Below are 285,878 nucleotides of genomic sequence, written 5' to 3' on the forward strand. Positions count from 1 at the left end.
CATTGAGACGAATCAAACAAGACCCTACATGACTATATTTTTTCTTATATATCGAGAAAAATCTAAAAGATTCTTTCTACTTGTGAATAGTGTCAAAATTCTAAGTGAGAAAGATAAAAAAATACAGAGGGAGTATATATTAATTAAAATGTTAAATCCATCTCAATGTATAATTTTAAAATATATACTTTTATTTACTAATAGTTACTTATAATATTAATACTAATAGTCGAAATTATACATTAACAAAACATTAATAAATTACGTTAAATACTTCCCCATTGTTTAGTCCCATACATATTACATAATATTAATAAATATTGACATACTTCCTTCAAAAATATTGACACTCACACTCATTCCTCTCAGTACGTTCGATTTCTTATATTATTTCTTAATAAGGTTGCTTAATCTTTCGTTCTTGTTTGTGCAGCAACTTATTAGGCTTTAATCATATTCTATGTTATGCTGTCTAGACAGTCTACTGAGATTTATAATATCACTCTATGGTATTGGTAGGGTCTCTAATAACGATGTTGGATATCAAACAAAGCACTCATGTGACCAAATATAGATGGGGTATCCATGTAAATTATTATACCTATATATTTTATTCCATGTAACTCCTATAATTTTTTAAAATACATAGTAGTAGCAAACTAGCAATAGCATTAGCTTATAGGTACCGATGCAAATTAGTGAAGTGTAATACCATTATTAACAATTAATTAGTTGCACCAAAGTACAAAAATTGTGCGCCCAATTGATTTTACTCATACAAGAATCGAGTTAGGTTAGTATATTTAGGGTCTGTTCCTTATCTTTTTTTGTTTTTAGTTTTCAATTTTTTTGAAAACTAAAAAACAAGAACAAGAAACCAGAAAAAAGTGGTTTTCATTTTTTAGTTGTCAGTTTTCAAAATCATCATGTTCCCAATAAATTTGACTAATTTTTATTCATTATAAGACACATACCATATGACTTTAGAAATCAAAAAAACAAAAAACAGAAAACCACAATAATATCGAACGGACCCTTAGTTGGAGGTTGTCTTTTCAGTCTTGTGTTAGCGGTGTAATCCTTATGCATTATAAAGTGGAACCTCCAAATCTCTATTTGCCAAGAGTTGATATTATCTGCCTAACAGGAAAGGTTTTGATTTTATTAGCACGTAGATAGAGCTGACAAGTATTTATGCGTGAATGGAGCATCCACCCACCCGCCCCAAATAAATGGATGAAAACCCACAAGGCCACGATAGAGTGAGCGACTTGCGGGTGGCAGATAGAGAGGGTGGTGAGCGGGTCATATATAAATATACTATTAGCATTAATTTTCGACATATATATTATGAATTGTGATATTTAGTCGTTTTATTGTTAATCAATGAATACATTTTTTAAGTATTAGATTTTCAAATAGTTTTTCTCCGGTATCACTCGTCTTCCACCCGCCACACCTACATCACCCGCATAGTTGATAGATGGGGAGATATGAGTGAAATTATTGGCAAGTGATGGATAATGTAGATGGAAATTTGGGTCGAGGGTGTTAGGGTGAGTTGAGGTTCACTTGTCCGATCTCCGATCCATTATCAAGCCTATTCACAAATAAATAAATAGAGGAAGAACAAGACTTGTATGGCACTAGTAGAATGATGGTTAATTGCTGCGGTTTCTAAGTGACCTATTGCTGCGGATTTTGCATCACCGCAAATCAAGGCGCAACAATAGGTGAAAATCTATTCTTGCGGTTCTATAACCGCAACAACATGTTTGACTTATTGTTGCGATTGTTGACCAAAACCGCGGCAAATCAGCAATAGATACTGGTACAAGTGTTTTTTTGGCATTTTATCATCAAATTTGAAAGAAAAAAGATGTAGGAAAAAAAGTAAAACACAACAAATTAGAAGTAATAACTAATAACAAAGAATTCTTATACAAATTTCAGCAGATAAAAAAAATATAATAATAAATGAAAAATAAAAATCAGAAATCCTAACATCTGATTCTAAACAAAATAGAAATGAAAAATATTCCAAAACAAAAATACAACCAACATCAAACTTGTATATTAACAAACAATCACGAAAAAAATCAGACTAGAGAGAGAAATGAGAGCGAGGGAGATCAGAGAGAGGGATGTGCGAGATGTGAGGGGGAGAAATGAGAGTGGGGGAGGAGCCCAACTTATGTTAGATTTAGGGTTTCGCTTTTATTGTTGCGGTTTCTTCCCAGGACTGCATTAGTATGTTGATTTCGATTTTTCCTTTTTTTAACGACGTGCTTTATTGCTGCGTATGGGTAAAGCCTGAATTCAGCCGCAACAATAAACAATTATTCTACTAATGTGGACCTGGTTCACAATAAAGTTATTGTGCACCAAAAGATTACGTATGCCAAAAATTATATGCAGATTACATAGTGACCTTTATTTAGATATAATGACCTTTTTTTTGACATAGCGACTTTTATTATAACATATACTTCTCTAATTCATGATAGACGTATTTGTTTAGACATAATCACCTTGATAGCTTTGTTAACATGTAGTTATGTCTCGTTATAGATACAATTCACAAAATAAAGTTACCTTTATACATTTACTTTTACGTAATTTTTATTATCATTGTATTGATCCTTGTTTAAAACATAATGATCATATTATTAAATTCAGTAAACCAGACACATGCATGAGCCACTTGAATTCATGTTATGAAAAAAAAGTCTCTATGTCAAAATTTGAGTCACTATATCTATTCCATATACGTTTTTGACACGCGTGATCTTTTGATCCATAGTAATTTTAGTGTGAACCAGGTCTACGCCATACCTTAACATGGAGGAAAGGGCAAGGAAGGTAGTATGCACGAGCATAACCCATAAAACTTGCAAAAACGTTGGACTGTGGCTTATGACAGTCAAAGTTTCAGAGTTTCTCTCTCCTACTCTGTAGTCTGTACTCTGTAGTGTGTAGCTAGATACACCGTATTCCTTCACCCGGTCGAATAATATGATGACACGTATAAATGAAGATCTCATCAACATGCAACAGTATTAAATAAATGTGATGACACGCGCTGAGATCTGAGAGAGAGGGGACATGTGGTGGGACCCATGTCTGTGTTAGAAAAGTCAAAAGTATGGATTCGGCGCGTGATATGAGCAACTAACTAAGCTATATTTGCTGTCTATGACTAAGCAATGATACACCATCTACTTTCTTCACACGGCCCCATGTTTTCTTTATCATTTTTATCACTACTATAGTACTATTGGGTCTCTATACCTAATGTATTAGGTATATACTTTAATTCTCATCTTTAATCTCTACATTAAGGTCTTAAGGTAGTGTTTTGGAATAGAAATACATGTAATGAGGGTGCTTGGGGATTTGGCTAATGTATACCACTGTTTTTTGGATTGAACTGGACTGAATTGAACTGAATTTGAACAAATCGTGAGAAGAAACTTCTAAATCGAACCGAATTGCGCTAAACTGAAATGAAAATAAGTCCCACAAAACAGGGCAACTTGTCTTTAGGTCTTTTTTTTTTAAAAAAAAAATAGAATTACTCGCAGGTTAATAGAACTTTTGTTAAGGTAGCTTATAGCTAGTGTTTTGGAACAGAAATACATGTAATGAGGGTGCTGGGGGATTTGTCTAACTTGGGTTCTATTTTTTAGACTGAACTATGCTGAACTGAATTGAATAAAAACTGTGGGAGGAAATTGCTGAACTAAATACGCTGAATTGAAAATAAGTTTAAAAGAATAGGGCCTTAGTTGCCATGTCTTTAGATTTTTTTTTTTAAAATAAATAAATTAAAATTTATCAAAACTTTCCTGATGTATATTAATTTTGAACCCCTATAATATCAATAACATCCTTTTTCATAACAATGATAGCATAATCTATTCACCTTCTTTAATAACTTCAAAGTCTTATAAGTCAGAATAAGTTCCAAGAACTTCTAATACGTTAGTACAAAATAAGACCGAATAAAATTCGATACATTTAGATGAAGTTCAATAAATTTATACAAGTTTAGAGAAAAAAAGGTGTATGCACTCTAAAACAACTTCAAATTAATTTTGTTGAGAACCATCTCATGACCCAAGCATAATCTACTATTGTATACACTGATTAGATCAACAAACTCGTAAGCATTTTTGAGACTTAAATAGGTCATATTCACCTTATTTTTTTTTATCAATTTACCCAAACTAAACTCATATGAACTTATCGAAGTTTATATTATAGAGTATTTGAATTCATTACAACTTACCTAAAAGTTATTGGATGTATTTAGTCTAAACTTATTAAACCTTATATAATCAAAATTAATTAGACTATAAATTTATTTCTTCGATAAGAATGTACCTTTATCACTTAATCCGACTCGGGTTAGTGAATTATACACTTTGGGTGGGAATGAGAAAAAGATAAAAAATTGAACTAACAACCTTTAGAAGGTGTAATTTATCGTTCTCACTACTAGACCAAGAGCAATGATATTCCCATACCCGGTATGTGCCAATACCATGGCATTTATGTAATTTTGATGACAAAAGTAATACTAAAAAATTATATATTTTTTTTCATATATTTTTTGGGAGGGCTTGTTAGTTGAAATCTTAAATCATATATGGGCAACATCAAATCATATCAGTTCGCTATTAAATTATATATGAGTTACATCTAATCATATCAAGTAACTGGTATGGGAAAAGTTGTCCCATACCGAATATGGGACTATACTTTCTCACTAGACCAACCTCAATCAATATGGTCAAAATTAGTTTCTTAGCCATAAAATAGAACTTTAAAGTATACCCTATACAACTTAAAGAAAATTAAAGAGTACACCCACAACCACAAAAGTTCCTTGAAATCTCTTCTTTCCCTATTTTGCTCACATTCCACTCCTTTCCTATCTCTTCTACTACCATTCATTCAAAACCCTTTTCTCAAATTTCCCTCAACTCAATCTTCCTTTTTTTTTCCTTCCAAAATTACATTTTTCTTAGTATAAAAATCACTCCTTCTTCCCACATGGCGTTGAAATATACAAAGTCATACTCCACCAACAACGACGACCACACTACTCTTGATGTAGGTACATATATATCGAATCTTTTGCGCACTTTTTTAAATTTCCCGTAATTTATTCTGCAATTTCAAGCAATAATATAAACTGGGTTTTGATTAATTCAGCGAGAAAACGAAGAACTGGGATTAATTGCTGTAATTTTGTCGTGCGCAAGAACAACACCACGAAGAAAGAGAGCAGAGAAACATCAGTACCCATGTCTTCTTCTTCTCTATCTTCTAAATTTGATGGAATTTCTGACGAACTTAAGAATATTCTCGACGCTAATATGGATGAAGCTCCTGCTCGTCGTCGCGCACGTGAGGCTTTTAAGGACATTCAACTCTCAATTGATCATTGCTTGTTCAAGGTCAATTTTTTTTTTGTTTGATTGTTGTTTTTTTGGATGTGTTGATTGATTTTGGAACAATGTAGTTACAAAAAATGTACAATACTGTAGAAAGATGAGAACTTTAGTAAAGATTGGTTGTTGTTTAATTGTAGTTTGCAATTGAAGTATTACAGTATGAAAAGAGAATAGTTTATGTTGATCTTTGTTAATGTGACATTGGGAAATTAGTGGTATAAGATTAAGAGGGTATTTGGTATTGAAAAAATTGATATAGGAAGCGGATTCAAATAAGCGTTTCCATTTCTAATTGTTTGGTACGAGTGTTAAGTAACAAATAAATACCGTTTTCGGAGGGATTTACAATCCCCATTTGTTACCCTTGTCAAAATAGTGGAAACAAATCACGTTTCCTTCCTCGATCATAAACCTCTCGATTGTTTCCATTCCACTAGGATACCAAACAACTATTAAAGGTAACAATTATTATTTCTATTTCCCCTCCTTATCCAAATCCTTTCCATTCCGTTTCTATTAATCATACAAAATGCTCCCTAAGTATATGAATTAAGGGGATTTGGTATGTTTATGTGGATGAGGGGTTTTCGAGACGGACACTTGGACATGTACCCGTGTTGGAAGAGAGTGCCATGTTAGAGAAGTATGATTGTAGTTGTATGTTACTTAGGTTGTCGTTGTCCAAGGTCTGGCATGATTGAAGTTACATATTTATGTGGAGTACATAAAAAGGTTGGAGTTTGTTGTATTTATATGTGGGGATGATTTCTTAAATGACATTAGATAAGTATGTGCTTGGATGATTGTATATTGGACCTGAGGGAGTTGGTCTTGTGTGGCTCAAGTAAAATACAGTGTCATCTAGTGTGGCATTGCGAAAGTGGCGCGTATTGGTTGGTTGATATCTGCCTAAAACATTGAGTTCAGGAGTGAAACACAAGCATCAAAGGCCAGATTGTTATAGGCTTTTGGATTAGTGTCACGGTTCTCAAGCTGTTTTTTTATTAATTGTGTAGCTTAAGGTCAATACAGTGTCATTTAGTATTTAGATTAATGGAATTGGCACATAATGGTTGGTTGATGTCTACTTGACTTTTTGTTTTGAGGAGTAAAACACAGCATAATTGGCTTAACTGTATTAGACTGAAGCCTACATTTTTGCTTATGGTCTAATTTTCGCTGTATTTGTGTCTGTACTCTAGGAGTCTAGGGTACAAATTGTTGGTTTGATGAAGTGTATACGAATTGATTGGACTGGCTTCGTTAGAACTATTTCGGTTTTGGCATGAAACACGTAAATTAATTCTATTAAAAAATTTTCAATTCCTGGTATTAAGAGGTTCTGCTCATGGATTTCAACAGTGGCTTTTGTTGATATTGTGGCTTCTCAAGTAGATAGTGTCTTTGCAAGGATTTATATGGGCTAATTAGGTTGCCTATCATTTTCCAGAACTTTTTTTTTTCTCCATTTTGGAGCGTATTCTTTTGGATTAACAATTGTTTTTGTTTGTCCCTTTCTGATGTGATACAGATGCCAACTCAAGGTTTAAAGATGGATGAGGTAACGATGCGATACTCTTGAATCTTTCATAGAGTCCTGCGAAATTCAAACCACATGTCTAATGCCCAGCGAAAAAAATAGGCACATTTATGCTAATTGCAAAGCATATCTAATAGATGAAGACTTGCTATTCAGTCTATGTTTAACTATTCAGTACTGCAACTTCTAGTACTTCTACACTATATTCTACTTTACAGTGTGTTTTTTATTGTGGATCTTTGGCAAAGCACTTTTAGCTAGTTTTATTCTGTAAATGGTAAGGCTACATATAACTCACCCTTTTTCATCCAACCAGAGTTTGGATTCACAATCACATGGGTATTGCTGCTGGTGTTGTAATTTAAATGGGTACAAGTACAACCGTACAAGTATGCATTGAAAAACTCTATACGGCTTAATTTCAGTAAGCTGAACAAGAGATAGAAGGATTTTGCGTCTCACTTAGAATTAAGTTGTGAAAAGCCACTATCACACTTATTGGTCAAAACTTTAGCTAACTAACTTTTAGCCAAATAGCCATATTTTAATCACTTTACAAGAGCTGAGCAAAAGGTCATAGAATTTGGCAAGTGACCTCCAAGGGACGGTTATTTAACATGATTCTGGGGTCGGTGAAGCATTGTTCCAGTGAGGGAAGAGGGGCTGACTGTTCACTGTCAATCTGTCATCATGAAAGGTCTTGGATTGCTGTTCATATAAGTTCATACTAGCAGAAAGTTGTCATGAAATTTAATTCTTAAAGTGGCATCCCGTCCACTAGTTGTTATTGACCTTATTGTATATTGTCTATACACTTTGCTATTTTTGTGGAACAGAGTTATGAAAAGAACTCAAAAGGTTTGGAAATTTTCTCCAAAACTTGGCGTCCAGAGTCATCTCCTCCAAAAGCATTAATTTGTTACTGTCATGGCTATGCAGACACATGCACATTTTTCTTTGAAGGCAAGTACCTTGTTTCCTGTGGGTTTGAACTTTGAAGTTGATGTTTTTATTTATGATGATGATTCATATCTTAAAAAGAAAATCATCTCAATTATAAAAGTTCAATCTTTCTATGGTGTTAGTTTGCAGGAATTGCTAGAAAATTAGCTTCAGCTGGATACGGGGTTTGTGCCATGGATTATCCAGGCTTTGGCCTTTCAGAAGGTCTTCATTGCTATATTGAAAGTTTTGATGGGCTCATCGATGATGTTATTGAACACTATTCCAAAGTCAAAGGTAACCATGGACACTTATCTGGCTACTCAAGGACTTCTCTTACCCTCAATATATTCCCAGGAACGTTTGGTTTTAGTGATTCATGTAGATGCTTGGATTTTATGTATTCTTCCCGCTTTTTTTTTTTCGCTATTTTGATTTATATAAAAAAGCTGAAGTTGAACTGGCCAGAAGAGATGCCAACACAAAGTGCTATCAGCAATATATAATGACACTGATGACGGGTTCAATCACAAACGGAGAATAATCTGTCACTCTGCTAACTTTTTGTTGATTCTTTGTTTTTCGGCTCTGTGATATGTCTTTCATTTATTGATTATATATTTGGTGGAAAGAAAAGCGAGAATATTCTCATTTTCATTGTCAATGGTGTTTATTATTTCTTTTTTAATAATTTTATTTCATGATACTATGCTTAAGTTTTTTGTGGATTCTTTTTTTATCCTTGCCAGGTGTGATGGAAAAAAATGATAAGAATCTTGCATACAACTTTTTGATTAAAAGAGTCGATATTCCTACACAATGTAATTGAAATCTTTATGTGATTATTTTTTCCCAGACATGCCACATCAGTTAAATCAGAAGTAATTAATACTGATTTTGAATTGTTTTCAAAAAATTCTTTTTTTTATTGTTGTGTATAGATAGATAGATAATGAAATCCATGCTGTCAAGTTGGGACTTTCTCGTTTTGCTATGATGGTTAATCTTTGGAACCACCGGATTTCTTGTACCATGTACTATATGTATATAAGTTGCTGAGTGCTGATTACAAACTTGTTCTCGCAGAAAAACCAGAGTTCTGTAACCGTCCTTGCTTTTTGTTTGGACAGTCCATGGGTGGTGCTGTGGCTCTTAAGGTGCACCTGAGGCAACCCAATGCGTGGAATGGCGCAGTTCTCTTGGCACCCATGTGCAAAGTACTCACCTTTCATGAAGCTATTATTACAAGCCCTAGCTGTTAATTAGTGTTGCAAGACTCATGCAATTGATGATGCTTGTTCTTTTGTGTAGATTGCAGATGACATGTATCCTCCATTCATATTGACCCAAATTTTAATCGCATTAGCTAAGGTCCTTCCCAAATCAAAATTGGTTCCACAAAAAGATTTAGCCGAGTTGGCTTTCCGTGAGAAGAAAGAGATGGTTAGCCACTTATTCCCCGGCTCCTTCTATATGCTCTTCCTTCCAATATATTCATACTTATGATTGAATGAAAATAAATGCACTAAACTTTGAAGGAAATGTCTGTCCAGAGCTTTTGTATTTTGGAAAATATTTTTGAAATTCAATTTTTTTTAAAGAAAGCATGGCACATAATTTGTCATATTTTCCTTCTTCCTAATTTTTTTGTCATATTGCAATGCTTGGGCTTGTGCAGAAGCCTAACATGTCTTTGCCCTCTTTCTTGAGTATAGGCAGATTATAATGTCATTTCTTACAAAGATAAACCGCGACTGAAGACGGCTGTTGAGATGCTTCAAACAACAGACGAGATAGCTGGCCGACTGGAAGAAGTATGTGTTTCCTGTCATCTTATCTTTCCTAGTTGCTAAACTTAACAAGCAATAAACATTGCCTTAATAATACACTATGTTACTCGGACTCGAATACTTTTGTCAGATACATGTATGTGTCTGATTCAGCTTATCTGTGAATTTTTTTTCCCATGATTTTGGCCCAAAATGAAGTGTCAAAATACCCATAGTCCGTACCCATGACAGACACGGATACTTGAGGTCAATTGAAGAGTTAGAGTAAACATAATAATACAATATGTTTTTGATGATAATTATAACATGGAAAACGTAGTAGTGGATGACCTTTCAGGTTTTCTGCCAACTGTAAGGACAGATGAATAATGCTATCTCTGTTATCTGAAGTCCTTAGCTTGTGCAGATGCGTTTCTTCCCCCCAAAGATTTCTTGATTTTGATAGTTGATCCACAGTTTTGTGGGTGCTTGTGCTCTATATGTTAAGAGAGATGAATTCAGGTAAGGAAGGAGGTTCTCGGTTGCATCCTTTGGTATATAGCTAATCATAGCTAATTGCATACAACATGTCTAGGATCAGAATTCCTGTTCTTGATATGTGCTGCAATCTTCGGTTTTTAATCTCATACAGATAATTATGATATTTAGATACCCTAGAGTACCAAACATTGGCGTCTAATTATTTAGCACAGTTCAGAGCTGATCTTAGGCTGCCAGGCTGGTCGTGACCAAAATCCAGCCGTTTTGACCTTGGCGGAGGGCCTAGCCACATATCTGCCTGAGAATTATGTCCAGCCTTGAAGTAGGGGCCAAGCGGGAAAGACCAATATGGTCTAAAATTGCAGTTGGGGCCACACTATGCTTGTTCAGCTGTAAAACAGCTACTACCACCAAAGGTGATGAAAGGAAAAAGCTACTACTACCAACTATGAACTATTGCAAAGATGGGTGAAATCTTGAACGTCACCCCTGCTATTATTTTTGGCAAAGTATGCACCACAGTCAGATGTTGTATTTTGCAAAGAAAGAAATTAATTTAAGTTGATTGTGCAGAGATCTTGATTTTAGATGGTTACTACCCAGTAGGCTAGTGCAAATGATCATAGAGATCCCCATAGACTTCCTCCATCCCGAAATAGTTGCTACAATTCTTCTTTGGGATGTCCCAGTTCAGTTGCAACAAACTCTTTTTGGTGAACTTACTTCGGCTTCACATTCATGCACCCCTTTTTCTTTCTCTACCTTTTCAATTCCTTTATTAATTGTGCCAAAAGTGATTGTATAAATTTTGGACGGAGGGAATACTTCCCAAGAACTTTTTGTCTTCGTGGGAATTCTGCTATCCACTGTACCCCTTGTGGCCTTGTGCAACTGCCATAACAGTAAAGTTCTTCAGCAACACAGGCTTGTAGTTTCAATTTTCAAGTATCTTTTTATAATCTATACATACATCTGATTTCTCATACAATCTGCTGGTTTTTCTTAATATTTTTTACGGGGGCACATAATTTTACTGCAATCTTGCTCATTCTTAATCATGGTTTTGTCTTAAAAGGTCTCATTGCCGTTGTTGATCCTACACGGAGAAGCTGATGTAGTGACTGATCCATCGATAAGCAAGGCATTATATGAGAAAGCAAGCAGCAAAGACAAAAAACTTAATCTTTACAAAGATTCATTTCATGCACTTCTTGAAGGGGAGCCAGATGATGTTATTTTTCGTGTATTCGACGATATCATCTCTTGGTTAGACGACCATAGCATGATAGATGATGTTACTCCTATTCAGAGTTGATCTCTCACTTGAGAGAGAGGAATTTTTTTTGTTTGTTTCTAATTTTTGATTCAGGTCTATTTGTTTTGTACAGAAGGGTAATAATGGTTTCTGGGAATGTTTATTAGATGGTAGAAGGCTAGAGGCTAGCATTCTTTTTCAGTACTATGTTGTTATTTTCTATATGTGAATATGCAGTTTATTGATGAAGTTGTGAGAAAGATGTATTATTTTAATGGTTTTAGAAGCACAATTTTTTTTAAAGTTGGAAAGATGGACCTACTGAACTGATACCTCGCATAGGTACAACTAGCTAGCTTTGCAGGTCGAATTCCTTGGAGGAAGGGGGGATGGTAAGGGGAACCTCACCCCCAAAGTGTCCCTAGTGCGATTCAATCCCATGACCTCGAAGTCATCATGAGGCCAAATTTTTATTGGTCAAGCTTTTCTCAAATGGCTCATATTTCTCATCATGATATCTATAATAATCAATCGATTTAAAAGCATATATCAAATATTGGCTAGCTTATGAATATATATCTATAATACTTTCTCAGTTTCTTTTTAAGTATAACAATTTGACTTTTGAATTACTCACACACGTCACTTTGATCGTATTTTTTTTTACTAATATATAAAAATAAAAATGATCATATAAGATGATGTTGGATTTGTCTAAATAAATATTTCATAATATCAATTTTTTATAACTTTTACAAATACATAATTCGAGATAATGATGATCAAATTTGTGAGTTGGCAAACGTGAAAGTCAAATACGGAGGTTAGTATCTTACAAGAATATAAAAAGAAGAAAAACCTATTTTCTCTAGTGTAATTATAACTTTACTTTCTCCTTAGAATTGTATTACAATTTTGAAGACACAAATTACAACATTTTTCATAATATTAGAAAGTAACCTATCAAAATGTCGTTATAATACACAACTATTTACATATCACAATTGTAACTTAAGAAAACCAACGTAGATACCATCTAGCTTAGATTGCAAAGTTTCAACATTCATGAGACTCGAGACCGTATTCATTCTCAATCACTTGATTAATTAGCGTATATCAACCCCAGGCAAGTACACAACTATTTGCATATCCCTATTATACTCCCTCCGTTATTTATTAGTTTACCCGTATTTTTTTTTGGGATGTCCCTTATTAGTTTACCTATTTCTTTTTTCTATTTTTGGAATGAGACCATTAACTTTCATCACACATACATTCACCTTTAATATAAACTAATAGTTTCTCTTTCTTTCCATGATCCACAACATCATTTCTCCTCAAACTCTGTGCAAAAAAAAAAAAGTAAACTAATAAAGACCGGAGGGAGTATATGAGAACTCTTGATGAGTTTAATATCCACCTTTTTTGACCACTATATCCCTAACTAGAATAGACAACTAAAATATCTACCACTCTATTAGTTTAAAAAATAAAAATAAAAAGGAAAAAATATCGATCAAATAAACTACTCCCTCCGTTTCATATTAATCTACACACTTTGACATTTTACACTATTCACAAATGTCACTTTGACCATCATTTGTGATTTATACGCGGATGAAAATATAGTCATGTGGGATTCTGTTAGATTCATCATAACATGTATTTTATTAATATGTACTTTTTACAATTTTAACAAATACAAAACTAAAGATATATGTCTTCAAAGTTTTGCATTGTCATGGATAAAAAGTGTAAGTGTGTAGATTAAAATGAAACGGAGGGAGTACAAAACAATTACCAACTCATCTTTCGATTTCGCACGCATAGTGTGTATATAAGTGTAGTCACAATAAAAACGAGCCATTGAGCAAAAAGCCCAAAATTTAGATCCAAACTCCACAATCAGACATCCTTACTTTCACACTCTCTCTCTTCGAAACTCAAACTAAACACAACTCAGAGAACCGAAGGAACAAGAATCGCCGCCGCAATCGACGTCGGAGCACCGCAAATTCGCGTAATCACACTTTCATTCATTATACATTACTTAGGTTTAATATTTAGGGTTTAATTAATTATTTGCAATTGATTCTCATTTTTGGTTTATTGTTACTCATTTTCTGGTTTTGTGTAAATTGACCTCTATGATAGTAACAACAATTGATTGTCTTATCAATTTTATCTAGGGCAAATGTTTTTCGTGAGAATGTGATTGTAATTAGTGAACTGTTATAGCTTAGAATATGAACAACTAATTGGTTTTGGAATATGTTAATTGAACAATTGATTGCATTAATTCTCATATGTTCTTTGTAATATGCCCATTTGCAACTTCAGCTTTAGTTCAAAATTTGAATGAAAAGTTCATTTTTTAATAAAAATCTACAGTAGATACGAAACGATATGTTTTTGTTTTTAAGGGTATTCAAGTGCTTGCAGTTGTAGAGCTGTTTGGATTTGTTGATATTTATGTTCTTATGTGTTGTAGAGGATTTGAGAACTCCATGATTAAGGGGAGCGGTTTTTTCACTTGAATTCTCTTGAACTTATCCGAACTTATTATAACTTCTGGAAGTTCATTTTATAAGGTGATAAAACTTATTCGAACTTATTTGAACGCAATTGAATTTATATGACCTTGGAACTTATGTTTGTAAGGTGAAGAGAATGCACCCTTATTGTTAACTCTGTGATTAAGGGGTGCGGTCTCTTCACTTGAATCCTCATGAACTTATTAGGACTTCTTGAAGTTCATTTTTTAAGGTGATAAAACTTATTTAAACTTATTTGAACTTATCTGAATGTAATTGAATTTATATGACCCTCTAACTTATTTTTGTAAGGTGAATTGAATTCTGTGATTAAGGGGTGCAGTTTCTTCACTTGAATTCTCCTGAAGTTATCGGAACTTATGAACTTATTAGAACTTCTTGAAGTTCATTTTATAAGGGGATTAAATTTATTTAAACTTATTTGAACTTATCTGAACGTAATTGAATTTATATGACCTTGGAACTTTTTTTTTTTAAGGTGAAGAGAGTGCACCCTTACTGTGCTTATATATTTAGACTTTAGAGTGTCTTTCTTGTACAAGTCAGTGAAAGATTATATCTCCAATCGAATGGTTTCCAGAACTTGACTTCTAGTAGGAAGGTCTGTTTGATGATAGACTGATTAGTGAAAAACAGATACCAATATACCATGAATTAAGCGTACCTCCAGGAAGATTTATAATGTTATAGCTTTCACTGCTTTCATTCTCAAGAGTGGACACTTTCTGCTGCATTCAAATATTAATGATTGTATAATGTTCAAGTTATTTGTAGGTTATTTTGTAATACTTAAATATGATAGGCTGTGTTATTGTTGTATGATATGAGTGAGGTGGTTCTGTTATATTTAGGAGCATATTTATCTGTTCAAAGAAGAGGATTTTTAGCTTCATTTGGCATGTTCATGTTATGCAAACCTGTGGACTTTGTTGGAGGTATCATACAGCCTAAAAGAATGGCCCTTGTATTTTGTCTCTTTTACTGATTTGTCTCTTTCATTGTGCCAGGACATTAACGTGCAAATTTGAGTGTACATCCAGATGAAAAGATATTGGCCGCTCTTTTCCAAACTCAGACGGATCCATAATCAATATTCTGGTCGACATATTAGTTGGCGTTATGACATTGCAACTTTTCAAAGAAGAGGCAGAGGAGATGCACCCTATAATTTCTGTGCAGGAAATTCCTTTTGCGTTAGACAGTATTCAAGTCTTGGAGTAAATATGGTTCAAGCAACTACCAATGATAATTATTTAGATGGGTTTAATAAAATTCCTGAAAATCTTAATGACTTTCATAAACCGAGTGACTCCAGTCCCAGGGCAGGAACTGTGGCTTATGGTCAGAATATAGGACACTTTCAGCATCAGTCTAGCCCAACAAGTCATTATACTACAAATGACTGGACGAGTGCAGGAAACCTTGGTCATCATACAATGGAAAAAATTGAAGCAAATGTACAACACACTGGATACTCTAATGAAGGGAAAACTGCAACACTTCAGCCAATTAGTAACCACCAGACTGCGAGTAATATGTATATGGGGAATGCAGTAGCTTACCCTCCTGGTGGTTACCAGCAAGAACATGTGGACAATAGATCGAATTGGAATTCATATCACCAAGCAAATACCTCTTTGGCAAGTTCTAGTGGGTATCGTGATGTTCGTGCGGCCCCACGTCAGCAGAATTTGAATGGAACTTACAATCCTAACATAGTTCCACAGCCACAGGTAAGTAATACCCTTCACGGGCAATCAGCTGGAAATGATGACTTTGATGATGATAATGATGTTGAGGGCACACTTGAAGAGTTAGATGCTTTGTGCAAGGAGTGGGATCTTGCCCATGCTGTGAGATCGATGACAAAAATAAGCAAGAGGGGGCTTTTTGTAGATATGCCTCACTACTTGATTCTAATGGATGCATGTGGGAAGGCCAAAGCTTTAAAAGAAGCAAAAGATGTTCATCAGCATCTTATCAGGTTTAATTCTCCTGTTAAAGTAAGCATTTTTAATAGGATTTTGGAGATGTATGGGAAATGTGGTTCAATGACGGACGCTTATAACACATTCAAAAATATGCATGAGCGTAACTTAACATCATGGGACACCATGATTACTTGGTTTGCCAGAAATGGTCTTGGAGAAGATGCCATTGATATGTTCACCAAGTTCAAGGAAGCAGGATTGAAACCAGATGGTCAGATATTTCTCAGTATATTTGATGCTTGTGGAGTTGTTGGTGATGTAACAGAGGGATTGCTACATTTTGACTCAATGTCCAAGACGTATGGCATCGCTCCAACCATGGCTCACTATGCTAGCATAGTGCACATGTTTGGCAGTGCCGGTAATCTAGATGGAGCATTAGAGTTCATCGAGAACTTACCTGTGGAGCCAAGTGTCGATGTCTGGGAAAGCTTAATGAATATTGCTCGAGTCCAAGGAAATGTAGAAATCGGGGATCGTTGTGCTGAAATTGTGGAGCAGTTGGATCCCACTCGTTTGACTAAAGAGTTGAAAGATGGCCTCGTACCCATTAGGGAAGAAGCCCCAAAGAAGAAGGTGAAAAAGCATAATCCATTGGAACATACAAAGCATGAATACAGAGCCGGTGATAGATCACATCCAGAGAATGACAGGATTTATACAGTATTAAGGGGGTTAAAAGAAACAGTAAAGGAAGCTGGATATATAGCAGAGACCAAATTTGTTCTTCATGACATTGATCAGGAGGGTAAACAGGAAGCTATTATGGCGCATAGTGAGAGACTTGCTTGCACCTATGCACTTCTTACTACTGCACCACGCATGCCACTTCGTATCATCAAGAACCTTCGCGTTTGTGGCGATTGCCACAATTATTTCAAGATCATTTCAGATATTGTAGGTAGGGAAATTGTCATGAGAGATGCTAAGAGATTTCACCATTTCAAAAATGGAAAATGTTCCTGCAATGACTACTGGTGAATGAATATTCTTTGACATCCGAAGGTAATAACCTTTTCATGTTATGTACTCCAATTTTGTATTTGGCAATAGCATTTCCTTTCCAAAAAGCTGGTCATTATGTGCCCAAGTTTTTATTAGTCAATAGCGTATATCACATTTAGTTAGACACCAACGCATTTAGTCGCATGTTTTTACTTAGGGCGAGTTCTCTTCACTGGAACATGTAAACTAACTTCATTCGACCTTGTTGGCCTTGATGTTATCTTAGATAATAGATATACATGAAATACATCTATTGGAACTGATCACCGTTATTTGGCCTAATCCGCTTGGAAACTTATATCTTAAGTACATGATTATCGTTTTTCTGAATTACTTCAAGATTTTTTTTACAGTATTGTCTTTTTACCGCCACCCACGAAACAAGTTGTAAGTGCACAAAGTCTCTGTACACAGTTTCAGTTCAGTTCAGCTCAACTACCTTTCTCTCATAGTTTCACTTCAGTTCAAATCAGTTCGGATTTCATCCCTAAAGAGCAGGATCGAAGTGCAGCGATCAATAGTGTACACATTATACACATCCAAATCAAATGGTACATAGAAGGTCAATATAATTATGTGGTTTAAACTTTTTTTTTTTTGGTCCTTTTATTGGTAGGTAATGTTACTTCAGAAAAAAAAGGAATTTTCAACCGAGTAAACATTGTCCAAATAATATTTTGATATGTCAATGACCAATTCCTTTTAATTGTCATTAAATTAGCCCAACCAAAAATTTGCTGGAAATGTATTAGTTTTCTGTTGAGAAGTATGAACTGGAGTGGTGTACTTTTGCTGAGATATCTCAAACCAAATTAAAATAAAATTAATGGTAGATCAACTACTTTTTATGGTTGGATCGCACGGCTGAATAAATTCTGAAAATTGATGTGCGGCAAAACTGTGAAGGTGGCTCCCAACCAACCTCCACAATTGTATGGTGAGTTTTAATATAAGACAACACGAGTAATAGGAGTATCACATTATTGGTATTAATATTGTTATGATAGTGACATTGTCACATAATTTTTCAACTTAGCTATGTTCGCAACGCATTTCAGTCACCTTAAATGAGTAGGTATTAAGATTTTAAGTCGCCTAAAATAAATAATAATGTTTGAAGTAATAGTGTAAATAAAATCTCAGTCCAAAAAATTCACTGAAATTGAGTTGCTATAAAATATAACTTGTCAAGAATAGGTGTTGAAATTTTCGATTACCTTCATTTTAGTAGTTGCCTAGTGGCTAGTTGGTGTTAGAGACTAGTATCTAAATTTATTGTCGTACATATTGATATTACGGTTAGCCACTTAGGAACTTCTTTGTTGATCCAACTACCCAAAAAAATAGGAATATTTGGATTATCTTTTCCAAATTGGCCACGCATTGTCCTGGTTCCAACATATCAAATTATTTTGGATGGCCCAACATATCAAATAATTTTTATTTATTTATTTTATATATATATTATGTTGTGAACTTCAATGGCTTGTTTGGTATGCGATAATGAATAGTGTCAAGAAATTATGTGCTTATATTCATTGTAACTCTATAATGTGGCAAGAGGATATGATGTTTATTTATGATAAGAAACTCAACATGGTTGATTATCACAAGTTGGAAAATCTAAAAGAGGGCCTAGTGATTGAAGATGTTATGATCTTTAATTTTAATATAAAAGTTAATGGCTCCACAAGTGAGGGAGACTCTTGATAGGGAACACATGAATTTGTCCTTCATTAAAAGAGGAGTGAGGAAGACTAGAATAAGATTTATGTATGTATATTGGTATTTGGTGGGCCAATTTATCTATTCCTAATTAGTTCCAAGAGGAATCTCACCGAGTTTGTATATGATCAGGTTCTCCGTTATAAAAGAGTTAGAACTACATATACACACCCAATAAAGATTTATTATGGAATCAGAGTGAAACATCATAACACATTATCAATCTCTAAAGAAGGTATAAGTTCATTCAGTTACTTATTTATGTTCATCTTATTAGTACTCATTTATAGTTTATCCACATTTAGACATCATTTGTATTTACGATGTTGTGCATAGGTTGGGTTAAGGGCAATGCTATATCTATCAGGTGAGTAGTTAACCCACTAGAAATAGAAATTTAAATTAGTTTTATTTATAGTGGGTTTTTAACCCACTGGGTAGATAAAGTTTTTTCCATTGGGTGGTAAACTGGTAATATGATGCTAAATGTCCAACTCTCATTTCTTATTGGATCATCTACTCAAAAGAGGAAGAGACATAGAAAACCTTCCTCTTGCATTAAATTCCATATACAAAATTGCAAAAATGAGTGGAGTATGCATGTCGGATTAATCTTGGGTATCTTTCACTATTAAAACTTACAACAGGGCTACCAGTTGAAAGTGTAAGTTATGGAGCTTTCTTTTGAAATAGATAGAGAGAGACCTACAAGTTATTCCAGTACTTTGAAGTAATTTTGGGGGGTTGCATGTTGCAGCCTCCACTTAAATTTCCACAAAATTATGTTCGCAGTCTCCCATGAAATGTCCTCTGCAGTTACTCCTTTGTCTAGCTACTTGTCCTATCCAGTCACGAGTAGTATATATATTACTTTTTTTTCCCTTTTGAAAACCCGTGGTAAAATGAATTTCTTCTGGACTGCCCTCGCACAAGACAAGGCCACTCATCCAAAGGCCCAACAATCCCCAAACCCCCCTTCGTCCCAACAATATTGAAATTTTGCTTCCACCAAGGTTTGACCCTTGGTCTCTCATGTCGGAAATAGGAAGTCATATCATTGAACTGATTCTTGATATATACTACTACTATTTTGGGTTGGGTTAGGTCAATAGTATAATCGAATAGTATGATCCCATATCAGATAACATTTTCTATGTGTACTGCCTTTGACTAGCTAGCAATCCATTAACACTCTTACTTTTGACTATGTATCTTAGAACTTTAAGGTTATTGACGAGAAACAATGCTAGTTGACAAGTCATATTGAATTGTATTTTTATTTGGGCCGATGATAAACAAGTTGAAAATTACCCAATTTAAATCTGAACCAATTCAACAAACAAGTTGGAAAGTAAACTCAACAGTAATTGCATTTATTTAAATATACAATTTACTTTTAGTTTAACCCATTTAATAATAATTGTTACTAAAATATAAATCGAAATTAAACTAATTATTTACATTTACCAAGCAATGTTTTGAGATTTTCTAGATAATTGAAATACCATGTTAACTTCGAGTTGGAAATGAAAACCTTAACTTGACCCTTTTAATTAAATAGATCAATGAGGTTAACTAATCAAATATGCTGAAAATCCAAACTCTAAACTTTACTATTGTCGAATTAGGTTTAGATCAGAGTGGTTTATCGGGTAAACTTTCCCACCTTAGCAGGAAGTTTCAATGCCCTTCCCCCTTATTACCTTATAATATTTAAGAGCAATTTATATGATTTCTTCTTACCTTATTTTTTTTAAAAAATACAAAAAACATGTTTGTAATATTTACCTCCTATTGCTATAAACTTTTGCAAAATGAACATGTCAACGCATTCTCATGTTTAGTTATCATAATTTACTTTACTATGACCAATTAAACTACCATGTCAATCATGTCAATAATACACAAAGATCTTGTCAGCAAAAAAAAAAACAAAAAAAAAAAAAAACAGGTCAATGCAATCTCATCTTTAATTTGTAATTTTGCTACTCTGGAAAATCCCATGTCTTTAATTTTTTTTCTGCCTTTTTGCTTTTCATTCTTTATTATTGTGATTTATTATGTTGCAAAAGTTGATTAGATTTGGGACCCAAGATCAGAACTTGATGTATCATTTTTTGTGTATAAAAATAATTCCACCAAGTAATAAATGCATATTCTACTCCCTCCTCCCTCCGTCCTATAATATAGTGCTTATTTCTTTTTTACATGGTCTCCAAGACGTAACTTTGACTTTTAATATTTTCAATTCTGTATTAATAAAAAATATAAATAGTTCATATTATGAAACTACACAGTGAGACGAATCTAACAAGATCCCACATGAATATGTTTTTTTATATGTACAAATGAAAATATTCGGTCAAATATTTTAAAGTTTGACCCATCAAAATGAAGTAGGTACTATATTATGGGAAGGATGGAGTAATAGAAAATAAACATATAATATCAAAAATGAAGTAGGTACTATATTATGGGACGGAGGGAGTAATAGAAAATAAACATATAGTAGTATGAGAACTTTATAAAATTTACTATAGATGAAAGTTGGTTCATACGAAACTTCAATTTCCATATCTAGAAATAAGCCAAACAAATATAAGTTGTAAGTTATTCTACTTTCAAAGAAATTTTAGTGTTAAGTTACAACTAACCAACAATATCATGACAAATGTGAAGATAACGTAAGATTCTATAAATTTTCCTTGTGTGATATACAACATGGTACGTAGTAACTAACAGTAACATGCATAGATACATGATAATCGGTTTCATCAGAAACCTTTAATTATGACAACTAAATTTTAATTAAAATCATCACTAAGGATCTTTTCTCCCCTGATCTTGTAATATAAATAACTAGATATAGTTAATCAACAATTGACAATATATATGAATATAATGACAGAAAAATCAAGATACAACTTTTTTTTGTTTGTGTAAATGTCCTTCTAAAGCTTCACAACGTCGGGTATATAGACTGGGTATCGGTGGATGCAATCATCCCAAGGTCCTTCAGTAGGTGCTTTGATTGTACGGTTACACTTCCAAATTGCACTATTACACTTAAATCCGCTCCCAAAAGCTATTTGCCAAACACGGTCTCCCTTCTTCATCCTTCCTTTGGCCTCGATGTAGCTAAGCTCGTACCAAAGGGAGGATGAAGAAGTGTTCCCGAACCTATGTAAGGTCATCCTAGAAGCCTCAACATGTTCGGCGGAGAGTTGGAGGTTCTTTTGAAGTTCGTCAATTACAGCCCTACCACCAGCATGAATACAAAAATGCTCGAATGCTTGCTTAAAGTCTGGTATATAAGGTTTCCATTTTGGGTTGAATATCTTCCTTCCGATGAGCGAAAAGAGGAAGAGGACTTGCTCGGAGGTTGGAAGGACTAAGGGACCCATCGTAGTGATATTGGATTTTAATGCATCACCGGCTATTGCCATGAGGTCTTTCTGGAGGGAGATCCCAACTTTTCCCTCGGGATCTTCCTCCTGATAGACAACTTTAAAAGCCTTGTCATCCGCACCCTTATGGGTGCGGATGACATGAAGGAGTTGATATTTGGACCTCTTTTTTTCCTTGCGCTTATTTGATAAAAGCATGGCAGCACAGCCCATGCGGAAAAGACAATTAGGTAACAGCATAGCTCGCTCCTTCCCTTGATAGTAGTTTGGGGTTATGATCTCTGTACTTATCACCAAGGCATATGAATTTGGGTGAACCTGCATCCCATTATAAATTATAATAAGTAGAATTATAACTATATAAGCATATGGAACATGATGAAAAGAAAAGTTACTAGAGCTATAAAAGAAATACTTATAAAATTCTCTTTTAAGATGGACTGTACTTGATTCAAACTAAAACAACCTAATGGACCTATTATATCAATTAGACACAATTATCTGTTCCTCATAAAAAAAGAAGTTAATAAAATTTCCACCTTGGAAAATTTGAAGACTTCATTTTGAAATAAGTAAAATAGTTCTGTCAAAAAACTCTCACATACAAGCTAAGAAAGAAGTGTTTCATTTATTTTAGAACGAAGGACATATATTATTGACAAATAATTTAAGCAATTGAAATTGATTTAGAGTCAATTTTTTTATAAGCAACTCAGATAGCCTGTATATCTGATCAGTCCAAGTACTACTACCACATGCCATAAATAAATATAGCTGGAGTATTAATTTATGCTGACTTGTTCCTTTATTTAAAGGGCCTCCAAATTAGTGAACTACCTATAATTCCACACTAAAGGACCAATAATTAGTGAAAATTAAATGCATATTTCAGATTTTTTTTATGTTCCAACAATTACTTGCAAGAAAAATATCTACTACAATTATCAGGTAGTCCATTATTTTAGAAGCCATATAATTTTTGAAATTCTACTTCATGAATCACGTATTTCTTAAAGTATGTTAGTAAATGTTACAAAAAATTATACTATTAGAATTAATTTTAGACAATTCCTTTTTCATTTTATCAACATACAAAGTAACCAACGGTTAAAATTAAACGAAAAATTGGAGTATTATCCTTGACAGATTAGCTCGGTGGTGCCTAAGGGAGAGGAAAAGGTGACAAATTGGGGGAGTCCATTACCACCAAGTAAAGGAAATAGATTGATGAGAGGTTCAACCAAACAAAAAAAAAAGAAAATCGGTAATTAATTTCGTTTTTTAAGACACAAAAATCATGAACTAAACGTGATTTAACCGGTTATTATTTGCTCTCGAGCATTTGCCAAGGTCCCACATATTTCATGAGATAGGTAGGTATTTGAGTTTGCTTCTTACCAGAAATTGGATAGGGAATCACATGACTATGATAAGTTATAATAGTATAAATATTATCTAACCCAAAAAAAAAGTACTCTCTATCTATCGAATAAAAAAAATAAGGAGCTAGCATAAATATCGACTGATAGATAGTTACCTGCAACAGATCCCGTGCCAAGTCCACAGATATAGGACTACAACTGCAACCCATGCCAGACAAGTTAAAGCTCTTAATATTACTCCTAAGCTTGTATTTATTAACAACCATGGCAGATAGTGATGGAGTTGGTGAAAATAAACTGCAATTCACGATCAAAATATCGATATCCTTAGTCTTAACTCCAGTTTTTTTCAATAAATCATCAACAGCAGAAAAAATAACCATCTCCGCCTCATTTCTAGCCGCCTCCATGGTAGGATTAGGGTTAAGATAATGAATAGCCGGTGGTAAACATGTCTCTTCACCTAATCCAGAACGCTCTAAGATCCGCATTTGAAACTCTACTGCTTTTTGGTCACCCTTCAAATTAAGCCTATTATGTTCCATAAAAGTTGCAAATGGAACTCGAAAAATATATGGAGGCTTAAACAACGCGTAATCCACAAGGTAAACAGGTCGCGGTTTAGACATATAATAAACCGTAAGAATGAAAATTATTAGAAAAGTGGAGCATAAGACTTGTATAACATCCAATTTGAGTGAATTAATGAGAGAAATAATCTCTTCGGGTCCGACCCGAAGGATCTCTACAAGTATCCCTGCCATAACGGGTACAAGTAGTAGGCTTAAGAAATGGTTCACTAGGTAAGTGTAACCTAGCTTCACATATTTTAGCCTTACTGAATTTGTTACCATATTTTTTTGTTATTGTTTATATTTCCTACTACACTACTTGTTTTGTTTTATTTTGGGAGGAGAGAGAGTGAGAATTTTTAGAATTTTGTGTGTGAATGAGCTATAGGGCAAATGAAAGAGGGAGAAGAGGGCATATAAAGAGAGAAAAAGAGAGCAATGAATGTGGGCAGATGGGAGGATATTGAATGGAGGTCTCAACATCTTGCAACGCTCTCTTAGCTGGGGGTCTTTATTATATTCATACAACTATTTGTATATTTTGTTGTCTTTTCTCATAAAAAAAAATGTGGTTGTGCAACTGCATGGACTAGTAGGATTTCAGTTGTAGCTAGGGTATCATACATCATAATCATATAATATAGAGGATTTCAGTTGTCATACAAGTATATAGTAAGTTATAACTAGTTATTGGTCCTGTTTGGTGATTAGAGTTTAGAGTTTAGGCAATGCTTCAGTCGGATCATTATTGACGCATAAAAATCTCATTTTACGGCTTAAAGTTTAAAATAATGGAGTAGATTTCGAAGTTATATTGCCTTTAGTTCCATAGTCTCTAATACACTACGGGCCTGTTCTCCCCAGTTTATTTTCAGTTCAGTTCAGTTCAGTTCAATTCAGTTCAGTTTAGTTCAGTTTAGTTCAGTTCAGTTCAGTTCAATTCAGTTCAGTTCAGATCAGTTCAGATCAGTTCAGTTCAGTTCAGACCAGTTCAGTTCAGTTCAGTTTAGCTCTTGACAATACTTTTACTCTCACATATCACTATTCATTTCAGTTCAGTTCAGTTCGGTTCAGATCAGATAAGTTCAGTTCAGATCAGTTCAGTTCAGTTCAATTCAGTTCAGTTCAATTCAGTTCAGTTCAGCTGTTTTATGCCGAAGAGAACAGGCCCTACCTTGACAAATAATATCATTATTTATATATTTTTTCAGTTTTATCAAACTTTAATATATTAGAATTATATATTGAGATGAATCTACAAATAAGGGGTGTTTGGTTGATATATAGAGTTTTGGGGTAAAAAGAGATATTGAGATGAATAGAGAAGTTTGACTAGTTGAAACCTCTAAGAGAGTGTTTGGTTGAGATAGGATTGAAAGAGAGGTTTGAACCCCAGAACTAATTTTGAAAAAGCTACTAGTATGAGCTGTTTGGAAGAGAGGTTTTTGAAAATAGTTGTGCAATGACTAATATATCCTAAAGTTGGTAAATTTTACTTCATTTTACCAAAAAAAAAAAATCCACCAATAAATTAGTCCAATATCCTTATTGGCCATTTCACCTAATAATGTATTAATCAGCTAACAACTATCTACCAAACGATTTCACACAAAACAACTAATACAAACAGTTAGTCAAACTAGCTAATACAATCAGCTAATGCAAATATTTAATCGCTAACATCTAATGCAAACATTTAACTAACGCTAACATCTAATGCTAACCGCTAACCTTTAATTACAAATCAGGTTCTTAGAGTTGAGTCACAAATTCATAATTTTTTATTTACATTGGCGAGAATTTACCATCAAATTTTTATAATGTTTGACTCAAAGTTAAACATGACATTTTATTTGCGAATCGAGATCGGGGGCATTATATTTGGTTTTTAGAGAAAAACGGAAAAAACTTAATTTACCCACTACTAATAAGATTTAATGTATAGCGGAATTTGATTCACCATAAACAATGAATATGTCTTTAATTAATGTTGATTATAGAAATTCCAAGATCAAGACTTGTAATAACCGTTTTTAGACCACAGTAGTAAGGCGCATTGAATCATAAGATTTACGTGTTGATGATAGACTCGTTTGACAACACTTTTGACAAATATGCATAAATGAAAATCAGCTATACGAAATTGGTTAGATGTTTAAACTAGTAGTACTAATTAAGCACGCATGGCAGCAAGGATTTGTAAAGAAAGTAATAAACTTTCTGATCTTGATGAAAAACAAGTTTGTGTTTCTGGGTTGTTTAACTCCCAAGTTTTCTCTCTATCTCTTTCAATAGAAGGCTGCGCCTCTTTTTGTTACACCCTATCTTTACAGCTCTACATTCATATATATATCTCTATACAAAAGACCTAGATAAAAGCAGCTATACACAAAAGTATAAACAGACAAAATATACTACCAGACAAATATCACAGCTGTCTAAAGTTGGTCAGAGTGACCCATGATCCTAGGTAGATTAGTGTGCTCATAATTTGGGTGAGCTGTAATAGGCTGAGGTGTACAGCTCCCATAGGCAGCATAGTTCTTTACCCCCCCTTCAAGTTGGACTTGGTGGGCAGAAACAAGGCCTAACTTGACACAAAGAAGATGATGTTGTTGAGCAGATAAGGATTTTGTCATGATGTCTGCAATTTGAAGAGCAGATCTGATGTAAGCAGTGGAAAGAAATCCTGCATCAAGGTGCTCCCTGACATAATGACAATCAACTTTGAGGTGTTTAGTCCTCTCATGGAACACAGGGTTGTGTGCAAGATAGTGTGCTGAGATGTTATCGCAATATAAATGGATAGGCTTAGGCACATGGCAAAGAAGATCCTCAAGAACACCATCCATCCATACTAATTCAGAGGTAGTTTGAGACATACACCTGTACTCAGACTCTGTAGAAGACTTTGAGACTGTTTTCTGTTTCTTGGTTTTCCAAGAAACTAAAGAATTGGCCAAGAACACACACCATCCTGTGAGTGATCTGGCAGTAAAAGAACATGCTCCCCAGTCTGCATCACAATATGCTGTAAGCTTGCACTCCCCTTTGGAGGGATAGAATAGGCCCCAATCCTTGGTACCTTTAAGATATCTGATGACATGAATGGCTGCATTCCAGTGAGGAACTCTAGGTTGTCCCATGAACTGGCTAAGTTGTTGAACAGAATAGGAGATGTCAGGTCTACTCATGTTGAGATATAAGAGCTTTCCAATGACTCTTCTATAGGTTTCTGGATCTTGCATGAGTTCTCCCTCATCTGTAGACAGTTTCACATGTTGAGGAAAGGGTGATGACCACTCTTTACATGTTTCCATGCCTGTATCTCTTACCAACTCAGTGATGTACTTTCTTTGATTCAACAAGGTTCCTTGATGAGACCTGGATATTTCAAGACCAAGGAAGAATCTCATCTCTCCCAGGTCTTTAGTGGTGAATTCAAGATTCAGAGCTTCCTTCAAGTCATCAATCCCTGCCATATCATCACCTGTGATGAGTAAATCATCCACATATACAAGAATAGCACACATTTTGCCATCTGTAGTTTTGCAGAAAAGAGAGTAATCCTTCATGGATTGAGTAAAACCTTTCCCTTTTAGAAACTTAGTAAGCTCAAGGTTCCATTGCCTTGAAGCTTGCTTAAGTCCATAAAGGCTTTTCTTTAGTTTGCAAACCATCCCATCTGGAACATGCTTGCAACCCTGTGGAGGTTTCATATAAAGATCTTCTTCAATAAAGCCATGCAGAAAAGCATTATTAATGTCCAATTGGTGCAATTTCCAGTCCCTAAGAGTGGCTAAGGCTACTAACATTCTCACAGTGGTGAATTTTGCCACTGGTGAGAAGGTATGCTTATAGTCCTTGCCCTTCTCTTGCTTGTCACCTCTGGCCACCAATCTAGCCTTCAATCTCTCAACTCCACCATCCTTGTTAAGCTTTACTTTATAGACCCATTTGCTATCTATTGCCTTCTTTCCTGGGGGTAATTCTTTCCATTCCCAGGTTTCATTCTTCTCTAAAGCATTCAACTCCTCCTCCATTGCTCTCTTCCACTCTTCATACTGTGAGGCTTGTTTATAGCTACAGGGTTCCCTGACTTGCATTGCAGCATTAAGTGAAGTAACATATTCAGGGGTGTAATATTGCATATCACACAATTTATGTTCACCAAGAGATGAAGTAAGAGCAGTGCTACCTGGAATATGATAGTCAAATTCCTTCAATTTTGAAGGCACATGCTTTTCTCTGGTGGATCTCCTCACATTTTGAGGTTCTCTCAACTCATCTGCTTGAGTTCCTTCCTCATGTTGAGTGACTAGAGGCTCATTGACAGTTTCCTGACTGGATGATAGCTCTTCATAATCATCATCATCATAGTCAGTCATAGGCATACATGTGTTGTCTTGAACCAAAGGAATCTGATTCATTATGAGCTTCAGATTATTCTCTTTTCCTTCTTTCAATAAGAAAGGAAAAACATTTTCCTTAAACACCACATCCCTGCAGGTATAGATTTGTCTCTTTTGCAGATCATATAACTTGTACCCCTTTTGAGCATAAGGGTACCCAACAAGAATACTTCTTATTCCTCTGCCTTCAAATTTATCTCCTGTTTTGCTGTTGTTTCTTCCATAGCAAAGACATCCTATGATTCTCAAGTTGTCATAGTTTGGCTCTTTCTTTAATAGCCTCTCATAAGGGGTCTGCCATCCTATAACACGACTTGGCAACAAGTTTATCAAGTGTGTTGCAGCAAGGATGCACTCTCCCCAAAGAAATTGAGGTAGCCCTGCATGAATCTTGAGAGCTCTTGCTGTCTCCAAGAGAAACCTATGCTTTCTCTCAACCCTTGCATTCTGTTGTGGCACTCCAGGGATACTCTTTTGATGTATAATTCCCAATTTAGCAAAGAGAGTCTCACATTCTTCCTTCACTATTTCAGTGCCATTGTCACTTCTTACAATCTTCACCTTACAGTCAAACTGATTGTGAGAGTAAGCAAGAAATTTAGCTATTATGTCTTTCACTTTATCCTTGCTTTTCAACAAGTGAGTCCAGGTTACTCTACTATAGTCATCCACTATAGTAAGAAAATACCTGTCACCTGAAATATTAGCCACCCTGTATGGCCCCCAAAGGTCTATGTGGATCAACTCAAAAATCTTCCCTGCCATGCTATTACTGATTGGGAAAGGGAGTCTATGATGCTTTGCTACACAACAAGTATCACAATCAAAAACTTTAACATTCTTGCAATTGCAAAATTTCAAGTGTTGTAATTTTGACAAAGATCCATGTCCTAGCCTTGCATGAATAACATTTAAATTAACATTACTACTAGTTGCATTACAGCCAACTTTCTTATCTAAAACAGCACTTCTCTTCTTTTGTTCTTCATTCTCTTGTTCCTCCTTTCTTCCCTTCAGACACAGCTTGTAAAGTCCATTGAGTTTCCTTCCATATGCAACTATCTCCTTACTAGTAGGGTCCTGTAATACACATCCATGCTCATCAAAAATAGTCTTGACCCTACTAAACTCAATTAACTTACTGAGAGATAATAAGTTGTGCTGAAATTCAGGAACATATAAGACATTCATGAGTCTTATTCTAGGTGATATCTGAACAACACCTATCTTCTTCACAATTCTGCTGCTTCCATCTGGAAGTCCCACATTTATGGACTGTTTCAAGTCCCTAATCTCATCAAATAACTTTACATTACCTGCCATGTGGTCGCTTGCACCTGAATCTATGATCCAAGATTCAGAATCAAATATTTCATTGTTAAAAGCAACGTTTGAGGCTGAAATTATACCTGCAAAGTTACTTGACTGACTTGCACAAGTCTCACTCATGGCCTTCATTACCTGCTCAACTATTGCAGAAATGAGGGTGGGATCCTGCTTCCTTGCTTCTTCTTTTCCTTCATCAAAAGGTGTGTCCTGACACATCTTTTCTTCATCATCTTGCTTTCCCACATTTGCAACATATCTCATATTTCCCTTCTCTCTTGGTTTCTTGTTCCAATCAGCTGGATATCCAATCAGCTTGTAGCATTCTTCTTGAAGATGCCCCTTCATTCCACAATATTCACATTTCTTTCCCATCTTATCCATTCTCACCTTCTTGTAATCCTTCTTCTGAAAGTTGATAAGAGGCCCCAGACTCTTACTATGCCTATTCACAGCAAGAGCACTTGTCTCACAGTTGGGTTGAAAACAATCTGTCATCTGTTTTTGCAGTTCAATCTGTTGAACCAGATGATATGCCCTGTTCACACTAGGCAAGGGATCCATCCCTAGAATGTTTCCTCTCATGTTCTCATATTTTGCATTGAGACCCATGAGAAAGTCATTCAGCCTTCCTCTCTCTTGCATCTGTAACATTTTCTTCTCTATGTCACAAGAGCATTTGAGCAAGGCCCCACAACTGCATTCTGGGATTCCTTCCAGATCATCAAGCTGATCCCAGTAGGATTTCAGCTTACAATAGTAATCACACACTGTCATATCATCCTGTTCTAGGTCATTAAGCTCCTTTTTCAGTTGATAAATTTGTGGTGCATTACTTTGAGCATATCTTTCAGCTATTTCATCCCATAAATCCTTAGCTGATTTCATGTTCATTAAACTACCAGCAATATTTTCTTTTAAGGACTTTAGAATCCAACATCTCACCATGTTATCATTCCTGTCCCATTTAAAATATTCTGGTGCATCTGTTTTAGGCTTACTTAGTTTTCCATTAATGTATCCTAGTTTGTTCTTAGAAGCAAGACCCATTTTTGCACTTCTACTCCAGTTAAGATAATTACCTCCATTGAAGATCATTGCTCCAACTTGCATGGTATGATTGTCTGCAGTAGATAGATAGTATGGATCTTGATATCCTACCACCTCTTTCTGTTTCTCTGCTTCTTTTCCTCCTTCTGCCATTCTTCAGAATTCAAGGTAGGAATGAAAGAACAAAACTTTTGAGGATGGAATGAAAAACTTGAGACAAGATTTTCTCAACCTTGCTGCTCTGATACCATAAAGAAAGTAATAAACTTTCTGATCTTGATGAAAAACAAGTTTGTGTTTCTGGGTTGTTTAACTCCCAAGTTTTCTCTCTATCTCTTTCAATAGAAGGCTGCGCCTCTTTTTGTTACACCCTATCTTTACAGCTCTACATTCATATATATATCTCTATACAAAAGACCTAGATAAAAGCAGCTATACACAAAAGTATAAACAGACAAAATATACTACCAGACAAATATCACAGCTGTCTAAAGTTGGTCAGAGTGACCCATGATCCTAGGTAGATTAGTGTGCTCATAATTTGGGTGAGCTGTAATAGGCTGAGGTGTACAGCTCCCATAGGCAGCATAGTTCTTTAATTTGTAACGTTATTACGGAATGTTACCTATGAATTAGTAGACTCAAGCATGATGGGGAAACATTAGTAGTATTTTTGGTTAGTTATCAAGTTTTTAGAAAAATGTCCATGTTTGGAGATACTCCTATTAAAAAAATATAGGTTACTTTTTAATTCTATACATACTATTGTACGATCACAACAATTGTAGACTAAATTTGGAACTTCTATAAGGACATAAAATTAAGAACAGATATGCTTAGCTTTTTAATTTAATTTTATTCAAATACGACGTTGAGATGTGAACATGCATGTAACATGTAAGCAATTAAGCATCCATGGGTTTTAGGCACGATTTTTCGGCTCGCAGTCGGACCGGTCTGATTTTTAGGTAAAAATTTCAGATCACGGACAACCTAGATTTGAAAAAAGGCTAATTTCGACCCGGCCCGAAAAGCCAGCTATTCCCGATCCAAAGTACCAGGTTTTGGCGCGTATTTTTTGGCCCGAACCTTGGTCCGGCTCGCGATTTTGGCCTGAAACAAGCCACTTTATTAGGCCAAAGCTCGGCCCATCCATCCCATGATCACCTCTAGGATTAACTAAAACATATAGTGACAATATTTTGAAATTGTGGGGGAGTGTTAACTGTAAATTTTGGGGGAGTTTTAACTGTAACATGTAACTATACCCGAGCATGCAATGACTAAAGAGGCTAATTAAGTTCCTTGGGTATAATGCTATAGGCTAATTGCAATGCATATCTCCGAGCTGGAGGAGGAGATCTACGGATCTATCATGACGGGATCAACTAGGTTAGCCTTATATCTCAGCTTAAGAGAGAGTAGGCTAATATGTTCCATGTCGTACCTACCAAAAATATACTACGTACACTAGCCATGAGAAAAGGACATAAATTATTATCATGTCTTGATTTATGGGGGAGAACATGTTTTGATTTATTCTATAATAAGTTGGATTCTGTATTTTTTTTCCTACAGCAAGACCGATTGGATTATTGGTTATACACATGTACGGAATATATACATTTACTCGACCAACAAAACATGACATGAAAAATAACAAAATATACTTTGTCTTCATTTAAGTACTATAACTTCTTTTTTTATTATTAATAGTATCACAGATTCATCGTAAAGCAAGTTATAAGCTTACAAAGTACTTCCTAAATCCTACGTTATATATTAGTTGCAACATGAAGGAAAGACGCACATTTTAAGAAGTGGAGAAATAAAATGACGGAGCCATGGTGAGGAGATAAATAAGAGAAGTCATTACTAAATCAAATAGTATTACAACTAATATAAAACGGATAAAGTATATGACTATTGTTCATTCGATAACCTAAGACATCATCCGGAACCAAAGATTACATATTGATATGGACCAATATCATGGTTGTGGGAAGACATTGCTCCACGTAGTCTTATACATAATACCACATTACCACCCATTGAAAATTAGGGTGTGAACTTGCAACTCAATCCAGCTACAGGAAAAACGTCGAGCTTGATTTGGACCCCAATTTTTTTGGAAGGAATATCACGCATTATTCAAGCTGGTGTTTGAACGAGCTAGAGGCACTTTTGTTAGGAAACAATACTTTTTTGAATAGTAAAATTAATTCATTAATAAAAAGTCATACGACATCTACATAAGCAATCGAATCAAACAAATACATAAGTTGAATCAAACAAAAATTTCTTTCATAGAAACAATACTTTGCTTTTTTACAAAACCTCACTCTTCATAATTATAAAGAAAAATTTGTAATAATTATATATTTTTTATTTATATGAGCCACGAAAACAGTATAAAGCACAAAGAAGGATTCATGTGAGCATGTGACATATCGTTCACAGCATCTCAATCTTAAATACTAGACCAAGACATCCTTAATATTATGATTATTATTATTATTATTATTATTAATGTTGCATAACTTGCATTGAACCAACTTTTAAGATCAAATAAAGTTTGTGTAAAGACACCTTGAATCCATTTTTCAGTCAAAAAGTCGACTTTTTAATAATTTAACTTTTCCGGTTATTTTCGTTTCTTTAGAATGCATTACGGAACTCTTATGCATGTCAACCCAATCCAACTATACAAATTAGATCCCTTTGGAGGATGAAGAAGTGTAAGGAGTATTCCATTTCCTTAAAGTGCCTCTAGTAAGTAGTAGGGTACATTTGATACTACTACAATATTGTACCTTATGGAGTGAGATACAAATTTCTTTATATATCAAGTAGGTGTAAATTTCTATTATAAGATTATTTGTTTTATTAAACATACAAGACAATTTTCTCTATATCTGAATTTTCATCTTAAAATTGTAGGATCAATTCTCACTAGGCGACGAGCATTATGGTGATGAGAATTCTTCTAATCTTCTCCATACTCCCTACATGTTAATTTAGGCCGGGGTTGACTAGTGAGAAATTTCAATTTAGCACGTGCTTTTTTTTACTACTCCATCCGTTCCAAAATATAGTTCCCATTTCTTTTTGCACAGTCTCCGAGACGTATCTTGGACTTGTTATATCTTCTATTTCGTATTATTAAAAAATATAAAAAATTGATATTATGAATGTACACGTTGAGACGAATCCAACAAGACCCCACGTGAATATGTTTTCTTGTATACATTAATGAGAATATTTGGTCTCCCCTCAAAAAAAAAAAAAAAAAAAATGAGAATATTTGGTCAAAGATTTTAAATTTTGACTCCCAAAATAGAAATGAAAACTATATTTTGGGATGGAAAGAGTATTTTTTAATTATATCACAGTAAGATTGAAAAAAAAAATCATCTTTGGAATTTGTTTTCTTCAGAGTCGTACGCAAGACTGTTGGTTGATGCTTAGCCTTAATTAAGCAATACGATTACATCGGTATTGCGCCAATAATGATAAACATTGGAGAAAACCATGTCAACAAAAGGGTCCAAGTTTCAAATTGTATATCTTGCCATAACCATGCCAAAAAAAATTATTTCAAGGGTAAAAATATGAAGTAAATTAGAATTCTTAGGAAAATGCATATGTGAACTTCATCAAATATTTATTGCTAATATATCTTAAAATGGAATTTGTTCCACCTTATCTTATTCTCCAAATTTAACAAGGATATTAATATTTTGTGATTGTGTCACTTTGTTTTTCCCACTACTCCTAGTTGCTTTTCTATCTCATTAACCTATAATTAATCCATGTACCTTAGCTTATCTTTCGGTTCATCTAATTGTATTTGTAACAAGTGGGATGGGTTAAGGTACAAGTATAATTTAATCGTCGTATTAATTTTGTAAAGAAGTATAAATGGGAGAAGGATAACCTTGAAATAATATACATTTCTAATAACTTTTGGATTAGTTAGATAGAGAAATAGGATTATTATTCTCTTACTTATTGTAATCAGATTCCGTGGCACAAACATGGTATATAAAAAGTCTGGATTAATGATTTGATCAATTTGTCGTCTCGAACTCATTAAGATTTTTGTAGAGGTGATCAACATGGGCCTGACTCGGCCCGGCCAGAATATGGGAGGATTCTGGGCGCAATTTTTCGGCCCACAGTCAAGCTCGACATGATTTTTTTGAAAAAAAAAAAGAGCACGGAGCAACTTACATAAAAAAAAAAAAATAGGCGGCTATATCATACACGTGTAATTTATTTTTATTCATATAACATATTTTCTTTTCGAAAAAGAGACACTATTTTTTTAAAAAAAAAAATCTTCCTTGTAAAAGACAATTAAATAATTCTTTATCACCTGGTCAATCTTAGGCCTACTTTTAACATAATTATAACTGATTTATTTGACACCAAAATCAATATGCTACTTAATTCAAATTGTCATATAGCTCGAATTGTCTATTAAGTTAAGCTGAAGCTCAAACTCCAAGTTTGGTATTTGAAAGTTTTTGAGTCGAGCTCAATTCATGTTTTTTTTACATCACAAAAGCATGCTCACTTCATGTTTGAATAAGTCGAGCACACTGAAATAAAGTTAAACTCAGTCAAGTGAAGTTGGTGCTCCGAAAGTCCATCCTTAGCTAGCTAAGATGGTACTTCAACACAATCCTTTAATTTTGCTTAAGAACAGCCGCTTGTTTTTTTTTTTTACATCAAGGAATTTGCATTAATTAAAAACTAAATTACAACTACATATAGAATATTCAGACGATAGACTGAAAATAAACGAACATTAAATTGAACTTTAATAGCTCTTATGAACCATAAAAAGTAAAACCGACAAGAAGTTAAAAACCATCTTACTACCTTATTAATATGAAGTTCTATGCAAATTAAAGGATATTATGGAAATAACATAGAGAACTTTTCTTGGGTGATTTTTTGTGGAGTTGACCTTCATGTCTTGCAGAAAAAAGAACTATTGGAGTATGATGAAATTGTTGAGATTTTAAACAAAAACGATCTTCAATGATGGATTGTCAAATCTGTTCTTGTAGAACAATCGCTTTTACGTACTTCATGCGTGCATTGTATATATTATCAACAAGGTACAACTATAAACTATTGTTATTTTCCATCAAAAATTAAAAATAACTTTTGTTTACTAACTATTCCCTTGTCTCTATTTACTTACTATATTTTCATAAATAAATGACTTTTTTACTTGTTATATTTTTTATTTTGTAACTATGACCTACCAAAAAATATCAATGTTCATCTTTATTTTTGTCATCAATTCCTATCCATGACTTTCAAATATTTATCATTTTCGTATAAAGTTATTCAACATATGTCTTTTCCCAAATACTTATACCCACAACAATATCTAACTGTAAAATGTTTTCAAAACTCTAATTGCCAAACATCTTCTAAGTATAGATGGAGGAATGCGAAAAAGACACCACAACAAACTACATAAGTCAAAAACTCAAAAAGTGCACAAAATTAGTAGTGGTACGGTTTACGTTGATTATGTTTGTCACATTCTCAAATACGAAAATTGAGAATGACAACATCAAACTAGTCAGATAGGCAATAAATTTCATGAACTAGGCAATATAGGACCAAACAATCGGATATAAGAGAACTTCCATTCATTAGATAGTCTCCCTTATTGAGGAAAATTGATTTACTTATGTATTGGCTCATAATGAATTTCATTGGACTTTGATGAGTATAATTTGAAGGTTAAATATATATGAATAAAACAAAGAAAGACTTTATAGTCATCTAAAGGTGTTTTTTTCTTTCTTTTTTTTTTTTACAATGGGGGAAGGAAAGCAAATAAATAACAAACTAAATTACAAAGTCGATTGTGAATAAGTCTGAGCTCAAAGTTTAGCCATATCATGTACTTTTTGAACTTGTTGACGACTCACTTTATTTGGGATCAAACACCACGAATGTTGGTTAAAGTTGTTTTTTTCATAGACCATACTGATTTTTTCAAAACTAAACATCTAGCAAACATGTCTAAACAAGTGATAAGTATTCGGATTATCGTTTATCACAATACAAACATGCAATCAAACTTTAACCTAATTGAAAGGTATAGGGAAAAAATTAAAAGCGGTAATTCAGTGGCCAAAGTTTGAGCACAAAGTTTAACCATATCATGTACTTTTTGAACTTGTTGACGACTCATTTTGGGAGCAAACACCACGAATGTTGGTTAAAGTTGTTTTTTTTATAGACCATACTGATTTTTCAAACCTAAACATCTAGCAAACATGTATATATACCGATTATCACAATACAAACATGCAATCAAACTTTGACCTAATTAAAAGGTATAAGGAAAAAAAAATTAAAAGCTGTAATTCAGTGGCCAAGGATACTCATAAATTCTGGAAATAATAACTCTTGCATTTAGCATCTCAGTTATTGGGAAGGCTACCAAAAACGGACTTTAAGTAGCTTTCATCACGATCACATGAATAACTTGCTCATCATTAAAAGTTATCAATGTTTACATAATATAGTTGTATAACGGCAAAGATATAAGCCAACCAATTTTCTGGCGCAATTATTTTAGTGATCTTCATCACTTTATGTTTGATACCAATCATCACAAGAATTAGGTGGATATCAACCTTTAGTCTCGAGGTCAACTAGTGTTGAAGCATGTGCATTTGAAAAAAAATAAAATAGGTAAAATGACATCCCTTGTAAGGACGGGGAGAAATTAGAGTTTCTTTTACGAGGGATAATGAGACTCAAAGGAACACTGGAAAGACTGGCTTAGAATTAAGGTAATGCAAATACCATTAATCTAGTACATGCTTCTCGTTGAAGCATGCATGTGTAAGTATGTTGAGGATATCTGTTGAATTCCATTGATGACATGTGAGTGTCCCACATTAGAGAAAGAGGAGAGACTAAACCACTTTATAAGCCTAGGAGTTACTCCTCCTATCACCAATTGGTTTTAGGATGGAACCTCCTTGGGCTTGTAAGTGGGCTAAACTCTTAGGAGTCTAGTTACCTATATTTTAGGAGTTAGTGTTTCGTGAGATTTTCTAACTTACATGAGTGGACTCCTTGATTAATTAATGAGAAAAGGGGTGACTAATACTTGGTTGTTAGGCATAAATTTAACAAATACTACAACTTTTATCTTTTTTATTGTACATGGATTACATGAACTAAAACTCCCTAGGGAGAGTTTTTACATATAATGTAGTTTCACACTACTAACTACTCCTTATGAATTTTATTAGTTTATTTATTTTTTAAGTACATTTGTCGAGATACTAATTTGAATCTTAATATTTCTGATTTTCAATAAGCAAAAAATTACAAAAAGTTGATATTTGGATAATACACATTAAGATGAATCAACAAGATCTCACCTGACTAATTTACCTTAGATACAAATTACAAGAGATAGTCAAAGTCATGTATGTAAATAGTATCAAAAGTTAAAACGGATAAACTAATAAAAATCAAAAAGAGTACATTAAGGCAGAAACTACATTATATATAAATTATGTACGCATTAGTTAAGGTTCTTGTTTATTTTCAAGATACTAGCACAAATCTATTTTATTTAATCAACTAGTAATGGGTTTATGCATATGATAGCTACATCAGAACTCATCAAGGCATTTTTCCGTGTGGAAGATATAAACTAGAATAGGAAGAAAACATTTTGGTAGGTTTTAAGGAAAATTAACTAACTCTTTTGCCGTGTGATGAATTATTTTGGGCTTAAGAATTTATATCACTGCAAACTATAAAGAAAAAATTTACTAAACCTTGCATGTTTTTATGGTACTTTTCTGATTGTCACTTAAATTTTTGTTACAGCATGTAAGTTATTTGTTGATTCTTGACATAATGACTGTATATTGTTTCAACTACTAGATATTTTAAGGACATACTACTATAAATTAACTAGAAAGTCCCTTTTTTTTCATTGGAGTAAGTCTTACACATAAAATGTCTTACATTAATTTGAGATATTACAAGTTAACTCCATTTGGAAAAAGAAGAAGTAAGAAGTCACTTCTAAAATTAGAAAACCTTGATAAGTTAGCAAAACCATTGCACTAAGTTCTACAATCTAACTTGCGCAGACCCGGTCCACGTAAACATTAGTGTGCACCAGGCCAAAAACATGTATCATTATTGAAGAGTCCACTATGTCATGCAGAAACCCACTAGATTATGCAGTTTCCCACTATATCATTCAAAAATATACTATATCATGCAAAAACTCACTATATTATTCGGATACACATTATATCATGCAGAAACTCGCTATATCATTCAAACACACACTATAAGATGCAGAAACTCACTATATCGTTCACAAACTCACTATATCATGCAAAAACTTACTATATCATTTACAAACTCACTGTATCATGCTTAAACTACATCATTCGATATGTTAGAACACGTGTCAATATATAGTACGCAACCTATATCTTCCTACATGTTAATAAAATTCAATATATTGTATATAAGTTCATTATATCTCTGTAAAACTCACTATTTGAAATTAATATCAATTAACAACTCGGTGAACACTAATAAGTTAGTGTGAACCAAGTCCATTTAAGTTTTTTTTATAAATTTTGTATGGGGGCTGACTAAGTTCCATATCGGTCTACTTAGACCGATAAGCATCGCCATGGTCAACATGCTTACTACATAACTTTTATCTTTTTTATTGTACATGGATTACATGAACTAAAACTCCCTAGGGAGAGTTTTTACATATAATGTAGTTTCACACTACTAACTACTCCTTATGAATTTTATTAGTTTATTTATTTTTTAAGTACATTTGTCGAGATACTAATTTGAATCTTAATATTTCTGATTTTCAATAAGCAAAAAATTACAAAAAGTTGATATTTGGATAATACACATTAAGATGAATCAACAAGATCTCACCTGACTAATTTACCTTAGATACAAATTACAAGAGATAGTCAAAGTCATGTATGTAAATAGTATCAAAAGTTAAAACGGATAAACTAATAAAAATCAAAAAGAGTACATTAAGGCAGAAACTACATTATATATAAATTATGTACGCATTAGTTAAGGTTCTTGTTTATTTTCAAGATACTAGCACAAATCTATTTTATTTAATCAACTAGTAATGGGTTTATGCATATGATAGCTACATCAGAACTCATCAAGGCATTTTTCCGTGTGGAAGATATAAACTAGAATAGGAAGAAAACATTTTGGTAGGTTTTAAGGAAAATTAACTAACTCTTTTGCCGTGTGATGAATTATTTTGGGCTTAAGAATTTATATCACTGCAAACTATAAAGAAAAAATTTACTAAACCTTGCATGTTTTTATGGTACTTTTCTGATTGTCACTTAAATTTTTGTTACAGCATGTAAGTTATTTGTTGATTCTTGACATAATGACTGTATATTGTTTCAACTACTAGATATTTTAAGGACATACTACTATAAATTAACTAGAAAGTCCCTATTTTTTTTCATTGGAGTAAGTCTTACACATAAAATGTCTTACATTAATTTGAGATATTACAAGTTAACTCCATTTGGAAAAAGAAGAAGTAAGAAGTCACTTCTAAAATTAGAAAACCTTGATAAGTTAGCAAAACCATTGCACTAAGTTCTACAATCTAACTTGCGCAGACCCGGTCCACGTAAACATTAGTGTGCACCAGGCCAAAAACATGTATCATTATTGAAGAGTCCACTATGTCATGCAGAAACCCACTAGATTATGCAGTTTCCCACTATATCATTCAAAAATATACTATATCATGCAAAAACTCACTATATTATTCGGATACACATTATATCATGCAGAAACTCGCTATATCATTCAAACACACACTATAAGATGCAGAAACTCACTATATCGTTCACAAACTCACTATATCATGCAAAAACTTACTATATCATTTACAAACTCACTGTATCATGCTTAAACTACATCATTCGATATGTTAGAACACGTGTCAATATATAGTACGCAACCTATATCTTCCTACATGTTAATAAAATTCAATATATTGTATATAAGTTCATTATATCTCTGTAAAACTCACTATTTGAAATTAATATCAATTAACAACTCGGTGAACACTAATAAGTTAGTGTGAACCAAGTCCATTTAAGTTTTTTTTATAAATTTTGTATGGGGGCTGACTAAGTTCCATATCGGTCTACTTAGACCGATAAGCATCGCCATGGTCAACATGCTTACTACATAACCGTTGACTTCGTCATATCAGTTCCATCAAGATACCCAGACGGTATCCCCCACTGGGCCATTACTCTTGGGCCTGGGCTTGATCTACTTTCTATCTACATGCGCCTACGGGCCTAAGAATAAAACTTCAATAGAGGATAAAAGTATATCCTAAAGGAATATTCCAGCGTCCAACCTAGGGGTGATAATGAGCCTGACAAGCTCGCGAGCAGCTCGGGCTCGGCTCGGTCAAAGCTCGGTCAAAGCTCGGCTCGTTGAAGCTCGGCTCGAGCTCGGGCTCGGCTCGAGACTTAAACGAGCCGAGCCGAGCTAGGCAAAGCTCGGCTCGTAAAGCTCGTGAGAGCTCGTTTATTATTTTATATTAAAAAAAATATTCTTATTAAAAAATATTTTATATTAAAAAAATTTAATACTAATTTATATTTTAATTTAGATTACAAATTATATATTTTAATTTGTGATCCAACTTCACCTCTACTCCACTAGGCACTAAAGTCCCACATTGTTTAAGAAAACAAGGATCAACCTTATTTTCTTTATAAATAGCTACTATCTCCTTGGTTGGGAAACAAAAACTATACTTTATTTTCTTCATAGAGGGAATGAAGTATAATTTTAAATAGTTGATTATTTAATCCTTAAAATATTTGATAATTTTTTCTTTAGCAAAACATGGAGTCCCACATTGCTAGGAGGGATTCCAAGTTATAAAAGCATATGTAAACAAAACAAGGGTATAATGAGTTTGTTTTCTTAACAAAACATGGAGTCCCACATTGAAATTTTAGCAATGCTAAGAGGGAATTCCAAGTTATATAAGCATATGTAGAATGAGTTTGTTTATCTTAAACAAAACATAAAGTTCCACATTGAAATGGGGATAGTGAGTTTGTTTTTCTTTAACAAACCATGAAGTCCCACATTGAAATCTTAGCAATGCTAAGAGGGAAATCAAGTTATAAAAGCATATGATGGGTGAGTGAACAAGCTCACCTACTTCGAGCCAAGCTGAGCTCATTAGTCGAGCCTAAACGAGCTCGCGAGGCGAGCCTAAACGAGCTCGCGAGGCGAGCCTAAACGAGCTCGCGAGGCGAGCCAAACGAGCTCGCGAGCGACCTAACGAGTCGCGAGCCGAGCCTAAACGAGCTCGCGAGCCGAGCATAAACGAGCTCGCGAGCCGAGCTCGAGCCCCAAATTTTCATCACGAGCCGAGCTCGAGCTCGGCTCTCCCAAGCTCGGCGAGCTCACGAGCCGAGCCGAGCCTGGGAAATTATAAACGAGCTCGAGCCGAGCCCAGTGCTATTCGGGCTCGGCTCGCTCGATAAGCACCCCTAGTCCAACCAATAGGAGCAGAGTCCTACCTGAACAAGGACTCCTGCCAGCTCCTATAAATACCCCGTTGATCTGAGTCATGAGGTACGTTCACAATCATACTCCACTTGAGAGCTACCGGTTTACCCATTACTGACTTATGCATCGGAGGGGCGTTCCTCGGATCAACCCCCGAGGCTAGTTTACGTGTTCTTTCTTGCAGGAAATCAAACCGGCTTACTTACCAAGGACATACCGGTTCACACCCTCATATTTATTCCATACCTGAACAAGTTCTATACCCAACCTTGTTAGAAAAGAAATTTTTTTAGAACATTCTAGAAAATATCTAGGAATGATAAATTAAATGTCAAGTGTAGTATTAAAGATGTAGAGGAAATAAAATTCAGAAATATTAAACATTGACGATCTTTCTTCATTCTACATTATTTGAACATGTAACTAAGTGTATGTTGCTCCTATATGAAAAAAAGTTAGTGTATGTTATATGTTTAGGAAAATGATCATTTATTAAAATTATACTTGAAGATGAACTAAATATCACTTGGTGTATTATATGAACTTGAAATTGCGAGATCAAATCCTACTATATAATTTCTAATTTTTTTTTATTGTATGTAGATTACATGGAGCAAAACGCCTTTAATAATGAGAGTGTCATCACCTGGCAACGTTTCCTTGTTTAAGAACACATTTTAAATATCTTAACTAGTGTGTTGGCTCGTACGTTGTCCCGGATATTACTTTTTTTCTTCTTCACAATTGATGTGTTTTTTCCTCTCTTGTAAAGATTAATTTTAGATAAATCTAATATTTAATTTACTTTATGTTTGCAATGAATATATAACATTATGTGAATTTATGAATTATTAAAAAAAAGTTGGTTGAAATGGTGAGGACAAACTTCTCTTTGCAAGAGGTCACATGTTCAAATCTAATGGCAAGTAATATTTATTCTGTAAGATGACGTAACAATTTACATGACACATAAGTTGATGTGGCGAAACTACATGACGCTTATATAGTGAATAGTGTCACAAGACAACCGTTTCTTTGATAAGAACACCTTTTAATATATAGTATAGATATAGATGTAATAACCATCAATTTTTATGATATAATTAAGCATATATCATAAAATCACTCTTACATAGAAATAGAGGGAATAATAATATCACATGACATGAAGTTTTAGATGCATACTTACAAGTTACAGTAATTATACCATGCATCAGGGCGGCAGGGCCCAGGCTGTCGCACTCGAACTAGTAGTACTCTCAGTCCTCAGTCCTCACTCCTCAGGACATCAAGCACACATTGCATGCACATAAACTAAAACACAAAGCTTATATAATATATATGGTGATTTACAAAGAAAAATATACAAAGACTCCTACTTCTCCATTGAGTTCCTCCTATTGGAACATTTGTTAATTTTGTAACATCTACGTCCATTTGTCTTTGACTCTTTGTAGGATTTTCCTCTTGGTGCATGAGTTTTTTTTTTTTGTTTAATGCAAGGAGAAGGAGAAGTCGCACGTCTTAACCAAATCGAAATTTCGTATAGGTCAATCCGGCCTAGGTTTGCAGTCAATGTCTCTTGGAAGTAGGGAGAATGGTAAGGGTAAATCCCCACCTTCAAAGTGCCTCTAATGAAGTTTGATCTCACAACCTTGAAATCACTAGACCAAGTACTACTTGATACTATTGTGTAAGAGTAGTTAATACGTAATAGCCACTTGTAATTGTTATACTCAATTCGATTTTTTTATTAAGAGATCGTACTCAATTGGAATACCTCACCATATGTAATTGTCCACGTGTCATTAGGTAGTACGTAGTAGGACTGAAGGAGTATCCATTTTAATCACTCAAAATCAGGTACTTAAAAAATTGACTTCTAATTAAATTCAGTGGTCCATCAAAAGCACTAAACAATAACACGTCAAAACTTATGATTTCATATTTCATTATTATGTGGAATTCTTCATTCATGATCCAACACCCCAACGGTTCATGTTCAAACATCCAGCGACCAAGTGACAGATAGCCTTATTCATTTCTGTTGTAACTAGCAACAAAATCTATACTAATATATTAAAAGGCGTTCCTAAAAACGTATATGTGTCACGTGTCACCATCCCTCATCCAATAACATTCTATCCACGTCTTTCTCATGTAGTAAAAAAGAAGAAGAATTGTTTACGTAAAGATTCAAACCCACAACCTCAAGTATGAAAGTAAGAAATTAAAACCAACCATTACTCCACCATACCATTTTTTATTTTGTAATCAAAATTAATGATGACATACGAATGAAAAACGTTTGAAACAAATATAATGAATAAGATAACTTTTTTAAATGAGTATGAGAATACTTATTTAACTACTAATAAATAGTAGCAAAGAAAAAATCTGGGGCATCGCCCGGGCCTAAACACTAATTTCAATAATAACGCGGGTGCAACGACGGACGGCGGCGGCGGCGCACGCGTGTGCAACGACAGACGGCGACGGCGCACGCATGTGCAACGAAGTACTATATACCCCTTGTTGGTCTCGAGGGACAAAAGAGGTTAGGTTAGTCGAAAGATGATTATTGATTCAAAGACACAAGATGATCCTGTTTTTCAGGATAAGAAGGGGTAGAGAAAATGTCTCGAACAAATGTTCGAGTACCATGTGTTACGGCACCGGAGTAACCCATATCATGTCATACTCCCAAGAAAAGCTCGAACGACCTTCAACAAAATGGTATTTGTACAGCACAGGTAGGTAGGTAGAGAATACCTAGGGGCACGAGACACCTCTGCTCTCTATTCTTATACTACAACATAACATGGAGAACCCCACTGTATAAAGTGGATAAACCATTGTCCACCACCACCAATGCGGGGAAATACAAAAATAAAGGAATATAACTTCTCAGGTTTGGACCAACTATTCCAAACTTCGGGTTATTTCTAGTTTGTTGTGTGTTCTCTTCGCCTAAACTTATTTGAAGTGAATTTACTGAACCTGATTATCCTGATTCTTTATGTTTCCATGTAATTAGACCTCTTTAGACTTAAAACTTATATTTTTTAGGATGAAGATGACAAACCTTTAGTTGAAAATTTTTGGGGTTTCAAAAATTAAATCCTATCTATTGTGTTTGCTGCCATTGGAATCTTGTGGTTCTTAAAATCATTATCAGCCACAAATGTATGTAACAATTTCTAATAGGGAAATTCTCAATGGTAACCTTGTACTTTTGGCAATTCTCAATGGTAGCCAATTTTTTTTTCGATTCTCAATGGTAGCCTTATACTTTTAAAAAGTTGCAAAAGTAACTTTATTTAGAATATTCCGTTATATTTTCGTTAAATCTAACCAATTTGTTAACTGCAGTTAACTTTTAATAAAAAAAAAATAAACCCAAACCCCTCCCCCATCATTGTCATCAGGTACAACCTCATTCCCCACCCACAGCCAACCCCCCTCCCGACTGCAACGGTGGCGACTGCACCGCCGGAAACCACTCCCCCTCCCTCCCTCGGCGAATTTGACCCCCACCCCCGCCTCGACCCACGCCCCCCGCCTCTCTTTCCTCACACCCCGACCCGTTTCCCTCACCCTCAGCCCCGTTTCCCGACCCCAACCCCACTCCAAACCACCCCGATAACCACCGCCGATCCCCGACAATCCCTCTCCCTCGTTCGCCGCCCTTGAAAACCTTAAACCCCACCCATAAACTCTAGAAATATCAAACCCGTTTAGGGTTCTAAACCCAGAAAACGGGTCTGGATTTTTTTATAATTTTTGGGTGGGATTCACGATTTCCGGGGTCAGCGGGTTTCTGGGTTTGGAACCCTAAACGGATTTGAATTTTATGGAATTTTTTGGGTGGGGTTTAGTGTTTTCGAGGCCATCAAACAGGGGAGATGAGTCGTCGGGGAGAGGCGGCAATTTTTGTGGTTGTTTGGAGTGGAGTCGGGGTGACGGTGGGGAAACTGGTCGAGGTGGGGGGGCGTCGGTGAAGGGGCTTTGGTGGGGGTTAGTTTAGCCGGCGCCGGCGGAGGGGGAACGGTTTCCGGCGCCGTTGCAGGGGAGAGGGCTAGTTGTTGGTACGAAGGGGAGGGGGACTGACTGTTATGGAGTAGGGGAGGGGGGCGTTGGTTTTTATTTTATCTTTATTTTTATTATTTTATTTTTAAAAGTTAACTTTAGTTAGTGGCTAGGTTAGATTTAACTGAAATTTAACTAAAAATCATAAATAAGGCTACGGAAGCAACTTAATGTAAACTTGAAGGCTACCATTGAGAAAGAAAAAAAAAATTGGCTACCATTGAGAATTGCCAAAAGTACGGGGCTACCATTGAGAATTTTCCTTTCTAATATATTATTGCCCTTCTACATAAAGACTACGTCAACCAATAACTTATCTAAATCTCATACAACTATTTTTTCTTGTTATAACGAGAAATCTTATTAAACTGATCCTACAAAAAGTATATTGAAATGGAATGTAGATGCTTCGTATGACCCAAATCTACCCCATGCAGCCGTAGGAGGAGTCCTTCGATCAGATACAGGTGCATTCGTGGCTTTATTCTCCAGTCCGATTCCAAAAATGGAAATCAATTCTGCGAAAATCTTTGCAATTGTGCGAGCAATAAAGATCACTATGTCAAGTGTCAAGATCAAGCACCAGCAGATCATCATTGAATCGGATTCACTGAATGCAGTAAGATGGTGTAATGAAGAATGTGGAGGCCCTTGGAATTTAAAATTTCCTCTAAACTTTAGCAGAAACGCTAGAAAATCTGAGCTAAAGATCTCCATTATTCATCAAAAAAGGGATGCAAACATGGTAGCTGATTCGCTGACAAAACAAGGTCTTAGACGAGATGCAGAATTTCTAGCATGGTGTTAATGAATTTACGCTCTTGATGATGCAGGGTGTGTTACCCTTGTTGATTTTATTGAGGTTCTGATAATGTATGGAGATTTTTGTAATGACCCTATTTTATGAAATAAAAGTGGCCTAAACTTATCAACAAAAAAAAACTGATCCTACCATATATAAGGTCATTTTGGGAAAAAATCTACGAAAATATACTCTTTATAGGAGTCATAGATTTGTCGTGTACCATGACTTGATCTTGGTACATCTAGTGGTTCAAAATAGATTTGGAATTATCACACGGGTCCGTAATTATGTAACTCGCTAAAACTTACGATTCCTGAATTAGAGTTCACTCATGGTACACCGGGTGTACCATGAGCATGGTACACCCAGGGGTATTTTTTGTAATAAATTAGAACTTCGGTGCTCATTTGACACCAAATTTGCTCATATGGGCATTTTGCTCATTTACTCATTTGCTCATTTTGCTCATTTTGTAATAAAAGTTTTCGCTCATTTTCTTAAATGAGTAGAAATGTTTGCTCATTTGTTCATTTTGCTCATTTGCTCATTCGCTCATTTTGCTCATTTGGAGAAAATAGTCTTGGGTGTACCATGAGCATGGTACACCCAGGTGTACTATAAATATTCTCCCTGAATTACATCATAAACTCTTTACTTTGGGATAACTAAAAATAATTGTGTGCACATTCATACGCATTCATACTCGTTTGTGCAATTTTTTCTTACTTCTGTAATTCTTTGTCTTAATTCATAGTTGTTAAGTTTAATCTATGTTTGCTAAACGTCCTCCTTTAACACCCAAAAAAATATGTTTAAAGAACATACAAAAAGTATAATATAAGTTGTTTTTACTTTAAAATCTTTAGGCATTGTTTTCACTTGTTTCCAGCTATAACTTCTGTACTGAATTAAATGGATGTTATTTTCATTAAGCAAAAAAAAAGGAATAATTATTATCCATTGTTAAAGAAAATCACTCTAAAAACTGTTTAATCTTTACTGCTTGTTCTCACAATAATTAAATGCCTTTTTTTGGGGGACAACCAAAGTATCCACCACCGCCAATAGTACTGACTAATCACTTCGTCCCGGGTGCTCCACTTCAGAGTAAAAGGCTGGCAAAAAATCTATTTCCATTCTCAAAGGTTGAAGATCAAACCCCCGACTAATTGATTAAGGGACAAAGTGAACAACCAGTCAACCACTATACCAAGATCACTTGGTTAATTCAATGCTACTTGTATACTTTTTAGAAATGAAGGAATGTAATGTGATAAATGAGACGAAATTGCTGTTGGCGAGGACATATGTTTCTGACTTTGTTCCGTCTACGTAACATAACATTAAAATCAACAGGGTACAATTTTCTTGTAAGTGTACAAGCGTGTAGGACGGATTAAGATTTATCACTGCAATTCTGCAAAGTGCAAACATATTTGTTGGTCCACTTCCTCCAATTTTTTTTAAAAGAAAAGGTACCATAAGAAAATATTTGGGTACCTTTTTCTCAAGATAGTAACCTAACGAATCAAGAAGAAAGAAATGATCTATGGTAGAATCGAAAGTCGAAACCACCAACTACGTCGACCTCCACTTTCTTCGTAACGAAAATGAGTAAAGCTATTTACTTAACTGATAACAATTAATTTTTTTTAAAAGAAAAAAAACTACTCACAAGCACACATAAATAAAAAAACATTTTTCTCCTATTCTTTAATTAGAAAAGATAATTGGTTTGAAAAACAACCTCTACTAAGCTATTAACCTATTGTTGGGATGCGGAATTAAATCCTGGACAATACCCTAAAATTCGAGATGGTATTCCGCTAAACTTCCACCTCTCCCTCATATTTATCCCCCCCCCCCACACACACACACACATGTATTATCAATTTCTCATCATCTTTTCTTTTTCCCTTTTCGAGCATAACTTCTCATCATCTCATTATGATAGTAACCTACAAAGTTATGGGTCAAAACTTTTGAAAAACATAATTAGTAAATGGACCATTGGTTTTTTTAAAAGGAATAATTTAACTACCAAAATTTGTCATTTGATAAACAAAATACTTAAATACTCCCTCCGTCCCAAAATATAGTTCTCATTTCCTTTTTTTCACGGTAATTTATGCAAGTAGAATATAAAAGGGATAGTAAAGATTTTTTGTTTATTTAAATAAGTGTAATACTTAAATACTCCCTCCGTCCCAAAATATAGTTCCCATTTCCCTTTTTTCACGGTAATTTATGCAAGTAGAATATAAAAGGGATAGTAAAGATTTTTTGTTTATTTAAATAAGTGTTGTATGGGAATTGGGAAAAGATGATTTTAGGAGAGAGAGTGGAGAATAATTGGTGAAAGAGCATTAATTGTAACATTTTGGTTGAATAAACAAGGGAAAGAACAAAATTCAAGAAGCAAATAAATGATGGGACACGGTTTTTCTAGACAAATTACGAAAAAATGTGGAACTAAATATGGAAATGGGAACTATATTTTGGGACATCCAAAATGGAAATGAGAACTATGGCTATGTTTAGTTCAACTTATTTTTGCTTATTTCAGATCTAATCAGATCAGATCAGATCAGAAAAAATAAGTTTAGATCAGATCAGTTCAGATCATGCTTATATTTAAAAACCATTATATCTTTCATTACATATTAGTAAAAATTATAATAATTGAATATTAATAAAGTACTCATTGAGACGAATCAAACAAGACCCCACATGACTATATCTTTTCTTATATATTGAGAATATCTAAAAGATAAGATCTTGTAATCAGATCAGTTCAGATCAGATCAGAAAAAATAGGTTCAGATCAGATCAGATAAGTTCAGATCAGAAAATTTCAGGTGAACTAAACATAGCCTATATTTTGGGATGGAGGAAGTATAAATTAGATAATTGAAATTATGATAAATGATTACTTAGCGAAATGGTACAAATGAGACATGTTATAAAACTTGTAAGGTCAAAACTCGTAATGCAAGAACTATAAAAGCATAGTAATTCACAAAATAGAAGGTAAAAAAACATTGTTTTTAGTCGTGCATATAAAAGCAAATAAACTGACACTGACTCAAGCGAGTAGTCATATTGCTAGCAATCAAATTTAGAGAAGCAAGCAAGCATAGAATAGTCAATTTTCCTTAATGCTTGTGAGATTATAATCCATGTTCTAGGAATTTTATGGTAAGATGATTAGCCTGATACATTGTCAATACAATGACTGTACAAAGACAACTTGCAAAAAATGAAAAAAGTCCAGTGTACGAAGTTAAGATATCCACTGATGCTTAAATTGAAAATACATTAGCCGCATATAAATCATAAATGCGAACATGTTTACAAGTCGAATAGCAAGAATTAATGAAGATCAAAGACGTTTCTTTTCGTTCTCTAGTGAACTAGATTGTTTATGCAGCATCCATTGTTTTGTATTGGTATAAATAGCGAGCCAAACAAACTGAGAGAAGCAAACAAGCATAATTATAGCTTCGAAAAGAAAAGGATACCTTTGTGGAGGATTCATCGCTATATATATAATATGGAGCACCAAAGAGAGTAGAATGAGAAGGGTCAAGACTAATAATTTCAAAGTTGAAGCTCTGATCTTCCTCGAGTCTTTCTTCCTTGGTGCATAGAAGAGAAGGTAGAAGAGGGAGAAGAGTGCAATGTATGCCAATACAAGTTCGTCACGACATAGAAGCGGGAACATTGAGAATAATCCAAAATGAATTAACCATCTGTAAACCAGAGGTTCTTCAAGAGCCAAGAGACTTGCAGGTAGAAGGGGTAGTAAAATTGACTTCTCATGGACTGCAAAACAAAAGCCAAGTACAGCAAAGACGGGGAACAAATGTTCAACATTTAGGTGGTAAATTCATTAGAATGCAAAACTCACAGTAAATTCATACTCACCTTGAAACGAGAACAGGTAAAATGAGAAAGAACTATTCAGTAAGGCATAGAGGAATCCTTTATTGCTTGGATCCTTTATCTGCTGAACCATTGAAGGGAAACAAGTTGACATGGTGGCTACCAAGCTAAACAGCTTCAAAGACTGAGTGCTAAACAGTTTTTTCCATTTAATAAGAACTGATGTTGTGCACCAAAAATTGGCAACGTAATCCTCATATATTCCCCTGTCAAAGGGAGCAAGACGAGCCAGAACCTGCACATATTATGATTTAAGAAGAAGACAGCAGTTAACTGAGTTAGAACTTAGAAGTAAGGAGACTTTGCTGCTCAATGCTATGAATTTCTCTGTCTTTCTCGAAACCATCATTGTAGAGGTTTCTTCCAAAGTGAAAAGCAATGACAAATTTCTTTCTGGGAATTTTAGGAGATGAATGTAACCAATCAAATGTGAGCCAGAGTCAAAAATACACATCTATGTGCAAGTAGAACTTCCAGCGTAAAATGAAATTTTATTCAATATATGCAGATAGTTCACGAACCTATTTATAAGACGGGAATTAGACACCATGACAGGGTCTCTCAGGAGATTATAAATCATAAAGTGAGAAGACAAGCATGCTGCCTAAAACACAATGATCCCATGAAAATGCTCCAGTTGCAGGTAGCAAACTTTTATATACACAAGAGCTTACAATTGAATTCAAAATATATGCATTCCTAACTGTGACTAATCAAAAAATCTTAACACATCAAAATCACAAGTACTTTATGGAGGTTAGAGAATGTTTACTGTTTCATACCTCTAGAAAAGCTTCTTTTGACTGCAGATATGGCCACCAGACTACAGCAAATGTTCCCATGACAACCATGGCCAATTTTGACACTTCAAGGAATGGATTGCGGCGCTTTAAGCACCTACCAAGGAGATGGCTGAAAAATGCTGGAGCAAAATACGCACTCATCTGTCAGAAAAAAACTAATCAAATCACAACAAAATACAGTTGCAACACAAATCATCATGGCTCTTTTCAGTACACTAGATCTCCTTTAGTACATCGTCTGGCTTCTACATTGTAAAGGATACACTAATTCATTATACAGAATATGGCTGCCTAAATTACCAACCCTCTAGCCAAGACGGGGAGAATAAAAATTTATCTTCTGCATAAAACTATGTAACTTGGATTGTTCATTTTCCTCAAGGACTCCGTAAAATTACACGTCAAGCACCTAAGCTCGACACTGTAACATGGGTATGGACACGTCTACACTTCATTTTGAGCCAAAATCACGGAAATTTTCATAGTTAGCCGAGTCGAACACCTAGGGATGAACCAGTGTCGACATGGGAACCCAAGTTTGAGTAACATAAGTGTAAACGTATCGAAAAACAGGGGAGCAAGGGGGTTGTTGACAACAAAGATGCAAGACAAAAAGGTAATACACATCACTGCTGATTAGATTTTAGTTTTATAAGGAGATCCGAAGACGCATATAGTACTTCAAGAATGCCTTAAGGAGCTTAATTTTTTATTTTTTTTTGGGGGGGGGGGGTTCCTCGCCTGGCCCAACCAAGTTCAGGTCCTGATCACATAAGTTGGCAGTACTAAGGATCAAGGAAGCACCTGCTTATGGCTCAAAGCAAGAGTGAACAATGCACAAGCTACCAGCTCTCTACTGGAGAGAATTGCAGCAACAGCTCCAATAGTGAGACCCAAGCTGATACAGTTGAACTGAAATACAGCATACAAACTGATAAGCCAAAACTAACATACATTCAGCATTTAGAATTTAGCAGGAGGAGCAGAGGTGAACCTGGAAATGGCCATGGTCTATTACAATAAGACATGGATTGAGCAAAATCATTGCCACTAACCAAACTACATCACTCTGATGCTTGCGAGAACGGTTAGCACTATACGATAAAACAAAGTAAAAAACTGCGGGAAGGAACACCAACACATCAGAAGACAAAACTGTCCATCTCATCAGCAGCTTTCTACAAGAGACAGAGAAACAATCAGTTCAAAAGGAAACTTCCAGTCTTCCACCATAGGATCCTCAGAACTAAGTAATTGTAGGAAGGAATCTGCAAATTAAATAACTCACCCAAGATAAGACTCATGACCACGCGAAGTGAACAAGGAAACAGATTCCGGCAGGAACGACTTCAATATAATGCCATGAACATAGCTCTGATACGCTGTCAGTGGAGGGTAGTCAAGACCCCAATAATTCAAGTCATTGGCCGTGCTATTACGATACCACTCCTTAACAGGGAGATTAATAGTGATCTCCATCCAATGCCTCTGAGCTTCGAAATCACCAAATTTCGGGGGATTTCCAGCACCCGAATATGGATGAAGTGAAACAGCCAGCCTAACTAACATTGCAAACAAAGAGATACACAAGAATGAAGCTCCCAAACCCTTGTTAACCACCCACCACCATGGATTATCATTGTTCTTATCTACAATAATCACCTTTTTTTCCTTTTTGTTACCCATCTCCCACTACTTTGCTAAGTGTCTCAATTCCAATCTTATCACACTTCACTTCTCTACATCTTGCTTCACAAATCAATACCCAAAATCAACATTTCAAGTAAAACCTGAAATTTGCATAATTTTTCAATATGCTGAACAATATACCAAACATGAAAATTGAAATTATAACTCAAAATTACTAGAATTATAAACAATTAAGCTCATTCATATCCATAAATTAATGTGAAGAAAATTAGCTCAATTTCCAGCTACATTGCTCCAAAAATTGCAAATGCAATAGTCATGTAAACAAATGCATTATTTTACTCAGAATTATGAATTCTTGCTCATAGGATCCAGGAATTCGAACTAGGGGTAGCATAAATTGGTGATAGTATTGCAATTTTTTTTTTTGAACAAAAAAAAACAAACTACTAAATATATCACAATATCCAAATACAACTTCAAATTACTTGATAAAAGATTTTCACAATTATTCAAGCGATTTCTCAAATTTTGAAACTGATTTACAAATACTAGGTAGGGAAAATTTTTGTTAGCTTGATTGAGTTGGAGGACGATTTGGGTTTCAATCTTCATCTCCTCTTTATCTCTCTCTCCATTTACAAATACAACATCAAAATTTATTGCGGACTCGGATAATCTTGCTTTGCATCAGTCAGTTTATGCTACTGAGAGGTGTCGATCTAAGTTGAAGCCAAAATTGCAGCCAAAAAGCGATAACAGAAACAACCGAAACCCTAATAACAACAAGAAACCTGAATAACAAAAAGGAAATTGAATCGAAACCCTAAATACAAAAACGAAAATTAAAAAACCGTGACTACAAAACGAAATTTATCCAAAATCGAGCTTAAAAGACCTGATGGCGGGCATTTGATTTTCGCCTTCCTTGATAAACGCTTTCCCCAAAATCAAGCGAGGAAGATGGAAGTTCTGACTTCCTTGATGAATGCGAATCTGTGAAGATGAGAAGATGAGATGAACGCGACGACGAACAAAGAGAAGAACAAAGAGTTGTTCAGTGAAGGTGATTCCAGATTTGGCGAGGGAGGAGAAGATGAGAGGGTTAAAGCCTTTGAACGACAATTTTCGGGAGAGAGTAAAACGGAGAGAGAGAAAGGAGGCCATGCTCATATATGTTAAAGATACAAAATTTCAATCTTACAAAATTATATTAAAATCACTCTTAAACAAACCTTTAAATTATTTGAAGATACAAGTTTCCTGTCTAATCGAAAAGAATTTGATTTTCCCGCAATCGTTTTTTCTCAGTTTTCTTTTCTGCTGGAAAATCCAAATGTTGGGTGTGAGAATTCGTCAATTTTTTGAGATGGGAAGCTTGAATGGATGAATCTAGAGAGAGAGTGAGAGATTGTATTCCAGGGTTGCGGTTAAAGACACCATCATTTCTTTGTTGCAATATTTTTCTTCTCTTTTCTTTTACGGGTCTTTTTTTTTCTTGTTATTAAGATCACGGGTTGTCGGGTCGGGTCTATTTCGAACCAAAAAAAACAAATAGTGTGAATTAACCATTTTTTGTAGGTAGATTGATAATTTGGGTTGTGATGGTCTTTAGATTAGCTCAACTTGTCTCGATTTTTTGGATTTTAATTGTATTTTATAAATAACTCTTTATGTGATTTTAAGATATTAAGTCACTTTTGCTCGATATTTAGTGAATTGAGTTCGAAGCGGACAATTTGTTGCAAGGTCTACATGAAAACAAAATGAAATAATGTTTATGTAGTATATTACAATCAAAAATATATAAGTTTATACGATAAATAGGAGGTTGGCGACAACATCAAGATATATAAAATATGCTTATAAACAACGATTCTTTCTCCAAAGCTTGTGTGATCTCATTGAAGACCTAACTTGCATATGTGAGCTTCAATTTCTGGAATGCATGGCATGGCTCCTATAATCATTTAGAACATGTGAAAGAAAAGCAAGCTATAGTTGAGCATGTCATTGTGTTTGGAACTCGAATATCCATTGACTTACATAATATTTGAACATTCTCACACGACACATGCAGCGGCAGATCTAATAATTAATGACTGACTACTGAATTTTGTAACATATTCATGATTTAAAGAAGAATAGTAATTTAAAACGTATCATTTTATGTAGAAGGAGGATTTATAGTGAGTGTTGTACTTTAGTAAAGAAACTTAATATTTTCAATTATTGCACTCTTTCTTTTCATTTTGAAATTTAAGTTTTAGTTTAAATCATCCCATTGATATGCATGGACTATGTTGCAAAAAAATCTCAAATGGTGTTGGTATTAAAGTAAAACTATTAGAAAAAAGATTCTGGTACTAATTGAAGCTTGATTTTTAAAAATGTTTATTTTAATACAAACACGTAAGAGCAAATTGGTGACGGTAAACCTATTTGATTATATAGCCAAACAATATACGCGGATGCTTTCCCTACAATGACTTTGTCCCCCCCTTTTCATTGAGAAATAGAAAGTGTTATGGCTTTTGCCAAAGAGTTAGAGAGTGATAATTTATTCACGTCATTGATGAGTGATGATAGACGCCATTTCAGAATCTTCAATATTACTCTACTGCCCACCTCCCACCTCCATTATTTATCTTTCCTCCTCTATCTCGCTTACATTTCACACTACGCTGTGTACTTTGAGCTACATCAAAATTTGAATTTTACGATATACATCTTTGATAACCATTCACAATTCATAGGTACCTGAAAAACTTTGCGTTTTTCTTAGTTTGAGGTTTTCACGACTCATAGAAAGGTCGACAAGCTAGAATCTTTAAGAGAATTAGCTTGTGTATAAAAATAGGTGAGTTGTTGAGAAATTCAAATGCATATACAAGACAATTTCCCTCTAGGTCACGTGACCCACCATGACTAAAGGTGGTTCTGCCACTGCACACATGGTCGATATCATTCATAAAAAGAGTATCAACATAAACAAATTTTTAAATAAAGTGGTGGAAATTAATGGTTCGTTGAAAGAATTGTGTTTCTATGCATAATTTTAGTATTAAAATGACAACATTTTCAAAAGCATTCTCTTTGAAAATAAGTAGTTTGGATTATTCCAACCATCAAACACACATAGTGTGAAACTAACAAAACTTTTTATGCTAGTGTTTCATGCCTATTTGACCATAAATTATGAAACTTCAATTTCAAACATCATGTTTAGAAAATATTTTGAATAACTTACAAGTTTCAATTCTACACTGCAATGTTTAGAAGTATGAGATTCATAATATTGAATCGAGAAGCTTAAACTATTCATGCTTAGCTTCACCAATAATAAACACAACCACACAATAAATACAAATATAAATATTTCTATGGTCTATCAGACACGAGCTACTAAAATCTAGTTCCTTTGACCTATATGGGGTCTTGAGTTTACGGCGGACATGGAAATGACCAAGGTGATGATAAAAAGTGACTGTTTGTCAGTTATTCAACCTCTTCAAAATGCTTCTAAGAAATCCAATGACTTGCATCTGATCATTAATGATGTTATCGAGTGGTCTTTCTCAAAGGAAACAAAGTTGCTCATTAGTGAGCTCACTTTCACCCTTTGAAATGCGGTGCATGATTCCGTGAGGATGATGCTCCACATTCTGTACTTCAACGACCTCTAAAAATCTATAAATAAAATTTCTTCTGAATTAAATTCAACCAAAAAAACCCTAATTCCCCAATCTTCTAAACGAAACATATAATATTTCTAAAAACCCAAATACAAAATAACAATCACAATCAATTCAATTTTCCCTTGGCTAGAATAAGATAAAATTTTTACCCTAAAAATTAGGGTAAAGTAAATTCACACATACACCTCAAATCCTCAAGAATCCTACTAAGCAAGGCAAGTATCACCTAATCACTATCCATCATCCACTCTCTCTTTTTTCTCTCTCATCAACAGTTCTACAACACCGCCTATATATATACACAAATTAATAAATCAGGAGAGAGAAAACACACTTTTTTTTTCCAAACTTTTTTCCAATCTCTCCTCTCCGGCGAGCGGCGACGACGACGGCGGAAAGGGTTTTCCGAAAATCGCGCGATGAAAATTTTCGTCAAAACTCTTAAGGGCACGAACTTTGAGATCGATGCTAATATCGATGACACTGTAAATTACTAACTTTCGTCTTTCTATTTATGTTAATTTTGTTTTATTTTGTTGTTGGTTAATTTGATTGTTAGTGAATTGAAACCCTAAGTAGTTTTGTTTGATTTGTTTTTTGTGTTAATTGGTTCTTTTTCGATGTAAATTAGGGTTTTGATATATGAATTGAGTGTTTGTGTATGTTAATTAGTGTTTGGATTCGTGAATTGGAGGTTTCGTGATATTGGGGTTTTTGGGATTCTTTTGATTTGTGTGTTTGTATGTGTTTCTGTTTGTTAATTTGTGATTAGTTTGTTCATTGTTAAGGAGTATGGTGTTGGTTATGTTCTAATTTGGTAGTTTGTTGTGCGGTGGATATAATGAGAATTGTGGGTGTATGGAATTCTTGTGATGTTTTTGCGATTGTGAGGTTGTGTGAGAGATTTGGGCTTTTAGAGGTGGAATGCTGGGTGGTCGAAGTGTGGCGGGTTGTGTTTTCTGTTATTTTCTTTTCTTTGGGGGGGGGGATTTAGTTTAAGTGACCTGACGGGCTGACGGGCAAGGATGTTTCACAGTTTGGTGCTTGGCGGCTGTCACAGGCTCACAGCTATAGAATGCTCAATATATACACACAACTCCTAGTTGAGAAAGGATTTATTGTTGGGTTAATAATATGTGGCTAGGTGTAGTGATCTGTATTGGGTCGGAGTGGGGGTATCAATGTACTGATGCAAATTATGAAACACGCAATTAAGCGTGGTTATGGTGGTTAGCTAAGCGAAATGATACAATGTACTAGCAATTGGATAATACAGTAGGCGAAGCACACTCTCAGCTGGAAAATTTTGAGCATCTGTTCCCTGTTGGAACACTTATTTGAGCAGATATTCGGGGTATGTGGTGTTGGTATGTCTGGTGTTCCCAATAGTATTGGTGTACGATAAATGATGATGAATTTTCTGTTTCTAAATTACTAGGTTATGCCTATACCTTCTGTTGTATGTATGGAAAAATCGTGTTGCTTGTTTCACTTCTAAGAATTATTTGGCATTTTTTATGATTTATGTGTAACAGTAAGAAATATGCAGTATGGCATAAAGACTTGATAATAGGATTTTTTCTTCATTAAATGTAAGTTGTAGAATTGGTTCCAACTCGTTTGTACAGTACTTCAATCAGAAACAAACAGAATATTTCAGATTCCAGATTCTTCAAAAACGATAAAATCTTTTAGCGTGTGTTATGCTTGACAATCATCTTTCGTGGAGTTTATTCACATTTTGCATGTAGTGCAGGGCCTTTTTCAGGTTATGTAGTTTTTGTCTGCTTAGTACGGTGAAGTTTTTTTTGCTTACCTCATAGGTTCATTTTGTTATTGGCTAAAATATGCAGTATTTCGAGATGTATTTTTTCAGATCTATGTGGCTTTTTTTTCCTTCTTGTTAATCCTCTAAAGGAGACCTCATTTTTGTTTTTTGTTTTTGTTTTTGTTAATATGAAGTTACTCCTAAGATCTAGAAAATGGATTTCTAGTATTATCTCTGTGTGGATATGGCCATGGATAAAGTTTTCAAGGCCTGTCTTCTTTTGATAAGGCTGGACTGCCATATTGAAATACGCTTGTCCTGTTTATGGGTTTTGACAGATTTTTGTTGTAGCATCCCACATTGCCATATATGTTCTTGATTTTCTTTAGTGCTAAAGTGTGGTGAAGCTATGCTGTCAATCTTGACCTTTGATTTGATGTTTATGCTGGATGTTGATCATCAATTTCATGTTTAGGTTGCAGATGTGAAGAAAAGCATTGAGAAAATACAAGGTGCAGAAACTTATCCTGCTAACCTACAAATGCTCATCCATCAGGGGAAGGTTCTGAAAGATACGACAACATTGGGAGAAAATAATGTTGCTGAGAACAGTTTCTTGGTCATTATGTTAAGTAAGGTAGGTTCCTGGCAGTATTTGGGTGTGTATGCAGGCTCAATTAGACTTGGAACTGGGTAGCTAAATGTTGATTTATAAAGAGCAAACTGTTCTAGGAATATCTTATGAATACTGTTGATTCCAAACTCAATTTGCTCTAGTTACGGGTATAGATGTGTGTACATTTTGAGATATTTGACTTCCCCCAAATGGTAGGGATTTATACTTATTGGCAGTGTTTGCTGTATGAATGTACTATCGCTAATCATTTCACTTTTTATCATGGTTTCTGGAGATATGTGGTCAATTGGTTAGCAGTTATGATTTGATTTTGACTTGTCAAAATGCATTGCTAATTGCTGTACTCCCTCTGTTCTTGAATAATAGTTGGCATTTCTATTTTGAGTGTGCCAAAATTATAGGCCATTTTTATTTTTTGTAAGATTTAAGAATACTACTCTGAGTCAGGACTTGTAAGCATAGACTACCTTGTGTTATGGTGACACATTGAAATTATGATAGTGGAAGATAGTTATGGTTTTTGATGCAACTCATTTTTTAAAGTGACCCTTGTTCTAATCCAACATACTATACTGTAGGGAAGAAAGTAATTCTGTTGTTCACAATTATAAATCAATACAATAATAATGCTACTGTATATGAGTTCTTCAGTACTTCAATTATAGTCATTCAACGCCCTTACTCATTCTCTTTGTAAAAGTAACATTATTCTATTTGTGTTATCTGGGAACTATTGCAGAATAAGCCTGCTGCAGCTGGATCTTCATCTGTGCCTGCAGCACCTTCTAGTCAGGTAAGCATTAATATTTATGTTTATAGCGATGCAGTGACAAAGTTTGTTTGGTGAATGATGATATCTATCTTGCTACTGTAACATGATACTTCCTTTTTTGCGGTTTATCTAAGATGTTGTAACTTCCATGGTGCTTTCCATGAAGCATCGAGTAGAATCTCACCCTCTTGTAGCTGCATGAAAACATTTCAGAAACTAAATTTTGTCAGTGTTTCCTCTGCATTGAGAGGTTATTTTGCTTTAATGTCACTGGTGTGATTTCTATTGTTGTTGTGGCAATTGATGGAACTTTTCATCTGGACTGTTCAAACTGTGTAATTGGGTATTGTATCTGGTTAATCTGTGGCAAAGTCCATAACTTGATATATACAAGGAATAAGTTATGTCACTTGTGTGTGCATTGATGGGCGAAATTGGAAGTTACAATGTTTTGTTATGCTCCCTAACTTTGCTGAGATTGTCGATTAGCAGTAGCAGTTCACTTCAGTTATCCTAGGAGACGCTCTTTATGTTCCTGGAAATTTTATGCACGGACTAAGGCTCCGTTTGGTAGGGTGTAAAACATTTTCAGTGTAAAATGATTTTCATGGAAAATAATTTACAATGGAAAACACAATTCCAAAATTAGTTTTCCATTGTTTGGTTCCATATAAGTAAAATAATTAAACTGCAAGAAATATGAAAGGGAAGATAAGAAGGTAGTGAGAGGAGTGTGTAAGAGAGATAAGGAAAACAGTTTTCCCTTCATTTTGAAGGGAAAATCGTTTTCCATCATTGGGAGTGTAATGTTACTCCAAGGGAAAATGGTTTTACATTCCTTTGTCAACCAGACAATGTAAAACTGAAAATAGAGGAAAACAGTTTTTCAGGAAAACGTTTTACGCCCTACCAAACGGAGCCTAAGTGAATGTCGAAGAATTGGAACATTGATGTGACAATCTCATTCATCTTTAACCTATCCTTGCATATAGGTTATAAGTACATGGCATTTAAATTTGATTTTAAAGCATAATCTAGTTTTCTGTTTTGTAAATTGATTATATGGAATTATGATATAGTCCCTCCGTTACTTAAAGTTCTACTCACTTTCCTTTTCAATCCGTTTTTTTAAAGTATGCTTTATTACTCATTTGGCAAAAGATACACAATAATTTAATCATCCTTGGCCCACATTCTCTCTCTTTCCATGCTCTCTATCTCCCTTAAAATATAATAAACCCACACTCTCTTAAAAGAAAAGTAAAGAAACCAAGTGAACCCACTTTTTACACTCTTTCTCCAATTTGCCTTAAAGTGTGTATCTATAGACTATATTAATCGAGTAATAGTGGGAGTATAATAAGTCTTCTGCATTGTTTCTACTTGATATCTAAATACTATACTTATCTATGAATATTACTATTTCTTTGCCGAAGTATTGTCCTAACAATACTGAAATACTTTCCAAACAATATGCTCCCCTCAAAAGTCTCATATATTAGCTCAGATGGTATTCTGGAGGAGTGAATTAATGAATGGAGTCTCAGGCGTATACATATAGAATTACAGAAACGTCATTGTAAATATACGTATGTGAATCTGCATTTTGTATGTTCAGTCCACCCTCCTGTCTTTTGTGTACGCCTTTTGGTATTGGGGCCTTTTTGTTTTGTGTAGTTGCAGTATTCAAAAGCTTTAACCGAATGCCTTCAATTTGCAGGCTCAGCCTCAGAGTACGACTATTCCTACACCTGCAGCTGCTTTACCAGCATCAGCTGCACCTCAAGCTCAGTAAGTCTTTTAAGTATCTGCCTGTTTATTTTCAGGTTTTGATGTCAATTATTGTTCAATAATGGAGGTTACTAGGATGCTATGATGCATGTTATTTATCAATCTGCTTAAATGTGCCTCTTTTGTCTTCCAAGGATGCAGACTGCTGCAGAACCTACAGCTGCTGCACCAGCTGTACCTGCTGCTCCTGCTGCTTCGTGAGTTTTTTCTATCCTTCTCAAGACATTTTAGCAGTCAATTCTGTTTACCATATATTTCGTGTAACCATGGGATTCATGCATGAATGACTAACTTCTAACCTAAAAACAGTGGGGAAGAAGATGTCTACGGGCTTGCTGCGTCAAATTTAGTTGCAGGAAGCCACTTGGAGACTACCGTTCAGCAGATTCTTGACATGGGTGGAGGAAGTTGGGACAGAGATACAGTTGTTCGCGCTCTACGTGCTGCATATAATAACCCGGAGAGGGCTGTTGAATACTTGTATTCTGTATGTTTATTTCTATTGATTCCCTCCCTCCCAAAATATCCATGTCTATATTGTGCTTAGTATTTGTTCTCTTTCCCGCATAGGTCTTTTCGGCTCATGACCCTCTTAAGTCTTTACAGCCCCTCTTAAAATTCAAGACCATGTCTAAAATGTGCTTGGTTATGTGCTCTTTAGTGTGAAGATCTTTTAGATTTGTGGTCATGTGTTTGGTATCCACCATTTGCTTCATTTGACTGCAGTGGGTTCATGACCCTCTTTAAACACATCGTTTTCCCTAAAATTTAAGACCATGCCTAGCTGTAAACACTTTGTTTTCTCTAAATTTAAGAGCATAATGTAAACAGCTAGGCATAGTCTTTTCACTTTTTCAGTTTTTACATAATTGCATTGTTTTGACTTTCCTGCTGACAACAGATAACTTTTGACAACCAATCAGGTAAAATTTATAAAATATTGATATTTTGAATATATGCATTGACACAATCACCCAAATCCAACCACATATTACATGATATTTAATTTGTAATTTTTATATATTAGGAAAAGACATACTCAAAGTTAGGACATGAATAGTGTATAAGAAAACATCGCAATTATAGAGGAGCACTGGAAGTATTTCTCTTCTGTAAGGCCAATTTTCAGTGAATGCTACTCTTTGATTTTTCTTTAGAAGGAGCCTTCTATTTCGGCATGTCCTATGGCTGTTATTGTTTTAAGATAGTTCTTATTATTCCTGGGCACTTGGTGCTTGCTCAGTACTGTGCATAGCTGCATTGATTTGTCTCCGTGAGTTATATGTTATCGTTGGAAGCTGTTTTCCCAAATGGTATTGTGCAACTTGTTGTCCTTGTTATGGTTGCGTGCTTATTGTTTATGATTGGTTGGCTTTCTGTCCCAATTCTGAATAGCTAATTTGTGAGGATATCTTGATTCATTAGGGAATTCCTGAGCAAGCTGAAGTTCCTCCAGTTGCTCGAACTCCTGCTGCTGCTACTGCCACTGGTGCACAAGCTGGAAACCCTCTAGCTCAGGCTGGGAACCCACTTGCTCCAGCTGGGAATCCACTTGCCCAGGCTCCTCAAGCAACTGTACCAGCAGCTGGTCCTAATGCAAGTCCTTTAGATCTCTTTCCGCAGGTAAGTTAGTTGGTTTTTGCATCTACTTGCTGGATATCACCAGAATTTCTTGTCATTGTTACCTGCTCCTATTATTTGTAATGTATATTCTGTTGGACTCAGGGCCTTCCCAATGTGGGTTCTAATGCTGGCGCAGGCTCGTTAGATTTCCTTCGTAATAGTCAGCAGGTATGCGAATTGAATATATGTGAACACACTTGTTACATTAATCTTTTTTATCCTGATCAATCATTACGGGTTTGCCTTAGTTTCAAGCATTGCGAGCTATGGTGCAAGCCAATCCCCAGATTTTGCAGGTATGCTCTATTATTTTGTTTGTAATGTGTTTTGGCTACATTTTTTTATTAAAGTAATACGTTCGTTGGACCTTGTTCAGCCTATGCTTCAAGAACTTGGGAAACAGAATCCGCAACTAATGCGGCTCATTCAGGACCACCAGGCTGATTTTCTTCGCCTAATCAATGAACCTGTTGAAGGGGAAGGGTATTGAGGCTTCACTTCTATTATTTTATTTATTTTTACTTATTTCCATATCAATATCGGATACATCTGATGTCACTGTATATATATCCTGACTCTTTTTTCTTGTCTGGAGTAGAAATCTACTCTCACAGTTGACTTCTGCAATGCCAGCATCTGTGTCTGTGACACCAGAGGAGCGTGAGGCTATTGAACGTGTATGTACATATACATATATATCTTGTATTTTTCAAAACAATAGTAGTAGTCCCATGCTTGATTAGGTGTCAATGAAAATTGGTGTTAGAAAATGCCAACCTTACAGTTCTTGTCAGCTAGAAGGTGGCTTGAGAATTTGAGGAGAAATTTTAGTAATAGAAAAGTTGATACTTTTGGGAAATAGCTCAAAGTAGAGAGCTCACAGATTCTTGGATGGGTCTTCTTTACAAGAATATTTAAAATAATTATGGTGTTCCTGCTTTCGTTTCTATTTTCATCTTGTTGCTCCCACTCTAATAGTTGATGTTCCTACGAACACATTGAGTTATGATGATGCAAGATGCAGCATGACTTCTCCATGAAATTGAACGGTTTGGACCTTTATATAATGTTTGCATAATTATGATGATTCAATATTCTATGTTACACAAAATCCACCATGACTTTTATGGAAAGAGAGAGGCTATCTACCAAACTGTTCTGCACATAACAAAGTATATTAGCATTCTTAACCTTACTAGTTTTGTCCGTTGTTTTTGTTATCAAGTATGAGATTATAGGAATGTCAGTATTTGCCTATCTGTTCTGTGAGAATGTTTAGGTGAATAGCCTTACAAGGAAGAGTGTGCCCTTTGTGATCTGGAAAGCGAGTATTTTTTTTTTTTAATCTTGAGATATGTGACGCTAAAGTAAACAGTTGTTTTTATGCTACTATTTCATTTGCATGCTAGTGCTTCATTTCTCTTAGTTATGTGAATTTGCATGAAATATAGCATTTTGTTAAATATTTGGATGTGCTGAAGCCTTGCTTATGCATGATATTGTTGTTGTTGGTTGTGGCAGCTTGAGGGTATGGGCTTCAGACGGGCCACAGTATTGCAAGTCTACTTCGCATGCAACAAGAACGAGGAGCTGGCTGCAAACTATCTCTTAGATCATATGGACGAGTTTGAAAATGAGGACGATGAAGGCCTTTCCTGAAATTGAAAATGGATCTTATGTTGTCCCCTCATCGTTCGGCATACTCCGTTTTTTACTGCATGCCCATAGAAGATTTGCCCTTTATAAATTGTGAGGAGCGTGAAGACGGTTGGTTATGTGGATTAGTTGCAAACCTTGGATATATCAAATGGTCTAGATGTTAATTTGTTCAGATTTATTATGTACAACCTTTTCATTTTACTTTTTGATGGCATTTCTCGTAACATATAAGTAGCTTAAATCCTGATCCAAGAGTGTCAGTTGTTGTTTCACAAACATTGCCTCTTCATGTTCTATGTTTTTTCTATGGCAGATGGTAAATCATTCACGAGTACTTCGTTTCGAAGAAACAAAGATTGAATAGTCTGTGGAATAACTTGTGCTTTCCACTGGGAAAAATAGTACAGCTGCCTGCTTGGATAACCACAATTGTGGAGTTTCAGTGGGTTTTCTGGGAGCATATATGCCATGGAATACGATTCTTTTAAGGCCATTATATGAGCTGAATGACTTTCTTGATAAAAGGGAAGCTTTTTGTTACTTTTGTGAAAAGCTAACTGGCTAGGATTGGTTTAAACTCTAAACACCTGACCATTCAGGTTCATAAACAAAATACAAAAACAAAGAACTGTGCATCAGGCATCAACTATTGCTGATTAGCAATTAGTGACAATTTAGACATGTTTCCTGCTTTTATGCACATAATTCTTAGCTGAGACGATGAAAGGGGCTCACTTGGGCAGATAAAGGGAATCTTTCAAATCAGTTTCATGAGATCTGATTCCGAGATCTCAAGGACATGAAATGACAAGCGATATCACTATTTCACCACATTAACCTCAACTAATACGGAGAATATGAATAGTGAGAAATTGTTGTGGGATCCATTCTAACTAAATTTATGATAGTTTTAGAATCTGTCATGAATTTATCTAATTATTTTTTGGGTAATGTTATATGTAGCCCTTAGGGCTACATATAAGCATTAAATAAATATCTTAAAATGGAAACAATTTATGAATTCATGACAAAATTTCACATCATTTGAGATAATAAATGCTTGATTCAAATTTTTATTTCTATTTTAAGCTTCTTATACATAGCCCTAAGGGCTATGTATATCATTTCCCTTATTTTTTTCGCTTTGTCTTTGTGATAAGCTATAAAAATGAGTCTAATCATTTGATTCTTGAACAGAAAAAGCAGAATTCCAAGAACAATGGTCGAGTCTATCAAGTGTTCTTATGGAATAGTACTACAAGTTAAATCTTCATGTTTACGTTTTGCACAATTGCAGTGGAAGTTTACTAGTAGTTTTTCTATGGTGTTCAGAAACCTTTTTTCAAAGGTTACGTGAGAAGTTTCCAGATAGGATTTATTCATTCTACTTTATGGCGTGCTATAATTGTAGTAGAGAATAATCCAATACTCGATTCTTTTGCAATCAATTGATATGTCTCCAGTACTCTATGTTAAGTTATTAACATAAGACCTCTTGTAATATTTGGATTATCCACTCTCTATGTCCTATAGCTAGACTAAAATTCAATTATAAAAGCAACTAGCCTTATATGTACGTTATGACTTATGCATGCGAAGTCGTTTTTGAAGTTAAATTATTATATACTTACATTTAGCTAATAAGAATTCATGAACTACAATTTTTTCTCTTGAGTTGCTTTTGAGTTAATATTTTCTTCATTTTTCAATACTTATAATATTAAACACGCGGCTCAAGAGAAAGATTAGAGATTGTAAACGGACGAATTAGGAGTAATTTTAATCTTGACAACCCACAACTTATCTTCAACTGATATTTCAAGGTTTTTGTCCATTTACAATATCTCAATTAAATTGCGAGCATAACTTTAACGTTGCAAGTATTAAAAAAGGACGATAGTATTAAGTCAGATCAATTTTAGTTAGCAATACTAGTTTCATAGAGTAATATTAATTGTAATCTGAAAACTACATAAGAACGAAACATCAAATAATCCAAAACATATACTTCACATTTTAATCAGCAAAGATTAATTTTAAACAATACAAATAAACTTTCTTATATGAAAATTAGTTTGATTAGGAACAGTTATTACACTTCAACAAATACAACACCCTATATACTTATGGACACTTTATCTCTTGATTAACGCATTTCTGTTTCCCCTCAAAAATAAAAATTACAGTTCAACAGAAATCAGGTTAAGTGAACCAACCTTAATATATGTTACTTTGCTAGAGTATTTGGGAAAGTCAAATTACATATTTATTACTCCCTCCTCCCATAATATAATGCTTGTTTCTTTCTTACACGGTCTCCAAGACACGTGACTTTGACCTTTAATATCTTCAATTTCGTATTAATAAAAAATATAAAAAGTTGATATTATGAAACTACACATTAAGACGAATCTAACAAGATCCACATGAATATGTTTTTTTATATATACAAATGAGAATATTCGTTCAACGATTTTAAAGTTTGACCCACCAATAATAAAGTTGGCGCTATATTATGGGACGGAGGGAGTACGATTCTAAGAAGCGTAACATCTCTTCGACTCTTCCTTAAATTCTCATGTCCTAAAATAGTATGTATGGATCACTTATCTCTGAACTAGGATTGTAACGTTCTACCTGGTAAACATGTGCAAATTACCAAGAAAATGACTTAGCACTTAGTAGTCATCAAATTTGATTATTAATTGTTATGCCATAGTTTTAATGGTTCACAGTCAATGAAAGTGCCAAATTTGGCATCTTTTTTTTATCCAAAAAACAAGTTGAAACCATCCAAGTCCCCCATAAGTTTTTGACTAGGATGTTTTTCCTTGACTCGTTATAACTTATATATATACCCATTATTATAAAACCCAACTTAAGAAAGGCAAACATAACAACATAAGTATGGGGAAAACATTGAATATTTTACTTGGAAGAAAATCATCAAAGTTAAACTCTTTCTTAGAGCATTCTTTTACTAGAAATTCACATCTCAAGAATCGGCAACAAGCTCTTTTCTCCATTTTTCAATCTGATGTTATTGAACTTCTCAACCTTGGTCACCAAGAACAAGCTCTTCTTCGAGTATTATTCTATTCTCGCCGCCTTATTACTTCATCTGTCTGGAATTAATTGTCACGTTGATAGTATAATTTAAACTTGTAACGTGACAGTTAGTTGTACCTAAACAGATGCAATTTTTTTAAAATTAACATGAACTACATGCAAAGAATGTTTAAGTTTTTTTTAAACTAATCTTGGTATATGTGATCAACAGGTTGAGCATGTGATAAAGAGCAAGAACATGTTGGATGCATTTGATTTGATAGACTATTATTGTAACCTTCTTCTGGAAAACGTGTCTTTGATTGAAAAAAGCAAGTTAGTATCTCATCTCATTTTATTTAATACTTAGAAGTGTTTCATTTATTTCAGAGAGTGAGTATTTTTTTTGGCTATAATTTCGTGGGTTCTATCTAATATTTGTTTATTTCAATTTTCAGGGATTGCCCAGATGAATTAAAGGAGGCCATAGGAAGTTTAATATATGCATCTTCAAGGTTTGGAGATTTCCCAGAATTACAACATATTAGAGATTATTACACTTCAAAGTTCGGCCATCAGTTTGTTTCTCAAGCTGTTGAATCTCCTAGAAGTTTTGGTGTCAATGAAAAGGTAAAATTAAGGGATTCTTTAACTCACATACTATAAGTGAAAATTTTCGCCGATTAATAGAAACGTCCTCAAGAGACTTAAACTATATTATTAGTGCACTTAACGTCTTGTACAGGGGAAAAAGAAAAACCACAACAATATTTTAGGGGTGACCAAAATTTTTATTTTCATTTCAGAAAAATCAAACATATTTTTGAAGAATTTTCAACATATTTTACGGTAAAGTCATAATATTATCAAAACTGAGGGTGTCTAGGCTCCCAGCTTCTGTGTGTTATGCACTAGTTTGTTACGTTGGTAAAGTTGGGATGGTATCATATTTAAGATTTGGGATTGAATCTTGTTTACATCATTGCGTTTAGTACGTAAAAAAAAGTAGCTTGGTGCACCATTTTTGGTACTCCTAACCGTTCTAAGTGCATGATATAAGTTTCGACATCACTGCGTTTAGTACATAAAAAACTAGCTTGGTGCACCATTTTTGGTACTCCTAACCGTTCTAAGTGCATGATATAAGTTTTGACATCACTGCGTTTAGTACATAAAAAAACTAGCTTGGTGCACCATTTTTGGTACTCCTAATTAACCGTTCTAAGTGCATGATATAAGTTTTGACTAAAGTATTTTCTTGTTTCCTTTGGTCAGATTATGCAAAAGCTATCAAGAAGCAAACCAAGCATGGAAACTCGAATTAATTTTCTCAGGGAAATTGCATCCAACAATGGCATCACTTTGCATTTACAGGCGAATGCTCAACTACAGTGAATAATCCCATTTATATGATCATATTGTATATACTTTTTTTTATGATTATGTAAGAAAATATAAGTAACGCAAAACTAAACTTAGAAGAGGTGATTAGCTGAAGTAGGTGAAAGATTATCCATAACAGTTAACTAATCCATGAACATATATATGTTACCCATGGACTAAAGGATTGTTTTTGTATATAACATTTTTGTACGATATTTTGTTTATTTGTTTCTTCCTCAATCTTAATTGACTTATTCAATTTGACTTCTCCATGTTACTTTCATTATTTCCACCAAAAAGCCCGTCAATATATCTGCTAAAAAGGTTATGACAATCAACAATTTTCTAAAAGTATATAAAGTCAACAAGAAGTTAAGTAAATTCAAAAGCCAAGCTTTTACAAATTCAGACAAAGAAAATGGAAAGACAAATATAGTACATATTTGAACAAAGCCTTAAGGCTTCTAACCTTAAACTTAGTCCAAAAATTGGCACCTACATACAAATATTCAAGGTCGTCAAACTTGCTCCGTTTACAAGCAATACATTTCAATCATAAGCGCTATATACAGCCAAAAAAACTAGATAGAGCAAATTAACGATTAGTGTTGCACTTGCACCCCTTTACAGGGCGTGGCTACAATAATCAATACCTCCATAATCAAATCATAAGGGCTATATACAGCGAAAAAACTAGATAGAGCAAATTAACGATTAGTGTTGCACCCCTTTACAAGGTGTGGCTACAATTAGGGGTGTAAGTTCGGTTTTTGGTTTGGTTTAAGGTCAAAACCAAACCAAACCAAAATAAATTCGGTTTTGAAATTTCCAAACCAAATCCAAACCGAAATTCGACTCAATCCAAACCAAACCAAACCAAAATATGAAATCAAAAACCAAACCAAACCAAACCAAACCGGATTTTTTTTATCTTTCAAAATCCAAACCAAAACAAACTAATTTTTTTTCATATTCCAAAATCCAAACCAAACCGAAATGAAATTATATCAAACCAAGATAAAAACCAAACCGAATTTAAACCAAATTTTTTGATAATTTGTATTTCAAGTGACAATATTTTTGTATTTTTGTAATTAATATTAAAAAAAAGAAACACAAAAAAATAATAGACAAAATTCGTATGTTAAGTGACAATAATTCGGTTTTTTTTCGGTTTTCCAAAACCAAAACCAATCCAAACCGAAAAACCGAAAAAATAATTTTTTTGAATCCAAACCAAACCGAATTTCAAAAAAAACCAAACCAAATTACTAATTCGGTTTGGTTTGGTTTGGTTTTCGGTTTTTGACCAAATAACTTACACCCCTAGCTACAATAATCAATACCTCCACAATCAAATCATAAGGGCTATAGATAGAGCAAATTAATGATTAGTGTTGCACCCCTTACGGGGCGTGGCTAACGTAACCAATACCTCCATAATCAATTTCACTGCTTGAGTGGTGTCGCACGATTTGCGAGTGAGAGAAGTCTTACTGATGTTAGAGTAGTGAATTGTTGTGTTGCTGTAGATTTCACTTATTTGCTGTATGGAGTAGATTGTGGAAGAAGAAATAGTAACTAAAACTTGGGCTAGGGGTTTGGGGATGATAATTAGAACAAGGGTAATTTCATCCATAAAAATATAACTTTGCAGCATGCCACTGTTTAATTTGCTGTATGTAGCACCACTATGCATGGGTATATAAGAAGTTTGTTTGTAGATTGAGATCGATATTGTATTACTCTAGAATTACCAAATGCTGTGAAGTTTAATCGTACTATATACACAAAACTAGAATTGACAACTTATCCCATAGTAATACATGTGATGGTTTATAAAAAATTGTGAAGATCCTTGATGCTCAAGTAGTCAAGTCTGAGGTTCCAATTTGTGTGAGCCCTAGTTGTGAACAACAGCTGAAGAAGGTGGTCGAAGCGTATCGCATGCTTCATGAGAAGGAATTCTTTATGGTTCTTCTTGATTAGTTTGTTGAGGATGACTACACATATCTGGAAATTCCACCTCTACTATACCTAAGTTCAGACTTCAGAGTATGTACAGTACTACTGTATTAGTACAAGCTGTGAGAACTGAGAAGGTAGTGATTTTAACTATCAATGTTGTTTTTTTGTAGGATGAATGAAATATACGAGACCGATGACAAAAAGTGATAAGATATAGTGTTATGATTGCAGCTTAAATATGTATAAACAAGGAGTTAATCGCGCTTCTGCTTATAAAAATGGCCTGGCACTGGGCCATACCTGTGCCAAAGACTTGACCAGGCAGGACATGTTGGCCTTGTGCTTGTAACTTGTTTATGCGGCATGCCGGATGCTTGGTCAAGCATGACATGCTGGCCTCGTGCCCCAAAAACCATGGCCCGAGCAAGACAAAGGTCCACAACCAAACTTACAGGACCTAAACTTCAAACCTTTTGTTGTTTGGGACCTGGAGTGATATAAGAGTATTTTGCATCAATAAGGACTTCTAGCTTTCCTTCTGTCAACAACCAAAAAACTTCCAGAAGCAGAAGGGAAATTTCAAATTCCAAATGTAAATTGAACCATAGCATATAGATACATGAAACTTAGTGTAATAATATATGAGATATCTCTGTTTGTTCAATCAACTGCATAAAACTCAGAACAGTCGAGCAGTAGCAATGTTTCTGATTGATGAAAACGAGAGAGAACTCCTACAAACACAAAGAGATACAAAATACGCCTAAAGACAAGAAAATTTCACATAGCAAGCACTCTAAGTTGTAAGATTACCACCACTTTGTTGCCACAAGTTGATGATATCAGTGGCTTGATTAAGAAGAATAATCATTTGTTTCTGGGATATCCAGGGCTTACTCTCAAGCAACACCTTGAGCTCTTCCCAAGCATCTTTCCGAGGCCAAAAGTAGTATGGACTCAATGGTATTGTACCATGACCTGGTATCGTTTGATTAAGGGCAAGACCGATGTTTTTCTCCATCCATATGAATTTCAAAACTAGCCTCGGTTTATCCATTGGATTCACTACCACTTGCAGCTTCTACATTCACAATACAATAATCACATCAGTCAGATCCTATAATAAAACAGAACCAACTACTTCATTGTATTTGTACTCGAACCATTTATATTTCTGATTTGCAATACTGAAATAACCAATTTGATGCGTATATATGATCCAGAAACAACGTCAGCTGGTAGTTCAAAAGATTTCTGTTGCTAATTTCTTAGGTATAGTTACATATTATTGCTTTTATGGATGTCAGGACTCAGGAGATAACAATCAGCCTATATAATGCCAACACCAAAGCAAAGATATAAACCTGTGTGGCTATGTTACTCGAACTCGGTTACTCGTGTATATTGAGAAAGTTTTCAATTTGGCCCAAAATCAAGTGTCAAAGTGGCATTACCATGTCAGAGCATCCAGAATTTAACACGGGTACTTAAGGTAAAGTAAAGAGTCCAATAAACATAGACATTACTTTCAACGCCTAGATGGTGCATGCGCTTGTATGTAGAGCATGGTGCGCACATGTACCTGGCTAATATGCCAAATGTATATAAATAACACGTCAAATGAACACATGTACATGGCTAACAAGCCAAATGAACAATATGTACATCTCTTTGGTACATGTTCATTGGTATTGGTCTTTATGTTCATAATATAGTGCTTGATGTTCATCGTACAAATGTTGCTCATCCTACGGACCTGTGTATGTATTAATTTGGGCATAAATTTTAGAAACAACCTAAAACATGAAATGATTTTCTCACAGAATTACAAACGAGAATGAACTATAATTTCTTTAAGAACTACTAGCAATTCAGTCAATGCAATAGGATTCAAAATTCTATCCAAAAAATACAACCAAGCATAAATTTTCTCCAAGAATTTCAATTTTTTCACTACAACAGAATCTACCCAAAACAAAATCACCCAAAAAAGAAAACAGAAAATTTCGATTAACTAATCAATACATTCCTCAAACGAAATTCAAACAAACAACCACACAAAATTTCCAATACATACACTTAAATAACCCAAAAAAATTCAGCAAAAATTAAAAGAAAGAGAAAGAAGATAACCTCTTTAGTGACAACAGGTAAGTCATCATCAACATCTAACTCATTCTCCACAACAGAGATATCAGAAATGGATTCTGGAGCAGCAGAGAGAGAAAAGCTCCAATTTTTCTTCTTCAACTGAGAAAAGGGTTTTGGGTTCACAAAGGTGGGAGCTTTTAAGGGTTTAAGGGATAATTTAGGAGATGGGTATGTTGAAGGTTTAACAATGGCGTTAATGTTAGGTTGAACCGCCATTGAAAACATCTTCTAAGTTAAAAAAAAATTGAGGAGAGAGAAAGAAAGATAGAGATATGGGGAAGGTGTGCTTCACTGTGAATTGTGATGTGATATGGTTAAAGTAGCAGCCTAGCAGGATAAGGAAAATTTCTCCTATGCACTGCTTGGCTTGGTGATGATGAGTTGATTTCTTCGTTTAGTTGGTCACTAGGTTTTAGGCCCGTGCATAATGCACGGGAACTATTTAGTTTTTATATATCAGCTACAATGAAAACGTGTAAACGATTCTTACGTTAACTTGATAAAAAATTATGTTTAAGAGATATACACTTTTATATTAATTATAAAGTTGTTTAACATATACATGATACTCATATGTTTTGGAAGACTTCTTTTTAGTGCAAAACGAAATTTATTAAGAAGTTACTCCCTCCGTTCTATTTCTATAATATTGCAAAATGAGATTTTTACATTATCCATTCACCATCATAACCTTTCACTGTATATTATGATTTTTATGTAAGGAAAAATATTATCATGTGGGGTCTTGTTAGATTATATTCGTCTCGATATATACTTTCAGAATATCATTTTTTATAATTTTACTAAAAAGTAATTAAAAATATTAATAGTTTAAATAGTGCATTGGCAAACGTGAACATACTCAATTGTTGCAGTAGAAAAAGAACGGAGGTTGTATAACATAGTCATAAGCAAAGCCAACAACACCTTAAGAGAAACTTTGGAATTCCATATTTTCTCACACTTTCGATACAATTGAACCGCTAATAACTTATGTATGGGAATTCTTTGAAAAATTAATAAAGTGATGACATGATTTAATATAATATACCAATTTTGGTGTAGCCCCACAAACCATCATCTAAGGGTTGAGATGACAAAGGTAAATTAATGATCTCAACTGCTTCGAAAAAGGGAGAAAAGTTGCACGAACTTGGTCTTATCCCAGTAAGCACTTAGGGGTCAATTGTCTTAGAAACCCTCTCCACATTACAGTCTTCATTTTTTACTCGAAATGGCCTTAAAGTGTTAGACTTCCCATGTTCTTTCTCATAAATTAGTACTATTAGCAATTTTTACTCGTGACTAATAAATGGCTACATAAAATTAGCCATGACTAAGAACTGGTCTCGGGGATACAAACCTACCATGTGATAGGGATTGTCATTGACTTTTAACACATGGCCGAAAAAACTGTTTTTTTTAAACATCATAAGAAATTTTGTTCCAACTGACGGAATAAATACATATCGGGTATAAATACCTTATTGCCCGTTGCTACCTGAAATTACCACAATTTCGATAATATATTGTATCATCCTTATTCCCCGTTCCATCTGACGTAATGAGTATCATACGGGGTTTCCCACTTTACTTTTTTGCCTAAATACCTTATTCCCTGTTGCTACTTGAAATAATCCTTACTCATTAGTTTCTTCCTGAAAACAATTTTAGAATATATTAAGCCACCACAATTTTAATATTAAGAATAGTTTAGAAAATGATAATTTTGTATAGTAAACAAATATAAATACACAGTACTTGTATAATGTATGTGTGTTTTATAAGTTCTCCATATGATTTACATTTCAATATTATCTTTTACATCAAAGAAAAAAGAAGTTGTCAAAACAAAGTGCATAGGCAAATTAACAACTTTTCTAATTCGATAACTTCTGATCTTTCAACAACACTTTTACTCTCTTATAGACCAACTAAAATTGAATACTTATAAATCCCTCTTTTAATATATAATTAACTCATTTTGTTGATTCACCTTCTCAATTAGTGTCTCGAAACTCATTAAAGAAAGCTATATTTTATAATTTGAGCACATGGGCCATGTTTCACTCTCTCTGCTAATCCTTTATTTTAGAAATTTATATAGAATGGGCCGAATTCAAAGTGTGCATTTCTTTAAAAATGAATTAATATCAAGTAAGTTCATAAGTGGATGTATTCATAATTTTTGTTTCATTTGAATGTAAGAGCGTGGGAAAATTTTGAGTGATCCTAAGGTTAAACCCTCTTAGACACAATAAAGTAATAATATTAATATATATACAATAATTTGGAGAGAGAACAATCATAAAATTAATGTCTGAATGTACTATTGGCCGAGGAAATTTCAATAATTAGAGGGTTGGCAACCCGTTGGATCACCTAATCATCTAAATTTTTTCGAACTTATATCGTCATAGTTTTGTCAAAATAAGCTGAAGTGAACCGCCCTTATATGTTGGTTTTCACTTTTTTTTACCTTATTTAATTTCTTGTTTTATATATTGTCTCTTGTCTTACTTCTCTCACTTTAAGGTATTGTTCTCCCCACCTTATTTTCAGTTCAGTTAATTCCTAAATTATTATTAGTTATGATTTAATTCAATTCAGTTCAATTCAGTTCAGTTGTTTTATGCTAAAGAGAACATACCTTAACTCTTTTTTTAAAAAAAAAAAATTAGTATGTATTGGTCGTGGATATGATTTGTTATGATGATTCATATTATCCCACCTAGACCACTTCGGATTAAAGATTAAGTTGTTATTGTTTTTGTTATATGTAACCTCTGATCATAGTCATGGTGTGACATATTTTTTTTTTTGAACAAAAACATGGTTGAATATTAGCTCATGAATTATTATAATAATATCGTGTAATTAAAAATATATTTTAAAATCGACTTATGACCCGTGTGTTCAGTGACTGATGTAACTAATGTCATGATAAAATGCACGGGAAGTTTTTTTTTTATTAGAAAACTAATAATATATCGATTGAATTTTTTATTTATACAAATTCTTTAGTACCACAAATATACAATAAGTTATTATTACATGGAGGTAACTTTTTGTCATAAATACATCAGTTTTCTTAATCCAGAAGTGATCCATTTAAGATTAAAAGTTACCGCTTTTACCAATAAATTTTATTATTCATTAGATATAATAGTTGGAAACCATTATTTTTAACTTGTCGAAAAATTACATTTTGAACATATTGCTTTAGACCCTTGTAGATTATATGCATAATTTTTCATATATTTTTTTCAATATGTTTGAAGTTCAATACTATTTTAGGTATACTTAATTACATCTAATAGTTGTTTTTTTACTTCATGGTATCTTGTGTAAAGTCATATATATTATGTAGATTACGATCTATATTATATTACTAAAAGTTACACAAGAAACACATGTCACTTCGTACTATAAATTTTCCCAACAAAATAAATTTTTAGTATTTTCTATTTTTCCGCCTGTCCATCTACATTATGGCCAGAAGTTATACGTTTAAGATATGATTTGGACTTGTGCATAATGCATGGGAATTGTTTTTTTTTAAGTAGTTTTTTTGTTCCAAATTTATTAAATCCATAATAATCAGATTTCATGCATTTAAGGTTGAAATAATATAAAATATAAAATTATATTTCATGATATATAAAAATCATTTTTTACAACATTTTAAACAATCTTTTTAATCGTGATATATACATCTATAAATAGGTACGTAAATGAAACAAAAAACACATTAAAAGGGGGAATATTTTATAAATTTAAGATTTTAGGATGTTTCTCCTAAAATCATGGTTGAATATTAGCTCATGATTTAATTTTTATAATCATATCGTGTAATTAAAAATATATTTTAAAACTGGCTTATGACCCGTGTGTTTAGTGACTGATGTAACTAATGTCATGATAAAATGCACGAAGAAGTTTTCTTTTGATTAGAAAACTAAAAAACATTTATTGACAATTTCATTTATACAAATTCTTTAGTACCACAAATATACAATAAGTTATTATATAGTAGGGATTTTTTTTTTTATGAAAATAAAGTGAAGAAACAATCTTTGATAGCCGAAAATCAAGGAATATAATACTCCATATGCTGCTTGGTCAAGTTTTCTGCTATCAAACAGGTTTTGTAAATGATTTTTATTTCCTTAAAGGTTACACTTATGTAGCAAATAATTGATTTAATTTTAAAATCCTAACATAACTGGTTCATCTAATTGATTTGTTGCCTAAAATGCTAGAATGCTGAATAAAAGGAATTCAATTACGCCTAAAATTATGAGCTGAAAATAGATCCAAGGCTAATGACACGTGGCAGATTGATGAAAAGCAAAGGAGAAATCGAGGAGCAATGTGAGGCTTTGAATAATGGTGGCTTGACACGTAGGCAGAATTTTTCTTCCTTTAATATTATATATGATACAACAAAATGTATTACCTTTCCCTTGAGTTAAATGGTCAAGTACGTGTTCTTTTGGACTTATTTTCAATTAATTTCGGTTTCAGTTAATTTTAATTTTAGTTTTGTTAATTTTAATTTAGTTAATTTAATTTCTTTCAGTTAATGTAATTTAAGTTTAATTAATTTCAATTTAGTTTACTTAATTTAATTTTGATTCAATTGATTTTAGTTTAGTGTATTTCAATTCAATCTTATCTAATGCTTGATTTTTTTTCAATATTATTATTAATATTGTTATTATTATTAATAGAATAATTATAGTAACAATAATATTTTATTTTTTTTATTTCTATTGTCATTATTTATTGTTATCATTATTATTATTATCATCATCATCATTATTATTATTATTATTATTATTATTATTATTTAAGTATTGATAATATTATGTTAATACTTATTGATTATTATCTTATTAATATTTTAGAAAATGAAATATACAATTCAGTTCAGTTTCTCTCGTTTCAAGTCATTTAATTTCAGCTCAGTTAATTTAATTTAATTTCAGCTCAATTAATTTAATTTAAGTTCAGAAAATGAAATGAGAAGGTGGTGAGAGAAAGACTTAGAGAGTTAAGAGGGACCGAGAGAAGGAGAAGTGAAGCTCAAAATTATATTTCTATTATTTATTCTATAACCTTATAAGCTACTACAGACTCATTCTTCGATTGGTATTGTAAGAGACCATGCGAACTTAAATTTAAAATGAAAGAATAGCGGATCTCAATATTAAGTGGTATTTTTTTCACCTTAGAAAATAAGTTTTAGGTCCAAGAAATCGAGAAAATGTCTGATCAAGTCTAACCTAACGCTAAAAAATAAGTTTCGATAAGGGTTAATCAAGCTCAATCATGTCAAATAATCTCAGTTAGGATAAGTTTACGTTTTTTGCAGGTGAAGAGAACGCACCCTAAGAAGAGGACGAGAGCCACCATTCTGAATATAACTAGTTATTAGGCCCGGGCTATGCCCCGGGTAAGGAAAATTTTCATTTATTAATATTATACTTTAAAATAGTAACACTAAATATCACTTGGTCTAATGGTTAAGACTTTAATATATAAGCTTGAGGTCATGGGATCAAACCTTGTGCTATGCAATTTCTAGTTTTTTTGAAATGGAATGTTTTTGGACTTTAGCGCATATGAGTAAATAATAGTGCTTTTAATATTATTTATTTATGTCAAAAATTCGAATATTGAATATTACCAAAAAAATTTCCAAAAACCCAAACACAGATAAGCAGTAGACGCGTATTATAGCTGTTGCATAATTCAACAGCTAAAATACGCGCGATATTTTTTAGCCGTTAGCCTGTTACATACACCGTAGTACAGCTAACATACGCGTAGTTCTAGGCGTATGTTAGCTGTTATACGGTATTACAGCTAAGATACGCGTTTTCTACGCGCATATTAGTAAATACCTTGTAGTGCAGCTAATATACGCGTAGATCTAGGCGTATTTTAGCTGTTATACGGTATAACAGCTAAGATACGCGTTTTCTACGCGCATATTAGTAAATATATAAATAGTCGCAGTTGTTGCACGCAAATCGCCAAATCCCCACTGTTGATAAAACTAAGCAAAATTCGAAATTCCAATACTATAATTTAACGTTTTGTTGATCTGATTTGTTGTTGAAGATGAATAAAAAAGTGAAAATGAATCCAGATTTTTGTTGATTTGACCTAATCCTAATGGTAATTAGGTTTTTTGGTTGGGTAATTTAGTGGTTTATTGACAGAGCTTGGAGATTTGAGACGGCCCTAGCCCCTAGCCCCTAGCAGAGTTAATTGTAATTTGGTAAGTGTTTGGGTTTCAAACAGATTCAATTATCTAGTTACTGTAGTTCAGTTTGTTGTTTGTTTGTAGTTGCATGAATCTTTTTGTTTTCCCAGGACTATTTGAATATTTGATAGTGATTCTTGCTTTAAGAAGTAAACAATTTTATTTGCACATCATCATCTTAATTCTTAACTATAACTATATCTATATGACTATATCTGTTGTTCTAGTACTTGATATCTATATATATTTGAATATTTGATAGTGATTCTTGCTTTAAGAAGTAAACAATTTTATTTGCACATCATCATCTTAATTCTTAACTATAACTATATCTATATGACTATATCTGTTGTTCTAGTACTTGATATCTATATATATTTGAATATTTGATAGTGATTCTTGCTTTAAGTTGTCTCCATAAAAGACATTTGCAGTTATGTTATGGTCAATGCTTCATTGTAGCTTTTGCTCTTTATTTATTACCTGTAGGCTGTATTATTGGCTTTCGTCTCAGATGCCCTGCTCTTGCAGTTATCGACTGAATTAGGCACTGATTAGATTACTTCATGAATGCCATCTGTTGAAATTTTGAAATACGCAGTAACATAGTCAGTCAGGTATCCTTGTGCTTTCTTGACCTTTGCTTGTAACATTTTCGTTAGCTGAAGGAGCATATAGCAATATAGTCAACAGTGTTTGTAATGAATTTGTTAACCTTCACCATCTTGATATTAGGAATTAGGAGTTTGAGACTTTTCCTTCTTTAAGGAAGGAGGAATGTATACCTTTACATTAATTTATAGGTACATCACTTGTCTTTTTTCAGCCGCCTAGACCTTAGAGAGTGTTGTTCCTTTGTCCTCATCCTCGAGACAGTGGAGTGTGAAGCTATTTCTCAAAAGAAGATACTTAATTTATACCTAATATCAATGGATGATTATAGTTATTCTTTTTCCTTGTGTGTATACATTGAATTTAAATGCGTAGCATTCTAATTTTTCATCATATGCAAGTTCAGGAATCAGTTTGCAGTTTCTATCTTCAAGCTTCCCCGACCAGGTGGTATATGGCTTTATGTTTATCTCTTAATGGTTTTTTATCTTTTTTTTGGAGATATAGTATCGTTTTCAATGTTATTGATGGTTACATAATATATTTTTTATCAGTTATGGTTTCTTATTCAAGTCTCCCTCTGCCGACTCACTTGTTAACCTTTCTGCAATATAGGGTACTGGCTACGTGTTAGAATCAGTAACTGCATGATGGAATTCTCATAGTTAACATATTTGGTTAACCTCGAGAGAATTTGTTTTCCAGTGCTAGGCATGCTATAGTATCTGCAAAGACTGAACCGTCTAAGAAAGTTTTTTGGCTTCCTTTAGAAAGGGATGCGCTATTAAGGCGGTCTGGTTCTCATCCTAACTGTACGGTAATATAGGTTTTTTGTGAGATGTCAACTTTTTGATGTCCATAAATTATGTCTCTCTCTTTAGACGACGCTTTGTTTGCAGGCTCTAGAAGCTATCTTCAGTGCTATTCACAGAAATATTTATTAATTTTCAGGCTGCGGGTGGGCTTCGTGATCCATCAGACAGAGAGATTGAACTGTCCCCTCATGGATGTTTTACGGAGGTGCAGTTTCTGAATGTTTATCACCTTATCTTTTGAATCCTTAGGGTTTTTTTTTGCTTTTTGGTAGGAAATCCCTGAACTTACTATTTTGCTTGCATGTTTTCTTAGCTTATATGTTTAATTCCTTACATGCTTGGACTGGGGGAATATAATTAACTTAAGGGGTAAATAAGAAAATAAACAGAAGCAAGATGGGTAGAGGTGGTGGTTGAGAGAAGAGTAGGCGTGGCCACGTGGAGGAAAGATTTTGCAATAAGCCCAAGGTGCTACGTAATGTATTACCCGAAATGGAAGTAATTATCCGATCCCCCTCTATCAACCACCACTACCTTAACCCATCAACTTCTCTTTATTATATGACCCCCTTAATTTATCTCTATTATATAAGCCAAGGGAGGAGGTGTGGTGTCCTTTTTTGAAGTGACTAAAATACCCTTAATGATCTAATTAATGGAATGAAAAAAAATTACAAAAACAAATCATTTAAAAATTCTCATTCCAACTTGCCATTTAAAACAAGTTTAAAATGGTATATGCATCAAATACTTCAATCAAAAATTAAATGGACAAAATATTTATACCTTATAAAAAAAAATGGCATACATAACGTGCACATGAAAAGTCTGAACATTTACTACCTTTGATACTCTTTAATCCAGTTAAACCAACTCATTATTTTTGTTCTTTCTGTTCAATATTCATTCAAAAAAAATTAATGTTAACAATCACTCACAACCTTTTTATTTTTTTACATAGCGAATTAATATATCTAAATTCATCTAATTGTTGAATTTTTCACATTTAAGTTTAATCATAAATAAAGTACGAATGAAGTATCTAATAGAATAACAAATTTTGAAATTAACGCACGCATCGCGTGCATATGAAGGCTAGTTTCCCCCTAATTCAAGTGTGCTCAATGTGCTATTTTGATATGTTATCGCATAACATCTTCTGGTGTCACCTACGATGGAATACAAATTTGATTAATAAAGCAAATAATACTCTTATCTTGTACTCAAAATATACGTACCTTACATTGTCATGAATCATGGTTCCTCAGCCCTTTTTTAATGTTGCTTCTACAGGTCTAGTGATTCCAAATGATCTTGCTGAATCTAATAATCTTCTGTATTTGACCACTGGGACATAGTGTAGTAGATGTTTGTTGATTTCCAAATGGCACAATGACTCTGACTGCTACGCTCTCTCTGCCTGCTACCTTGTTTGATGACAAATTATATTAGATTCATGGGCAATAGTACATGTACTGAAAGCCCTTTCTGTTTAACCCCTTAAATTCGGTAATCTGGATACAAGAATTTATAGATTTGGTGGTTTGATACTAGTTTGTGCTGTACTACTATTGTGTGTTCTGACCCTTGAATTTTTGTCCAATGCGCTGCAGATTGTTAGGAAGCCCAAGTCAGAACTCCCTGATATATTTCAACTCCAGTGCAAGCTTAAGGTTTTTTATTTCCCTTACATTTAGGTAGCTTTTATATCATATTGTACTATTTTGCTACTTTTTCATTATTTATGGTGCTTAAAGAAATAATGAGCACAAATATCTTCTTTTTTCTTTTATATTTTAAGATGTACGAGCTTTTTATTTTTACGAGAACAATTGAGGTTGTCTCTGCTCATTTTTGAATTTCTAGAAGTTTGATTTGTCTGTGGTTGGTCTCTTGAAAGGGTTTTTATTTTGAATGTGAGGTTGTAGTCTTTGACTGGCTTCACAAGTGCTGTCTTTTAGAAGATTGATTGACAATCGCTTTTCTCCAAGAGTCGAGTTTCTTGTAACATTTCCTCTGTCTCTTTTGACAGAAAACCCAGCTTTATTAAGACTCAGAGGCCTTGTCCAACAAAACAGCACTAGCAACCTCAACAGGTGCTTCATCAATCCACACTCTTAGCTCCATGTCTGATTTGCACAGTTGGGCTAAGAGATGGGCAACTTTGTTCCCTTGTCTCTTCACATGAGAGAAGGATATGCATGAACAATGAGAAGCAAACTCTATAATATCTGATACAATTTTGCCAAAGGGAGATATTTCATGAATTTTTTCACTAAGATATAGGAAGAGCTTCTTGCAGTCCACTTCCAACACCAAGTTCCTCAAGCCTGCTTCGCTCGCAATTTGCAATCCATGCCTCGCACTCAACGCCTCTGCAATATCCACATCTGAAATGCCCCTTAGACCACAGCAGGTAGCTAACATCACGTCACCTTCCTCATCCCGAACTACCCCGCCCATGCCTATCCCTACCTCTTTGATTATGGCCGCATCCGTGTTCAGCTTATAAACACCCTCCCTAGGTGCATTCCATCTCACCTCCATTTCACCCCCTAACACATTCCTTTGGATAGAATCAGGTTCCTTTTGGAACTCCCACACCCCCCTAACAGCTCTCTCCACCACCTCCATGAAAACATATTTTTTTTGTTCAAACACCCATGCATTGCGCCCCTTCCAGATGCCCCAGCAGAGCATCCAGAACAACTCCCACCACACCGCTTCTTGTTTGTGCGCTAGTAAAGCTTCAACCCAATCCCGAACTGAACCCCCCTTCACCTTGTCTGGTTCCAGCCGCAAAGGCGATGCATACCACACCCTTGTACTCTCAACGCACCGCATGAACATATGATCCAACGTTTCATCAGCTTCACCACACCTCTCGCACACTTTATTCACCTTCATACCTCTGCTTGCTAGATTTGCTCGTACAGGTAACGCATTTCGAAGCATCCGCCACCCAAACATTTTCACTTTCTGGGGAACATTTGCACTCCATAAATACTTCCATATTTTCGACCGATGAGGGCTTGACGAAGAAGGCTTAGAGCTTTGGCTACTATGCAGCTCGATAAAATAGGCACTACGGACCGAAAACTTTCCATTCGCATTGTGGTACCACATCCACTCATCCTTGGAATCATGCCTTGGTAATGGAATTCGCTGAATCGCCCTGCTTTCTTCACCATTAAACACCTCATCTAAAAGTTCCACATTCCAATGGCCATCTAACATTAGCTCATGAACCCCTCGGTATTCACTCATCACCCCTTCTCTTACTCCTCGTTGCACCCTACATTCGGGCAGCCCAGGCACCCACGGATCGTGCCACATGTTTGTTGTCCTCCCATCTCCTATCACACGACACAGCCCTTTTGAAATAAGATTTTTCACCGACAATATCGATCTCCAGGTGAAGCTGATGTTCGAGTGTTCGTTTGCTTCCATAAAAGAAGTCGTTGGGAAATACTTAGCTTTTAGGACGCGGGTCATGAATGAGTTTGGCATGGTAATAAGCCTCCATGCTTGTTTAGCCAACAATGCTCTATTAAAGATTTCAAAATTTCGAATCCCCATACCACCATCTTGCTTTGGAAGGAACATCTTCTCCCATGCTATCCACGTTAGTTTTCGCTCTTCTTTTTTTTTGACCCCAAAAGAAATTTCGGCACATTTGAGCAATACCATCCGTTATGCTTTTCGGAATCTTAAAACACTGCATTGCGTAAGAGGGTATGGCTTGAGCTACCGCTTTAATTAACACCTCCCTACCCGCTTGTGAAAGACATTGTCCTTTCCACCCTTTTAACTTCTTCCAGACTCGATCCTGAATTGTTTGAAAAATTCTTTTTTTTGAGCTACCTATGAAAGTAGGCAGGCCCAAATATTTTTCGTGTCCCTCAACAGCCTTAAAATCCAACTTCATCTGAAGAGTATTAATCTTCTCTGGCTCCAAATTTCGGCTATAAGACATCTCGGATTTTTCCATATTCAGTTTCTGCCCCGAAGCAGCTTCATAAGTAGAAAGAACATCTAATACATGTTCCACTTCTTCTTCAGTAGCTCTCACAAATAATAAACTGTCATCTGCAAAGAATAAGTGAGAAATAGGTTGGACTCGTCTTCCAATTTTAACACCATGAATGAGCTTTTTCGATTCCGCATCTCGCAATAATGTGGACAATCCTTCAGCACATAACACAAACAGAAAGGGCGATATCGGGTCACCTTGCCGCAGCCCCCGTGATGGACGGAATTTCCTAGAGGGTTGTCCATTAACAAGCACTGAAAATTCAGCAGTTTCAACACACTTCATCACCATCTTTGTGTAACTCTCAGGGAACCCTATCTTTAACATCATTTTTTCAAGAAAACACCACTCTACACGATCGTAGGCCTTGCTCATATCAAGCTTGAGTCCCAAGTATCCCTTTTTCCCCTTTTTTTTCTTTCGCAGGAAGTGAAAGCATTCATAGGCTACTAAGACATTGTCCGTAATTAGCCTCCCCGGAACGAAACCACTCTGGCTCTCATGAATGACCATCGGAAGCACTTGTTTCATTCTGTTTGCCAACACCTTAGACGCCAGTTTATAAATAACATTGCATAAACTAATCGGACGGTAATCAACAGGAGACTCACCATGCTTCTTCTTGGGAATTAACACAATATGAGTCTGATTTACCGCACCAATATCATCCACACCATTCAGAAAGTTTAAGATTTTATCAGTGACATCCTCCCCTATGGTCTCCCAGAAAGTTTGATAAAACAATGCATTCATTCCATCCGGCCCGGGAGCTTTGTTTGGGTGCATTTGGGATAATGCTAAAGACACCTCCTCCCTCCTATACGGTGCTGCCAGCATCTCTTTCATTCGATCATCAACTAGTGGATCAACTAAATCAAGCACAGGATCCATGTCACAATTGTTAGTTGATGTAAACAAATGGTTAAAGTAATCGACAAAGCATTCCATAATATCTTCTTCCTCCTCAAATACATCACCAGCTGCATTTTTGATACATCGAACATTGTTGCGCATTTCACGTTGGTTGGCTTTGTGATGAAAAAACTTTGTATTTTTATCACCACTTTCAATCCAACTTTGACGACTACGTTGGTGCCAATAAATTTCTTCCCGCTTTTCCAATTCATCCATTCGTGCATCAACATTCCGCATCGCATTCATATTATCCTCTGAAGGCTCACGTTCCATCAATTCTTTCATTTGGTGTTGGCAAGCTCGTAATTCTTTGGCCACATTTCCGAACTTTTTCCTACTCCAAGTGGTGAGGTTATGAGCTGTTCTCCTTAAATTCACTCCCACATCCATCCCCCGCTGCCACGCACTCGTGACTACCTCCGTACTCTCCTCCTCCCTCAACCACATGGCTTCGAACCTAAATCTTTTGGTTTTATTTCGCATAGCTACCGCAACCTGACCTCCACAAACACTAGCAAGAAGAGGTAAGTGATCAGATTTTCTCTTTGTTAAATGTGATACAAACGAGCCAGCAAACCTCGTCTTCCATAAGTCATTCGCGAAAAACCTATCAATACGTTCTTGTATATTTGCCTCTCCACCCCTATTGTTAGACCAAGTAAACTCATAACCAACAAAACCAAGATCCATGAACTGGCAGACCTCCATTGCTTCTCGAAGTATAGTAGCCTCATGAACTTTGAAATCCGCCCCACCCTTCTTCTCCGACTCCATTAACATGATATTGAAATCACCCCCACAAAGCCACGGCATAACCGGAGCTTGCGCAAGTGCTTGTAGTAAGGCACCTGTGTTTACTTTATTTTCCTCCTCTGGATGTCCATAAACACCCGTAAATCTCCAATCACCATTTATGCTATCTTCCACAAGGACATCAATATGATTCGCAGACATAGTTGTAATCTGAATATTTAACTCATTTTGCCATAATAAAACTAACCCTCCACGTCTTTTTCTTCCCACCCCCTCACAATCAACTGCAATCATCTTATCAAATTTTAATTTCTTCCTCACAATCTCCATCTCATGATTTTTTTGTTTCGTCTCACAAAGGAACACTAATTTGGGGTTTTCTGAGGAGATGACTCTCCTTACAGCGCTAATTGCAGCGGGACTCCCCAACCCTCTACAATTCCAGCTAAGAATGTGTATCATTGGTCACCAAGGGTCCATTCTGTGGGACCCGCCACCTTTTCATCAGCTGCACCCTTGTCCATCTCCAGCGCAAGGTTATCTATAATACTCACCCTCTTCAAATATCTTCTCTCCTCGATTTCCATAGCATCCAGACCATTCACCATTCCCTCTCTTTCATCACGTTTACACCCGGAAGCTTGAGCACTTTCGGGCTTACTACGGCTGTCCGTCCTCTCAATTTGCCTCCATATTTTAACCTTCCTACCATACACCTCCGCCTTCTGAGGAAGCTTGTCTGTTTGGCCTCTTAGCGATATGGGATCATTAACCCCAGCACTCTCTGCCTCCGTTATAGAAGCCTTCTTCAAAACATCCTTCCCTTCGCCCCTTGCGTCAGTAGTATCCCTATCACTCTTCTCCTCCTCCCTTCCTTCATTGGTCACTTTACTCGACTCTTTTAGTGCCCAGTTATCTATTCTATTCACCATCTCCCTAACATCTGCCTTTATATCCCTCTTCGGCTGAGCTTTCGGCTTTGTAACAAAAAGAGCGCGAGCACAGGAGTTTTCACCAGCTCTCCCATGATCTTTATCCCCCAAGTTCCCCACTTTCCATGGAGATGCTCTGAGCCATCCTCCAAACTTCACTTCCCCCTCATCTACATCATCATCCATGTCACAATCTTTTGTTCCATGGCCAACTCGTCCACAGAAGAAGCAAAACAGCGGCGGTCTCTCATATTTCACAACAAAAGCCTCCTCCTTTCCATTTTTCATCTTTACATTGACACAGGTGACCAATGGGTTACGTACATCATGCAAAACACGGATTCTAACAGACTTATCTATCCCCACTGCACCCGAATTATCCATTTTAATAAACCTACCAATCTTATTACCAATGGCCATTACGTTATCAACATTTAATCTACCCTTAAAAGGTAAATCATAAACCCTAGTCCATATGGGGAACTCCCATAATTTAATGTCAGAAGGTTTACAGTTACCTTTTATGTCCGCCATCAGGATGACATGCTTGTCAAAATGCCACGGTTGCCCTTCCATGACACGTTGCTTGTCCTTCCAATGGTGGAATTGAACCACATACAAATTCTTGCCAATATTTTTTATTTCTAGGTCAGCCTTCGTCTGCCAGATATTGGTCATAGTCGCCACAAACGCTGCTTGATTAATGTTTCTCCTCGTCCATATACGAATAACTATACCCAATTCCGTCCTGGCATCATCCTCGTCTGAGTCCTCCTCTATCCATTCTATGGGTTCATTTGTATTCACCCCTATTTCTTCGAAACCTCCCTCGTCTCGCTTTTCGTTCTCCCTCTCTTTATCTTGTTCCAGGCTGATATGCGCAGAAACAAGTTCACGAATGGAATCAGTGTCCATGGTTTCAACGTCGATCAGTAGATCAACTTCGATCTCCGCGCACGGAGAAAACCCTAGTATCGAGACTAGCAAAACCCTCCCAAGGATAACCTAGAGGGAACTCTTTCTTATTTGGAATTTTATTTCCTCTGTCTCTTGACTCTTGACTCTTGATGCTCTTTTTAATTCAATTATTAAGTATGAATAACTACAGGAACTTCGATCATTTCATGTTGGTTTTTAGCATAGTGTTGTTAGATTATAAGCTGCTCTTTCTCTAGAATTATAGTGTTAATCGAAATAGCAACTTGACTACTCTCGAAATAATGATAATAAAGCATAACTTTCTGTTCATAAAAGACATTCCGGTGTTTAAACATGTACAGAGTTTAACTTGCTCTTCATGGGTAGAGGCTGCAGTTATGGTCAATGCTTTATTGTAGCTTTTGCTCTTTATTTATTACCTGTATTGGCTTTCGTCTCATGGGCAGTGGGCAGATTTCAATCATGACCTCCTCTTCTCCACTGAATGAGGCACTGATTACTTCATGAACCTCCTGTCGAAATTTTGAAATATCAAGTATCATAGTCAGGTATCCTTGTGCTTTCTTGACTTTTGCTTGTAATATTAGGACTTTGACTTTTCTTTCTACAAGGAAAGAAATTTGTATGGCATATTGGCATATCCTTTACATAGAAACGGTCGCCGTTAATTTATGCGTACATCACTAGTCTTTTTTCAGCCTAGACCTTGAGAGTGTTGTTCCTTTACCTAATGTCAATTGGTGATTGTAGTTATTCTTTTCTCTTCTGTGTATGCATTGAATTTAAATGTGTGCTACTTGTTCATCATATGCAAGTTCATCAATGAGTTTGCATTTTCTATCTTCAAGCCTCCCTGACCACGTGGTACACGGCTTTCTGTCTAACTCTTAAAGGTTTATTGGGGATTGGGATTATCTTTTCTTTGGATATATAGTATCATTTTCGATGTTATTGATGGTTACATAATATATTTATTAGCAGTTATGGTCTCTCATTCAAGTCTCCCTCTGCTGCTGCAAGCTCACTTGTTAACCTTTCTGCAATATAGGGTACTGGGCCTACTGGCTATGTGTTAGAATCAGTAACTGCTTGATGGAATTCACATAGTTAGCTTATTTGGTTAATCGGGAGAGAATTTGTTTTGCAGTGTTGAGGTTCACGAGGATAAAGTTTCTGTCTTTGATACTGGCTCTAGGATGGATGAAAGTGACGAGAATTCGATAGTGAAGTGGTACTTTCAGTTTCTCCTTTTGAAAAGCGTGGTCTTTAATGGCTTTAGTTTGTGGATGTAGTTACTAAATTTCCACTCTTTTTGCTCTATGTTCTCCTACATCTTTCATATCTCTTATACTAGTTTCTTGGTTTTGTTAATTTATCAGGGGGGAAATGGGTGCTTCAGCTCACAGAACTTCCAAAAGACTTGCAATTGGAGGAAAACCTCCATATCTCACGGTAATGACAAAGGTATTATCCAACCTAGTAGCAATCATATGTAGAGACTCACATATTCAGTAGACAAAGCTAAGCTATCTTTGGAAATATAGATGAGTGTCTTCACTTAGTTGAGAGACTGCTCTTAGAAAGAGAATCTATTTGCGTTTAATTCCAAGGAGCTTTATTTTTGAAGCAAACAAAACTACTCTTGGAAATAGTTTCATAAAACCAATACTTTTCATGAATTATGTACATGGATTTTTTTGAGGAAGGTGGATCTTTTGAATATTAAAGTTGAGCATTTATTCGTTAGTCTATGTCGTAACCTTACTCTAACTTTCAGGTTTAGCTGGGCCATTGTTTAGCTGTGACTTCTTTTTGATACATGCTTTCCTTTTTCTTTTTTTGCAGCCTTTTTTTTGGGATATATGGCTATGGTGGAACTATTAGGGATGTATGATAATTACGTCTCCTGCTCTCCTTATTGTTGAGCATGGAATCTCATTTTTGGCAATTTTTCTGAATTCTGTGTCCTATTCTAGGCATGCTATAGTATCTGCAAAGACTAAACAGTCTAAGAAAGTTTACTGGCTTCCTTTAAGGAAGGGATGCGCTATTAAGGCGGTCTGGGACTGATCTTAACTAGAAGGTAATATAGCTTTTCCGTGAGATGTGAACTTTTTGAATTCCCCTGACAAGTGCTGGGACCAAAGCAATGCAATGCATTAGAACTTGATGGGGTCAGTATATTGGCATCTAAATGTTTTAGATTGTAGGGAAAGATATTATTGAAAACAATAATCATATTAGTTAATTGAGAAGATCTCCAAGATACATTAATTAATGTGATATCAAGGAGACCACGTGGATATTATCTAGAAATTGGACCTTGCTAACCAAACATGAACTGAAAAATGTTTGCTGTTTTCTTTGTGGTATCAAGTGAAACCTATACTTGGTATTTTTCTACTTAAGCCAGTGAAGTTTTTCATTGTTACCCATATTGCAAGTTGCAACACCATTCTCTACAATTTTTTGTGTTCTGTTTGATTCTCCTGAATGTTTCAACTCTGCATTACTTTTAAATCACTTCTTGTGTTTGTTGATGTTGTATCACATTGCAGGAATTACTTAGAGATGCTTATGTTTCTGCTGGAACATTACCTCCTATAGAAGTTGTTGCCTTACTGCGGCCTTCCAATTTCACTCGAAGTAGTGCCTCTAATGATTTAGACCAAAAAACCATTCTAAGGGACAATTACGACATGCCTGGATATTAATTCAAGACTGAAGCTGCAAAATACCCTGAGGGTGACCATATTTTTTCAGCAACTGTTACAAATACATCACCTTATGGATGTCAGGGTTTGTATAGATTTTTGGTGGGTTCAATGTCATGTTTATTTCAAAAAGCTGTAGTTGTTCATTTTCCTTCTCTCTGGTAAGTATTAAATCCCTTGTCTTGTTTCCTGCATTCTGGATTTTGAAAGAATACAATTAGGATTTGCCTCTGTAAAGAAAAAATCAGCAACTGCAAGTTCTGAATTGATTGTGAGGGTCAAAGCATCATCTAATATCAAACGCTGGGAACTTTCAAAAGATGATATAGAACTGCCTTTGAGTGTGAGGTATGCTACTACTCGTGGATATTTTCTCTGTATTTCCAGCTCTTTTCACCTTGAATAATGAACTGTTATGTCACCTATGTTGCATGTGCAGCTAATGTGGGTCTTGCTTACCTGACTAAAGGAAGAAATTTAGTTACTGAGCTGCTTTTAGTCTTTCAAGTTGTATTAAATTACAGTATGTAGAATTAATTTTTTTGACATGTTGAAATGCTTACATAAATCACACGAAACATGCTATTTGAAGATCTTCAGGTCGACTTCTAGGTCAAATATTCACTAGCCTATCTTGGATACACATGACTGCACAAGATATGAATGTTAATCCTTTTCTCTCTTTTTGAGGGTGGGTTAGGAGAAGTGAGGAAGGTTTTATGCATTGGACTTTGTATTATCCACGCCCTTGCTCCCATTCTTTCAGCAATGTCAACATCATGATACATCTTTTTCATGATTCTTACATCTCCAGTCGATATGAGCTCTCTTGAGGAAGATTTGATATGCTTCATCGAGATTACCTGCGGCTTTGAATTTTTATCTTTGATAGATAATAGTCATACTCATAATACTCCTATCGTTGTTAGTTGTGACCTCCCTGCAGACAATCTCTCAATAGATTTTCGGCTTCTAGCATGTCCTTTAAATTTTAGCAAGATTCTGAATTGGGCCACGTTTGTGTCAGCTTGCTCTTGAGGTGGGTTAGATGTACCTGGAAATCTATTTTGTTACTCGACATAATCTTATAGTTAAGATTTTTGACTTTTACGAAATGTTAGTTCCCTAGGTTAGCTATGCAGCTACTTGCAGATAAAGTCATGGAGTAGGTTAGTAAGATCTGAAGTTGCATAAGGTCATGCGTTTTTGGTGCATTTAGATTGCCTGGATATGGAAGGACGAGTATGTTCTTTTCATATATCTCTGAGTAAGATAGTAAGTTGCTTTTGCTGCTGCGTTTTTTATGGAATTAGATTGGTGGGATCTGGAAGGATGAGTATTATCTATACATTAACTTAAGAGCAATATATGTTCTTCTCAGTTTGTCATTGTTTGCGTGCTATACAATACATGTTTTTTATTTTCTGAAATGGGAGAAAGTGATGAGTTTGCAAGATCTGGAGTCTGAGGAAATAAGGCTTTTATTCTCGTCCTATTCGAATGCATATATTATGCTAAGCCTTTAATACCCTAAGCCATACCAATTTGTAATTTGTTATCTGTGAGTGATGTATCATTCTTGATGTTTTTACTTTCGTTGCCAAATCTGCTTATTCCTCTAGGCTTTCTGAATCAAGCACTGCAAACACTTTTTTCCTTTTCAGAATAGAGTGAATTTTTGGATATATCTACAACCACAATAGCAGCAGCTAATGCAGCCATATCTTCCCTACAGTTCAGGTTCTTGTCACCATTGACAGTTGCCTGTTAGATGAATATCACAACATAAATTTTTTCAAGATAATGCCAGATATAGAAATCCAGTTAACGTCTAATGGTGTTGTGCTTTCTCATCTAAAGAACGTGAAGGTGGATTTGTCATCAGATATGTATCATTTGATTGTTTCGGTATGAACTGTATGGCCTTCTGTATATTGTAAAATTGAGTTGCGCTGCAGCCTGTGGTTAGTTTTAAGATATATATATTTATAAAATGCAGAATGTGCGGATTACAACTGATAAGTTAGACATTATTATCCCAATTTATGAAGCCGTGTTGGTTTTATCTCGGCCTGATAAGCGACCCTCAGCATACTTTGTCAAGGTATCCTAGCATATTACTAACGGTCTTAATCCTATTCGCCTAAAAAGAGTTAGCATGTTGACCATATTTGGGCTTGATAGTACTTGTCTGCTTTCTTTTGTCCAGTGTTTTCTGGACCTCTACGACTTGTCAACATTAGTTCGTCAGAATCAGGCGAAACGTTGCTTCACAAGCAGGTCATTGAGGACTTCAAACTGGAGGTATTTACGTTTTCAGGAAGTAATTCTTTCTGATACTATGTTGCGTGCAATTCTACCTATAATTACATCGCCAAGTATTCTACATTCATAATTTAAAATGTAGAGAGATGGAATGACTCGGATGTGACATTGTAACTGAAACTTTTTCTAGTGTTGTACCATGTGGCGAAATTGCTGTCAACTCATGTCCATGGTGGAACCAGAGTTTTTATCAAGTCGATATCTTACGTTAACAATGGGAGTATGTTTACAAAATTGGGCTATTTGAATGAGGGCTAATTTTCTATTTGCTGTCAAACATACAACATGTACTTAAACAAAAATTAGAATGCTGTGTATTTTGCTCGATAATCAATTTTTTTTTGACATATACAGTCTAAGTGAGTTCATTGGGACCCTTCTTTTCTAATGTGGCTGTCACAGTCCAGTAGAAATCAATTTATGTGGCTCTTTCAGATCTTGAATCAACATTAAACATGAAGTTCAATTCATATACCTCCTTTATTGACTATAAACATTTATCCGAATGAAATATTGTGGAGTTGATAAAAACGACTGAAAAAATATTTATTGATTCTTTGTGATTCAGGATCTTGCTGGAACCTGCCATGTTACTGACCTGCAGGCATTTAGTTGTTAGGATTTATGACGAGTCTGTTATACAAATAACGTTTTTTAACTCCTTTTGCAACTTTTGGTTATCATTACTTAAGTCAATTTTGCATGACCATATTGGATAATATATCTGGGTTGGTGATTTTATTGAAATCGTTGCTTTCAGGTGTTAGATAGACATCGTAATCATGTCCAACAAGGCATAGAAGCAGAGCTGCATGTTCATGGTTTCTCTTCTGTTGATCAAATTGGTCTAAAGCGCGGGGTAGTGTAGCTTTCTTACAACATAAAGCAAATATACAATAACGGTGATTTCACGAGCTTTGCTGTACCACAACTTTATTTGCGTAGTTTCATTTGACTATAATAATTTCAGATACATTGCGAGAGAGAAAGTATTTGCGCATACCCGGTATGGGCCAACAGTGTCTATACCGGGGTATGTTAGTAATTTTGCCAGAAAAAGACAAAAAGATTTGACTCTGATCATGTAGGAGAGAAATCAGATCAACTAGCATATGAATCAGATCAACTACAATGTGAATCAGATTAACTATAATGTGAATCAGATCATGGATATATGTAAGTAAAAACCAAAAAAAAAAAAAAAAAAAAAAACCAAAGAAAAAAGGAAAAGTTGTATTTATTTACAACTTTGCCCCGGTATTTACAAATACCGGGTATGCTCTTATCAGCGCTCCATTGCGAGATGAGTGTATTCTTTGCCTTTGCTATTCTTGTACAAATAAATGTTCTTTAATTGTACAACTGTATGAAGTCGTATTTGACGAGTATACTGCAGACTATTTCATGGCAAGTATTATATTGGGTTTATATATGGTGGTTGCACGATCTTGTGACATAGTATTATTTTAGCTAGGAGAAATACAATGGACAGAGTAGACACTTTGCATTGATAGATGAATGGAATATGGAACTTTGAACACAAACTCATAGTGTGCCTTTTTTGAAAAACAATACCTCTACTAATTCTCTCTAATATATGTTAATTTTGGCACTATTAAATTTGTAACTGGCTCACTATCTTATGAAAACGAGTGGTGTGTTGAGTTTATTTAACTCAATTTTCTTCCAATAAAAAACTGAAAATAAATTCAGATTTATAACACATCGAATAAATATTTGGACTTTGGCGAAAACAAAAAAAAATATTTTTCTCGCCTGCTGTCATACGCGAACGGTATCCATTGTTTATGTAAAATATTCCAATATTGAATATATCATAACCCATATCACAAGTCATGCATGCTATTGTTACTATTCTACAACATTAGGCGTGAAACATACTATTGGTTTTGTATATATTGACTTACGAATAACAATCTTGGAGAAAAATATTATATTAATAATATTATTATTTCATATCATCATTATTCTACTTGTTATTATTAATATTACTCAATTCATAAGAATATTATTGTTATGCGTATTATTAGTATTAATATTATTATTATTATTATTATTATTATTATTATTATTATTATTATTATCATTATCAATGATGATAAAAATATTACTCTACTTGTAATTATTAATAATACTCCATTCAGACCAGTTCAGTTCAAACTTATTCAGTTTAGATTTAGGGTATGTTCTCCCCAGCGTATTTTCAGTTCAGTTCAATTCAGTTAAGACCAATTCAGTTCAGTTCAGCGCTGTTTTATGCCGAAGAGAACATGCCCTTATTCAGTTCAAAAGAACAGAGCCATAGTAGGTTTTTAGCTTCGCAACTTTCTAAATTTTAAACTTTAAATTTTTAGCCTTCAAGAGCATCTAATGATTATTATGTAAGTGCTCATTTGGTCGAATGTAGGGAGTTCAAGTTTATTGGAGGTTTTATTTTTTTTATTTTTACATGTAATAATATTTTCTAGGAATTACTAAATGTTGTTTGGTGATTCACGGAACATATTTTTACATATAATTATATTTTTTAGGTCCCATTAGGTAAGTCATTTCCTTCAATTGTAGGAAACGAAACTTGCTAGGAAATTCTACTTTCCATAAATTTGTCAATCAAACAACACCAAAAAAATTCAATTTCTAAGAATTTTAGCTTCATATGATAAATAATGCCAACCAAACAACACCAAAATTTTAAGAATATTTGGTGCATTTCTAAAACAAATAGGGGTATATAATGCATTTTGTGAAACCTTAAAAGCTACCTTGTAAAAAAAAAAACAGTTAAAAATGTGAAATTTATCCGTATCTATGAATCTAAAGCAAATAAACTACCTCCTCCGTTTTATAATACTCGCTACACTTTCCATTGTGGGAAGTTTCACATTACTTGCTAGACTTCCTTTTTGGACAATAAACTCTCTCTATCTCTCTGCTCTCACTGTCTCACATGGATCCCTTTTTTTTTTACTCTCTACATCTCTCTTCTCCAAAAATTAGGAGTCCGTAAATTGAGAAGTGTAGCGAGTAAAATAAAACCGAGGAAGTATTTGAAGTCAAATATCATGACACATAAAAAGCTGACATCACATGAAGACATAATCATTTGACATCAGCAACAAATGAGGTAAGCAACATTATCATCATCACATCATGTATTCATGTCAATCGTTTTGAAGCAAATGAAAATGCCGCAGACGCAAACTGCTTCGTATATTGATGTGGACAGTTGAACGACACGTGAGCAGTTGGGCGACACGTTGGAAGTTGGATGACACATGCAGTGATCATGCATGCACTAATTACTTCTTCCGATCCAAATTAGTTGCTACATTTTGACCGTGGCACTGTTCACATCATAACTTTGACTATTTTTTGCTCCATATGTATATTACAAAAAGTGAAAGTATTGTGTCAGACCGTCTGACACAATACATTTGGTCGGACGACCACTCCCGTTCGTAACCTGTATTATGCAACCATACCTATATTCAAGAAAGTTGTGAGAGATGAAGGTGCGAAATAGAAAAATGCAGAAAACTCAAATTATATTGAATTCAAGCTTATGAAGCACAGCAGCAGCACTTTAAGAGAGAGAAGGGATACCGTATTGAGGATAGAAGTTAAAAGATAGAAATACAAAAGATACAGGAGAGAAGAGAATATGATATATTAGATGAGAATAATATAAACAGAAGGAAACTCAACAAGAAGAAAACGTACAATCCTCAATATACCGCACAAGCGAGGAAACTCAACACGAAGAAAACCTACAATATCAATCCAAGATACTTTGAAGGTGCTAGGAAGTGAACACTAACCACATTTTTTGTCTGAACTTGAGTATGGAGTATCAGCTAAGAGGAATGAAGAAGAAGGAAAAAGTGAGAGAAAGTAGAGGTTAGTGTTTTGTTTTCTTTTCAGTTGGACTTTGTTTACTTTCAGTTGGACTTTCTTTTCTTTCAGTTAGACTTTCTTTTCTTTCAGTTAGACTTTGTTTTCTTTCAGGTGGACTTTCTTTTCTTTCAGTTAGACTTTCTTTTCTTTCAGTTGGACTTTCGTTTCTTTTCAGTTGGACCAACTGAAAGAAATAATGGGCCAACTGAAAGAAATAATGGGCCAACTGAAAGAAATAATGGACTAACTGAAACAAAATGAAGACTACCTGAAGAAAAATGTAGACTACCTGAAAAAGAATAAAGACCAACTGAAACCCAAGTAAGTCTGACTGAAGCACAAAAACCCACTGAAAAACAAAGAAGACTAATTGAAAACAAAATGAAGACTACCTGAAAAAAAATTGGAACCACCTGAAAAAAAATGAAGACTACCTGAAAAAAAAAATGGAACCACCTGAAAGTCGTCCGACCAAGATTATGGTCGGACGAGTCCGACACAATACGTTCTCTTACAAAAAACATAGTCTTGTTGGATCTTGTTTGATTCGTCCCAATTTGTATTTTTCAAATATATAATTTTTATATTTTTTCATATATGTTAACTCAAGATATTGGTGTTTGAAGTTCATCTCGTAAACTGTGAAAAAGCAAATGTAGCAACTAATTTGGGACAGAGAAAGTACCAAATTGGGCTTCAGAAGTAGACTATAAAAATACAAACCTTTAAAGGTAATAAAATACAAACCTAAATTTTGTACTCCCTTCGTCCCATAATATAGTGTCTACTTCATTTTTGGTGGGTCAAACTTTAAAATCTTTGACCGAATATTCTCATTTGTATATATAAAAAAACATATTCATGTGGGATTTTATTAGATTCGTAATATCAACTTTTTATATTTTTTATTAATACGGAATTGAAGATAATAAAGGTCAAAATTACGTCTTAGAGACCGTGTAAAAAAGAAACAAGCACTATATTATGGGATGGAGGGAGTATAATACTATAGTCACTATTTATTTATTCAAAAATTATTTAAAAAATCGGTCTAATTTTAATATAAAAGTAGACCGAGTAACTAAGGGTCTTTTCTCCCTAGCTTATTTTCAGTTCAATTCAGTTCAGTTCAGTTCAACTCTGGACAATACGTTTACTCTCACATATCACTATTTATTTCAGTTCAGTTCAATTCAGTTCAATTCAACTATTTTATGCCGAAGAGACATACTCTAAATGAATTAAACTAGTTATGGAAAGAAATTAACCTAGTCATTATTGGATAATTCTCTTTTTAATATTAAGTTTACCATTATTTAATTTTAATTTAAAAATAGACGATATCTTACAAGACAAACTCAAAAAAAAAAGTCAACTATCAATACAAAAATACTTCCTCTATTTAGAAATAGTTGCACCATTTATACTTTTCACGCATGCCGATGTATGATTTCAACTATTAATATCTTTAATTATCAATAAGTAAAAATTATAAAAAGTTTATATTAAAAAAATTTACATCGAGACGAATCTAACAAGATCCCACATGACTATGTTTTTCCTAAAATATAAATCACTAAAGACAATCTAAGTATAAGATGTGAATAGTGCACAAAATAGAAATGGTGCAACTATTTCTTAACGGATGAAGTATCTCCTAAAGTATCAATCAATTACGGAAACAAAGAAATGCAATATTCTAATTATAGAATGCACATCAGTATCCAGTAATATAAATATATAATTGATTTGGTACGATTTGGACAAAGTGGTACACACGATATATCAAATCAAACTTGAATAATTGCCTTTAATGGCACAAGTCCAGTTTACTAGGAGTCTTAAGAGAGAGCCAACAAACATGTCAAAATTAACAAAAAGATGTAAAATTTATGAACTGTCTTCGTTGAGCAACTCGGTGAATCAATCAGGTGAGCAATGTAACCCCTAAAAGAAACAAAAAAACAAAACAAAAGGTGAGCAATTTGATTTTCTTCTTCAATCCCCCCTATAAATAGAAAGAGTTTTTCACAATGAAGACATCATAATTCATATCCAACAAATTAAAGAGTTCATAATTCATATCCAACAAATTAAAGAGTTAATAATTCATATCCAACAAATTAAAGAGATCAAAGCAAAAAAAAAATGATAGAGAAAAGAGATGAAAATAATGCTGCAAAATCACATGGAAATGGTGATGATGATGGTTATGGTTATGGTCATGTTGTGGTGGTACCATACCCAAGTCAAGGCCACATCAACCCATTACTACAATTTGCAAAACGTTTAGCTTCAAAAGGAATAAAAGCCACTTTAGCTACTACCAAAAACACTATTTCTTCTATCTCTTCCATCTCTTTTCTCCCAAATGTAGCCGTCGAGCCAATCTCAGACGGCTACGATGATGGTGCTTATCCTCAAGCTGGCTCCGAGGATGTTTTTCTCAACTCTTTTAAGTCAAATGGCTCAAAAACTCTTGCTCGTCTTATCGAGACCCATCAAAACTCATCGTCTCCTGTGACTTGTGTTGTGTATGATGCATTTTTGCCATGGGCTTTAGATGTTGCTAAAGAATATGGCTTACTTGGTGCTGCTTTTTTTACTAACTCTGCTTCAGTTTGCGCTATTTTTTCTTGTGTAAGCCGTGGTTTAATCAATTTACCTCTTAAGCCAGACCAAGTTAGGTGTGCTTTGCCTAAAATGCCTTTGTTTAAGGGTAATGATTTGCCTAGTTTTCTCAGGAAACCTGAAAGTTACCCTGCTTATTTGGCTATGAAGTTGAGTCAATTCACTAATCTTCACTTGGCTGATTACGTCTTTTGCAATTCTTTTCAAGATTTGGAGTCAGAGGTGAACTTTCGTTTTTCTCCCATTCATCTCTAATTATTCATTACTGTTTTTAATATACTACCTCCGTTTCCTAAAGATCTTCCTTGTTACTATTCCTACAGATACTAAGGAGGAGACCTTTGTGTGGGGTGTGGAGTGGGTAAAGTAGGAAAGAGAAAGTGGTTAAGATAAATAAACAAATAAAAAAAGGTTAAAGTAGGGGAAAGAAAGGGCTTAAAATTGAATTAATAATGTAATGGTGGACCATATGATAGGGACATGAGAGCGTAAAAAGGAGAAGAAAAAATTTCAAATAAGGAATAAAGTAAAATAGGGAAGATTTTTTGAAAATACACTTAAACGGAAAGAGGGAAGATCTTTAAGAAACGGAGGGAGTAATACTTTACACATATTTAAGCGTACATATATACAGCAAAGTTGCAAACAAAATGACACTTTTCACTATTAATTTTACTAATTATATTGATGTTTATGTCATGTAGGTTATAGAAGGCGTAATAGATAAATGGCCTGCAAAACTAATTGGACCAATGGTTCCATCATCCTACTTAGATGGAAGAATAGAAGGAGATATAAGTTACGGATCAAGTCTATGGAAACCCTTAAGCGAGAAGTGCAAAGAGTGGCTACAAAGTAAGCCAACAAAATCAGTCATTTACATCTCATTTGGTAGCATGGTTTCACTAACACAAGAACAAATGGAGGAAATTGCATTGGCATTAAAAGAAAGTAACTATTACTTTCTTTGGGTGGTTAGGGAGTCCCAGATTAGCAAACTCCCTAAAGAGTTTCAAGCGGAGGTTTCGATGACTAATAAGGGGATGATTGTTACATGGTGCAATCAACTCGAGATATTGGCCCACGAAGCAACTGCATGCTTCGTGACTCATTGTGGTTGGAACTCGACACTGGAAGGGCTTAGCCTCGGGATCCCAATGATAGGGGTCCCACAATGGAGTGACCAATTACCAGATGCCAAGTTCATTGAGGAGGTTTGGGGGGTGGGAATTTGGCCAAAGGAAGATGAGAAAGGAGTGATAAGGAAGGAAAATCTTAGAGATTGCTTCAAGGAAATAATGGAAGGCAAAAAGAGTAGAGAGATAAGAGAAAATGCTTTGAAGTGGAGGGAGTTGTCAAAGAAAGCAGTTAACTATGGTGGAAGTTCAGACAATCACATTGAAGACTTTGTTCAACATTTGAGATGTACTAGTTGTGCTAGCAAAAACAAATTTTAGCTTTATGTTAAAATAAGTATTTTCACTGGAATTTAGTAAAGGAGTGTCTATTCATCTATTGGCACCTCAAATAAACAAAATGAATTGTTGGTCCTATGATGATGCATCATGCATATATATCCTGACTGAGTTAGTGCATGTAATTTGATATTACAAGGATGCTTGTAGTTTGAAATTATATATTTGCTTAAAGTATTATTAACATAATTTGGATATTTTTCAATCACAATTTACCTCAAAAGTAGGTCAATCAACAATACATATAAAATCCAAATGTACAATATATCTCATCTTGACCAAAAAATAAACAGTTGTTTGGTCCAAATTTTTTAAAGTTTTGATTTTCAGCTGGACCGCGAATAATTTTATTTTTTGGCGTTTACTTAACTTTTATAAAAATTTAATTTTACAATATTTTTATGTACTTTTATGGATATTATATCAAAAAATTATTATTATACAATTAAGGGCATGTTCTCTTCGGCATAAAACAATTTAACTGAATTGAACTGAAATGAATAGTGATATGTGAGAGTAAAAGTATTGTCCAGAGTTGAACTGAACTGAAAATAAGATGGGGAGAACAATAGCTAGTAACTTTCAATTAGTATTGAGTACCAGGTTTAATTTATTTTGATATCATTCACTTTTCGCAAAATGGATCACTCTTTTAAGTCAAAATGAGTCATTTTTAAACAAAGAACAGTCGTTTACCTTAATAAAATAACTTGTATATAAGTAAAAGTGATCCATTTAGAACAAAAAATTACTCGGGTCTAAAGGGTAACTTTTTGTATTAAATAGATTAGTTCTATATAAGTTTATAAGTGTCTATTTATTGAGGATCAATAGTTACCGGCGCATGAACTCGTATCAATAATGGATCAGTCCTTCAAATTAGTTGATTCAACACGACAGAGTTTGTAATATCATTTTTCAAGTCATAAAGACCAACTGCTCATTCTTAACCATATTGACATTTTTTATTGACCTTTCATGAACATAAACCTCATAGACAAATAATTACAAGAGGCAAATTTATATGAATTTCCAATAGCCTTGTATCAGGATGGGATATATATTCAGTCAGTTCACATCCAGATGTTCCAATAAATTACAGGACATGATTATCGAAAAAAACTTATGTACATTTCACAATATAACAGTTACATTGATCTATTGACATCTTTAGAGAGCCATTTTCATTCCTTAATACCAACTACTTCCTCCGTTTCATAATATGATAAAAAACCAACTTTAGCGAGTTACTTCTCCATTTCATGATTTCAGTACCATTTTGAAAATAGCATCTAAATTCATGGTTGTGAATTAGTTCAAATTTGGGATTAGCATTGCCTGTATATGTGGGGCAATAATGAAGTGGAAGGGGCTTAACACATGTTTTTGCTTTACATAATAAAACTCAACTAGTCTTGCACTGTTACACAGTATGTTCAACAAACATGCATTGTCTACACACCATCCAAAACAAAAATTATGGGAGTTTATCTAAAAATTTCAACAAATATACTTCATATTTCATAAAAATTGGGAAACTATCCATTATCTATGGCTAATGCTAAAACACAAAATTTAGCAGTATTGAGATTTTCGTAATTTTCAGTGTTGTTCGAATTTTTAGGGAAATTAACATCTCCTAGACTAAAAGAAGGGGTATGTATATATAAAATTACCAAAAAAAAAGCCATTGCAATATGCACAATTGCCAAATCAGGGATATAAATTAAGAGTTTCTCGTATCTAACATGTCTCAGGAGTCAGGACCATGCTTCGACATGGTACCTACCAGCCTTCTCCAACGCCTTGAGCCATCTCACAGCAGCTTCCTTGGTAACTCCACTTTCCTTGCTGATGATTTCTTCAAATTTTGACATAACATCAGAAGGCATTTTGGTTGAGGAACCAGCAACATATACAGAAGCTCCTTTACTGAGCAACTCCCAGATTTTCTGCCTCTGCTCCTGCATCTTATGTTGTACATAAACTTTCTGCGGCTGGTCTCTTGAGAATGCAACGTAAAATCCCCCGCCTTTTTCTTCTGAAAGAACGCCACCATCCCGGGAATGGAACAGCCAAAAATCACTATATAGGAAGTCATCTTCTTTATTCCGGCAACCGAAAAAGAGAAGAGCTGGAGCAGTTGGACCATATTGACTCTGGATAGCTCTCTCTGCCACAAACCCTCTGAAAGGAGCACACCCTGTTCCTGGTCCTATGAGAATAAGCGCAAGTGACGGCGATGGGGCAGGAAGTAGGCCTTTTTGAAACCACACTGGAACAAAAACTCCTGTTCACATAAATTTTAGAAATATTTAGCATTTCAATACATCTTGAAGAATAAGTCAAGCAATTAAGAAATTATCAGAGTAAGGTGGCAAATACCTTGTTGAGGATCAAGTCCAGCAAGCCACTTCGAGCAAAGACCAGACCGCTTCCTCTTATAAGGTGTCATCCATGACACCACACTCATAGTCAAGTGCACTTCATTAGGATGGGCAACAGGAGAGGAAGAGATGGAAAAGGCTCTAGTTTTCAAAGGGGGAACCAGCTGGACCAACCATTCAAATGGCATTTGGACAGACGGGAAATCCTCTAGAATCTAAGATCCAGTGATAGAGTTAATAAAATAGAAGGAATTTTGGAAACGACACAAATGGTAGAGATATGCCAAGAATACTTACTGAGCTAAAGAACAAAGGAAACACTCACCTCAAGGACAGTTCTTCTTTCCTTCTGGTTATATTGGTATAAATCATCTCGGCCCTCGGGTGAAGCAAAATATTCTAGTCTTTCCTTTTCATGCTCAGCAGTGGCAAAGTAACTCATAACCTGCAGTATAAAACATTTAGAACCTAGTAATCGAGATGATATCAAGATCAACTTTTACCACTAGTTTTACCGATGGCTCTTAAATGGCTCTCACAATATACAGCTTTTTTTACTTGCGAAAATAGGGAAGACGTTTCATTTACAAATTTTCAAATTAATCAGGGGACAGTGACAGTTACAATTTAATCCACACGTCCACACCCTAGGATTCTCCAAGTTGTGAAAACAAGAAACGATTCCTTGAAAATGTGGTATGGTCTGTGATGATGGAAACTGTGCTAGAGCAATAGAGCACGGCTTGATTGTTTCACTAACAACCTAGCTGAAAAGAACAAGAGATCCAAGAACATATTGAGAACTGAACAACATAATATTGAATTAAAGAAAAAGACTGTGGAAATTGGAGGAGGCCAATTTTATCAGTGCAAGCTAGACCCCTCTCCTTTCTGCTTTTCTTAGTTGTTCTGTAGTGGCTCTGCTCAACTCTCGAGTATGACTGCTGTAAGTTTAAGTCCATCTCTATTTCAAAGTTCGCTCCTTTTTCTGTTGGATCCAGTTCCTTTCTCACCAGTCTCATTGATTAGCGACAAACATGTTTCAGTAGACAATACTCTCTGAAAGCATGCGTTTCAGTGTACTAGAAATAAGGTATGGAGACAGGAGATACAAGCTGCACATAGAAAGGATGAATGGCTTTGGACAAACATCTTACAGCCAGATGTTCAGAATTAGTGGTACCTCAAAGAAATAACGTCTAGGGGAAGCTGAGGCAATATCCATGGTCAACTCCACAAATGTTCTTAGTTTGATGGCCAAGCTAGATGCATCAGCAGCAACATCATTGCTAAAATCTCTCGATTGAACCTGCAGTAATGAGAATGCTTCCATTACATAACTCCAGAGTTGAGAAGGGCAGGAAACATCAGTAAAATTACATACCATCTACGTATTACAGAAACAGAATCCTGCATAAGTCATAAACTCGTGATGTTATGCATATAACAAATAATTACATACTATTATGTTGATCTGATTCCTTTGATCTTTAGGTAAAATATTCTACTTGATATCTGATATATCTTAAAGTTCTGCTGACATTATAAAGAAAATAAAAAGGCCATATGATTTCTGTTCTTCTTTCTCTAAGGCAAGCAATATTTTCACACTAGTAAGCAATTTACGACAGCCACAACCTAATTTAGTGTGTTTTTCTATTCTTTAATATAAACTCCATAATGTCAATGCTAAGTTTCTTGATGTATAGAACACTTTGAGGTGCAATATCATTATTAAGTTTAGAAAGTAATTTTCTTTACAAAAAGATGGAAACATCAATGCATAGGTTAATTTACATACTTTGATGAATGCTTCAGGTTCCAAGTTACAGCGACTTAGGAATGCATCTACAGCATCAGGATTTTGAGATGGAAGTATCTCAACAACATCACCAACTTCATATTCAATTGCCTGAAACATGACAGAAGTGCTTCAACTAAAAGGAAACCCTATAATTAAATAATTATTAGCCAAAGGTACTTTTCTAATCAAAGTTTAACCTTCTTACAACTTACAAGTGAATGAAACTCAAATTCAAGATGGCGAACATCTCTCCCACTGCCTGCTTGTGTTAATGAACAATTTCTTGTCTGAAAGAATAATTTACAACCAATCAAGTAAATTAGACAAATGAAAAAATCACAGCAATATACGAATTCTAGCTAGTGCATGTAGTATCATATTTCTTGCACAAGGAAGTAAGCTGTGAGGCACAGTTTACATGTAAGTTTTTGTTACTAGCATAGGTCATCTTAAAAATATGCAACTGCAACTGCACTTGGATGTCCCACAGAGCTCACATATCTGAAATATTAAATCATCTAAATGTACGAATCTTCAAAAATATTCAGCACGTCAAAGTCAAGTTAAACAAGAGTCATACATATACAAAATTACTTATGTAGTAAGATCATGCGTTTTTTACTTTCTAGGTTATGTTTAACCTGCTCCAATCATCCAATCCAACCACATGACAGTGACAAGTTTAACACAAATTCTTACTCATAGATGTTTTCAAGGCCTCTTTAACTGGAAGCAGGCAACCAGGAACAACAGATTAAGATGGGCAGACAAAAACTTAAACCAAAACCAAAACAAGAACCAAGGGCGAAATTAAAGCTCCCAAGTCTAACTACAAGAGATCCCGAACATATATGAGTAGCCTACAGCATACAACCTACATCATAGGAAATCTACATAGAAACCAAAATTAGCAGAAATTTAGGGTGATCCACTAGGCAGGGTCGCAGGAGAGTTCCATGCAGATTATCCCATCATCATAATAATGCAAAAGATTTGAGGATTACCATTTTTAACCAGCAGTGAGGCCTACTCTTATCCACAGGAAATTTCGCAGGAGACATCAAGCGAGCACTCTCAATTTGCAGTTTCCTGGACTCCAAATCTGCATTAAGAACAAACAATGGCCTTCAGCGATAGTTTAGGACTATATCATAAAGGTACAATACTTTATAGGTCCGGAGTTGATGACTAGCAATAAGGAGCGCAACTCGCTTGGTGAAAGTCCATAGAACAGTCAGAATTTGAACAATGATTTAGGAGTCCAATACGTGTTGCCAATGTTGGAGTGTATTTGGTTTCAGCTTTCTCGAGTTCAAAGTCCAAACTGAAGTCCACATATTATAAAGTACATACATAACTATAAAATGTGTTCCATAATTTTTATTATTACAAAATGTTCTATTCAAGCATAAAGGATGTCATTAGCATTTATAAATGATACTAATATAATGATGTTTAATTAATGTAAAATGTCTTTTTAGACATATGTTTAACCATAAGATATAAGTTAGACTAAAACAAGTCTACTTACAAGATACCGCTAAAGGGAACCTTTTTCAAAAGAAAAAATTTGCTTGGGCTGGAGTCTGGATAGGAGTTGGACTCAAGGTTAGTTATTTGCATTGGACTGGAAAGTCTTTAGAAAAGTCCGTACTAGATTTGGATAGATTTTTTACTCCAATATATAATCCACTGAAAGGACTTGGCAGTTGGCAAAGTACAATCTAATTAATCAAATTTACACCACTACTAGTAAGTATTCATCAGGGACATGATGAGCAAGGGAATTTGCCGAAAAACACAGCACATAACTGATTAATTTACTAACTCTCCAATTCAGTACTTGTGAAGTATCAGAAAAATATAATTTGGAGACCAAGGAAATACACAAGAAGATAGACACATTTCCAATATGCAGAAACAGGTTACCTGAAGTAGTTGAGACTAGTGAACTTGCTTCATTATTGACATGATACGTTACAACAACTTTAGATTGATTCATCAGTTTTACATCTTGAACAAAATCTACTCCATTTGGAAAGAGGTTTGAGTTGATTTGATTCAATGAACTCCATAATGCGGACATCCAAGGATCTAGAGATCCCTCATACCTATGAAGTAACAAAGAGGACAAAAACTCAGTCAATTATTGGGATATTATATCCTTGCCCAACCCCAGAAAGCAATAATTGAACAAGATTCAATAAAATGATCAAAATATGTTGATCTGTTAGGTTATAAGATTGTGAATAATGCAAAAGAAGATGAGCATAGCATATATCTAATTTTCTGATAGGTAAGAAAGTTTAACTTCAGGGTGGGGAAGATGTATAGTTTAATCAATGAATGCTGTCAATCCAAGCCATACCCTGAAGGATGCTGATCATCTCCAAGTCCTCTTTCAATAATAGGTGTTCCGCCAAGATCTGAAAGCCTTTTGTCCAACTTCTTTGCAACAAACTACAGCAGCAGAAAAAGACAATAGGTTCTAATCAGTGCCTCAAGATGAAATAGCTCTCATATTACTAATAAAAGTGAGACTGGTTGCGTTAAAAGGGTGCATATAATGGCAATATTAATCATGTAAAAACTAATTGCTAATATATATCTTTGAATCTTAATATACGTAAGAATCAATAAGCATAAATTGTAAAAAGCTGATATCGTGAACATAATTGAGACAAATCTAACAAGATCCCATATGGCCATGATGTTTCTGAAGTACAAATCACAAAAGGTAATCAAAGTAATGCATGTGAATTTTGAATAGTGCTAAAGTCAAAGTGTGACAACTAAAAAAACGGAGGAAGTATATTTTTCTCAATTTTAACATATGAGCATAAGTGTTTCTTAGGGACATTGCAACAAACAAATGTTAGGTCATCAGAATTCTTCATGTACCACTCATGTGGTAGACCTTATTTAAGCATTATGCACTCTAAATTACATGCTAGAGTTAACAACCGAGCATACAATAAGCAGATTCAAAAAACCCTACCAAGAGAGAAAGAGGTACCGTAGTTTTCCAACGATAAAGAGAGCCCTAGAGGTATTACATTGTATTTCTGGTATCCCGAGTCTCCCAATCCAAAAACTGCGTAGTGGACCCCTTCCAACCAGCCTCGAATAAGGTGCCTTTGCAACAGATACCTCCAAAACACCTACACATTTTTTATTGAATAGAATTACTAATCAACTAGATAAGAAAGATTACAAATTCTCACCTCAAAATGGGATTCTTCATGAATCATGTATACTAACCTTCATCTGATCAGGTGTGTCACCCTGGCCCGTGGTGGAGACAACAAAGATTACAGTTCCTTGATTGGGTAAGAAACTCTAGAAAAACAATAAAAGATGTAATCAGATAGTAGTAGAGGGATGTAGTACCATCAGATTAACAAAAAACAAATGGCGCTTTGGATCTTAGGCTATGTTCAGTTCACCTTATTTTTGCTTATTTCAGATCTAATCAGATCAGATCAGATCAGATCAGATCAGATCAGAAAAAATAAGTTCAGATCAGATCAGATCAGAAAAAATAAGTTCAAATCAGATCAGATCAGATCAGATCAGATCAGATCAGATCAGACCAGATCAGATCAGATCAGATCAGATCAGATCAGATCAGTTCAGATCATATCATGCTTATATTTAAAAACTTATTATTATTAAATATCTTTCACTACATATTAATAAAAATTATAATAATTGAATATTAATAAAGTACTCATTGAGACGAATCAAACAAGACCCCACATGACTATATTTTTTCTTATATATTGAGAAAAATCTAAAAGATTATCTCTTATTGTGAATAGTGTCAAGATTCTAAGTGACAAAGATAAAAAAATACAAAGGGGGTATTATTATTTACTAGTACATTTGTTCAAAAGAATTATTATTATTGTTGTTGTTGTACTTATTAATTATTAATATTGGTAATTATTATTAATCTTATTGTTACCATTATAAATGTCATTGTTATTATTATATTAAGTTATTTTGTTGTTATTAAATAATAGAAAATTAAAAGCCACGTGTTAAGAACATAAGATTGACGCAAAAATAAGAAATATATAAAATATGATATCTCAAATTCATGATAACGAAACTACTATGTTCGGATTACATTTCAAAATAAGCTAAGTGTGAGATACAAATTATAAATTTAGATTCGGTATACCTCTTCCTACCGAATTTCAAATCTCTCTAGCTATTTGAAGTTGCACGATATTTATTTATTTTTTGCTCAAGTCATAGTTGTTTGTATATCTTGTTCTATTTTATATGGAAAAAAAAGAGTTCAGTTTGCCGACTTCTCAAGTGTGAAAGTTTTTTTTAAGGAAAAGTGTGAAACATTGTATAACTGCTCTTATAAAATAATGACTTGAGTTATATAATTATTTTTAGTAATAATAATAATTATGATTATAATTATTATTGTTGTTCTTATAATAATGATAATAATAATAATTATTATTAATAATAAAAGTTGTATAAAAGTTGTAATAGAAATAAAATGATAATAATAGTAACACTATAAAGAATATCTTATAATGTATTGCATAATAATGATTTACAAAGTAATAATATAATAGTAATAATATATACTTATAAAAGATAAGATCTTGTTGAAAAAATAAGTTCAGATCAGATCAGATCAGATCAGATCAGATCAGATCAGATCAGAAAAAATAAGTTCAGATCAGATCAGATCAGAAAAAATAAGTTCAGATCAGATCAGATCAGAAAAAATAAGTTCAGATCAGATCAGATCAGATCAGATAAGTTCAGATCAGAAAATTTCAGGTGAACTAAACATAGCCTTAGTCTAAGAATTATACAGACACAAAAGCAATAATATACCAAAGTTCATTGAGTTTAAGCATCAGCAACAATAACAAAGTCTATTTTTTTTATCAAAAAAAAAAAAATCCACAATAGTATTGTTCACGCAATCTCGTATTCTAACAGTTCAGCAATCGAAAAAGTCCACAGAAGCATAATTCTAATCATTTAAACACATACTACCATAATTAAAGAGTTCTGCATGTGGCTAATGCTTGCTTTGCCACTAAAATCCCAAGTTAGTACATGCACACGTCAGCAGGAAGAGCGTCATACTCATGATGAACATGTTGGACTAGATTATGTACACACAGAGACCAATCCCAATAAACATGTACCAATTAAAGATGTACATATGTTCATTTAGCTCGTTATCCATGTATATATATTCATTTGTCTTGTTATCCATGAACATTTGGGTTGTTATCCATGAACATTGGCTTGTTATCCATGTACATGTATGTACCATGCTCTATGTACTAGCGTGTGAACCATCTAAGCTTTACACTAAAATCATTAGTAAAGATGAAACTTTAATTTCAATATCAAACCAAAATTTCAACTTTCAACACAAATTACAAAAAGCTAGGGTTATGATTAATCAAACTATCAATCAGTTTTGTCATCTCAAACACAACCTAATCAATCATCATCTTCCTACTTCCAATTCACCAATCAAGTAAACAAAAGATTCACAGCAGAATTGAAAAGAGAGAAAGAATGAAATTAAAGAGGTGAAATTACGGGATCAAATTGATCGATTGAGAGGAGAGAGACAGGACAACATCTGCGCTCAGCTTCACGGCTGATGCGCTCAGCAGCGTCCATAGCATTTCCAGTTTGAGTAGCGTAGAGGATAAGTAGTTTGGGCTTCTCCATTGAAATAGCTTCGTCTCCTTCAATGGCTGCCTTCAACTACTCGCAAAGTTGCAGAAATTTCAGCTTCTTTCTATTTCTTCAATTGGTGGGGGCTCCAATTCAATGGTGCAATTTACTGTGGTGGTGAAAGAAGAAGGGGAAGGAGAGGTGAGGGAAAAGGAAGGAAGAAGGAGAAGAAATAGAAAGTATAAAATACAGTATAAAAATATGTATTTAGGGGGTTACTATGAAATTTTAGGGCGTTATTTAGTGATTTAGTTAGTATTTCCAAAAATTATACTTCTCTTTCAATAAATTCAGTTCAGTTCCATTCTTTTATAACCAATTTGTTAAATATTATTATTATTATGTTGGTATAATTTATTTTACTAATTACTCCTATTATTATTATTATTATTATTATTTTATTTAAATATATATCATTACTATTAAGTATTATTATTATTGTTTCTATATATTATTTTGTTTATTATAGCTTTACTCATTATTATTACTATTATTATTAGGAGGAATATGATTTAGGTCAAAACACAAATAAACCCACTTTTTTAGCCCATAAACCAATCAAATCGTGTCAAGACGGTTTATGATGTAATTTTCGCGATCCAACCCAATCATTATTTTAATTACGAAATATTTTTATATTATTAAATCTAATCATTAAAATAGTGAGTATTACGAGTAATTTACTTAGATATTATTGTTATTATATATCATCATCAAGTATTAATATATTAATACAAATAATATAAAATAATTATTATTAATTATCATTATTATTATTAATAATTTATGATTATTAATATTATTTATTTATAACTATAATTTAAAAATATCCAAAATACTATTATTATCATTATTCATTATTATTACTTATCATTATAATTATTATTTAATATTCATATTATTATTGTTTAAAATATTATTTATATATTTATTACATTTAATTTAATTCAATCAGTTCAGTTCAGTTCAGCTGTTCTATGCCGAAGAGAACATGCCCTTAGTTGAGCCAAATAGTTGTTTACGCCAAGTCGTAATTGTGTCATACACCGCCATGTCATGTACCAAGCCGTTTTTTGTTGGATGTCATATAATTTAGTTGGTTAAAGTATTGAGAAGTGGTACCAAAGATCCGGGATTAAATCTCATCTACATCAATTGCCCTTATTGCTATCTCTACACCAAAAAAAAAATACCAATCCGTTTTTAACTCATTTGCTAAACACCGCCCTAATTTTTCATATTTACGCCCTGTATAAAAAAAAAATGTATGTATTTGAGTATTTTTATACTCCCACTCTCCCACTCTCCCACTCTCCCACTCTCATCACCTTCTCACTCTCTTGACCCTCCCTCACTTCTCACTCTCTCTCCACTCTCTTACTCCATCTCTCTCATCAACACCAAGAAGAAAACATCCGGCGAGTTTTTCCGGCGAGAAGAGAAATTTCCGGCGAGGACTATTGCAGGGCGGCGAGCAGATTTCCGGCTAGGCGAGCAGACTTCCGGCGAGGTTGCGGCGGCGACAAGATCCTCCGGCAACAAAACTTCGAATTTCCGGCGACATAAAGGTTAGTTAATTTGAAATTTTAATTTTTTTAAAAAAATCGTATTTGTAGAATTTGATATATCGCATGTGTTTGAAACCCTTTAAAATTGAAAGTATGGTAGTTTAGAGGATTAAAATTTCTTGGTGTTTGATTAAAATCTTCCAGTATTTGATAATTTCTTGGTAGTTTAGAGTATTTAGAGGCTTGAAATCATCGAAAATGTATGAAATCTGGTAAAATTGAGGCTGGCGCCTTGAATAGGCGCCTGAACCACTGGAAAGGCGCCTAATTAAGGCGGTGCACCATTGGTGGGGCGCCTAATTTAGGCGTCTAACCAATGGAGGAAGCGCCTTTGTTGGGCGCCTGATCAGTGGTACAGGCGCCTTATTTAGGCGCCCCACCATTGGTGCAGGCGCCTAATTAGGCGCCCCACCATGGTACAGGCGCCTAATTTAGGCGCCCCACCAATGGCGCAGGCGCCTAATTTAGGCGCCTGTACCACTGGTTGGGAGTTTAATTTAGGGGCCGAATTGCTTTAATTTTAATTTTTTTTAAGAAAATAATTACAAAATTATATTAATTATGGTGTATTAAAATTGGAAAATGTATTATTGCGAAAAATGAATTAAATAATAGAAAATATAGTTAATGAAGCGTAGAAATATATTTATATGAGAACAATTTTAATTATTGAATGTAATTGATTATTCATATTTTAATTAAATTTATACGTTTAATCAAAGATGAGTGGGCGAGACAAAGGCAAAGCAAAGTGTTTGCCTACAGATTCGGGTCATCGTCATCCTCATGATAGAGGGGTGACAATCTCATCGAGGAAGGCTAGAGAGTTGCTTTTCAGGAGCACTCAGTCTTCATCAGGTGCAGAAACGGAGGAAGTACCAGAGATTCTTCCTTTGTCTGTTGCATTGCCTACTATATTATGGACATTGAGCCGTGGAGACCTCACTCACCATGGAGAGGCAACCCGATGGCGGGGACGATCAGGAGGCGGGTGCTTATTACGATAGTCAGCCGGAGCATCCATCAACGGACGCAGAGGAAGGTCGTCCGTCTCGGGGATGCAAACCACGTACCTCTCGTGGTCGTTTTGCACGTTCTTCAGATGGAGCATCGTGCAATGCTCCGGGATCCGGGAGTAGTAGGCCGGGCAAGAGGAAGGGGCGGAGGAGGACACTTCATGGCTAGTACGTGACGCTAGGCCAGGTGGGCCGTTGGACGGTAGTGTCATACCTAGTTTTGGAGGCCACATAGCGGCACGCGTTTGGGCTGGGGAGGATGAGAGGACTATGTTGAAGTGTCATAACCGGGAGAGGACGTGCAGTAAGCTTCAGGCGTGGTACGCTAGCATGACACCCGAGGTTCAGGGGATGGTAGATGCTACTGGATTGAGGCACTTGCCTGAGATCATGTTTGAGCATTTGGATCAGCCGTTGATCTGTGCGTTTGTCGAGAGGTGGCAGCCCGATACGAACTCTTTCCACCTCCCTTTTGGAGAGATTAGTATCTTGCTACACGATGTCAGTTCTATCCTCCATATCCCATCAGATGGATGGATTACAGGTGACTTTGGTTCATGGGATGACGTGAAGAGTTCATGTGCAGAGCTATTTGGGATGGAGAGAAGCGCCTTTTTGAAGGCGCATTGGTCCGGTGGTGGTGTATTCATTGATTCTTTGATAGAGAGATGTTCTGCTCCGGATCGGAGTCCGACCCACCAGTTTCGAGGATATATGCTGACCCTCCTTGGTGCCACTCTATTCGTTGATAAGAGTGGTAACCGAGTCCGTCCTTGGCCACTGTCTTTTTGTCTTGTAGCCCACAGGATGTGAACCGGTATTCTTGGGGTGCGGCTACACTAGCCTATTTATACAGGCAGCTTGGCATAGCTAGTCGTGCTGATTCAGCCCAGATTTGTGGTTGCCTCACGCTATTGCAGGCATGGATTTACGAGTATTTTTCCATGTTTCGGCCTAACCGCACTAGGAGGATGATACCTATAGGATCTGCTTCGGCACTGAGTTGGGAGGTTCGGCATGAGAACAGGGGGATTGACCGACTACTGAGTATTCGACAGGCATTGGATCAGACGAACGACATGCAGCCTGATTGGTTACCTTATGGTATATGTCCGGTATCTGCTTATCCTCGTAGCACGTACTACGGGTGGCTGCGATACTTGGATATCGTTGAGCCGTATATGCCAGATCGTACTTTACGCCAGCTTGGATTCATTCAGGAGGTTCCCCATCATATTTTGGAGCCGGAGTCTTGCTATAGGCCTTCTGCTGGGGATAGGTACAGGGTAGACTTCTCATTTATCGCACAGCGACAGACATGGGATTTATTTCCACGTGCTTCACAGCTTATGTTGGGTGGTCTGCAAAAGGCCCCACTTCCTTCGATGGCGACAGATGCTTACATGCAGTGGTATGATGCGTACTCCCATCGTTTCATCATTAACCCGACTGAGTTGCCAGATGGTGGAGCCGGATCAAATTATGTTGAGGGTTTGGTTCCAGATCAGGTATCTTTTAATGTATTACTTATTAAAATTAAGTGTTAATAAAATTATATTTTGAATACTAACTTTGTTATATACTACTATATGCAGGTATTAGCTTCGATGTTCGGTATGATGGACCCGTTTATTGAACGGGACACCAGTGATTTGCCCGATGATTTTCGAGCATTATTTGATGGACTGTTTGGATGGTATGAGGCATGGAACCGTACCCGTGGTGTGGATCGACGTCGGAGAACGTAGTCATATTTTGTATTTTTATTTGAACTAATTATCGATTTAATGAGATTTGTATTTTTATTTGAACTTATTGTTTTTCGGCTATAGTGTAACTTTATTCTAATCAATTGAACTATTAACAATCATTAGTAACCTTATTGGATTTTATATCAATATGATTACCATGTATGAATATTTATTTATATTTCTATCTAATACTAACTATAAATTTTAAGTGATTATTTTTTTATATGTATTTTAACAATGATTAGTAATCTTATTGTATGAGGTTGACGTCTTTTATTCTAAATCTATTTTGACCTCTAGTGTATATTTTTTTTATATATATTGTTTCTATCCATTTGAATGTAATTTCATGACTTTATGATATTTCATGTAACTACTTAGTGCTTCATTTGCATCTTATATCAATATAATTATCTATTATTTGTACAATTTTTTATACTAACATGACTTTTAAAATAATATTGTTTAATTATAACTGTGTATAATTTGTTTATGATTAAAATCTATTTACTTCTACGCAAAATAATCTCAAACATGATTTTTTAAAATTAAAGGTCATGAATAATGAAGAATAATGCAGCTAATGATAAACATGTTATACCAAAAAAGCATGTATATCATGATATATCAAAGAAATTCAAAGTGTAAATGACAAAATGCTAGCTATATCAACAGATAACTTTAATTAATTAAAAATGCAATCCTTTTCATTTAGAATGTGTATAATATATCAATGTCAATTTAAATCGCTTGCACCACTAGAGGAGCGCCTAATTAAGGCGCTTGCACCATAGGTCAGGCGCCTAATTTAGGCGCCTAACCAATGGAGCAAGCGCCTTATTTGGGCGCCTGGTCTTAGGTAGAGGCGCCTAATTTAGGCGCCTAACCAGTGGAGCAAGCGCCTGATTTGGGCGCCTGGTAAATGGTGGAGGCGCCTAATTTAGGCGCCCCCTATAATGGTGCAGGCGCCTTGATTAGTCGATCCACCAGTGGAACAGGCGCTTAAATTAGGTATGTACAATGTTAATTTTAATGAACTGTCCTTTCATTTAATAGTAGGTATGTACAATGTTAATTACAATAATATGAACTTACAACTAACTCTAATATATATTACAATAACAATTACATTAGAACTAACTCTAATATTCAATTACAATAATAATATCGACTTTAATTGCTATGATGAACATTCCATAAATTAATCCGGCTAGCATAATAAGTCTCCCATCCAACTACAGTTTCATCTCTCAAATCAAACCATTGTACTGCAATTGGAGGCATCGGGAAATTAGGAGCCATGAATAAGCGGATGTAGTGTTGATTACGTGCTCCAAGGTGTACCATAACAAACTCATAACATGGTCGTGTGACCTCGACTGGTGCAGTCAATGGTAGAATAGTGCAGCAACCCCACAAAGTACCTGATTCCCCCACTGTAAAGTACATCACAAGCAATTGTACAAGGTAGCAACAGCATACAAATCAGCAATAGACTCCATCCAATGTGCCCGACGAGCAGGACCTCTGGTGTGCATGATACGAATTCTCGCTCTATCGACGTACTCTCGTCCTCCATAAACATCCTCGTAAATTTTTTTCATTGAAATTTCGTTGTAAAGGTGTTGACGAGCGTGTGGCCAACGATCTTCTCCACCATTGAAAGCATCAGCAACACACCTGAATCCGCAGTTCCCATCACCTAAGACGTCATTCCACCCAACTATAAAAGGGATGATGATATCGGGTACGTTATCTGCGTAAGGAAATGGATCTGCTCTTCTTTCAAATCTCTCCGGTTCAAATGTTCTTGTCGCATTTGAATCTGTTACATAAATAAGAGTTACGAGTATTTTTGTATATCAAATTGATAAATAACATAACAAATCAGTTCATATATGTGTACCTCTATCTCCACTAGTACGAGTCGATGGATTTGCTGCACTTGAATCTGTTATATAAATACGAGTTAGACAATTAACACAGTAAATATGATTGATTAAAAACGTATTAAATAAGTCATCAAAGAAGTTAATTGCAGTAAATATGTGTACCTCCATCTCTAGTAGATCGGGTCGTCGTAGTTGTACGAGTACGACTACGAGACCTTGATCTATCCCGGAATTCGTGCTGGGCATGTTCGAAACCACTCGGGTCACGTCTAGTAGATGTTGAACCAGGAGGCCTACCTCTCGTAGAAGTAACTACATGAGGCTCTTGAACTCCCTCGTCCTCTGGGTGTAACTGCCGACGAATAAGGGCTGCTATACCCCTCCTAATCGCAGGATCAACCTCAGAAAGTTCATCAAGTAATCCCTGAAGATATTCAACATCCTGATCACATTGACTAGCGTAATCCGATGCATTTACACCATCTCCGATCACCAAACTCTTGAAGAAAAGATGAATATCATCAAGATACAATCCCCCGTTTTCGTTAATAGCAAGTTGTATGGCACATGCACATGGGATACCAAAAGAAGACACAAGCACACAACCACAATAATCAAACACTTCCCTACCCATGGTTAGGCGTTTAGTGTTTTCCATTTTCAGCATATTGAGACAGTAATGGGAGACATGACCAACCAAATGACGAAAAGGATCTATCATATGTTGTCTTCCAATTCTGCCCTAGATTTCTCTAAGCTATCCCTGATCTTGATCATCTGGCTATCTATGAACAAATTAACACGTGCGAAGAGCGTATCCAAGGCACAAGTGGAAGTTTGTAGCCACGCTTTCAGAGCTGCATGTGCACTCTCCACCCTACATGTGGTTGTGTTCCCAAAATGAAGCACGTTGTTGGTCCATGCTTTAGCAAACTTGGTCTTATGTGGATTCAACCACGTTGTCTCAACATAATTAATAACGGAGGGCTTCCATGCCCAAGCAGACTTCAAATTTCCCAATGCAACCTCATAATTATGTTCTGTGTTTGCATTTACTACACTCCACCAATGACCAACACGAAATCGCTCTCCAAATTCCGCCCCCCCACATAATCTACTAACTCGTGCCTCCACATCTTTGTTAATATGCCATGTACAAAGAAGATGAGTAGCAGCTGGAAAAACTTCCCTAATAGGTCTAATCAAAACCCAATTCTCGATCTGTAAATATGACACTCGGGCTCACATCATCGCCAATTAGAATACGCAGACACTGCAACACCCACTGGTAACTGTATGCACTCTCATCCCTCACTATGGCATAGGCGATAAGGAAGTTCATATTTGTCGGTGCCACCCCTATCATCTCAATGCAAGGCATACCATAGCGATTCGTTTTATATGTTGAATCGATGCCAACTACCCATGGATAGGTACGAAATGCGTTCGTACCACCAGGATGAGACATGAATGCATGAGTGATCACTCCATCATCATCCCGTAATGACCAATACACATAGTTTTTCGAACGAGCAAGGTACAGAAAATTTTCAGCTGAAGTCCGTTCTTCACGCCCTTCCATCTTGTAAAAATACCTCTCGTTGTATATATGCTTTATCGTTTGGTGAAGATGGGGGAATGCCTCATTTACAGCAGCTTGAATGTTTCTGGGTGCGGTCTCGGCATCAGTCATCTGTCTAACCATCCGCCTAGCATCATCATTGAGCCCACTAGTCCGTCTGTGACCCTCCGCATATACTATGAATGCGTGGTTGTGGAAAGCATAATCACTATTCGGAATAGACACATGCCATTTGTCCCCCAAAACCAACCTAATCATAAAATTACATCCACAAAACTTTGTCGATGTATTAGGTCGCACCATAATATTCGGATCTACCTTATTTCCCGAGTATCTCGACCCCCTAAAACATTTCAAATAGCAACGCAGTGGACCAGTCGGATTCTGCTTATACGAATCAATAACCAATTCGAACCCTATGGAAATTGCAATTTCATTAAGATGGTTAACCGCATCATTAACCGTTGAGAATGCATCAGTTATCTGAAATCTACCGTGATAATTAACCCCGTCCCCATCATTGCTCGAATATGGAACCTAGTAAATACCATAGAAGTAATAGAAACTATTTAATAAATTATATATCTAAATCACATAGTTAAATTACATATCTAAATACAAGTCAGCAGTGGTGATTAGGCGCCTGAACCAGATGAGAGGCGTCCAATAAAGGCGTCTGCACCAAAGGTGAGGCGTCTCATCAAGGCGCCTGTACCAAAGGTGAGTCGTCTAATCAAGGCGCCTGCACCATACGTCAGGCGTCTAAACTAGGCGTCTGACCAATGGTGCAGGCGCCTCGATTAGACGTCTCACCATTGGTGCAGGCGCCTAGAGCAGACGCTTGACCTATGGTGCAGGCGCCTTGCTTTGACGCCTCGCCATCGGTACAGGCGCCTAATTAGGACGCCTGTAAGCAATTCATAGCCAAAAAAAATACTGCTTCATATTTCATGTTTTTTATAATTTAGGATGAACTTATAACCTAGTATAATATGCAAAATATTATAATTTAAATAATTTATGTCTACTATATTATAACTACTCTAACATGTTAAAAATAAAAATATAACTATTATAATATTATTTAATTCTACATATATCACTTTATGTAAATTCTACATCTAATATGTTAAAAATTATATATAACTCTTATTATAGGTATAAATCTAAATGTAATTGAACATTTATTATGTTAAATCCAAATGAGAAATTTAAATATAACTAGTCTAATATATGCTAAAAATCTACATATAAGACATCTACATGTGATACATGTGAAAATATAAGTATAAGTATTATAATATGCTAAAAATCTACATATATTCATGTAAATTCTACATTTAAGCTCAAAAACATAGTAAATTTTTACAAATATTCTACCATGTAAAGATATTATTGTTTTACATATTCTAAACGGATATTTTAAGCATATGTAAATTCTACATCATGCTTTGACTTAACTCTAAAACAAGTTAGGCGCCTAAAATTGTCAACCCATATGGACTGGTGAAGCGCCTAATTTAGGCGTCTAACCATATGGTCAGGCGTCTAAATTTGGCGCCTCACCATATGGTTGGGCGTCTAAATTAGGCGCCTCACCATACCGTTGGACGCCTAACTTAGGCGCCTTGCCACATGGTTGGACGCCTAAGTTTGACGCCTGACCATATGGTGAGACGCTTAAATTAGGCGCCTGACCGTATGGTAAGACGCCTAAATTAGGCGCCTGACCATATGGTCAGACGCCTAAATTAGGCGCCTGACCAGTTTCGTGGTCTAAAAAATCACATTGTTTGCCATTACGCCGGAGGAAATTCTTCTTGATTGGTCAACGCTGCTCAATGTTGGTCAACGCCGGTCAATGTTGGTCAACGCCGCCAAATACCTTGGTCAATGCCGGAAATTTCTTGAAAAAGAAACCCAATAAACAAAGTTTGGAAAGTGAAAGTGAAATGTGTGGAAAACATGGGAAATGTGGGGTTTAAATAAAGAAAGGGAAAGAGGAAAGGAGAAAGGGAAAGAGGAAAGGATGTCATGTATTAAAAAAAAATACCATGTATTTTTGTACTAAAATACAGGGCGTAAATAGGAAAAATCAGGGCGGTGCTTAGCAAAGCCCGTTTTTAATTGGTGTGTGTACCATTCGCCTAATTGACATGCAATATAAATTTATCGACCCTTATTGAAATTTATTATAAGATAATCAAAATCATACACAGAATATTTATATTTGCATATTGATTATTCAATAATAATTTTTTGACAGATTACTTAATAATAATAAAAAGGAAGAATAGATTAAAATAATTCCAACTATTGGTTGCAAATGCACTGCAACATGAGTGCAAGACAGAAGTCGTGTTAAAGAAAAAAGTGGAGAGAAATATAAAGGACACCATGAGATGAAGAGATTAAAAAAATTAATTCTGCATCTAATTCGAAACTTGAAGAAAAAGGAAGGGTTGCAAATTTTCAACTAACGTGAAGAGGAAGTATTAAAATTAGGAAAGCTTTTGAACGTTTGTAAAAAGAGAAGTCTACTCTCTATGTACCAAATTTGTTTGATCATATTCATGCAGGTTAGTAACCTTAAATCCTGTATATATATCTTTTTCCAAAGAAAAATTTACATAGAAGCTTTCCTCAAAAGAAAAAAAATTTACACAAAAGTTCGTACAAGTGTGAAAGTTGGCAAAGCTCTGTCTTGCTACAATTATCATGGGTGTTTACTGTTTAGGTTCTGATTCACTAGCCTTTGTACAATCTTGGTTTCCAGATTTGTCTGAGCTGTTGACATATTCAGGAGCCACAATACTCTCGCTGTGGGCCGAGGCCAGGATTACAGAATCACCTGCAGATTCTTGCTGTTGATCATGCAATTTGTCTACATCTAAACACGAAGCCTCAAGATACACATCTGGCGTCAGGGGAGCTGAATTGGGGGAGTCGTCAACTGGTAATGAAACACTGGGGCTTTCCTTGTTCATCAAACTTCCCATCACAACATCAACTTCTTCACCTGCTTCGTGTGCACTGTTGTCAGATTGCTGAGAATTAAATGAAGTAAGATCAGTATTTCCAATGGGTGGTACTCCTGAAACATTACTGAAGTCCCGGGATTCACAACTTTCAGGTTCATGTACAGCAATTTTCTGCGGTGATCCCATCAAAACTTCAATTTCACCTGCTTCTTCTGCGCTGTCGTTAGGCTGTTGATTATTCGATGAGGTCAAATCTTCATTTCCGATGGGTGCATCTCCCGGAATTTTACTGATATCCTTGGACTCAGAACTTTTAGATTCTTGAGGAACTTCCTCTTCTCCATTTTGGTGATGTTCAGAATGTGTCTCCTTTAAAACATCACAAGGTATGGAGGCCGGAAACTCATGTAAAGCATCATCTTCTTGTGTGCTGTTGCTAGGTCGCTGAGAATTAGATGAGACAAGATCGTCCTCCTGGACGGATTCAACTACGATGATATTACTGAAGTCATGGGATTCAGAACTATCAGTTGCCTCCGAAGCCAGGTACCTACTTTCAGACCCATGTACATCCTTCTTTTGAGGCGATTCTTTTTCTTCATCATTTTGGTGATGTTCAGAAACAGTCTCAGCTACATTGTTAGATGGTGTCGAGCCTGTAAACTCCTGAAAAGCATCATCTTCAAGCATGGATGAACTCTCATCATATGGTATAGGATCCACACTGGTTGCATTTGTAGCTGCAGGAAATGACTGGAAAGTATCCCAATCATCTTCATCTTCATCTTCATCTACAGACTGATGTGGGGACCTTGTTTCAGAATTTTCCTCTTTGCTTTCATATGATTGATTTGGCAATTTAATTTCTAACGTTCCTGCACTAGGTTTGACCTGTGATGTCTGGTGTTCTTGTGTAACTGATGCACGGATAACATTCTGTGAAAGAACAGGGGCGTATACATAAGATAAAAGGCTGAGAGCCAATTGAACAGTATAATAGAGACAAGCCTCAGATAATAACACGAAGGAGATCACATTGCCCCCACACAACATACATTACAAGAAACTCATAGAAGGGCATGATTAAGAATATATACTACACTGAGGCAAAAAGCTTCCTGCAGTTTGGAACACCCATCACAGTAGAACGTACGGAAGCCACATATTCATGCAACAATCTTATGGTTTGTCTTTTCCTGGAACATCTATTAAGGTCTTATAACAGAAAGACATGCAGCTTCTGGACTGGTTAACTTGCAAGTCTTCTTGCCTGAGAAGAGGACCCAACAATGATACTGGGAATTGGGTAGCTAGCTTCAGAAGAAAATAAACTACCTGTATCTGTTGCCTAAGTGTTGCAGGCATTCTAAGCAAAGCCTCCTTCAGGTGTTCTGCAGCAGAGGGAATCTGAGCAACATGAGAAACAAGTCTGATGGCAGTGCTTCTTAAGTCACTTGTTTCCTACATAAATAGTAATCACAGATTAAAACTGATTCTAGAGATGAATTTTAGCAGTAAGCCTGTAATTCTACACCAAATCAATGGGAATACCTCAGCAAGGCTGTTTTCTGTGCCAGACAATATCATGACAACTGCTTCAAGAAGTAAATTCATAAGCCCCTGTTGAATCTCAACATCCTTTGGAAGTGTTTGCATAAGCACCAAGGTTCTCAGACACTCTCCAGCAAGAGCAGCTGACTCCCTCGTTACAGGTTTCTGACCACAACACCGACCCATCAGACTGATAGAAAGCCAAGTTTCAAATAAGAAGTTTATCAGGTTAATCACAAATTACCATCATAATTTTCTGAATGACAATTAAAATATCTCTGAACAGCTCCCCAATCAAAAGCAACGGAAAGGAGATGGTTTTGGAATTAATGCTCTTCTGAATCATGTTCTTGAGAACTTGCAACCCAATCGCTTGAACCTGTGAGACAAGAATTTCCAGAAGGATCATTATTATGTAGCCAATGCTTGTTGCAATTTATAGAGACAATAGATTCTCATACCTGTACATTAGAATCCATAATGACAAGTTGAATAGACCTAGTGCAACCAATGAAAATAGCCACATTCTTGGAGCTCTTTTTCTCCGGACTAAGTTCCATCTTATACACCAGGTCAGCAAAGGATAGCATTTGCTCCAGGCAAAAAGCAAGCTTTGCATACAGAAGCCTGCGCAAACTGAACTTTCTATTTTCCAGAAGATGTATTGCCTCTATGCAGTCTTTAGCAAAATCGCTAGCAAAGTTTTGACAAGCTCCAATAATATTTTGTAGATGATGGACAATATCAACCTCAAGAATAGATTTCTCTGCACAAAGAACATATCTTCTTCACTGACAAGCAAATATATAATAACGGAAACACCAACAGAAGCCATGTACAACCAGGAGACTTTTAGATGAAACTCAAGTGAATTGATGCTTCTATACAAGAGCGAGAGGAAGACGGCATAAAAGAGAATGAGATGTAAAGATAAAGAGACCGAAAGACTTGGACAGGAAAAGGTCAAAAAAGTGACGAGTAAAGATGATGGAACGGAGGCGGGTGAGAAGTGAATGAGGGAAGTTGGAGAGTTGAAAGGGATAAAGGAGATGAACAGAAAATCTGGAAGAAAGAAAAGTAAGTGGGTAACTGGGCCCCACCACACGGAAGTCTTGACGGAATCTGTCATGTTAGCAAAGTGTAATTTTTGGGACATTAAAGGTAGTGATTTAAACCTTTTTTTCAAGTAAAGGTAGTTATTTGAAAAACTTGACATGTAAAAGCTAGTAAGAGTAGTGATAAGGCTCTGACATTGTTGCTGTATTTCAAGTCGAATTTTATTGTTCTGGATCAGATGAAAAACTTTAAAAACTTTTGGAACTGAGTTTCCTTTTTTTGGAAGAGCCACGTCTTTTTTGTCTTTCCTTAGCCAAAACCATCCATTCCTGCTAAAGTGGTATCGACACAGGTACAGGTAAAGGTACAGCAGAGGTGACAGGAGAGTCCAAGGATCATAGGGTAGCATAGATTTTATTATGGGTAAAAGTATCTAGGACACATAAACTAAATAAGAACATAGAGCGGAAGCATATATCATCCTTACCTTCCACAAAGTTGTTCAATAAAGCACACATCTGAACAATAAACTCGACCATCTTTGAGAAGCTTGCTTCTGTTGCAGCCCCTCGAGCACACTTGTAACCAGCTAACATAAATGGCAGGATCAATTTCAATTGGTTCTGTGCAAAATGAAAAGAGTTTGTAATAATAATAAAAAGATAGCAAAGGAGGGTTTTAGTCCAAGAAGACAGAAAAAAACATACTTCATTTTTAAAACGATTCAACAAAGTCTTTGCAATGGTGAACAACTCCGATATCAGACCTTCCCTGCTGGACTCATCACACAGGATGGCGTCGTTACTGAAAAACAAGTATGAAGAAGTTAGTTTAGCAGTTTGATTCCATTCTTCAAAATTTTGAAGATAATAACATACAGGGTTGGGTTCCCATGGGAACTATCCTTATACGGGAACATGAGAACACTATGTTGTAATCCTTTTTAACCAACATGTAATCCATTTTGGCTAAGGGGTCGTTTGGTTCAAGATATGGAATGGAAAGGGAATGGAAACAAATAAAAGAGGGAAATGGTGATAAAAAATGGTTATATTTATTGAGTGTTTGGTTCAAGCCATGGAATGAAATTGGAACGGTAACCATTACCACCAAATAATGGATTTTGTTACTTGATGGGGAGGGGAGGTAAACAAATTGGGGGAGTCCATTACCACCAAGTAATGGTAATGGATTGACGAGGGGTTAAACCAAACATTTAGAAAGGGAACCGGCAATTGATTCCGTTTCTTAGACCCTAAAAATAGTGAACCAAATGGGCTCTAAATTGTAACCTTTTGTCCTTGTGGGGCCAATCTTTTAAAAGGATTACCATATAATATCTTCAAAAAGGATTAAATTTTCACTGGAATGGATTATAATTTCACTATTCTCATATAAGAAGTGTTCTCATGTCAACTTTATTCTTAACATAAATAAGTACCTTGCAACGATTTTGTAAAGGTAGGCCAAGCACAACTCCATTGCTAGACTGACAAAACTATCAACCTTGAGAAAAGCATCTGGACAATTGTGGACAACCTGCTCAAACATGAAGGTTTTTAACTGCTATTAGAGTTGATTGTACATACCATACACGTAATGAGGCTCCTGACTAAGGCAGAACAAGCAAGCATTTGAAACTGCAATAGGATATATCCTCGTAAATAATTGATGGGAAGTTTAATAAATAGGCTGTCCAAAGATGCCATCGCTTAACATATTTTAAAACATTTTGACTTCAGTGTGACGACAGATGAAGAGGCTACACATATTTTTGTCGCTCCACTCTGTTCAAAAAATCTATCACAAAAATAGAGGCCACTTAGGTACTTGCAAGTTGCAACACTAATCAAAATCTATATGAGTATCCTCCCATCAGGACCAATGTAGGGAACATGATATAACTACTGATCATTATACCATAAGTGTTATTGCATAGTGTCTTTGTCAATTTAGAATATCTGAAGCAATTTCAGGTGTCTTGCTTGTTTCTAAGGTACTCAGGTGCTTCACTTTGAGTCTGGTATTAGTAACTACTCAGATCTTATGCTTGAAAATTAATCCAACATCCTTTTCAATGTACACAAACATGTCTTAAAATCAGCGAAATCTGGTTCAGCAAATATTTGAGTCCCTTCCAAGATGTTATGCATAACTCCACAAATCCAAAATGTGCAGCATACTTTACATATCAACTTTACAGTTCGGCTATGTTCAAGGTCTGATTAAGAATCTGGGAAAGTTTATAACATCTCGAACAATTTTCTATAATTGAAAGCACAAATATATGCTTAAACTCAACTAGATCATTAGCTTCAATAGGGAAATCTAGACACATCATCATATGCTGTAAGTGCCCTTTATTACAAGCTGTCTTTCTTTCTAACTGGCATACTTGGACTTTACCTCTACAAAGCTGCTCCATTCTAGAACATTACAACATTTTGTGAGTGCATTCCAGAATTTAACTCAATGCCAGCTATCTTCACTTTTACATCTTTCTTTCTGTTCTCTAACACTCTTTTTCCAAGTCATTCAGTTAACATATAGAATAATGTTTGAATTTTCAAGTCTGACTTGCATTTCTATCCAAATCCAATATAATCCACATCACTGCTATTCATGACACCTTGTGCACCTGTTTACCCATCTTATCCACAACAAACCAAAGCCCACCTAGGAAAAGGAAAAACGGTACACTTTAATGGTGATATCAATTCAGAATAATTTCCAAGAACAAGTTTCAACTGAAGACAGGTACTCTCAGATGTTTCAGCTAGATATATATTGGCCGGATAGCTTCCAAAACCTTCCATTATCCTCCCAATTTTGCCGATTTGATCCCTAAACACAAATTGGTTTCTAAAACAACCAATCTTGTTAGTCGGCAGTGTACTTTTTGAAAAAGAAATTATACAGGACCTTCAGTGTTTTTCATCTCATACAAAGATAAATAAAGTAATCCCCATTCTCCATTCCTTGGGTGCTTATTATATAAAGAATTTAAGATCATACACATAAATTTCTTGGTTATTATTGTCATTGAAAGCTTAAGAGCAATACCACATCGGTGCCTCGAGATAGTGCATCAGTAAGTGCGACTAGGCAAATAACTTCCACCATTTGTGGAAAATATAACTTCACAGGAAGGTGCACTTGCAGTAATCTTGTCAACAAAACAACTAAACAACTCTCTATTTCTTAGCAAGCTACAGTTGTGCATTTCGTAAAGTCAGCTAAACAACCACCAATTTGCTGATAATACGAAAAGATATAAGTTGACAAAACAGACAAAAAGGAATATTGGGAGTAATACAACTAATCTTTATAAAAAAAATATTACCTTAGATAAAGCGGTGACAGCAAGGACATTCCAAGAATCTCCCCCAACACCAACATAAGTGAGGGCCTGAATCGAGCAAAATTTTACTTTTTAGACTAGGAAGAACTTCTTGATACAGCTTCAACTATCATGTTTACTTATCTTTTACAAAGAAGAAATAGGATAAGTGGAAGTAATATGCCCCTCGAAAGGACTTGGATGTCGAATAACTTTATAAACAAAGACGTCATATATCACATTTTCTCAACATTGTTTCCTAGAACTGCAAGAGATATGTCGGAGGAATCTTTTCTAATTTCGAGATCTCCTATGTGGTACCTTTTTTATATGTATACACACAAACACACACATACATATAATGTTTGTGCATACAACGTGCCCTTGCCATTAGTTTCGGGATGCAAATTGATTACGTGGACACCATCTGTCAAAAATGTGTGCACTAGCATGAGAAGGCCCTTCCCATTTCAATTTCTTCTCTAATGGGTGAAAAAATAGAAACCAACCAGTGTTTAGAAATTCATTCATTGTATAGGTAATTGAATTAAGGGTATATTATTATGAGGTATGTATGTCCTTTGTTAACTAAAATATTCAGACTTTGCACATCCAGATTTAATAGCCCAAACGGTACTCCAAACTCTGATTGTAAAATAAATAAACCAAGGGTATCCCATTCATATGTCAAAAATATTATGCACAAAAGAGAGTTTTAAGGAGCACAAGGACATTAAATCAAGATAAAAAAAACACATCAGAATTCTGGTAAAAGATAGATGAAAAGCTTAAATTTCCAACCTGCAGCAGTTCTTTACAGATTTCTGTTGTAAGGAACCCCATGCTAAAGAACTTTTCGGCACACAAGGAACGAAAGACTGGAAGCAAAATCTCACATAACTTCAGAGTTAGGGGTTGCGTTTCTTCAAATTGTGACTCAGCATATTTAGATTTAGCGGAGGCTAACGGAAATATCTGCTGGTCAACAGTAGCAATTTTTCCTTGAAAAAGAAGAAGCAAAGCAAAGGCCCACAAGAACTGAAATTCTTCAAACCCCAGTTGAACCATGCTGTACCCAGACATGAAGTTCTTCAACATTTTATCCTCAATTTGGTCCAACGATTTGTTCACATTGACATCGACAGGAACAGCATCCAAAGCAAGTGCTTGCAAAATGACTGGCCAAGTTTCATCCATACATGACTTTAATTTTGAAGCAACCGTAGGTGATTTGATTCCCTCAAGAAAGGGCTTCCACTGCAACATTAAATCACGTCAGAAAGATACTGCAATTTTAGGAAAGCAATATACTCTTATATGAACTGTAGAACTTGAAGGATACAGTACTAAAGCTAAGAACACAGAGATTCAAAGCTTACATTTTTCTTTAAGTGAAGATTAAAGCAAAGATTACAGTAGTCCTTCAGAAGTCCAATCCAGCGCTTTCCTAATATTTGGGAGCTTTTGGAAAATAGAGGGAGCAGTGCCATATACTCATCTGGAACCTCAGCATGGTGTCCCCTCAATAAAGTGTATGTATAACATTTTAGCGAAGCATGTGCAGCAAGCAATCTTATCTTGATCTACAACCACAGATTTGATAAGCGTCAAACCACAGCAACTAGATGAAGCCAGAAAACTTAGTCCAGACTTAAGAAGATAACATATCATGTTAAATACTGCACAACTGTCAGTGTTAAGTACATTATACCTTGCAGGACACCCATTCTGCAAAAGAGGGATAATAAAGATCCTCAAAGTCATTCAGTGGTCTGGAGATCAACGAAAATATTCTCTTAACGGCAGCTTGATCCCCGCGAATTATACCACTAATCAATATCTGGAAATAAAATATTAAGAATCTCATTAAAATAAAGCAAAGAATAGACGTCAAGGCATTGCAAGTCATATTTACAGTCTGACCTTAGTTGCCAAGTGTAAGCCTGCCTCTAGGAGAATAGGGTTTGAAGACATGTTCAAAGAAGAGCGAAGGGCAGATACTAGCTGTGCCTGACATAATTCAAAATCACAGAGTTAGTTTATCAAGTCGGATAAGATTATCGTCCAAAAACCAACTTGTAATAGACTAATACAAGGAGGAGGGACATTTTTAGGTATGTTAATTAAGGGTAGCTTGAGGTATAAGCTAGAAGGTTAGTGGGAAAGAACCTCTATAAATAGAATAGTTTGGAGAGAGAGAGATTATGGAAAAATATTGTTAAGAGTTTTACTTTGTTCTTGGAAGAGATTCAAGCCTCTCGAATGCTTGAAGTTATCTTTTATTTTACTGCCCATTTTCATATTATCAATACAAACTCTTTTTTATTTTCTAATCATCTCTCTTAATCGGCCATAGCTATGCCAGTTCATCACACAACTTTTAGATCTGCAAATATTTGCATAAGTTGGTAAACTGGAAGAGATGAAGTGAACAGTTTTTAAAAGGTGGCCTGCTAAAAAGAAAAATGAAATTAAAAAAGGTGGTGGTTTCTTAAACTGCCTACTTAAAAAGTACCCAATTCCTCTCAAATAGGAGGAACCTGGTACTAATGAAAGGGAGGAGCGAATAGTACGAGGTAATTTCAAAGTTTGTCCCTGCATACCTGGTATTGTTCTAATAGAAGTCCTCCTGGAAGTTCTGGATCAGGTGCTTCTCCAAACTGACATTAATGAAGAAAAGGTAAAACTAAGTAAGCATGTGATTGTAAGCTTCAATATGTTGTCCCTTATTTCTCGCCATCTTGTCATGAAGAGGACAAAACGATGGTGTTTTCTAGACTTTTTGGCAGCTGTTTTCTTGCTGGAGCCTGGTGCTTCAATATGAGCACACCTCCATTTCTTGATCTTGAAAATAAAATAATACTCCGTTCTGCTGTGTTAATCATATTTTCATATTTTATGTCCTTAAACAACTATACACTAATATCTTATATAGAAACTTCTCAGACCCTTGTCACAGATGAATGTTCACTCACGGCTCTGATGAAATCCTATTGATCATTTTTCCCTTTCAACCCAGACAATCCATTACAACATCAACAACAATAACAACAACAACTATCCCAAGACGACTTGGGATCGTCTAACATGAACTGTCATAAGAAATAGTCTCCATGACAAATGAAACAATAAAAATAAAACAATAAGTTAAAGAGTAAATAAAGAAAAATGAGAAAGTGAAAGTGAGGAGAAAAAACAAATAGGAAGAAGAAACCCAATGATGTTTAAACCCGGATAATTCATTGCTTAAAAAATATTATCATTTTGTGCAAGTCCTACCTTATCCATGATAGTAGATAGAAGTCCTACACCAATTGGCTGCATGTTCTCAAACTTGATGGTACTGATCTGAACAATTGACAAAAATAAACTTCCTATCCTTCAGTAACAACTAATAGATATGGAACTAGCTAAAATGAAAAAGTCCAATGACCAAAAATTTGACACCAGCACCTGATAAGCTAGTGAAACTAGCTCCTGTAGTTGAAGAACAAGCCAATCACCACAGGATGGTCCCCTTTTCTGTTTCCTTGCCAATGATAGATCAAAATGTGCAGGATCCTTTCCAACAGCTGTTGGCAAATGATTTAGACACCTGAAATTTAACTAAATCATATAAGAGACATGGAAAAATGCATGAATATTGCACGTATGTAGCATGGATACATGGTCCCATATGAGACCTGCTAAGCAGCAATTAGTTCCTTGTGACACGGCTTCTTAGTCTCTCTGGCAACTACACCATGAAAGGTAAGACCTTGTATCAAGAGACGACCTAAAGACTTTCCATTAATGTTTCTAACTAACCACCCAAATCTTGTCTCTTCATGTAAATCTCTTTATTATTGAAGAGGTTATATGCACCCTTCACATATTAGCTCTTTGAAGTGAAACCTACTCTAAGAACAGAAGGAAATAAAAGCACAAGATACAAGAATGTCAGCAGAAGAGGTTGATGCCAAAAGCAAGGAAACATACTCAGCAGCAAAGACTCTCGTCCTGTATCTGAGGTGCTTTTCCCTTTTAGTAATCACACTGAAAGCATCCAATGAATGATCATTGTTTGGCATAGATTTACTACTGGAGACCATGTTTTCATCATCTTCTCCAGCGCCCGACCCTGAGTCACCTTCTGAAGTGTGTATTGGATCTTGTTCAGTGCTGCTATTGACTAGAGAATCTCTAGATGATGTTGCGAGCACCTAGATGCAACGAACTGAGTTAGTGAAAAGGACAATGTAAAGAATCACAGCATGATTGATAAAGACAACAAAGAATGCAGCATCAGATAAAAGAATCAGATGCCAATTTGGATGTTCAGTTCTTTGTGTAGATACTATAATTTGTATATTGTAATGAGCAAATAAAAATTACATTTCTTGGAAAAGAAAAGTAGTTTTAGCTTGGTCATGGAAAAAATGGTGTTAGCATTTTCAGACTTTTAATCTTTAAGAAGAACTGAGATTGGCAAGCTCTTTCTTATTGACGTTTTTCTTATTGTTATGGAGAAGGCTTGTCCTCCATTTAAGCTTCTACAGAGCTCAATCCCATGAGTTAAAGCTAAACCGTCTAAATATGTTGGTTTCTTTCTTTCGAAGTGCAAAACAAATTGCCAGGAATCATATATAAGACCTTGGCAAACAACCTTTTTTCGTCCTTCTTTTCCAGGCAAGAAGAACATCTTTCACTGAAGAAGGTTGGACCGAGCTCAACCAAAACAAAGATGAAGATAAGTGCCAAAGAAAAAGAACCCAAGGGCAATAGAGGAGGAGATGATTAACAGATTCCTCCTCCTCAAGGCACAAAAATGCCAGTCTTCCCCCTAATGTTTGCACAAAAATGCCAGTCTCGGGTCCTTATCACTTCTTTCGTGTGGGGTGGTTTTGGGTTAAAAGGGAAGCTCAAAATATGTCCTACTTCTTTGACAAGTCTTACATATGCCTGATATGGATTGGTGTTAGAAGAGCCAAACAATAGCAGGTGCTTTTGAGGTGTGCATTCATGATGATGATTAAGGTGCTGTGGCAGCCACACAGAAAGTCCCTTAATTATCTACCCAAGATCTAGTGTTAATCGTGTTAATCCAACACATATCGCTGCCTTGATGCATGCAAACACGACACTGTCACGAAAGTCCCATCTGATACCCCACTCAATTTTGACACTCTTGTGCCCACTCGGCAGTAGGCACCATCTACGTCACAAATCTTGTACGTTGGTTGCGGTCCTGCTCAAAGAGACAAGGATGCACTACAAATTGCAATATGAAATCATTTAAAAGGTGAACCATGAGTCCATGACACTAAGGTTAGTGCAGTAGAAGCCCTCTGGGATCATGTCCTTTTTTAAAACTTCTTTGTGGTATATGGCATCTAGAGTTTTCCTACGTATGTGCTTTCGGATATTTTTCACATGATTGTCATGCTTTTAGTAATATTTCTTTTATTATGGGTAGGTTTTTCCTCTTATAGTATCCAATTGTGGTCTGTATTTAAGAAAAATAAAAAATTAACCACAGGCAGAAAACATGTATTTGACAAAAACTCACATATTTCACTTTCTGCCTAACAAGTAAACAACCACTGATTATAATGATATTCTATTAAGAAAATGCCCACTTTGATGTTTATGTAAAATATTTAATTGTATTTGAAGATACTCACTCTGTTTTTTTTATCTTTCTCACTTGGAATCTTGACACTATTCGCACCTAGAGAGAATTTAATAAGAAAAAATATACTCATGTGGGCTCTTGTTTGATTCGTCTCGATTAGTACTTTATTAATATTCAATCGTTATCATTTTACTAATATATAATGAAAGATATTTAAGTTCAAAGTGTTGCACTGGGAGATGTGCACAAAAAAGTGAGAATGATAAAAGAAAACAGAGGGAGTACTCATTCGTTATCATTACTCCCTCCATTCTGGAATATGGGACCTGATGTGACTTCTTGGACCTGACTTTGCGACTTTGACCAATAATTTGATAGGTTATGCATCATGCTATTTATGTCTTGAAAAGAATACTTCAATTAGACTAGAATTTTTTGTTTTTACTCATGTGCAGAGACAAAAAGAATAGCTACATCCTAGAGTTTGGCATATGCTTTGATCATGAATTTCGACCCCATTTTCTTATGGATGGAGTTCAATCTACAAAGTACACATGCAGGGGTTTTCACAACTTCACTGAGTAGACATCCTTACCAGTTTCCGGCATATTGATATCCAATGAGAAGGGCAGGTCGGACAGGAGGCATATAGCAACCGCATAATTGTGGATCGAATCAAGTTCCCAATCCTGTGACAAATAAATGTAACACATATTAAGGCTGAAATTGCACCAGACATGTATCTCCAAAACATTCTTGCCTTCCCCCACAATGCCACCTACTCGCCAAACGACCTCTTGTATAAAACTATAAATCCCACCAGGCATATAACTCTTGTATAACCGCATAAAAAGTCGTCATGCTTTAGCCTATGGTTTAAGTCTTCAATTCATGTAGTAATAGCTGCCATTTATTCACCAAGACTTATATTAATCTGTATTTATTAGTATAAAATGAAGTTAATGTTGGTATAAATGCCCAGCTGAAACTTGACACCTAGTACTACAAGCACAGAATTTGTCATATTTGTGGAGCAAATGACACCAAGAACACGTAAACATATCCTAATTCCCAAACCATCACTGATGTCAAGAACTAACACTTGGAGTATACTAGGAGCATGATGTGTAATATGCTCCTGCCTCCCGGTTGATGTATTTTTCGTTATACTTGTACATTTTTTATCATACGACTATGTTCTTTTACTTCATGTACCTTTATAATGAATTGTATGTTCTTTTAGGTATGAAAGTAAGATATAGCCTTTTATTCAGAACTGTATATTCTTCTACTTTGAACTACATGTGCTAGGAAGCATGATACAAACCATATTCCCTTGTGTAGGATCTAATATGCCATCAGCAATGGGAGCAAAAAATTTAGTCTAACCCCCCCCCCCTCTACCCCCTTTCTTCTTTCTCTTTGCCTGATCAAATTCACAATTTGATTCTATAAAATACCACCCAAGCCGCACAAATCTCCCCCCCCCCCTATTTTTTTTTTCCTGATCAAATGCATGACTAATTTCTGTATTATATAAGCGAGCTGCACAATCGGTATGTTGGTAACCAACTTTGCCAACATTGATGAGTGAGCCTATATTTTGATAGTTTTTGCATGATATTTTTGCATTTAAGTGCACTTTCTCCCTCCAATTTCCTCATTTTCATCCTCTAGCAGTGCATGTTAAGTATGTAGGATTCATTGGCTTTTCCCCATCCCCTTTGATCATTAACATTTTGTGTTTAGTGTGGATTTCTGAGAAGAAAAGAGCAAAATAGGGGAGGAGTGGGCGCTCCTACAAGTTCTAAAACGTAGCAGAATGAGGCAGGAAGTTTGGAGCGAGGAGCTACCAAGGAGCTGGGGCTCCTAGCAAGGAGAAGAAAGGAGCGGGTGCTCCGTAGGAAACATGAGCAGTGCTCAAGGACACCAAGAGACCAGTAGCTTGGAGTTGGAGCTACCAAGGAGCTCCCATTGAGTAAGCGCTCCGGGCGCACCTTTACTAGGAGTGGGCGCTCCGTTATACAGAGGAGCGCACGCTCCTCATGAGCTGAGCAGCCAACCTGTTGGCAGTAATGATGGAGCGACCAGAGCTCTCCATAAGCACTCGCTCCATTGCCTACTTTTGTCAAGAACGGGCGCTCCTAATTACTAACAAAGAGCGGCAGCTCCTTGTTATTTTCTCGACTTTTTCTTGTTTAAATTCTATTTTTAGCACGTTTTTGTAGTAATATAAATACTCTGTCCACTTAATGACAGATTAACTTTTATTCCAAAAAATCATTTTTATAGAGTTTTTAGTTTAATCTAGTGACAGAAAGTGAAACCCTAGAGAGAGAAAGTAGATGTTCAAGGTTTTGTAGCTTGATTATGGGAAAAAGTGTGGTCTTTATGTAAGATCTTCATTTCTTCTTTATGGTTTTAGTAATATCTCTTCTTCTCTCTACCTTTTATACTTTTATCTTTTTGTTTAGTTAATTTTTGTTTACTTAGTTTAATCCATGTTTAGATTTTAGTTTCTTAGTTTAATCTTGTCTTAAATCTTGTGTTGATTGCTTTAGTTGTTCATTGGTTAATTTTTCCTTTTATTAATATTACTATGATGATTAGTGAGTAGTTAATTAGTTGGGGTTAGGGTAAAAACCGAACCATGACTGATTTGGGTGTTTGAATAAGTTAGGGGTTTGATTGGGCTTATTAATTGATTAATAGCGAGGTTATTATCTACTTGTATTCTAGTTGATTACTTGGATGTTTGTTTTATTGATGCCTTAGTCAAATTGAGAAAGAAGACTAAGGTTGACACTTATGCTATTATCTTGCTTAATTGCTCATGAGAATGAGATTTGAGTAAGGATTTTGTGAATTGACATTGTGCTAATCCATTGGATGTATGTTTAAGACCATGAGAGTGGCTTAAAAGTGTGACCTAGGTAGTTTTATGCACCCTTGAGAGGGCTTAGAACTAGTTAAGAGTCAATAATCTCGATTAGTTGCTCAGTTTCTTTCCCCTATACTTCGCCCTTCTAATTGCCTAAATGATTGGATGGTGTTTATCCCCTTCTCTCAATGTTTTTCTCATTTGATTTCTTGTCTAATCATATAGCGTCTTACTAAAGTCCTATTTATTTAGTTATTTTAGTTCTTAATCTAGTAAACCAATCATCTTGCCAAATCTTCGACTTAGCTTGCGACAATTAGCAATCTTACTGTCCTCCTTGCTATTGCCAGCAAATTTTGACCCTTGCTTACCACTTTACTTAGTTTAGTGGTTTGCTTAGGTTTTGTTTGACTATTAGGAGATTTACAACGACCAAATTTCCCTTTGTCAAACATCAACAAGACTTACAAAGCTAAAAAGTTAGGACTCATATTAGACTACTATATAGAACTTGCAACACAAAAACAGGACCTCAAATTAACAACTCTAACATGAGAGACAGAACGCAGTTAGGTAAAACCTATAAAAAAAAACAGTTTATAGTTGACGTTCTCTTACTCTGCATCTGTTTCTTCATCCAGCATGTGAAATAAGTTCTCCTCGATTTGCTCATGAATTACAGAAACCTGTAGAATATCAGAGTTAAAGATACAGTAGTCATCAGATTTAGCAGGGGTAAAAGAAAACAAAAAAATATGCTGAGTGCAGAAAATTAGCACTACATATATAAGCCACAAGGGATCTCAAAGATGGAAGAAAAGGTCTGTAAGCAAGAGTTAGAGACAATAGGCTGCAGCTATCAAGGGTAATGATAGTAGAGTGATATCAGTCTCACATGTCGCAGGACTTGGCAAACAATAAAGCTTTTTGTCGTAAATGTTATAACGACGAACAGAATCTCAGGTATATTTCCATAAATGATCATATATATGCCAAACAGCTTTATCGATATAGGGATTAAAGGTAGGAGAAGAGAAAGATGACACTCAAAGTCAGTTGTTGATGCAATGCTTATTCCTTATTAAAAATGCCAAACAAAGTGCTGCCACCATTTTTTCAGAGCATCCAGGGGCTTTAAATAAAACACAAGGACCAGCATCCTCAACCAAATTTTTATTATTTGAATGGAATCAACTTTTTAAATTTGACTTACAGACTTAGCCTCGAGCAGAGAGAAAGAAAAAAGAGAAGTATTTGGCAAAGAAATCGTTTTAGCTTACCGAATCCTTTTCTATGAGATGACGCAGGGTTGATATAGACAGATGTCTTAGTGCTGGCTGACACAAAGAGCAATTACAAATTCAGAAGGAGAGCACAATTACTTAGAAGAAGAAAAAAAAGGTTCAGTAAGACCTAAAGTTGAGGAGGGGAAGAGAACATCTGAAACACCAAAGAAGAGCACCTGTCTTGAGGATAGAGTTGGGAGAAGCGTTTGCACATGAGAGTGCACAGAAAGAGCTTGAGGTGCAAAAAGAACAAGCTGTTGGGTAAATCGTACATTCCTGCCAAATAAGTGGCATATAATACATGCATCAGAGATTCTTAAATGTTATCCAGTCTCAGCAGTCGGCACATAATAATAAGGATCATGAACAATAGGAGCACAGCATATCATAAACCATGGCAAGTTGTAAATGAGATGACGTACTCAAGGAGTGTTGCAGTTTCCTCGCAGGAGCTAATCTCTGCAATCACAGACTGAATAAAAATAAATTACTAAACGTGAATCCAAATAAGAAAAAATCCAACGAAACAATTTATTCATTGCAAAGAGAAAGTAAAAGAAAGTAATTTGGATCGAAGGTCCTTATATAATACTTCTAATAGTAAGATGATTCGGTCACAATTTGTCACAATGTTTGCAATAAAAATATGCTTTCAGCACCAAATCAGACCAGTACATCAGCAGATAACTCACTCAAGGGGCTCCAGCTAATTTCCTTGTAAAGCGAGATTCTAATTAACAGCCCAAAAGGGTAATATTGCAGGATGAGACTTTTCAATCATAAAAAAAAAAAAAAAAGACATGAACTGGTAACACAATCAGCACACACTTCCCCACATAGGGTGACAGATATATCAAGTGCAACAGCAAATCAATGAAATGCAACTCCCTACACCCTAAGATTAATGTCACTCGTTAACATTTTCAGCCATCAAAGATAATTTTCCTTGAAAGAGAGATACAGAGAAAAAGTATAAATAGTTATTGAGAGGCATAGTCGATAGATTGACAGGCCAATAACAGAAAATCAGAACAAGTATACTTCATCTTAGGCTACTGAAGAGACAACTTCTAATTCATATAGAGAAAAATAGTCCAAAGATATCAAAAACTTCACATTATAACCATTTTGGTACCTTGCAGTGTGAGAAAAAAATGCTGCCTGGAGCAAGCTCAGGACCAAGTACAGCGACAATGGCATTAATAAGACGACCAACTCCTTGCTGAAGATCCACCCATCCGCTTTCCTCAGACAATAAAATCTCCAGGCCAAGGTTAAGGGTTGCCTAGAATTTGTGAAACTATTATCATTGCCATATTTATCAGACAGAGAGCCAAGGAGTACACACTATGCATGCTGAGAATACCGCCAGAAATGTCAAAAATATTTTTGTTGTAGACATGTTCACATGCCACTCTATAAGAAAATGATACAAGTTTACTTCAGAAGAATAATAAAAAATTATACTATATGACACCAAAAGGGTGTCTCCCATGGGGTCATGGACTAGAGTAAGGCGCCATGAACAACTATCATTATGCCTGCATGCTGTATAATTTTATTCAAATGCTAAAAAATGGACAAATGCAACAGTGCTGCTTGCAGTAGAGCTAGTTTCCAATTAAAGTATCCTCCTTCCACATAGAATTTGCTGCCTTCCTTCCACGTTGACCAATAGATTGCCAACAGAACCAGCTTTCATATTAAAGGGTTCAATCCCTTCCTCGTCCTCCTTTCCCAAGCCTGAAGCCCATCTTTGGCTTCCACAGGTTACAACTGAAGCATCTAAATCAAGGCTAAAAACAGGCGCTAAAGAGAAAAGAGGTGCAGATGATTCTTCCTTACTACCACACAAGCTACACTGCGTTGCAGACCAAACTTTCTTCATTCACATCGTTTACGGAACTTTACCTTTCGCTACTTCTCATTTCTCAAGCCAGAAAAGAGAGAGAGAGAGAGAGAGAGAGAGAAGAAAAAGAATAAGCAAGAGCCTAGCTAATAGAAGGGAAATAGTCACCCTACCCATATCCTAGGACAGCTCATATCATTTACCTAGATATTCTTGTAATATTTACACACATTCTAATACATCTAAGCACCAGCAAGGCAGCAATTAATTGATAGAGAATTGAAGTACAATTAGATCTTAAGACTATCAGCTACTTCATTAAGCTTAATTTCATAGCATCTTGTTACAGGACAATAAACTGAAAAGTTATGTATACTAGCTTTTGAAAGGTATGGCAACAGCAAAGTAGTTTTACTCGCAATTAGTTGATTATATAAGTGTGAATATGCGACACAAAGACCAAAATGCTGTTACACCCGAAAGGAGTAAAGTGAAAAGGATGAAGACCTTATAGGAACACCACATGAGAAAGATGCTCAGAGAACACATAATCTTATTGCATCTCTTGATTTAACAATGCTTGGTTCCAACACCAGTTCAAATGTAATCTCTCATAACTATAGTAATATGAACAGGATATGCAAACAGATATAGTCATCCTACACCGTGCACGCTTACAGGAAGGTAGATTACCTGAACATGCGATATGTAGGACAAACCAGCAGCTTCAATTGTCAAAAGTAATCCATGTAAGGACCAGATCTGTAGTCCAGCTACTGAACTCTTTGCTAGAGCAGAAATAGAACTAACAGTTGCAGGAACCAGACTTGACAATGCCATACCACCAGCACTGTGCACAAAAAAGAGAAATTTAAATTTCATGTGATAGATGCATAAGAAACAGAAATTTATGAAATTGACTTCATCCACAATGCTTAAGCAGTGTCTTAAGACTTAAAAGTATACATATATAGCTTGATTCAACAAGTTTTAATAATGTTTTACACCAAATCATGAATTTAATCGAAAGCGACCATTAGAAAACCAACTACTCCCTCCTCTCGTCCTTCCAAAGATATTGTCCATGTCAAACTTTCACATATTCAAGGAGCATAATCAATGAGTTGAATTATCCTATAGTATGTCTGGAATAGTATGATTGGGTAAACCAAAAAGACAAGAAAATGTGGCCATGAACTTTGTCATAGAGGGTGTGAGAATCTTTAAGAAGAATATGCACAAAGCTCAGGATATGAAGAAGGATTTGAGAAGTACTTTCACCAAAATCCATTGTGTTTTCTTAGTCAACTACTTTCCAAAGTGTAAACATGTAAAAAGAAGTAGAAGAAGAACTAAATGGAGAGAACAAATAGATGCTTTGCCAAAGATAGTTGAGCACACATGCATTCAAGTCCAAAATTACATAGAATTTATGCATGCTGGTACCCAAAGAACCCATGTAAACCGCATCTAGTGGGCCAATGCTTGGGCAGTTTGACTTGATTCGGTTTAAGTAGGATTTGATGGAGAACCGACAGCTATTGACAATTAGGTGATGACAATAAAATACCCATTAGCCTAGATACCGAATGTTAAAACTCGCATCAAATGTTTCTAGATAACCTAAAAGCTCATGTCATAAAGTAGATGAATCTCATTTACAAATCTCTAAGGAGCCTTCATGATCTGAAAAGTTCATAGTAGTAAGATATCAAGAAGCTTAGTTCTTTCAAAAAAATGCTAGCATGACTTCAAGTACTCCCCAGCAGAGTTAAAAGCCTTGGAGCAAATTCGTAATTATCACAAACAAACTGTAAAAGTAAGTTTAATCTGTCTTTGGGGGCAGAAATAAAGAAATTGCTGATGAAATTCTGTTTCACCTGTGATGTATGCAACCAAGTGCCACAGCAAGGGAGCCAGCATAGCTTGCATCTGCTGCACCAGCCAGATCACCAAGGAGTGTTTTTGTCTGGTTGTAATACCGACCCCCATCGAGAAACAAAAGTCAAAAGGAAAAAAGAGGAGAAGCGGCAGAAATGTCAGCAAAGAGAGGGGAAGAAAAGCAGAACGAATATAAAAAGAAGAGCGTAATAATGTGCACAAATGTCAGACTAACCATCCTTGCTGTAAAAGTATCACTTCCAAGGCGACTTAATAATCCAAGGCCTTCTGATGATGCTCTACGCACAGATGCAGATATATCACCCTCTGCCAGAATACTCTGCAAAACCAGAGAGTCTATAATAACTTTTTTAACTAGAGAATCATTATAACCTTTTAATCCTGATCCTTAGATCAGCTGTTTATGTCTGAAATATATGTATTTCGACAATGATGCATAGTACTTCCTCTGTACTAAAATAAATGAAACACTTATCATTTTAGGCCATTCCAAAATAAATCAAACATTACTTTATTTGGTATTTACTTATCTCTATCTCTCTCCTCATCACATGGGCCCTCTTTTTCTTTCTCTCTATCTCTCTCCTCTCCTAAATCCCCGTGCCAATCCCCCTGCGTTTCATTTAAAAGTTAAAACATGATGGAGGAAGTATATAATTGCTGCAAGAGTAGATACTTTTTTCTCTCTCAATTCTGGTATAATTACCACCTTATCCGCTCCGGAGCCTCACCAGCCGTATGTCGTGGGTCATCGTCGTGCTAAAATGTTCCAACCTCCTCACTTTTCCACTCATTTCTCTTTGGCTCGAGTCAATCACACAAAGAGGGGGCTGAAGCACCACCGCTATGAGCCTATGACCACATCTAGTGAACTATCCCAACCATCATGGCACCATCAATATGAGCCTAATTCCCACGATTGCTTAACAGGATTTCATGGCACTACCTATATTGCTATACCAACAAGGAGCACCTTCCTTTTAGGGAGCTTATATACTAAGTTACTCCACACTTTAGCATGTTCTGCTGGGAATAATCTTAAGATGTGTGACCAACTAGAAAGTTTTAAAGGATGACAAATCGGATTAGGACGGTGAGGCCAGTTTTTGGTCCTAAATGTAACATTTGATAACAACTCGCAACCATGAGAGGTCGGGGTGTTATAGTAGATACTTCACAGTGTCAAGCGATTAGAAAATAATTACCTGAAAGATATTCTGCAGAAGACTTAATATCTCAGACTTCAATGGTTGAGGACGAAATGAAAGCAGAGCCTGCAAACATTGTCCACAACAAGGGTTGAATTGAGACCACAGCAACAGGTTAGATATAACAGATGCTAGATTTACACAAGCAAAAATGGAAACCTTCAAGCCAGCAAGCAACCCAACGCATATATTGTTGACAAGGGTTGCATGCCATGGTTGTTTCTTCCCAGCTTTGAGAGATTGCTCGATGGCACCAAGTAGTGACTGCATTCCCCCACTATCCTGAGAAAATGAATGAGGAAGAAGAAAAAAAAGAGAAAAGGGTGCACGACCAATGAGCATAGAGAAGCAAAATCCAGTTATGGTTTGCCTTCAGAAAGAGCAGCAAAGTTTAGAGTAAGCATTGTACCTGAACTGCAAACATTGTCCCGAAACACAGTAGCTTCTGGTTGACCATCAACTTACTCACACTCTCTGGCTTCAAGTTAGAAACAAAAAGACAACATTAACAAACAATAAAAAAAAGTAAAACACGAAGTTAAAGGGTTGGAGGAAAAGGAAATAAAAAACATAACTGTTGGGGATAAAAGGGGAAAGGAATCACAGAGGAAGTAGTTATCAAGAATAAAGAAAACTATGTGAGGCTGTGAACACAATATGCACGAAATGAGAAAACTCAATCCAGGCAATTTTAGATGAAAAAAACAGGAGATCAGCAACTGCTATTAGAAATATCTAAGTTGTCTTTTCCACTCTAGCAGACAATCACATCCTCTCCTTGCCGTCTTCCCAAGCCCTAAAGTCATCCTTTTCTCTAGGGGGGCTACCGCTACCCAGCCAGGTACAAAGACGTCGAAATACCCCCCCCCCTTTTTGTTGCAAGAAGAGATCAGCAACCCCACCTTATTCAATCCACTTCCCTCCCCTGCCTAGCCCAATCCCTTGAAACCCAAAGGCCAAACCTTGTCTCTGCCATATCTCCAGTAGGAATAAGCAAAATAGCCGGGTACCCGGTTCAGGATCCTGAACCAGTTGTCTGGTGCCGAGTACAGAAAATGGGAACTGGTTACACAGGTACAATAATGGGAATTACTTAAAACCGGTTCCATTTCTAGTCCCCAACCATATGGAAGGGGAACCGGTTGGGTTTTTGGTTAAGCGAGTCCAACCTTGAAAGTTGAAATTATCATGATTGTTCTTCTTTTCAAACTTCTAGGCATGATTTTATGCACTCTCACAAGATGCTCTCGCTGTAATTTCTCTCCGACTTAAGTGACTGTAATTAGATTTTGTTTTTAGCTTAAATACTAGAATAGTCGCTAATGTTAGTATTAATTACGAATTATCAAAACGACCAGGTACCCACAACCGATACCAAGCGGTCCCAATTCTGGTCACAAGGACGACCAAATTGTTGCAAATATGGAACCAATAATTCAATTTGCCAATTGATCATACATATATACATATAGAATTGGCTCTCTAGTGATCGATTGATCTAACCTCAAAATTCTCGTGCAAAAGAACTATAGTTGCCAACTTTATATCTTCAAAAGAAATAATTTCAGATATTTTAACCTTACTAGAGTTAAATAGAGTATATATGAGTAGACAAAATTGATTAAGAAGGGCCAAATTGCCCAAACGTTACTAAACTGAGTCCTAATGCTCACAATTCACAGATAAGAGGATTACCTCAGGAAAACTAGAAAGTTCAGGATCCCAGATGCAGGGCATCAGACCATTTTTCCCACCCTGAAAAGCACGAAGCTCATCCTCAAACCAGTCCCTGCATGATTACAATCAATAACTATCAGAGAGCTATATTACATTTGAATATGACATTCTTCTATTGGACTTAAGGCCTTGGCATTGTTGTTGTTGTAATTTATATTCTATGTTCCCTTCTTTTCTTTTTGAGAGCTTTTTTTTTTTTTTTTTTTTGGGGGGGGGGGGTGTTGGGGGGGGGGGTATTGGACCCTGTAGCACGATTTTAGATTCAAATAGACAGGTCCCTTGTCTTAGCAGCAAAATAAATGCAATGAGAAATTCTTTGAAGCCCCATATGCACTAGTTAATTTGACAGATTTCTCTTGGATATAGCTAATTGAAAGATAATAATAAAAAACATAAAATAAATATCAGGAACAAAAGAAGAGACATAATAGTTAAATTGAAATGTGAAGTATGAAAACCTTCCAGGAATCCATGGCCCCAACCAAGCATCTCTTTTGTCTAACAGCAGTCTCAAGCATGAGCTCTCTTCGTAAGCAGAAGGATTCCTGTAATCAGGTATACAAGGACACAAACCTTCAGCAGTTTGACAAAGACAAAATAACTTTACAGCACCATAAAAGCAAAACAAATAAAAAGGATAATACATCCACGAACACAGATGGCAATATCCAAAAAACCATCTTGCTCAATATTACCTAAATGGACCTGTACATAGTTGGAGAAGCTTATGGTGATCACTTTCATATGCCATTGGATCAGAGAGTGACTGAAATGCTATTAACGTCCTTATAAGAACACGTCCAGGGCAGCTTTTGTCCCAGGAAGATCTTTAGCGGCTATAAAAGAAATGTAGGATAATGCACTGCTCAGTACATGAAATTCATAAAATGTCAGCACGTTAAACAAACAGAGCCCAGAAGAAGTCTTGCAGATTAACCAAAAATATAATAAGATACTGTATACCTGCTAAGATAGACTAGCACTGGCTGGAGTAGAATCTTATAATTCAGAGCTTTAGGAGAAAGAAAACATCTAACAAACGCTGTAAGTGCTTCAATTGCCGCTGCCCAAACACTACAAACACATATTTCACAGAAACTTCAGCAACAATTTCCCAACATCTTAATTATAAAAGAAACAAGTATAGGACAAACCCATGAATCCTTTTTACAGTTATTGGCAATTATGGAATGGACTTATGCAAGAGCCCACAATGACAAATAGACATATGGAAAGAGCTTTGATCAGGTTATATGCAGCTGTGCTGCCTACTACCCCCCTGTTCCCCCCTCCCCACGCTACAACCCCATAAAACTGATGGACAACAAACTATTCTTTCAGAACAACATGAAAATTTCATGTACTAAATTTTCCTTCCCTGAAATAAACTGTATATATTAATGTTGACAATTTGCATAATATGCAGCGTAATCCAACTAATGACCAGAGCTACACCAAACTTCTGTCTTCACTAATTTAAGCTGACAGCTTCTCTGTTTTTTATTTAATAGGCGGAAAGTCCCAACAAAACGTTCCTTTACTGTGCTTTACAATCTCTACTGATAAATAGCTGACCAAACACTCAAATGCAGACTTAGGATAAACTACAAGTCCAGCCAATATAGATAAAATCTACAAGTCCATGTCCGCCCTTTTCTAGGCCAGACAGGCCAAAGCTTTTGGCTCACCCTCCCGAGATTTTAGGCTAACCCTTGCCAGCTTCACCAGTCAGAACCAATCTAGCATACCAAATTTATGAGTTTCTAAGAGCAGCGCCAAAATTCCATGAAAGTTTCACTTTTCAATAAGAGCAACATTCAATATAATTCCTATTGATAGCTACTAAGCCAAAGTTCCATAGAAGTTCTATTTCTCATTAAAAGCAAACATCCAGTTCTGAATTTTTCATTAAGTTTCATCTGTTGACAGATCTGCTGCATTGTTCCCAACTTTTCATGCAGCTACAAAAATCAAGAGTACCTGTCTTGATCATCATTTTAGCTAGATGACACATGTTTCTCATTTCTAAATTTAGTAGGATGCTATAAACAGCACACAACAGTAGTGGCAAAAGGTCCCTAGTTCGCTTACCATATTTTAGATGCCAAATCGCCACTTTGTCGATTTTCAAGTTCTGGATTTCCACTAAATAAGGGAGCCCATAAGGCAAGAATATCAAAAGTGTGGTCTTCAAGCTCCTGCAGGCACAAAGAAGTTAAACATATAGCTAAAATGTCAGAATCAGATTACAGAAGATGAGAATGTTGCTTTACCTCTTTCGGAATAGATGCCAAAACTGAAGCTAGAAGTAACCACCCAGCTTCTTTTTCAACAGTTGCAGCCCCAGGGTTCCTATTGGAAACCGTCAACATTTTCTGGGATACTTCAAGGACCGAGTGTGGAAGTCTGAAAATTACATATGCATGTTGCTTTCTCAACCCGATAAAAAAGCTAGAAACAAAAGAAAAGTTCATGCATATCTAGCAAAATAAAGGTTACGGTGGAAGCAAGTCAGATTACACCAATGTTAGAAACAACCCGTATTATAAATTGGTTAGTGATGAAAAAGAACTAGGTGGTCACCCACTCCAGGAAAAGTCGAATAATAAGAGAAAAGGAGATGTGATAGACAGAATCTTGTATCTTTATCTTGTCTGACTTACCTTTAAGAAAGCATGGCATGGCATGGCATAAGAGATTAAGATCTTTTCAGAGAGATATAAGGGCACTTGCTAAGCCTTTGTAATAGGATTTTTTTGGTAATAAGTCCTTTCCAAAAAAAAATTAACTACCTTCCATGTTCCACAAGTTAGACAATTTTTACCCCTTCACGTCTTCTGTCGATTTCTCCATCCAATTAAAAACCATTTCTTCGTGCTTTTGTTCCCCCCCCCCCCCAACCTCACTTGTTTCCCTCTTGGTTTCTTGCATACATAAACTAGCTATATTGCAACAATTAATTCGAGAATAATTGTTTTATCAATCACTTAGACAATTGCAATTGCGGATTAGGGTTTATCAAATATTTACAATCAATTGGCGTTGTTGCAATCAATTGCTTAAACGAACTATACCTCAAATCAGGGATGCTTCTATTACATCAAGCGGATTTCCACAACTTCGAAGACAAATTTTCAAATTGTAAGTTAGTTAGGGGTGAATACATTTACTTTACTTTTCAAAAAATCTGACTTTTCCTTTCCACTGTTAACTCGTATTTTTGCGTAGAAAAGATGTAAAGATTAGCAACTGACATGGTGCAAACTTAATATTAATAGAAAGAAATTCAAACATGTTCAGCTTGGAAGAGGGTTGTTACATTTTGTTAAAGACAAACAGCCAATCAACCAACAAGACCGAGTGGTGACTCTTCTAATGAATGAAGAAATTCATGATTGAAGTAGAATAAAAACTATACAGCTAAAAAGCATAAGAGGCCCCAGTGCAATATTCTCCCAAAATTAGGACTAAGTCTACCACGACTACCAATTTTTACCAAAATACCAGAAATTGATCTTCCATCATTGCTAAACGCCTATATGGTAATCACCAGCACCAGAATGAGTTATAAAATAACATAATCATCATTGTTTCAAATCCAACGGGAAGATATATAAATAATGTAGCATGGAATCGGCTAAAGTTTCGGAAATGAAAACGTTCCTGAAACAGGGGAAACATCAAGTCCCCACCATTTCCTGAAACACGCATAATCTGAGTTTCCGAAATGGGGATACCTCAGGTCCCAAAGGTTTATGTTTTTCATCAATATAGGTGCACCGCTTCATAGACCAAGAAAATAGATCATAACCCAAGAAGCAATAGTAATAACAGCAACATGAACAATGATAATTAGTTATAAGGACCTTAGCCATTAAAAACTAAAGATTCCTAGCATAATGTAAATATGTTAAGACTTCGTTATTATGGACACAGGAATTTATCCGAGATTCCAAGTGCCCGACTCAACTATTTTATCAAACTTATCCATGACTTTGGCCTAAATTGGAGTGTTGTCATACCCAAGTCAAAGTACCGAGGATTTGGCACAGGTTTTTAGGTAAAATGAAGGTCCAAGTAATATACTTCCTCCGTTCTATAATTATTGCAACATATTCCATTGACACATTTTTTAAGAAACCCATGTTAAGAGGAGAGAAATAGAGATAGATCTGAAGTGGGGGCCATGTGATAGGAGAGAGGTAGAGAGAAGATATTATCAAAGAAGGAAAAGTTGCAATTAGTATGAAACTTCCAAATAAGGAAAACGTTGCAATTAAAATATAACAGAGAGAAGTAGAATGTGATACAAGATTGAGCATTACCTGGCTGGATAACCAAGAGGTAGCTTTGGCGAAATAGAAACTAGAGCGGCAAGTAACGTGGCTTGCCCGTGCAAAGAATCAAGGTCCAGTTTAAAGGTGTTTCCCTACATGGAAGATATGTCAAATTTTAGATTGCTCTGGCATAAGTGTGCTCTGCAATTAGAATTGCTAAAAGATAATGAACTTTTGAACATAGTGCAGTAGAGAAGACACATATCAAAATGGTATATTCTGACAGTAAGAAAGTTAATTTACAACTAAAATAGCTATAAGTAGAAAAACAAGGGTAATTTGATCTTCAAGCAGAATCATTCAGCAAATTTACCACAAGAACAGAGGAATTGCTGCTACATTAGTAGCTTATTTTTACCAAGTATACATCTAAAAAAGGAAGGTATTCAAAAATCACGTGCCAATCATGCTTTACACCATTTAAGCATGACCTAGAAAACATACCAAAGGAGTAGCTATGTAGATCTAACCTTGTCAAATGAAACACTTTCTCTTAAGGCAGATAGCATTGTCACACCATAAGAGACCAAACCACTGACACAGGTAGGATCAACTTCAGCCAATGCCCGCAGAGTCAAAGCAGTTTCAACACGGACCTAAGATTAATGTAAAGCATGAGTTACAGAAACATATATAAACCAGACCAAACACAAGTTAAACATAAAGATAAATATGCAAAACGACATAAATCACATTGCCAAAAGCAAAAATCAAACTAAAGAAGCAGAGACAAGGTGACAGTGATTAAGTATGTAGACAATGGAAAATCATAATCCTTTTCCAATAGGTTCTATTAGGTAGTTCACATTCTTCACAAATCTCCAGAAGATATGATATTTCAAAAACATCCAAGCTGTGACTTACAGCTTAAAGTTACCCGTGGACATTGTCATAAAAGACTTACTTGAGTAAACAAATGTACAGGAAGGCTCGTTGTCTACCCAATATGCAGATTGGACAACGCCGCCTTGTTGTCTACCCCATATTTTTTGTTCTTTTACTTTATTCACAAATAAGAAGCATGGTTCTTATTCCCTTTTACTTGTGTCCATAATTTTTTCTGTGTTGCACTACTCTATCCAAAATCTTTTCATAAAAGAATGTCCAACATGATATTTTGAAGATGTTCTTCATAATTCAGAGCACACTCGCCAACACTAACTCGAGAAAACTGAAAAGTAATTATTTTCACACCTCGAAATCCCTACAGAATTACACTTGTGTAGTTGTGTACAAACAACTAGATATGCAGACTCAGAAGCCCGTGGCTTTAAATCTCGGACAATACACAACATATTAACTGATATGCATTGGTTTTACATCTTGCCGAACAGATAATTTTCAGAATTGTAAAAGATTGTTACATACTTGTGTACAGTCCAATAACATCTATATATACCAATATTAGGCCAATACCACCAAAGTGACCGATGTAAAATCCAAGTCGCATCAATAATGACTCTTTATGCGACATTGCAATAAACCAAGCTTCTGCACTGTGCGACTCTTGCTCCGATTGTGGCTATAGCAATGATCTAACAATCTCATAAAGTAGCAAAAGAAGATATTAGAAGGACGAGTTTAGTACTTACCATCTGTGAAGGATGTGATTGCGCAGCAACAACGGTATCATCTAGAACTTCCCTAAACTCCATTGGAACCTACACCATGGATGAACTCAGGCACCAGTCTATTGTAATATTACCATACAAAGAAAAGGACATTGATACCCAAACCTAAAAAAAAAAAAGATGGGAGGGACACACAAAACTTGAGCAGCTCTCCACAGTCCACACCCTATGCACTCCTTTTCGATTCAATTTCATTTTATTACAATATATGAGGATTTGACAGGCTCAATCCACCTCCCTCGAGAAGGGATAGAATTATTAGAACTTTATTCAGTTGTCATTTCCTGATTGTCGGAGATATATTTAAACAAGAATGTTCATATTCTGCCATTAATCATTATCTCTCTGCTCTATCATCTCAACTGTGACTTTTCCTAAATCCTCAGATCAAGAGATCTTTCTTCTCTCCTTCTCTATTCGCCAATGTCAATCTAAACCAAACAAAACGTGCTCCTGCTTATATTATGCGAGTTGCAACCTTAGTCAAGCTTCAGAGACTCTTTTTATTTCCTTCAAATATTGTTCACAAATACACCCACAAATATGTGTGTCAAAAGAACCATTTAATCATCAATCAGATTACCAACAAAAAGATTAAAGTAGATGTAACAGCTAAGTTTACCTCTTCTAGTGTTTTTAATGTATATGACAATGTACGCAGTGCAGCAACTTTCATTGGCGCGCTACTATCAGGAGATTGAAGCTGCAAAATGCCAGAGATAACAGAGGCATAAATTGAAAAAGACACCGATATACATCATTGACATTCATCAATAGCTCTAACTTTAATCCAGCAAACCTGCTTTCCCAGGATAACTAAGAAGCTCCTTTGAGTAGGTTCTGTCATCTGATCGACCATACCAACCCTAAGAATATATAGCACACATGCCTTGAAAAACCATTGATACATCAGTGGGCAGCATATAATAACAAAAAAAGCAGAAAAGTAGGCCTCTCCACCATGGTCAACTATATTAGGTATATCGTATATATCAGTGAGTCGCTTACAGTAACCCAAAAAAAAGGAACAAAAAAGGGAGCCAGCATGTTAAAATTGACTATAATTCTCATTTCTAATCATGAAGGTAAAACGGCTGTAACAGATTTTGGATTACTGTAGTTCTCATTTCTAATCATGAAGGTAAAACAGCTGTAACGGATTTTGGATTTGCCGTTCCGCAAAATCCGGTTACGGAACGCCATAATAAAAATCACATACTTCTAGCTGCATTGTCCGTTCTGTAACTCGAACTCCACAAGTCACAGCGTTTAAACCCCGTTACATCCGTTCTTTTGAAAAATTGGCCAAAAATATTTTATGAATCAATAATATAGCTAATGAAACATGATATTCTGATAGATTTTGATTATATTATGTTGTAATAGTGCTTCATAAACTAAAACATCGCAAATAAGGTTAGAACATATTAATGTGAATTTCTCTAGAAAATTCACACCGCGTCGGCCGCGATCCATTCCATTCATCCGTTACAAGCCACTTCCGCGACAACGCAAATGTAACGGCGATCGCGACTGCATCCGCAATTTTTTCCTTATGTCCAAAAGCAAATGTATTTCATTGTATCCATCATAATCAAAAGTTAGTAACCAAGAAAGAAATGTGTTTGCCATCTCTTTCTTAAAGCTTATCAGATTTAGTTTTCCTGGAATTGTACATATTCAGCCCAGAGAGATAATATTAATTTGACAACTAAAACTAACAACAAAAGAGCCATATCCAATAGGTTGGGACGGCACAATGATTATTTGCCACAGCTCACCATGAACCGCAGAGAACAGATTCTTCCATGGAGTTCCAACGAAATTTCAAACTTAAAAATCACAAGCAAACGCAGAAAATTTAGCAATTATATACCCCCTGTCCCAATTTTCACAAAAAGAAGGAAAAAGAGTGAATATCTAGTGAATAGGAAGTGTACTAAGATCCACTTATAGTCTTTCAGCAGAAACTCTTCTAAAATCAACTTCATAGTCTTGCAGCTTTTCGTTCAATTTACAGTAAAAGAGATCGAGCTTTTTTCGGCTAAGATAAACTTCTATTAGAATCAGTGAGAAAGAAGATAACGACACTATAATTATTGTCACATGTTGAATTTTGTGACTCCCTGTTCCAAATTGTATTCTTAGCATAAATCTGGGAAATAGAGCTTATTACAACCAAAAAAACCTATGAACTCTCTCGGTTATCCTATTAATTTACACTCATGTCTCTTTCAGTTCTGGAGTCCGTGTTGCTCTGGCTTATGACAAAGCGATGAAGACATCATGTACAGTTTGAAAGTTACTCTAGCTGGCAACATGGACTTGAACTTCAACCTTCTGTTGTCAAGTTACTTTCAGAACCACCAAAAGTCATTCCAACTTCCATATCACTCTTATCCCAATGGGCGTATTCCAGCCCAAAACCGAAATATTACCTAGCCTCCTTACTTCAAATTCTTCAATAAACAACTTGTCAAATTAAGAAATGTGAAACCGAGAAACCAATGAGAATTTTTGAATATGCTTGTACAACATTACCCTATCATATATTTGGTTCATGTAGATGGCTACTAGTCCTCTATGTTCTATTGTCTTTACAATTTTATTAAATTTTCAAAACTTAAGGAAACTGTTCAGCACGATTTTAAAGGAAGATCATAAGCCAACGCACTAAAATAATAGGTTTAGCAAGTTTGAAAAAGACTACCAGAGCTTGTGCATCAACGGATGTATCCACTCGAAGCATGTCCATCACTTGCGAAGTGAAGTCTTGAAGTTCACTGTCCGGATGAAGATACTTGAGGAGAATGGCCTGAAATTTGCAGTTCAAGAAGCCAACTGAGCACAAATGCAACATAATAAAGTAAATATAACAGATTACCAGAACCTCCGAAACACAGATTATGGCCACACTCTGCACAGAAGACATATCAAGCAATTAAGCACTAACAGCAGCTTGCACAGCCAACCAATTTGTCCTATGAGCTAATAAACTGACCATCTCTTACTCTCTCATAAAGAGAAAAAGGGATACAAGAATGTTGGGCTTGCCAAATATCCAAACTAAAAGTGAGAATGAGCTATTCTTATTTGTAAAAGCCAAACTCCTATAGATTATTAGCTCTGAGATAAAGCATGACAATATCACAGGATAGGACAAGCCAATAGCCACTTCTAATTCACATACACAGCTCTTCAGCTGCCTAGCCACTAAAAGAATGAATTCGCTAGATAAACATTAGTAGAGACTAGAGACATCAAAAAGCAAACATACATGTCCCAAGTGCAAGTCAAAATTTGTACATATCTATCATGGAAAGCTAAGTGCAATGATGCATCAGCTGCAAAAAAATTTAAGAGCTTCACCTCAAAAGATGCAGCAACTAGCTCAGAAATTTTATTTTAATTATCCATACATATGAAAGAAAGCTAATAAAAACTTAGTGAAGCTTCATTCAGCAAAATGAAATATTATTACCAACCTGCAGAAAGGAGACCCATGCTAAAGTTAAACTGATTCGCACATCCCTTGACCGAATACCACTTGCTGCACTTTAAAAAAGATATGTTAGTCATTATCAAAAGGTCTTGAAAAGAAACATAACTAATTTATCAAAAGGTCTTGAAAAGAAACATAACTAATTTATCAAAAGGTCCTGAAAAGAATCTTAAACTAAATTGAGTTATATTCCTATCAGGGTAGTATAACTGAATTCGAAATGAATTCATTGATCCAAATCGGGGATAACATCCATCCCAAATAGGACAAAGAGCATATTTAGGAATTTGATAGTGAACCATTCCAATAGTAAAGAGAATATTTAGTCATAATTATTTATCATTAATCTAATTCATAATTTACTCATTTAAACAAAGAAATCATGGTATTTCTAAACAATTCAACAGTAATTAGTAACAAATTATTCGGTCTTGCATTCTACATTTCATGAGAATAAGCAATCTCTATTCCCATAGTCATTCCACATAATTAAATCATGAGATGTATTGCGTTCAAAGCAAAATTAAGGAAGATACACATCATCTTTGAAATAGTCGAAGATAAGTTATGCTTTTACCATATATTCTTCAATATATATTACTTCCTCTGTTTCTTCATAAATTGCAAGACTTTCACTTTCACACTTGCCGATGCATAACTTTGAATAATAATATTTTTGATTGTTCACTAGTAAAAATTATGGGAAGTTCATATTTTGAAAACATACCATCCAATAACATGTTAAATAATAACATTTGCATCTATATATATTGGTTTAAATTGGGCAATAGAAATACGTGGTCAAAATCAAAATGTTGCAATTTTTAAAGAACTGTATTCAATATGAAAAGGATGACGCATATAGTATGGTGATCTAAAACTGACATGAGCATTTGCAGTTAAAAGTACTTCACTGTTCATTCAATCCTCGTCAAGCTAGTTCATTTGGCATGCAATTTATATCAACATATGTGGTTTCCACTTTTTACAGAGTCAGAACTGAAAGTTGCTGGCATCAGCCCGCTAGCAATGCTGCAGATTATTAATGTGCCAATGCCTGGCAACAGGTAGAAAGTGCAAGGATGTCACACCAGAGTCCCGACATAACAGCACACTCAAAATAAAAACATTATGTCTCGCTCTCTTGATTCAACATTCATTTAACTCATGGCAACAGAGAGAATGACAATCAGTTTAGCAATCCAAGACAAGGCCAGTCACCAGCAGCAATTGACCAGAGAGCAAAGTGGAACACTCTGAGTAATTCAGAATCCATTGTTGATTCTTGATTGATATAGCATCGTAGTTCATTTATTTTTAAATAAATGAATTGATCTTGCTGTGTCTGCTCATTTTTAATTTGTTATCAAATTAGTTGTTACCTTATTCAGCCATCTTGCACACATCAACTAGTTAGCTAGACAACAGTTATATAGGGTGGCAGGTAGTCGGAAGCTAGATGAGTTCCTCTCAAGTGTATAAACGATGCTCTTACTACATTCTGTTACTTTAGTTGAAAATAAAGTAGCACAATTTAAAAGCTTATGCACTCACAATCACACTTGTTCATCCCTCCCCCTTCTCTTCTCTCTCTCTCTCTCTCTCTCTCTCTCTCTCTACTCCTCCCACCCCCCCCACCCCCAAACCTCGAACTCTTTCTTTGCTCCAGATTTCTCAACTACATAACATTGACAGATACACTTAGATACCCAAGGTGGCAGATCGTAGAATGTTGGAGGCAAGATAATTCTCTCAAGTATCAAGTGTATAACAATGCTCCTGCTACATTCCTTTACTTCAGTTGAACATAAAAGTAACTCAATTTGAGAGCTTATGTTCACACAATTCAATTTCTTCTCCCCTTCTCCTGCTCTCTCTCTATAGTCTCTCCTCCTCCTCGTCCCCCTCTCCCCCAACATCTCAAACTCTTTCCTCCACTCCAAATGTCTCAACTACTTAAGTATTTGACAGATATGGCTTAGACAGTAGACACCCAAAGAAAGACATACCTTTCACAAATGGAGACACCAGGTGCCTCTGCAAACCATCTTCTAGTTTCTTTGCTGACGCAAGCTGTCCTTTTCCTCTTAATTGGACCTGTGACAATATAAGAAAGCCTGAATATTTTTATCAAAATTGAGTCTCATTTCCCTAAAAAGACGTGAAATTGTAGAAACCTGAGCCTCGGGATTCATTCCAAGAGCAAGAACTGCACCCAACGCTTCAGCAAAGGCATCACGGACTGCTGAAGTTGGATCATTGAAGGCCTGGTATAGTTAGCATCAATTAATATAAATTATCACTACAGCAAATAAAGAAGCAACAATATACAGCAAGGGAGGAAGATCTACCTTGACACAAGTAGAGGCTGAACTGTCAAGGTCTGCACCCCCTAAACCAGGTCCCCCAACATTAGCAAATGTCTTTAAACATCTAGCAGCAGCAATTCTGACGATAGATGACTTATCAACAACACCAAACCGCATGATGAGTCGAAATGCCTCTGTACATGCTGTAGCAGCAGCAACACCACCACAACCCTCCATAGCATTCTGAAGCATGTGAAGAGCCTCTTTTCTCACATACTCCTGTAAGTTTTTTGCATTAAATATGGAATAGGATCATTTTTATTTAAAATAAAAAGGTTCTAAAAAATAAAAATAAATAAAGCAATAAGCATAAACCCTTCTAAACACCACCCAGACTCATTGCCAACACACATGATATGTGCATTGTGCTCAGATCAACTTCTTAACAAAATAAATGCTGCTTCTAAAGTCAAACCTAAGCATATGCAGTTGTTAGAAAACAATCAACATCTTGTTGTAACAGCAACCTCATGGATCATTGTCTCAGATGTATGATTATTTATGTATTGTGCTATGGTGATGTCAATACAAGCTAGCATCTACCTGGTGCAGTCTGATTCTCAACCATATCTGGTCAAGATGATGTATTCAGGTACATAAATCACGTCTGTATTTGGTTTTTCCTTAGGACTTGGGGGCACTCTCCACCATTCAGAGTGAACACATGAAGAGTTGCAAGATTTATTATTGAGGAATGCATGGCACAATAAAGTAATCACTTTGGAGCATAATGCAAGCAAATTTTTCAGGAAAGCACTTCCAATGGTTCTTTCATGATAAGAAAGGGTAGTCTTGACTTCACAATGTGTCTTCCTAGTTAAGTTTTCTGGGAGCAACACCCCTTAGACATTTAAATGTACATCTATTAATTTTATTAACAAAAAAGAAAAGATAAAAGTACCCCCAAAGAGATTTTCCCTGAGAAACCTTTCAGCCAAACAGCATGAGTGCATATCAAATTTCAACTAATTTGACAGTATCCCTCTAAAGACTTACGCCTCTAATAGCTACGTTTCCCTCATCAATAATACAAAGCTTCAAGGCTCAAGGACATATATGAATCTTGTACATTTCAATATAGCATTCAACTCCATCTGCAAACACTTCCGACATGCAAATTTCAAATGCATCAAAGGAGGAGATTAGTATACCTAAGACAAAGCTAAGAAAGAAATGAACAATCTCAGTCTCTCAGACGTGAGCATCACAATACACAGCAAGGAAAAAAAAGTGAGACGCATGATGGTAATAGAACTGTAAAATAATGAACGATACCAGACTCTTACTTATGTGCATCACGATACACACTAAGGGAAAAGGGTAAGATGCATACGACAAATACAACTGCATACTGTGTCGGTAATGGACAAGTAAAATATCATTAGATATCAGCAAAATTAGATACCTCGTGAGACTTCATAAGTTTTGAGGCAATACTTGTGGTTTCGGAGAACCCAGATGTGATCTTCTTGCCAAAAAGACGATACAATTCTCCCAAACACTGGGCAACACCTTTATATAGCAGTAAATGAGAAATAGGTCATGACTAAGTAATAATGTAATATTTTTCTAAAAGAAAGGAAAAGAGAAAGAGACAGAAAACTATTTAACAAGTGCATGAGAGTCTAGAACAGATGCATACATTTTATTAAAATGAATCGCATATCCTCTCCTTCTCAACAACAAAGGTAACAATATTACCTGGCCCTTCATCTAAGTTTTCGATTCTTAGTTGTTCTACTATCGCTGTGGCAGAGTACTCCATCTGTACCACTCCAATTTATGAATGCATCATTTCCGACAATCAACAAAATCATTCATAAATCTCTTTCATTGAATCCTCTAGTATTCTTATCCTCATAGATTTTAGGAAAAGAAGTTACTTTGATGCTTTCTTTCAAGGTGATTGCCATATTGTCGTACTTTTGATTGATCGCACTATCACATAAGTCATATACGGCCACAACAACGTTTACTCATTGAGGCTGGTGGCATCTTGAAGGTCAAGGGATATATAGTCTTATCACCAAAGTAGTAAAACCTATCATGAAGGATGTTTTCGCGATTTAATCACTCTGATTTCACCATATCACACTGCTTCCTCTAAGGTTAATAGAGTTCGACTACTAATACTAATTTATCCCCCCACATCACCACCCAAAAAAAGGAGACTAAATGTTGAGTTGCACAAGATCACTTCTTCTTGACTTGTTAGAGCCCAAGGAGATTATACTTAGAGAGCAAAGAGATCAGGAAATTGCCAAAGAACCTCCTCCAAGTTCACTACATTGTTTGTTCCTTCCCCGATGGAAAATATGCGTGAGCAACCACATTACCTTTCAAACATAGCACATGCAACAATTTGGAGAGATAGCATCAGGATGCTTTCTTTCGCTACATTGGTTACTAGGGTTGAATCTTCAATAACAGAAGAAAGAGTAAGAGAAGGAAAAAAGGTTCACCAAGATAAGCAAGCAACTTCAAATCCTATGGTATGGAGGGCCTCTATTACTATCTCATAGATGTTAACACTGGTAACCAACCGAAACTGTAATTAAGATCTTATCCTTCCAGTCTTTGTTCTATTGGCATCATATATCAGATCTTTTAGTAACAATCTCCTATCAATTAGCTTCCACCTCAGTCTAGTGACTAGTCAGATCTTAAATTTCTATCAACCTTGAAAGAAGGGCAAAGAACCCATACCGTAAATCTTCCCTTCCCTGCTCTGGTTAAATTATTGAGAAAAAGTATCTAAGGTCTCGAACCACTACTAGTAGAAGCCCTAAATCTCTCCATAGTAAGATGTTGAGATCAAAATCATTTATACTCTTCATATTTTTTAATCTATATACTTTATACCTTTGCAGTATTCATCCACTCTACTTTGACCATCACTTGTGATTTATATGTAAAAACATAATCGTTTATAATCTTGTTAGATGATGTCCAATACATATTTTCAAAACATCACCTTCTTATAATTTTTACTTATTGACACAAAAAAATATTAATGGTCATCGTCAGAATAGTGTATTGGCTAGCATGGAAGTCAAACATTGTAAAATTTATAAATAAATGATTTTTAAAAAAAAACATTGATCATAACGTCCTAACACCACATAAGTAGCTCACTGTTTCTTACATACTGCTATCTTGAAGTATATGCATAGCCATCATTGATCATCAATCCTTCCTCGGAATAGTTTTTCAAGCCCTAGCCTCCTTTCTATTAAACTATTAAAAAAATTGATTCAGGGCATAGAGCCTTAAATCTCCAATACTCTGACACTCCTATTATAATATCTTGTCATACTAGAGTCTGACATGCATCTGACACCTCAAATAAGCATACTTGGGTGTAATTCTTGGAATATAATAAGGAAGATATACAAAAGCTATCTATATCTGACTTATTTGTTTTCCATACTTCTTAAGAGTTCATCACTTTTGAAGAGTCCAAGTAATATAGCCTCGAATTTGATCTTACTAGCTTAAGAGGTCCAATCTATAAAAAGCTTTTGCGGAATTTGATAGAATAAGTGACATTGGTAGTTCCAATGTTCACATTTGTGATCTTCAACACAAAATGCAAGTTTAGAGCAAAATCGCATACAATGTGATAGGATCATAGGACTTAGGAGCATTTATACATCTATGAATTAAGAAGGAACACTAAGACCACTCAAACATATGCAAATGATCAACACAAAAGATTCGTAATTCGTTGACAAACCAGCTACACATTGAGGTTCACTTCTCTTCGAATCAGAAAGAAACCCTTGAAGAGTGCTAGCCCTTGAGTAAATTGAAATAGGATCTCCTTTCAAGATAATCTTAGCCATCGCTACCGACGCCAAGTGCCGCACAGGTCTCCGCGCGCCCAAAACCAGCAGTGAATACAATGCGTCTTCACATTTTCTTTGCCATAACATAATAGATTCCTGAGACAATAACAAAACTCACTCACAACTTTACCACAAATTCCTCAAGTACATCACAAATATCTCCAAGTAAATCTATCCAAATTCTAACATGATTTGCAACAAATAAATGACAATTCTCAAGGAAAGTTAACTTCAAATTAAACGAAAATAGAGGCTTTTATCAGAAATGACAACTAGAAACATTGCGAATCAAATATTATTAAAAAAAAAAAAAAAAGTGAAATTCGAACATAGTGAAATTTCGACATAAATGCAGCAGCATAGCATTGATCTAATAAAGCATGTAAAAAATATAGAGGAGAGAGAAAGAATACCTTAGGTTCGTCATTAATGGCGGAAATGAGATCAGAAAGGAGATCAAAACAAAGAAGAGGATCAGGAGATTTGTGAGCTGCGGAAGCAACAATGGATTCTAATTGCGCAACGAGAACGCCGAATTGTGAGAGCGGTATATAGTTCTGACTCATCGAAACCTTCTTCGCCATTGTTGAAGGTCAAGCTATTTGATTAAGATTGTGAATGAAGACGAAGAATTCGATAGTTTGTGTTGTAAATTGCTAAGTACTATTTTGGTTCTTCACCATCTTCTTGCGAATTTCAATGCTTCAATATGGAAGAGTTCCCGTGGGAGAAGAATGAGCTTGAGCTAGTGTAGATGAAGTGGTGGTTTTGAGAGTTTGAATTGTTTAATTGTTACAAATATTTGCTCCTTTTGCAATTTTTTCCCCAAATAATGCTAAATTAAGAAAATATTCTCACTTCACATTGAACTTGAAAATATATCTTTGGCTAGGATGCACAGCTTGTTATAGCCTTATAGGCTATAGGCCTTTGTTCCTAAACGACTTTTATATATGAACAAAACGCACCAAAAGTAATTAAAAGTCGGTAAAAAGAACATAATTTAAACAAATAAAGTGTGTTTAAGAATGATTGAAACTAAGGAGGATAAAATGGTAATAAGTATGAATCACAAAGTAAGAAGTCATGTATAGGGATGGCAATTGGGCGGGGCGGGTGCGGAGGATGGTACCTCCACACCCGCACCCGCATAAATTTTCAATCCCCATCCCCGCCCCACCACCCATTGCGGGGGAAAATTCCAGACCCATCCCCGCCCCACCAAGTATTTATTTATACCCATCCCCACCCCACCACCGCATGGGTACCCACACCCTCTTCATACCCGCATCGTACCCACTTCATCCCACCCCACCACCCTCATGGGTATCCGCACCCACTTCGTACCTGCGTTATATCCACATATTTATTTTTTCCAAGATAAAATTAATAATAATATAAGTATATAAGTAGAATTTTAATCATATATATGTGAGGCGGGCGGTGGTGGAGCGGGGCGGGCGGGATGGGGCGGGGCGGGCGGGGATGGGGGGGATAGCATAAAATCCACACCCGCTCCACCACCCATTGCGGGTAGGATTTTAATCCCCATCCCCGCCCCATCCCCACCAAACCTAGACCCATCCCCGCCCCACTTGGGCGGGGATGGGGCGGGTCTCTTACTTGACCCGCCCCACTGCCATCCCTAGTCATGTGTTCGAGACCTCTTATGCATATATTAGCAATTTTTATTACAAAAAGTTTTAGAATTCCAGCCCATCCTATGTGGACGATTGATAAAGGGAACGTGATAATTCTGATAATTAATTTTTCCTCCTTGCATTTTGGTAGAGACTAACCGAACTTCTCCAGATTATTTTATGACTACAAATTGAATGAATTTACGGGGAAAATAAAGAAAATGATTGAAGAAGAAAATCATTCTTTATCGGTTTGTCTGGCATGTACTTTATCCCATGAAAGCATAATGAAGATACTGTGAATCCATCAAATATACACTGAAGTTATGGTTTTTGAAAAGCAAAATTTCAGATAACACAATACTCTATGAAACCCACGTCTTACAAATTTCCTTCAGTTTGTGCAAGGTGCACGAAACGAATTCAATTGTTTCGTGCAGGTTGCACGAAACGGAATCATCTGTTTCGTGCAATTTGCACGAAACGGAGTCATCTGTTTCGTGCAGATTGCACGAAACGGAAGCATCTGTTTCGTGTAGTCTAAATGAAACAGACTAATCATGCATTACGAATTTGCGAAAAAAAAATCACAACTTGAATCATAATTGCGAAAAAATTTCACAACTTGAATCATAATTACGAAAAAAATTTCACAACTTACATTAGATTGAAACTCGATTGGGTCAAAATTATGGTCCATTGAGTATCAAATTAAAATTTTTAGATATTCAATGAAGTTTTTTATATCTAACAGTTAGAGAGGAGAGAATATTTTTTAGAGAGAAAAAGGATTTTTTAGAAAGAATATGATAATAAGGGTTTTTTGGGGTTTTTTTAAGGCTGCGTTAGTAAAGTGAGGCTGCGTTTAGCAACCCCCGTTTTTTGCACCAGCAAGAAGAACACTGAAATAGTAGAGAAGTCGCTACTACGGAGTCCCAATAGCGGTTAACATTAATAAACCATCATTTTAGTTTTAGCGGTTTAGTTATTGAACAATCTTGTATAATGGGTTATCTACATAATTGCTAATTCAAGTAGCACTTTTGCATGAACCAAATTTTTATTTTTTCTTAAAAAATCTGCGTTCCACTATATTGCATGATCTTCCCACTAAACTATGACTTGTGCGTATGTCATAATGTAACTAAAACTATACCTTCTTTGTATTTTATTTATCACCCAGAGATCGTCCGTGCGTACCACCTTGTGCAGTAGATCTTCTAATAGGCTTCTTTATTCAAATTAGTCAACTGCTCAAATCTAATATTAAGAAGTGAATGTAACGACCACTTTTGTTTTTAATATAATAACTAATTTAATCTATTAAGTGACCAGATTAATCCGATATATATGGACCCGTTCATTATCGTTTTTTGTTTTCAGTATTCAGTATTTTTGAAAACTAAAAACCAAAAACAGGAAATCATAAAAAGTAGTTTTCACTTTTTAGTTGTTAGTTTTCAAAATATCTTAATAATTTTGATTATTTTTTTATTTATTATATGAAGAATATCCTATGACTTTGAAAATAAAACAACCGAAAAACCAAAAACCACGTTAGTACAAAACGGGCCCTAATATTATTATAAAATCTTGTATGGGTAGGATTTTTACCTGAACATAGGGATTGAAGGATTTTCCCGGGCTAAATTACCCCCCCTGAATCCTGATGTAAAGTAGCGACGTCTAAAGAAAACGAATTCACCGGTATGCTGCCGTTCCACTTTAGTACAATGCTGTCCTCTCAATATTTATGGATTCGTGAGGAAAATTTCGTTTCGTTGATTGCATAACTTTCATGCGTTAATGTCTTCATGTTATAGAATTTATATAATACGTTATTGTTGTTCTAGCTTGCACACTTACAGTGGGTGATTCATCATCAAATTTTACTGAATTGTTTGATCTGTTTACTGATTTCTTATTTAACAACAAAACAAAAGGTGGGTATTTTGGAAATTTAGCTATACCCTTTGCTAGTTTGAATTTGTTTGAGGTTTGTTAGTTTGCATTTGTGATATACTTCTCGTCTGGATTTTTTAAACTGGCTGAATTTTCGATTTTTTCGAGTTTATTTACACTCTATTCATCCACCTATCTGTATTTATGTTCACTCACAAATCTGTAGGAAAAAATATAGTTTAAGTGCAATCTTATTTGATTAGTCCTAATGCCTACTTTCATATTATCAACTTTTTAATTAATTATATCGAGGAACACAGTAGGGTATTGGATAATACGTAGGCAGGATATGTTGCATGTATTTAGAAACGGAAGAAGTATATTATATTATGATGACATAAGGTCGTCTTAAAAAAATGGACTGGATGGTCATGGTCGTATGCTAATGTTGATAATCGAGGTCATAACATTAATAAAAAGACCTAATTTCATTTCAACTGTGTATAACAGCTTAATGAACATTGAGTATAACTTGTGATAATAGAGAAAAATAACAGCTTTTGCTTTTCTGAGAAATGTACATTTTGGAAAATTAGGAGCCTTTAACTTTTGGTTGTTAAAAGGCTTGCTGAACATTGAGTAAACCTCGTGAGAAAAGTGAGAAAAACAATGGGTGTTGCATCTATTCCTTTTGTTAACTTTTTGGAAATTCTGGAGCCTTCAACTTTTGAAGGCTCTATGCTAAAGGTCACTTTAAACTGGCTGCTAGACAGACTGACTCTAACCAAAGAACGCCGACCATGAATCAACCAAAAGGAGGGAAATAAAGGCAAGGGTGAAGGGAATCATTTGATTAGTCAAGACAATACAAACAAGACACTAAAGTAACAGTGTTGAGGCAAATATTCTAGGATGGTGCTGTAGGTTAAAGAAAGGAGATTTGGGTAATATGATGACTGTAGTTTATTGGTTCGCTGGACATTTGAACATATCACGTATCTAATCGTCGGTATTGGGAATTTAGCATGACATATTGGCCTATTGGGAGAATATTCTTACATTTGGTTTAGTGTGTTGGGAACTTGGATTTTCAGTGGTTAAAAATTAATCAAATAGATATTAAATAGCTATGACTTTCTAAATTTACTATATTTTCATTTGTTTAATGGGAAATTTATGGAAAGTATAGAACTTTGTAGTTATATTTTGGTCTGTCTAGTCTTTGAAAGTTCTACATTCAATGCAAAAAAAATAATTGATGGAAAGCTTAACTTTTAGTTAGTAACTATCTTTATATTTCTTTAATTAATTAAATAGTAGTTAGCTTTTTTTCACTTTGAACACCCAAAATTGTGCTGTAGTCTTTTCATTCTGCAGATTTGATTAGTTTTGCTTTCCCCTATAAATTCTCATTAATAAGGTTTAAAATCATAGGTTTATCTGTTGTGGAGACCAGGACCCATTTATGAAGATTAATATCAATCTGTAGCTAGAAATCTTTAAAAACTCTGGAAGCCTGGTATAACTAAATTCTCGTGTCGCTAGAAAGATTGATTGCCAATGCATTGGTGCTCTTCCTATCAATCATAGAAAGAATCAATGCTTAATTTCCCCTTCTGGCTTCCTTTGTTAGTTGCTTTGACATGCAACTGATAGTAGTTGTAGGAGTTTCTGGGCCTCTGGAGCCTAATGCTTTACTATCTCCCACCTGTAAATGTTTCCTCCTCTCTCGAAAAGACCCGAGAACATGGCCATAGCCCGTAGGTAAAGTGGTGAAGAAGTGATCTGAGATGATACATGTTCCGATATGAGAATGATGGTGTGTTTGCTTTAATCGGTATGTAATCTTGTCAGTAGGCAGGTAAGGCTGCAAAGACCTGTTAGCTACCCTTGGGGAGTTGGGGGTGTTAGTCAAGAAAAAAACCCTTCCTCTATGAACCGGTGTGCTTTTTTGTAGTGTGGACTTGTGGTAAACATGAAGTAGACAGTGAAGGGGCACTTATATTGGCTCCTCGTAGAATATAACACTAGGAATATTTCCATTGGATGGCTCGGGCTGCCTTTCCTGCCAGCTTGCTATAATGGATAGGCAGTATGGTGGTTCAGCTTTATAACCTTTTGAGCAAAGAGGTGGTGGTTCAAGTCACTTCAGCTTACTCGTTGACTCTGCTTTGGTTGTGTAGATACCACTACACACTTGACCAGCACCCATATAATCCTCTAGAGGAGAAGCAGGATTTTGAGTTTCTTAAAGCGTTTATAGGCTGTTGTCATCAAGATTCAAAGCTGGATAATTTAAGTAAATAATGGGAATGTCCAGCAATTTGTGCAAGAATAACAAATGTACTTAGATATAGTACTTTAATACTTATTGGGAAATCCATTACTTCACAATCCATATTATGTACAATAGTAGCTTTCAGAACTAGGTATCCATCAAACATTACTCTAAGATCTAAATTATAGCTGGATCTTTAAAAAAAAAGTATGATCACAATAATCCTTCTGTTCAGTTGTTGATGAAAGCTTTTACTTGAGGCATCATTTCTTGTGTGCGAGTTCTGGAGAGTGGAGAGTTATGCAAGATCTGAAAAGCATGGCCCACACCCTTGTAGACCACCATTTTCACTGTTTTACCTGCATTAACCATGGCAGAGCAGAACTCTTTGTTCCTATCCATCAAGATATCCATGTCTGACACACACACCATTGTAGCTGGAAGTTCAATACTCTTCAACTTAGCTGCACCATCTGCTAGAGGGTTGCACCACGGATGCTCCCGGTTAGAGCCCACTGGGAGGGATAACCGCCAATAGGTATCAGCTGCTGATAAGGTAAGCGCTGAGCCCTGTGGCTGTGGGGCCTTTTCAGATGCTGTTCTTGCCTCTCCTCCGAAGAAAGGCTGGATAAGGATAGTTCCTCGGTGACAGAGTGGCCTTGTAATGTTTGATCTTTCTGCTTTGCTGGCTCCAAATCGTAGAGCGACATTATGAGCTATGTTAGCTCCTGCGCTGTCACCTGCCAAGAAGAAACCTGAGAGATTGCAGCGGCTTAACCACCAAGAATGCTCACCAGAGCTGTTGGCAGCTTGTTTTTTCACCCACATGATGGTGTTGTAACCATCCTCGTAGGCAGCAGGTAGACGGTTTTCAGGGGCTAGACGATAATTCACTGACAAGACTACACAACCTGCTTTAGATGCTAGGTTGGATATGAAGTCATGGTAACAGCTCCATTCTGCTGAGCCTACACAGAAACCACCTCCGTGGAAATAGACAAGTAGAGGCAGCTTCATTTGCGCATGCGGGACATAAAGACGTGCCCACAGATTAGTGAATCTGTCAATCACAATGTCGCTTGATGTCACCCTGAGCTCAGATGGAATGCTGCAAGGGACATTTTTGATGATAGGAAACCTTTCAACATTCCCATCTTTATATACCTTGATGAGCCCTTGTATCTCTTCTACCAAAGCTCTGTGATGGTGGTGATCTCTGCCTGTATTGGGACCGAGTCTTGGATTTAGAGATAGGGAAGCCATCCTCGTGTGACCGTACAATTATGAGAGAGTTTTTTGTTTTGTGGTTATGTTGTATGTATGTCAGTACCTCATTAGGTCCTTATATAGGGGAAGCGGTCAAAAATGATCTGATCGATGTGAACACTTCTAGCTCAAAAGAAGCTTTATGCTCTTTATCTAACAAGTGGGAAGTTGGGAGCTCACCAGTATTTTCATGTTTATATGAAATCTAGGCTAGGGTATCCAGCATCAAGCTTTAGAATGATACTGTATTATTAAGCTAAAGCTTTGTTTGGAATTTTCTTTAGTATCTAATCAACCTAGGCAACACGGCGGAATAATGATAATCTTATCTGATTATACAAGCAGGCGCTGACACCAACCAATATTTTCAAAAGTTAGCTGCTGATAAGCTTGAAATTCACTGAACTAGCTGGTTGAATGGCTATAAAGGAATCACCGTCATGCTTGTAAACCGATCTGAGATTTGCCTGTGATTTTCCATTTGATTTAACAGGTGCAATGACACTGTGAGTGATGATAAATAATGCATATAGTGGGGCCAAACAAGACTGGCTCGACCACCTTTAGGTAGCTAGTCCAGTTTATCTTTGGAAGAGACTGACAAGAGACAAATTGACAAATAGAGAATGTTATTCCAGCTCTAGCATGACTTGTTAGGATGTGTCTATTAAAGGCACTAACGGTCAGATTGGAGACCGTATTTTAGGATGGTAGTGATAAATGAATGTCTTTGTGTTTTTGTGATAGAAGTCCGTATCAACGCCAATGCTGATGATTATCCATCCCTAAGTATCTCTTGCTCTTCAAAGTTCATACTATTCATTTTCACTCAGTAGAGCATCAGAGTTGTAATGGATTGTAATAGAAAATTATGAAGAAAGACTCGTGTTCGGGGATGGAGTCGCATTATTGTGGACACTAGCGCAAGACTTTCTTTACGACATTACATAAAATTTTATTACTATTACCATTATTTATTACCGCCTACAAAACGGGTTGTAACGTGTAAGTAGAAAATGCTGATCTTCCTCTAGGTTTCTGCGACAATCTAGAACAGAGAAACTGGTTGCCGAACATTTTTCTGTTGGAACCATATAAAATTTGGAAACTTTACACATATGTAGTCAGTGGCTATGACACCTTGTACAGTAAACTTCCGAGGACTATGCAAACCTCCTCCTTAATTCCATAGCTTTGTTTGATTATTCTAGTCTACTGTAATGTAGAATTTACCCCATCGTTCTGGTATAGGAATAGAGGAAGAGATAAAACCAAAGATTTTGCATTGTACTATTGATTGAAAAATCGAACTAGTTGGATCTATTTCGTACTCTTTGCTGAATGAGAGTCACCTAGTGCGAGGATTTTGCATCAGATGTTTTCAAACTTATCTGTTAAGAGGAACATGCTCTTTTTGCTGATGTCCTAATTTTGCAAAGAGGTTATAGATCCTTGATTATGTAGAAAACTAACTTACCTGCTACTATGTCCTAAGTTTGCAAAGAGGTTATATATATAGATCCTTGATTATGTAGAAAACTAACTTACCTGCTACTACTTCACAGCTTATAAGCAAGGCAGTGTTGTGTACATGTTTGATTTAGTTCATTGTTATAAACTTATACTGTATAGTTTTTACACCAAGATTATTATGACCACCATGAATCTTACATTCTTACTTTTATAGATAAACTAGAGCTATTTTTCCTCCTTCCTTTTCAGAACTGAAATCGCGGAGAGCTAATTTTGCCTGAGACACAAAATACCTTACCTTTGTCTAGGATACTATTTGATGATCTTTTTGTCAATAAATGGAATACTTCAGCACATCCTCAAAATTTTCCAGAAGTGGGTAAATGCAAAAGCATTACAACTATATGGAACTCAGAGCAAGTTGATGCATCAATTTGTCACTGGATTCTTTTTAAATACCGGTATGTTTTAGGAAAGTATTATGTTATATAATTGCCGACTTGATAGTGCATGCATAGAAACATGCAAACTTTAAATTCTTATTCTTTAGATGCTCTGGGTAAATTCTTGAGATATGCTAAATTGAATTCAAGGGTTTCATCTTTATCCTTCATTATGGACATGAGGTGTTTCCTAGCATCTTTCTGAATTTCTTCCTAGCCATTACTTTGCAACATCACTGCCATTCTTGACTTTTGACTTGAGGCATACAACACTCTTAGGACCATCTTTTTGCATCAGATATAAATAATACTATACTACTTACTTTTTCTATTTGTAGTTTTAGGCTGCTTGGTTAAATTTGAGATCAAGGATGTAAGGCTGTTATCAGATTTTTGTTGTGTAGCACTTACATAATTTGATTTAACCTTATTTGGTTGTATCTCGTTTTTCTTTAATGCTGGTTGTAGATACCGTTTGACCTTCAGTTAATGAATTTTTCTCTTTCAAAAAAAAAATAAAATTGAAATAGTACAATCTAATTTGACTTTGCCTAAGCACATTATTGTTGGTTATTGGTCCAAGAATGATACTCCATACCTACTTTTTTTAATGTTTTAGTCACTTTCATTTTACTTCCATGTTCTAAATTCTACCCACTTTTGCTTTATTCCTATTTAGACAAATTTTATTCCCTCTTACCCCCACGGCCCCACCAAGTTACCACGTAACTCACTAATCCTCTTTGACCTTCATTTACCCCCCCACCAAAAGGGTCGCGGTGTTTGGTTTTCTTTTTTATTGCATGTATCTACGTATCCACAGTAATTGAGCTGAACATTAGAAAACGGAAAGAGTACTTTGCATAAGGACATAGAGGTTTTAATGCATGCCGAGCATTTCTAGGGCTCTGTTGTGTTATAACTTGTAAATGATCAAAGTTGTAGTTCATCTGCTATTAATTTAGCCAAAACAAATTGTATTTATGTCCAAGTTAAGAACATATAGTAAGGGAAAAGCCTGCTCAATAGAGATTATTATCTAACATCAGCCACTTTTTTTTCTGCTAATAATATTCTCCTTTTAAGTTTAAGCAAAGTCAGTCTGAATGCTGTTAGAAATGTTCTCTTATTCAAAATTCTCTGACCAAACTTTTTCTCCCTTCCTCCTGAATCCTGATGCAGGTACGAAGTACTTAGAAGATGACATAAATAAAAAAATTCAAATCAAGATCTTCCCAGGATCAATATGCATGCTTGAAAAGGTTTTCAAATAAAAGTTGGATTGTATCCTGATCTCAAGAACTGGCTTAGCTAACTGGAAGTTTGCACGTTGTATCGTGATCGAAATCGAATGCGTGGATTCTGAATGGAGTTTTTCAAGTCAACATGAAGATCCCCTTTCACTAGTGACATTCATGGAATGTAACAAGGCAAGTCCAGCCTTACTTCTTTAAGCATGTATATTGTATAGTATAACATATATTCAGGGGTCCCAGATAGATTTTATTCCTGAATGGATGAATATTTTTGCACTTGCAGAACTAACTCTTACTTGTTTGTGTTCTCCCTTATACAGAAAAGGGAGATCCTCTCAACAACACGATGAGATTGCGACAATCGCCTGTAACCCAAGTCTGATCCATTGAACATTGACCCCCAGCACGACATGAACCCGACCCATTGAACAGGTCTAGCGACTAGCATTCTCATGTCTGTTGACTGTTATAGATAGATTGGATTCTTTACATCCTTTTCATCCTTACCAAAAAAAACAAATCTTCTGTAGCTTTATGCTTCAACATATTGTTCTCCTTTCTCAACCCACCTTTTGACTTTACAGAAGAGATCAGGAAGACAGACGTATTATCTCTTGTAGATTTTACTTTACCCATATCTTGATTGTTGACCTTGTATGCGTACTTGTTAAAGAAGTTTCTGGGCGGAGTATATTTGATGTATAACATATGCTAGTCTGTAAGCATTTCAACTCTTTAGTTATCCATTTCCTAGCAGATTGCATTTCAACTTCACTCTAACATGAGTCTTTTCAGTTAGTTGTCTCTTCTCCTTCCTTTGTTTCCCCTTTCTCTTTCAGCTTTTCGGAACGATAAGTGGTCCCCAACCATAGCCAAGGTCAACCTCTTTTTGTTGGACACCCTTAAATGAGGAAGTCCAATATGCAGATAATACCTATCACAATGATAAATTTGGAGCTTCTTGTATAGGTTTATCTTGTGAGGTCAAACTAGGGCATGGAACAAATATGTAACCACTACAATCCAAATTAGGCTAAGCCAAGATATAGGGATATCTTTCAATCCAATTGTGTCTTCTTTTTCATGGTATCAGAATATAGGAAGCTAAGTGCATAAAAAAAGAGATATTAGATCTCGATAGGAAAGGGCGTCCTTTATGTTAAATGGTACGTATAAAGCAAATATTATGTAGATTCCTAGACAACTCGACGGATAAATATAAAGCAAATATTATGTAGATTTATCTAGTTTAGTTGATGAAATCTTGTAGTTGTGATATCTAATTCCTGAGAATAAATCGTGATTATATTACTGCTTTATGTGACTCCTTAAACAGAAAACAAAAAAAAAAAAGTAAAATTTCTAATTTGCATTTCAACCATCTACCAAGATGCCCTTGGATGTGGTGGAATCATCAGCAACAGGATGGCATTTTAAGGTCCGCGTGCACAAGTGTCAGAGAAAACTTATTTGTTACCAATAACAGCAATGAGAGAAAAACATAGGTTAGATGACCATTTGGTTAGGATGCAGTATCTTCACTTGTTTTCACTTATCTAAACTAATTTCTAAACGTATTTGAAGTTATTTAAACCCATTTTCTATTAACTAATTTGAATTTCTTGGCCATGAAACTTAATTTACCTGAACTTGCTTACTTCCTCATGCTGCATGCATAAGTGCAGTAGACTGTAACTAATACAAACTCCGATTATATGCATCAGTGTAGGATGCACAAAAGAATCTAGATTGAATTAATTTTGGGCCAATTATTTATCTATTCCCAAGTTCAACCTGGGTTTTATGCCGGTGCATTTAGACTACAATGCATAATTGTCAAAATTCCTACAAGTCAAGAGTGCATAGTTACAGCAGAAATTAAATAGCAGAGCATGCAGTTATCACAATTTCACTCTGTTTTGGCGTATAACAGTGGAAGAAGCTGTGAAAAAAGATGCATGTAGCTGTGCAGTCAGTGAAATTCCAACAAAGGTTACACAACGTCCAACCACTGCACTTTTGCTCAGTGGCTCCTTGGTTTAATTTGAATAATCTCACACCACAAACTCAAACGCGGGCAGAGCTCTCGGCCTCCTGCTGGTGCATGTACTCTTTCTTCAATCCTTCTAGAATACTGTCGTTGGTACTGCAAATACAGTAATAGTATGTTATATGTATACAAATCATTAGATAACAGTTAACGCATCAAAAAGACATTTTGGAGTTCTAATCTCCTTTACCCAATGGACTCCGCAAACTCCGATTCACAAAGCAGAACAGAGCAAAATTGCATACAAGAGTTTCAGCAAAAGGGCCTTCCGACAACACACAACACCACTAGAACTGTATTTTACTCATTCCAGCACCAAACAAATTACATGAAGAAAGCTCCAAGGAATCTTCCTCTATGAAAGGAGGAAGTATCCTACCAAACAAATTACAACTAACATCCACAAAAACATTTTGAGCTAAAAACGATTTCTAAGTCATGAGTTCTTAGTCAGTTCATAAATTCCTAATATTGTACTTAGCGAGTTAAACACTAGAGTTTTCATTTCATTCAAAGAGTTATGTGTGGGAAAAAGAGTTGTGGGGTAGTCTTGAATGACTTAGAGTTAAGTCGTGAGTATTGAGAGAGAAAGCGTAGCACTCTGATGGAGGAATCATAAAGGGGAGAGTGGAGTTCCCAATTGAACTTGCGAGAGTGTACTAAGGTGTTCCCCGATTATAGTGAAAAGTGAATACGGAGGAGGTCAAGGTTTTCTTATTATATTGAGATAAGAAGTTTCCTTGTAAAAATTATCTCCTACATTCAAGTTCCTAATATTTCTAGCTTAAATCCACAAAAGTAGTCAACTATTTTCTAACTAAGCTTGAACTACAATTCAACCCCCTTCCTCTCTTGTAGTGTTCCATAAGTCTAACAATTAGTATGGTAGAGACTAGAGAATAGAGATGTAGAAAATTAAGTCACATTCAGAACGACTCTCAAGTCTCAACCTAATGGGACCTGTCTTTTAGGGACAGCAGGAGTATATGAGAGAATCTAGATTAACAACAATGACAAACAGATGAGTGATTTTAGGGGGCGTTTGGTTAGAAGAGGGAAAAGGAAAATGAATCAAGTATGGGTTAGGAGGGAAAAGGAATCCAAAACCCCTGAATTAAAACACATGTTTGGTAGTAAAAAGTAAAAACAAGGGAAAGGGTTTTAAAAAAAACCCCTCCCCTCTCTTCTTCTTTTGGCAGCCAACTCTCGTCTCCGGTGACTTCTTCTTCTTCGGCACTTATTCCTTTACGCCGGCTACTCTCTGCGTCACCTCCCCCTCTCTCTCTCCGGCAACAAAACAGATCTATGGTGCGGTCGGGGGTTATTTTCCATGGGTCTGGTGTGGGTCGTCGATGGGCTGGGGTGGGACATTGGCGGTCTGCGATGCGTTTTCTGGTGGGAAGGGGTTGGTTTCGGGAGGTTTTGGGTGATTTTCTATGGGTTGCGGGTGGTTTTTGGGGAGGGGCTAGGTGGTTTTCGAGCACTGGGGTGGCCTCTGGGTGGTCTGGTTTAGGGGGTAGGTGGGCTCTGGGCGAGTTTGGGCAAACTCTAATGGTGGTGGTTTTATGGGTGTTTGAGGTGGTTTGGTGATTGTTGTGGCAGTGGTTGTGGTGGGTGCGGTGGGGAAGGTGGGGGTAAGGTTGGGTTGACAGAGGTGGGGTGGCGTGATAGAAGTGGGGTGGTGGAGGTGGTTGTTGAAAGGGTTGGGTGGTCAAAGGTGATGGTAAGGGTTTTTCATTCCCCCATTTCTAAGTGGAGGGTGTAGGTGGGAATCAAAATAGAGGGATTTGGGGTAATGGAGGGGAAAAGAGGGGAAACAAACCCCCAATCCAAACAAGATTTAAGGGAATGGAATCAACTAATTCCCTTTCCTGCAACCCCCTAACCAAGCCCCCCTTAATTCTTTCAATCTGCATACAACCTGTTATTTTCCATGAAAATCTACTGCAAGAAACTTATCTAGACCACATGCTCATGATAGTCTTCAGCTTCGCCTACATTATTATACTTTTAGAGAGTATATAGCATTCCGGTGAGGGAATAAAAACTAAAAAGAGTACAAAGTAGACCTTATATACACCCCCAGCAACAGGCACCTACTACAAACAAATTGCTTTACAGTATTTGTACACACTGGCTCTAGGATTAGTAATTCTAATTAGCCAGCTGGGGCCGAAAGGGTAAACAAACTTTAACTCAATCAGTTACATACAAAATAAATACAATTATTTGGATTTCCTACCCTTCTAATAGTAGCCATTGTTAATGGATTTACGGGAAAAAAATCTCATTCAAATGTCTGCGGCAATGCTCATACATCCCCTAATACCTCTTTTCCTTCATGAATTATCACTACCATATCCATTACCACTTAAGATGTAATATAGAGTGAAAATTAAAATTCATGAAGAAACACACATCCCAGAATAAATTTCCGTGACCACATCCACTAACACAGGATTTTTGTACAAAATGATATATAAAATCATCACCGTTATTCCATTACCATTAACGCCTTTATTACCGGCTACCAGATGGACCATGAAGACTACTGACTTCAACTTAAAATTATATAAGACTTCAAACAAATTGCTAGTAGTTAACAAGAACTAGAAATTAGGGTTCACTAATAACAAGTTGGGTTTCGGGAGTTCGCTTACTATTGATGAAGGCAACTATTCAACTCCTTAGCTTGTTGCCTACACTTCCAAACAACAGATAGAGTCCTTCCATAAGCACATTCAGCATACTTTGCAGCATAATCATCACATTCTTTTAATGCCTTCTGCTTCATTTTGCTGCGTAAAGCTGGAAGTTAGGTTAACATACAAATTAGTGAATTCATACAACATAATAAACATTTATCTAAAATCATAAACTACAAATTGCATATTTCATTATACTAATCTATAAACTCCTTTATAAACTCAAAATCATTATCTTAACACATCCTCGTATACCCATCTTATTAAAACTACAATTTCTTTTCCCCCAAATCAATCTACCAGCTACTTCAAACTTTGCAATTCACATCAATTAATTCGATTTACATATATATATGACCATATAAATTCCCAATGATGAATCATCGAATCACCATTGATAAATTACAGTAAACAATAATAGTAATAGGAAATCCTTGATTACCCAAATTACTGTAATTTCCGGTCAGAACAATGCTCAATGTAACTAAATAATTGGGGGGAAAAAGAATAAGGGTGTAAATTAGGGTTTAAGAAAATGCAGTAAAAAAAGGGGTTTAAACTTTAAAGATTTCTCTTACCTTCTTCAACCTTCTTCTTAACATGATTTTCTCTAGCTTCTTGTATATAACCCATTTAATTCACCAACAAACCCAGAAAAATGTACGAAGCTTTTGCGAAAAATGGATGATTTTAACTCAGTTTTTGCGGATTGTTAGCGAGTGTGAATCTTGAAGCTCAAATCGTCGCAATTGTGAAAGTGTTGACGGTCAGAAAAATGTAACCCAAATGACCAGAAAAGGAAGAAAAAAAGTTGGGCCGTATCGTTTTGCTTGCACTCTAATTTTTAAGTTGATCTTAATAATGGAAATGAAATTAGGTTAGCTCGTAAATTAGATCTCACACTGTCACACACGCTTGTACAGAGGTGGCCATGGGCCGGGCTGGCCCGCGGGCTGCCCGAGCCCGGCCCATTTTCGGCCCGGCCCGGCCCGAGCCCGCTATGGGCCCGGCCCGGCCCGCTGGCCATAACATGGGCCGTGGGCCTTGCACGTTTGGAGATTTTAAATTTCGGCCCGGGCCCGGCACGAGCCCGTGGGCCTTGTAATTTTTTTTTTTTCCAAAAACTGTGATTTTTGGACCAAGCCCGCGGTGAGCACGAGCCCGGCCCGCCAGGCCCGTGGGCCGGGCCGGGCCATGGACAAGTTTCCCACAATTTCAGCCCGGCCTGGCACGACACGGCACGAGTTTGATGGGCCACGGGCCTGGCCCGGCCCGTATTCCACTTCAGCCCGCGGGCCTGGCCCGTGGTCAAGCCCAGCACGGCCCGTGGCCAGCTCTACTTGTACTAAAAGGATCCTGTGCACGGATGAGAACGCGATAAAATGTAAAAGGAAAATGTGGGCATTAGTAAAGTGAGGTAAAAGTGTAAAACAAAAAAAAACATGGAGTTTATTGAAATGCACATTTGCTCTTCATTTTTTGAACATTGTGACAAAAAATATATATCTGAGTGCTGATTAATAATCCCTCCGTCTCAATTTAGTTGCTACATTTTGATCGTATACACTATACATTATTCACGTTGTAACTTTGACTATCTTTTACTCCATATACATAAGATGTTGGATCTTGTTTGATTCGTCCCAATTTGTATTTTACAAATATACAATTTTTATAATTTTTTCATATATGTAACTCAAGATATTGGTGTTTAAAGTTGCATCTCGTGAACTGTGATAAAGCAAATGTAGCAACTAAATTGGAACAAAGAGAGTATAGTGTTAGATTATAAATGCATATTTTATTTTATTTTTTTCTTTTGAGGGGAAATGCATATTTGAACTTAGTATCTTAGTAAAGGAACATTTAGAGTTGGGTTTTATTAACATTTAAAGAGAATTTTTTTTATTTTTTTTTGCTTATTGTTCATTTTATTGAGCTTAATGTATTTGTGTATCGATATTAAATTTGAGCACACACGATTTATTATTATTTTCCTGCATTTTGATTCGTACGACAGATCATTTTAGTGTAAGCTTGTGCACCATCTACGCGCTGAGGCTAGCCCGTAGTACAACATGATCAACTCCACTCATATCTCTTGCAAATGATAAGACAAAAATGTTGTTGTAAGAGTTAAACCAATATAAGATGATGGGGTTTTGTTATACCCTAAATTAGCAATGAAATTCTTCACTTCATTAGATTTCCAAATTCGTTATAATAGAGTGGAAATGATCTACATTTGTGTCTACATAGTGAGTAGTATTGTGTATAGACATAATAGTTAAAAGATAATTCAGAAATATTTTTGTTCTTTTCTAATAGGTAAGAAGAATTTCATTATAAAATTTATAACATATGACTTTTAAGATTATAAAGCCCAAAACACATGTCGAACATACCACGCACATTGTTATTTTGTGAACATGATAATATAAATTTTGAGACTCTATTCATTATAGATACAACTTATACGGATGAGGTCACCCAGTGATTGGATCACCCTTAATACGAATGTTGCGGCCAAGGGCAACCTAGGCATGGCTGGTGGAGGTGGAGTAATAAGGGATAGTAGAGGTGGTTTTATCAAGGCGATTGCGGCAAATTTTGGTGTTTGTAATGCATACAAAGCTAAAATATTAGCTACGGAGATGGAATTGGCGATGGCAGTGTCACTAGGGATCCAAAAGTTAGTCTTGCAAATGGACAATCAGGCTTGCCTTGCGAGTATGAGAAGCGTGGAATATCATGGAGGTGAATGTGTTCACATTTTAAACAACTGTCGTTGATTAATTCGTTCATTTGGTTGTAATTTTTCTTTTTTACATTGTTATCACGAATGTGATAAGGTTGCAGATTGGTTAGCTAACATTGGGGTGGCTTTGGAGGAAAGGTAGATTTTTTTATGATTCACCTCCAACTTCGTTAGCCCCCTCCCTCATAAGAACATTGTTGGCGTAGCCACCTCTCGCTTTTATTAACTTTTTCTTAAGTTGTACTCGTGGTCTTCCACTCTTTTGCATCAAATAAAATTATGGATACGATTTATTAATAAGTTCTGAAATTTCTATACTCTCTCATTCCAAAATAATTCCCGTTTCTTTTTGCACGGTCTTCTTCAACACGTATTTTTAACAATCAATATCTTTAGTTACGTTTTAATAAATATTGGGCATGTTTGGCAAAACTAGCGGTTCTAGTAGCTGTTAGCAGTTGCAGTAGCTGTAGCTGTTGGGGGCAGCTGCTAGCTGTCTACTAGCGATCAGCGATTAAAGTAGTTGTTTAATTAGAAGTGTTTGGCAAAAGTAGCTGTTGAAATTGTAAAATACAATAAATGACATTTATTCTAATATGAAATGAACTACAACAATTTGATATGTTCGTTCAATAGTTAAATTCAATATTTATTTTTACAAAGAAGTGACACAAAGAGGAGTATACGACTTTTTAGCTGCTCAAAGAAATGTATAAATCTAATAAAATATTCAACCTTCGAAAAATTTATATTACCAAATTTACTAAAATGCTTGTAAAATATCTTATCTTTAAAATAAATATTTAAATTACATCTCTGCTATTGTAAAATAAAAAACATTGGTTAATAATTCTACCTTATACTATTATATAGTGTTCATTTGCTAGACCGTTACTGCTAAATCTGAAACGTTGCTTGTAGTAACGTTCCACAACCGCTACTCATAATCTACTCCAACTGCTACCCGTTACTACAACCACTACCTTACCAAACACTCATAATTTTCTTAAATAGCGTTTTAATCTTGTCAAACCGTTAACCGCTACCTTAAACGCTAGTGCCAAACATGGCCATTATAAAATTATAAATCGAAATAAATCTAAAAAAATTTCCACATAAGTATATTTTTTTTAATTTATCAATGAGAACATTTAGTAAAAAAATTTAAATTTTAACTATAATAAAAATAAAAATGGAAATTTAAATTTCAAACGGATATCAGGACATTCTTGAATATCTCAATTCTCATCTATCACCAATAGTTTTTTAAACAGAAAATCTCCCAAACCATAACAAAATCAGCAATAATATAAAGTTCACCTAATTAGGCAAGTTAATTATTCCCATTAATCATTTCAAATTATACATATCTCCTCATATAGAATTTTTTTAACAATATCATTATCATGACTCACTAATTTCACAAACTTAGGAAAGTTCATAACCTAAATTTCCAATAACACCTTAGCATTAATCATCAAATCATAAATTTCCACTCACTAAAAATAATTGGGTGTTATAAAAACCCTAATCAAACAATTAGTAGTAGCAAAGTAGCAAGTAGTAATAAATAAATTGAATAGGATTCCCCCGCTTCCCAACCACCTGTCCACTTTCAGTTGGACCTCTCTATCATTTTCTCTCTCCTCTCAAATCTCAATAATAAATTCTCCACCATTTTTAACCTCTTTTTTCTTCCTCCATTTTCGCACCTTCAATCTATCTCTTTCTCTCTCTTCTGTCTTTCCGTAACACTCGGTATGTGTTTTTTTCATTAGATCTCAACTCTTTTTCTTTTTTTTTTCTAATTCGTTTTTTTTTTCAATGTAAGAATTAGGGTTTCCGATTTTCCATTTGATTTTATTGAATCGATTGATGATGTTTTTCTTAGATCGATTGTGTACTTTGGAAGATTTCTCATTTGTTGATTTGCGTGAATTTTTTTGCGTGGTCTAACTTTTTGGTGTATTATTTACGTTATGGAGTTGTTTGTTTTATCGCCGCCTTAATAAAATTTGTGTTTTTATGTTCATTGAAAACCTAATCATTGATTGATTACTATGTTAGTTTAATAGTCTTGATTTATGGCGGAAAAGTCTGGTAACTGATTATAATATGACATTTTGGGATTTTTGCTTGCTCAGTACATGTTATGATAATTGACTAATTGTTGAATAAGCATGATACTGGGTAGTATATGATTAATTTGGTCAGAAGTTTGCATTTTTTGACATGGAAATTTATATTATTGTTGTGTGTCATATTCATTTAGTTGGCTAATTTTTAGTTCCTCTGATCCAAATCATTAGTGGCTTAACACATTAAGAATACAATGTTAAGGTGAAAAGGTTGTAATGTTTAATACACCTGTAATGATAAATTGACAATGTTGCATTCATATTTGGAACCACTAATATTTTGGAGTAGAATGATTGGCTGTAATGGCATGTATATTGCAATGGAGGGTGGTAGTTTATTTTAAGTGTACTTTAGATTTTGTGTGTGTGTGTGTGTGTGTGTTTATTGCTTTGATTACGACAAGATCCTGTCTTATATGTTGTGCTTTTTTGTTGCCAGTTTTGATATCTGTTCTGTTTAGTGAAAATGTCGGCTGAAGCTTCAAGGGAAGAAAATGTTTACATGGCCAAGTTAGCCGAGCAGGCTGAGCGGTATGAGGAAATGGTGGAATTCATGGAAAAAGTTGCAAAGATGACAGACGCTGAGGAGCTCACTGTGGAGGAGAGGAACCTCTTGTCTGTGGCTTACAAGAATGTGATTGGAGCAAGGAGAGCTTCGTGGAGGATCATCTCCTCTATTGAGCAGAAGGAGGAAAGCAGGGGGAATGAGGATCATGTTGCGACCATCAAGGAGTACAGAAGTAAGATTGAGACTGAGCTAAGCAAGATTTGTGATGGGATTTTGAACCTCCTTGAGTCACACCTCATCCCTTCAGCTTCCGCTGCCGAGTCTAAGGTCTTTTACCTCAAGATGAAGGGTGACTATTACAGGTACCTTGCTGAGTTCAAGACGGGACCTGAGCGCAAAGAGGCTGCTGAGAACACCCTGCTGGCTTACAAGTCTGCTCAGGTGGGTTTTGTATCTCATGGAATTGCTATATCCTAATCTCCGTATCTAAATTAGTGACACACTCCTCCCTTTTATATGAGAACTTTTTGGGAGAAGTGTGTCACTTATTCAGATACGGAGGAAGTATCACTTTTGCTTATCATAGTTGCTCTTTGTAGCTGAGATTTGCTGACTTTGGTTTTTTGTTTTCATCAAGGACATTGCTCTAGCTGAATTGGCCCCCACTCATCCGATTAGGCTTGGTCTTGCTCTTAACTTCTCCGTCTTCTATTACGAAATTTTGAATTCACCTGACCGTGCCTGCAATCTTGCAAAACAGGTATCATATTATATCTAAGTGTGTGGTATAGTGCAATTTTGTTGCTATAAATGTGTGCAGTATCTGCTTGTTTTGCTTTAAACTACTTTTTTTTGAAGGTTAACCTATTTTATAACTTCTGATATATCAAATTCTTCCTACTTGCTTATAAATTTAAGAATATTTGTTGTTGGAGTGCTTTTTTTTGCCAATTAGAAGCATTTATTGTCAAACATGCAGAGCCTTTTAGCTTACTGAGTACATGGCACCTATACTTGCTGGCCTGCTGGGTAATGAGTTATGGCTTATTGAGCTCAAACATAGTGGTCTACGTTCAAAACATTGCTAAAATGAAGAATAATTGAACTGCTGCATTGTAATTTGTAAAGCTGGTATATATGGGGATTATTGACCATCTAATTCTAGATCTACTGGACTGCTGCATATTATTAACCCCTTTTCAATATGTTGTCTTCTATCTTTAAAAGTGCAATTAATATGTCTACTTATAGGCTTTTGACGAGGCTATCTCTGAGCTGGACACTTTGGGTGAGGAGTCATACAAGGACAGTACTTTGATCATGCAGCTTCTGCGAGACAATCTGACCCTCTGGACCTCAGACAATGCGGTATTTTTCCATTCTAATTTCTAAGGACTTTTTAGTTGATTTTTAGTTGATTTTTAGTCTACTTGAGCCTGATTTATAGATTCTTGATAAGGTTATGTATTCTGGATTCTCTATGTGAGGTCTCTTTTTGAGTTTGAGTTTGAGTTGAAATTGATGTGGTGAATATTATTCAATTCAGTTTTTTTGAGATAAATTAACATGCAATCAAAATTGGATGGTGATACCTGGTTGCAAAGGATGAGGTTAAATAAATACCCTGCTCACTATATCGATTGAGAGTATTCATTATAGGCGTTGAACTTCTTGTCTGAACTTATTGGGGATCATGAAAATGCTCCAAGTAGCCAAATGGTTTACGACATGGAGGATGTCCTGAGTCGTTGTCTGGGTCGTTGAGTATCTTAAAAACCCTTATCTTGAGTGTTTCGATCATCTGTAGGCATTTTAAAATCTAGTCAGCTATTGATAACTGTGTAGATTTGGCATGTAAAGTATCACTTCTCTTTAGAGAAAGGGTTCCTGCCAACTATTTGCCAGGCCACCTTACCAACACTCTATTCTGACAAAAGCTTGCAGCATTATGTGACAGCAGCATTTATTGTTTAAGAAACTAGATCTAGTTGATCCTAATCTGTCAGTAAATGCACCCTATTAAATTCCCCCAATCCAGTAACTTGTTCTGGAAACAGGGTGATATCCCCCTGACTTTTTGTTCCTCTTCATGCTGGTCCCTGATTCATTGTAGCCAAAGAAAAAAAAATTATGAAATGGCCGGCAATATCTTCAAACCACAAGCTGCAATTTTGGTCTTTAAAGTTCCTCTGATAAGCCTATGTAATCATGTTCTTCCAAGACTTGACATTCAAAAATCTGAATCTGTTTAGACTGTCATAAAAGTTAAGAGGGAGGGATGTACTGGCAGTACTGCTATTAATATCATTTAGTGCGAGTTGTAAGGTTTACCATTTAGTGTGACTAGCAGGGGGGTTTGTTGTGTGGTTGTAGGCTGCTGTCTTCTTCTGCTAATGGTCTTTTGCTCCGTGAGTGTCATAAAAGCAAATCAAGTATGTATGAGAAGCCACTGAAAATTTGCCACATAAGTAGAATATAGGATGGCAGAATGACTGGCAAATCAGTTGGCTGGCATTGTCTCTCATTTAAGTCATTTGGTACTGTCAGATAACGCTTGCCTTGAGTTATTGTCTAAACTCTTACACCTCTTCTATCTGACCATGTACTAATCTTCTATCTCATATTCAGGAGGAAGGCGGTGATGAGATTAAGGAAGCTCCTGGAGGAAAACGTGAATCAAGCGAAGGTCAGCCGCAGCAGTGATAAGTTGAAGAATGGTGCTCTGTATTCGTAGCATGAAATATCAGTATAGTTGTCATTTTGGTTCGCAGTAGTTAGGATTTATTAGAATTATTTGGTCTTGTTAGTGTCCTGGGTGCTGGCAGTACTCAGATTTAGTATTTATCATCTTTTCGTCTTAGACTATCTGTAAACGGGGCGCTGTGGCCGAGTTTATTATATGTTCCAATGGTGTGAAATGCAGTTTGCATATTTAACCTTGCATGGTTAGAGGGAGTATTTGATTTTTGTGATCCTTAAGGGTTTGTGTACTCTCTGATTGTTTGTCAATGTTAAAAGTTTTATATGCTTTCTATTAACGTTTGTCTTGTTTACAAGCTAAAGTGGAGAAGAAAGTCCTCTTTTTATGGATAAGTACTTTTTTTTGATTAGCTTTATGTTCTCGTGACAACTTTTTAGTAGGTGGTTGATGACTTTTTGTCCACTTGCAACTCTTTTGAAGTATAAATGGAGTATGGCATCTGGCGTTTCCCATATTAAAAATATAGATTTTTTTTCCACTCTAATATAAATGAAACATTTATTATTTAGATTGTTTCAAAATAAATGAAATATTATTTTATTTGGTATTTATTTTTCTTTATCTTTCTATTTCGAGGTTTTTTTTTTATTTCTTTTTATCTCTCTACTTTTAAATATGTGTTTAACGAGAAAGCCTTGGTAACCAACTGTTTGAGTCCAAAAAAGACTCAAACACTCACATTGGTACCATTATAACCTGGTATTGGTATCACATTGTTATCAGGATTGGTACCAAGCAACCTTACTTTGGTATCAAAATTTTCGGACAATGTACCAATCTAACCTAGCATTGGTACCAAACAACACGCGAGTGAAATTTCCAAAGCTTAAAATGACCAAATTGCCCCTGTTTGAGTCTCCTAAAAGACTTAAACGGTTGGTTGCCTAGACAAACTCGTGTTTAACACCTTATATTTTATTTAAACATAACTATGGAAGTATTCCTTCTGTATTTTTTTATCTTTCCTATTTTGACTTTGCATATCTGTCAATACACTTATTTTACATTAAATATCTTCCAGAATCAATTATGATTATATTTTTTCTTATATATTGAGAAAAATTTAAAAGATTTTCTTTAATTGTGAATAGTGTTTAGATTTTAAGTGAGAAAGATAAAAAAATACAGAGGGAGTATTTTTTAAGTTAAATTTGAATATTCTTTGGAACATTGTGGTCTTTGTGGACTACCTACATGTGTAGAGTCTAGAGACATACCACCTGGAATGCTAAGTAACTAATATTCTTTGGTTAGATTATGTGCATGTTTGGTAAAACTAGCGGTTCTAGTAGCTGTTAGCGGTTGTAGTAGCGGTAGCTGTTGGGGGTAGCTGCTAACTGTCTACTAGTAGCTGTCAGCGGTCAGCGATAATTATTGTCTATATTAGAAGTGTTTGGCAAAAGTAGCTGTTGGAATTGTAAAAGATAAAAAAAATTAGTTAATAATTCTAACTTATGCTAATATATAGGGTTTATTTGCTAGAACGCTACCTCTAAGTCTCAAACGTTACTTGTAGTAACGTTCCACAACCGCTACTCATAATCTACTCCAACTGTTACCCGCTATTACAACCACTACCTTACCAAACACTCATAATTTTCTTAAGTAGCGTTTCAAACTTGTCCAACCGCTAACCGCTACCTCAAACGCTAGTGCCAAACAGGGCCTATCTCACACTTTATCAAGTTACCAAGTACAATAAAATTTTTGCTTAATTTAACGCGGTCATACTTTTAGATAATGAGTCACAACATGAGATTAGATTAGGCAAGTTTTTAATAAATTTGAATATGATTTTAATAAATTCTGATTATATCACGTTATAATCAATGAGAGGAATTCACTTCTACAATGGTGGATGCCATACTCCATTTATACTTCAAAGAAATTGCAAGAGAATATAGTCTTGATCTGAAGGGATAATTTGTGAAAAATGAAAACAATGTAATTTATACAAGGAGATGAATACAAGGAGTCACATGTAACTCTCATTCATGACCTTGATGATTTTTCGATATGATATTTACCCATACTATGGTCATGGTCATCAAAGAGCATGAAACATGAGTTTAGTACTTATATATCATTGTTTTAAGGAATGCATCATATAAATAAATTTCCTAAAATGGCATTAATTTAGAATTAATTTAGAAATTATGCGTCAATTAGTGTATTAATTACATTGTTATTGCTTATTACTTTTCAAGAAAATTTGGCATATGCAACAATAGCTTAGTTGTAGGAAGGAGCACGAACTATAACATACCACATCACGACCTATGATAATAGATGCAAGCACTGCCATAAAACTCATCAAAAGTCGAAAATTTTACCGCAATCTTATATTATATTATGATTATCTTTATTTTATTCTTTTTTACTTTTAGCCTATCTTTCAATTTCCTCAAATGATGCAATTAGGAATGACATGATGTGAGAATTACTAGAATGAGGGAACCAAAACAGTTTAAATTCAAAACAATAATGAATTAAAGAAGATTCTAAGCATATGATATAATCATAGATATAATCATTGTCTTCCAACGAGCCTCATGTTAGTGTGTGAACTTTTACCATATTTGATGCTCTGAATAATATGGCATTTAGTTTGTGCCTCTATGCACCTAAGTTATAATTGGTACTAGTTTTTATATGCACGCGATGCGTGCGAAAATACGATGTAGAAAATTAAATTAATTGTTAATTATATCGAATAAATTAGGAATACTTTAATTGTTGATAGTTTTCTTTTGGTAATATCTTTTTTTATTTTTAAAATTAATTAGGTAGTTTCTTTTTTTTATTTTTAAATTTTTTATTTTTTAATTAAAGTAAGTAGTTATTAGAATAGAGGTGTAATGAGGGTAAAATAGGATTTCTAATATTTTGGTGTCCTACCCCTCTTCCCATATAGAATAGAGATAATAGGTCAATTTTTTCTCTTTTCATATTTAACTCCATGTATGCGACCGTTAAACTTGCACATTTTTTTTTTTAAATATACCTACATGTTCTTTTATCATATTAATGTTATAATCTTCTATATTATGTTCTTTCATAATGAATTGTATGTTTATTAAAATAAAAATGAATAGATAACATCTAATCTTATATTCTAAATTTTACACTTTTACTTTCAAGTTTCAAATATGTGCGCTCATAAAATTACGATTTTCATTCCAAAAGCCTGCATTCTATCATTTTACTTTAGGCAAAAATCTTTTTCTCTAAGGCTCTAACACTCATGTCACATCATTATCGAAAAATTTACCCTAATATTTTAAATTTGAGCTAATCTAATTGTATGTTTCTTAAAATAAAAATGAATAGATAACATCTGATCTTTTATTCTAATTATACATTCTTTTACTCTACGCGCTCATAAATTTACGATTTTCATTCCAAAAGCCTGCATTCTATCATTCTATATTAGGCAGAAATCTTTTCCTCTAAGACTCTAGCGCTCATGTCACATCATTATCGAAAGATTTACCCTAATATTTTAAATTTGAGCTAATCTAATTGTATGTTTATTAAAATGAAAAGAATAGATAACATCTGATCTTTTATTCTAAATTGTACATTTTTTACTTTCAAGTTTCAAATATGCGCGCTCATAAAATTACGATATTCATTCCAAAAACCTATTTTCAATCATTCTATATTCGGCAAAAACCTTTTCCTCTAAGGCTCTAACACTCATGTCACATCATTATCGAAAGATTACCCTAATATTTTAAATTTGAGCTATTCTTATCATTTAGCCTCACTAATTATTGTATAAAGAGTATAGACAACACCATAATACAAGTACAAAAATCATATAAACACCCTAAACAAAGTTAAAGTTAAAGTTAAACCAAAACCAACACGTTAAACTCATCTCATTTTTTCCACTTCACAAGTCACAACCCACAACTCACACATAACTCCGTCACTCTAGCCGTCTTCTCCTCCTGTTTTTCTCACCTGAACTTTATGTCTTCAGACACCGCCGTCATAGCTTGGTCTCTTTTTCAACTGTTTTTTTCTTCATTATTTTTTCTGGGTTATTTTCTCATGCTTAATCTTATGTTAATGGGTTTTTTTGATGGTTCTTTAATGGTGGCAGGGGTTCAGGGGAAGATGGTCAATTAGGAATAGGCAACAATGAGGAGAGAGAAAGGGTTTGCCAAATTAAAGCTCTTGAAAACTACACTGTTTCCTCTGTTGTTGGTGGTAGTCGTTACTCTCTTGCTCTTTGTGAAGATGGCAAGGTCTTTTTTTTCCCTCTCTCTCCTAAAATATGATCTTTTGTTTTTTCATTGTTTTTGATTTCTTTTGCTCTTTTTTTGGGGTTTGATTGAAAGTTTCAATCTTTTGTTTTTCTGGGTTGTGCTGGAATCTTAGCTTGAATCTTTTGTTTTTCTGGGTTGTGCTGGAAGCTTTAGTTTGTGTTTGAATTAAGCTTAATTTTTACTGGGTGTTGCTTGATTATTTATTTTATGGTAAAAGTTTGTAGTTTTGGAGTGATTTTGATTAGCTGAATTTTGTTTGATTTGTGTATGTGTATGTGTGTGTTTGTTGTGTTGTTGTTATAGTTGTTTACATGGGGATGGAACCAAAGAGGTACTTTGGGGAAACCACCTGAGACCAAGAGTGAGAATGTTCCTAGTCAGGTTAAAGCTCTTGCCAAGGTGAAAATTGCACAGGTAAATCAACAGCTAGAACAGAAATATATTGTGTACTACATTTGGCTAGTTCACTTTGTTTTTGGTGGAAGTAATGTGGGTTGTGTTTGATTCAGGCCGCGATTGGTGGGTGGCATTGCTTAGCTGTTGATGATCAAGGCCGCGCTTATGCTTGGGGTATAGATATATCTATCTTTTGTTCGTGTTTCTCAGTTTGCTTTCCTGCAAAACGTTTTTTTGTTAATGTGTTCTATACAATGTTACTCGCATGGTTCATTTTATGATCCTTGATGCTCTGAGATGGGTGTCGACACTTTGACACTTCATTTTGGGCCAAAATCATGGACTTCTTTTAATGTAAAATAACCCAGTTACCAGAATACTTGATTACAAGTAACATTGGTGCTATAACTAGAGGATTGAGCTAAGTTATCCTATTTTACTAGATGATATGAAATTTGTGTCTGTTATGTCTCTAATCTTGAATTTTGAATTTGTAATTCTTGTTGAGTGAACAGTTAGTTTGGCGCATTTATTTGTTCCTTAAATTTATCATTTCAAAGTTCATGTTGTATTGGGAAGAAGTAAGGTAAATTGAGAGGTTTGGATGTAAAATTTGATTTTACTAGAACAAACAGTCTTTGCTGTCTCAAAGCTCAATACTCAACCTCTAAGTACTTGAGCTTGATTGTATCTTCGTGTATATGTTGTAGGTGGTAATGAGTATGGGCAGTGTGGTGAAGATCCTGAGAAGGATGAAACTGGTAGACTTTTGAGAAGGGACATTGTAATACCACAACGTTGTGCACCCAAGCTGAAAGTTCGCCAGGTTCCGTATTCAAAATTTGCCTAGACTCTTTAGTTCTGTTACTTTTGGTTGTGATGAGTGAGACCTCCAGGATCATGCATTCATGCTCCTATTGTTGCTTTTGACTAGAATAATTCTTTCCCTTCTGTGTCTTTTATGTATATATCTCGTGCAGTAAAAATGCAACATGTGAATCCTACTTTGAGAGGGTAATGGGGAATGGTAGAAATGGCTAGTTTTTTAACTCCAAGTTTGAGAGGGAGATAGGTGGAAGCTGCTTGGATCCCCATTAAACTTGTAAAACAAAAATTGCTTATTAACTTGTGTCTCGAATATTATATATAGAGGTTCTTGCAATTCTAGACCTGGTTGTTGAAGTAACTGTTCAATCTTCTAGGTGGCTGCTGGGGGTACACATTCAGTGGTCCTTACACGTGAAGGACACGTATGGACGTGGGGTCAGCCATGGCCACCTGGAGATATGTAAGATCCTCTCACTTGCACCTTCTGCTCATATGAAGTGTTTTGTTGTATTGTAGGATAAAAGATTGATACTTTCCTTCATTATGCAAGAAAACTTCTTCATGGGTGAGTCATGTGTATCATCTTTTCTTTCAAATTCTCATCCTAGCATCCTTTGTCTTTGATTTTCACCAGTAAGCAAATAAATGTCCCTGTTCGAGTACAAGGACCCGAAAAGGTGCAATTGATTGCAGCAGGAGCATTTCATAATTTGGCTCTTGAAGAAGATGGAACCTTATGGGCATGGGGAAATAATGAATATGGACAGCTTGGAACTGGAGATACTCAACCAAGATCACAGCCTATTCGTGTACAAGGGCTTTCTGGTCTTAAACTGGTATGTGTCATGGTTTCTTATACCATCCTGCTTTATCATATAATTGTTGTGTTTTCATCTTATACTGCTGCGATTCTCTCTCTGGCACTTGGTATTCGCACTGTTACTGTCACTTCTGTAAGTTGGAGATGTATAATATTGCCTGATCTGTATCTTACCATCTATCTTCTCAATGGTTATTCCTTTATTATGACATTTTTATCTTAACATTTATCTCAGACTATCTGAACATTCATCTATCTTCTCAATGCTATGATAATGAAAGTAATCCACGTGCCATAAAATATGCTTAGTGTTATAGGGAGGGAGTACTTTGGAGGTTGAGCCAGACAAACAATTGTAAAAGAAAAAGTTCATCTGTTTGTCAACTTAGGATTACCATTTGGTCATGCATGAAGCTTCAATATTTTGCTGCTTTGTTTAAGAAAAAAACTTAAAACATTGATTCTTAATGTTGTTGCCTTTGTGATGAACTAGGTCGACATTGCTGCTGGTGGGTGGCATTCGACTGCGTTGACGAATGAAGGAGAGGTATGCTCATTTGTTCAAGAAGCAGCTAATTGCCTAATTCATCTTTACAAATTAGAAGTCAATACTTAATGATGCATATTTTCATTTTATTGTTCACACCTTTTTTTTGTATTTTTACCGCTACAAAATTTTATAGCTCTTTGACTACCATGCTCCTTGCAATTCTGATTTAGTAACTCCTCCCACATTAAGGATCATTTAGCTCCAATATGTTGCTAATTTTGAGTAACTGTCAAGGATAAAAATTGTTCTACCTACAAGTAACAATGGGTAATTCTTCCAGTGCATGACACGTACAAGTTATCAGCTAATTTTCATAAGTATACCTTATCTATTTTATGGATGATTGCTCAGAAAGCTTTTCTAAAAAGAATCTGAAATATTTTCACCATTCTTTTATCTGTTCATATCGTGCTCTACTATCATGCAATTAATTAGTTGAAAGTTGAAACTTGAAATACAAATCATAGATATAAAAGATGAACAGGAAGACGTTATGCTTCTCGCTTACAGTATGATCTTTTTCCTTTATTCTTTTTGGTTGCTGAGCACATTCCTCCCTGAATGTTCCTTTAGGTGTATGGTTGGGGTAGAGGAGAACATGGGCGGCTTGGATTTGGAGATGACAAGAGCAGTAAAATGTTGCCACAAAAGGTTCAACTTCTGGCCGGAGAAGATATAATTCAGGTATGATCCTTCACATATCCCCAGATCCCAAGACCACCCAATACCATCTCTGAAGTGATAATGAAAATATATGCAGAAGAAGAGGTATTCGTGGATGGACAAGTATTACCATGGACATTAGGATAAACTTCCTCAGAAATTTGGCTACAAAGACATTACTGAAACCACCGATATTATGAGCATGATTTGTGAGCTGTTACCCATGTGAGCTTGCAAATAGCGAAATGGTTGTATATTTTGATGATGTCTTGCCATCTTGGTCCTTGTACGTCATCTACAAAAGAAGTTTTACGGTAGGATAGCATTGCATAAAGAAAATGCTAGTAGCTTCGTAATATCTTTCTTAAGAAGTTAGGAGGCTTATCAAGGGAATGCTAATGCTGCATTAAAATGAATGACTCGATAATTTTGGTCATGATCTCTTTCAGTTGTTCTATTATTATTTTTGGCTCAATTCAGACTTTGAGAGTGGCATTGACTTATCAGGTGTCTTGCGGAGGAACGCATTCAGTTGCACTGACACGAGATGGACGAATATATTCTGTAAGCACCTTCTGCACCTCTTTTTACCATGCGTTCTGGTCATTTTGATCGATTATAAGCTTAGTCCGTCTGACAACATGATTGAATTTACGTTCAATTATCACTACTCTTTATGTAGATCTCAGTGTTCAATTTGCATGTCCATCCAGTTTATGTACATTGCATAAAACTGGTTAGTGGCGATATGCACAGATGAGTTGGTTCCGAGTCATCTTTTGGTTTATTAGAAAATATACTAGAAGTTCTATATACTGGGAGACCTTTGCATGAGAAACAATTGGTTAGAGCGGGTAACTCCGTGTAACTTTGGTATGAAACTTTCTTCACAACTTTACTTATAAGTTCCTTACAGTTACCATTATTTATTACCAAAGCCTGCGAAACTGGCTATAAGATATCGAGTTCTCCTAAGCTACAAGGGAGGAGGCTAATAGCATGGCTGACATTATGCAAGATTAGCTTATGAACTCGAAGATGATACTTATACTTAAATCCATCTGGTTATCCCGAAAAACAATCAAATTGGCTTATAACATTTATAAAATGATGACAACATTCACACGCTCAATCGATTCTTTTGTTTTCCTCAAGTCAAATTTGTTTCTTCTTTTACTTGTTTGCAGTTTGGACGAGGCGATCATGGCCGTTTAGGATATGGGAGAAAGGTCACTACTGGTCATCCGATGGAGGTCCCCATTAATCTCCCATCTCCGAAAAGCGTTAGTGAGGAGGATAGACCCGAAGGGCGCTGGCGAGCTAACCTCATAGCTTGCGGTGGTCGACATACTTTGGCTATAGTTAAATGGCAACCTAATGATAATGAATAATAATAAGCTGTTTATATGTGAAACTACTCAATGTTTAAGCATGGACCTTGTATTGCCACTTTGTAACAGAAAAAGTTACATAAATACACTTGCAACATATTTCTGTATTGGAAACGATAGTCTTTCGCTCTTCTGAATAAGCACAAAGCACCATCATATTGGCCAACTTGTGATATCAATTGAATCAATCTAGTCCATGGTTGTTCTATAACATTTAGCTTCATAATCAATATCTATATGTGAATCCATCTTACATGTTGATGTTGAGGAAGAACATATAGAACAGTTTATGAAATGCAAAAAATACCTTCTATTTTGCTTGTGTCCAAGGAGATGATAAATGTACTAATGTTCTCCCCAGCTTATTTTCAGTTCAATTCAGTTCGGTTCAGCTCTGGACAATACTTTTACTCTCACATATCACTATTCATTTCAGTTCAGTCCAGTTCAACTGTTTTATGATGAGGAGAACAAGTTCTAACATTATAATATCTCTATTATAGATAATGAAACACATTATTTTATTTATGTATACCAAATCTTAGCTCTGAATTTACATAAAATTTGCTCATCAGGTAATTTTTATTAATAAGACTTGAGGAACATATATAAACACTTGAATTCTCCAGAAACAAGAAAATCATAATTTCAATATGCAAAAGAAAGCAAAAGACATACACAACAATTTAGTACAATACTCAAACAGAGGTTTTTCATACATGAACTAGTTTAAAGTTCTTCATTCTTTCATGTAACCTATCTGGTCATGCCACCTGGCATCGGCGGAGCCACTAGTCCTTGGTTTTGCTTCTGACCTTGCCATCCTATAAACACAAAAGAAGCAACATTAACCCTAAGTTCAGTATATAAATACTTTAATTACTCTTTATCAATAAAAATTATCAAGTCAAGATAAATTAGGCCTCTCCCCAACTTATTTTCATTTCAGTCCAGTTACAATCAATTCAATTCACTTTAGCTCAAATTATCATTTCTATTAGTTATAATTCAATTTATTTCGGTTCGATTCAGTTCGGTTACAATCAGTTCAATTCAGTTGTTTTATGTCGAATAGAACAAACACTTCAAGTAACAAAAGTAGACTTATTTTAAAGAATAATCAAAGAGGTACAGATTATTACCAAGGGCAGGATCATAACCATGATATTGTAGTTCACGGTACTCTTGGCATAATGCACGTCTTTCGCAACAAAAATGGGCAACAAAATCTCTACAATTATCTTCTGGCATTCCAAATTGAGCCCTCATCTTAGAACGATACATGCATGAATACATAAAATGACAGCCACTTAAAAACATGAGTAGTGAATATATTGCCCCGTTTGTTCCAGAAGCTGCAATTCCCACAATATAAACAAAATTTAATTATTTCTCCATAATGATTGATATATTTCCCACAAAAATATAGTATTTCCTCCATCTCATAATATAATGCTTGTTTCTTTCTTACACGGTCTCCAAGACACGTGACTTTGACCTTTAATATCTTCAATTCCGTATCAATAAAAAATATAAAAAGTTAATATTATGAAACTACACATTGACACGAATCTAACAAGATCTCACATGAATATATTTTGATATATATACAAATGAGAATATTCGTTCAAAGATTTTAAAATTTGACCCACCAAAAATGAAGTAGGCACTATATTATGGAACGGAGGGAGTAGAATTTAGTAATCAATACACCCAAAATTTAAGTAGCTATCAAGGAATATTATATGACAAGTCCCAAAAGTGGTGGTACAAATAGACTGGACCAATATCATAAGTTTAGTTCTCTAAAATTCTTTTTTTTTTTTGCTGAATTATATTCAGTATTTATGATTATAATTCGTTAGACTGATTGAAGCTGATTTTATTAAGATAATGATAGTTGGGAAAAAAAATGTTTCAGTATTCACTGATATATCAATGCATTATTTCAAATATTAATATCTCTAATTATTAATAAATAAAAAATATGAAAAGTAGATATTAAAATAATATACAGTGAGACGAATCTAACAGGATCTCATATGATTATGTTTTTCCTATAATATATATCACCAAAGACAATCAAAGTATAACATGTGAATAGTAAACATTATACAAATGGTGCAACTACTTCTAAACGGAGGAACTATATTTTTTATCACAATTGATTTTTCTTAATCGAAACTAACAAAGTCTATAACAAGACTGTCTTGAAGATTTTGGGGCCTTTGTTATAACATGAAAATTAGATCCCAAATTTAAAAAAAATTAAAGATGGAAGGTTGAGATATTAGAGAGGGAGGTTGAAAATTTAAAGATTGATCATTGAAAAATTTATTAAGAGTGGAAAACAAGGGTCATCTCCTCAAATATGAAGTAATTTTTTTAAAAAATAATATGTATATTTTAGGACCTTCATAATTTTGGGGACCTATACTATTGCACTCCTTACACACCCTCATCTACCCTGTCTATAAGTTAGATAAAACATGGTGTAAATGCGTAATAAGACAACATCCATAAATCATAACTAACAGAATATCAAAGCAGACTTTTATGCAATAACATCAATACATCATTAGGCATAGCTAACTACTTAGCTAGTGTTACTTAAAAAAAAGTTGCTTATTAGTAGTACTTCCTCCGTCCCAAAATATAATTCCCATTTCTATTATTTTGGGAGTCAAATTTTAAAAACTTTGACTAAATATTCTTACTAATGTATATAAAAAAACATATTCATTATGGGTCTTGTTAGATTCATCTCAATGTATAAATTCGTAATATCCCTGTCAAAAAAAATTTGTAATATCAGCTTTTGTTGGAAAAGGAACTTTAGGCCGCAGGACTTATGTGAAAAAAAGGAATTGGATGCAGTCCTTAATCAAGTCTTCCTTGATCAAGGTGCAAATGGCAAGCTGATATGGTCTTATTCAAAGTCAGGAAGGTTCAGCACAAAGTCTTTTTCATATGAACTTGAAAAACTCAAGCATCCAATGCAAACTGACGCATTCAAAGGTGTATGGAGGGGTCTAGTACCGCATCGTATTGAGGTTTTTGTGTGGATATCTCTACTTGGCAAAATCAACACAAGAGACAAGCTTGCATCTATTGGTATCATCCCTATGGATGAAAACATGTGTCCGTTATGCAGAGTAAATCCAGAAACTTGTGGGCACCTTCTACTTCATTGTGATAAATCTAGAATGATATGGAATTGGTGGTTGAACTTATGGGATTGCAAATGGGTATTCCCAGAAAACCTGATGGATGCTTTCACCCAGTGGAAGTGGATGAAGAAAAAAAATCCTTTCTTTCAAAAAGTATGGGCTGCTGCTTTTTTCATCATTGTGTGGACAATATGGAAGGAAAGAAATCTCAGAATATTTGGTGAATCGTCTTCGTCGTTAAAAAATCTACAAGAGTTGATCTTATTAAGGATGGGATGGTGGATAAGCGGGTGGGGTGAAAAATTTCCTTATACCCCTACGGATATTCAAAGAAATCCGAAATGCTTGGATTGGATTAGCTGCAGCAACAGTGACAAAGTTCTCACTATCAAGCCTTCATACATGCCATGGTCCCCCCCAATTACAAATGTTCTTAAGTGGAATGTAGACGCTTCGGTTTGTAACTCCAGTTCAAGATCGGCAATTGGAGGAATTCTTCGAAATCATCTTGGAGAATTTATGTGCATCTTCTCTTCCCCAAGTCCATTTATTGAGATCAACTGTGCAGAGATTCTTGCCATTCATAGGGCTATATCAATTACTCTTAAGTCCGAAATCGCAAAAAACTCGACCCTGCTCCTTGAATCAGATTCGGCAAATGCCGTCATGTGGTGTAACAATGAGAAAGGAGGCCCATGGAATATGAATTTCCACCTTAACTTCATCAGGAATGCCTGTAAGAAAGTCCTAAACATCTCAATCACTCACAAAGGGAGAAGCTCGAACTTTGTTGCCGACTCGATGGCAAAGCAAGGCATTCACAGAAAATCGGACTTCATAGCATGGTTGTAGGCGGAATGGATCGTGCGCGTGGGCTGTGAGAAGCAACTTGGTAGAGTTTGTGGGTAGGCAGAATAGCCAGTGAGTTTGGAGATGATCATGTTCATGTTGTTTTTGGTGTTGTTTGTTGCTAGGTTTTGTTTCATTGTTTGTCATAAGCATTTTGTAATCCAAAATCAAATGTAACTATCAATGGAGGTGGACTCCTCTCTATAGGGTGTGCTTAAGCACTATGAAAACGTCGCCCACCTAGTGGGGGAATACCCTATTTTGAGTAGAGGCTATATCCATTTTGACTTGCTTAATGAAATGAAACTGACAAATTATCAAAAAAAAAAGAAATAAAAAATATCGTAAATCAAAAGTACATCTTGAAAACTGTGCAAAATGAAATGGGAACTACATTTTGGGACAGAGGAAGTAGTACTTACATGACGAGCCTTTGTCAACAATCTCTGCGATACGTCCAAAGGTAATGCATGGACACCAACATGTCAAACAACCTGCATAATTTTTAATTTAACCAAATATTATTAGAATTATGAATTTAGAATTACTAGTGCTTCTAATATTGAAGATAAAATGGCAAAATACCCAAAAAAAAAAATCAAAAAGAGAAATGGACTTACATAGAGAAACATCAGAGAAACAACCATTAATACCAGTAGAAAACTCTTTAGCACCAACAATAGTTGGTGCATGTACTGGAATTTCCATTGCATATTGTTGCTTCATCTTTTAATTCAATCACAAAAAAGAATTAGTGTCTATATATATATCTCATGCAAAAAACAAAATTGAAACAATATTTTTTTAGATGACAAAATGAAATAAGTTGTAATATGTATAGCTTAATGAACAAAAAGATTGGGATTCGAGTATTATATAGACACTGAGTAGGGTTGCTTTAAGATGACTGATCCTTAATAACATCAAAGTGAGAGGTGGCTACTTAGCATAGAAAATTCAAGCTAGGATATTGTCAGGGTCTGGCAAGTGTATAAAGGTCAGTCAACTGTTAGAAGATAGAAATAGGTTTATTTTCTTCTAGGTCATATTTAATTTGTCAAAATTAATTGGAGAATTATCCATTTGTTCCATTGATGCATTTTACTCGGTGGAGAGTTTTAGGAGATTTATATGAATTTTTATTTATTGGTGGAACATATGAATATTTTTTAATTGTTGTTATATTACTAGAATATATATGGGGTCTAATTAAACTTACAAGTTACAACCGACTTGTATGGACTTGGTTCATAATAAAATTAGTGTGCACCAGGCTCACATACGTGAATCGAGACAGATTATTATAATACACAAAAACCCACTAATACAAACATATATGCTATATAAGAGAGAAATACACTATATCAGTAAAATACAATATAACACAAAAAAACACTATTACAAAAAAACACTATAGCTCTTGCAAAAAAAACAAAAAAACACTGTAGCATAGAGAAATGCACTTAACCACATACAAACATACTATATCGAAACTGACAATATTATCCTAATTTTCTATAACAGGTTCAATTGTATAATCAACTATATATTACACAGAAACACACAATATCACAAACAAATACACTATATCAGAAAGAAATACACTGTATATATCACAAACACACTATAGCACAAAAAAGCGTTTATCACAAATAAACATACTATAGCATAGAGAAGCACACTATACCACACACAAAAACACTATATCGAATCTTACAATATAATTCTAATCTTCTATAACATGTTCAATTGTATAATCAACTATATTACAAAAACTGAAAAACAGAGTAAAAACTTGAAGAGAGAGAATGAAGCAGGTATGATAGAGAAACTGAAAAGGCAAGGAAATCTGAAGAGTGAGAAAGATAAAATAGTAGAAGTTGTAATCATTAGAACCTACATAACATGTATGGATGCACACTAATCAGTATGCACCAAATTTATACGAGTTTTTTCAATTAATCGATTTATTAAATTAAGGACGAGTGTAGAATCTTGCCATTTTAGAATGTGTATTGAAAAATGTATTAATTAGTGAGAATGGTATTAATTATTATGGGACAAATATAATATTAAACAAATTTCAATCCCATTCGTCTTATATTAGTTGTCATATATATTTAGGGTATAAATCTTTTTAATAATGAGCATTACTTCCACTTTATATTTGGCACGAATGGGATTGAAATATGTATAGCATGTTAAGGAAATACCCTAACATAATGTTGGGAATAAGGATCGAACTCCTGACCTCGGGGGCCAAGGGGGAGCACTCTATCCACTTGAGTTAACTCCTATCCTTGGTTAGACGTGCCAAATGATGTGCGAAAAACACATAATGACCTTTATTTTGACATAGTGACCTTATTTATAGCATATATTCTAGTGGTTAATTCAAACATGTGTTTGGTTCACTGTCTATAAGATAATGGTCACTATGCTTTAAGTAAGGATAAAATGATAAAATTAAAGATTTTTTAAGGGTAAATGTACAAAGTTGACTTTAATTTGTAAAAAAAATTTGTAACAAGGAATAACTATATGTTAACAAAGTCACAAAGGTGACTCATATAAATTGATACTTTTGATTATGAATTAGCGTATCTCTATTATATGAGTGAAGGGGAGAGGAAGATGGTGTCTCCCTTACAAAAAATCCGATATACCTTTAATGAATTTAAATTGCTATATATAGTAAATAATCTTTTTTTCTTCCTACTTGCCATGCATATTGTAAAAGTTAACAATAATGAAATTAAATTTAAAATTTCAATTAAATATTAAATTAAGGAGAATAATTTTCTCTTCTTAAATATGTCTGAAAAACTTTGATAAAAAATTAAATTGACAATATAATTTGATTCACACAATCAGAAGGAAAAATAAAAACTTGAATTTCATATTAATAATTGTATTGATATATTTTGAAACTTAAATGTTGATTAGTATTCAATAATCTCTATTACACAAATCAAACTCTTCCACTTTATTAATATTCAATGATTGAACCTGATACACAAACTCTTCCACTTTATATGAGCACAAGCTTTCTCATGCTTTGCATTTCCATCTCTCAATATTATATTTGGATAATAATGAACAAATAACTATTAAAACCAACGAAACATTGATTTAAGAAAAACACATAAAAAAAATAAAAAAAATTATAAATGTCTGTTTGAATCAAATATTTTGTAACATTGATGAATAACTATTTAAGAAAAAAAAAAGTTAATATGACACGCACGCATAGCTGCAAAAAATGCTATTATGTAATAAATAAGGTCTTCATGTAAAAAAAAAAAGAATGGCTATATTTAAATAGGAGTCACTATACGTTCCATGTACTATTTTTGAGTTTTAACACATAACATTTTGGTCCACGCACGTCTTACTCTTGTCTAGGGGCGTTCATTTTGCATGTCAGATCCGAAATTTTGAATAAGGAAAAATGTGATCCGAATTTGATCTGTAAAATTCGAATATTCGAAATCTTGAATCGGGTCGGATCCAGTATCTGAAAACTAAAAAAAATTGACTTTTCAAAGAGAAAGTTTATAAAATAAGTTTCGGATCAGATCATTCGATATTCGGTCTTGAAAACGTATGTCTGTTCCAGTATCCGAAAATTTTGAAAAAAAATCATGTATTTGGATATTTACTGAAATCGAAATTGAATATTGACAATCCATATCCAATTTGAAATATCCGAAAACAAAAAATCGAATTTGATCGCCCGAATCAATCAAATAGATATTTATGAACACATCTACTCTTCGCGTAGACCTAAAGTTGACTCGGCCAATTAGGTTGCTAAAACTAGCCGTAGACTCTTAGTCAACACGAAAGAACTTTAGGTCTTGAATTGATGAAGCCGCCAAAGCTATTAATGGGGGTGGGCCTATCCAACTCGTTGTACTAGGACCACACACCAGAGCATGTATAGTACGTAGACGTAGTATACTTCTTTTTTCTTTTTGGCAATGTGTAGTATACTTCTAGTTCTATGTCTTACCTTTTTTTCTAAGAGTATATCCACTCAGGGGCGGTTCTAGGCATGTGCGGGGTGGGCGACCGCATCGGGCTTCCAAATAAAAAGGCCTCAAATAGTATTTTTTATTATATTGTTAATTTATTATACAAAGTAAATTAAAATGGACTAGTGGTAATAAAAGGGCCTCATATGCATCAAGTCACAAGTTCTAATCTCATTAACCTATTTTTTAAGAGCCCAATTTATTATTTTCATTCTTTTAATTCACACGACAACCGAGGCATATTTTCTCCTTACTTCGATATGTACGAAACTTCTTCCACATTCAGTCATTCACGATGTTCATCCAGTTCCCAAAATTTTTGTGTTTGACATTTCAAACAAGCTATAGGTTACTTAATACTTTTTTTAGAAGGAGAAATTTCATTAATTGAAGGCCAAACGGAATTACAATAGATATTAAAGAAAAACAAGATACAACCAAACAAGGTTAAATCAAATTTGTCTTCGAAAAAACTACAATGAACCAGATCGAACAGCGCAATCCCCTTGTATTTGCTGAATCAAGCAACTATTGATGAGGAAGTATATCATTCTGACAAATTTTGGAAAAAACATTCTTGATCGAGCCATGTTTACCGCATCCAAAGTCCAATAATTTATGTTGAGCCTCGAATTTCAACTAATGAGAATAATTTCTCATACCTAAAAACAAAAAAAAAAACCATACTCACAACTCTCGTAGGAGAGAAGGAGAACTAAAAACTGAAAATAAAAAGAGAAAATAGAGCTTTAACGGGTGAAAAAGGAGTAGGAGAGACTAGGAGTAGGAGAGACTAGGATTTTAGTGAGAAACAGAGTAGCGGCCTAGGTATAATTCTCAGGTGAATTAATACTTAACCTCTACATTGAAAGAACTAATTGAAAAAAAAAACATGCAAGTTTTAATGGAGGTTTTTTTAGGGGTTCAAATACATGAACTACTTATAATTTAAAGTTCTTCATTCTTTCATGCAGCCTATCTGGTCATGCCACCTGGCATCGACGGAGCCACTAGTCCTTGGTTTTGCTTCTGACCGTGCCATCCTATAAACACAAAAGAAGCAACATTAATTAACCCAAAGTTCAGTTATAAATATTTCCTCCGTCTTATAATAATACTGGTTTCTCTCTTTTGAAGTAAAACTTTAAAAATTTCGACCAAATATTCTCATTTGTATATATATAAAAACATATTTATGTGGGATCTTGTTAGATTCGTCTCAATATACAATTTTATAATATCAACTTTTTCTATTTTTTATTAATAAAAGTCAAATATTTATCTTAGAGACCGTATAAAAAAGAAACAAGCACTATATTATGCGACGAAAAATATCAAGTTACGATAAATCAGAGTAACAAGTAATTTTGAAAGATTATTACCAAGGGCAGGATCATAACCACGATGTTGTAGTTCACGGTACTCTTGGCATAATGCACAAGTTCCGCAACAACAATGGATAAAACAATCTCCACAACTGTTCTCTGGCATTCCATATTGTGCCCTTATCTTAGAACGATATACGCATGAATATATAAACTGAAACCCGAAGGATGAGGAGCTAGCTCATGTGGTAGAGCACTCCCCTCTGATCCTTGAGGTCAGGGGTTCGATCCTTACCCCCAACATTATGTTGGGGTATTTCCTTAGCATGCTTTGCATGCTTTACCAGCCAATGTGCTGGTAGTTCCTACAAAGCTAGTAGCCTTGGTAGGGGTTAGCCCTTGAGCTGACTTAATTTCCCAATCAAAAAAAAAAAAAAAAATATAAACTGAAACCCAGTTAACAACATCAGTAGTGTACTGTGTATATAGTCCCCCGCTTGCTACACAAGCTGCAATTTCCGCAATATAAACAAATTCAATTAGTTCTTCATAATCATTTATATATTCCATCCCCACAAAAAAATATACTAGATTCAGTAATCAACTAGGCGTCCCCAGGCTATGTCCCGGGTAAGAAAAAAATTCATTTATTAATATAATAATTTATAATAATAACACTAAATACAACTTAGTCGAGTGGTTATTAAGACATTAGTATATGTACTTGAGGTCTTGGGATCAAACCCTATACTATGCAATTTCTAAAAAAATTATTATACATGGATTATTACATGAACTAAAACTCTCTAGGGAGAGCGCCACGTGACACAATTTCTTATTTATGCACGCCTTTTAATATATTTGTATAGGTGATACAACCAAAATTTAAGTAACTATCAATGATTTTGTTAATTAATACTCATTGTATGTTTTGTGGGTTTATATAACAAGTCACAACAGTGGTGATACAAAAAGACTGGACCAATATCATAAATTTAATTAATTTTCTATAATTTTTTTTGTTGAACTAAATTCACTATTCATGATTATATATAATTCGTTAGACGAATTGAACCTGATTTTATTAGGATAATGATTATTGATAAAAAAAATGTTTCAATATTCAATGGTATATCACGAAGAGTTTGTCTTGTAAAAGACCGCCTACTTTTAAATTAAAACTAGTTATTAGGCCCGGGATATCCCAGGGTAAGAAAAAATTTTATTTATTAATATAATAATTTATTATAATAACACTAAAAAGAACTTAATCTTGTGGTTAAGACTTTAGTATATGTACTTGAGGTCTCGAGATCAAATCCAATATTGTATAGATTAGGCAATGGTAAGCTCAATATTAAAAAGAAAATTAGTCCAATAGTGACTAGGTTAATTTCTTTCGGTTAGTTTAATCTATTTATTACTAGGTTTACTTTTATATTAAAATTAGACCGTCTCTTTTAATAATTTTTGTATCACGAATTCGTGATATTTGTTATGTGGAGTTATTGATATATATTTTTATCACAACTGATTTTCATTAATCAAAACTAACAAAGTCTATAAGTTAAATAGAGCATGGCGTAAATGCAAAATAAGACAACGTCCATAAATCATAACTAACAAAAATATCAAAGCAAACTTATATGCAATAACATCAATATATACATCATTAGGCATAGTTAGCTACTTAATTAGTGTCACTTTAAAAAAACTTAATTAGTAATAGTACTTACATGGCGAGCCTTTGTCAACAATCTCTGCGATACGTCCAAAGGTAATGCATGGACACAAACATGTCAAACCACCTGCATAATTTTGAATTTAACTAAATAATATTAGGATTATGCATTATATGTACAAATGTGTTGAGATTCTCTAGAGTTCCAAAATAACTCTACACGGTAGAGTTCGTTAAATATCAGTCATTGATTAAGAAATCAAAGGCTTGTATTTTCTTTCCCAAAAATCCCCCCTATTTTCCCCCCGAATATATATCCTGCCTATATCTTTTCCTTTCCCGCTAATCATGAGCCCTTGATTTTATAATATATGGTCAGGATTCAACTCTACTTTGTAGAGTTTTCATAAAACTCTAGAGGATCTGGACCCATTACCATCTCAACCAACTTTTATCCATACTTTAAGTATCCACGTTATTATATTTGTACTTTTTAAATGTTGAGTTTTCAGTAATATATTTGTTGAACCCCATGTATGTTGTGGACATGTGAGTTGTCTCACATTGGAGAAAGAGGAGAGAAAGTCCCACAATATAAGCTAGAGGAGTTGCTCCTATTATAGCCAATTGGTTTTAGTATGGAACCTCCTTTGAGCTTGTATGTGGACCGAACTCTCCTCCTCCATATTGGGTTGTCCAGGCCCATTTTCATATAATTTGAAATTTATCATGGTATCAGAGCTAACTGGAAAGGTCAGAGAAATAATCCTCTTAGGGGCTGGACATCCTATCGAGGTATATCCTTATCCAGTAGCGATCAAATACCCAGTTTAGACGAGACCCGCAACCCGAGCTCTGATACAATATTTAATGGGAATGGAAAAAAAATGCATATCAAGTTTGAAAAACAATACCAACCCGAGGCAATATTCGAGCCCAAATGCTAGTTATTTAAAATTACTAGTGCTTCTAATTATTGAAGATAAAACACCAAAATACCCAAACAAATTAGAGAAAGGAACTTACATAGAGGAATATCAGAAAAACAATCACAAAGACCAGTAGAGAACTCTCCAGCACCAACAGTAGTTGGTGCAGATTGTTGCTTCATGTTTTAATTTAATTAGAAAAAAATTAAATTTTTTTTTTTTTTTATGTATGGAACTTTAAGATGACAAAATGAAATAAGTTGCTATATGTATAGCTTAATGAACAAAAAGATTGGGACTAATTCGAGTATTATATAGACACTGTGTAGGGTTGCTTTGAGATGACTGATCCTTAATAAAATCAAAGTGAGTGGTGGCTGCTTAGCATAGAAAATTCAAAGGTTTTGCAAGTGTAATAGGGTCCCCCAACTTCCCTTTGGATTCATTTGTTATCAACTTCAACGACACGTTAGAAAAATTTCACCAAAAATAAGATAACGCTTTTCGTTTTTTCGTCGAGATTGGGTGGGTATTCACACTGTATTTTGAGAATATTTATGGTACACCTGGATGTACCATGCTCATGGTGAGCAAAATGAGTAAATGAACAAATGAGCAAAATGAGCGAATGAGCGAATGAGCAAATGAACAAAATGAGTGAATGAGCAAATGAGCAAAATGAGCGAATGAGCAAAATGAGCGAATGAGCAAATGAACAAAATGAACAAATAAATAAATGAGCAAGCATTTCTACTCATTTAAGAAAATGAGCAAACACTTTTATTACAAAATGAGCAAATGAGTAAACGAGCAAAATGCCCATATGAGCAAATTTGGTGTCAAATGAGCACTTGGAGTTTTAATTTATTACAAAAATACCCCTGGGTGTACCATGAGTGAACTCCTGTATTTTCCTACAAAATAAATAAGTTTCGTTTTTAGCTTTCAGGTATTTATATGTATGTTCATCCTTTAATAAGTTTAGACCACACAATCCGCTAAATATAATTACATATACATCTGTATAATTGACCTAAATTCTAAGAAACGAAACTTATTTATTTTGTTAAATTAGAAATTGGGCGGGTATATATTCACTTTGTATTCATACTGTATAGTTCACACATGTGTATTCAATTGTATTTAGCAGATTGTGGTGCCTAAACTTATTAATGGATGGGTGTGAGACCTTGTCATATTAAAATGTATTTGCAATTAGTAAGACCTTACTATCCTTTTAAAAAGCATATCAGTTAGTAAGAAGTGTATCGATTAATATGGGACAAATGTAATACGAAACAAATTAAATTTCTATCTCATCATCTTATATTAGGGCATACAAAAGATTTAAAAACCTCATTACTCATAGACTTTGCCCAAATAAATTAAAGTGTTGTGATCCTTGATGTGTTCAATCATCACAAGTTGGGTAGGGTTATTGTAAAGCAAATTGGTTATAGTGTCATTATTATAATGAAAATATTTAGCCAAGAATTACCCAAAAAAAAAAATCAAATGAATTAGGATATGGGTCCGATCAATGCAAGTTGGTGTTGAGCCTAGAGTTAACTAGGCCTACTAAACCGCTAAAACTAGTTGTAGTTTTTTTTTTAAGGAGAAATTTCATTAATTGAAGGTCAAACAACATCTACAATAGATAAGAAAGAAAAATAAGATATAATCAAACAAGGTTAAATCAAATTCGTCTTCGAAAAAACTACAATGAACCAGATCGAGTAGCAATACAACAGCGCATGCAGCCCCCTTGTATTTGCTAAATCAAACAGCTATCAATGAGGAAGTCTATCATTCTAACATAGTTTGGGAAGAACATTCTTGATCAAGCCATGTTTACCGCATCCGATATTTCAATACTTCCATGTTGAGTCTCGAACTTCAACCAATGAGAATAATTTCTCATACCTAAAAAAAAAAAAAAACCCTACTCACAAATAGGGAAGAAGGAGATCTCCAAAATAATGACTAAAAAAATCCCACAAAGAGATACTAATTTATACAACCAAAACTAAAAACTGGAAATGAAAGGGAAGAGGGGATTACCATGGATGAAAACATCTATGGCAGCCCCTAACTGATGAAAAAGGGGTCGAGGATGCTAAGGTTTAGAGAGAGAAAAAAGAGAGAGGGGAGAGGGTGGCGGCTAATACTAAACTAGTCGTAGTTAACACGAAGTATTAGGAACATTAGTCTTGCTGAAGCCGCCAAAGCCATTAATGGGGGTTGCACCGATCTAGTATATTCAACTCGTTCTAGTATACAAGAAGTCAAGAAGGACCTCAAGTAGTAGTATTTGCTCAAAAGTCAAAACTCTCATGTTATACTACAAAAATAAATCAATTTAGCAACAGTAAAAAATTGTTGGTATTCATGAGAAATTTGTTGCTAACTCGCGTTAGCAACAAATTGGAAACGAAAAATAGTTGTTGCTAAAAGGCTTGTTTCCATATGATTTTAGCTACAAAATCTGAAACATCTTCGTTGCCACATAACATCCATTGAAATATTGTTGCCATATTGGTCTCTATATTTGGCGAATTTGTTGCCAACTCTAGTAACGAGTTATAAATGATTGTTGCGACTTATCACAACAAATTATTAATGTTTTGTTGCTAGACATTAGTAACAAATTATTGATATTGGTTGCTAAAAATAGAAACAAACTTTTGATTGTTATAGAGTTACTCTTTGACTAATGCACTCTTCAAACAACATGGGTTAACCTTATATTTTTTGTTAATTGTTTGATAATTTGATAAATACATTTATGCAAATCAATAAAGAGAAGGAGAGTCAGTCCACTTACAATTCTGAATGATATTTGCATATTGATACTAATAGAAATTAATAATAGTGTATGAAATTTCTTGATATATAAAGTGGTAGTTTGGCTAATCTTTCTTCGGTGTGGGATACATTTTTAGGAAAAACTGATGTTATTTCAGCAACAAATAATAAAACATATTGTTTCCAACGATAACAAATCAAATATCTATTTCCATATTTGTTTCTAAATAGCAACATAATGAAAATATGATGACATCTATCAACAAATCATAAAATTAATTGTTTCTAATGTGATCAAAGAATGAAATATTGGTTTTGCTAATTTGTTGCTAAATGGCAACAAATTGGGAATATGATGCCATCTAGTAACAGTTAGAAAAATTAATTGTTAGTAATGTCAATAGAGCCACAATTGGTTGTCGTAGTTTGTTGCTAAATGACAACAAATCGCAAATATGAAGCCATCTAACAACAAATAGTAAAATTAATTGTTTCTACTAACAACAAACCAAATATTTGTTTTCGTAGTTTGTTGTTATATGACAACAAATTGAAAATACGATGCTATCTAGCAACAAATGGTAAAACAACTAGTTTTCAATAGCAACAAGTCAAAAATATGTTGCTTTTATTTGTTGAAAAATTAGAGTAAAAAACGTCACTTTATAATAGGTAACAAAAAATAATATATGTTGCTATCTATCAACAATTCAAATTTTTGTTGCCATAATTTGTTTCTATAATGCTCTAATTTTTGTAGTATATATATAATTATTACAATTTATATTAGTTAGAAAAAGGAAAGAGTTCTTAACCCCTTTTATGTAGTAGTAGGGTCGAAAATTAGTTAGTTTGATTAATGCATATATTTAAAATCGAATGGAGAAATTATATAATTTATATATGCGAAAATCTTAAGAGAGAACAGGGGTAATTTAAACAAAGTATGAAAAATGTCAAGTGCTTAGTGTGATATAAGTTAAACTATGAAATTTTGAGTTTCACGTCTTGTCAAAATGTTCTCCTCCGATCCTCTTTAATATTAACATTTTTCGTCTCTATGCTTTTTCATGAAGATGATTGGATGAGCTGATCCTTAATTCGTCATTTTGTTGACTGACTACTTTGTGCTCTTGCTGTTATCTCATCTCTAGTCTCTTGAAAGACTAATAATAAATAACCTATAGTATATCGTCGGTTAATCAAGCTAAATATTGATCTATGACTGTAAACTACATGCGACTATGCGAGCGAGCTTAAGTTGTTGAAATCATTGTTGTATTATGATTGATTGTAGACTTGTATTATGAGAATGATAGAAAGAAGTTTAATTTATTTATCAACGTTTTTCTCTAAATTTTATTTTACAATACATATTATTAGTACTAAATAATTCATACTACAATTAATTCAATGATGTAAAAAAACTGTGTGCATAAGTTAAGAATTATGCAAATATAAAATAAAACTTACATGTTATAATTTATTTTTTGTTTTTGACCTTCCAAACAAGATTAACACACTTAATCTCTACATTGAAAGAATTAACAAGAAAAAGAAAACAATTACAACATTACATGAGATGGCTTATAAAAGCTCGATGACGACCTCAAACTCTTGCCACTTATACATCACTCGTGACATAAGCAAAACTTAACTAAATAAATAAATAAACAAATGAACAAGAATAACATAACACAAGAATCAATCCATATCTTACAACAACTTATTTATTATTGAGTCTCTCATCTACAACAATTTTTTTTTCTATGGAGTTTCGCGTCCCATGCATGATCAACTAGCTTATCGGGTCATTCCACTTGGCATTGATGGTGGCACTGCCATTCCTTGGTTTTGCCTCTCCATGTTACCATGCCAACCTATATAACATAGTAAGCAAGCAAACAAATTAAGCAAACAAATTATGTAATCTAATTAATGATTAACAATGTTATTTCTAGCGTCTTGAGGCGTTCGTTAACGGGATTCTTTATTAAATTTTGAATCAGATGATTTTGACATGATTTATCATTATTTGTGGAATAAAAAAACAAAGTGAAAAACAAAATGACTAAAAAAGTTAATATATGAAAGGATCGATAATAAAAATAAACCTTTTAAATTTGAAAATTAAGACATAATCACTTAATATGTACGAAAAAAATATGCAAATTATAGTATTTAAATCAAGTTTGATAGTTTAATTATTGTCTAAATACTCAAAAGAATTGTTGTAATCATAACATAATAGGAACCAAATCACCATAATTGAAATATACATTTTACATAGCAATGTAAATATATAAATATATAAAGACATAGGTTAACATTATATACAAGTATATTAATGCATGATGGCCGGATAAGTTTAAAAACCTTTTATTTTCTATAATCTAAACCTTCAAAACTTAATTAGAGTAACAATTTGCGATTATTATTATTCTATACATTTCTATTTCATACACTTGAATTTCACCATATCTTTAAGCGTAGATTAAGTTAACTAATACTCCATATGTATTTTTTTATCTTTATTACTTTGACTTTGCATGTTTGTCAATAATGCACTTATTCTACATTAAATATCTTTTATTACATATTAGTAAAGATTATAATAATTGAATATTAATAAAGTACTCATTGATGAGACGAATCAAACAAGACTCCACATAACTATATTTTTTCTTATATATTGAGAAAAATCTAAAAGATTCTCTTTAATTGTGAATAGCTAGTGTCAAGATTCTAAGTAAGAAAAAAAAAAATACAGAGGGAGTACAAGATAAAAATTGGAGAAATAATCGAAGAGAGTATATTAGAAGAATAATTACCAAGTGCAAGATCATAACCACGATGTTGAAGCTCACGGTACTCTTGGCATAAGGAACAAGCCTCACACCAAAAATGGGTACAACAATCTCCACAACTATTTTCTGGCATTCCATATTGAGCTTTCATCTTTGAACGATATGTGCATGAATATATCCATTGACATCCAGTGAAGGCCATAATAAGTGAATATATCGCCCCGCTAGTTCCACATGCTACATATTAATTCCAAAATTAAATTACAACTTCATGGTCATAAATTACCACAAAAAGATAATTATACGTACGATATTGTTTTAATAAAGTCTATTATTTTGATTGATAAAAGATTTATAATATTTGATAATAACTAACGTACAAAATTACTTACATGATGATCCTTTGTCAACAATCTCTGCTATACGTCCAAAGGTGATGCATGGGCACCAGCATGTCAAACAACCTATTTAAATTCCAAACAAAAAATCTCAAATTAATTAATTATGATGGTGTATGTAGCTTATTTTAACTAAGTATTAACATTGTTTTTCTTTTGAAAATAATTAACAACTCATTTTGAATAATTAAAATTTACTAAATCGTCGAAGTTTTTTAAAAAATAAAAGGACTTACAAAGGGAAACATCAGAGAAACAATCACAAAGACCAGTAGAAAATTCTCCAACAACAGCTGATTGATTTAGGGGTGCAAATTGAGGAGCATGTACTGGCTCTCCTACCGGGATTCCCATAGTTGGATGTTGCTTCATGATCTAAATTGAAATTTAACCAACTAAAAAAGAATAAGTATGTGTTTTAATTAATGCAAATTTTCTCGATGTCAAAATAATGTATGTGTTTTTGGTTTTGTTGCAACAAAAATGGAGTTCTAATTAAATCGGGTGATTGTAGTAATAGAACCCAACTAACAAATACTAGAAAAGATGATGTGCTGAATGATGAACAAGAGAATTTGGGTTAGGCCATATATATAGTACTAGTAATTATAACTGAAAGCTTAGGGTAGAAATTTCAAGGAAGAGATGAATAATGCTATGTGTTACATGTATAATGTATTAGTAGTACTATTATTACTTGGTCAATTCAACGTTATCAACCTGATCAACGCGCTGGAAATGAGAAATAATAAATAGCGACGTATTTTTTTAAAATTTCATTGGTCAACAATTTAGTTAAAAAATAAACTACGCAGTGCGCATATTACGCCTCATTCGTTCTTCTTATTTTTTTTTGCCTTTGTGGAGAGTTGGAGACTGGAGAGAGAGAACTCCCACAACCCATTTATGACTAGGTTGGTCAGAGAGAAAGTGAAGTATTATTAAAAAAGAGTTTGTCGAGACTGCCTATTTTTTAATTAAAATTAGGTAATGGAAGTCCAATATTAAAAAGAGAATTAGTCTAATAATAATTAGGTGAATTTTTTCTGGTGACTAGTTTAATCCATTTAGTGACTATTTAATATTTTTTGTTAAAAAAAGTAGTCTAATAAAAAAGGAATACAAAGGAAATCAAGGAAAGTTTGCAGGAATTTAGACACTTTTTACCTTTGCAATTTACTTCCTCTTTTCCTCAATATACTTCCCGTCTTTAATTTTGATACTTTTTATAAGTAAATATATTTCAAAGAAGAAAAAAAAAGGTTCCTAGAATTGAAAAAAAAGTTATTATATGCATAATGGATGAATTTTCATACACTAATCAATAAGTTGTATACTTTGTAAGCCTATTAAAAAGGATATACCTTTCAATCTTAATCCAAGAGTTACATTTCCACTAGCATAACTTTGAGAGTGGGAATCTCATCTAGGCCCTAGGAAGGCTGATGGAGCGGGGTGGGGCGGTTGTTTCCCTATCCACACCAACCTAGGTTTGGTTTGGCAATTAGCGAATAGTTGTTAGTTGATTGTATTAGCTGATAGCTAATAGTTGTTTGTGTTAGCTGATTGTATTGTCTTATTGTATAAGGTGTTTGTTAGATAGCTGATTGTGTAAAATGATCAGTCTAGACATTGGCTTAATAGGTTAGGTTTAGATAAACCTAGCAAGGGTAGTAATTTTAGAGAACTTTATGACATACATGTAGTTTTTCTTTCATTCTCAAACATCTTATATCAAAAAGTTCTTCTTCCCAACTTTTTCAAAAAGAGCTTTTTGATCCCAAAAAGTCATTTCAAACCTCTCTTTACCAAACACTTAAATTAGATAATTGACAAGTTAAATTCTCTAATATGATCTCAAACCTCTAATTTTACTCCAAACCTCTCTTTAGCAAACATAACCCTAATATTATCATCACATCTCCATCCCCACCGTTGGTCTGAAATCTATCTCCATCCTCGCCTCTGCGGGGATTAATGTAAACCAACTATGACCCACCATCCACATGGACAACCATACCCGACCCACCTAATCTCCACCCCACCACGCACCTAAAACACGCATTAAACCCTGTCAAAAGACCAACTCAACCAAAAGCTTAAGCTTATGGTAGTGAGGCCCCAGGAATAGATTTATACTCTATCACGCCCCCTCACGCAAGAGCCCTTTGGGCTTGAAGTGTGGATGCAGCACATGTCTCCCATACCTGGCGCTAAATATTCCACTGAAAAAGGAGGGGTGGATGAGATTCGAACCCGTGACCTTTTTGTCACGTTGGCTCTGATACCATGTCAAAAGACCAACTCAACCAAAAGCTTAAGCTTATGGTGAGGCCCCAGAATAAATAGATTTATACTCTATCAAACCCTTTCAAAAGAATATAAAAAATAAAAATAAAATGGTACAAAAGTAGTATATTACATAATTTAGAGTTTAGACAAAAGCTTAAGGCAAACTTGTTATAGGATTTACATTATACAACACCCAACAGGTAATTATAAAGTCAAAATAACTCAAAAATAAAAGAATAATTATTTTCCTTCAAAAAGACTACTTTTTCAACGTGGGTATGGGATGGGACAAGGAGGGGATGGGGCGAGTTTCCTATTTGATCCGACCTACTAATATCTTGAGACCACACTTTCAAAATGTCTAAACCACTAACACACTTTCAAAATGTCTAATCCACTAATCTAAATGGTTTGCTTTGTGAGATAGTTCAGTTTAGTTAGACCTTTCAATTCAAACCTAAAAAAGAAATAAAAAATTGATATACAAGATAGATAGATCATCACTATTGATCCAAAAATTCAGGAAAGACACCAAATCCTGATAGAAACTTGTAACGAAGTTGTTGAGGTCAACTTTAATGATCCTGCTATTTTTTATAAAAAAAGATAATGATCCTGATTAATGCTCATTTCGTAATTGTTTAGTTGTCCACTGATATAAATCTATATGTATATATAATTATATATGCACCCAGGATAACAAATCAAACAGCATAATATAATTATAATTACTTGCACAACATAATTCCAGCAAGGAGAATAATCATGGCAGGATGTTCTCCGCCGCTGAGAGCGGACTGCGGAGTAGTAATTAAATCCTATTTAGGGTTTGAACAAGTAATGATTTTTACTAGTATTATATTCTCGAATTGAACAAATCATTTTAAGTCAGCAGAAATGATTGGACTTTAAATTGTTTGTCCAAAGATCGATCATGTAGTGAGGTGGTGTGCAAATTTATTTAACTAATATTTCTTAGGTTTAATTAAAGTTGATTAATTAGGCTGTATTAGAAATAATTAGGATTTTTAAGTTAATTAGGCTTTGAATCAATGAATTAATGTTACTTCCAAAAAAAAAAGTTGACGATTGTTAGTGATCAAGGGTATTTTTGATGAGGGACACATGGTACATTTTTGAAACAGCGAGAGCACGCGGTGCATTTTCGTAAAATTGAGGGGTACTTAGTGGAAATTTTTGTTTTGTTAATTCTGGTGTAATTTTCTTTCTTTCACTGCCTAGACCTAATTTGATTTTTATTGTTGAGCCAGATAAGTTAGATCAAACCCTGTTAAAAAGGGTCAGTTTTCAACATCAATTTAAAAATACTTAGAAAAATAATTTCTTTAATTTATATCAAGTAATATACTTCATCCGTTTCTAAATGAATGATAGTACATTCATTTTTTTAACGTAACTCAAAGTGTCTTTTGTATCATTAATGTCTGTAATTGTGCACAAATAAGAAATATTAAGAGTTGATGTTTTGAAAGAATAAATTAAAATGAATCTATGTTTGACTATGTTTTACTTTATATAATATCGATAAAATAGAGTCATAATTAATGAATAGTAGTATTAATTTACTCAACGTAACACTTATTTAGAAATATTTTTTTTTGAAAGGACTTATTTGGGAACATAGGAAGTACTAATTATTGTCAATTGATACTAACAAACAAAAATGCAAATCAAAGCATCAATTCTCAATTGCAAATGATTTTAATTGAAAACCATTATTATGTACAACTAACTACCAATTCTCGTTTGAATTAAGAACCTTAATTATGTACAATTAAGTATTGATTCTTAAAGTTTAGAATTTGATAATTGAAGGAAGATAAATAAACAATCAATTAACACAAACAACTTCTACACAATAAACCGCTGACACTTAGGCATTAAAAAGTTATATATGTTATGAAATATAATATGGATGCCCATTATACCCCCGTTAATATATCCGGGATATTCTAGGGTTTTGTTCTCCAAGCAAACCCTAACTATTGTATTGTATATATATATACCGGACTACATGGAATAAGATATACAAGACGATTCTCTCTTCTATATTCTCTCTTCAATTTATTTACAACACGTTATCAGCACCAAACCCTAGCCGACTGAGCAAACAAGAAACCAAGAAAATCATCTTGTCATTGAGGTAAAGTATTATCACTTTTGTTATTAGTGACTACCGTTATTTGTTGGATAATTTTTTTTTGACTAATTATTATAAACAAACGAATGGTATAAAATTTTGATTATGGTTTTGTATTGCCGCATGTTTTGTTCGGTGGATTAGTTTGTATTAATGTATTGCCGCATGTTTTTTTTGATCTATTTCTACTTCTAAATTAGATTTTGGATCTACATTATATACTATATTTCTATGGTCTACGACAATTTTTCTCATAGAACTTGATTCACTTTAGCGTTTAATCACGTTAACCTATGTGGCATAATTAATTTTCCACTTTGTTCAGATTCTTGTATTGTTGTTATTTCTAAATCATATTTGTGCGCTCTCATGTACACTACATCCAACTTCTTATTAAAGCTGTTTATTTATTTGATAATTTGGTAGTTAATTTTCTGAATTGAAAACTGGTTCAATAAATTATAATAGCGACCATTATTTTCGTTACACTGATTCATCATTGTTAAGGTATGTGGATCTGATATTCATTGATCTATATCATACTGATATATTTGTTCTATTTTAAACGATTATTATATGTTAGTCTCTGCTCTTAATTTTTATGATAAAGTTGTGATTTTTGATTGCTACCTATTTTCGATCTATTTAGCCTTATGCGATTTACTTAATTCACTGTTAAGTGGGCATTACATGTTTTTTTATGGAAAATGTACCATTCAACTTATTTTGTAGAAATTACTTTCTTTTTGAGATCCTTTATTGCTTTCTCTTTGAGATCATTCGTTTATTGACTTGAGTAGTCTACTTGAATTACAATTTGATATGAAGTCCTAATTTGCAATATTCACTTGTATATAGTATACTATGTCGAACCTTACAAAGCTTGAATTTGCGGCCCTTGATATTACTGGAAAGAACTATTTGTCTTGGGTGTTAGACGCTGAAATTCACCTAGATGCAAAAGACCTTGGTGATACAATCAAAACAGGCAATAAAGCAACAATTCAAAACAAAGCTAAGGCTATGATATTTCTTCGCCACCACCTCCATGAAGGTCTTAAGATTGAGTACTTGACTGTGAAAGATCCACAAGTCCTTTGGAGTAATCTAAAGGAAAGGTATGACCACCAGAAAACTGTAATACTACCCAAAGCTCGTTATGACTGGTTACATTTAAGACTACAAGACTTTAAGTCTGTAAGTGAATATAACTCAGCTATGTTCAGAATTACTTCACAGTTGAAATTATGTGGAGAGAAAATCACTGATGCAGAAATGCTAGAGAAAACATACACTACCTTTCATGCGAATAATGTTGTCCTGCAGACACAATACCGTGAAAAGGAATTTAAGAAATATTCTGAACTTATATCTTGTCTCCTTGTGGCTGAGCAAAATAATGAGCTACTGATGAAAAATCATGAATCACGTCCAACTGGTTCTGCTCCATTCCCTGAAGCGAATGCGACATCCCATAATGGGAAAGAAAAATATCATGCCAACAATAGTGGACGTGGACGTGGACGTGGACGTGGACGTGGACGTGGACGTGGACGTGGACATGGATATGGACATGGTCGTGGACGTGGACGTGGACGTGGATAGGATATGGTCGAGGTCGAGGCCGAGGTGGTTATTTCCAGAATTCATATTCCCACCAGAAGGGGGACAATAAAGATGATAACAAACAAGAGAAAGATAAAAATGAGAACGTGACCAATGTATGTTACAGATGTGGAGGAAAAGGTCATTGGTCTCGTACGTGTCGTACACCAAAACACTTGGTTGACCTTATCAACAATCATTAAGCAAAAGGGAAAGAAATAGAAACAAATCTTGTGTACGAAGATGGCGAAGGTGACTTTGATTGTGGAATACAACTCACCTGGAAGTTGCTGATTTCTTCACCACCCCTGAAGGGAATAATTAATCCTTAGATTAGATTATGGTCATTTAAAGAATAAAACTTTATTTTTGTTTATTAAGTTATTACTATGGAATTTTGTTTGGATTATGTTATTTTATTTTAGCTTTTATTTGTTAGTACCATGATTTTATATGACATTGTTAAATTTTGATTATTTAGTCTTATATTTATATTGTTATTTATTTATTTGAAGAATATGAATGCCCTCAAGTTCAGTTAGCAATGAATGGTGAAGATTTATGCCTAGCAGACAGTGCAACTACTCATACCATACTAAAAAGCAAGAGATATTCTCTTATTGACAATGAAAGAAACTAGTGTGAGTACTATATCAGTAGTCAAAATAATTGAAGGCTCCGGAAGAGCAAATAATTATTGCCTATGGAACGAAATTTGAAATCATTGATGCATATATTCTCCCAATCTCAAAGAAATTTATTGAGCTTTAAAGATATTCGCCATAATGGATATCATATTGAGACAATAAGTGAAGGAAATGTTGAATACCTTCATATCACGAGTATTACCCAAGGCACTAAGAATATTTTGGAGAAATTACCTGCATTTTCCACTGGTCTGTACTATACTAAAATCAATACAATTGAAACATATGCCATAGTAAACAGGAAGTTTGCAGATAATTTCACTATTTGGCATGACCGGTTGGGCCACCCTGGTTCAATAATGATGCGAAAAATAATTGAAAATTCATGTGGACATTCATTGAAGAACCAGAAGATTCTTCCTAATGATTTCTCATGTGCTGCTTGCTCACAAGGCAAGTTGATAATACGACCTTCACCAACCAAAATAGATTTTGAATCTATCAATTTTTTGGAACGTATACAGGGAGATATTTGTGGGCCAATTCACCCACCATGTGGAACATTTAGATATTTTATGGTTTTAATTGACGCATCGAGTAGATGGTCACATGTATCCTTGTTATCAACTCGCAACCTGGCGTTTGCGAGACTACTTGCTCAATTGATTAGATTACGAGCACATTTTCCAGATTTCCCTATGAAGGCAATCCGCCTTGATAATGCTGGTGAATTCACTTCTCAAGCCTTTGATGATTATTGCATGTCTATTGGGATAAGTGTTGAACATCCTGTAGCACATGTTCACACACAAAATGGTCTAGCTGAATCATTAATAAAGCGTCTCCAGTTATTGCTAGACCACTACTTATGAAGTCCAAACTCCCAATCTCTGCTTGGGGACATGCTATATTACATGCAGCAGCATTAATTCGCATAGGCCAACGAGTAATCAAAAGTTCTCCCCATCACAATTGGTTTTTGGTCAGGAACCAAATATTTCCCATCTAAAAGTTTTTGGATGTGCTGTATATGTTCCAATTGCTCCACCACATCGTTCTAAGATGGGTCCTCAAAGGAGGTTAGGAATATATGTTGGATATGAATCTCCATCAATAATTAAATATCTAGAGCCATCCACAGGGAATCTATTTAAGGCTCGATTTGCAGACTGTCATTTAATGAGTCAGTTTTTCCAACATTAAGGGGAGAGAATAAACAGCTGGAGAAGGAAATCAGTTGGAATGAATTATCATTATCTCATCTTGATCCTCGTAATAAACAATGTGAATTAGAAGTCCAAAAGATAATTCATTTACAAAGCTTAGCAAATCGATTGCCAGACGCATTTACTGACCCAAATAGAGTAACTAAGTCGCATATACCAGCTGTGAATGCTCCAATTAAAATTGATGTCCCCGAAGGAAAACATCAAACTGCTAGTGAGTCTACAGCACGCCTGAAGCGTGGTAGACCTATTGGTTCCAAAGATAAGAATCCTCGGAAAAGAAAAGGAGCAGGAATTGATAATGGCCAGACCGAGGAAACAAAGAATTTTAAGGATCTCCAGGAGAGACTTTAGACATGGCAAAGGAAGAAATTCAGGTACCTGACAATGAAGAGATCTCAACTGATTATGTCATGTCTGGAATAAAATGGAACCGAAATCAAATCGACGTCGATGAAATTTTTGCATGCAATGTAGCAGTTGATGTTATGGAAGAAAATGAGGATCATGAACCAAAGTCTATTGAAGAGTGTGCACAAAGAGATATTGGCCAAAATGGAAGGAAGCAATTGAGGCAGAATTAAAATCTCTTGCAAAGAGAGAAGTATTTGGACCAGTAGTCCGTACACCTAAAGGTGTAAAACCAGTGGGACATAAATGGGTTTTGTGCGAAAGAAGAATGAAGATGGTGAAATTGTGAGATACAAAGCACGTTTAGTTGCACAAGGATTCTCACAAAGACCTGGGATTGATTATGAAGAAACATACTCCCCTGTGGTGGATGCAACTACTTTCAGATTTCTTATCAGTCTGCAATAAGAGAAGGACTTGATTTACGTTTAATGGATGTAGTCACAGCCTACTTATATGGGCCACTGGACAATGACATTTATATGAAAGTCCCAGAAGGATTTAAACTGCCAGAAGCAGCAAATTCTAATTCTCGAGAACATTACTGCATAAAATTAAACAGATCTCTTTATGGATTGAAGCAATCAGGGCGTATGTGGTATAATCGCCTCAGTGAGTACTTTTAAGTGAAGGCTATAAGAATGACCCTATCAGTCCATGCATTTTTATAAAGAATTTGGGGCAGGATTTGTAATAATTGCAGTGTATGTTGATGATTTAAATATTATTGGGACCCCTGAAGAGATTTCACACACAGTGGAATATTTGAAGAAAGAATTTGAGATGAAAGATCTTGGAAAGACAAAATTTTGCTTGGGGCTACAATTGAGCATCTAAAGAATGGAATCCTTGTGCATCAAACAACATATACGGAAAAGGTGTTAAAAAGGTTTTATTTGGATCAAGCAACTCCGTTGAGTAGCCCAATGGTTGTAAGATCACTGATGTTGATAAAGACCATTCCGTCCTCGAGAAATCAATGAAGAAATCCTTGGTCCTGAAGTACCATACTTAAGTGCAATAGGGGCATTGATGTATCTTGCTAGCCATACGAGACCTGACATATCATTTCCGTGAACTTGCTAGCAAGGTTTAGCTCATGTCCAACTCGAAGGCATTGGAATGGAATAAAACATGTACTTCGTTACCTCCAAGGAACAAAAGATATGGGTTTATTCTTTTCAACCAACCCAAAGGAGACTTAATTGGTTTTGCAGATGCAGGGTATTTGTCTGATCCCCATAATGCTCGATCACAAACAGGATATGTGTTCACAAGTGGTGGTACTGCCATTTCTTGGCGTTCCATGAAGCAAACCATTGCAGCCACTTCTTCCAACCATGCAGAGATTTTAGCTATCCACGAAGCTAGTCGTGAATGTGTATGGTTAAGGTCCGTAATTCAACATATACGAGAAGATTGTGGCATATCTATAGGGAAAGAAGCTCCAACAGTTATGTATGAGGATAATGCAGCATGCATTGCACAGCTCAAGGAAGGATACATCAAGGGTGATAGAACAAAACACATTTTACCAAAATTTTTCTTCACCCATGAACTGTAGAAGAATGGTGATGTACAAGTTCTACAGATTCGTTCAAGTGAAAATTTGGCAGACCTATTCACCAAGGCACTTCCCACCGCTACTTTCAAGAAATTAGTTTACCGTATTGGATTACGTCGTCTCAAAGATCTCAAGTTATGTAATCATGAGGGGGAGTAGATGCGCGCTGCACTCTTTTTCCCTTAACCATGGTTTTTCCCACTGGGTTTTCCTGGTAAGGTTTTTAATGAGGCAGCATCTTACGCGCATTAGAAAATTTTTATTTTAAGAGAGAAATTTTTTTTTGTATAATGGACATCCAAGGGGGAGTGTTATGAAATATAATATGGATGCCCATTATACCCCGTTAATATATCCGGGATATTCTAGGGTTTTGTTCTCCAAGCAAACCCTAACTATTGTATTGTATATATATATACCGGACTACATGGAATAAGATATACAAGACGATTCTCTCTTCTATATTCTCTGTTCAATTTATTTACAACAATATAACCTAAATTTGAATTTTTGGAGTTGGCTATGTCTGAACACTAATAATACACTTGCATACATGTACCCGGCAAAATAGACTCAGAGCGGTTGACCGACCCGAAACCCGTTTTTCATCTGAAAATAACGTCCTGAAATAGAACTGAAATCCAATATAACCCGATCTGAAATTGGAATGGACCCGAATATGGCGTGAACACGAATCCACCCCGAACTCGAAGTGACCCGACCTAAATTTGACCCGATAATGATGACCACAACCTGAATCCGACCCGAAAAGTTGTCATATTAGTTGCTTTTTAAACAAATGTAAGAAAACATTATCATGAAATACTATATATGATTTAGCCATTGTCCATTAATTATTTAATTTACTCTCATTAATGTTATATGTGTTTTATTTATTTGCGAGATCGAAAACCCGATCTAACCTGAAGCACCCAATGAACCCGACCTCACCCGATCACAACGTTGACCCGATTATGACCCGACCAATATCCAACCCGTATGACCCGTTATGCAGCATACCAACAAGGATGTCTTAGCCTAGTGGTCAATATTGAGGTGATGTGAACGATAGGGGTGTAAGTTCGGTTTTTGGTTTGGTTTTAGGTCAAAACCAAACCAAACCGAAATAAATTCGGTTTTGAAATTTCCAAACCAAATCCAAACCGAAATTCGACTCAATCCAAACCAAACCAAAATATGAAACCAAAAACCAAACCAAACCGGATTTTTTTATCTTTCAAAATCCAAACCAAAACAAACCAATTTTTTTCATATTCCAAAATCCAAACCAAACCGAAATTAAATTAAATCAAACTAAGATAAAAACCAAACCGAATTTAAACCAAACTTTCTAATAATTTGTAATTTAAGTGACAATATTTTTGTATTTTCGTAATTAATATTAAAAAAAAGAAACACAAAAAAAATAATAGACAATAATTCGGTTTTTTCGGTTTTCCAAAACCAAAACCAATCCAAACCGAAAAACCGAAAAAATATTTTTTTTGAATCCAAACCAAACCGAATTTCAAAAAAAACCAAACCAAATTACTAATTCGGTTTGGTTTGGTTTGGTTTTCGGTTTTTAACCAAATAACTTACACCCCTAGTGAACGATAGGTCAGATGTTCGAATCCTCCTCTCATTTCTGTACTTTGTACTGCCTTCGTGGCTTATAAAATGCATCAAAAAATAATAATAATACACTTGCATGCATGGGAGACATATATAAATAATTTTATTAATGTTTAAGATAAATGAAACCTATTAAACAAAGGCAGCTTTGCACATGAATACAATAGCACTTTTTGCACGTGTTTATTTTAAGGTTTTTTTTTCTCAATCATTTATTTATTAGTGTTATACAAAATTTAATTCGAACAGATATTTATAATTATTTTTAAATATTTTCTTAAATTAATACTTCGTTGATTTTTTTAGTTAATTGTTCATCATTATTCGGATATAATATATATTGAGGAGAAAGAAATATAAAGCAGAAGAAAACATGTGCTGAAATAAAATGGAAGAATTTGTGTATTAGGCTCAATCGTTAAATATTAATAAAGTGGACGAATTTGGTTTATATAATAGAGATCAGGGACTAATAATCAATATTTAAGTTTTGAAATATTATTATTATAATTATTATTATGCAATTCAAGTTTTTATTTTTCTTCTGACTGCATCAATCAAGTTATATCATCAATTTAAATTTTTATGAGAGTTTTTCACACATATGTAAGGAGAGGAAATTGTTCTCCTTAATTTAATATTTAATTAAAATTTCAAATTCAATTTCATTGTTAACTTGTTCAATACATATAGCAAGTAGGAAGAAGAAAAATTATTTAATATATATGACAATTTAAATTCATTAAGGATATATCATACTTTTTTTAAGGGGGGCATCATTTTTCTCCCTCCTTCACTTATATAAGAATTTCTATAATTTTTCATCTCTCTGGTTAAGTTATCTCTCGTGCTAAGTAAATAATTAGTTAAGATGCATGTTAATATTTGGCTATTATTTGCAAAAAAAGTAAACCAAACAAACAATTAATTACCTTCAAATATTGTACATGTAATGATCAAAAAAATTATATAAATTTGTAATGTAATGATAATAGTAATGACATCAATAACCAATATATTTTAGGGGCCTGTTCTCCCCAGCTTAAGTTCAGTTCAGTTCAGTTCAGTTCAATTCAGTTCAGATCAGTTCAGTTCAGACCAGTTCAGTTCAGATCAGTTCAGTTCAGACCAGTTCAGACCAGTTCAGTTCAGTTCAGCTCTTGATAATACTTTTACTCTCACATATCACTTCATTTCAGTTCAGTTCAGTTCAGTTCAATTCAGTTCAGTTCAGTTCAGTTCAATTCAGTTCAGATCAGTTCAGTTCAGATCAGTTCAGTTCAGTTCAGCTGTTTTATGCCGAAGAGAACAGGCCCTAAAATTATTTTATGGTGTAGAAATCACTAACGTGTTATATTGTTGTGTACTTCAGTACTTGTGTTATTGATCACCAAATTAAAGTAAGTGAAATCTAATTATATGTATGTCGATTAGCAAAAATAAACATTAATCAATCTTAATCAATAAATACTAATTTTAATTTGACATGCGACATCATTAGATTTTGAAAAAAAAAAAACTAATTTTTTTTAAATCTACACATTGAGACAAATCTAACAAGACCAGTACGCATAACTATATTTTTACATATAAATTAATCAAAATAACCGGTCAAAAGTGCGTGATAGTCAAATTTCTCAAAATAGAAATGTATCAATTAAAAAGAAACGAATGGACTGCAATAACATGCAACTTTTCTACAAAAAATGTGAAGCAATTTTAGATTTCATATCCACATATAAATGACAATACAAATATACAACATCATAACAGATAGCTTACACAAGCTCATATCTTCAGTTCTTCACAAACAAGACCTCATATATACAACAAGCAAGCAAGTGCATAAACATGTAAAATAGATAATGCTTTCATAGTATATTGAAAATTTTCATCTCCATGATGCATCATGCGTTCTCAAATTTCCACCAGCTTATCGCGTCATGCCACTTGGCATCGGTGGATGCATCATCGTACCTTGATTTTGCTTTTCCAAATTACCATGCCATCCTATAAACATATAAAATATAAGTCAAAACTTAAAAATTACATACGCCCTCCGTTTTCTAAAAATTTTCACTTTTTTCGTTTAAATGCGTTTCCAAAAGATCTTCCCTCTTTTACTTTATTCTTTATTTGGAATTTTTTTCCCCTTTTTACCCTATCATGTCCCTATCATATTGTCCACATTACATTATTAATTTAATTTTACTCCCTTTATCTCTCCTACTTTAACCCCTTTTTATTTGTTTATTTATTTTAACCCCTTTCTCTCTCATACTTTACTCACCCCACACCCCAGACAAATAGATCCTCCTTGGTATCTGTAGGAACGGTAACAAGGAAGATCTTTAGGAAACGGAGGGAGTATTTATCAAATAAATAAATAAATACCAATTAATGAAATGAAATGTAATGTAAAAAAATAAAGTAAAGATAATTGATTACCTAGGGCAAGATCATAACCACGGTGTTGAAGTTCACGATACTCTTGGCATAATGCACAGAACTCACACCAAAAATGAATACAACAATCTTCACAATTGTTTTCTGGCATGTTAAATTGGGCCTTCATCTTTGATCGATATGCACATGAATATACACATTGACACCCAGTCAAGCCAAAGATCAGTGCATATAACGCCCCACTTACTCCACATGCTGCATCCCACAAGATTTAGTTAAGGGTCCGTTCGATATTACTGTGATTTTCTATTTTTTGGTTTTTTGATTTTCAAAGTCATATAATATATGTTCCATAATGAATAAAAAAAAAGTAGTCAAATTTATTGGAAACATGATGATTTTGAAAACTGACAACTGAAAAGTGAGAATCACTTTTTCTGGTTTCCAGTTTTGGTTTTTAGTTTTCAAAAAAAAAAATGAAAATAAAAAAGGATAACGAACGGGTCCTAAGTTAGTTAGTTAACTACTCCATAATGCTCTCCTACAAAGGTTTGTGCAGTAATTTTTGGCCCAATTTTTTTTTTACTTTGGGACGGGTTCGAGTTTGGACCGAAAGACCGCTATTTTTTACCCGAATCTCAAAGCCCAATCCAGGTGGCGCGCATGTGCTAACCATCCATCACCAGAAACCCACTAAAAGCTTCCTTGCTATTCAACTCAAAGAATAGAGTTGAACCTTACTTTTCCCTTATATTCTTTTAATGTAATATAAAAGACAAAAACTTTTCATATTCTTTTAAATCAAAATTTAAGAGTTTCTACTATAAACGCCAATCGCTAATACTTACATGATGAGCCTCTGTCAACTATCTCTGCTATCCGTCCAAAAGTGATGCACGGACACCAACAAGTCATGCAACCTGCACAAGTTCAAAATTTTGCACAAATTATTACCAAGGGATATTCAAAATTTTGGATGATATTATATCCTCTACGATGGTTGTAAATCTAATAACGTGCATGCAGTACAACCTAATTTTACCAACCAATTAACATATATCCAATTTAGATGTATTTTCGTTTTTCTTGAATATCCAAAGATCGACTTATTATTACAGGGTCGTGAGAAAGTTGTACCCAATCGATGATTTTTTTCTTCTCTAGAAAAATTAATACTTACAAAGAGAAGCATCAGAGAAACAATCACAAAGACCAGTGGAGAAACTTCCAACATGTGCATTAGATTGGTTATGAGGCGCATATGAAGGAGCGCTTGGCTCGACTACTGGAATTCCCATTGCAGGCTCATGATTAGGCTGTTGCTTATTCATGATATTCAGATTGTATATATATAGCTTATAAGATGGGAAAATGAAGAATAAAACCCAATAAAAGACTAAAAATGAGTTCCTAAGACCTAAGATTGTTGGATGAACAAAAGTGTTAGAATTAGTACAATATATATATAGTGATTAGTGGCTGTTTAATTAGCTAGGCTTAAGGATTATGTCAAATCCAAGTGGGTAACTTAGTCAGTCACTGAATTTAATACTATCAATTACTTGATCAACAACTTAGAAATTAGATCACATAAAAATATGGTGAGTTTGGTCAGCATCACCTATTCAATGTAATGGCAAAAAAAATAAAAAATACTCAAGTTATGTGTATGGAAGATTGGAAGTATTGTCAAAAATGATTCACGAGGAATATTTCTCTTAGATGGTGGCCCATTTTGGATTTTTTCAAGGGTAAATGGAGATATTCACCTCTTCTTTACAGTTGAGACGCTGACCTAATATTAAAACGGCAGTGAACCAACAATTTAGGAGTTCAAATCTTCTATCTCATATTTTGGGCTTGTTAATAGGCACAAATTTTTCGAGATAGTTTTACTGTTGTTTGGTTGTTGGTTATAAATGGCGGTAATGGTAATTATTTGTATGTAATTTGTGTTGAAAATCATTATTCATTCACATGGACATGGTAATGCTAATTTATCATAAAGTGTCTATTTTTCTTCTTAAATTTTCATTTCCATCTAATACTACCTTATAAAGGTATGTTCTCTTCGCCATAAAACAACTGACCTGAACTGAACTGAACTGATTGCAACTATATTGAATTGAATTGAACTAAATTAAATTATAAATAATAGTAATGTTAATAGTATGAGCTAAATTGAACTGAACTTATTGTAACTGGGCATGTTCTCTTCGACATAAAACAGCTGAACTGAATTGAACTGAACTGAACTGATCTGATCTGAACTGATCTGAATTGAACTGAACTGATCTGAACTGAACTGAATTGAATTGAACTGAACTGAAATGAAATGAATAGTGATATGTGAGAGTAAAAGTATTGTCAAGAGCTGAACTGAACTGAACTGAACTGGTCTGAACTGGTCTGAACTGAACTGAACTGATCTGAACTGAACTGAATTGAACTGAACTGAACTGAAAATAAGCTCGGGAGAACAGGCCAAACTGAAAATAAGTTGGGGAGAATAGGCCCTAAGTAATAATGAATGGTAATGAAAATTGAAGCCCCTTATAGAAAAAAAAAAACATAATCTTTGGAGTAAGATCGATTGGCATATATAGTGATTAATGGCTGTTTGATTAGGCTTGAAATATTAAGGATGATGTTAATATCTTCTAAGGAATCAATGCCTAAATTATCTCAACAGTAACCTAGTCACTGAATTTAATACTATCAGCTTGATCAAATGATCAACGTCTTAGAAATTAGATCACATAAAGTACGGTGAGTTTGGTCGTCAGCACCTATGGCATGTTCTATTTGACATAAAACAAATGAATTATATTGAACTGAACTGATTGCAACTAAATTGAACTTAATTAAATTAAACGACTAATAGTAATGATAATAAATAAATTATGAACTGATTGAAACTGAATTGAACTGAACTTATCAAACTGAACTAATTGCAACTAAACTGAATTGAAATGAATTGAACTGAACTAAAAATAAGCTGGGGAAAATAGACCCCTATTAGATGAAATGGACTAGCAAATTAAAAAGAATAAATTATTGAAATCGTGTGTCTGGAAGTATTTTCAAGAATGATCCATGAGATATATTTCTTTAGATGGCGGTAGGGGTGTGCACCGGTCCAAGTTTGGACCGAATCGGATTGGAACCGGCGGATCGAAAACATTTCGAACCGATCCAATTTTGAACTTGTTGGACCGCAATCTGCATTTTTTATAAAAAAAAATCATATTTTATTTAGATTTATACATATTTATAAATTAGATAATATTAAAATTTAATATTTATAACAATAATAATCTTAAAGTTAATAAATAGTAGGTTTTTACTTTTTAGCTTTCTAACTTCATAACTTTGAAATTACTTTTAACCTTTAAACTATTTTTTTTATTAAAAATACAGAAATTTCGATCCATCGGTCCGGACTGTAATTTTTCGACTTTGGACCGGACCGGAAATCACGAATCCTGATTTTTGGTGGACCGGGGACCGGACGGAAGTCTTCAGTCCAGTCGGGTCCAAATTCTAATTCGATTCTACCCTTTACACACCCCTAAATGGCGACCCATTTTAGGATTAGAGGAAGTAAACTGAGAGGAACGATAAACATCTAACACTTACATCTAATAAAGTTAGTGTATATTGTTCGCAATCAAACATTGCTGTGTAAACTGTAAACTTATAGTCTTTGTGTTTGTAAGGTGGCAAAATAAGGGGAAAACAACATAAATACTAGTTTAATTATTTGCATACAAATACTATTTGTTATGTATAATTCTACAATACACTAACTTTGTTAGATGCATCTAAGTGATCTAACTGTTATCTCATTTCTTGTAAAGTGGAGAAATTCACCTTCTCTCTACCGATGACCTAATTTTAATTAGAAGGGAAGCAAATCAACAACTTCATTCATTATATATAACTTTTTATAGCAGAAAATTTGCATGGAAGCAAACTAACCATTCACCAAATACATATGGACAGTCCACAATAGATGGTGGAAATAAACGTAAAACACAAATGTGGAATAAGAGAGTACAGGAATATATATAGTAATACAGTATATATATGCTTCCTATATAAAACTTATATATGCACATAATGTAGACGGTAGAGAAATTATTAAAATCTTCTGTTCCTGCTCCTTTATACTCCAGCACTTGGGATTTATCGAATCATGCGACCAAGTATTTGAGGAGGCAAAGTTGAAGATTTTTGTTTCTCCATGTTACCTTCCCATCCTAGACACATTCAAGATAAAAAAAAAGAATTAGGACGTACAAAAAAAAAATCTTTCATTATGTTTAAATTTTCATCTTAGATCGCAGTTATATCACATAATGTAACATAAAATCACAATTTGAAAACTAAGATTGTATGTACGTATAGAAAGCAATTTGTGATATGCTAGCTAGGGATTTTTTTGGTTACCTATTCATATGACATGAATAGATAAGATATTTTAAATTCAGGAGAAATTCACAAGAGTCGGCCCAACTATTACCCAGATTCTTTTATAAGTTTCAACTATGGATTATTCCCTACAGGCCAGGTCTCAAGTTTACCATCTTGTGATTTTTGTAATAAGTCCTGAATTACTTATAAATGGTTTAAAAGGTAAGATTTTTAAATGTTGGCCCCCATTTTATAGGTCTTGTCACTTGCTGAAAGTGTTCGAAGATGGTAAATATTTAAAAATCTTACATTCTAAACCGGTTAAGTTATAAGTAACCTAGGAGTCAGGACCTATGAAAATCACAAGATACTAAACTTGAGACCTGTATAGAATAATTCATAGTTGGGACTTACAAAAGGAAATGAGTAATAGTTGGACTCTCTTTTGTGAATTTTTCCTTAAATTTATAGTATAGTAGAAAATTTGCTCTAAAAGGAGCTTTTGGCTATTAGAAAACCACTTCTAATAAAGTCACCTTTGATGGTAACTATAAATGGTAATTGGATGAAAATCGAGCTCCATGAGTGGTAATGTGTAATAATTCACTTATTAGTATTGTACGTTTATCATACACCTGGATGTACCTAAATATAGATACACGTCATGCTAAACACTCTAGATGGCAAAGTTTCACATGCATACTTGAACTAGAAGGGAGATGTTTAATTGTTACCAAGAGAAGGGTCGTAGCCACGATGTTTAAGCTCACGGTACTCTTGAGCCAAGGCACAACATTGACACCAGAAATGGGAGCAACAATCGTCACAAGTGCTTTTCGGAATTCCTAATTGTGCCTTCAACTTTGCACGGTATGTGCACGAGTATATCCATTGAAACCCAACAAAAGGTGCAAGCAGCAAGTAGAAGGTTCCAGCTGCACAGCATGCTGCACCAACCAACATCATTTTTAGCAAAATGTTAATGCGTCTATTTTGACTTTTGACACTTATTCACACATATTACTTTGGTTATCTTTTGTGATTTGCTCTTAAGAAAAAATATAAACATGTGTTAGATTCGTCTTAATGTGTATTTGTTAGAGGATATTGGACCGTAGGTCTATATCTACGGGAAAAAAAATGTATTCAAAGGCTAAAGAAAATATATATCCAGCCGGTGGGGGTTTTACATCAACACCCACCGGCCGTGGAGTTTGTGGAAGTGTAGGATTTTTCAATCCAATATTTTGGCTGGCTCTGATACCATGTTAAATATAGAGAGAAGAGATGTTGTATTATTGTGTCTCCATTAACTACAATTACATTACTTATATATAGAACATAACATAAACTTAACCTAATAAATTTAATCTAATAGGCCTTGCCCGTAGATATAGACCTAGGATCCAATATCCTCTAACAGTATTATCCAAATATTAACATTTTGTAAAATTTGCTTATTCATAATTAGAGATAATAAGGTTTAAATTAATGTGTCATAAATTAATAAAAACCGGAGGCCAGGAAATACTATATGATTTTTTGGTTTGTAGAAAGTCGTGGAGGGAAATAGTGTAGATTGTAGATGGTTTTCACATACACTATTTATTTCATCCTAGGTAAACTCTTCTCTAAAAATAAAGGGAACTATCATTTTGTGGTTGTTGTGAACTTACATATCGAACCTTGGTCGACAATCTCCGCAATCTGGCCAAAGGAAAAGCAGGGGCAACAAATTGTGAGGCAACCTGCAAGAATTGTGCAACACCAAATTCATTATTAGTTATATGATCAGCAAAGCAAAAATAATGATAAGCCTGCTAGATGAAGATCTAATTATTAATTATTACTTCCTATCGATTCTTGAATAATACACATCACTTATGTTATAACAAAAGATTCCTTTTTATATAAAAAATGCCGTATCAATAATTATGATTTTATGTACAAAGAATTCTTTAATATTTTGTTCATCACAACAAAATATTTTCTTTGTGTATTCTTAGGCGGCCATGTTTGGTAAGTGCTTTTTTCATTGACTTTTGGCTTTTCAATTTGGTCAAACAGTCAAAACTGTTTGGTTATTAGCTTTTTACTTTTTAGGGCCTGTTCTCCCCAGCTTATTTTCAGTTCAATTCAGTTCAGTTCAGATGAGTTCAATTCAGCTCAGTTCAGTTCAGATGAGTTCAATTCAGTTCAGTTCAGTTTAGCTCTAGACAATACTTTTAGGGCTTGTTCACTTCGGCATAAAACAGTTGAACTGAACTGAATTGAATTGAACTGAACTGAATTGAACTGAACTCGACTGAAATGAATAGTGATATGTGAGAGTAAAAGTATTTTCAAGAGCTGAACTGAACTGAACTGAAAATAAGTTGGGGAGAACAGACCCGAACACATAGCACTATTCATTTCAGTTCAGTTCAATTCAATTCAGTTGTTTTATACCGAAGAGAACAGGCCCTTAGTTGGGTGAAATGCTGGCTTTTAAGCCGAACTGAAAAGTGGAGATTGGCTTGTTGGCCCACAACTCTCTAATAATTAAACAACTAATCGCCAATTTTACCAAATACTTTTTGCAAACAATGGGCTTAAACAACCAACTTAAAAAGTCAATACATACAACCAATGCTTTCAGTCAATCAAACAAGTCAACTAAATCAGATAAAAGCCAACAATTAATTATCAAACAACTTTTTAGTAAGAGGGAAAGAGTCAAGGGTTTTTCCAATATGAGATATCACGTTGTTCAAGGAACCATACCAAGGGCCAAGATCGTGTGTTCTATATTACGACCCATATCGCACATATCACTCATATCATTTTACTATCTGAGGTCATCAAATCAAAGTTTATCAGTTTTGGTTATTAATTTGCTCCAGTTCGTTTTAATACTTATAGTTAATTGAAAAACATTTCTTCATGAGTTCTTTTGTCAAAAAGTCAACCCAACTATTGATCAATATTAACCCACTTGTACGTCTAATTAAGATGCTCCATGTATTTTTTTTCTCTTCATCTGATCTCATTTAGGCTCCATTTGTTTCAGTGTAAAATATTTTCAGTGTAAAAAGATTTTCATAGAAAACAATTTACAATAGAAATCACAATTTCAAAATTCGTTTTCCGTTATTTAGTTCCATGTAAGAAAAATGATGAAAAAAAGAAAAGTAAGGAAGGAATGAGAGTAGTGTACAAGATAGATAAGAAAAAAAAAAAGGATGGAAAACAATTTTTTCTTTATTTTAAAAGAAAATGATTTCCATAATTAAGAGAGTAATTTCACTCATAGGAAAAATGATTTTACACTCTTTTGCAAAACAAACAATGTAAAATTAAAAATAGAGGAAAACGATTTTCAAGAAAAATATTTTTACGCCCTACCAAACGGAGCCTTAGTATTACTCATAACAGGCTAGGAGCATTATTACGGTATGTTCATGGTAAACTTTGGAGCCTATAATATTAGAATTTTCAAGCAATAATAAAACTATATATTTACCCAAGTTTCAAAAAAATTCAGGCAATTATTCATTATTGAACTAGCATGAATACAAAATAACTTACAGCTTGATCTATCAGAGAAACAATCACAAAGACCAGTAGTAAAATCATTGGTAGCTTGTTGATACTCTCCCAACTTCATGGTGAAAAGTTTAACCAAGAAAATAACTTAATAAACTGATGAATGATATTCCACTGCCAAGTTTGCCATCAACAAATATATAGTGCTGATGAAAACACTTCAAAAGCGCAAGTAGTTGTCCATCAAATCACATTACAAGAGCCAATCAGAAATCCATATCTCGATCGATATACATGAAAAAAAATCTCTCATGCGATCTCATTTACTTGCAACACTTATTACTAGTTGCATATGCACGCGATGCGTGCGTCGACAATTGTATGTAGTTATATATAAATGGACGTGTTTTTTATCTAAAATTATTTTGATAGTGATGTAAATTATTGAGGTTCTTTGGTAGATGTTATTATCTTTTTAAATTAAAGGTGAATAATTTTTAACTGTTCAATACCGTCACTGTAAAATTTGGTAAATGATTTAATAATTTTCTTTTCAGCAACTTTAGTATAGTTCTTTAACAATTATAGATGTTAATAAACCATATTGTTTGAACTTTGTAAATATGAAATATTATGTTATCACGATATGTTGCTAACTTTTTTTGGTTGAAGATTCTAATTGATTTCGTGAATTGATTGTATCAATCTAGTTTGTTATTAATGGTATTGCATGTTCCATTTTTAACTTACTCATATGGCAAGTTTGATTGATTCTCATTTTTCAATTTTTTTATTAGAGGGTATTTTAGTCACTTCAAAAGAGGACACCACACCTCCTCCCTTGGCTTATATAATAGAGATTTTGGATTGTCTCAATTTAATTGCAATTTTGCTTTGGATATTCTTTCTCTATATCTCTTCATATCATATGGCTCACCTTCTAGGCTTCCACTCTGTTTTCACCTAAACAAAGAATAAGTAAGAGACTAAGGAATGTTATCATGACATTTTTTCTCTTGTTAATTGTTTTGATAGTGTTTTACAGTCTTGTGTTAAGCGTAGGAGTTTGTCTTGTAAGAAATCGTCTACTTTTAAATTAAAATTAGGCAATGGTAAGACCAATAGTAAAAAGAAAATTAGCCCAATAGTGACTAAGTTAATTTCTTTCGATGACTAGTTTAATCCATTTAGTGACTAAGTCTATTTTTATATTAAAATTAGGCCGTCTCTTTTAATAATTTTTGTAAGCGTAGTTGTAATAATGTTGTCCATGCTTTATCAGTTTATCTCATCCCGCCCTTATGGAGGAGGGTGAAAGCATGTGGGATAGTGATTTTCCTAGTTTTATTATTGTTGGTGCTCGTTTGGATTTATTTAAGTAAGCTCCTCTTTGATAGTTCCAATCCGTTAAAAAAAATGTTGTGATGAGAGTAAATTTACAAAGTAAATAGTAAATAATATAAAAAGACCTTAGACTACTAACATAAGTTTTCTAAATTTATGTCGTAAAATACTACACAAAATACTCACAAATGTACTTGTAGCTAATATATATTTTTTTATAAAATTTATTTTGGTGTACATCCGTAGTAAGTACTCATTAGCTATATGGTAAATTATGGGATAGAAAAACATATAGTGGAAAGATACAAAATACTCCTCTGTTTTCTAATAAATATTAGTCAATACATGTTTTGTATCGTTAATATCTTTAATTATAATATTAGTAAATGGACTTTGCTAACCTATGGTTAAGAATTTTAAGATTTTATTAAAATAAAATATAATCTAACAAGATTCTATTTGTGGATAAAATAAATAAATATTAAAGATAGAGAGAATCGTGTAAGATTTTTAGTATGATTGGATTTCGAATGGGAACTTTTAGTATAACGATATTTTATATAGATATTTTGATATTTTTAATCTATAATTTATAATATAAGTTAGAAAAACCCTAATAAAATTTATAAAAGTTTGATTTTACTAATGTAGAATCATTTTCTGTTTTTGACGAAGTGTGTAACTCTTTTCGTTTGCTTGTTTGTTGGGCTTCTTTTGTAGTAGATGTGTGACAATTGACAAGTGACAAGAACCTTATCTGAGTAATATTACTGTACAATTACAAACGTGAAGCCAAAATACTTTAAAATTATTAGTAGGTGGTATTATAATTTATAATTATAAAGACCTAGCGATCACTCCATAAAGGAAAGCCAAAGAGTTGTCCTAGTTGTCTGCCACATGCATGGTACGACGACTCGTCAAGCCTACATGCATGGTAGTTGCCTAGTTGGACTAATTAGAAACACTCGATGTGTCTCATGTCTATTAGTGTAATACCACAATTTGTTTAAGAGAATTTGGTATCTACTATTTATATTAAGGCCTCTTCTCCCCAGCTTATTTTCAATTCAGTTCAGTTCAATTCAGTTTAGTTCAGTTCAGATTAGTTCAAATCAGTTCAGCTCTTGACAATACTTTTACTCTCACATATCACTATTCATTTCAGTTCAATTCAGTTCAGCTGTTTTATGCCGAAGAGAACAGACCCTAAGGTTTGTTCTCCACAATTTATTTTCAGTTCAGTTCAATTCAGTTGTAATCAATTCAGTTCAATTTAGTTCAGTTCAGCTCCAACTATCATTTCTATTGATTATAATTTAATTCAGTTGCAATAAGCTCAGTTTAATTCAATTGTTTTATGTCGAAAAAAACAAGTCCTAATATAATGCACTTCTGTTTTAAGGAGTCTATGCAATGAAACACGTCTACTAATGTGGTTGAGAGTAGTTTTAGAATGTGCGACCTCTTGTAAAAATTCTAAAAATGATTATGAGTCGGTTTAATTTAAAATGCATTGAAAAGGCATATTGTTTCATGAGGCAAGGAGTCGATTTTAAATGTGTATTTACGCGCTATAACTTTACTGAGCAAGTGATGTAACTCTAATGAAAAGGTGGTATAATTCCAAAAAAAATATTAAAAATAATAAAAATAAAATAAATTTGGGCTCAAAGTTTTTTCGGAGGTATAAAACTAAATAAACAAGTGTTGTAACTCTAATCCAATTGTGTGGCTGAGATTCATTCTCATTTCTAATAGAATTATTCTCATGTGCTCTTGCCCCTATATAAGTTAGTTAAAACTAATAGGTAGTAGCTGAAAAGGAGTTTCAACTAATAAGTTAGCTAAAACTGATAAGGTAGTAGCTCAAACATACAAGGTAATTGATTAGCTTAAATGTTTTGCAAAATTAGTTGCTTAAGTTGTTTGGTGAGCACTCGTAATTCGTAAATGTATAATCTCTTCAAAAACAAAATTCTTGCAACGTCTATCTTGGGCACGCGATCTAAGCAATAATAAACTAGTGAGTGTCGGGGGGCGATGCCTTAGATTTGCTACTTTTCGTAATTATTTTTCTGGTGAAGAAAATTTGACACCATGATGGTATAAGTGATTGCATAATATTTGAAAAATGAAACCCTTAATATTTTGATGAAAGCAATAGCTTAAATTTCTGCAAGAAATTTGAGAATTTGTCTTTCATACTCTTGTTATTAGCATAAAAGTATTAGAGATCTAAGTACTTAGCTTGTGTTAGTCTTTTTAATGAGATATATATAAAATATAAGACCTTATTATGCTATATTTTGACATACTAGACAATGATGTTGTATTAGATTTTTGGTTAATTAAGTTCTTACTTTTTCATTTCAAAGGGAATATGCTCAATATCTTATAACTATATATATATAGCTTTAAAGAGCATTTGCATTAGAGCATTGTAAGATTACATTATGTGGCACATAGACTATTTTTTTTGAAAAGTTTTTTGGTATATTAGTTAGATTAGAAAAAGTAATTAAATGGAGGGTGATTGAATGATTCTAAGAGTTGTCAACCTTCTTATTATTGAATTTTCATTGGTTAAGATTACATTAAAACATTATTATTATGTTACTTCTCTCCTCAATTTATTGAATTCATATTAATATTTTATTCTAATGTGTCTAAAAAGATTAGCAACCCTAAAAATTACGTAAATATTTTCCAAGCGAAGACATGATAAAGGGACAACCTATTAGTGGTGTCATATCAACTAAATGTTGGTAGCTTGATTTTCTATCGGGTGGGGCTATTATATTCAATTCCTTCTTTCTAAACTCGACTTGTTGGAATTATGAGCAATAATGTAAAACTAATTGTTAAATCTTCTCCACCTGAAAAGTAGTGATCATCTTATCCATTATTTCAATGTATACTCCTTGGTCTAATATGAAATTCTCAAAGCTAATCTGATTTAGTCTCATCTCCTATTGTAACTAAACTTTTACCACATACTAAAATCATTTCACACTACCTTCTCAAAAACATGTAAAGTATCACTATATCAACATCAAAATGTGGTTAAAGTTTGGTTAAAATATGAAAGTAGAATTTAGAAGTAACTTTATTTGTATCCTTTACCTTATTCTCAAGCTCCATAAATCTGTATGGTAGGGATGATAAGGTCTTTCATATCCGCGAGACTTCAATATATATTTCACTTGACACAAAAATAAAAGGTGAATTGTTTTTTTCTACACAAACACATATTTTGGCTTATTGTTATATTCATTTTCATTTTTCATCTGGGCTGCCCTCGCACATGGCCTGATGGCCACTCATCCAGAAGAAATTCACTAGTTATCTTCTCTTAAATTTAGGATCATATATTTAACATATATAGACAAAGAGTAATTCACAAATAACAATTCATACAATAAAATTTATTCAAGTATGGTTCACTACACAACTATTTAATGCACATTGAAAGTATAATTTGGTAAATATAACAACAAGCACAAACTAAAGCAAAGGATAGATCACAAAAGCGTAGGCTGATATGCGTCTTTGATCTTAACGGCTCATACCGCCTGGCACCATAGGGGGATTAGCCATCCCCATTCCCCCGTTCTGCTTCTCCAAGTTACCATACCACCCTGAAATAATCATAATATATAATATTGATTTTGAAAATAACATACTTCATCCGTTTCAAAATAGATGCTACATTGTTGACTTTTTCACTATTCATAAATGAGGTCTGACCATGCATTATTTACTATTAGGTAAAATCAAATGTTATAATGTAATATGTTGTTGGATTTGTCTTAATGTATATTTTCAGAAAATCAAAATTTTATACTTTACTCTAATACATAATTAAAGATATTAATAGTCAAAGTAGTGCCTCGACAAGCGTTTTAGTCAACAATGTACCATCTATTTTGAAACGGAGGAAGTATAATAATTTGATTTATAGAATGCTAAAAAAAATTATAGGTTTCCACAGTAAATTTCAAAAATTAGGTCTGGAAAGGCAGTGGTTTAAAATTTTCTTTATCTACAATACATGAACTTTTAATTATTATGTATATAACACGTAATGAGAACTTTCTAACAAAAAATATGTTCGATCTCTTTCACAAATGTAATCCATACAAAAGAAATATTAAAACAAATTATATTTCGATTTGCATTTGTATTAACATGGCATGTTAGGTGGTACACTCTATACTCTCAAAATAAACCCTCGTATATAAGAACTTGATTACTTCATTCGTCTGTAAATAGTTGTTCTACTTTGACTTTCAAATTTTACAAGACACATATTTGACTATTGAAATTTCTATTATCTATTAATAAGAGTGGTAAAAAAGGATATATTGAACATATACATTGAGACAAAATCAATAATATTTTACACGATTAGATCTCTTTCTGTATAACTCACACATATGGCTAAATAAGGTGTAAAAAAACATAAAACTAGAATGCGTACCAAGGGGAACATCATAACCACGGTGTTCAAGCTCACGATGCTCTTGACATAAGGCACAAGGGTGGCACCAAATATGGGTACAAAGATCTTCAAGAGGACTCCCTAATATCCCATATTGTCGTTTTAACTTGGATCTATAGGCGCATGCGTAAAGGAAATGGAAGCCTGATAACATTCCGATTAGACTATACAGAGCTCCGCTCACCCCACATGCTGTGATGAATAGATAAATAAGTTGGATATGAAACAATTTATTTGTGAGACATAAAAAATTCCTTTGTTGCAACTAAAAGAAAACGGAGGAAGAGTACAATAACTTACATGATGCTCCTCTATCAATTATCTCAGCATTTTGCCCAAAGGTAAAACATGGACACCAAGCTGTTAAACAGCCTGTACAATAACAACGTTTAATTAGTAAAGTGGGTGTATATGATTAACCAACTTCTCGCTTGTATCTTATGAGAAGTAGGGTTCTATTAATAAACTTAGAGATAAAAACAGTTAATTTCGAACTTTGAGGTTATGGAATCAAGCACCACTAAGAGTTATATTCTTCACGCTTCCTCCCAACTCCTAAGATATGATCAATTTGACTCATGTAGACTCGAACTAATAAGGATTAAGGAATTTGCCCCAGTATACCCAAAGAATAAATAAAACATAGCTACTTTACCCTTAGCCCATAAAAGTTCTAAAACAACTACTTTCTCCGTTTCAAAATAGATGATACATTTTGACTTTTCCACTATTCATGAATGAGGTTTGACCATGCATTATTTACTATTAGGTAAAATTAAATGTTATAATGTAATATGTCGTTGGATTTGTCTTAATGTATATTTTCAGAAAATCAAAATTTTAACTTTACTCTAATACATAATTAAATATATTAGTAGTCAAAGTAGTGCATCGAAAAGCGTTTTAGTCAAAATGTATCATCTATTTTGAAACGGAGGAAGTATTACATATTTTCATGTAGTATAATTACTCAGGATTGTCTCGTACAATTAAGGATCATGTGCTAAATTATCTTATAAGTATTGAAATTTTTTGGTCATGTTGACTTTTTTTTGGAGAAAAGGAAGAGATGAAGCAGAACAACAAATAGAATTAACCTCTTGAATCTACATCCAACATTACCCTCGATAAATTGGAAAAAAAATCTTTAATTAGATTTACCTATTTTTTATTTTTTCACTTTAGGCCGACAACTAATAAAATTATTGGACCCTTATGTATATAGGGCCCATGCAGTTGTTCACCCTTCACATGGCCTTAACCGCCCCTGTAATTACTTTTTTTATATCTAGAAGATTAACCGATAATCAAGAGCTTACCAAACTCCGATTAATCTAAATTCGATAAGAGGTCTAATGGATCAGGGAGAAATTCCCCTAACAATTATTGTTGTATCCCCTTGATGCAAACTCAAAAACTCTAGTTTAGCCGAAACCACCACTTTAGCTAATCAACACTTATTAGTCAAAAGAACATTTGTCAACCAATCAATAAAACTTGTGCACATAGAAGTATGGAAGTTAACTTACATTGAGAGACATCTGAGGTACAATCAAAAAGACCAGTAGACCATTGGCCTACTTGAGATGGAGCACCCATCAACGGAGCGTGTTCCGGTAGCGGAACGTATGCCGGCGTGCCTACCGGAACCGCGATTGAAGGCTTATCCATGTTAGTTCTCAGATAAGCAAGGAATAAGGATAGGGGTACGGTGGTGATCAAGATTATATGATAGATGAGTGTTAATGTATTTATTATATATATTGAATCAATTGAAGTTTTCTAGAGATTTTATACACAAATACTAGTATATTGAATCCGGTTGATAAAGTCGTACTTAGTAGAAACCAACTAAGTTTGCTTGATTTAGTCGTGAGAGGTAAGTTCATGTGCATTCCTTGATCAACTTGTTATACTATATTGCTTCTTAAGCTAGTTTAATTATTTAAACCTATCCAACTTGCTCGAAGTCTCATATTCTTAGATATGCGGCTCAATTCCTGGATCTGCCGCTGTTTCTTAAGCTAGTTTAATTGTTTAAAACTTTCCAATTTGCCCGTTATAAAAAATTGAAAGGAAAAGAGAAAGAAATTTACATAAGTTATCAAAAGAAAAGTCTACCTTTGACGTTGGAATAAACTACTATGATGATAATGGAGTACTCTAATATAATAAAGAGATCAATCATCAATGTACATTAGTACATATCATGACACAGCAGAGTAAGCATCGGCATCAATCATCATATATATAATGTTCCATGTGATTATGGTATCCAAATTGATGTAATTCTATTTTGTTTGTAACTTCTTAAGAAAGAATACAATCAAAGGAATCAGTCAAATGAAGAAAATATTCGTTCTGTTTGACAATACCATGTTCCATATCATAAGAAGTTATTTTCCTTATGTATTTTCTAAAAAATGACCTAAATATATTATGTTGATATTAAAAAATTTGCATTTCACAGCATGAATTGATATGAGAATTCAAAATGAGCAAGGAAGGAGTGGATTGAATCAATTTTCACGTTTTGTAGAAATTTCAATTTCGGAAGAACTACATGCCTTCATTTTCATCATTTTTCCGTCAACCAAACAACTAAGGGCCCGTTCAGTATTACTGTCAGTTCTCGATTTTTTATTTTTATGATTTTAGAATCATATGATATAAGTAATACTATAAAGTTAAACTTGATCATAATGATAGTAATCATGTTAACTAAAAACTAGAAACTACTTTTTTTTTTTCATATTATGGTGGTTGGTTTTAAAAAAACAGAAAACACAGAAAACAATAACACAAGATCTACAAATTATAGCACTATGATATTTATTTATTCATCTACAAATTATAGCACTATAATATTTATTTACATTTCCATCAGATTTGCACCGTTAAAAAAATATTACCTACTTTAAAGATCATACAAATAAGGATACAAGTCAACCCTAAAAAAGAGTAGCAAGAATATTTTAGTTTTGAAAATCAAGCAGCAACATGAGGCTCACTGCCTGTAGTCTTTTGGGCTTCAGAAGTTGGGCCTTCAGAAGTAGGCCCACCGTAAGACAACCCATATTTCTGGTTAAATGATCCAGCATGAAGCAGCATTATGTACAACAAGTGGATCAACGTAGAAATTATAAGGAAAATTTCAAGTGTTTGCAAGCGTTTCCCTCTACGACCACCTAACTTGACCTCCTTCCAAGCCAGCCCAAATGCAAGGCCACTAATAGCCCAAGAAATGGCTGCTGACGAGGCGGCTGCCGCCATGCTCGCTACCGACCATGCTCGGAAGTGTGTAAACCCGGCCACCACAGACGCGACCCCGGTGGTGCTTGCTAAAAGGGCAAATATTAGCATGTAATTTGTAGCCGCATTTCCTCCTAAATCTGTGATCAAGTAGCAATTTCTTCATAAGCTTATCATTGGTTTTATGATCGAAGTGTACTTAGGGCCCGTTCTCTTCGGCATAAAACAGTAGTAAACTGAACTAAATTGAACTAAATTAATATAGATAGTGATATGTGAGAGTAAAACTATTGTTCAGAGTCGAAATGAACTGAAAATAAATTGAAAAGAACATTCCCTTATTACTACAATAATGTACGTAAAAGTTCTTGGATTAGAGAATTTAAAGTGGAGCATGTTCTTTTTTAAGAGTTTAAAAAGTTTTATCTCATTTATAAGAATTGTAATGGATTATGATTGTAATATTCTAAAAAAATTGCAACTATGAAGTAGTAAAATCAACAACTAAACATCATGGAATTAATATCTTTAATAATAGAAACTGAGACCACTGTAGATAATATACTTCCATATTTTTGAAACAATAAACAACTTTTTTGTTTTTGAGAGGCACCTATGTAACAAAATTTAGACCACCTTACTCTCAATTATAAAGTAATCTAAAATATACTAATTTTCGTTTTTAAATAAGTACAGCAATTTGACTTTTAAGTTCGTCAACACACAACTTTGATCATAATTAATATTTCTAATGATGTATTTGTAAAAGTTATTGATATTATGAAAATATTTATTGAAATGAATTTCCAACAACATTTTATATGATTTTTTTTATTTTTATATGTTAGTAAAAAATACAGATTGAGCCTTGAGCTATGTGATAATGTGAATAGTGCAAAAGTCAAAAGTTGCACTTAAAAAAGAAATACAGGAAGTATTAGATATTAAGAAAATGTCAATTCTGAATCATACTGAACATCAACCATAAGCATTATTTTATATAACCATCTACATCGAGAGATGATACACACATACACTGGATTACGTGACGTGTTAATTTATTTTGTCAAGTTATTAATGACAGTTAGTCTTGTAAGAGGTCGCCTAATTTTAACTTAAAATTAGGCATATTCTAAACCCAACATTAAAAGGAGAACATGCCATCTTTTTTTAATATAATGACTAGCTTAATCTATTTAAGAACCAGGTTAATCTATTTCGTGACCAGTTTAATCTATTCAATAATAATAATCTTTAATCTATTTAGTGACTAGTTTAATACATTTATTTTATTACGAGGAAGTACCAGAGCGTAGACAGCGTAGCAGTTAAATTATAAGATCATGACAAGGCAATGAAATAAATAAAGAGAGGTAAAACTTACGAGGGTGATTTTGCTGGCCGTCGATGTACTTATTAAGAGACCAAGAAGAGAGGCCTAGAATTATAAGGTAAACTACCAAATCTACCACTAATATGGGCCACATGAACCCTCTTCCTAACCTTCCTTGCGCCATTTTTTTAGCTTCTTCAAGCTTACTACTACTATACACAAGCTAATGTAGACTATTGTAGAGAGGAGAGAGAAACAAAGAAAAGAAACGGTGGATTTTGTCCTGATTATTGTTAGTTGTTATTTCTATTGAAATTTTATGGAACGATTGTATTTATGTTTTCCAAAATGTAGCCGTATTTTTAGGTCCTTTTTTCATGTGGATTGTGGAAGGTTCTTGAGTCATCTTTGTTTGCTTTACATAAAGAAAGAGAAAAGAATAAAAAGGAGTTTTCAGTGTTTGAGATAGGACTTTCTTTTATCATACTATTAACTTTTTTTTGGTGAACCCATCCGGTTTCCGAAATCCATTTTTGGATCCGACTAATCCGGATTCGAGCCGGGTCAGGCCCCAATTGGGGGGAAAGCTCTCCCAACACACACTGCTGCGTTCCCAGGACTCGAACCCGAGATCTCTGGTTAACCTAGAACAACTCCCTTACCAGTTGATCTAAGCGTGTGTTGGTATCATATTATTAACTTGATGGGGATATTATTCGCATATGTATATACTTTCTCCGTTTTATTTTCAATGCAACAAAAGATATGAGATATAAGATATTCTTGTGTTGTATTTAGAACGAAATGGAGTAAGTAGTTAAAGTTGCAATTTTTATTATACACTTATTTATATTATGAGTATGAGATATTTAAAACCACTTTTTTTTACATATTGCTTATTTAAATTCCTATAAATGAACAAAATTCATATAATAATTAGAGTTTCGAATAAGCACAATTTGCACGAATAGCAAAAAGCTCCAAATGAGCAAATGAGGAAGAATGACTTTGTACATGGTAAATCCAGATAAACCATGAAGATACTTCACGTGAAATAATCCTCGCGAAATTGGCCTTAGCCCTTAACATACACTACAAACTATGGCGCGGATCCATCCAACGCTACCAACTTTGACTAGTAGCAAAATACCACAAATAATTGACTGGCTTGAATGCAGCGGATATCATAAATGACACTGAAGCTAAACATACAAAGTAACACACCTAAACATTGTATATATATGTTACAAGGCTATACAGATATGGTTTATTACTTCAAGGAAAAGATTCTCTATAGAAACAACACACTAATTAATGTGTTTTATAGTATATGTTACATGATCGTATATAGCTAACAGATACTGGTGATATTTAATATCAAAAGGAAGCAAACTATTATTCAATACTCTGGAGAAGCTCTTCAATTTCGAGGTTATCTAGTGGAGATTCAGCAAAGAAAAGCAATGAGCTTAAAACAGACACAAATAAGGTGAAAATGATGAGTGATTTACAAGGATTAGCAGCTTGTGTGTTGTTAATTGTGATTTCTTCTTTAATCCCACTATTTCTTTCTTGCAAGGCAGATGTAGATGCATCATCTAGTTGCACCACAGGACATGTAAAAAACCCATATATGATCCCTGATATTGCTGCACCAAGATTTGTCCTGGTAATTATATCAGTAAAGTTTAACATCAGTTCAGTAAAATTCAGGCGAAGAGCGAGGACAAGGACTTAGGCCCTGTTCTTTTGGACTGAGAGAAACTGAACTGAACTGAGAGAAACTGAATTGCACCCCAAAGGAACAGGGCCTTAGTAAAACTCGCTTCCTTAACCGTTTTTTGTGCTTGTTAATGTGATAGCATAAGTGAAAAACTAAGCAACTTACCAGTTATCCATAGGCCCAAAGTTCCCAAGCAAAAAACTCAGAGCTGTAGCGATGATTGCCTTATAAAACATGCTATCAGAAAGTTCTTTTGGAGTTACATCTTTGTTTCGAAGTTGATAAATGAGCCAAGCTCCGATAACAGCAAAGATCGGTCCCTGAAAATGGCTTAAAAACTTGGTTAATTGACTACCATAGTAATGTTCAATTGGTTTACCAAAAATGAATCAAAGAAGAAGGATATGCTTACTGATCCGCCAACAGTAGGTTCCGATGTATGAAGGAAGCTTGAGAAGTTTCCAGAAATGCCTCCAAGTAAGAATATCAAGAAGAATGTGAAAGAACCATATCTTTTGCAAACTTGAGGACCGAAAGATAAAAGCACCCATGAGCCAAGTGCAATGTGCATAAGTCCTGTATGCTGCATTAATCAATTGACTTAGTTGAAACTCAAATAATCATATCATGTGAATAACATTGTTTCTTATATCAGACAGTTGAACTAGTTAAACAAAAAATACAGTAAAAATTACAAAATATCAATAGCACAATGAGCATATGAAGAGATTATAGAGCGAAAGTTGAAGTTAATAGTCACACAAATATAGTTAACACTTAACAGTTACTAGAAGAGCGTATCAAGTTGATCTGTTTGAGCAAAAACATTTGAGACTAATAATATTATCAAAATCATGCTCAATTTTTGGTTATACATGAGGCTTATACTTCATCTGAATAATCCCTATTAAGGCTATTACATTAAACTTTTAAGTAACGAAGGTCAGCTGGTATAAACACACCCTAAAACTCCTAGTATTGACATACTGTAATCAAACAGAAACAGAAATTAAGGAACCACGAACCAAATCATGAATCTTGTACCAGAAACATTGGGGTCACAAGCCTCCACCATTGTCCGACCATAATCAAATCATTAACCTTAGCACCATACATCAATGGCAGCGAGTAGAGATCATAATCGGAACTCTTAACTGGACTTGCAATCTCGAACAGAAACACAGCTATGTTTATGCATAGCAATGTACTTCTGCAGGAAAAAGAAAATTAATTGTTAGCAAGAACAACTCAAGTTTCCATTAACAGAGATTTCTTGAAGAATTTTAAGGAATGAGTGCAGATAGTTTACATGAGGTAAAAATTGCCACTCTCTTTTTCATCATACATAAGAGATGATGTAGCCTTGCTAGCATAAATATTGCTTTTCATGTATCTTTGTTTTGCTATGCCTCTCTGCTGATTAAAGACAGGGTTCTCAGACTTGACAGATTCATTTCTATCAGAAAAAGAAGGTGAACATCCTTCAGACTTCGAATCTGCAAGGCGGAGAAATTTAATCATGATTGATAAAGAACAGGATGCTAAGAACATAAGATCATGAACAGGATACTAAGAATATAAGATCATGTATAGTATGAATGTATGATAAAAGATAAAAAGAATGTTGTAGTCAACACTCTATTATCTAGTTCTTGAATTTATGTCTTTGTATTCAGATAGGCTTGTCCAATTCTTATTACGTTTGTTACTTTAATCCAGTAACGCAACAATCATGTTTGTAAGTTGTAACATCCTATATTCTAGATGGTGAATGTGATCAAAGTACATAAGCCTGCTGGTGGCTCTACAAAGACCGAGTTCAAGAACTTTTCATAGGTCAGGTTTAAACTAAAGCTTGAACTAGCAAACCTTATATTTATGGGTTGGTGCCAAAAATTATATCCCAAAATTTAACCCCGACACCCTTGGTCTACGACATGTTACTCTTTAAGACAAAGTCCAGTCCGTCCCCACCCATGATCACCTCTAGTCCTCTACTAAATGGTATCAGAACAAGCTATCTAATAAGTAGTCCTTCATTTCCTAGAGTCACTATCAATAATCTATCACATACTACATGTTTCGTAGTCAAATGTGCATTCGATACTGTGAAAGAATACATAAATTTGTTACCTTGTTGAAGTTTGTTGAGATATTCTTCTAGTAGTCCCAATTCCTTGCTTGCTAAAAGTTGAGTGCTTTGATCATCCATCTCAGATAAATCACTCACAATTTCTGGTGAAACTTGTTTGTATTGAGTACTCTTAAGTTTCTCCAAATATATTTCTAATGAACTCTTATGCTTTTCTGTGAAATCAGATTCTGAGGCGTAAAAAACAGGATTTATAACTTTCTTGCATGATAATCCTTCATTTCCTTTTGAATGAAAACACTGATAAAATCTCTTTCCATGATCTTCTTCTCTTGAAAAACTAGTTCTTCTGTTCATCTTTTTCCTCAAGATAACATCATCACATGAAAACAAGTTTATGTTCTTCCTGCTAAAACTGTTGTTGGTTCTATATATGGGTACGACCTCTGCCATCTTCGTTGCCATCAATGGTTACCTATGTATCAAAACATCCATGTCGTTCAAAGCAAACATATATAGAGTTTATAACAGTAAGTTTATATTCTTTCATATGAATTGACAAAAAATGTTGTGAGAATAAGAATGTGAAATCAACACCTGGCATGAAAAAAAAACTGGTAACTCCATATCCATTACTAGTTGGTAAATGACCAACTCAACCAAAAGCTTAAGCTGATGGTTAGAATTCCAGGAGTATTGAAATATGAATGAGATTTGAACCCGTAACATTTATGATTTATGTCACGTTGGCTCTGATAACATGTCAAAAGACCAACTCAACACTAGTAACCTCATTTGTATATCTATATGCATTAACAATAACCATTTTACAGGTTACAACCTTAAAGAGTACTCCTAATTGTTATCAATAACTCAGTGTACATATTATCAGTAACTATGTTTATGCTAATAAGTAACCCATGTCGCACCATCAACTACAACTATGGTGTGTCGTGTAATCGTGTCGTACATAAGTATTAAGTGATAAACAAATGTTTTTCTCTAGCAAATAATTTGATTCATAAAACACTATAAACTAGGATACAAAAGAAATATAAAGTATTTCCAAAGAAGATTATATACCTTAAAAACATAGTACATTCAGATGCAGGTGTGGGACTGATATTCCGATGTTCTGCAAGTTTGGTGATGGACACTATGCAGAGGAAGGAAGTACATTATATGAGCTTTCATGTTGTTTGGATTGTCGTAATCAAGTTTATTGACTATGCTGAAACAGCTAAGGGATAATTCCAATAAATTTATCTACTCTTATCCATGTTGGCCTCTTGTTTACTGCCACGTGTACTGAAAATCAAATAAAGCTCGACTGTTGAGTGACCAGTCCTTTTAATTACTACATTATCAAATTGTTGTATCCATATGTTTGGACTTTGGAGGTTGTCAAGACGACAGAAGGGCAAAATAGTAAAATCACATTGGGGGAAGTAGAAAAGTTGTGGTTGTGTACCAACTTACACATACTACCAAGTAATGCACACTTGACAGTTGATACTTGATACCATCACCAACGCAAATTTGATACCAACTTACACATACTTAATACTTCTATCAACTAAAACCTTAGTTACATGAACTATTTAATTAATTTTAAGTACTCGTGTCGGATTCTCGACACTCGGATAGCATGGACGCAAACACTTGTACACTTTATTTTGGCCCATTTGGGTCATTGATGTTTCCATAAAATTGCGGAGTCTACAACTTTGACACGTACTTGTGTCAAACATGGGCGTATGAGTCCTGGTAACATAGACAAAAACAAATTTGATACCGGCCAATAACTTACACATACGTGATACCAACTAGCACGTATATAATACCTATGTTTCTTTTAGACGCAACATTGTAAATTTTGTAATTAAAGAAACAGAGGAAGTATTTTATACCAACTTATTATTATTATATATATATATATATATATATATATATATATATATATATATATATATATATATATATATATATATATATATATGTATCGTTCTTTACACTTCTTCTTAGTTGCTTGCCCTGTAGTCGGTATTTGGTTTACTACTTTAGGTATTAGTATTATGGCTTTCAACCTAAATGGTTTCAATTTTAACCAATTTGTAGTTGGTAGTCAAGGTCGTGTCATTAATGCCTGGGCTGATATCATTATCCGGGATAACATTGGTATGGAAGTTATGCATGAACGTAATGCTCATATGATCATATTCCAGGCTGAGCACAACATCCTTATGCACCCGTTTCACATGTTAGGTGTAGTTGGTGTATTCGGCGACTCCCTGTTTGGTGCTATACATAGTTCCTTGGTAACTTCTAGTTTGATCAGGAAAACCACATAAAATGAATCTGCTAATGAAGGTTACATATTCGGTCAAGAGGAAGAAACTTATAATATCGTAGCCGCTCATGGTTATTTTGGTCGATTGATCTTCCAATATGCTAGTTTCAACAATTCTCGTTCTTTACACTTATTCTTCTTAGTTGCTTGGCTTGTAGTATGTATTTGGTTTACTGCTTTAGGTATTAATACTATGGCTTTCAACCTAAATGGTTTCAATTTCAACCAATTTGCAGTTGATAGTCAATGTCGTGTCATCAATAAACAGAGGAAGTATTTGATACCAACTTATATATATATATATATATATATACACCAAATATCTTTTTGCATCATCCTTGGTACACAATCCTTATCTTTCATGCACTCTATTTCCCTTGAGATATAATAAACACGCATTGCTCTATTCATTATAAAAGGTGAAGAAACCAAGTGGACCTACCTTCTTAAATATATATCTGTTTGGCTCAAAATTGTATATCGCGGTAAACAAGTAGATCTTTAAATAATGGAGGTAGTAGAAATTGTAGTATATAATACCATAAAATTAGGGGTGTTTATAAATATTCGATCCTCTTGTTCCAATTCGTGATCTAGTTGATTCGATCTGGTGGGCCGAATATCCGATTGAACATATGTTAAATTTTTGATCAAATGCGGGTCGAAAATTGCACATTAACATCAAATTTTAGAATATTTTTAAAAAAATAAAGGACATTAAGGTATTTGAAATGGACAACAAACTTATCAATAGTTGCCTTATATAATAGAGATTTATGTTTTACAATTTAGCACCTCAAGACAATAATGTCATTTGGTCTTGAAAGATGCCAATAAAAAAGAATAAGCCATTTCATTCATACTATGCATTTTAAATATTGTAGGCATCTTAATCCTTGGGTTTCAAGTTTCAATTTAAAATATATAAAACCGTACTCCCTCTGTTTCAAAACATAGTTTCCGTTTCTATTTTGGGAGTAAAATTTTACAAACATTGACCAAATATTATCATTAATGTACAGACATTGACCAAATATTATCGTTAAAATTTTACAAACATTGACCAGATATCGTAAGTCAAAGGTATGTCTTGGAGACCGTGTAAAAAGAACCATAAACTATATTTTAGGGTGGATGGAGTAATTAGTATTGAGGAAAAACGAAAAAAATAAAAGTGCAGTGAAATGGTTGATAGGTAATTTGTTTTCCATAATTGAAACTATGGGTTCAAAGATTTATTGGAAGTTGTTTATTGAAAAAAAATGAAATGAAAATTAGAATTCATATGGTCAAATATCAGTTTATGGTAAACTATAGGTCGTTTGGTTCACTTTAAATTTCACTGGAATTTGGATTTCTTATGAAGTACTATTAGATAGGATAGTTGTTTGGTATGCAGGAAATAGAGAATTCATGGGAAATAGAATTTTCAAGGAAATGAAAATAATTCGGGCATGTTCTCCCCAACTTATTTTCAGTTAATTCAGTTCAGTTCAGCTCCGATCAGTTCAGTTCAATTCAGTTCAGTTCCATTAGTTTATAACCATTTTGTTAAATATTATTATTATGTTGGTATAATTTATTTTACTTATTATTATTATTATTATTATTATTATTATTATTATTATTATTGTTGTTGTTGTTATTATTTTGTTTATTATAGCTTTACTCGTTATTATTACTATTATTATTAGGAGGAACATGGTTTAGGTCAAAGCACAAATAAACCCATGTTTTTTTGCCCATAAACCAATCAAATCGCGTCAAAACGGTTTATGATGTAATTTTCGCGGTCCAACCCAATCATTATTTTTATTACTAGATATTATTATATTATTAAATCTAATTATTAAAATAGTAATACTAGTTTACTTCTTAGATATTATTATTATTATTATTATCATTATTATATATCATCATCAAGTATTAATATATTAATACAAATAATATAAAATAATAATTATTAATCATCATTAATTATTATTATTAATATTATTTGTTTATAACTATCGTTTAAAAATATCAAAAATACTATTATTATTATTTATTATTATTACTTATAATTATAATTATTATTTAATATTCATATTATTATTGTTTAAATATTATTTATATATTTATTATATTCAATTTAATTCAATTTAATTCAATTCAATTCAGTTCAGTTCAATTCAGTTAAGTTCAGATAAGTCCTATTTAGTTCAGTTCAGTTCAGCTGTTTTATGCCGAAGAGAACAGACCCTTCTTACGAAGTGTAGGAAATTAATCACCAACTCCGCCTTGGTGATTAAAAATTCAATACAAATTCTTATGCTCAACCAAACACCAAAAGCAACTTCATAGAAAATAAACAAAGGAATTTACTTCCCATGAAATAAGACTTCCTATGAAAATTAAGTTCCAACGGTATCCAAACGAGCTCTAGAACTAAACATGTGCACAAAACTTTAAATATGTAAAAATAAAAATATTATAAATAAGCACACATTTTTAGGACACGTAAAAAGAAAATGAGAATATTTCTTTGAAACGAATAATAATGTACATTGACTTATTGCCTTATTGGTAGAGCATACAAACAACGATGCAAGAAAGATTCAATCTCAAAACCAAACCAATAATTAGCTAGTTATCCCTCCGTTTCCTAAAGATCTTCCCTCTTTCCGTTTAAGGGTGTTTCCAAAAGATCTTCCCTCTTTTGCTTTATTCCTTATTTGGCAAAACAAATTTCCCTATTTACCCTCTCATGTCACTATCATATGGTTCACCATTACATTATTAATTCAATTTTACTTCCTTTCTCTCTCCTACTTTAACCCCTTTTTATTTGTTTATTTATCTTAACCCCTTTCTCTCTCCCACTTTACTCACACCATGCCCCACACAACTTGATTTTCCTTGGTATCTGTAGGAACAGTAAGTGGGAAGATTTTTAGGAAACGGAGAGAGTACTTCCTATGTTTTAAAATAAGTGAAACATTTATTTTTTATTTTTTTTATTGTAAGAGCATTTTGATCAAGATAAGTGTTTCACTTATCTCATAATGGAGGAAGTATCAACTTATAAATTTATTTGACCACAAAACCAATTAAAAACATATATTCACTTAAAATATTAATTCATGACCCATAATAATACACCTTTTCATAAGCCAAAAAACTAACCCTAGACACAAGAAAGTGGGAAAAAAATTGTGGTGAAAAAAGGTTACATTATTTCCTACCACATCCACAATTTAATATTGCAAAAAGACATGAGAAAATGCACATAAAAATATAATAGTACTCCTAACAAATTGGTACCATTTCCCAAAATGAAAAATTGCCAATTTTTTTTTACTTTGGCGCCCATATTCCCCTCCAAATCTCCCAAAAACATCTCGAAAACTTCGAAAATTGTCCCGCCTTTAATCAATCAAATCAATTTGTCAGTAAATATTTAATTCAACTCTCCTTTTTCTCATAAATCCCACTTCAATTATCTCTCTCTCTTACTCTTTAATTCTCTTTCTTTCACCAAGCTTTTTTTGCAGACAACAATGGCAGTTCCTTCAAGTCCTGTACCTGCTGCTGCTGCTTCACAGAAGAAGAAGAAGACGACTAATAATGAAGATGTTGAGCAAAAAATGGAGACACAAATTGATGAAAATCAGAAGCAAAGAAAGCGTAGTAAAGCTCCTGGAATTCGTGTTGTTGGTGGAAGAATTTATGATCCTCAAAATGGCAAAACTTGTCATCAGGTAAAAAACTAAAAACCCTTTTTTGTGTTGATGATTTTTGAGTTTTTTGATTATGGGTTGTTGAGAAACATGAAAGAAATCTCATTTTTTTGGTGGGTTGTTTGTTTTTGTTTATGTTTTAAACTTTTGATGATTTAGGGTTTGGAGGAGTTGAAGTTTTATGGGTTGGAAAATTTGAAGTTATATCTTGGGTTGAGATTACTAAAATGTCTGCATTTTATATGATTTATTGAGCTGAAAATGATAACAGAATAAACCCTAGATTTGTCATTGTAGCGTAGATTTTAGGGCTATGCATGTTGATTTTTGTGGTTAGGTGAAAATTGTTTTATTGTGTTGAAAATGTTTATAATTGCAATTTGACCTAAGTGAAACAACCACATTACATGATTTGGTGATTATAATTTATAAAGCAGCAAAATTGGGCTAGGTGCTAAGATGTGGCAGAAAGAGTATCAATCTATTTGTAAAACTATAGTTTATGTTCTTATGTTTTATATTTGGTATGATATTAGATTTTATGTTTAGGGCTTTCATGTTGCTGGGTTGTCTTTATCTTAGCTTGATTGATTATTCGCGGCTGATTAAGGATGTAGTTAAGGACTAGGGTTTGTATTGAGGAAAATTGAATGTAGGTTTATGAGACAATTAGAGGGAAGTTATGGTGGTTTGTAATGGGAGGTCATGATTAGATTTTGTAAGAGAAGTTTCTGTTATAGCTTTTGAAGTGGTATTTTGGTTTCGGTTGATGTGTTTGAATAGTTGATAATGCTGTATAAGGAGATATTTAGGTTGGTTTAATGGATTTTCGGATGATAATCTAATACCGCAGTTCAGTGAATAAATGGAGTATAGATTGAACAATTGACTTTCTTCTTGTTGTGATGAGTGACATTTGTTTTTTGAAGTGTCGCCAAAAAACCATGGACTTCACTGCTGGCTGCAAGAAGATGATTGGGAATAAGCAGTGTACAATAAAGTTCTGCCATAAGTGCCTCCTAAACAGGTATTTATGGATATCCAGAGCATTTAGCATAGTTACACGAGGTTTTAGTGTAGCCATCATGGTTAGCTCATGTTAATCTTTTGTGATGTCTTTTCAGATATGGAGAGAAAGCCGAAGACATGGCAGTTCTTGATAATTGGAATTGTCCCAAGTGCAGAGACATATGTAACTGCAGTTTTTGCAGGTAAATTTATCACCAATCTTCTGAGAGAACTCCTGCCCAAGTTGGCGTGACCGCGTGAGGCATTCAGTTTTGCATGTGAAGTTCTAATGTTGCAATTTCAATGACAGGAAGAAAAAGGGTCATAAGCCCACTGGAATTCTTGTCCATACTGCAAAAGCAACTGGGTTTTCTTCAGTTTCAGAGTTGTTGCATATGAACGGTCTTGATGTATGTCAGGAGTTGAATGTCAAAAGCAAGCCGGCTTCCCCTAAGAACTCAGAAGCTTCGACTGAGGTGGATGTTATGGAATATGGCATTCTATAGTTTCTTACTGAAATTGGACTAATTGTAGAGATTAACTTGTCACATTGTCTGTTGGCAGGGGTCTACAGTGGTTTCTCCGAAGAAACAAGGGAAGGAGAACTCTTTTGAAGGAGCTAATGATACAAATGTTAATTCCCAATCTCCAACCTCAAGTCCCAAACACAAGAAGGCAAAGAAAGCTAAGCGAGAGGGGGTGGCAGGGGTCAAGCAGGTGGTTGAAGCTGCTAATGATAATGGTGTTGTGTGTAACCCCCAAAAAATTAAAGAGGATGTTTCCCTCAGAAGAAGTCCGAGAAAATTTAACATCTCCCAGGAAGTCACCAAAAAGGAAGAGGTAGATGATGACAAGAATAATGTGAGAAGAAGTCCTAAGAAAAACAATTCCCCTCAGAAAGTTACCAAAACAGATGACAACGTAAGTGATAACAATAATGGGAAAGAGACTAAGAAAGAGAAGAAGACCAAAATTGCAAAAGTGAAGCCTTGCAAATTTCAGAAGGATACAAAAATCGATCATAGTGTTGTAGATGTCATCTTGCCCCCTGGAAGTATGCTGACTAATGTGGCTGGAATTGACTTGCTTCCTGATGAGGCTGGATATGCGTTGCAATTTCTGGAATTCTGCTCTGCTTTTGGAGAGGTATATCATGAAATAGTCTTTTGTATTCTTGACATAACCATTTTTCTGGGTGCATACTACTAGTATGTATCATTTTACAGAGTTGCTGACATTTTGTGGACACACATGACATGGCTGCTGTGTTGAAAATTTCTCTAGATCAGTTTTACTAAGGTTTTGGACTTAGTCTGTGAGGTTTTACCAGCACTATAGCTGCATTTTTTACTTTGTGTTTCTGTTAAGCCAGAAAGCCTATGTATACTGTTTAGTTTGCATGCACCAAGATTGCCTTTGCCTTGTGCCTATTTTGGTAACTTATCTCTGTTTCTCCTCGTGCTTTTTTTTGCTTTTTCTGTTGTGTCGGGGTCTATGTGAGTGCTTGGAGACGAAGAGTGATAATTATGGGAATTCTTGAGTTTTACAAGCATCATGATGAGTTCTGATAGGCAAAATTTAGTGCCTTCAGTTTTTAACTTATTCATCTTATTGTTTAGGTTCTGGAGGTCAGGAAAGGACAGCCTGAATCTGTACTGCGAGATATGGTGTGTGGACGGAGTAGACGAAAAGGAAAATGTTCTTCTGGTATTCAGTTTCTTATCCAGTTAATATCTTTTATCCTGAAGGATATAGACGAAGAGGAAGAGGAAGAGGAAGAGTAAGAAATTTTCCTCTTATTACTAGTGCTTGTAATATTAAGTCTTACCATTTCTATAACATATTTCCCTCATTTTCTTTTCAGAACCCTTAGCTTAAGCCCATCTAATGGAAAAGATTCTTGGATAAATTCCCTAAAAAGATGCCTCGCTGAATCTGAGCTTGAATTGGAGGATGTTCCAGAGAAATGCTTTGACAAAGGATTGGATGGCTATGAGATGTTGGAATCCTCACAAAAACTCAAACTTCTGACTTTTCTGTGTGATGAATCGCTTTCTACCAAGTAAGTGAAGTATTTGATCTCTCCTTTTGGATCTTCAAAGAGAAGAATGCTAAGTATTGTGTCTCTACCTTTTTAGAGAAATGAGGACGTGGATTGATGAGCAAAATTTGAAGTCTATTGAGAAAGAAAAGGAAGCAAAGGAAAGTCTAAACGTGGCCAAGGAGAAGGTATTATCTTAAGTAAGTTTGTGGTAATAGCTGCTGAGCTAGGTCAAGGTGTTGTACTAAATCTTGTAACTCATGCAGGAAAAGCAGACAAAGCGCAAGCTGCAAGAGGAAGTTGCAAAAGCAGTTCTTGCAAAAAATGGTGTACCTCTTTCTATCTCTGAACATGATTCAATTATTGCAAAAATAAAAGTGGAAACAGAACTTGCCCGTGCAGAGTTGTTGGAGGCTATGAATGTGAATCCTACAAGTACGTCTTTGGTTTTTGGTTCTTTCCTGCATTTAAATTTTGTATCTAACCAAAGTTTTGCCCCAGGGTTATCTATGGTTTTACTAGACTTTCTTCAATATTTAAGATGTCTTTTCATTGGCTATGTATAGAAGTAAATCCTTCCATGATGGACTTATATTTGCGAGCTTAATTAATGCATTGTTCACTGAACAATTGTGGTTACTTGGACTGAAACTTTTTGGTGCCTGAGCTATTTGCCACTTAAATTTCTGTGTTACTCTGCTTTCATCTCTTACTAAGGGTCTAACGTAGAAGTTATTTGTGTTCAGAAGATTTTTGATGAAGTATTCTTATGGAATGTAAAACATACTAAGACTTCACAGTACAGAGAAGGTTGTTTCAGTTCTAATTCTTCTCCGCACATGAAAAAGATCTTCGAACACCAAATTTAGTTGCACATTACTATTAGTATAATGTATGTATGATGACTTTGTTTTGCCAAAATATTGGATTTGTGTTAACTGTTGGATATCTCTGACTCTGTGTTCTCTCTTGACGATATTCTGCGTAGAAAGACGAAGATCAGATGCTGTAAGAACTGAATCGGTCTTCTTGGATGACAATGGCCGTGCTTATTGGAGACTAACATGTTACAGTGATTCAGACATGCTACTTCAAGGTCAGTTGCTTGTACAACTAATTTGAGTTTTTATAGTCGTTTTGTTAATCTGTTTCCTTTTATGTATGTTAAATGTATAGCTTTTATCATGAATTTGGGATCCACCACTAACTGCTTAACTCTTCATGCTTCACAGAAGTGGGATGTCCTGAACAAATTGACTACAAGGATACATGGTCTAGTTTTAATGTTGAAGATATACAAGTGGTTGAAAAATACATTGCTGCCGTAAGGTAAAAGAACATGCTTTCTTAGTTTCTTGCCTAATAAACATATTCAAAGATCACATTGTCTATTTCTGACCATTGAGGTTTAACTTGTCAGTTGAGAACGGTTTATCATATTATACTCTTATAGGGCGTGTTCGGCAACAATAGCTGTGGTGGTAGCTTTTAGCTGTGAGAGTAGCTGTTAGCTGTGCTGGTAGCTGTTAGTGGTTGGTGTGTAGCTGTTAGCTGTTAGCTGTCCAAGTAGCGGTGTAAAATATTGATGTTCGGTAAAAGAAGCTGTCAAAGTAGCTGTTTAAGAATAACTAGTTAAAAACTCAAATAAAACTTTAACATATAATTTATACACCACTAAAAGCTACCCAAAAGCTACAAACTGTAGCTTTTGACAAACACTACTAAAACACTACTTGTACCACCAAAAGCTACTTACACCACTACCTTGCCAAACACTCTTATTTTTTCTAATTAGTGTTTTGACCAAGTCAAGACACTAAAAGCTACTTGAAAAGCTTGTGCCGAACACGCCCATAGAGTTCTGTTGGATTCTCCTTTAAAGCTGTAGAATAAATTTTCAATGCATTTTCCACTTTTGGTTATGATGTTTACTACTATACCCTATGCAACTGCAGGCTTAATAGATACAAGCGTCGTAAGCTAGCTGAACAAACAAAGATGAAGAGCGATTCAGATTTTGAAGTGGACTCAAGCTCTAACGATGATTTGCCTATTACAATTTAGGATTAAGATGCATTCTTTAGCGCATTAAGTGTATTAATCTGCTGTTTCTCTGTAAGTAACTAAGTACCTCTAATTTCTCTGCTTTATCTTTCTTCTAATAACCTTGGCTTTTAGATCACAAAACTGTTTCAAAACAAACTGTCAACCTGTTTGTTATTGTCTTTTGTTCAAGTTTTTAGTAAGCTAAAAACAGAATATAGAGCTTAGAAAATATAGCTTCCGAATTTCCAAATAAATATGATACATACAAGTAAGACTAATTTTAAGTTTATTATACAACATATATCACACGACATTTAAACCCTTAAAACCATGAACTGGAAAATGACAGTGATGCAGATTGGTACCTACTATACTGCCCTTAACAGTTTTGTTTTGGATGGCTATCTATTCTGTCATGTTTGCAAACTTCAAACAATTTTAACCTAATGGATGTCTTACATGATGCTTGAGGATTTTATTCAGCTAACCAGACCTTCCAATTATATTCTCAAACTTTCTCTCCGGCCTCGAGTTCCTTAGTAATCTGAACGTCCTGTGCAGTACATTATCATATAGATTATCGACATTCGAATCCATTTGTTATTTTGTGGTGACTAGAAGATCATTTTCTTGGATATGAAAGTTAATATCTTGATCTGTTTGCTTTTCAGCAGGTAGCTGATCAAGATAATTTCTCAGATAAACCTAGAAAACCACATTTATTTTGCTGCTTAGTCTCAATGCTACAGTTTGAGAATTCTATTGAAACTTCTATTATACATGGAATTTGTAGCACAGCCATTTTTTGTGCAGGCTTTTGTGAGGCTAAGAACTCGAGTTGGACGTAACATTCTCCAACTAATGTCTGTATATGCATCTGAAAGTTATAATATGATCAGCTTGGTTTACCATAATACTTTCTACTTGTTATCTATCTATTTCCTTTTCTTTCTACCAAATATTATACATTTATTATAGGCACATTTCTATGTCTCATTCTTCCTCCTAATGTTTTGAACAACTGATCTTTAGCTTTTTTTGACTCTCTTATCTCGTAAGATTTCATGTTGTATTTCAATGGTATTGCCCGAGGCTTGTTTATATTGCTTTGCTTAGCCGTAGGCAGTGGATGTGGCGGTCTCAGGGCGCTTCTGGGAGGTGGTATTGCTGGGGATGGTAGAGTATCATTGGGTTTGCATTACCCTCAGAAACATATCTGAAATTTGTATAGAGTTGAGTGATAACAAAGCGGGGATTGAAATTAGGTGTAGAAATGGAATCGAATTAATAGAGTGAACCAAATAATTGATAGGAAAAATTGACAGAAATAATCCCAACTATGATCGTTCCGCTCAAAATATTCCCAACTTTGGGTTATTCTGGAATAATCCAAACTATTTGGGGTACCTTCCCAAAATAATCCAAACTTTTATTTTTCTTCCCTTTAATGATCCCTTTTGGGTCTATTATATATATGATAATTAAAAGTTTGGATTATTTTGAGAAAGTACATTCAATAGTTTGGATTATTCTAGAATAACTCATAGTTGGGATTATTTTGAGCGGAACAGTGATAGTTTGGATTATTCTTGTCAATTTTTCCTAATTGATAAAGGAATTAGGCTATTTTTCAGTTCACCTTATTTTTGCTTATTTTAGATCTAATCAGATCAGATTAGATCAGAAAAAATAAGTTCAGATCAGTTTAGATTTTGCTTATATTTAAAAATCATTATATTTTTCATAACATATTAGTAAAAATTATAATAATTGAATATTAATAAAGTACTCATTGAGATGAATCAAACAAGACCCCACATGATTATATTTTTTCTTATATATTGAGAAAAATCTAAAAGATAAGACCTTGTAATCAGATCAGTTCAGATCAGATCAGCTCAGAAAAAATAAGATCAAATCAGATAAGTTTAGATCAGAAAATTTCAGGTGAACTAAACATAGCCTTAGTTACTCCATTTTGTTTTTGGATATCAAAAGAAAACACGATCCTAATTATGGAAGTGTTTCAATTAAGCAAATTCTTGTATTAGACGATATGACATTTTTTATGAGGGAATTTAAATGGCATGATATAGTCGAATTGTATATTAGTTATGTAATGAACATCAAAAGCTTGTCAAAGTAGGTAAAAAAATCACTAAATATCTATTCATGTTTGATTTGACCTAGAGATTGTTATAATTATTCTTATGTTTTAGAGTGAAATTAGTAGTCCTCATTCTATTAGAAAAGCTAATACAAAATATAGGAAAGAAGAGCAGATTTTTTTAAAAGCCCTAAACAAATCAAATCAAGAAAAGAACACTTGTAATCTTATTAAAACAAATCAATAGTTCTAGCAACATTAAACAGATTGCATCCTGTGACATTAATTAAACTCTCACTAAAAGAATGTGACTAATAACCTTAAAGTATAAAACTCAAACAAGATATACTGTCTACATAAAACAAACATCAATTTTCCAACTTCCAATACTAGGGTGGAAGTTGAGATAAACACTCTTGTAAATTCATTTCAAACTCTAAATCTATATCAAAATCATGTTCAACAAGGCAACTCTCAGGAGGTGACATATATTCCAAAGAGTTAATCACTGGATTTAGATGTTGCACCTCAACAACCTTCTGATTCTTTGTATCATTGGTGGCGTATTTTGTTTCCATTTCCTTTCGAGTATATTCATTAATACTACTACTACTACTGCTACCACTGCTTTTCCCGTCTCCTTGACTACAAGGAGCTGGCATATCGAAGATACTCCATCTTTTAGTGTCTTTCTTTTCCTTCATTTGCCTCTTAAAATACTTTTGTGCATGACTAGCAACTTGAGTTGCTGATCTTGTTTTGACAAACTCCTTGGCAATGCTTTTCCAATCCCCTTTCCCATACTTTTCCATTCCCAATAGGAATTGCTTGTGCTCTTCTTCTGTCCACGGCTGCCCTTTACGCGCTTCCCATTCCGATTCCTTGTTTCTCTTCTTTGGGGAGGTGGAATGATTTGCATTACAAGGGGTGGTGGTATGGGTATAAGATGGTAAGGCCACATTTCCTGATTCAATTGCCTCAATATCATCTAGCAAGATTTGATAGTGATGCTTGATCTCTAATATGGTTTTGTTTCCTGGGACTAAAGATGCTAATTTCACCCACTTTTCCTCAGAATTATCATGTGAGTAAAGTGCTAAAGCTATCTCAAATGCTTTATCTTGTTCCCATGTCCATGTAGAGCTTGAGTTTGCCATCTGAAGATCAATGTATCGAAAGGTAAAAACTAAACAAAGTCTAAACAATTATGAATGTGAATGATTTTTGAACTATCTAAGAGTACAAAATAAGGGGGGTTATTTTGTTGCAAACAAGGAGATAAAACCTGTATAAAATGATAGCAATCTAACAATATGTGACCATGCCACACTTATTATTTTTGTTGATGAATTTACCTTGTTTAAGAGGAACTTTGGAGATCAAGTGCAATTGTGCATTTTAGAGTATATTGATAAATGTAGAAACATGATATAAACATAAATTGATCATAAAAGTTTCAAAGCATAAATAGAGGATTCTATAGTTTAAATCAATGGAAAAACCGTATCTGTTTCAGAGCGCACATGTCAGTTATCGCAGATACTGCAAAACGGCGTTACTTATTATGTTGTCGAACTAAAATCTTGTAGGATTTGCGATGGCGTTAATGGTTAAATGTCATGTTGTCATTTTGTATATCCACGCTCGGATGCACTTGGAGATAATCTCTAGAACATAACGTCACTAAAACGTCATTTTTGGTGCTACTAAAAACACCAAACAACAAACATATCTTCTTATTAAAATAAGAAACATATCATTTACAGTTCTGACCTAAAATATAATTTTTTAATAGGTACATGGGGTGTATATGAGATACTATACTTTATTGAGCTTTTATTAAGTTTTAAGTACAAAATTAGAGGACTTCCCAAAAAAAATTATTTTAGAAGAGCGACTCTAAATTTCAACGACAATTAAGAAGATTCTCTAGAAAGCCATTGCATGAGCTGATGACCCACGGCCCCCTCTTCTCCAAGTGGAAATGTTACACTTAAACTACCAAACGTCTCGGATAGGTGGACTGGATTTTACAATAATTTATTGTGTATTAAAATTGATTGTATTAGGAAAAAAACAACTATATCATAATGTTGATAAGATTCTTTAGAAAGTCATTGCATGACCTGATGACGCACGACCCCCTCTTCTCCAGGTGGAAATGTTACACTTAAACTACCAAACGTCTCTAACAGGTAGACTGGATTTTACAATAATTTATTGTGTATTAAAATTGACTGTATTAAGAAAAAAACAACTATATCATAATGTTGATTATATAGTGCAAAAGCTAACTATATAAAAGGTGATTATATCATACAAAAATTGATTATATCAAACGAAACTGACGTTTTTGATGCACAGTAAGTTAGTGTGAACTCTTCAAATAAATCTAGAGGTGATCATGGGTCAGGCCGGGCCAGGGCGCGCCTGAAAAAATTGCCCATTGATCAGGCCAGGCCGAGCCAAAAAATTATGCCCAAAGCCATCTATTTCAGGCCAAAAATGAGCGGGCTTTTCTGGCCAAAATCGGGCCGCCTAAAAAATCATTTTTGACTTGCCCAAAGCAAAAAAAATGGGCCGGACCGGGTTGAACCCGACCACAGCCCAAAAATTCTGCCCAAACCCGCCCAAAAATCGGACCGGGATCGCGGACTAGACTAAAGTTATCAACTCGAAATGAATATAGTAGTTATCCATAATATCAAAAGTCAATTTTCTAAATATATAAAGATAATTATGAAATAACTTTAATGGAGGAAAAACTTTTGGATTAATATTACTAAAACCATGAGTTCATAAAATATACTATATAATATAAGATAAGATTGTAACACATGGCTATTCATTAAGCTAACTGAGATGCAAATAAATCAACACCAAGGCAGACCAATGATATTAATCTGTGAATATTTTATAATTTTATAATTCAAAATTTAAAATTTGAAATATAGTTGTACTTTTTAGGGTATCAAGAAAAGGATTAATATTATCTTTATTATACATGGCTTGCTTGGTAACTAAACCAAGCCTAAAAATATGAATATTTTTATATTTTTTACTATTAAATCAAAATTAAAAACATGTTTTTACTTTTAATATATGAAATAAAGAGGGCCCAATATACTCTTCATTGCACGGAGCCTACTTGACAATTGAATCGCCCCAATAACAATCCACGTTATTCGGACTCGAATATTTGTATCGAACACGACTACACGAACATATAGATAGGTGTTAAATCCGACAATTTTATAACCCTTCATGATTTAGGCCAAATTTAAAAGGTTGACAACATGTTTAAGTAAAATAAAGAATGCAAGTAGCATAGATTCCAAGTGCCACAATAATGAAAGAATATGAATACATTTTACTTGTTAGGGTTTAGATAATTTGAGTAAAGATAGAGAAACAGAAAGGAGAGTATTACTAACCTCGCTGAAATTTCTTCCTAGGGAACAATTTGTGAACAAAATAAGGTGGCTTTGATAAGATTTGTTGGTGACGAGAGAAGAAATTAATGTTTAGTTTATATAGTGAACATAGGTGATGAACAATCATTCAGTAAGGTATGAAATCATGAAACCAAGGTAATTTAGAAGGAAAGTGTGAACATTTTAGAAATGAATAGAATTCTTATATAGCATCCAATATATGAACGTGATTTTGTACGAAATCATGTTGAAAATTAAATTAATTGCTAACTATCCTGATAAATTAGTGATTTTAATTTTTAATCACTTATCCCACGGATTGTTGAGATGGAAATAACTGACTGTATCTAAAAATTTTAATTGTTTTCTTGTCGTGTTTTTTTTTATCTCCTTACGTATTGTTGAGAAGGAAATAACTGACTCTATCGTAAATTTTTAATTGTTTTCTTGTCGTTGTGCTTTTTATCTCCTTATTTTTTAGAAAAATCTTTTATGTTTTTAATTAATTAGATAATTACATTTTTTTTTTACGTTTCCCATATACTCCCTCCGTTTCCTAAAGATCTTCCCTCTTTCCATTTAAGGGTGTTTCCAAAAGATCTTCCCTCTTTTGATTTATTCCTTATTTGGTAAAACAAATTTCCCTATTTACCCTCTCATGTCACTATCATATGGTTCACCATTACATTATTAATCCAATTTTACTCCCTTTCTCTATCCTACTTTTAACCCCTTTTTTTTTTGTTTATTTATCTTAACCCCTTTCTCTCTCCTACTTTACTCACACCATGCCCCACACAACTTGATTTTCCTTGGTATCTGTAGGAACAGTAAGTGGGAAGATCTTTAGGAAACGAAGGGAGTATTTCCATAATAGAGATACCAAATTATTTATAAATTAACGAAGTTCACCTCAGATATCCCAGAATCTTCTTTGATAATGTTTCATTCTTATCATAATATGAAATAGAAGTAGACACAAAGATTCTCTTTTTTAATATAGTAGGAAATCTCAACAAATGAAAAATCCAGTAATTTTGATTTGAAGTTATTGTTTACATTCAATATCTAAAAATTTGTCTAGGTTCTGACTCGTCATTAGTCGTCACTAAGTCAACGCGAGAATTTCTATTTTCGTAAAAAAAATCTCTATTACATAAGGGAAGGGGAGCAACGGTGTCCTCTTTTGAACTGACTATTTTGCCCCCTTCCTTTTCTAAATTACAAAAGAAATCTCAATACCAAAATGGGGGTTAAACGAAGTCACCGGAAATTAATTTTCAACAATCACTTAGACATCACTTATATGAGGAAACTTTACAAATCACTCAGAATTGAGAAAATAACGTTGTAAAAATCACGCAAACCACTCAAATGATCAGGAAACTTTACAAAAACTAAAAATTAACTTACAAACTAAAACTAATATACTAGGACGTCAATACATACAAAACATTCAAAAATTCACTTACAAATCATTGTTCTTAATAATCATTCACAATTACATACTCACAAAAATTACCTATAAACACAAATTTGAGAAAAACATAAGATTTTGACAGTGATATCACACATTCGTCCATTGGCGATTTGCGAACTTTCAAATAGGTACATAATTCTTTTAATCTTCAAATTAAAGTTATTTCACATTAGTTGACTGTTATGTAGTTGAAAAAATGGAGATAATAGCAATTAGTTGAAAAGGGCTTTTATATTATTAGACTTAAATTTCTTCATTTTCATATAAAATCACAAAACAAGATGTGTATGAAATTTGATTCATTTATGACACTGATGAAAAAGTTACAAATTTAGTTTTTTTAAAAAATATCCAATATAAAAGTTTTGCCCAAAATTTTTGCAGAATATCCATGTTCAGAAATAAATTTTGAAAAACAAAACAATATCAAACCTTTTTGCGAACAACTTTTGCAAAAATCCATTTTCAGAAAAAAATAATTAAAATTACATTAATTTGCGAAAACTATTTCATATAAAATCAGATTATGTATGAAAAATTTGAAATTCCATTTCACCTATAGTTGAAACTCAAAGTGTTCAAATTTAGAAAAAAGGGGAAATATTAAAAGTGACCATTTCATGCGTAATCAGATTGTGTATGAAAATTCCTTTCAAATATAATTGAAACTCAAAGTGTGAACATTTAGAAAAGGAGAAAAATTAAAATGATGAAAATTCTTAAATATCAATTTGGGAATTCAGAATTTAGAAGTTAGACAAGGAAAAAAAGTTATAACTTTTCGGTTACAATTTTGGGGTCCTAGAGAAATTACTGAAATCCATATCAAAAACTATTATAAATTAAAAAAATGAATAAAACCAAAAAAAAAAAAGAACATGACCATATTTAGTAAAGAACATCATAGTAGTACTGATTATAAAAGAACATGCGCATATAAGACTTGAGAAACAAAAACTTATTCAAAATCACAAAAATGAATAACAACATAAAAAGAACATGGAAGAATCTTATTCACAAAATGGAGGTGAACTTAAATACCAACTTGCATTTTCAGTTTGTTTACTACCTAGTATTAGGCCTAAAAATATCATCGCACGCATCGCGTGCACAAAAGGCTAGTACTCTTTCTGTTCTATAATGGTGCGTGCATTTTTTTTTTGTGTTCCAAAATATTGCACATATTTTATTATTAATCAAATTGTTAGGTGAAATTATCTTGAATTCTTTCACAAGTTTTCCAAAATATTCCTACTTTTTTTTAAAAATGTGTATCTCAATTTTTGCTTTACACCATTTCAAAGATTATTTGTTGTTTTTTAATTTTTTTTGAAAGACAAAAACTAAAGATATAATTCCAAGATAAAAATACCAAAAAAGACCATTATTATTTTTTCCTTAGAGAATCCTACTCCTCCCTCCATTCTCGTTAATTTTCGCAAAAAAAAAAATAGACACTATATTATAAGACGAAGGGAGTAAGTTATATTTATAAAGACCTACATTAAGACATGAAATGTCAACCATCAACCAAATGAAAAATATTTTGTTTATCTATATTTTATTGGACTATTAAATAATTCACTTCTACCACTTCGCTGGTATCTTTGTATTTAAAAAATATATTAATTATCAATTGCATAATCTTTTGTCAAAAAAAATATTGAGAGAATTGTACTAAAGAGTGTGACCAAATGGCTAGTGTCCATAGCCTCAAAAAATGCCCACTTGTCGGATTGGGCCAATTTTTTGTGCCAAAAACCCGCTTTTTCTAGCCAAAATCTGGCCGACCAAAGTTCGAACTAAAAAACATTATTAGATTGCCCAAAAGTCCAAAACCGTCCCCAACGAAAAAATTCAGGCCAGGCCTGAAAACCGGGCCCAAAAAACCTGCCCAAATCTACATATTCGAGCCAGGCTCACCTCGATCAATTCTAGATTGTACAAACAATCATCTGAAACGGTAGTGACCATACGCTATATAAGAGCTACCAACCTTCAAATCAACGAAGCACCGTCCTTTTGAATTCTATTATACTACATAATACTGGGTTAAATATACCACAATCGCAAAGAAAAATTAAAGGGACAGTCACAAATGACATATGATGAAGTAGGATATGGTATTTAACTGCAGGCTCAACATGCTAGTATATCTGGTATGTATAATAGCTATACAAAATTCTTACAAGGCCCAGAATCAGGCCAGCTGCTACACGAACAAGTTCCGTATAGTTGGTTTTATGCTTGTGTATTCGATATGAGACGAACTTCATAGAGATCATTCGCTCCTTGCCCTGTAAGTGAAAAGAATCAGTAGGGTAACTATAAGATGGTTACGAGCCTCTTGTTTCAGACAGGAAGATGTCACAGTTCAGTAAGACTTGGTCTAGCACGATATTGACCAAGTTCAGGACTCGGATTTCTAATAATGATGGATCAGTACTATAACAAAAAACTGAACACCAAACAGTTTGGAGAAGAAGGGATGCAATACCCTTATCTACGGCTATCAAATGAGGGCTACATGTCTTTACAACCTTATAGTATGGGTGTTGCTCTCCACCAAACTGTTGGTGCGTGCTCGACAGAATATGTTTTCCTGCTTTATTCAGGTACTTGGTGGAGAAGAAAGGATGCAATACCCTTATCTATGACTATCAAATGAGGGCTAACATGTCTTTACAACTTTAAAGTAAGGGTGTTGCTCTCCACCAAACTGTTGGTGCGTGCTCGACAGAAATGTGTTGTGTTTTCCGGCTTTGTTCACGTACTTGGTGGAGAAGAAAGGATGCAATACCCTTATCTATGGCTATCAAATGAGGGCTAACATGTCTTTACAACCTTATAGTAAGGGTGTTGCTCTCCACCAAACTGTTGGTGCGTGCTCGACTACGTTGGTATTTTCTGGCTTCGTTCAGGTATCTCATCGATCAGGATGCTAGCTATCAAGAAGCAGTTCAATCCGAGTATAGTAGCATATTAGAAGTCTTTAGGTGCTTATTTGGCTTTTTAAGGCGAAGTAATCATAATACTTCCTCCTTTCTATAATAATTGCAACATACTCCATTGACACATTTTTTAAGAAACCCACGTGAAGAGGAGAGAGATAGAAATGGATAAAAAGTGGGGGCCATGTAATAGGAGAGTGAGAAAGAAGATGATATGAAAGAAGGAAACATTGCAATTAATATGGAACTTCCAAATAAGGGAAACGTTGCAATTAAAAAAGAACGCAGGAAGTATTATTCATCAGATTTGTCAGAACAAAATTATCAAGTAGCAATCAGGTTTCTCTTTTGAGGCCAAAACATGTTCTAGCTTTGATTCTTCTGACATTGTAAAACATCTTGGTGCAATTTGATTTATGTTTTTCGTTCAGTGAGCAAGAATGAAGTTTACAGACTTGTTTTCATATTTAGATAATAGAGGGAAAGAAGATTGTATCACTTACCAATTTCAGCAGTGATTCCTGGTCCAAAGAACGAAGCAAATTTTGCCTAAGAGATAACAAGCAAAGAATTAGACTGGTTCAGCATAGTCCATAATATGCCAGCATTTTGACGCCTCTTTATCCGAGCACAAGTTTACTTCCTGGAGTAGAACTCAGGAACCATGATATTTGAACTTAAAAAGTTGTATTTGTTAAAAGAAGCAGCTCACAGAGTCACAGTCACATAATTGTCAGTTTGAAGACAGAAAATTTATGCCCGGAAGAAGGGTTCAACTTTACATTCCAAAACACTATTAGCAAATTTCTGTGATCAAGTAATTATGTACCTGTCTTTGTTCAAAATCTGAAAGCTGCAGAGCTTTTGCCTCAAACATCAGAACTAAGCAATACTTTCCATCTCCAGTCACCTGGGAAAATGGAAAGAATAAGCATCCAAAATAGTAATAAAATGACGTCGTCTGCATTATTGCTTTCCTATCCAATTTTGTCCAACAAAGCCAGTGAATCATGACTAGCATTAGGTTATGAGTTAGGCTATTCACCTAGTTGTTCGGTGATGAAGAAAAGGATTATTACTTAGCTTCCCTCAGACACAAAAAAGGCAAGGTACAACTTCTAAGAATAGTTGTGTCAATATACACTTTTTTCCTCAGCCAATAGTTCGTTGTTTAGTCTTATTCTTAACTTATCATGCAAAAGCATCACTATATGCTGCACCGCATGGCATGGAAAGAATTTTCAAAATTCTGGTATTGCTGATCACTATAACAGTTTTTTCTGAAGAGAGACAATCGATAAATAAAACCAAAAAAATCACATACACAAGATCCAACCTAAAAGGACAGATTGACCCCATATAAATATCAGTTTAACATTATTTGGCAGACAATTAGGGAAGCAAAGCAAAAGGCAACTTTACAGTAAAATAGCTTCAAAACGAAAAACCCTAGGTCATCCAATAATAAGAAATTTTATGAAAGATAATATATGTACAAGGCAAAAGAAGCAAGCTTACTTCTTCACGAATCTTTTTAAGGACAGGAGCACTTCTCCTGGAAATACCTCCTCCCTACATGTGAAAAAACAGAAAAAGAACAAATCATAAGATGACATGAACGTCCACCCTCGTGAATGAAATGCTAAACATGTCACCTCATTGGGTTGATAAACTTGAGGTTAATAAAGCATTTTGTTGTAGATTATGATGCTAAATAATCCATCAAACCATGAAAAATAAAAAGTAACCAATAAAACTGAATACTTTGGCGGTTGGCCTGCCAAAAGGAAAATTGAAGGTGAAAAACTTGACAAGTGTTTCTTTTTTGTCTCACTTTTTCCTGTGGAAGGGAGTATTCCAGGATGGAAAGGCCTATTGGTTATTGTGAAGGAAAAGGCCTGTGGGATGAAGAAATAAGAAAAGGAGAGAAAGATGTCAATCAATTTGAGATGGAGATGCATGCTAAATACCCATCTTTTCTGGATTCCTGTATCGGGTTTTCAGCAATCCAAATAATATTGGATAACTGGTGGATATTGTGGGCAGAATCGAGATTAAAGAAAGTCCTGACTCCTGGCAGGTAAATTATATCTTTCAGCAGAGCTCACTCATGAAGTTACCGATTTCCCCTTGTCCAGATCTGCAAAATCACCCAGCAAAAGTTCTCCAGAAAAGATTTAAGAGATTCTACATTGTTGCTACAACTCCTAAAGATGTTTTTGCCAAACTCACTAGAACACAAAAGAGAAGGATATTAATAAGAGTGTGATCTTTTGAAATGTTCACTAATCTGAACATACTATATATTTTATGTACAATCTAAAATAATAGCAGATGCAGCAGGAACATAGGCAGAAGCATATATGAGATGACTACAAGTCTACAACCCAAATATTTCATAGGGAATTTGCTATGTTCATTATATATATTTTCCAGTGACAGAAATGAAGTATCATACGGCACAACAGATTTGGTAACAAAGCCCTCAATTCAGTTGAGAATACAAAGAGAGGAAAGGAAAGATTTCCTAAGGCCAGTATATTAACTATTCAAGTAAAACTTCACGATCAAGTTGGTTTCGTTCCTTACATGTTCTTCAACGGGAGATCTTCTGACCAATTCCCCTTGACCACGAGCCAGCAGCTTCTTTCGCACTGAGATTTTGTTTGTAGACTCTCTTATAGCATCTCTCAACCACATTCATGGGTCTAGAAAGGTTCATTGGTCATACCAGAGTTTCTTATTTCAGGAAAATGGGTCATAATTGTTGCTTTGCTTTTTCACTTGCTACTTGATCATATATGGAAATCATCCCATTAATGATCCTAAGGTTTCGTATAAAATGGTGGCTTATCTTTGGCTGCACCAATCTAGTACTGGAGTTTGAACTGCTAAAAGTACCTTAAAATAGATTCAGTGTAGAAGGTCCCGATGTAATTTCTGTCAACATGTCATGGGTCTCACGGCCAGGAAAGATGAGAATAGAAATAAAGTATAAGACTGGAACAGAATAAAACAGATTCATTTTCTACCACAAGTGACCTTGGCACCTTACACTATCAGCTGTAATCCTCAACAACAATTTTTTTTTATAGAGTGCTGTCAAGGAAGAAGACAGATAGCACACCTGACCATACTGAAAAATCCGTTTTAAAGCCTCATCAAGGTGTTGTTCATCTCCATAGCGGTATCTGGTAACATCAGACTTCACCTATAAGATGTTAATTGGGTTAGTCCACTCAATATTATTCAGGGAAAGGAGATAAATGTGGCCATTGCAGCAAAAGATGAACAAAAATGGCAAACTAAAACTACAACCACGGTTAATATATCCAATCAAATGAAACCAACCTGCTTAAGAACTGGAGTGGCACACTTTTCCCGCAGCATTTGAGCATCAGAATACACCACACATGGCACAGGTTTAAGTTCTGCATACTGCAAGAAGTGAATGATGACTTCATGATTGAAAAGTGTGCATATAAACTAATTTCCCAAGCAAGACTTAGTAGTACAAATGATGAGGTGATATTGTCTACAGAAACATACTTCCTCTGTTCCTAATAAGTGTTACATTCACTTTTTCATGTAACCCAATGCGCTTCATTGATCATTAAAATCTTTAATTACGAACAAGTAAAAATTATAAAATATTGATATTTTAAAAGTATAAACTAACATGAATCTAGCAAGATCACACTTGACTATGTTTTTCTTTATAGTTTATACAATAGCTATTAATAGAGTCAAAGTTAGTTGATGAATAGTGTCAATTTAGTAGGAGTAACACTTATTTAGGAACGGAGGAAGTGTAAAACTTGCAACACTACTCATGCTACAAAACCGTGCTAGATTCTACAACAACCTCTACTATCTTGACATATTTATCAACATATCTTGATACAAAAGTCCAAATTATTGCACTTATCTAATTTGAATGTGGAAGCTAGCCACTATATTTTTGACATGTTTATCAACATATCTTGATACGGAAGTCTAAACTACTGCACTTATCAATTCAAATGTGGAAGCTAGACACTATTTTCACCTGAAGAGCCATTCCAATAACAGCAACGGGGAAACCATAAGTCAACATTAAGGCTGACCATTCTGATCCAGGGAGGATATTAAAGTAAGCACCAAAACCATATCTGCACGAAGAAAACGCACTATTATGTAAATTATGCAACATTCACCTTGGACGGAAATTAAATCAACATGGGCATCAATCTACTCACGCAAGCAGTGTAACTCCACTTCCAAGTCCCACGAGACCAAAGGAAATCTGAGAAAGTGAAAGCCATTTCACTTAGTAACCGGAGAATACATGAACATGCAATACATATAATGCTTCAAAATTCAATGACTATGGACTGTCCTATAAATGTCATGACCCCGTGTAACCAAAGCAATGTTAGGGCATGTATTTCCCCATCCCCATAAACACGAGTGTGAGGCTGTGAGCATCATCTACACTCCAAATAAGATTAATAGTTCAATACTGAAATGTATCTCGAAGATCACACCTTCATAAGAGCTCCCATAACCGAATATGTCCTTCTCTCCTCAAACTTGAATGATGTTAAGTTTACTTAAGCAGAGTCGATCTTGATGGACTCCTTCAAGCTCAATAATTGATAAGCTAAACAAGGATGTTTATCATAACTACGAATCCCTTCAGGCCTCAACTAGTACTAAGCTCATTGATTTATTAGTAGTAGTATCTATAACATGATTTAAGGTGATATATTCCAATGTTCTACAATAAATCATGACAATTAATAAAAATAAAGACATGATACATTGATATCCAATTCTATATTAAGTAACTATAGATGTATCCTATTAACTAAAACCTTTCCACTTATCCACAATTATCCTCCTAAATTCATACTTTCACAATAATCTAAGTTCATCGAGTCGTCGGCTAATCAACTAACATGAATTAAGAAATCAGCAAAAGAGAAAGATAATGGTTAAAATTTGGAATCATCATCTAATTAAACCATTTAATTCAGATAATTGTCCAACAACAACAAAAAAAAAAAAAACATATTTGCAGAATTGCATAACTAATACAGTATACTATAGTTCAAGCTCAATTATCCAAATTCAACGATAAATTAGGTTAAATAAGTTCTACAGAAAAAGGATTAATTGAGTATATTACCTTGGAGAGAGAACCTTCATCGTCGGAGATGATTGATTTGTCGGAAACAATTGAAGGTTGAGAAGAAGAATCGACGGCTTCAGCTACGAGATTAAAACGCTGTCGTTTAGAGGAGGAGTTGAGTCGATCTTTGAGTAGCAGAGTAGAAGAAGAAAGTACAGGAAGCTTAGTAATGGCGGAAAACTGAAACTGTTGTTGTTGGTGGTGGTGATGATGCTGACTAGGAGAGAGAAAATGGTTGCGGCAAGCGCAGAGTGGAGTCACCGCCATTGATGCTGCTCTTAAAGGCATTTTTTTCAGAAGAAATTCTGGTAATTTTTAGAGTGATCAAAAGAAAAAAGAAGTTGTATGTGAGTTGATGATTATTAGGAGAAGAAGAAGAAGATGAGGTTGAGTGAAAGCAAATAAACGGCTCTCAACCGCCAAAAATATTGAGTGATTACTTGTCACTTCCATCTCTACTCATTTTTCAAACTTCTTTATTAATTTTTTGTTTGGTATTTTGGGTCACGTTTTGAAAGTTCAAGTTTAGGGTTACAACTTACAACGTGAAATTTAAAACAAAGTTGGTTGTATTATTCGATGTGGTTTATTATAGTTTGTTTGAAGAAGGATTTGATTTAACCTTGTTTAATTATATTTTGTTTTTTCTTTAATATCTATTGTAAAGTCGGGTATAACATATTTGAAAAATAACACATAGATACTACGTAGAACTAGGGTTGGCAAAAGTTGAGCCAACCTAATAACCCAACTTGAATCTAACAAGAAAATTTCGAGTTTGGGTTGAGATTATCCACCTGAAATAAAAAATAGATGAACCCAATTTGATCTGAAAATATAATGAGTTAGGTTTAGGTTGACCTTTTGAACTTGAAAACAACCTGGACAACCTGATTTAGAAGTTGGATTAGATTAAGGTCAGGTCAACCTGAAATTAACCCACTTTTATAATTTTTCTTACCTATTTTTGGTTTTTCTAACTTGTATTTGGCCAAGCCTGTTCCATGAATTTTCTAAATTTCTAATCATATAGAAACTCTTATAAATTTGATGAAATTGCCATTTTAATTCAAAACTCACTTAGCATGTTGAATTATTGTAATGATTAATTTAATTTCATGTCATTTTGACCCTAAACCGAAAAGATCGAGTTCAGGTTATGATTTTCAACTTGAACTCATAATCGGGTCGGGTTTGGATTAGGGACAAGTTATCCGAAATGAAAACCAGATCAGTTTGAAATCGATCCGATCGGACCTGATTGCCATTCCTACGTAGAAAACCCCAATTCTTTAAAATGAATTCTTTCTATTGGAAATTTTGGGAGCTATTTTCTCGATTTCTTAATAATAGCAACGTTGAAAGGTGGACAAGAACCAATAATAAGAGAAAAATAAAGAAAGATAGAGAGAGATGAAAAAGGAACACTCATATACTAAGGCAGAATAATAGAGGATATATTATCAAAATGTCAGTGCTACAACTTATATATAATAGAGAACTTCCTAAAATAGGAAACCTTGCGAGTTTTAAAAATGGAGGAAATAATAATTAGCCCATAAATTATGTGATGCTACAAGGGTTGGGCTAAGGATTGGGGCCTCTCAGTTTGGGTTATTGGTCAGCCCAATGGTTGTCTGTGTATTATTTAGTAGTTTGCATGTTGGGTTCATGAATATGGTTGAAGCCCATCAATGTAGATGAACTTTTAGAAGTTTTGGTCAATTGGATGTTCGAAAATTTTAGGAGGCCCATCTATCATGTTGCGCCTTTCTTTTTACAAAAATTTTCTTCATATATTGATTTTACATAAGAGAGTTGTATTTCATACAATTTTTTTTTTTGATAGTTAGTTGTATTTCATACTATTAACAAACATAATTATACCAATGTTATTTCCATGTATAAATAACCATTAAATCTAGGTTTTGTAATATTACAATCGAAATTACTTTGAAATTGGAAGAATATCTCCATCAAACAAAATGATCATAATTAAGCCTTTGATATTGCTTTATATTAAGATTTCTAAAAACGTCTGCACACAAAAGACTACTCGGCTGATCGGTAGATTACAGCGTGAAATTTTATTTTTGTTCAATGTAGTTCCTTTTTTGATATGGTAATATGAAAAATCTTGCAAAAGTGAAACTTTCACATATCAAATCATCTGAATTTTACAAGGCACACGCTAATTAGAATATTTCTTCAATACTAAGACTCAAGTTTTTTGAATTGAACTACATCGAATTGATCTAAAACTGTGAGAGAAAACTACTGAACTGAATTGAAAATAAATCCGAAATAACACGGACTAAAAGGAGCTGAAACACATGGTCCCAACACACCTCAATACAATTCCTAAATGACAAATTAGCTAACATAGAAATGGAAATCCATGTTCCTTCTTTTTGGTATGAGAGATATAGAAGTAGCAGCATCAATTATGGCTAAAGGAACCCTAAAAGCTGTTAAAAGCTTAGGTGTACATCTATAGTTGTCAATCAACAAATAAATGCGTAACTAAAAAGCATGACAAAAATACAAAAAAACATAGGTTATAATAAATCCATAACTATAAGAATATTTGATAAGAAAGCATAACATCTTTTTGCAAGCATAGAGTCCAGAGATCTCTCTCTGCACCCACATTCCAACCAGTAAAGCACGTGAAGACCTCTAATGATATAAGCTGATATTCCAACAAAGTAAACAACAAAAACGTTTACATCTTTCGTTACAATATACAGTCTTATTAATAGTTCATATTTGATGCTTGCTTTCCATTTTCTTGCATAAATTTAAATGACTATCTTACAGAACTTGAACAAAGAAATACTCAAATCTATCTTTGATAATTATAAACCTTCCATCATAATTCGTTTTAACTATTTCATTTGATGTTAAAAAAATTAACACAAGTACAAATTTTAACGACGTTATAGATCATCCAACAAATATAACTAAAGTAAGAAATGTACAAAAAAGGAACTACATTATAAATTATTATGTGAGCTTCGATGGATTTAATGATATTGAGATTATGAATTCAGGCATTGAAATCATTAATATTAACGAAAAATGAACTTTTTAGGGATAGGTGCTAGAGAAAACATTTACTTACTAATGCCTTCTTTACTTTAAATGACTGAAGTGTCAATTACAGCGTCACTAAATCTATTTTTGATAGCTTGATTCATATATAAGTCTTCTTATTTTTTTGTAAAATTTCTAGTTGGTCTGTTCTTGTTTTTTGGCAAAAAAATCGTCTCCCACGCACTCCTAGCTATATGTATTTTTTTTGTACAACTCATCTTTATTAAATCATATCAATTATAGCTCTTATATCTTTTTTTTTTAAGAAAGTTGGATTAAACTTGATGGTGTAGTTCAATAATATTGAGTGACACATAAATTGATATAAAATTGTTGGACATAAGATTTAGATTCTTTTGTTGGTCTATACTTTATCTGCTTCAGTCAAAACTTCTTTGAAATTATACATATATATATATATATATACAAAGCCAAATTTACTATTTGATATAATAATTTTACCAATTATTATTGATCACATTAGTATAGATGAATAATCTAAAAATCAGAGTTAAACAGTTGAAAAGGACCGAGAAATTATATACTTTGGTCCACTAACAAACTTATAATATTTTTATTTTAATTACGAGATCCATATAGGAATTTGGATCACATAAAACAACCAATTAGGTTCATTGGAACATGAACCCGCATTATACAATATAGCTTCGCCGCTACTATTATCTCCCAAAAAACAAAGAATTTTATCCAAAACCCTCTTTATTTATTTATTTAAGTAGCTTAATTATTTAGGGCTTGTTTTTTACCCTCTCTTCTCTTATTCATCCACAAACTACTCCATGATAATTGGAAACAACCATTATTTTGCCTGCAAATGCAAAATTGCTCTGTTTTCTTCTTGTCCTTCTTTTGCTTGCGTTGTTCTTTTGTTCTTCTTTTTGTTTCTTCTTTCTCCCTTGTTATTTTCACTTCTACCTGCATCGTACACTAAAAAAAACAAACCAAAAAATGAAAGTAATAAGTTACTAGCTTCTTTGTGCATGCACATGTAAATTATATTAAAAGAAACAAATGTGATATTCAAATATGCATTTTCCAATTCTTTCTAGATAAAACATTATAGATATATAGTACCTTTAAGCATTATAAAAGAAACAAATGTGCATTCAAATAGGTCCATTAAGACTTAAAAGTTATTGTTGCTATGTGCGCAGCACGCCATCAAACAGCATGAATAATAAAGGAATCCCCGTCTCAAGTACAACAATTGGGATAATTCTCCTTACCCCGATCAACTACTTAATTACATACACAAAGCATTTCTTAATATTTATCGTACTTCTACTTGACTTAATCAAATTTAGGTCATACTCTTTCTAGCTAGCTTAAAGTCTTATTTATATTGTAGCTTTTTCATATGACATAAAGATTAAGATGAACAAAATTGTCCAATGTGGGATAACTTTGTTGTTTATATCGGATTTAAAGGTTAAAGGATTAGCTCGAAAAAAAAAAAAGCTTATTACTTAGGAAAATGTTGCATATTTTATAACATGCCAAATGAGATAGTGGAACAATTGTTTTTGAATCATGTCAAACATGATTACATGAAAGTCTTTTAATCAATTTCAAATGGAGGCGGAGTAATATAACTAACTAACTATTCTCTAATCAATTCCTCGCAATATGGAGCAACAAGTATCATTTACAGGGTAACTTTTTTTTTTTTTTGAGGGGATATACAGGGTAACTTTATATGTTAACATCGGGCAAAAATGATCTCTGTTTACTTTCATAGTATATTAAAGGTGCACACATTTTTCGTGGAAGGAAATATTAACAAAAATATGTAACCAATGAGTTTTCATCTTAAAATTAATTAATAATAGATCATTGAGTAACCACTAACCTTATATTTCTATATGAGTAACATTTTTTTTTTCAATGTGGAACATGTAATCATCACTCCTAACTCATATATAAAACTATTGATATCAATTAATGCAATAACTTTTGTGGCTTTATAGACCAAATCTTTCTCAAAATTGGTGAATATGGTCCCTCCTCCTACAAAATAAAACAAAGAATACCCACTATCATATAGTGTGGTACCAGTAGATACTTTAACTTTAAGCCATTGTGACCACTTGTTCAAATTCCTTGTTACATGCTATTCTTATCACTACATAACAATAAGATTTAGGGTTTTTTTCAAAAAAAAAAAAAAAAAATCAGACATGATGATCATTTGAAATTAATATGCCTCCATTTCTATATGTATTTCTTAAATTGTCCGAAAATGATGTGTCACTTCTGAACATTAGTAAATTTAACTGTGAATTCCTTAACATCATTTTATGATACTCCCAACAACGAAGTTCAAAAAAATAGTTACATTGGTACAGAATTTCACATAGTTGTAGAGCAAAAAAAAAAAAAAAATCAATATGTGTAGTATCTATATTACACATATTGATTTTCCTTTTTATTCTTTCCACTTTAATCTACACACTTTTAAATTTGGCAAAGACCTAACAGATTTTAATATTGCTCTCTTCTCCACGCATTATCTATCTCATTCAATAAAAAATTAATTCTCCATCTCTCATCACATATACCTTTTAATTGAAATTATATTCGATAATGAAACATTAATTTATTTCCTAAAATTATGTCTCCTGATTCGTGGATAAACTATTATGAGATAAAGTATGTAAGAATAATGCTCGCCAAATGGCCTTATATCCGGTGGCATATACTTTTTCATCTCCTAGAGGAGAGTCTCGATCGGGGTCCAACGTGGAGGAGCAATTAGTGGAGGGGGATGATGGGACAACTTAGTTGGGTTGTATCTTTATTTGAGCAAAAATTATTAAAAAAGACTGTCTAATCTATACTAATATATTAAAAGGCGTTCCTAAACGTGAAACGGTGCCACGTGGCGCTCTCCCTAAAGCATTTTACTCCACGTAATCCGCATACAATAAAAAACGAGAAATTATTGCATAGTACAAGGTTTGATCCCATGACCTCAAGGTTATATATTAAAGTCTTAATCACTAGACCAAGTGATATATAGTGTTATTATTTTAAAGTACAATATTAATAAATGAAAATTTTTCTTACCCGGGGCATAACCCGGGCCTAATAACTAGTTTTAATATAAAAGTAGACTTAGTCACTAAATGGATTAAACTAGTCACCGAAAGAAATTAACCTAGTTATTATTAGGCTAATTTTCTTTTTAATTAATATTAGACTTATCATTGCTTAATTTTAATTTAAAAGTAGGCGGTCTCTTACAAGACAAACTCTTACGTGAGATAGGTGGCTCAACCGAAATACTCCCATATATCAATCTGCATGATGCTATATTCAAGTATTCAACATCATGTTGTTGTTGTTAGCTTCTCACCAGGAAATAAGTTGGGTAAGTTTGGGACCAAGTAGACTAGCTACGGTCCCCATTTATTTATGGACACTGTCCTATTTTATTAAGGTCATCAAATAGACCTTAAGAAATCAGGACATTTCCCTATCAAAGGAGTGCATGCGAGAGTAAGGGAACTCCTAGTTCTTCTGGCTCTTAGCCCATGCCAGTTGTTCTAGAAAAAAAGAAATTCAAATTTACAACTTTTGGATCATAAAATACTAAATAAGATATTTCAAGTGCATAATATCCCGGTTCTAGCTGATTTGTTATAATAATACTCCACTAAAATTGTCGAGTGTGTACATAAGTCATGTCATTTTACAAAAGTAAAATTAACTTGCAACAATATTCAAACCCGTGACCTTTAGCTATTAAAGCTGACAAAATTATCATCTCAACCAACTTTTAATCATCTTTTAAATGTCCATATTATTCTATTTGTACCTTTTAAATGTTGAGTTTTCCTTAATATATTTTAATGGGAATGAAATAAATGCGTATCATGTTCGAAAAACAGTATCAATCCGAAACAACGCTCCGGCCCAAATACTAGTTATACCTTAAAGATCGTTTCAAGTTTTAACAACAAAATCCAACTAAGTACATACCTCTTCCACAGGATTAAGCTTAATGCTAGAGCTTGAATTCTGTGTAGTATCTCCATCTTCATTATCTTCAAAACGTTTTATCATTCTCTCCTTGATTGAAGGAGTTGATGTTGGGCTTGGGCTACTTGAACTTCCCTCTGGAGGTGTACTTTGTGTTCCCACATCCCTTGTTTTGCTCCCCCCTATTTTCCTATCTTCTAAGAAAAAAGTAACAAAAAAAAAAATTAGAAAAGAACGATCTTTCCTTTTTTTAACTTTATGTACCATATACGAAAAAAAAAAAATACTCTTTCAGGCAAGCAGTTTGATAGCGAACCATAAACTTCTAATACCCATTTACCCTTATTGGCTCAAGCAACGAGAGTAAAAATGAGTTACGAAGTAAGGACAAATAAGTAATTGCACCTCTTATTCGCTACCAAATCGTTTGCCACCAAATCGTTTGTCGAAATATAATGTAGTAAAAATTCGAGTTTTTGTTTATTTATATGTACCTTGTCCAAGAGATGGAAGTTGAACTAGTTGTTCCTTAATAACAGTCACAATAGGTGGCTTATTATTATTATTATTATAAGAAAGATTGTCATTAAAACTAGCTCTTCTTTGTTTCATTGAATAAATGAGAGGAGCTGACATAGTAACTCTACTAGCCATGTGACTTCGAAACGACCTCCCACTTAGCGTTTTGGCTGATAAACATTCCATTGGAACTTCCCCTGATAATGGGTTGCATATATATCTCTCTGCTTCATCCCATTTTGAGTTTAATGAAAATCCTTCTGGTGATACACATTCCCATAGATATCCTGATTTTGCTTGTAATGCTTTCATCCCAAACAAAAAAAATATCATTAGTTACTTAATAACATTATCATCATAGGTTAAAAAGTACTCCCTCCGATCTTTATTAGTTTACTCGTTTCTTTTGCAGAAAAATAATGTTGCGGGACATAGAAAGAAAGAGAGACTATTATTTCATGTCAAAGTTGAATGTATGTGTGATGGGAAGTTAGTGGTCCCATTTCAAAAATAGAAACAAAAGAAATGAGTAAACTGATAAGGGACATCCAAAAAAATACAGGTAAACTAATAAAGACCGGAAGTAGTATATCATACTATTTCTATATGATTATTGAGAATTGATCTAGTATGTACCTTTGAGAGCTGTGGTGAATGAGTATGTTGAAGGATCAATTTCATCTGTGTACAATTTGAGAATAAGTATTTGTGAGTTGACAGTCCAACATATACTTACTACTACTTCTAGAGATCCTTTGTGTCATGTCACAATATCGAGAATTTATCATTGTTACTTTAGATCAAATGAAGAGTTTGAGCAACATAATCGTTAATTATAATGGTGTATAAAAGTCATATTACTTTTATGTCGTATAAAAAGTACATAATTTGACTAGTCAGTTGGTCATACTTTATAAACTTTGACCATAAAATTTCACTAACATATTTCGATTATATTATTAATTCATACATATGTTTTAAGTATAGATGGTCAGTGTAACGGAGACTGTAAAAGTTAAACTGTGCCACATAAAGTACGTAATACGTACCTTTCAAGTGGTAACCAGGGGAAGAGGCAGTGCTAGAAATGGTGAAATTGGACTTGAATGAAACCCCTGATTCCTCTCTAAAGCTTCTAATATAAGAAGCAGAATGCCTTCTCGAATTCGTGTTATCTCGACTAATTCGAGCTCGAAGATGCCATTCTCTTAGATTGAATTCTTGATCCTTGTGGTGTTGAGAGCTTAGAGGAGAGCCTTCCATGTTTTGTTGTGTTTTTACTCTTTTTGTGTATTGCAAAATTTGTAATAGAAGAAGAAGAGAGAATATGTGTGTTACGATGAGAATGCTCCTCTTTTCTGACTATTGTCCAGCTACTAAAAGGCGGTTTTTCTATGGGAAATTGAGTTCAAAAATAAATTGGTCATGAAAGTGACATTGATGAGAAAGAATTTGTTCATATATATATATAGGGAGTATATAGTACAAGTTACAAGTAGATGCATTATTGTTGGCATTAAGTAAGCCTTTCCTAATTGTAACGCAATGAATAGTGTAAGAGTTTATCAGTTTATGGTAAAAACATCAAGTAATTCAGATTTGCCTAGTTTGGTTTTGTAATTTGGTAACAACCCTAACTAAACAGAGTTGCATTTAATTCAAGTGTCAATTTCATTCAATTTTTATTGTTGTGTTTCATTTTTGGTGAATTTGAGAATTAGCTCAACATATTACATACTTCATTTACTTTGATTGTCATGTTAAATTATGGTATACTGTACAAGGACCCTTGGGTCCAATGTTATGGTATCCTATCTCCCACATGGGAGACCAAAGTTTGAATCTTAGTGAAAGCAAATTTCGATATTGTTTGGGGAGGAAGAAGGGGTTGGGGATTGTTGGGCCTTTGGGTGAGTGGCCCTGTGCGAGGACAGCTCAGAGAAAATTCATCTTACCATGGGTTCAAAAAAGGGGGCAAAAAAATGATGGTATATTGTATATGCTATGAGTGTAAATCTGTGGTAATGGGATACTAATTCATGAAATGAGGGAGTACAAGTCAAAAATCATTAAGTGAAGATTTATATAGAGTAGTGGAAAAGCAATAAATTGCAACCAATAAATAGTATTTTACATAATAAGAATTTGTTATATTCATAATAATAACATGGGACACTCAATATGACATATTATATAAGAATAAGTCAAAGAGTGTAAAATACTATTTTGTCACATCTTGCACAATAGCTTATTGTGCAACATGCGTAATGACATAATTTTTTTTTTTTTTATAGATGTTACTTTTTCATTAAATGAAAATGTCATAATAGATGTTATGCTATAAATGGATCACTTTTTACCATAAAAATTTTAAAATACTACTAAAAAAATTGGTCTCCCATTTTCCACCTTAAAATACCATACTTTTTCCCTTAATAAATGTTTTTTTATTCAAAAAGTAATGGTCCCTTACTTTTTCTCTTTACCTTTCTTAAAAACTCCTCACTTTCTGTATTTAGCATCTATTGAAAAGCGGATGAATTATAATTTTACAATACGGACACAGAGTACATGAATAATGACATGAATTATGGTGTAACAAAAACACTTACGCCGAAAATTTTGTGAAAGTCAACATCTTACCACAACCTATTAACATTAGATGGTTAACAACATTTAAAATCGAATGATTGGAACTCAAATTTGATGTGCAAGGTAAAATGAAAAATTCACACTTTAAATTGACCTTTCTGATCATATTTACTTTGTACATACCTAAATTACATACAAAAGGCTAGTATTCCTAAAATTAGGTTGGTTAAATTTATGAAAGGCTTCTAGTTTAAGCTGGAAGAAGCCAACTTCCTTGAATGGTTGATGAAAATTCTTTTTCTGTTATCAATTTTAAGTGAAACAATGTACAATAATTGATATAATGAATGAATTAGCAATAAAATAAAGAACATACATTAAACGAAGTAACGTCAAATTAAAGGTAGGACTTCTGAGCCTCGAGGTATATGATTGTAACATATCATAAATCTGATCAAAAGGATGTGATGTATGTTGCACCAAAAAGAGTGTAATTATTCTGTTAAGAAGTGGACCCTTATTTCATAAATCATGATTATTTTATGTCTCAATTTTTTTGGAGACGAGTGTTGATGAAGCATCTTTGATTTGGTTGCGTTCATGAATTCAGGAGAGATTCATTTCATAGTAATTTCTCTCAAATCAATCTCTCCCCAATTAGTATCAAAAGCATCTTTTTTTAATAGGACTAATTGTTGCTTTTTTTTTTTTACAGGATGAAAGTATATCATTAATAATACCTCCATCCGTCCCTAAATAAACAATAAATAATAAATAATATGGTTTCCTATTGGTCAATATGGTTTTGCAAGGATTGAAGCCCTATTCTCTCAAAGCATTTAGTTTATTGTTCTTTGCATTTAATGCAGTTTTTTTTTTCTAAGTTCATGATAATCTACCGATTTAGTTAACCAACATCAATCATTTAAGAGAATCTTATTCCACTACCTATCCTCCTTAATTCACGTGCATGATACCAAACGTAAAGAACTCAAGGGAACGGAGGGAGTAATAAATAATAAATAATAAACAATAAACAATAAATAATAAACAATAAAAATAAACAATAAATAACAAATAATAAAAATAAATAATAAATAATGATAACAATAATAAAAAAAATAATAAAAAAATAACTATAATAAAATATAATGAAAATCAAAAAAATAATAAAAACAATATATATCTTCATTGTTATTATAATTATAATATTAGTAATAATAATAATATTAATATTGAAATAAAAAATAATAATTACAACATTAGACAAGACTGAACTGAACTTATTTTGGCTAAACTGAACTGAACTGAAAATAAGTACAAAAGAACAGGGTCTTATTCTATCAAATGGTCTAATTGATTATATTAAAAAATCATAGTGGGTGTGTTTTGTGAATAGCTTTTAGGATTTTTTTTTTTAATGACAGTCGATTTTCTCATTTGGTCAAACAGTAAAAAGAATTTGGTAATTAAGAAGCTTTTTAAGCCACAAGCTGGTTTTAGATTTTTTTTTTTTTACATTGACTATTGATTTTACATTCCATTTACACTAAATAATTAATATTAAGTAATTTATTACCAAATATTTTTATAAAAAATAATAGTCAAATCAGCCAAGTAAAACAAACT

At 34.5% G+C, this 285,878-nt stretch overlaps 31 protein-coding genes and 2 long non-coding RNA genes across 44 annotated transcripts; 13 read left to right on the forward strand and 20 right to left on the reverse strand.

Moving 5' to 3' along the window:
• The first annotated feature begins 4,852 nt into the window (after positions 1-4,852).
• Positions 4,853-11,744, forward strand: LOC104906001 (caffeoylshikimate esterase). 2 transcript variants are annotated; one of them, XM_010694683.3, is made up of 9 exons: positions 4,853-5,122; positions 5,221-5,465; positions 6,994-7,023; positions 7,839-7,965; positions 8,095-8,241; positions 9,031-9,161; positions 9,256-9,387; positions 9,660-9,758; positions 11,290-11,744. In XM_010694683.3, the coding sequence occupies exons 1-9, from the start codon at positions 5,059-5,061 to the stop codon at positions 11,527-11,529; spliced, it is 1,215 nt and encodes a 404-aa protein (XP_010692985.2). In that variant the 5' UTR covers positions 4,853-5,058; the 3' UTR covers positions 11,530-11,744. The 2 variants fall into 2 exon arrangements, with proteins under 2 accessions (XP_010692985.2, XP_010692993.2); XM_010694691.3 differs by having other exon boundaries at positions 4,854-5,118.
• A 1,579-nt stretch (positions 11,745-13,323) lies between these two features.
• LOC104905994 (pentatricopeptide repeat-containing protein At4g32450, mitochondrial) lies at positions 13,324-17,350 on the forward strand. The gene is made up of 2 exons (XM_010694670.4): positions 13,324-13,489; positions 15,032-17,350. Exon 2 carries the CDS (start codon positions 15,065-15,067, stop codon positions 16,994-16,996), a length of 1,932 nt encoding a protein of 643 aa, XP_010692972.2. The 5' UTR covers positions 13,324-13,489; positions 15,032-15,064; the 3' UTR covers positions 16,997-17,350.
• Positions 17,351-21,419: 4,069 nt separating this feature from the next.
• On the reverse strand, positions 21,420-24,502 carry LOC104905984 (3-ketoacyl-CoA synthase 6). The gene is made up of 2 exons (XM_010694659.2): positions 23,690-24,502; positions 21,420-22,470 (listed from the first exon to the last, which is right to left on the reverse strand). The coding sequence occupies exons 1-2, from the start codon at positions 24,386-24,388 to the stop codon at positions 21,697-21,699; spliced, it is 1,473 nt and encodes a 490-aa protein (XP_010692961.1). The 5' UTR covers positions 24,389-24,502; the 3' UTR covers positions 21,420-21,696.
• A 26,228-nt stretch (positions 24,503-50,730) lies between these two features.
• Positions 50,731-55,308, reverse strand: LOC104905946 (probable dolichyl pyrophosphate Man9GlcNAc2 alpha-1,3-glucosyltransferase). 5 transcript variants are annotated; one of them, XM_048639500.2, is made up of 8 exons: positions 55,068-55,308; positions 54,731-54,828; positions 53,471-53,931; positions 53,177-53,360; positions 52,987-53,094; positions 52,162-52,323; positions 51,362-51,614; positions 50,731-51,259 (listed from the first exon to the last, which is right to left on the reverse strand). In XM_048639500.2, the coding sequence occupies exons 3-8, from the start codon at positions 53,866-53,868 to the stop codon at positions 50,817-50,819; spliced, it is 1,548 nt and encodes a 515-aa protein (XP_048495457.1). In that variant the 5' UTR covers positions 53,869-53,931; positions 54,731-54,828; positions 55,068-55,308; the 3' UTR covers positions 50,731-50,816. The 5 variants fall into 5 exon arrangements, with proteins under 5 accessions (XP_048495457.1, XP_010692921.1, XP_048495458.1 ...); XM_010694619.4 differs by having other exon boundaries at positions 53,471-53,972; XM_048639501.2 differs by lacking the exon at positions 54,731-54,828.
• Positions 55,309-57,781: 2,473 nt separating this feature from the next.
• LOC104905940 (ubiquitin receptor RAD23d) lies at positions 57,782-66,114 on the forward strand. 2 transcript variants are annotated; one of them, XM_010694602.4, is made up of 12 exons: positions 57,788-58,015; positions 59,774-59,935; positions 60,675-60,728; positions 62,428-62,498; positions 62,633-62,695; positions 62,808-62,985; positions 63,924-64,121; positions 64,224-64,289; positions 64,370-64,417; positions 64,498-64,604; positions 64,720-64,798; positions 65,643-66,114. In XM_010694602.4, the coding sequence occupies exons 1-12, from the start codon at positions 57,950-57,952 to the stop codon at positions 65,778-65,780; spliced, it is 1,230 nt and encodes a 409-aa protein (XP_010692904.1). In that variant the 5' UTR covers positions 57,788-57,949; the 3' UTR covers positions 65,781-66,114. The 2 variants fall into 2 exon arrangements, with proteins under 2 accessions (XP_048495460.1, XP_010692904.1); XM_048639503.2 differs by lacking the exon at positions 64,720-64,798 and having other exon boundaries at positions 57,782-58,015.
• Positions 66,115-68,595: 2,481 nt separating this feature from the next.
• LOC104905934 (uncharacterized) lies at positions 68,596-70,470 on the forward strand. The gene is made up of 4 exons (XM_010694592.4): positions 68,596-68,867; positions 69,061-69,164; positions 69,287-69,458; positions 70,104-70,470. The coding sequence occupies exons 1-4, from the start codon at positions 68,688-68,690 to the stop codon at positions 70,221-70,223; spliced, it is 576 nt and encodes a 191-aa protein (XP_010692894.1). The 5' UTR covers positions 68,596-68,687; the 3' UTR covers positions 70,224-70,470.
• A 2,266-nt stretch (positions 70,471-72,736) lies between these two features.
• On the reverse strand, positions 72,737-74,734 carry LOC104905926 (30S ribosomal protein 3, chloroplastic). The gene is made up of 2 exons (XM_010694585.4): positions 74,313-74,734; positions 72,737-73,260 (listed from the first exon to the last, which is right to left on the reverse strand). The coding sequence occupies exons 1-2, from the start codon at positions 74,553-74,555 to the stop codon at positions 72,976-72,978; spliced, it is 528 nt and encodes a 175-aa protein (XP_010692887.1). The 5' UTR covers positions 74,556-74,734; the 3' UTR covers positions 72,737-72,975.
• A 5,891-nt stretch (positions 74,735-80,625) lies between these two features.
• LOC130590414 (structural maintenance of chromosomes flexible hinge domain-containing protein GMI1-like) lies at positions 80,626-92,478 on the forward strand. Of its 2 annotated transcripts, none has more exons than XM_057392790.1 (5): positions 80,626-82,236; positions 83,645-83,728; positions 90,751-90,834; positions 90,983-91,067; positions 92,162-92,478. In XM_057392790.1, the coding sequence occupies exons 1-5, from the start codon at positions 82,082-82,084 to the stop codon at positions 92,315-92,317; spliced, it is 564 nt and encodes a 187-aa protein (XP_057248773.1). In that variant the 5' UTR covers positions 80,626-82,081; the 3' UTR covers positions 92,318-92,478. The 2 variants fall into 2 exon arrangements, with proteins under 2 accessions (XP_057248773.1, XP_057248774.1); XM_057392791.1 differs by lacking the exons at positions 90,751-90,834; positions 90,983-91,067; positions 92,162-92,478 and adding an exon at positions 84,064-84,699 and having other exon boundaries at positions 80,626-81,663; positions 81,922-82,033; positions 82,168-82,236; positions 83,645-83,704.
• Positions 92,479-92,555: 77 nt separating this feature from the next.
• On the forward strand, positions 92,556-95,872 carry LOC104905880 (uncharacterized). The gene is made up of 5 exons (XM_048639537.2): positions 92,556-92,665; positions 93,982-94,225; positions 94,317-94,421; positions 94,527-94,621; positions 95,403-95,872. Exons 2-5 carry the CDS (start codon positions 94,121-94,123, stop codon positions 95,407-95,409), a joined length of 312 nt encoding a protein of 103 aa, XP_048495494.1. The 5' UTR covers positions 92,556-92,665; positions 93,982-94,120; the 3' UTR covers positions 95,410-95,872.
• A 2,173-nt stretch (positions 95,873-98,045) lies between these two features.
• On the forward strand, positions 98,046-102,741 carry LOC104905872 (UDP-glycosyltransferase 74B1). The gene is made up of 2 exons (XM_010694515.4): positions 98,046-101,410; positions 101,893-102,741. Exons 1-2 carry the CDS (start codon positions 100,706-100,708, stop codon positions 102,643-102,645), a joined length of 1,458 nt encoding a protein of 485 aa, XP_010692817.1. The 5' UTR covers positions 98,046-100,705; the 3' UTR covers positions 102,646-102,741.
• Positions 102,742-104,161: 1,420 nt separating this feature from the next.
• Positions 104,162-112,768, reverse strand: LOC104905863 (NADPH-dependent diflavin oxidoreductase 1). Its single transcript, XM_010694505.4, has 12 exons — positions 112,450-112,768; positions 110,116-110,193; positions 109,911-110,015; positions 109,223-109,314; positions 108,784-108,965; positions 107,859-107,956; positions 107,067-107,141; positions 106,852-106,962; positions 106,234-106,359; positions 105,376-105,495; positions 105,049-105,265; positions 104,162-104,953 (listed from the first exon to the last, which is right to left on the reverse strand). Exons 1-12 carry the CDS (start codon positions 112,582-112,584, stop codon positions 104,424-104,426), a joined length of 1,869 nt encoding a protein of 622 aa, XP_010692807.1. The 5' UTR covers positions 112,585-112,768; the 3' UTR covers positions 104,162-104,423.
• A 2,736-nt stretch (positions 112,769-115,504) lies between these two features.
• LOC125495042 (protein MAINTENANCE OF MERISTEMS-like) lies at positions 115,505-117,060 on the forward strand. The gene is made up of 3 exons (XM_057393050.1): positions 115,505-115,803; positions 115,941-116,682; positions 116,770-117,060. The coding sequence occupies exons 1-3, from the start codon at positions 115,505-115,507 to the stop codon at positions 116,920-116,922; spliced, it is 1,194 nt and encodes a 397-aa protein (XP_057249033.1). The 3' UTR covers positions 116,923-117,060.
• An 866-nt stretch (positions 117,061-117,926) lies between these two features.
• On the reverse strand, positions 117,927-120,016 carry LOC125495041 (uncharacterized). The gene is made up of 3 exons (XM_048639529.2): positions 118,980-120,016; positions 118,832-118,876; positions 117,927-118,750 (listed from the first exon to the last, which is right to left on the reverse strand). The coding sequence occupies exons 1-3, from the start codon at positions 119,536-119,538 to the stop codon at positions 118,374-118,376; spliced, it is 981 nt and encodes a 326-aa protein (XP_048495486.2). The 5' UTR covers positions 119,539-120,016; the 3' UTR covers positions 117,927-118,373.
• Positions 120,016-122,314, reverse strand: LOC130590547 (protein FAR1-RELATED SEQUENCE 4-like). Its single transcript, XM_057393051.1, has 2 exons — positions 122,188-122,314; positions 120,016-120,936 (listed from the first exon to the last, which is right to left on the reverse strand). Exons 1-2 carry the CDS (start codon positions 122,197-122,199, stop codon positions 120,016-120,018), a joined length of 933 nt encoding a protein of 310 aa, XP_057249034.1. The 5' UTR covers positions 122,200-122,314.
• Positions 122,315-122,983: 669 nt separating this feature from the next.
• LOC104905844 (protein SWEETIE) lies at positions 122,984-162,372 on the reverse strand. Its single transcript, XM_010694482.4, is given in 49 exon segments — positions 122,984-124,316; positions 124,716-124,841; positions 124,932-125,096; positions 125,176-125,310; positions 125,393-125,697; positions 126,475-126,610; positions 126,695-126,791; positions 127,429-127,526; positions 129,331-129,396; positions 130,129-130,584; positions 130,707-130,910; positions 131,039-131,167; positions 131,251-131,337; positions 131,931-131,987; positions 132,607-132,675; positions 132,781-132,922; positions 133,306-133,529; positions 135,537-135,630; positions 138,441-138,508; positions 139,103-139,159; positions 139,285-139,384; positions 139,531-139,580; positions 140,244-140,393; positions 141,651-141,807; positions 142,838-142,926; positions 143,074-143,178; positions 144,065-144,133; positions 144,227-144,349; positions 144,477-144,545; positions 145,763-145,856; positions 146,263-146,349; positions 146,500-146,599; positions 146,602-146,666; positions 146,768-146,878; positions 147,896-148,002; positions 148,078-148,210; positions 150,130-150,233; positions 150,612-150,737; positions 151,734-151,802; positions 152,395-152,475; positions 152,572-152,661; positions 154,483-154,587; positions 155,258-155,322; positions 157,284-157,371; positions 157,452-157,541; positions 157,626-157,862; positions 159,049-159,155; positions 161,380-161,587; positions 161,905-162,372. Coding segments are annotated over 49 exon segments (7,056 nt in total). The 5' UTR covers positions 162,076-162,372; the 3' UTR covers positions 122,984-123,125.
• A 2,306-nt stretch (positions 162,373-164,678) lies between these two features.
• Positions 164,679-171,923, forward strand: LOC104905834 (uncharacterized). The gene is made up of 3 exons (XR_007271636.2): positions 164,679-164,838; positions 170,300-170,511; positions 171,676-171,923. It is a non-coding gene; the product is annotated as an uncharacterized LOC104905834 (long non-coding RNA).
• LOC104905832 (probable carboxylesterase 17) lies at positions 167,391-169,044 on the reverse strand. Its single transcript, XM_010694469.4, has one exon. The coding sequence runs from the start codon at positions 168,572-168,574 to the stop codon at positions 167,543-167,545; it is 1,032 nt and encodes a 343-aa protein (XP_010692771.1). The 5' UTR covers positions 168,575-169,044; the 3' UTR covers positions 167,391-167,542.
• A 1,575-nt stretch (positions 171,924-173,498) lies between the features above and the next one.
• LOC104905822 (uncharacterized) lies at positions 173,499-177,364 on the reverse strand. The gene is made up of 3 exons (XM_010694463.4): positions 177,083-177,364; positions 176,460-176,607; positions 173,499-173,895 (listed from the first exon to the last, which is right to left on the reverse strand). The coding sequence occupies exons 1-3, from the start codon at positions 177,135-177,137 to the stop codon at positions 173,817-173,819; spliced, it is 282 nt and encodes a 93-aa protein (XP_010692765.1). The 5' UTR covers positions 177,138-177,364; the 3' UTR covers positions 173,499-173,816.
• Positions 177,365-180,854: 3,490 nt separating this feature from the next.
• LOC104905814 (14-3-3-like protein) lies at positions 180,855-184,946 on the forward strand. The gene is made up of 5 exons (XM_010694455.3): positions 180,855-181,020; positions 181,840-182,349; positions 182,546-182,668; positions 183,160-183,276; positions 184,537-184,946. Exons 2-5 carry the CDS (start codon positions 181,867-181,869, stop codon positions 184,609-184,611), a joined length of 798 nt encoding a protein of 265 aa, XP_010692757.1. The 5' UTR covers positions 180,855-181,020; positions 181,840-181,866; the 3' UTR covers positions 184,612-184,946.
• Positions 184,947-188,511: 3,565 nt separating this feature from the next.
• LOC104905810 (ultraviolet-B receptor UVR8) lies at positions 188,512-193,760 on the forward strand. Of its 2 annotated transcripts, XR_007271634.2 has the most exons (12): positions 188,512-188,676; positions 188,781-188,925; positions 189,250-189,360; positions 189,456-189,516; positions 190,053-190,168; positions 190,545-190,630; positions 190,805-191,006; positions 191,484-191,537; positions 192,114-192,224; positions 192,301-192,517; positions 192,711-192,767; positions 193,391-193,463. XR_007271634.2 is itself a non-coding variant. In XM_010694447.4 (11 exons), exons 1-11 carry the CDS (start codon positions 188,648-188,650, stop codon positions 193,592-193,594), a joined length of 1,176 nt encoding a protein of 391 aa, XP_010692749.1. In that variant the 5' UTR covers positions 188,516-188,647; the 3' UTR covers positions 193,595-193,760. The 2 variants fall into 2 exon arrangements, 1 of the variants encoding a protein (XP_010692749.1); XM_010694447.4 differs by lacking the exon at positions 192,301-192,517 and having other exon boundaries at positions 188,516-188,676; positions 193,391-193,760.
• Positions 193,761-194,146: 386 nt separating this feature from the next.
• LOC104905802 (cell number regulator 10) lies at positions 194,147-198,518 on the reverse strand. Its single transcript, XM_010694439.4, has 4 exons — positions 198,234-198,518; positions 198,036-198,107; positions 194,737-194,949; positions 194,147-194,418 (listed from the first exon to the last, which is right to left on the reverse strand). Exons 1-4 carry the CDS (start codon positions 198,337-198,339, stop codon positions 194,351-194,353), a joined length of 459 nt encoding a protein of 152 aa, XP_010692741.1. The 5' UTR covers positions 198,340-198,518; the 3' UTR covers positions 194,147-194,350.
• A 3,481-nt stretch (positions 198,519-201,999) lies between these two features.
• Positions 202,000-205,872, reverse strand: LOC104905798 (uncharacterized). Its single transcript, XR_791794.4, has 3 exons — positions 205,683-205,872; positions 204,712-204,783; positions 202,000-202,693 (listed from the first exon to the last, which is right to left on the reverse strand). It is a non-coding gene; the product is annotated as an uncharacterized LOC104905798 (long non-coding RNA).
• Positions 205,873-209,846: 3,974 nt separating this feature from the next.
• LOC104905792 (protein PLANT CADMIUM RESISTANCE 2-like) lies at positions 209,847-212,217 on the reverse strand. The gene is made up of 4 exons (XM_010694431.4): positions 211,832-212,217; positions 211,590-211,661; positions 211,222-211,434; positions 209,847-210,270 (listed from the first exon to the last, which is right to left on the reverse strand). The coding sequence occupies exons 1-4, from the start codon at positions 211,965-211,967 to the stop codon at positions 210,194-210,196; spliced, it is 498 nt and encodes a 165-aa protein (XP_010692733.1). The 5' UTR covers positions 211,968-212,217; the 3' UTR covers positions 209,847-210,193.
• A 4,845-nt stretch (positions 212,218-217,062) lies between these two features.
• Positions 217,063-217,827, forward strand: LOC104906050 (uncharacterized). Its single transcript, XM_010694753.3, has one exon. The coding sequence runs from the start codon at positions 217,072-217,074 to the stop codon at positions 217,651-217,653; it is 582 nt and encodes a 193-aa protein (XP_010693055.3). The 5' UTR covers positions 217,063-217,071; the 3' UTR covers positions 217,654-217,827.
• A 7,058-nt stretch (positions 217,828-224,885) lies between these two features.
• Positions 224,886-226,952, reverse strand: LOC104883760 (protein PLANT CADMIUM RESISTANCE 2-like). The gene is made up of 4 exons (XM_010668321.4): positions 226,723-226,952; positions 226,391-226,462; positions 225,585-225,797; positions 224,886-225,146 (listed from the first exon to the last, which is right to left on the reverse strand). The coding sequence occupies exons 1-4, from the start codon at positions 226,871-226,873 to the stop codon at positions 225,070-225,072; spliced, it is 513 nt and encodes a 170-aa protein (XP_010666623.2). The 5' UTR covers positions 226,874-226,952; the 3' UTR covers positions 224,886-225,069.
• Positions 226,953-229,459: 2,507 nt separating this feature from the next.
• On the reverse strand, positions 229,460-233,734 carry LOC104905783 (cell number regulator 9). The gene is made up of 4 exons (XM_010694419.4): positions 233,526-233,734; positions 231,635-231,706; positions 230,693-230,905; positions 229,460-229,804 (listed from the first exon to the last, which is right to left on the reverse strand). Exons 1-4 carry the CDS (start codon positions 233,602-233,604, stop codon positions 229,731-229,733), a joined length of 438 nt encoding a protein of 145 aa, XP_010692721.2. The 5' UTR covers positions 233,605-233,734; the 3' UTR covers positions 229,460-229,730.
• A 4,489-nt stretch (positions 233,735-238,223) lies between these two features.
• On the reverse strand, positions 238,224-241,179 carry LOC104905773 (protein PLANT CADMIUM RESISTANCE 2). Its single transcript, XM_010694409.4, has 4 exons — positions 240,861-241,179; positions 239,632-239,703; positions 239,311-239,523; positions 238,224-238,468 (listed from the first exon to the last, which is right to left on the reverse strand). Exons 1-4 carry the CDS (start codon positions 241,000-241,002, stop codon positions 238,386-238,388), a joined length of 510 nt encoding a protein of 169 aa, XP_010692711.1. The 5' UTR covers positions 241,003-241,179; the 3' UTR covers positions 238,224-238,385.
• Positions 241,180-242,140: 961 nt separating this feature from the next.
• Positions 242,141-244,331, reverse strand: LOC104905764 (hypothetical protein). Of its 2 annotated transcripts, none has more exons than XM_048639535.2 (2): positions 243,968-244,331; positions 242,141-242,672 (listed from the first exon to the last, which is right to left on the reverse strand). In XM_048639535.2, exons 1-2 carry the CDS (start codon positions 244,098-244,100, stop codon positions 242,320-242,322), a joined length of 486 nt encoding a protein of 161 aa, XP_048495492.1. In that variant the 5' UTR covers positions 244,101-244,331; the 3' UTR covers positions 242,141-242,319. The 2 variants fall into 2 exon arrangements, with proteins under 2 accessions (XP_048495492.1, XP_010692699.1); XM_010694397.4 differs by having other exon boundaries at positions 242,141-242,723; positions 243,968-244,324.
• Positions 244,332-245,119: 788 nt separating this feature from the next.
• On the reverse strand, positions 245,120-248,970 carry LOC104905758 (hypothetical protein). The gene is made up of 7 exons (XM_010694384.4): positions 248,815-248,970; positions 247,773-248,206; positions 246,949-247,135; positions 246,684-246,849; positions 246,052-246,222; positions 245,805-245,959; positions 245,120-245,582 (listed from the first exon to the last, which is right to left on the reverse strand). The coding sequence occupies exons 2-7, from the start codon at positions 248,194-248,196 to the stop codon at positions 245,312-245,314; spliced, it is 1,374 nt and encodes a 457-aa protein (XP_010692686.1). The 5' UTR covers positions 248,197-248,206; positions 248,815-248,970; the 3' UTR covers positions 245,120-245,311.
• Positions 248,971-253,361: 4,391 nt separating this feature from the next.
• Positions 253,362-259,811, forward strand: LOC104905747 (hypothetical protein). Of its 2 annotated transcripts, XM_010694377.4 has the most exons (14): positions 253,362-253,508; positions 253,603-253,821; positions 254,730-254,827; positions 254,925-255,011; positions 255,119-255,284; positions 255,373-255,954; positions 256,428-256,588; positions 256,673-256,870; positions 256,947-257,037; positions 257,116-257,284; positions 257,838-257,945; positions 258,082-258,178; positions 258,805-258,964; positions 259,567-259,811. In XM_010694377.4, the coding sequence occupies exons 2-13, from the start codon at positions 253,621-253,623 to the stop codon at positions 258,911-258,913; spliced, it is 2,067 nt and encodes a 688-aa protein (XP_010692679.1). In that variant the 5' UTR covers positions 253,362-253,508; positions 253,603-253,620; the 3' UTR covers positions 258,914-258,964; positions 259,567-259,811. The 2 variants fall into 2 exon arrangements, with proteins under 2 accessions (XP_010692679.1, XP_010692669.1); XM_010694367.2 differs by lacking the exon at positions 253,362-253,508 and having other exon boundaries at positions 259,570-259,811.
• Positions 259,812-261,260: 1,449 nt separating this feature from the next.
• LOC104883750 (transcription factor SRM1) lies at positions 261,261-262,159 on the reverse strand. The gene has a single exon (XM_010668309.2). The coding sequence runs from the start codon at positions 262,157-262,159 to the stop codon at positions 261,392-261,394; it is 768 nt and encodes a 255-aa protein (XP_010666611.1). The 3' UTR covers positions 261,261-261,391.
• Positions 262,160-268,022: 5,863 nt separating this feature from the next.
• LOC104905741 (hypothetical protein) lies at positions 268,023-274,487 on the reverse strand. Its single transcript, XM_010694357.4, has 9 exons — positions 274,038-274,487; positions 273,106-273,152; positions 272,916-273,018; positions 272,219-272,305; positions 271,995-272,078; positions 270,386-270,439; positions 269,697-269,777; positions 269,371-269,416; positions 268,023-268,213 (listed from the first exon to the last, which is right to left on the reverse strand). Exons 1-9 carry the CDS (start codon positions 274,326-274,328, stop codon positions 268,158-268,160), a joined length of 849 nt encoding a protein of 282 aa, XP_010692659.1. The 5' UTR covers positions 274,329-274,487; the 3' UTR covers positions 268,023-268,157.
• Positions 274,488-277,691: 3,204 nt separating this feature from the next.
• On the reverse strand, positions 277,692-283,085 carry LOC104905726 (uncharacterized). Of its 2 annotated transcripts, none has more exons than XM_010694346.4 (5): positions 282,707-283,085; positions 282,294-282,338; positions 281,633-281,962; positions 281,139-281,332; positions 277,692-278,084 (listed from the first exon to the last, which is right to left on the reverse strand). In XM_010694346.4, exons 1-5 carry the CDS (start codon positions 282,918-282,920, stop codon positions 277,878-277,880), a joined length of 990 nt encoding a protein of 329 aa, XP_010692648.1. In that variant the 5' UTR covers positions 282,921-283,085; the 3' UTR covers positions 277,692-277,877. The 2 variants fall into 2 exon arrangements, with proteins under 2 accessions (XP_010692648.1, XP_010692641.1); XM_010694339.4 differs by having other exon boundaries at positions 281,139-281,335; positions 282,707-283,084.
• Positions 283,086-285,878: the final 2,793 nt, after the last annotated feature.

This window comes from Beta vulgaris, chromosome 2, assembly GCF_026745355.1.
Source record: "Beta vulgaris subsp. vulgaris cultivar EL10 chromosome 2, EL10.2, whole genome shotgun sequence".
Taxonomy (NCBI): domain Eukaryota; kingdom Viridiplantae; phylum Streptophyta; class Magnoliopsida; order Caryophyllales; family Amaranthaceae; genus Beta; species Beta vulgaris.

Bases quoted from the DNA above. Each gene is read 5' to 3' on its own strand.
- LOC104905832 (XM_010694469.4), bottom strand. From the start codon at position 168,574: ATGGCTTCCCTATCTCTAAATCCAAGACTCGGTCCCAATACAGGCAGA.
- LOC104906001 (XM_010694683.3), top strand. From the start codon at position 5,059: ATGGCGTTGAAATATACAAAGTCATACTCCACCAACAACGACGACCAC. The intron at 7,024-7,838 runs GTAACGATGCGA...TTTGTGGAACAG, and splicing joins AAGGTTTAAAGATGGATGAG to AGTTATGAAAAGAACTCAAA. The intron at 9,388-9,659 runs GTTAGCCACTTA...TCTTGAGTATAG, and splicing joins TCCGTGAGAAGAAAGAGATG to GCAGATTATAATGTCATTTC.
- LOC104905946 (XM_048639501.2), bottom strand. From the start codon at position 53,868: ATGGGTAACAAAAAGGAAAAAAAGGTGATTATTGTAGATAAGAACAAT. The intron at 53,361-53,470 runs GTGAGTTATTTA...TGTCTCTTGTAG, and splicing joins GGTCATGAGTCTTATCTTGG to AAAGCTGCTGATGAGATGGA. The intron at 51,260-51,361 runs GTGAGTATGAAT...TTTGTTTTGCAG, and splicing joins TTACCTGTTCTCGTTTCAAG to TCCATGAGAAGTCAATTTTA.
- LOC104905802 (XM_010694439.4), bottom strand. From the start codon at position 198,339: ATGAAGCAACAATATGCAATGGAAATTCCAGTACATGCACCAACTATT. The intron at 194,950-198,035 runs GTAAGTACTACT...TGGGAATTGCAG, and splicing joins TGTTGACAAAGGCTCGTCAT to CTTCTGGAACAAACGGGGCA. The intron at 194,419-194,736 runs GTAATAATCTGT...TTGTGTTTATAG, and splicing joins TGGTTATGATCCTGCCCTTG to GATGGCAAGGTCAGAAGCAA.
- LOC104905814 (XM_010694455.3), top strand. From the start codon at position 181,867: ATGTCGGCTGAAGCTTCAAGGGAAGAAAATGTTTACATGGCCAAGTTA. The intron at 182,669-183,159 runs GTATCATATTAT...GTCTACTTATAG, and splicing joins CCTGCAATCTTGCAAAACAG to GCTTTTGACGAGGCTATCTC. The intron at 183,277-184,536 runs GTATTTTTCCAT...TCTCATATTCAG, and splicing joins TCTGGACCTCAGACAATGCG to GAGGAAGGCGGTGATGAGAT.
- LOC104906050 (XM_010694753.3), top strand. From the start codon at position 217,072: ATGATATTTCTTCGCCACCACCTCCATGAAGGTCTTAAGATTGAGTAC.
- LOC104905810 (XM_010694447.4), top strand. From the start codon at position 188,648: ATGTCTTCAGACACCGCCGTCATAGCTTG. The intron at 189,361-189,455 runs GTAAATCAACAG...TGTTTGATTCAG, and splicing joins CCAAGGTGAAAATTGCACAG to GCCGCGATTGGTGGGTGGCA. The intron at 189,517-190,052 runs GTATAGATATAT...TATATGTTGTAG, and splicing joins AGGCCGCGCTTATGCTTGGG to GTGGTAATGAGTATGGGCAG.
- LOC104905822 (XM_010694463.4), bottom strand. From the start codon at position 177,137: ATGGGTTATATACAAGAAGCTAGAGAAAATCATGTTAAGAAGAAGGTT. The intron at 176,608-177,082 runs GTAAGAGAAATC...CCTAACTTCCAG, and splicing joins TAAGAAGAAGGTTGAAGAAG to CTTTACGCAGCAAAATGAAG. The intron at 173,896-176,459 runs GTAAGCGAACTC...CTGTATTTGCAG, and splicing joins AATAGTTGCCTTCATCAATA to TACCAACGACAGTATTCTAG.
- LOC104905880 (XM_048639537.2), top strand. From the start codon at position 94,121: ATGCCAGATATAGAAATCCAGTTAACGTCTAATGGTGTTGTGCTTTCT. The intron at 94,226-94,316 runs GTATGAACTGTA...TATAAAATGCAG, and splicing joins TGTATCATTTGATTGTTTCG to AATGTGCGGATTACAACTGA. The intron at 94,422-94,526 runs GTATCCTAGCAT...TCTTTTGTCCAG, and splicing joins CCTCAGCATACTTTGTCAAG to TGTTTTCTGGACCTCTACGA.
- LOC104905747 (XM_010694377.4), top strand. From the start codon at position 253,621: ATGGCAGTTCCTTCAAGTCCTGTACCTGCTGCTGCTGCTTCACAGAAG. The intron at 255,285-255,372 runs GTGGATGTTATG...GTCTGTTGGCAG, and splicing joins ACTCAGAAGCTTCGACTGAG to GGGTCTACAGTGGTTTCTCC. The intron at 255,955-256,427 runs GTATATCATGAA...CTTATTGTTTAG, and splicing joins TCTGCTCTGCTTTTGGAGAG to GTTCTGGAGGTCAGGAAAGG.
- LOC104905726 (XM_010694339.4), bottom strand. From the start codon at position 282,920: ATGGAAGGCTCTCCTCTAAGCTCTCAACACCACAAGGATCAAGAATTC. The intron at 282,339-282,706 runs GTACGTATTACG...AATTGTACACAG, and splicing joins CCCTGGTTACCACTTGAAAG to ATGAAATTGATCCTTCAACA. The intron at 281,336-281,632 runs GTACATATAAAT...CTTTTTTCTTAG, and splicing joins ACTTCCATCTCTTGGACAAG to AAGATAGGAAAATAGGGGGG.
- LOC125495041 (XM_048639529.2), bottom strand. From the start codon at position 119,538: ATGATAGATCCTTTTCGTCATTTGGTTGGTCATGTCTCCCATTACTGT. The intron at 118,877-118,979 runs GTACACATATTT...TTTATATAACAG, and splicing joins CCGATCTACTAGAGATGGAG to ATTCAAGTGCAGCAAATCCA. The intron at 118,751-118,831 runs GTACACATATAT...TTTATGTAACAG, and splicing joins TCGTACTAGTGGAGATAGAG to ATTCAAATGCGACAAGAACA.
- LOC104883750 (XM_010668309.2), bottom strand. From the start codon at position 262,159: ATGGCAAACTCAAGCTCTACATGGACATGGGAACAAGATAAAGCATTT.
- LOC104883760 (XM_010668321.4), bottom strand. From the start codon at position 226,873: ATGAATAAGCAACAGCCTAATCATGAGCCTGCAATGGGAATTCCAGTA. The intron at 226,463-226,722 runs GTAAGTATTAAT...GAACTTGTGCAG, and splicing joins TTTCTCTGATGCTTCTCTTT to GTTGCATGACTTGTTGGTGT. The intron at 225,798-226,390 runs GTAAGTATTAGC...TGTGGGATGCAG, and splicing joins AGTTGACAGAGGCTCATCAT to CATGTGGAGTAAGTGGGGCG.
- LOC130590414 (XM_057392790.1), top strand. From the start codon at position 82,082: ATGTCTCTCTCTTTAGACGACGCTTTGTTTGCAGGCTCTAGAAGCTAT. The intron at 82,237-83,644 runs GTGCAGTTTCTG...AATGCGCTGCAG, and splicing joins CTCATGGATGTTTTACGGAG to ATTGTTAGGAAGCCCAAGTC. The intron at 90,835-90,982 runs GTACTTTCAGTT...TTAATTTATCAG, and splicing joins GAGAATTCGATAGTGAAGTG to GGGGGAAATGGGTGCTTCAG.
- LOC104905934 (XM_010694592.4), top strand. From the start codon at position 68,688: ATGGGGAAAACATTGAATATTTTACTTGGAAGAAAATCATCAAAGTTA. The intron at 68,868-69,060 runs GTATTATTCTAT...TGTGATCAACAG, and splicing joins AAGAACAAGCTCTTCTTCGA to GTTGAGCATGTGATAAAGAG. The intron at 69,459-70,103 runs GTAAAATTAAGG...TCCTTTGGTCAG, and splicing joins GTTTTGGTGTCAATGAAAAG to ATTATGCAAAAGCTATCAAG.
- LOC104905758 (XM_010694384.4), bottom strand. From the start codon at position 248,196: ATGGCAACGAAGATGGCAGAGGTCGTACCCATATATAGAACCAACAAC. The intron at 247,136-247,772 runs GTAACAAATTTA...TCCGCCTTGCAG, and splicing joins TCTCAACAAACTTCAACAAG to ATTCGAAGTCTGAAGGATGT. The intron at 245,960-246,051 runs GTAAGCATATCC...AGCCATTTTCAG, and splicing joins AACCTACTGTTGGCGGATCA to GGACCGATCTTTGCTGTTAT.
- LOC104905764 (XM_010694397.4), bottom strand. From the start codon at position 244,100: ATGGCGCAAGGAAGGTTAGGAAGAGGGTTCATGTGGCCCATATTAGTG. The intron at 242,724-243,967 runs GTAAGTTTTACC...ACTTGATCACAG, and splicing joins CGGCCAGCAAAATCACCCTC to ATTTAGGAGGAAATGCGGCT.
- LOC104905783 (XM_010694419.4), bottom strand. From the start codon at position 233,604: ATGAAGTTGGGAGAGTATCAACAAGCTACCAATGATTTTACTACTGGT. The intron at 231,707-233,525 runs GTAAGTTATTTT...CAATTCTTGCAG, and splicing joins TTTCTCTGATAGATCAAGCT to GTTGCCTCACAATTTGTTGC. The intron at 229,805-230,692 runs GTAACAATTAAA...GAATGTGTCTAG, and splicing joins TGGCTACGACCCTTCTCTTG to GATGGGAAGGTAACATGGAG.
- LOC104905940 (XM_010694602.4), top strand. From the start codon at position 57,950: ATGAAAATTTTCGTCAAAACTCTTAAGGGCACGAACTTTGAGATCGAT. The intron at 64,418-64,497 runs GTATGCTCTATT...GACCTTGTTCAG, and splicing joins CCAATCCCCAGATTTTGCAG to CCTATGCTTCAAGAACTTGG. The intron at 64,799-65,642 runs GTATGTACATAT...TGGTTGTGGCAG, and splicing joins AGCGTGAGGCTATTGAACGT to CTTGAGGGTATGGGCTTCAG.
- LOC104905994 (XM_010694670.4), top strand. From the start codon at position 15,065: ATGAAAAGATATTGGCCGCTCTTTTCCAAACTCAGACGGATCCATAAT.
- LOC104905872 (XM_010694515.4), top strand. From the start codon at position 100,706: ATGATAGAGAAAAGAGATGAAAATAATGCTGCAAAATCACATGGAAAT. The intron at 101,411-101,892 runs GTGAACTTTCGT...TATGTCATGTAG, and splicing joins TTCAAGATTTGGAGTCAGAG to GTTATAGAAGGCGTAATAGA.
- LOC104905926 (XM_010694585.4), bottom strand. From the start codon at position 74,555: ATGTTTTCAATGGCGGTTCAACCTAACATTAACGCCATTGTTAAACCT. The intron at 73,261-74,312 runs GTTATCTTCTTT...TTGTGAATGTAG, and splicing joins TACCTGTTGTCACTAAAGAG to AAGCTGCAAGTGGTAGTGAA.
- LOC104905863 (XM_010694505.4), bottom strand. From the start codon at position 112,584: ATGGAGAAGCCCAAACTACTTATCCTCTACGCTACTCAAACTGGAAAT. The intron at 110,016-110,115 runs GTTAGTATACAT...AAAAATGTGTAG, and splicing joins ACACACCTGATCAGATGAAG to GTGTTTTGGAGGTATCTGTT. The intron at 106,963-107,066 runs GTAAGTTGTAAG...GTCATGTTTCAG, and splicing joins AATTTGAGTTTCATTCACTT to GCAATTGAATATGAAGTTGG.
- LOC104905984 (XM_010694659.2), bottom strand. From the start codon at position 24,388: ATGGTAACAAATTCAGTAAGGCTAAAATATGTGAAGCTAGGTTACACT. The intron at 22,471-23,689 runs GTAACTATCTAT...AATGGGATGCAG, and splicing joins TGGCACGGGATCTGTTGCAG to GTTCACCCAAATTCATATGC.
- LOC104905792 (XM_010694431.4), bottom strand. From the start codon at position 211,967: ATGAAGCAACATCCAACTATGGGAATCCCGGTAGGAGAGCCAGTACAT. The intron at 211,662-211,831 runs GTAAGTCCTTTT...GAATTTAAATAG, and splicing joins TTTCTCTGATGTTTCCCTTT to GTTGTTTGACATGCTGGTGC. The intron at 210,271-211,221 runs GTAATTATTCTT...TATGTTATATAG, and splicing joins TGGTTATGATCTTGCACTTG to GTTGGCATGGTAACATGGAG.
- LOC104905773 (XM_010694409.4), bottom strand. From the start codon at position 241,002: ATGGATAAGCCTTCAATCGCGGTTCCGGTAGGCACGCCGGCATACGTT. The intron at 239,524-239,631 runs GTAAGTTATTGT...TATTCATCACAG, and splicing joins AATTGATAGAGGAGCATCAT to CATGTGGGGTGAGCGGAGCT. The intron at 238,469-239,310 runs GTACGCATTCTA...TGATTATTTCAG, and splicing joins TGGTTATGATGTTCCCCTTG to GGTGGTATGGTAACTTGGAG.
- LOC104905741 (XM_010694357.4), bottom strand. From the start codon at position 274,328: ATGCCTTTAAGAGCAGCATCAATGGCGGTGACTCCACTCTGCGCTTGC. The intron at 273,019-273,105 runs GTGAGTAGATTG...TTCTTCGTGCAG, and splicing joins AGTGGAGTTACACTGCTTGC to ATATGGTTTTGGTGCTTACT. The intron at 272,079-272,218 runs GTTGGTTTCATT...AACATCTTATAG, and splicing joins CCACTCCAGTTCTTAAGCAG to GTGAAGTCTGATGTTACCAG.
- LOC125495042 (XM_057393050.1), top strand. From the start codon at position 115,505: ATGACACCCGAGGTTCAGGGGATGGTAGATGCTACTGGATTGAGGCAC. The intron at 115,804-115,940 runs GTCCGGTGGTGG...GTGGTAACCGAG, and splicing joins GCCTTTTTGAAGGCGCATTG to TCCGTCCTTGGCCACTGTCT. The intron at 116,683-116,769 runs GTATCTTTTAAT...TACTATATGCAG, and splicing joins AGGGTTTGGTTCCAGATCAG to GTATTAGCTTCGATGTTCGG.